Source organism: Polypterus senegalus, chromosome 8 (genome assembly GCF_016835505.1).
Source record: "Polypterus senegalus isolate Bchr_013 chromosome 8, ASM1683550v1, whole genome shotgun sequence".
Taxonomy (NCBI): Eukaryota; Metazoa; Chordata; class Cladistia; order Polypteriformes; family Polypteridae; genus Polypterus; species Polypterus senegalus.
Window position 1 is genome coordinate 129575932 of NC_053161.1, and position 288358 is coordinate 129864289.

The 288358-nt window shown below is 36.9% G+C and overlaps 3 protein-coding genes and 1 long non-coding RNA gene across 4 annotated transcripts; 2 read left to right on the forward strand and 2 right to left on the reverse strand.

The window, feature by feature from the left end:
- Positions 1-1221: 1221 nt before the first annotated feature.
- On the reverse strand, positions 1222-24599 carry LOC120533632 (tetraspanin-19-like). The gene is made up of 7 exons (XM_039760545.1): positions 24574-24599; positions 21419-21552; positions 19404-19478; positions 18714-18827; positions 16336-16500; positions 4952-5035; positions 1222-1304 (listed from the first exon to the last, which is right to left on the reverse strand). The coding sequence occupies exons 2-7, from the start codon at positions 21455-21457 to the stop codon at positions 1242-1244; spliced, it is 540 nt and encodes a 179-aa protein (XP_039616479.1). The 5' UTR covers positions 21458-21552; positions 24574-24599; the 3' UTR covers positions 1222-1241.
- A 7-nt stretch (positions 24600-24606) lies between these two features.
- LOC120533634 lies at positions 24607-29642 on the reverse strand. The gene is made up of 4 exons (XR_005634582.1): positions 29606-29642; positions 25766-25840; positions 24756-24867; positions 24607-24649 (listed from the first exon to the last, which is right to left on the reverse strand). It is a non-coding gene; the product is annotated as an uncharacterized LOC120533634 (long non-coding RNA).
- A 10776-nt stretch (positions 29643-40418) lies between these two features.
- Positions 40419-180818, forward strand: lrriq1 (leucine-rich repeats and IQ motif containing 1). Its single transcript, XM_039761770.1, has 27 exons — positions 40419-40510; positions 44271-44440; positions 56034-56142; positions 58625-58695; positions 60473-60557; positions 61270-61499; positions 67377-67451; positions 70636-72198; positions 75081-75233; positions 75379-75529; positions 76840-77033; positions 77171-77298; positions 81353-81426; positions 81796-81889; positions 90752-90928; positions 102160-102606; positions 103112-103334; positions 107144-107263; positions 109904-109993; positions 114425-114567; positions 120117-120200; positions 123006-123094; positions 126449-126550; positions 168306-168435; positions 177152-177212; positions 177773-177902; positions 180538-180818. The coding sequence occupies exons 2-27, from the start codon at positions 44312-44314 to the stop codon at positions 180669-180671; spliced, it is 4986 nt and encodes a 1661-aa protein (XP_039617704.1). The 5' UTR covers positions 40419-40510; positions 44271-44311; the 3' UTR covers positions 180672-180818.
- A 10153-nt stretch (positions 180819-190971) lies between these two features.
- On the forward strand, positions 190972-203714 carry alx1 (ALX homeobox 1). Its single transcript, XM_039760546.1, has 4 exons — positions 190972-191452; positions 193692-194005; positions 196096-196224; positions 202816-203714. The coding sequence occupies exons 1-4, from the start codon at positions 191236-191238 to the stop codon at positions 203134-203136; spliced, it is 981 nt and encodes a 326-aa protein (XP_039616480.1). The 5' UTR covers positions 190972-191235; the 3' UTR covers positions 203137-203714.
- The last annotated feature ends 84644 nt before the right edge of the window (positions 203715-288358 follow it).

Below are 288358 nucleotides of genomic sequence, written 5' to 3' on the forward strand. Positions count from 1 at the left end.
ACTTTATTGTTGTTTTGCAGATCTTCATCATTTTGAATTTGTGGACTAGTGCTGTGTAAAGTTTGGCCCCTGTCTTACAGACATTTTTAGAAGATGGATTTAGCTTGGTTGATTTATAATATAATGTTGCAACAATAGCTTATTTCCATGTATTTATTTCTCTGTTGGAGCTGTGTACTGCATACTAGCAAAATATTCAATGTAAATTCAGTTATTCCATATTACATCTTGAAGACACACCCATTTATCAGCATAAATAGTCAAGATGAAGTAGCACAAAAATGATATGGATGCACTTAAAGAAAGATTAACATAACATCACACCTGTTTTCTGTAAAACACATTGAATGGAACAGCCTTCTTGTTTTGCCTCCCAAGGTGCCACTGAAATAAGATCTAGATGCAGTCTAGATACTGAAGTATACAAATGATACAACCTTATGTTGTACAATATAAGGTTATATCTGTCTGTAAAGCTTGTTTAGCAACATTTATTTTTAAATATCTAAAGCTAATGTTTTCCAGTTTGTAGCACACACACTACAAGTGGATTATCTTCTATATAAAATTTTTCCAAACACAGTCACTCTACTGAAACATCCACTTTTTCTTCCAGCCCAATTTCTTGCGAATTTTTTATATAATCAAGACTGAAAAATCATTGAAAAGGGAGATAATCTGCAAACAAGAAGAAGAATAGGAGAGGTGTACCAAATTACCTGAATTTTTTTCATACTTTTATTTCCCTTTTATTAAGGGAAACATGGAATTGTGATGTCTGATTTGGCTAATGTGTAAACTGCCAGGAAAATATAGTATGATGGCAATCATAAAACATAAATGCTAAATGTATAACATATTTAATTACACTACTATTTCCTTAGGGTAAACCTTGGAAGCTTTTGTATTTGGGAGTAGACTGAAACTCCCCTACTTTACACAAGAGAACCTCATTTTAAATTTCTCCAGTGGACTGGCTATTCCCAAGTATTTACTCAAGTAGTTAACATCTGTTTATGTGTATTCATGCACAATTGCATAATATTAAATTTTTATGTTTTAAATAGTTACAGGACACATGTAGACAACTGTAAGAGCAAATATACATATTATATTGTTTACTAACAGCAAAAATTATATTGGATTAGCTGAATATAAAAATATAAAAGATGACAATCCATCATTTGTTTATGTCCAACTCTTCAGATTAGTGTATGATTGCTTGACTTCTGAGTTTTCTGCTAAAGCGTTCCAGTTCTAATAACTTGTTTAAATAAAACCAAAGCAAACGTGAACTGGAATATCTGAGGAAAAAATACACATTAAAATACGTATATTAATTTTTATCCTTCCAAAAGTAATCTTCATACACGCAGTTATACTGTCAATTGCATCAACCATTTTTGTACTTTTTAATGTTTGCAAGCCACCAGTAGCACACACTTGATTTGCAATGTTAAACATTTCACTTTGTAAGATGTTATGTTATACAGTACTGTTAATTAATCAAGAAGACTTTTATATACATAGATTCACCCAATGTAATTCAAATTGGATGGATTCAAATGGATTCAAAATCCATGGATTCAAATCCATTCAATTGGATGGATTCAAATGAATTCAAAATGTTCTACCATGGTGTGGAGGGGTGGAGAAATGGGGTAGGTGTTATTCTGAAGGAACAATATGTCAAGCGTGTCAGTGTGATGATTATAAAACTGGAAATTTAAGGTGTGATGATGAATGTTGTTAGTGCATATGCCCTGCAAGTTGGGTGTGCGATGGATGAGAAAGATTTCCGGAATGAGTTGAATGAAGTGATGGGCGGTGTAACCAAGGGACAGCGAGTCATGATTGGAGCAGATTTCAATGGACATGTTGGTGAAGGGAACAGAGGAGATGAGGCAGTGATGGGTAGGTATGGTGTTAAGGGGAGGAATAAAGAAGGTCAGATGACAGTGGATTTTGCTGTGGTGAATATGTATTTTAAGGAGAGGGAGGAACATAGGGTGATGTACCAGAGTGGAGGAAGATACACAAAGGTAGATTATATCCTATGCAGGAGGGTCAATCTGAAGGAGACTGAAGACTGCAAAATGGTGGTAGGGGAAATTGTAGATAGGCAGCATTGGATGGTGGTCTGTAGGATGACAGTAGAGATCAAGAAGAAGAAGAGGAGAGTGAGGGCACAGCCAAGGATCAAATGGTTGAAGCTTAAAAAGGAAGCCTGCAAGGTTGAGTTCTTGGATGAGGTAAGACAAGCACTGGGTGGCAATGAAGAGTTACCAGACAGCTGGGCATCTACAGCAGAAGTAGTAAGGGTGACAGAAACAAGGGTGCTTGATGTGACATCTGGACAGAGGAAGGAGGAAAAGGAAATGGTAGAATGGGTAAGTACAGGAGAGTATACAGAGGAAGAGGTTGGTGAAGAAGAAGTGGGATAGTCAGAGAGATGCAGAAAGTAGACAAGAGTACAAGGAGATGAGGCATAAGGTGAAGAGAGAGGTGGTGAAGGCTAAAGAAAAGGTGTTTGATGAGTTGTATGAGAGGCTGGACACTAAGGAAGGAGAGAAGGTCCTTTACCGATTGGCTAGACAGAAGGACCAAGCTGGGAAAGATGTGCAGCAGGTTAGGGTGATAAAGGATAAAGATGGAAATGTACTCACAAACATGGAAAAGAGGCTGATGAATGAAGAGAATGAGTGGAAGAGAAAGTTGGATGATGTGGAGATAGTGAATCAGGAAGTGCAACAGTTAGCAAGGAGGAAATAAGGACAGCTATGAAGAGGATGAAGAATAGAAAGGCTATTGGTCCAGATGACATACTTGTGGAAGCATGGAGGTGTCTAGGAGAGAAGGCAGTGGAGTTTTTAACCAGATTGTTTAATGAAATCATGGAAAGTGAGAGGATGCCTGAGGAGTGGAGAAGAAGTGTACGGATGTTTAAGAATAAGGGAGATGTGCAGAGCTGTAGAAACTACAGGGGGATTAAACTGATGAACCACAGCATGGTTATGGGAAAGAGTAGTGGAAGCTAGGCTAAGAAGTGAGGTGAGGATTAGTGAGTAGCAGTATGATTTCATGCCAGGAATGAGCACTACAGATGTGATGTTTGTTCTGAGGGTGTTGATGGTGTGGCAGGTGGCCGGAACTCTTGTCTGGACCAGACGCACAGAGTGTGGAAGGACCATGAGAGAGAGTATTTTTGGGACAGAGGACAGCCCCCGGTTTCTGGCAGGATCACAGGTCATAAGCATGGGATCTCAACCTTGTTGGAACCCATGGCCACCACCAGGGGGTGCATGGACCTTTCCAGGACCTAGAAGTGTGGCCGGAAGAAACTCATTAGGCCCCTAAAGTCCTTCAGGGTGCCATATAAAAAGAGGCCAATCACACTTTCAGGGGCCAGAGTCGGGAGAAAGAGGACAAAGCCTGAGAAGGAGTGGAGGCAGAAGGACTGGTGTCTGTTGGGTGTTTGGTAATTGGTGCACTGTGCTGTGGGGAGCAAGCTGAAATGCTCCCCAATTGTAAATAAATGGGTGCTGTGTGGCAGAATCTGTCTCCTGCCTGTCTGGTGAGGGTGGCTGTACATGCCCTAGTGGCTTGACAATACAGAAGTCTAGAGAAGGCCAGAAAGAGCTGCATTGCATCTTTGTGGACCTAAAGAAAGCATATGACAGGTGCCTCAAGAGGAGTTGTGGTATTGTATGAGGAAGTCGGGAGTTCCACAAAAGTATGTAAGAGTTGTACAGGACAACTATGAGGGTAGTGCGACAGTGGTGAGGTCTTCAGTAGGAGTGACAGATGCATTCAAGGTGGAGATGTGATTACATCAGGGATTGGTTTAGAGCCCTTTCTTATTTGCAATGGTGATGGACAAATGAGATTAGACAGGAGTCCTATGGACTATGATGTTTGCTGATGGCATTGTGATCTGTAGCAAGAGTAGGGAGCAGGTTGAGGAGACCCTGGAGAGGTGGAGATATGCTATACAGAGGAGAGGAATGAAGGTCAATGAGAACAAGACTCAATACATGTGTATAAATGAGAAGAAGGTTAGTGGAATGGTGAGGATGCAGGGAGTAGAGTTGGCAAAGGTGGATAAGTTAAAATACTTGGATTCAACAGTACAGAGTTAAGTGGATTGTGGAAGAGAGGTGAACAAGAGTTTGCAGGCAGAGTGGAATGAGTGGAGAAGAATGTCAGGAGTAATTTGTGACTGACGGGTATGAGCCAGAGTGAAAGGGAAGGTCTACAGGACAGTAGTATGACCAGCTATGATATATGGGTTGGAGATGGTGGCACTGACAAAAAAAAAACAGGAGACAGAGCTGGTGGTGGCAGAGTTAAAGATGCTAAGATTTACATTGGGTTTGATGAGGATGGATAGGATTAAGAACAAGTACATTAGAGAGTCAGCTCAGGTTGGATGGTTTATAGACAAAGTCAGAGAGCCTAGATAGTGTTGGTTTGGACATGTGCAGAGGAGATATATATTGGGAGAAGAATGCTAAGGATAGAGCTGCCAGGGAAGAGGACAAGAGGAAGACCTAAGAGAAGGTTTATGGATGTGGTGAGAGAGGACATGCAGGTGATGGGTGTATCAGAACAAGATGAAGAGGACAGGAAGTTATGGAACAAGATGATCCTCTGTGGCAACCCCTAACGGGAGCAGCCAAAAGAAGAAGAAGATTTATCAAATATAATTTTGAAGACTAAATATGTTCTGATTTACAATCTCAAAAAAATGCAAAATGCTATTTTATAACTTCTTTATTATTTCTATCCAGCAGAGGGCAGCACATTCATGGAAGTAATACTATCGTTCTATGTTTTCATAAGTATTTAAGAGCTTTTTGAATAGATGCATAGCAGAAAAACATAATATATTTATTTTAATAATTTGCTAACATCTGAAACTACTCTAGCATTCTAGGTTCAAAATTTTTACCTCGACTACTGCCAATCCAATGTCAATTCCTAAGATGGAAAGGATATTCTGTGAAAACCATTCTTCTATTTGTGCTCCACAACCCTTTCAGAAAAGTGAAAGAAATAAAATACATAAATTAAACAAAATATATATTCCCCACTTACAAGCATTGTATATATTCAGCAGAATATTTTTTCCAACTGGTAAACATAATCCATTATGAGAATTCTAATGAACCAGAGCTTATTTTAGAAGAATGGCAAGGCATGCACCAATGCTGGATGCAGTGTTAGACTATGTATTGTACGGTACACACAGCCACCCAATATAAATGCTTCTGGAACATAAAAAAAAAAAACCCAAAAAACAAACTCGACACAAACATTGACTGAGTTAGGATTTGAGCAGATCAAGGGAAAGATCTGAGACCACAGTGCCTAAACCCTGCTCCACCCATTTTATCAAAAAAGTATATTTAAAATAATCTATACTAATAAAAGGCAAAGCCCTCACTGACTCACTCACTCACTGACTCATCACTAATTCTCCAACTTCCCGTGTAGGTAGAAGGCTGAAATTTGGCAGGCTCATTCCTTACAGCTTACTTACAAAAGTTGGGCAGGTTTCATTTCGAAACTATATGCGTAATGGTCATAACTGGAACCTATTTTTTCGTCCATATACTATAATAGACTTCTGCTCGATGCCCGTGGGAGGCGGAGTTACGCCTCCCACGTAATTTAGTGCCTGCCTATATAAGGCCGTCTGTCAGCGGCAATCCAATAGAAACACTGCCACTAAATATTCATGGGTGAAGGACTGTACTTATGCAGAGGAAGATGAGATGGTCAGGGTGGTGTTTGGCACAAACTCAGCGAAATTGCGAGAGAAACTTTTAAGTGCCGGGTCTTAGCTAACATTAAATAAAGCCATGGACATCACACGAGATGGCATCAGCACAGCTGTGAACCTTCGATGCATGTACACCGAGCGGCTCACATGAAATGACGCAATGCACAGACAAAAAACAACAGTTCCAAAGAGTGCTGAACAAAATCCGAATTACACAATTGAGAAGGCAGCAAAAAAATATGAAGCGTGTGATACATACAAGCATATTCATAAATGCTGCTACTGTGGAAACAAAGCACACGGTGGAAAAAGTCAATGTCCCGCTAAAGGAAGACAGTGTAAAAAAAAAACCTGTGCATGCAGTGTGTCATGTCTCAGATAAAGTAGAAGACAAGCTGTTTATTGATGCAGTAAGAAACGAATCGATGAATGAAACCTGTTATCTTTACAACGATTGACAAACACGGAATGTAACTTGAACACAACACATCCTACAAATACGAACCTGATTGAAAGAAATAACGATAATCAAATCCTTGATGACAGCAGCACTCATAACACTCACAAAATAATTACTGTATATTAACAATCATGTTACGCTATTTTTAAAATGTAACTTCTTTAACACACTACTTCTCTGCTGCGAAGCGCGGGTATATATATATATATATATATATACCCTGATCTACTGTACATACTCTCAAATAGACAAACCACACGCTGTGGCGCAATGGTAGAGACTTCACCTCTGGCGCCGACGTCCAAGGTTCGATTCCCGACAGGGGGTGCACTGAGTATGTATGCGCGCTTCCCGATTCACTTTACCCTGCATCCCCTTGGTTTGAGACGTATGAAAAAATATGCGGTTAACGCAGAAAGACAGATCACCAATTGAAGCTTTATGAATAATGGATACAAAGCGTGTTCCTAAGACTGATCAGAGGCAAATTTCATTTCAAAAGACTACCCAAAGGAAGCCTTGATAAAAGCGTGGTTTTGTGCAAACTGTCCAAATACGAACCTGATTGCAAGAAATTATAATGAAATCCTTGATGACAGCAACACTCGTAACGGTTACAAAACTATTACATTCACAATCATGTTACGTTATTTTTAAAATGTTTCCTTTTCTTAGCATAAGCACAGCTGAGAAGCTTTGATGCATGTACTCCATAACGCGTTAAAAAAAATAACGCATTTAATCACACTTTCAATTCCAAGCAAAGGGGAACTTTTGTCAATGCATGATTTCCTGGTACATCGATTACACTGATGCACACATCAGAGCTACAAAAATGTTAGAGTCGGAATAAAGCGCGTTCCTACGTTTGATCAGAGGAAAATTTCATTTCAAAAGACTACCCAACGGAAGCCTTGATAAAAGCGTGGTTTTGTGCACAATGAAAAGCAAGCAAAATTAGATGCATTACAGAAAGCGGACTTTGTGGCTCTTACTGGGGATCATTGGACTTCCGGGACCGTTAGTAATTCTAATTACATCTGATTACAAAATGTTCAATGATCACACTGTTTTAGCCTAATGTACAAAATAATTTTGGCTAAGGTTACTCAGAGTTTAAAGGTAAAGCTGGTCAAATTACCTTTTATGTTTCTGTCTTATTTTTTTAAGAAGAAAAACTGCACTTTATGTTGAAATTTTTATTATTATTTAAAGACAATACCATTCTGAAAATGTACTTAAAGTACTTAAAATACCACTTTATTTTTAAGTCTGCCCAATTTTAGCCAGGGATATTTTTGTTTCTGATTTGAATTGAAATGCAGTTTAAAAGCTTTTTTTTTTCAGAAATTAAAAGAGCTTGAGTTTACAATATTCATGTCCATGTCTATTATTTGATTCTGTCGCCAACTAAAACCCTTTTAAATTAAAAAAAAAATTTGCGATTTGGGGCAAATTTTCATGTGTGATTACATACGATTAATCAAGATTAATTATTACACAAAATTAGATTAATATTTTTAATCGAGTCCCACCCCTAATATATATATATGTAGATATATATATGTATATATGTATATATGTATATATTTGTATATGTGTGTATATATGTGTATATGTATGTATATGTATATACATATGTGTATATATATGTTTATATGTGTGTGTGTGTGTATATATATATATATATATATATACCCTGATCTACTGTACATACTCTCAAATAGACAAACCACACGCTGTGGCGCAATGGTAGAGACTTCACCTCTAGCGCAGCAACACTCATGACAATGACAACACAATTACATTGTCAGTCATGTTACGTTATTATTAAAATGTTTCCTATTCTTTTTCATTACTTCTTCTCCGCTGCGAAGCGCGGGTATTTTGCTAGTGTACAATAAAACACAAAAGCACTGTGCCTTTGTAAACATGTTTTTATGTTTTCATTGTTACCATAGCTGTCAAAATATGAACAGTACAAGTAAATGTTAAAATATGACTGCATTAAAACTAAGCAAGTTGGCAAGTAAAGGAGAAAGAAAAACAATTATCTTATTTACAGTGGCACAAGATAAAACAAACCGATATGCTCCATACCAAGGAAATAAAACCAGGTCAAAATCCACCTGCCCTCTGCCAACTTTTTCCTTGTGCATTCAACAATGTAGTATGGTAAATTCTGATAATGAGAATTTTAGAGGAATTTGACAAAGCTTATATGATATAATACAACCTACTTAATCAAATTCGAGTTCATCCTCTGCTACAGTTATTTTTGGTGTAATATTTATTGAATTATATCTTTTAATCTATTGCCTTCTGCGGTTGGCTGGCGCCCTGCCAGGGTTTTGTTTCCTGCCTTGCGCACTGTGTTGGCTGGGATTGGCTCCAGCGGTCCCCTGTGACCCTGTATATAGCGGGTTGGATAATGGATGGATGGACGGATCTATTGTCTTATATTGTACTTTAGTTGGTATCTTTATATTTGATGATCTTAATGGATTGATCAAGTATATCTAATCTAATCTAATCGTTCAGTAAGTAGTGGTGCCAAATCAGATTTGGGTTGTAAGTGGGTGGGAAATTATTGTAAGGCTGGTTAAGAAATAAGTAAAGATTTTATTCCTATAAGACCTAGTCAAAGACCCAAAGAAACAGTAGGGGATTGACATACCCTGAATGTAAACAGCATTTTTCCATTTTTCTTCTTAATGTTTGTTTTTAAAGCATAAACTAACATAATATTTAAAAATTAACTCTGAATTTCAGTTGTTTGAAATAAAAATTTAAAATAAAAAATGTAAATGTAGAATTTAATGCTAAGTTAAATTAGAGAATTAATCAAGGAACCAAATATTTTTGCAAAGTACTGAATACATGTATATAGCAATACTGCCTCCAAAAGGTCCTATTATATAGAAGAATGTGCAAATGAACAATAAAAGTGATTCTTTAAAATAGAGCTTAATCAGAATTTAGCAAACAAAGCACTGGCAACTCACAGAAAATCAGCTTTAAACAAGATTCAAAAATATATTATAAATGAATAACAAACAAACTTAAGAAACAGCAAATGTGAGGGGGCCAAATAGTATAAAAGTAACTAATAAAGAGAGAGAATAGCTAACAATACAAGTATAAAGAATAATTAGATAAGCAAACAAAGCAGCAAAAAAGAACTGTAAGTAAAGCAAACAATAATTGAAGCAAAGCTGTGGCATGAACTTTAAATTCAGTATTTTTTTAAAAAAAGAAAGAGGCTAAAAAAATAATAAACAAGCCATGAAGTCTTCCTTCCAATATCAAACCTCAAAGAGCTCAAAACAATGTCACTATAAGGTACAGTCGTTCTTAGAATGGTGTATGTAATCCTCAGGTGACTGTAGTCTTGCCAAGCCCAGTCCCTTCAGGCTCTGAACCAAGTTGAACATAATTAACAAATAATTGGGACAAGGGTTGAGGAAAAAAAGACAAAAAAAAATGGAGACAAGAGAAAGCTCAGGCAGTTTCCTGACAGTCTCAATTTCCTTCTGTTATGCCTTACACAAGAAGAGGGAGATTGAGAAATGGAGACAGACCAGAAGAGGAAACATTAACTGAAGCCAAAATCAAAATTACAGATCTTTCCTACTGATCCTCACAAGCAAAATGCTAAACAACCAACTAGTTGTAAAGAAACAAAAGCAAAGAGTCAGGAACCAGGAATGTCAAAGCAGTTAGAATACACACACATGTAAGAAAGGTGTTTTTTTCAGAAATATCTGCAAACTCGGATAATGTTGCCTGATGTTGCTCTTTTTATATTGTCATGTCGATAAGTTAATTATGTCATTTCTGAAGATGCACTCTATAGCAGCCAACACTATCAGTGACTCAAAATGGTATTACCTATTAAAAACACAATAGTGCCAAAAATAGCACAATTATTTCTATTAATAACTGAAAATAATAAAAAACAAGTGAAAAAAATGGATGCAGTACTTTAGTAAAACAAAACAGAACAGATGAGATAAAAAAAAACTCAAACTAGCACACAATAATATTTTTAAAGTAGTCAAAATCATAACAGCTTCATTATTTGAATTCTAGGTAATCTAGGAAATAACTAACAGTAAATGGAACATAAGAATCTAGTAGAGCAACACTATGCTATCAGATTTTTCTAATATTTTTTGAAATATCACAAAAGTACAAGGAGACATGCAAAATCTTAAAACGAGCCTATGAAGATAAGGTTTTATCCTGGGCTCGCTTTTCATTGACACAAGACCTTCTTCAACATGACATTGACAAATGCTAGATCCTCAGCCATAGCAATATGACAAACTTTGTGTCCTCTAAGCACATTCTGTTATAACCAGATCTATTACCATGACCGTGTGACATTTTGTCTCTTCTCTTGAAATATACATTTTGGAAATAAATGAAAACATCTAAAGGTGAAACAAATAATGCATTGAATGACCTTAAAAATTTCCAAGGAATGGAACACCAATGGAGGATCCTTAATTTGCTTCAGAAAGTGCCACTGTAACCATTCCTGAGCATCTCTAACATCACTAGGAAGCTACAGCAGTCCACAGAGCTGACAAATGGTACTGCTTTTAAAATATCAACAAGTTTCAAGGAGTAAAAGGCGCTTGATAAAACTATAAAGTCACTAAAACAAACACAGAGATAGATATTCTTATCGTCTTTCAGAGAAGGCTCAATCCACAGCAATGTGTCAAGCTAGTCATATACTAGTGGAGTAGAGTTTGAGGAAGAGGTTCCATTTAAGACTTCCAAAGACTGCTAAAATGGAATATAAACCTCACACTTTTCATTAATAGATATATAAAGTGTTTAATGATAATTTATTTTATTAGTTTTTCCTGCAGTACAATAAACATTTCTAATTGCTTAGTAGTACTAGGGTGTTGTACCATGTTAGCCATTCTTGCCTGAAGAAGGGGCCTGAGTTGCCTTGAAAGCTTGTATATTGTAATCCTTTTAGTTAGCCAATAAAAGGTGTCATTTTGCTTGGCTTTTCTCTAATGGCTCAGTTAAAAGTGTTTTCAACACCAGGACTCCCCCATCAGTTAATGTACTATAGATCAAGTTCTTAATACATAGAACAGTTTCTGTGGTTTGTTGACTTTTTACTGTAATGTTGCCAACCCAGGTGGCAAAGATAAATGGTGACTTAGTTATTTTACTAAGATGAGAGTGCTGACAAAATGTTGAAAATTTTGCACAGATACTTCACCAAATTCATCAATTTTAAGCTCAAATGAAAATGTCTTTTGTAGTTATATTGGCATTAAACATTGACACATTTTGTCTTTGCAGTTCCCTCCAGCTTTCTATACCTTGTTCTTTAGTCATAATCCAAACAATATGTGGTTGCATAATTTAAATGATGTCATGCCACAAATGACTGTACTAAACCTATGAAGGCTCTGCAAGATCTTTCTACAGTTTGAGCATCTCCAATGCACATCCTACTTATCACAATCATTTTTACTTGCCCGTACCCAATATACAGGTATATGACTTGGTAGATTTGGAGCTGTTTACTGTATAACATAACACAACGTCACTTACAAATAACATAAATAGCATAAGTTAATTAAAAAGAAAAAAACTTCACACAAAGTTGCATAATAGTACAATTATAAAGGAGATTTGCAAATGGTGATGTGCAAGTGAAAGTGTGCAGTGTGTATGCTCATGCGCACACATACATATACATATACTGTACATACACACATCTTCATACAGTATATGGCAGAACACATGAATATGCAAAGAAGACAGACTAAATTACTGGTGTGAGATGGCTATGGCTTTGGGAAAGAAACAATTTTCATGTCTGTTAGTTTTAGATTTAATTGACCTGAAGTGTTTACCACAGGGGGGTTTTTGGAACAAATGATGAGCTGGGTGAGATGACTCCGCGGTGATCCTTTTGACATGGTTAGTGACACGAGATGTATATAGGTCTACAACAGATGGAAGAGCACAGTCAATTGTTTTCTCAGCAGACCTCACAACACACTATAATTTATTTTTGAAGCGTGCCATTAATAAACCAAACCGCGCAACAATGCAGAATGTGAATACACATTCAATTATGGCTTTGTAAAATTGAACTAGGATTGGCAGGGAAATATTTAATTTCTTTAGTTGGTGTAAGAAGTTCAACTGCTACTGAGCCTTCTTAGTGATGGATGTGGTGTTAAAGTCCCAGTTGTTGGTGATAGTTGTGCCCACAAATTTGAAGGATTCCACCATATTGACTGCAGAATCATTAATTACTTGTGGGAGAGGTTGTAACTGCTGTTTGCAAAAGTTAATGACCATTTCCGTTGACGAGACTTCTCCTTTCTGTAAGCTGGCCCATTAGTACTTAGTCCAATAATGGTGGTCTCGCCAGCGAACTTAATGACTTTTACTGAAGGATCAGTGGACCGACAATCATTAGTGTACAGGTAATAAAGTATTTGGGAAAGTACACAGCCCTGAAGGGCACCTGTGCTAATATGGAGTACAGTCAGAGGTGGGAGCCCGCACAAATATATTGTTTCTGGTTTGTCAGATGGAAGGATTCAGTTCAGTCTGTCAAAGTTTAGTTAAAAACATTTCAAGGACAATAGTGTGAAAAGCTGAACTGAAGTCTACAAACAGTTTTCTGGCATAGGTTCCTTTACAGTCCTGATGCTGAAGCACAAAATGAAGGCCCATGTTGATGGCATCATCCACAGATCTATTTGCTTGATATACAAACTGAAGATGGTCAAGATCAGTAGCAGTAACAGACCTCAGATGGGTTAGAACAAGTTGTTTAAATATTTTAATTAGAAATGATGTAAGAGCAATAGGCCTGCAGTCATGGAGGCAGCTTATTTGATAACTTTTGGGAACAGAAGCAGTAATAGAAGATTTAAAGCAATCTGGTACTGTACACTGTGCAACAGACTGGTTCAAAATGTCTGTCTGTGACACAGAATCAGGAGCTTTTCACTGAAGCTGATATATGAAATAACACTGTCAGTCGGTTCATGAATGTATTCAAAAGCATTTTTAAAAACGTTCCAATCAGTCCAGTCCAAACAATCTAGTAATGATTCAACTGACTCATTACTTCATGAACGTATTGATTTTCTTGCTGGTTTAGCCAATTTTAGCCTTTGTTTATAAGTGGGTTGCCACTGTAGCATAATGTATTAAGAAAGGTAATGCCTGGTATTCATCCTTTATTGCAGCAGCAGTCATCCAAAATCTTCCCATTACTGGTGGGGCATTTAACTACCTGTTTGTATCTGGGAAACTTGATGGTTAGGTTTATGTTATTAAAGTCACCCATCACTATGATCGATGAATTCACATGCTCCAAACTAGTGATCTAATTTGCCAACTGCTGCTGCGCTTAATTTACATTCACCTCAAGCGGGATGTAAACTCCAACAAGAATTATTGACGAAAATTCTCTAGGTGAATAGAATCACTTACAGTTAATAACGAATATTATCACATTGCTGGAGCAGTGCTTCAATAATATGGAAATTTCATTGCACCAACTTTTATTAATATAGGAGCACACTCTGCTGCCTTTTGACATGTTACAACAATCAACATCTCCGTCTGCTCTGTAAAGCAGAAACCCTGGTAGTTCTAATGCAGAGTCTGGAGCTGATGCCTTAAGCCATGTCTCCACAAAGCAATACACTGAAAAGAGAAAATAATTCTTACTCATTTTGAGAAGAAGATTAAGTTTGTCTGCAGTGGCTGGCACCCTGCCTGGGGTTTGTTTCCTGCCTTGCGCCCTGTGTTGGCTGGGATTGGCTCCAGCAGACCCCCCTGACCCTGTAGTTAGGATATAGCGGGTTGGATAATGGATGGATGGATGGATTAAGTTTGTCTGTTTTGTTCCTCATTGATCTGACATTAGATTAAAACTAGACCTGCAAGAGGAGCTCAAAAAGCATGGCTCCTGAACCGCAAAAGAGAGCCTTCTTTGCTTCAGGTGCCAGTTACCTGACAGGGAGTCGAAGTTTGCAATCAGAGGGTTCATAAGTAGTAAATCTGTATGTAAGCATACTTGATCGGTTGAGAATGAATGAAGTCTAATCCCAATTGATAGGAGCTGACCATGTGTGTAAGTAATCTTCATTTTTTTCAAAAGGCAATATTAACAGACAAAAACAACAGACACATAAGCAGCCACCAAATAACTGTGTCTGCCCTGATTGGCGCCATCTTGTTCCCTTCAGTTATTCTACTTATGTATTATATATCAATGCAAAAATGTATACATGTATCTAGTCTGCTTAATCCATTTCAGAGTTGAGGGGGTACACTGCAAAAAATGAAATCTAAGCCAGTGAAAAGTATTTATATCATGATTTTAAATCTTGTTTTCCTTATTGTAACAATTATAGACTTATCAAAAAATATGTATTTACAATTATTTAGCTTACTTTAAGAAATCTTTTCAAAGAAAGAAATATACCTCATTTCTACCTCTCTTGGCATTTCTCAAGATGTATTCAACTGAAAGCATATGTAGGCCTCCTATGTAAATGGCATGTCACATTAAAATCAAAAATTTAAAAACTTGCAAGGATGTAAACCTGTGGTTATTCTGACCCTCCATGACCAAGTATGAGTATGTGTGATGAATATACCTAGAATTATATTCAGGCAGTATGAGAAGCAGAAAAGCACACTTTCAAGTGTTCCCGACTACTATGCCTGTATTTTGAAACTCCGGTGTGAAGATTAGCTCTGTTAAGGGTTAAGGTGAATGAACTCAACTGTTTAGTCTAAAATACCAGTTTCTGTTACAGCTTGCTCCACTGTAATAATCTGACTTAAACTGATTATTCTAAGACACATTGAGTCAATTATTATAAACTGAAAATTGATCACAAAAGATGACCTCCTACAAGCCAAGTGCTTGCTTGTTTATCCATCTTCTGTTCCGTTGATGATGGTCAGCTTTGTTTTTTTCTCATTATTACTCTTTACAAGTAAAGTTGAAATAAAAAATAAGTTCTTTTTTCATCCAATTCATTTGGAATTCATTTTTCAATTTATTGTAAAACTGGCCTACCTAATGTGCATTTATTTTAGTGTATTCAGACTCAGAATATGTGAAGAAAAGGCTGGACTTTTTTTAAATAAGACTTGTTTTGTTTCCAATATATATTTTTTTTTTTGTTAAATATTTGGTTAGATTTTACATCTAGAGAAATCGAAATAGCCTCCAGTACACATACTTTTTTTGACACATACTACATTGCAAAATGGATAAACAAAATAAATGTGTCTAAAATTCTACATGCATAATATTCCTTTTGCTTCTCAAAATATTTAAACTGCTATGAGATTTCCATATATCTTACAAAGGGCAGGACTCCTAAATGAACATTTGGAAAAAAAAAAAAAACTTTTAAAAGAGACCACCCTCCATCAAAAACACATTCTTAGAAAGTACCAAACCTCCCCAAAGGCTGGACACTAAAAAAATTCTTCAGAACACAAATTCTCTTTAGCACCTTTGACCTTCTTGACTTTAAGGGCATTGCAAGCTAAGTGCATCAAAAAGCTTAATTCACAAAAGTATTAAAAAGCTTTCTAACTAGGTAGTATATCATTTACAGTTAGAATAGAAATGACAAAGGCAATGCCAGAAAATGTCTGTATTTAAAAGGTGATGCAAGCAACAGAAATGTTCAAACTATTCACTATAACAGAATATCATAATATAAAACTGCAAACGTTTGAACACTAATAAAAAATTCAGAAAATTACATTCTCAATAAACATAACTTGCATGTTCAGAAAGAGGTGAGAGAAACTCCACATAGACAACAACTGAGCGTGGGATTTGAATCTAGGACACTTCATTTGTGCTAACCACAACAACATAGTGTCATCCTAATAAAAAATTATATGTTGAATGTGCTTTAGGATAATATCTATATCCATAATTCCTTCTATTTATCTGTTTTATTAGAAATTCCCGGCTACTAGGCATGATCCAAACCTGTTAATTTAATGAAATCACATGTTTTTAAATACAACATGAAGATTGACTTACCTTCTTGTAATAGTTATCAGAATGTGGTGAAATTTTACAGAAGAGCATGTCATCTGACTTGGATGAATTGATGCATGAACAAGGCAAAACAGCTGTGTCATTCAAAGACTCAATGTACTTGTTCCTTTTCCAGTCTGTAAAGTTGTTATTTCCACAGCATTTTGACTAGAAAAAAATTAAATAAAATATAAGTTAGAAATAGAGATGACGCTAACAAAGTCTTATAATAAAGGGATAAGTGATGTTAAATGTGAAATATAGACAGGTTGTATTTGACACAAGAAAGTTAGGGGTACAAAAAAAAATTCTCTTATACACTCTTAATACAAGTTTTAGGACAGCTAAAACAAAAAAGGCTTCATCTTGGCTGGGACGCTAGAATACTTTCGACTGTAACTGCTTTCATATTCTGTAACTCTCTCTGCATATGTATCTCTTTTCTCCGCACTGCTCTTTCTTCTTTGCTGAGAGCACAGGCTCTGTGTGTGCCACGTGACTTTACATGACTGAATGTTTTGTTGGGCTGTCTGAGCTCTTAATTGATAAGAAGGGCGTGTCTTGCAGGACTCTTATGTTCCACGTCCCCGCGAGACAGCCCTGGGACAATCTCTTGGCTCCAAGTCTCATGTTTACGGTCCCCGCGAGATGCTCCATGGCCCGTCTTTGTTGTCTCACGGGTCTTTAAAATGTCTTTTGAGAACTTCCAAAAAGATCACGTCTCATCGCCTGGCTTTTACATTCCAGGATTTTTTTTTTACATATAGAGAGATATGGAAACTGTGTCCAGTGCAGTGAGGCCAAGTTCATGATGAACACACATGCTTGCTGGAAAGTAAATGAAAAGAGCAAAATGTACATGAATATACTTTGGTGTGTATTTTATATAGAAGCACTATTCAAATGTGGATACCATATTAATTAGATTTTGCACCCTATCAACAAAATATTGAGCAAGCTGCACAGTCTTTACCTGCTAGAAAATCATATGGATAAATGTACTCATACACAAGTTCAAAACAATACACTTCTTTATCTTTCTTAATTCTAGCAGAGAGCATATATTAATTCTCTCCGAAACACAAGTTGGTTTGGCTAAAGATCTTTAAATACAGCTCAAATTGTTTATCTCCTTTACATCTGGATCTCAAACCCATTGAAAACTTGCTTGAAATATCTGATTTCTCTGTCTTATTCACTGTGTAATAATGACTGGTTTTGATTGACCTTTATATATCTGCTTCTTCTACTTTCTCAATATGCTTTGAAATATATATTCTTTGAATATCTGGTGTTTATAAATGACAGCTGTCACACACATGCACATGAGAGACGGTTTACGGGCTGTAATAGTCTTATTTCTTAGCCAGACCTGGGGTTGGTGCTGCCTTCTTATACTCTCTCATTTTGTCCCTCTGCAGACCGAGTGAAGACGGTACCTCCCAGTAGCACCATCTCAGACCCACCCAATGATGACATCACTTCCGGCACCCTCTAATGATGTCTTCTCCATTCCAGAACCCATCTCTACAAGCATCACTTCCTTTGCTGGCTTCCCTGACTCCACCTTTTCCTGCTTGTGCAACATATAAACAAGAATTTTGAACTCCGATTGTAAAGATGTGATTTTTGTTTTGTTGCCTGATTTTCAGTATACAGGGTGGCTATCCAAGCCATTTTCTGTCTCCGTCTATTTTTCTATTACATAGTATAAAAATAATGCTATTATGAGTGGATTTATAATAAAAAAAACAGTATTTTAAAGAATATTTGGTTCATATTCAAAATATTAAAATTTTTACTCAAGTTTTATTGCATATTATAGGCAGTTTGCTTTTCTCAGTTATTTGAATAACCATGAAAAGCTTTTACTTTGAGCCAACACTCTGCTGGCAAACCTATGTATTGCAACTATAAATACTCTCAGATGTTTTCTTTCCACTGCTCTTCACTCACTCCAAACCACCACTAAATGTCTCTTTAAGTAAATTCTTGCCTGTTTACGGTTGGTTTAACTGACTTACCTGGAATTATTTTCTAATCTTTCTCTAATCTCTACTCCCACTTCTCCTGTACTGTGCTACACCAACCACCCCCTTCACCTATAAACACAGCTAATTGCTGTGTAGGTGGATAAAATGTGAAAAAGCTATTTCTAAAGCAGTTAAAATTGCTGTATGGCCTTTTAGTGGCAACAAAAATTAAGCCTAAAAGGAAATGACTCAATGTAATTAAATTTGAACCAGAAATCACAAAGAAACAATACAGCACCCTAACCCTAACCTTAGTTCAAAACGAATGACATAAGCAGTCTTGTCAGCATAATCAGCCAATTTGTACAGTAACATTTAAGCATATTTTATTTTTTTATGCAAACTTACAGATTTTTGCACTAGGTCAAACAGTTTCCATCCAACTTCATCAGAATCTGTGGCACTTATATTTCCAGAATTGATTATGATTTTATTTATTTCCGTATCCAATAAGTTAGCAATCTGGAAAAAAATACTCTTTTATAGGAATGCTATTTAAAACAGAAATGAGTGACATTCTAAAGACTCTAAATGAATATGTTATAGAATATGGATGCAACTTTGTCAAGGTTGTGCTCTTCACTATTGCCAAAGATTTAAAAGAGGAGACAAATTTAGGAATAGAAATATGCAACATGTCACAGAAAGAAATATAGTAAATTCTTTTGCTTGGTGACAGGATCTGTGAAGAGGATGAATATTATCCTTTCTAGGCTTGCTTTACCATTTCTCTATAAGTGTCACTGTACCAGAGACTGTTCTTTTTTAGACTTCCAGAATAAACAATGATGTGATGACTCCCAAGGTGAAGAATTAATTTAGAGCTATCATTTCCAGAACTTACCAGTGGTTCCTGGACAGACCATTTCAGATAATCATATCTGTCGGTGCATCCATGTGAGTTCTTCCCCTTTATAACAATCAGACTTTATGAGTGACCTATCACTTTTTTTATTATTTCTTAATCTTTATGCCACAGGATTACAAGACACATATTGTTATATTTTGATAGTTAAATTGTTCAATAAAAGTACTTACTTTACTCTTTGAAAAAAACACTGAAAGCGACAGCAGTAGCTGTACCAAAAATATTAAGACCAAACATGCCATATACTGAAAAATATAAACAAATGTAGAGATGATAATTTGAACATAACATAACATAACATAAAATATGAATACCAAACATAACATATATTGAAAAATATAAAATAAATGTAGAGATGTTAATGTGAACATAACATAACATAAAACTCTAAAGCATGCTAAAACCAATCTGCTCTGTGGGGATTGACATATTCATTAAACAAACATTTCAATCACTCAAAAGCATTACTCTAGGTAACAATATAAATGAGAATCACGATCAAAGTATTGTTAAACTTTGGGCTACAAATATAAAGTAACACTTTGTATTAGGGTGATGGTATTTTTAGTTAAAACGAGGTGACTTTTTATGTCACTTTTCTCTCACACTTTAAATTTGGCTTATTTTAAAAACTACATATATATGTTTGGTATCATTCTTTTCAGAATTTATCAAACTTTAATGTGATGTTGTTAGATTTTCAGATTCTTATTCCGTTTTAAATTATAAACAAAAAAATATCAAGAACTCACATCCTGCGAGACGAGACTTAAGCATGAGTGCCAAGAGATTTAACCACGCCTGGGGCCGGAAATAAAAGACAAAGAGTAGGACAGCTGCTGTACAGGCTTTTAAATGTTTGAAGCGCCGTGCGAGGTGCAGATCATGCAGCAAGCCAGCAGCTGATCAAGCAAATAGGAGGTAAAAAAAATGGTATTTGTTTCCCATTGTACCACCGTTTAAAAGGGGGTTTCAGATTAGCAACTGCGTCTCTTTGGGGTGCATTCAGCCCCCCTCTTCACAACGTGAGCGGCAGAGGTAGAGGCCTGTGAGGTAGAATGAGATAAATTAATAATGAACACCTATCCAGAAGGCAGGGAGAAACTGATGGCAAAGCCCATATACCCCTCCTGAGAAGCAGTACTAAGATCTATAGGACAATTCACAAAACATCCCTCTTAACAAAGAGCTGTTTCAGAATAATGGGGAAATTGACATGAGTCAGAAATTACTGGTGGCTTTAGTTCATTGGAGGAAGCAATAAAGTTCTCCACATTAAGAGTCAGATGACAAGATGTATTAGATGAAGTAATGGTAATTAATAAAAGTGTAAAAGCAGATGAGCTGTTTAATTGATGTTCACTCCATAAACTAAGACATTTCTGCATGTTTTGCATTCTCATCTGGGCTCTGTGACTGCCTTCTTTGCAGATGGAGGAAGATGGTTTGAATATTTGATGTTTTATTAGGACACATGTGCACTACTTGCAGTAGGTAATGATGATTTCTACATTGACAAGTGGCCTCATTCCTGGATTGCTTCTATAGTCAGGAGATGTCTCCTAACCTTAATGTGTCCCCAGGAGACCAAATACCTGAAGTACCTGGATTGCTACTTGGCCTTAAAAATGACCACTTCCCTAGTGCAGCCTATAAGTATCCTTTTAGAGACCTAAAGGAGTTGTATATGGTTTTCTACAATTTATCTAGTCACCCTTACTATGGTATCCCTGAACATTCAGATTCTGTGAGCCACCACTCATGCTGAGGGAGACCTACGATGCTTAACTGTTACCCTTTGACCACAGTGCTTGTGCAGAGGTTTGCCCTCACTGCTTTGTATGAGTTTTTCTTTCTTGTGATTATTGTCTATGTCTTTGGCTTAGGCAATTCTTTGCAAGGTGACCCCGTACAATTTCCATAAACATAAAATAGATGTAAACTAATTCTGGATAGAGTGCTTGATTTTCACAGTGCATGCTCGTACACACACCCATGCTCATTATTATCATTCCAGAACACAGGAGAATGTATTAACACCATAGAGACAGTGATGGGGAAATTCACTAAAGCTTGGTTCTTGGAGTTTTAATCAATGCACTCAAATACTTGAACCAAAGATATCAAAAAGGTTTTCTAAATTGAATTAATTGTTTTGTACAGTTGAGCACTGCACTCAACTTACCATAATCAGAAGACATTTAACTTCTTTGTAAGTACCCATACATCCGAAAAAGCAAACCAGTACAGTAAAAAATCCAATTCCCAGAAAAGTATAACCAATAATTCCTAAAGCACTGAGTGTTCCATTTGTAGAACCTATATCATGACAGAAACAAAAATACCTACATATTAGTTCATTCCATGTCAAAGTTATAATCACCATTAATGGGGACAGGGAACAGGCATTCAGTTTTGCTCAAATATTTGTGCAGTACTTGATTTTCTTTTGATCCCACATCCTTTTCTTCTTCATACAAAGTAGAGCATAGCTGAGCATGCAAATAACGCAATATGTAACAACTGTGGCACAACACAACTTTGGGCCTTCTTAAGGACACAATTACTAGGATTGACTAGGATTACAGTGGAGGAAAGATTTTTCTTTGTTGATGCATGGAATGTGTATGGTGAGCTGACATGATCTTTTTTTGCAGTGAGAGTTCTGTGCTGTTTCTGTGTGCAAGTTTATTAAATTGTTACTCCCAAAACATTTTTTGCTTGTTACTAATGGATTGTATAGCACCTTTTGTGTCTTTTTTTACTTTAGAAGTTTTTTTTTCTGCAAAGGAGAAATATTACAATGTGTGAGAGGTATTGTGTATAGCTTTGTAGCACATGTTAAAGAGTGACCAAGACAGGAGCAGTGTAGGTAAAAGTAGGAGCCAGATAGTCAGTAAATAAATAAAAACCCAGCACAATGGTAAGTAAGCAAGCATTTCCTAATAAAGAGGAATTCAGCTATAGGAAAAGAAGAAGAAAAAATCAGTTACTTAGCACTCAAGCCAATAATTATTCACATTAGGAGAATTTAGGTGCCTTTTGGAACAGTTACATTTGAACCAAGGGTCAGTAATGAATAGAGAAGGTGTATGAGCAAGATAGTCAAGGACAGTTGAAACTAAGGCATAGAGATCAGGGGGTTTAGATCTAGCCAGATTTATAATTTCAATATTAAGGGAAATATATAAGATAGCTCTGATATTATTATCCAACAGGCAATAAACTAAAAAATGGCAAGAATAAAAACAATAAATTGGAGAAAAGAGAAACCTAGCCAAGGCTGAGAGATGGGGATGAATAGAGCATGTAGTAGGAAGACGTATTATTTATGAAAGATAAAAAGTCAAAAGGGGAGGAAGTAGCCATTTTATTCACAAAGAATCTGAATGAGAGTTTCCTTCAAATGGATGATAAGTCACATCCTAGTGAGGATATCTGAATATAATTGTAAAGCAATAGGAACGGAGTCCTGGCATTGGGATTGTTTTTATTGATTCCCCAATGCAGATAAAAGTGTCAATTAAATCTTTTTCAGAATATTAAAATGCAATTTAGGGGGTATGTTGTAAAAAATTGGGGCCATTAGCTACCCTAATGTTATACAGGAAAACCCTATAAATAAAAGTTCACAAGTGCCGGAATTCATATACATGTGCTGTTTTTCATCATAGTGTATAAAAACATTAACAAAGCTGGCACATAATAATCCAGAAAAAATTAAGGATGCAGGGGTGATCGAAACAATAGGTTCTAGCTGTCTTTACATGATACATCGTAAAAAGATAAATTGGGACAAAACCTTAAGTGTGGATACAGTCAATATGAAATGGAGCAGATTTAATATCATTTACATGCAATGAAGGAAAGGTCCTACTGAAATTTAGAAGTAGTAAAAACAGTGAGAGAAAAATGGCAGTATAATGTGTATCCGATAATTGACTCCAGTGATTAAGAGCACATGATAAACACTTATTAAGTATATTAGGAATGCTAAAAAGTCATTGGTGAGAAATATCATGGAAAAAGCAAAAGCTGACCCAAAGAGATTATTTCAGTATTTTAGTAGTAAAAGAACAGTCAATGCACAGTTGAACAGTATGGGTGAGCTAAAACGTACAGTTAATGAAACAGCAAAAGTTATAAGTTCACATGTTTCTGAAATTTTCGTTGGTGAAGAGGTCAGTAACCTCCGAGAAGCTGCAATGGCTATCAAGAAGGTAGTCAGAGATTATGAAAAAAGAAATTCTGTTTAGATTAGAAAGGCTGAAGTCAAACAGATCACCCAAACCATGTCACTGTTATTTTAGAGGGCTTAAGGAAGTTAGTGAGTATATATATAAACTCTTGACAGGTGTTTATCAAAAATCTCTACACACTGGGGCAATTCCTACAGACAGAGGCTAGGAAATGTGTTAGCATTATATGGGAAAGGAGATTGGGTTGATCCAAGTAACCATTGGTCAGTAAACATAACATCATGGGTAAATGAATTAAGAAAAAGATTGCATGGCAAGAACTGGTGTATTATTAAACAGTCAACATTGCTTTAGATGAGGAAGGTTGTGTTTCAGTAACATGCTGAACAAAAGCTTATGATCAGAGAAGTAAATGGGATTATTACTTATTTTGATATTCAGAAAGCTTTTCATAGGTACTACATAAAAAGGGTGGAGATCAACCTAAAACAAGCAGTAGTTCAGAGCACAGTTTGTTGATGGATGGAGATTTGCAAAAAACAAAGTGTTATGATGCAAGGAACTTTTTTTTTAAATATAGTTCTAAAAACTTGCAAAATTGAATTCTCAGAATGCCTTTTTTATTACAATTAGTTAAATAATAGCTTTTAGAATGTGATAAGCTGATTTTTCTCTCCACTTTAAAACTTTATATTTCACATTAACCATTCTTGTAAAATTGAATTATGATCATTCAGGTCAAATGACCTGCACTGAAGTCATACAGTTTCCAAGAAGGAAAAATTGAATTAAACTGAATTTTTCAATTAATTAAGGGTCAGCTGTAATTGCTGTGAACAAAGGCAATGCCCATGTATAGAACAGACAAACAGATGTTTTCAGCCTCAGAATTACCCTTTTCTTTTTGTACAATTAGTTATACTACAGCTGGAATACCTTTCTGGTAATTCCATTTGAGCTACTTAGAAACCCTTGACAAACACAGTTACACACACTGTTAGTAAAAAACCAGCCTATAAAATGTTGGATACAAAGTAAAGCTATGAGTCAATACTGACATATAATTCAACTGATACGATGTTGCTGAATTACAAGTACAATATACAGTATGCTGAAAATCCTATTTGCATAGTGTACTTACTGGTAAGTGCTGTTAGGAAACTGTTAGTGTCAAATAAAATCCATAACCCACATCCAAGAATAACAATTCCTAATATCTGCAATTATAAGAAATAAGTTAAAAAATAATCAAACTATTTGATATATATATATGTGTGTGTGTGTGTGTGTGTGTTACATTTAATTTAGACTAAGGTCTCTTACCAAGAAAATTCCATTGAAAAACATTAAAAAGTACTTCAGTACAGAAATTCGTTGGTGAACATTCATTGTGATGGGTCCAAAGCATTTACCATTTAAAGACCAATATTGCTGTCTGTTGATAAAAGCAAAAAAGTAAAAATAAATGGGTAACACAAAGAATAAATAACTACTTTTCCTACCAGTCAATAATTAGGAACAAATGGCATGCAGATTTTTTTTAAATGTTTTTTGGTAAATTTTATATTTGTTTGCATATCCTGAATGTATACATTTAAAAATTGAGAAGGTAGAATATTCTAAAATATACTTATAAAAAAAATAAAATGTTGCAAATAAGGGCAGCACCATAGAGCAGGAATTAGCATTGCTGCCCTTGGTTGAAATTATTGTATGGACACTGCTTGTGTGAAACTTCCATATTCTCCCCATGTCCACATGCTTTATTCTCTGAGTAAAAGTTTTCCTTGCATGGGGGCTATGAATTGGTTTAGTTTGAATGAGAGTGTGTGCATGGCTTTGTGATGTACTGGTCGGGGTGGTTTCATGTCTTTTACCCAATACTGCTGGCATAGGTCCTGATCTTCATGAACCTAAGCTAGACTAAGTGGGTTTGTAGATGAATGGGTGGTTGTTGTAAATAAAACATATTTAAGAAAGCATTAAATGTGTTCATGAAATTATTTTTTGTCCTCATTGGCTATAAGTCATAATATTCATTAACAAGATATGTCTTACCTTGTAGGAAGTTTGGATGCTTTTGAATGGGTAAAATGGCATATCACTCATGGTACTAGATAAAACGTCCAATGTTCTGTTTGAGGTACAGTGCAGTTTTTTGACTATATCTATATGTTATAGGGTGTGATTTTTCTTCTTTAATCTATTTTATAAATTAGAACAACATAAATAACATAACTTTCTCAAACCAGCTAGAGCAAATTCATGGACACATTGGTCAAGAGCCTATCCTGGCAGCAGTTAGTTAAAATTATATTAGAAAATATAATTACCTGCAAGTACTGTGTCACTTATTTGAGAATCTGGATTGCTGTGTCAACATACTGTAAATCCTGCCAATGACCTTTCTAATTAAAAAAATGAGGTGAAAATGGAGATGATTATATTTTTCATGACTCTGTAATGTATTTAACTTTATATATTCAAAATGTTCTGAGTGAGAGAATGGCAATTTTTAAAAGTAACACCAGTACATTTACCCATAGAATATCATTTTCACCTTTACCATAGTCAGTTACTATACTTTGCTTTATGCTTCTTTCACTTTCCTTGGTCTTACCCAAGGAGACCCAGCTAACTCAGCTCATCAAATGCTATTTTGCTATTCATGTTTTCATCAACTCCCATAGCCTCATGCCACTGTAATTCTATTACATTGTGTATATTGCCCTAGTCATTCCACATGCCAAAATATTTCAACATTTTGTCATCAAAATATTGATTATTGACAGCACATTAATGTTTTCCTCAGTTATACACTTACCATCAGAATTACTCAGCAAATCAATTTAATAATTCCAAGTTCATTCCTTTGCAACTTTTATTCATATATTATGTATCATGTGTCATTCATCACACTTATAGAACAGAGAGATGCTCACAAGGCTTTCATAAAACATTATATTCAGTGAGGGAGAGGTCCTTTTGAAAATTAAGATTGGAACTTCTTCCAAATGTTATTCACTCTTACTACCACAATCTTTCCATATACCACATGACATCTGAGTATAAGAACTTCCCGCATTTCCACAAACTGATTTTTTCCAAACATAAAACAATGTTACTTTAAAAAGAAAGGAAAAAAAGACTTCAGCTTTCAGTGCTTTGAATTAAAATTACTATAGATACATTTAGTAAAATTAGAGAATTAATCAAGAGACTGAACACTTTGTCAAGACACTATTTAATTTCCAATATGTGGAAGGCATACTGTATGCATATATATACAAATCCATGGAAACAGACAGCAGTAATTATGTAAATGTATGGTTTCATTTAACTTCTAAGGTTTAATGTCTCCAAAGAGGATGGGCCATTCCATTATGGTTAGTACTATAGGTTCTTCACACTTTATGTGCAAGTTTTCCACTCATAACCCCAAAAACAAGTGGTTTAGGGGTATCAGCGTCTTTAAAATAAGTCCAGCTTTAGTGAGTGTAGGTGTGATGGACTAGGATGTAATCCACGTTTAAATCTTCTTTCATAAGATATTGGCACAGGCTCCAGAAATCCATAAAGGAGCACATAAATTCAGAAAATATATGGAAGGATGTTTCCAACTGTGATCAGTTAGGAAACAAATTTAGATGACAAAAATTAAGAAAGTTATATACTGTAGCTGCAAAGGAGACTAGGGAGATAAATGGCTACAAGACAAATGTCAAATACACATCACAAGTGATGAAAAGGACAGGGGAAAGGTCAATAAAAAGGTCGATAAACACAAAATAATAAGGCATGACAAAATAAGAAAACAGAGATCTTGACATTTGACAAAATTACTGAGTAAAGTTAGTTGGCATGAGCTTTTTTTAAATAGGGGTTGAGTCAGGCCTTTGGTGCCTAATTTTAATTTTCAGTCAGTCAGTCAGTCATTGTCCAACCTGCTATATCCTAGCACAGGGTCAAGGGGGTCTGCTGGAGCCAATATCAATTAGCACAGGGCGCAAGGAAGGAACAAATCCCAGGCAGGGCGCCATCCCACCACAGGGCACACACACACACACCCTCACACTAGGGACAAATTAGGATCGCCAATGCACTTAACCTGCATGTCTTTGGACTGTGGGAGGAAACCGGAGCACCCGGAGGAAACCCATGCAGACACGGGGAGAGCATGCAAACTCCACGCTGGGAGGATCCGGAAAGCAAACCCACGTCTCCTTACTGCGAGGCAGCAGCGCTACCATTGTGCCACCATGCTGCTTTTTAATTTTCAACTAATAGAAAAGAACAGGATATGATCTTTCTTCAATCGGTTCGTCCTGAGATCCCTAGTGAATATGCATAAGTAGGTGTGTCCACAGAGTTCTTTGGATTTTACCCAATCAGATCAAAGAGATTTAAAGGCTATATGCCATAATCAGCTTTTCCAACACACACAGGAGGAGGAATGGTGACCTTTCTACAAACATGAACTACAATTCTTAAAATATTGTATTGCAATTTTGTTAAAATTCAAACATTTTATGATTAGTTCTTAATCTGAAAACAATATTTTAAATTAAACATGACTAGATTTACTCATTTCAAGGAATGTTGTTAAAAATATTTTGCACATTGAATAGTGATTTTATTAGGTAACCCTAACTAAAATCAGTTGATATACATATTTTTTATCAGAGAAGTTAGAATTCTTTGAGACATGGATTCAACAAGGTTCTGAAATGTGTGGCAAAGAGATATTTATCAGTGTCGACTTCAGGGTATCCAAAGTTGTTTCAAATTATTTGGTGGTGGATGGCTACCCAAATACCTTGTAATCATCCTAGGGGTAATCAGCTGAAGTTTCCTCCTTGATGGCTATTTAAATAACATTTTCTGCTTTTTAACTGACTGAGCAGTAACAAAAGTGATCAAAAAGTGTCTCATGTATTGAAGCTGCACAGGGTCAAGTTACAAACAGATACTTGGAAAGCAAGTTTGTGTAATATAAGTTGTGAAAAAAATAAAACTGTGGAAGCCTACAGCACCCTTAAGTTGATCCATCCATTCATCCATCCATTTTTTACTGTTTATCTGAGTCTAGGTTTCATTGGTAGCAGTCAGAGAAAAGATGTCCAGATGTCCTTTTTCCCCACCACCTCCTCCATTTCCTCCAGGGGGACACCAAGGCACTCCCAGTGTCTCCTCCTGGTTAGACATGCCTGAAACACTTTCTCAGCGAGGTATCCAGGAGGCACCCTAATCAGATGCCCAAACTACCTCAACTGGCTCAATGTGAAGGAGCAGCAGTTCTACTTTAAGGTCCTCCCGAATGTCTGCATTTCTAACCCTTTCTCTAAGAATAAGTCTGGACAATCTATGAAGGAAGCTCATTTCTGCCACTTGTATCTGTAATCTACGTCTTTCAGTCACTACCCAAAGCTCTTCACCATAGGTGAGAGTAGGAACAGAGACTGACTGGTAAATCGAGAGATTAACCTTTTGGCTCACCTCTGAAATTGAAAAGTCACAAAATCAGATGGATCTGCAATATAACCTCTGATGACCTAGGCCTTTGTGATAGCTGGTGAAATGAAAGTGGCACTTGGTTCCCTAGGACACATATTGAAAGACATATTTCTGGACCAGATATGATAGCATCTGTACTGAAATAAAATGTAAATTATAATATGCTACATTAAAACCTGAGACAGTAGTGCCAGGAAATTATAGCATTCATTCTTCTGAATATGACGCTATGACAGTCTGAGGTGTCAAGTACAAGTGTTTGGTGACAACTTAGAGTAACTTTTATAGAGAGTACTGACATATTTTGCCCTACTGGAAAGATATAATTAGATAAAGGAAAACTGAAAAAACAGGAATATTTAACAAGCCACACCAAAATCAGATGATGAACTTATTTTATTATTTCCAAGTAGTATTTGCTCATTAATAAATTGTTGACAAAAAACACATTGTCTATTTCATTACCTATGATCTTAATTTTAAAGACAACAACTTTTTCAATGTGGGGAATATGATTATTTATGAATAATTTGCTAACATCCTCTCTTAAGCTCTTAATCACAGAAGCATTAGTGAAGAACACAAATATGGAATTAATCCTAAAGCTGTCATACAGAATATATTTTTACATTAATATCATATATATATATATTACTTACTTTTAGAATTCCTTTCTTGCCCAGAATCACACTTGCCTCTAGTCCATTTCATTACATATCTAAGTTGTATGTCTGTACCAGGAAACTTCATTCTTCCTGGTTCATTCTATCCAAAGTACAAGACTACCAGTTAGTTACTTTTTAACATTTGATTGCTTTGCCAGGTAATATTTTTACTGATAGTAAGGTGTGCAGTGGCTTTCTTATCTATGTAAATATATTAGTTATCGCCTCAGAAACAAGGAATTCAAAGAACAAAACACATACCTTATATAGTAATGTCCTCAAAACAGTTATAACTATGGTGGTGGATAATATTCATCTTCATACTAGTAGTTCTTGGTTGTGAATAATAATTATAGTATTTTTACCTTCATACTAACAGGCCTTCATTAAAAATGAGTTTGCATGATTGTATCCTTGGCTTCCTGTACTACCTAATATGAAACTCAATTACTGAATGAAAAGGCATCGCTTGTTAAATCAGACAACAATCATTAACAAACAAGCTAAATCAAATCAATTTTTATTTGTCACTTACAGTTACACACAGTATAATATGTAATGAAATTCTTAGTTGACTGTGCATTAGAAGAATATATATAGACAATGTTAAATGCTCAACTCTCATTATGTACAATGACAGAATTATATTAATATTATAAAAATATAAATAATTAATAATATATAAATAACTTATGCGGTAAGCTAGCGCCCTGCCCGGGGTTTGTTTCCTGCCTTGCACCCTGTGCTGGCTGGGGTTGGCTCCAGCAGAGCCCCGTGACCCTGTAGTTAGGATATAGCAGGTTGCATAATAGATGGATGGATGGATGGATATAAATAACTTACTATAGGAGAATTCACAATAAAGCATCATGAAGCTCCAGGCACTGACCTCAATTAGGATGCAGATGGACTGTGGAAAATAATCTCCTCTACAGTCTCTCTGAACTGGCCTTCAGGCAGCAGTAGCATAACCCTGAATTCACACAGAGAAGTGGCTATTGTTGGGATGGCTGGTATTTCTCATCGTTTTTTTGACCTGGTCTGACATTGCTTGGCATAGATGTTCTGAAAGCTTAGGAGGGCACACTCATGCATTCATCTGACTGCGCCACTATGTGCAGAGTCTTCAGGCACTGCTGCATGCTGTTTTCAAACCAGGCAGTAATACTTCCTGCCAGAATACTTTCGAAGGTGTATTTATTGAAATTATTTAGTATCCGGTGGCAAAAATCCATGAGGTGCTGTCTGAAGTAGTAAAGACATCCACATGCCTTCTTCACCAAGGTGTCAATGTGCTTGGTCCAGGTCAGGTCATCTGTGATGTGTACAGCGAGGTTTCTGAAACTGTCCACCCTCTCCACCTTAGTGCAGTTAATTATGAGTGGTATTGCCTCTGCTGTTTTTCCCCAAAGTTCACAATCAGCTCCTTTGTCTTGCTTACATTTAGGAGTAGACTGCTGTTCTAACACCAGTGTGACAGGCTCTCCACTTCATCCATGTAAGCCTTCTCGTTGTTGTGGTATGCCTACCACAGCTGTGTCATCAGCAAACTTGTCAATGATGGGTCATATTCAGCCATGCAGTATATGTAAAGAGGTAGTGAAGCAGTTGACTCAGAACACAGTTATGCAAAGTCCCTGTGTTGAGGGTGAGAGATGATGAAGTAGCTCCTCATTCATACCACCTGGGGTCCTTCTGTTAAGATGTTTAAAGCCCAGCTGCACAGTGAAGTGTTACAATGCAGGACCCTGAAATTGGTGATGAACTTAGAGGGGTTTCCTGTGTCAAATACAGAAGTATAAAAGGCATTCACACATTATTCCCTCTCCCATTCTCTAGGTGGGCCAGTACTGTATGTAGAAACAGGATGTTGGCATTGTCCATGGATCTGTACTGAAGCGATATGCAAACTGTAATTGCTCTTGTTCTTTGAGCAGTAAAGAATAACTATAATTCTCAGCTAGCCTCTTGAAACACTTAGGGTGTACTCACACTAGGCACATTTGTTCCATTTCGTGCCCCAGCCCCACTGCCAGAAAATCTTGACAATTATGGCTGAGCACCTGGGCCCCCTGGCACCGTACCACAATAATTTTGCCTCCTTCAAGCTGATCGAGTTACGTGCCTATGCTACACTCAAGCTTAACGCCAATCACATTGAATTTTCGTTCAACCGCAATTAAATTTATATAATATTGTATCACATGTCGTGTCTCATGATGTTTGGAGGGTCTGGTAGCTCTGAATTAAAATTACTAACAGAGTCAACATATCTTTTTGCAACATTTTTATTCCTGTATATGTATTTAATAATATGATATCAACGATTACAGCGCCCACCTTTGGACCTTAACATTTGCGTCATACACATTCTTGACGCATATCACCTCATCTTTCAAATGATGTGACGTATCCTTTGAATATTTTGGCATCTAAATTTGCACAAGAGGCTGAGATCTCCTTCATGCTCATGCTCCTTAAGTTTGAAATTGGACATAAGAGGCAACATATGTTGTTTAGGCTTTCAAAATGCCTGGACAATTTTGAAATTAAAGAATTCATCATAACGTGAAATGTGCCTCTTCTGAAATTTACTTCTGGATCTTGGGATTCTTGATCATCTGCTTCTGCGTCAGATCCGTCAGACTCAATACAATGTCTTGGTCTTTTGTGACGTTGACCTGATTTGAACACTACAGGGATTTCCATTTCATTTGCCGCAGCTTTAACCTTGTGCAAGAGAGACTCCCACTGCTTGGGGCCCCTGACAGGCGTCATGGTTGCCTCCCTCTGGAGGCAGCTCTGTGTTCCCAAGCACGACTGTCCCCCCTTCCTACTCCTTGCTGGCCTGCACTTACACTGTGAATAACCTTCTGGGCCCGGGCACACTTTTTACTTATTTTGTGGTTGTTCTGGAGTCGCGTAGGGCAGATAGTATTAAATGAAATGGGAAACTGACTTATCACATCATTGATGTCATGTCTGTTTTCTGTGCTTGAGCACGTTTAGAGATCACACTGTTCCTGAATGCTACTGAACCGTGCTCAGGCCCACCTCTTCTAAGTGTTTCCTTACTGTTTTTTTTTAACTGGCAAAGCTCCTGTTGCATATGTGATGTTGTACTACTGATTGGCATTAGCTGCATTCACATCATGGTGGCGGAATTCACTTTATTATCTGTCATTATCCGTAGACCTTCTCACATGTGCCTAGGATCAGACTGGTTAAATTGTGCTTTTGTTTTTCCCCATAATGTTGTTTATCATTTTTCATAGCTCTCTTTAGATTGTACCAGGTGACTTTGTAATTGTCTATGTTCCCAGACACAAGCCCTGAACTGCAGTGGTGCATTAGTTTAGTGCATTACAAATGAATTCATCCGTCCTTAGTTTCTGAGTTGGGAAAGTTCTTATGATTAATTTATCATCCACAAGTTTTCCAATAAATCCTACTGCTGCTTCCAAAAGCACATTGATGTCCCATTATATTAAATTAGATTAGAGATCATAATTGTCACATACACTGCAAAAGCATAGTGAAATTCTCTTGCCATAGTTGCAGTAATGTATAAATAAGCAGAGTAAACAAATCAGAGTAGCAGAAGATAAATACATAAATAAGTAAATAAATGAATAAAGAGTTAAAAAGTAACATACAATACAATTACACAAAACCAGTAAGTCAGTTATGGCCTGGTGCTACTCCTGTAGAGGATGGAGTGATTGGTGCAGGCACCGGTAGCACTTCCCAGGTGGCAGAAATGAAAACAGGGGATGAGCTGAATGGCTGTCATCAGAGATGATAGAATTAATCCAGCTTGAGTAGATGGTATAAAGCTGTGGAAGGTCAGCCACAATAATTTTAAAAGCTATATGGACAGTCGTTTGGAAGAGTTTAAAATTATTATATATCATTATATACAGTTATCATTATCATTATCAGTCAGTCAGTCATTCTCCAACCCGCTATATCATAACACAAGGTCATGGGGGTCTGCTGGAGCCAATTCCAGCCAGCACGGGGCGCAAGGCAGGAACAAACCCCAGGCAGGGTGCCAGCCCACAGCATGGCACACACACAAACACACACCAGGTACAATTTAGGATCACCAACATACTTAACCTGCATGTCTTTGGACTGTGGGAGGAAACCAGAGCACTCGGAAGAAATCCACGCAGACATGGGGAGAACATGCAAACTCCATGCAGGGTGGACCCAGGAAGCGAACCCAGGTCTACCACTGCGCCACCGTGCCACCCTTCATTATCATTATATACTGTATAATTGTAATTAATAATAATAAATCATTGCATACAGTATCGTTAGAGCTGAACTTAAACATATTGCACTCAGTTACATCAACATGTTTGACAGAGAGGCCTTTGACTTGTCTGTCCAACGTCCAGCCTTATGCATGCCTGGAGCTTTCTACTTCAATATCTGTTTGAATCTGGGCATAAGAAATATGGCAGCATGTTCGGTTTTGCTCAATGGGAGAAGTAACTGGGCTTTATAGCTATCTTTACAGGGAGTATAGCCATCAGTCTTCTATTGTCTTCAGGCGGTACATGAAATGTGCTGATAAAAGTTCAGCATTAACCTTCTGAGACTAGCTTCGTTGAAATTCCCGGCCAAGATGAGGGGTGCATCCATGTTACCACCATGGTGAAGACTGAGTGTTTCTTACAGTTCTATCTGAGCAGTGTTAATATAAAAGAAAATAAATTGGTTTGCATTTATTAATTAGGAGTTATTATTAACCATCCAACATACAGTATACCTCTACCTTTTGATTTGTTGAACTCCTCTGTTCTGTCCATTGTAACAAGGTCATGTCACAACATTTGCTTTAGTTAAAATATTAAAGCTGTTTATAGATTTACCTGACTGTTTTAAACAGTTTTATAACTTGCCTCTGAGAAGCTGTGTATATACAGATGTGTGGAGGTCCAAGTGGCCACCGGACTTCACATGTGCACGAGCGTGGAGTAGGTGGCTGTGGCGGAGGCTCCTTGTAGTTGTGGAGAAAAAGCATAGCTGTGAGGAAAAACAGAGTAAGTTGCGGGCAGAAAGAGAGAAACTCAATTTAATCTGAGGGCACAGAGAGAGAGAGAGAGAGAGAGAGAGAGAGAGAGAGAGAGAGAGAGAGAGAGAGAGAGAGAGAGAGAGAGAGAGAGAGAGAGCAGGAACAAATGTTACCTGTGCGCAGTTCAGGAAGGTTTCTGGATGAGAGGATTGCATGAGCAGTCTAAATGAGGTACCTACCCTTGTGAGCATGGTAGCGTGCACTCTTATTGGTGGGGAAATCAATGAAAAATGTCACTGGGGAAATGCCACAGCTGTTTAAACTGGCTCAGCAAGTACTACGTTGTATCTTTCGTTTGTGTTTGCTGTGTCTTCAGCAGTGTCTAACTAAATAACCCTTTAAGATGAACAGTTTTGTCTGAGTGAGCTAACAGGGCTCTTTCATTAATAATTAAGTAGTAACCTAACTTGGTCCTCCACAAGTTCAAAACATTATTCATCAGCTCACACATTCTCAAGAAATTCTATAAATTGATCTTGTGATATATGGCTGGCCAGTCAGGGGCCAATATCCCCAGGCCACCAGGTGGAGCCCTCCCTGCAGCATGGATGTGCCCCGAATGCCAGCAGGGAATTATGGACAATGGAGTTTTTATCCACACCCCTGCTGGATACCACAGGGGCTGCTAGAAGGCACTGCAGGGAGGAACAACGATGGTTTTCCCTACGACCTGGAAGTGCGTCCTAGTCACATGGACAGAATAAATGACGTGCTTCCGGGTTGAAGAAAAGGAGTTTTATTCTGACCCGGAAATGTTACCAGTCACATGGACAGAGAGAGAAACTCTTCCGGGTCACAGACTATATAAAGGACTGTGGGAGATCCCAGAGTTGAGCTGAGCTGGGAGGAAGGGTGCCAACACGTCTGGGAGAGTGGAGGATTATTGTTACTGTGGATTGGTTATTATTTATGAATACAGTGGAGTGGAGAGTGCTTTGTGCACTGTATTGCTTTAATAAAGTCGATTATTGGACTTTTACCTGGTGTCTGGCATCTCATCTGAAGGTTCAAGGGAGTGATAGCACCCCCTATCTGCCACAATCTGTTAAACTTGTGGCTTTAAAACTGTACTATCATGTAATTAACTATGTTAGAAAAAAATGTTAAAGATAATATTTTATTTGTGACTTACCTTGACATTGAAGATTCATAGGTGTTAGTGACATTTCCATACTTTGTGTATTTTTATGATCACAATGTAAACATCCAAAACATTTTCAGCTATCATATAAACAAATGCAAGTCAGTCAATGTAAATACCTATGCTTCTGTTGATTTGCATTCTGAACACTGATATTCCATTGTTGGTATACAGAGCTTATTCCAGGGCTAGGGTTATTCACAACCCTGTATTGGACTAAGTAGGTTAAAAAAATTAATGGATAGATGAATTTATGACATTCCAGCACTCTCCCCTCTGTTCTTCTTGGAGAAACGCTGAATCATATAATATGATTTTATTTGATTGCTACAAAATCTGGTATAATAATAAAACAATAAGGCAGTTAAGTTATTGCCTTCAATAAGAACTGATCAAGGATTATTTCAGCTTCATTGTTTCTGTCCTTAAGGAGCATGATGATTCAATCAAAATAGCACAAATGCATTATCATTGTTGCCTCTGACACAATAATAAGCCTGTAAGAGCTCCTTTTCAAAGGTAGTTGAGATTGCTGTGTCAGAGAAGTAAGTTGAGTATGTCAGGGTCACAAATCTTATTTGAGAACGTCAGCACCAGAAAGGAATCAAGCAAAAACATGGTCCCTCTAGTCAGGCAAGTTGTTAGCTTTAGCAGATATCAGAGGATTAGCCAATGATTACTGAGTATGGGAGTATGACATGGGAGTGGTTTGGGTTGGGGATTTCCTGTAGGTTTTTGTGCAAGTAGTACATGTAAGTCGAAACCAAAGAGTGTTAGGGGAATAAGGGGATTCCACTCAAAACTGTCGAAGCATCATCAGGATCCCACTGCTTAGCCTCTTCTAAAACCCTCTATTATGATCCCCATTGCCTAATCCCAATAGGATCATATGAATAAGCATGCCCTTCAAAATATATGCAAATATATGTAAAAAATAAATGTGGAATAAAATTTTAAAACCAATTTTAATAAATTTTTATCGATTTGTTTAAAAGCCCAATTAACCAATTTCAGAATGCCAGGGTGCTATATTCTGAGTGGACTCATACAACATGAAAGAGACAATCATAGGCTATATGTGCAAAAAATAAAACAATAACTAAAAATGCTAGTTTAGCTTACTACATCCATCCATCTTCTGAACCTGCTTTATCCTAAGTAGGGTCGTGGGGAAACTGGAGCCTATTCCAGCAAACATTGGGTGCAAGGCATAAACAACCTCTAGACAGAGTGCCAGTCTATGGAAGGGTGAGCACACACCATACAGACACTAGGGCCAATTTGGCATAACCAATTCACCAAACCATATATGGACTCTTGGAGGAAATCAGAGCATTCAGAGGAAACCCACGAGGACAAAGGGAGAACACGCAACATGCTGATCAAGCACTTAAACTCCAAAGAGAAGGCTTCGTATCTATACCAGAATGCTCAATCTGTGAGGCACTGTGCAACCACAGTATATTTTAACTAACTCTAATAAAAAATGTGTTACTTTTTCATATTAAAAAGTCTATAATCATGTTTCTAACTATTCTTTTTTTTTAATTAAGACGCTTAATGTAAAATATACTTGTATGTCTATAAGAAAGGATAAAGTCATTCATGCGAAATGAGATAAGTCTGTTTTCTTCATAGAGAGGAAGAAATCTCATATAAGAGATTTAAAAGACCCTCCTTTTCGCTTTTTCCATTGGACCATCTATAAATTTTCTTTTGATTTTTCTATCAACAGTATAATGATGTTGGAGTTAGCTGAGACACGCTTCTTTTTTATAGAACAAGAGACAGAGGGCAGGAAAGAGAAGGAGAAGGAGAGAGAAATATAGAAAATGTGAACAAAACTTTAAAACATGGATATTTCTCTCAAAATAATTGTATATCTGCCAGAAATATTTTTTTTTTGTTATCCTTCTTTTTTTATTGTTTAACAAGTCATTTAACACAGCCAATACATTGTAACACATCTGCATTGCACAACCAAGAGTTTTACATTCAGGACTAATGACAAACTACATAGATATCAACAAAACCAGAAAAAGGCATCCATTGCATACATTTAGATTCTTAGTTTGTAGGGAGTGTAGATATAAGGATTGCATTTTGATGGTGACTGCACATTTGGTTGATTGAAGCATCTTTGTTTACTGAAATTAAGCTGCATGACTTGAGGATATACAGATTGTTAGGTTACAAAGAGATGGGTAGGTTTTTCCTTTCTCCCTTCGTCGGTGTGGGCGCCCATTTTCTAAAAGACAAGCAGGTTAGATTAAATAAAAATTCCAAATTGTCCCAGTGTGACACATTACCAATGAATGCAACTGACGGACATTTCCCATGAGCATTTTAAAATTGATAACTTGCTTCAAAGGGCTTCAGAACTTCATATTTAAGTACAGCATTATTGAGAACTTTCTATAAAAAAGCTTTTTTCAGTTCCTAAAAATTGGCGCTACCGTGTTACATCCTTTTTGGTGGCTATAATTACTTATTAAAGAGAAGAAGAAAAAGTATCATTTGGCAGTGTCACTAAAGAGATGGAAGTGTGAAGCCTCACCAAATAAGAGGAACTTTTGCGTTGTGACCTAGAAAGTGTAGTGTGATTCCCCTGTGATTGATATCCATCTGTATGTTGTCCATGTCCTCATTATGCTGTTTAGGTTTGTATTTTCTTTATCAGAAATATGTGGAATTTCATATTTCATAAAGATATAAGTGGTTGGATTTTCTTGCTGGGGCAACCTTAATTGTTCTTTCATTCAGATTTCACATAGTACATAAACACTTAATCTTGGCGCTGATGTTATGATTAATTTTTAGCACTTTTGATATATCACAATTTTCATTATGTTTAATGTATGATAATATTCAGTAACACATTATTGAAAGCTGATTCATTCTTTGTACTCTTATTGTTGTATGAAAAGACTTCCTTGTAACCAAAATTACAAAAATCAAAGCTACACAAATAGACATCAGTTTACAATTATTATCATTTTTTGCTTTATTTAAATGTTTTATAACTGAATATAAGATTGTTATGCTGAAATAAATTTTGTTTAGATAAACATGACATTTGTGTTAGATTACTACTTATATTTCAGTTTTACTCAGATGTATGAGACATGAAAGATTATTATGATTAACTTGTATTTTATTCCAATAATTTAAAATTAATTCACTGTGATGAATGCTAAATGCTGCTGCTTCACTGGTCTACTGCTTCAGGCTTATATACCATGCCTGTTAATGTTTGTAAGTATTTTGGAGATTTTCATCATGTATTTGTAGATTTCCTCAGCACATGCAGGATTATACCTGTGACTTTTATTCATTCCTTGTCAATTGATTGCAAGCTATGCACATCCTTAGTCTATTCCTCAATAGTTGTCATAGAATGTCCAATGCATGCCTATGCTCAATTATACAATTATAGTAAACACACCAGGCAATATCTCTTGCATAATAATGTAATACCTTTCTGAAATAGCACAATACTTTTGCAAAATATTTAAAATAATAAAATATAATAACTCAATATTTTTGTAGTAATGAGAATGTGTTTATAATATATTATAAAAACATTTGCTAAAATCTGCATGTAAATATGCTCTCAGCTAAATGTTAACTCTAAAACTTTAACCAACATGACTGTTTTCATAAGTTGGAAAACAGATATGGCAGAATCAACCATAATTTCAGAAAATAGTAATTGTGAAAAATATAATAAAACAGATATAGGAAGAAGGTAAATAAATATGAATAGACTGTTTTCAAAGGTGTGTTTGGTGATGATCCAAATGCACTGCTTTTAAGTGCAAAATCAATGTAACTTTGATCATAATGCTGAATGTAAAATTGAATAGGAAATGTGGCAGCTTTTACAGACTTTAAATTCGGTCGTTAAATTACTTTTTGATTCCCATTAACATCAACAAAGGTTTCAACTTTTTGCGACCCCTAATTGGATTACACAGTGCAGAATTTGTGTCGAGTGTCAGTAGTCTTTACCCTTGGTCATAAAAACAGCTGATCATGTCAAAAAAGAGTGCTCGGTCTCTTTTTTATAATAATACTGATTATATAAACTAAATAAATACTAATACATAACGGACAAGACGAACCGATTCCTGAAGCCCTTCGTTTTAATTGCACTGCCTATTTTGTATCCCAGAACGATTTCAGTGAACATACTAGTCTGTTGGAAAAAAGTTTAGAAATGAGGGCAAAAATAGGCACTGTTTTGTTTGGATCACAGTACCTATTCACTGGCTCTGTGGATTTTGAAGGTAATACAAATTCGAAACATTTCTAATTGTATTGCCGTGTTTGGCATATTAATTCAATTATATTCATTTCCTGTCTCAAGTTTATTTCATCCATATCACTCGTTGTCAATTTATTGGTTTACCGGAGCGGATCTTCGTTTAACCTGAGACTTAAAACTACCACTAGCTCAGCGAGTGAAGCACACGAAAAGGGAAAGTCAGTTGTTACACGAGACCGATCGTCTATTTTGACCTACGCAGCCATCCGTAGGTTTCGGACGTAACTATCACTATGGAGACCAGGATAACACAAAGAAAAAATGGCAAGTGCGGTCACCCTTAACGTTGATTTCATGTTACGTGACACCTTAACAGAAGCTTAATGTAACTAGAATAACGAAAAGGTACAGCATGCGAATTTGTTTATTATTTCTTCCGAGTATAAATTTAAAGTAAGACTTTAAAATGACAAAATACAATTCCGGGGGCAAAAGAGAATTACATTTAAACACAACTTTTAAAAGAGAAATATATCAGAAGATAAAAGCACTTCATCCTGCACTTTTGTTATCGTGAGTCACAATTATCATTTTAATTAAAATGATACATTATTTGCATTACTATTGTGTGCCTTATAAGGGCGTACACGTATACGCGTCGAGTTTATGGATAGATGCAGGTTAGTTTAGAATAGTTCAAAATTCTTGTAACCGCAGTGATAGGCAAGTATAGTCCAAATTACATATGTAGTTACTACAATAATAACAATTGCTGTAAACAAATCGTATGTAATAAGGTCAAACTGAACATGCGCCAAAAATAAACCAGATAATTCGAAAAATAGCTAGTCGTATTCTTAGCAAATAAAATAAATTACTTTTAAAGTTGTTTTCCATTTATGATGTTACTCAATTGCTAAGAAAACACCCCTAGTCTAGAGTGTATATATAAATTATGAATAGATGACAGAAATGTAGCAATGTCAAAGGGAATGAGATGAATGTAATAAAAATGTGGGTATAACAGATCTGAATAGCAGAGAGTTGGATGTCATGTCGTGTCATTGTCTAACCTGCTTAATCCATACCAGAGTCGCTGGGGGTATAGGATGTAATGCAGGAACAAACCCTGGACAGGTATCAGTCTATCGCAGGGCAAACACACACACCCACACCAACATGCACTAGGGCCAATATAGTGTCGCTAATTCACTTAACCTGCACATGTTTGGACAATGGGAGGAAACCGGAGCACCCGGAGGAAACCCTTACAGACGCAGGGAGAGTATGCAAATTCTTCAAAGGGAGGACCTGGGACACGAACCCTGGTCTCCTTATTGCGAGGCAGTAGCGCTACCGCTGCAGAGAGGTGAATGTATTCTGAGGAAATTTATTAAGAGTGGCAAGTTACAATTCTGGATAAATAAAGACAGCTAATTGTGGGAGTCTTATATACTGTATACAGTTAAGAGAAAATGTTTCTGAATGCTGTATCTTAGTATTAATGGCTCTAATAATGTGTTGTTATCTTCATTGAAATCATTATAATAGATTAAGGCTACCAGATTAAATTAATAGTGCAAATAACATATAATTGTACATTGTCATATTTTATTTGTAAATATTGTTTATACTGTATGTTCTAATTACAGTCTTTATTGCTGTGATGTTGTGAGGTTAAGTGCTCACTAGTTGCAGGAGAGTGAAGGGCTGCCATAACTGTCGATTTTATTGTAACCAGTCTGCTAATCTGAGGCTAGCTACTGCTTTGAATTGAAATGTTTGCTTAATTTAACAATTTGCTTTCTGTATTTGTAGAGTGTAGATTGAGTTTTATCTCAAAGATTGATGTTTATGAATTTTTACACTTATATTGTCCTGTCTTTTAATAACTTTGTGATGAATTTTGCTTGTTTAGTAATGAACTCTTAGTCTGCTATTAAAAGCACATAAAAATCAAGTAATTACTTTTACCAATGTTCTGTACACAGAAAATAGCCAGATGAGCATGATGGCTTTTATAATGTAATTGATCTATTTTGTTGCTAATCTTGTGTCCATGTTTATTTAATGACCGTCTGTGTGTTTTGTAAGGAATGTTGCAACTCCTGTTCAAAATGTACAACTGGAATTGAAATGGATGGATAATGGAAAGGAAAAAAGGTCCAAATGCAGTTAAATATAGCTACTTTTGAATGAAAGTATTAGCAGTTACATTAAGTGACAGTAATGTGTAAATATTTTGTTCTTCCTTTTCAGCCTGTTAATTTTTTGTTTTCATTTATTAAATTACAATTGCTATTCTTTAATTGAAAATTGTTTTAATTGACCCGTATCTTATATTAATTGGCTTTATCCCAGTTTGAATGACTTTGTGTTTTTGGTATTCTACTTTCTAATAACCTTATCTAATTATCTAATAGCAATATAGTAATTAGCAATAGTAATTAGCAATGCTTTACTTTATTAGTGTGTTAGCAATAGCATTAAGAGTACTCACGTTAGTAAGTGACTGGGTGGTATTTATTATCTCATTTATCTTAATAATTTATTTATGTACTGCATGGTTTCCTTACCTCAATGTTGTAGAAACGGTGTGAATTTTTGAATGAAATGCTGTGTTTCTGGAGTGGTCTACTCAAGTCATATATCAAAATGTTTTGGTGTTGGCCTTGACTGAGGAGGCAAGTTGGAGGAAGGGTGGGTGAGACAGGTAGGCAAAAGACAGAAATCAAGTCTCAGTTATTTTATTTAGTATCCAGTCAACTATTTTGAATCATCACTGATTGCATGACTCAGCATCTTAAATGTTTCATTATGTTAGGCTAATATAACTCGAAAGGTAATGTTTTACTACTTTATAAAGGAATGTGAATTCTAAAATACGAAAGATTGATAGCATGGATAACCACACTAAAAGCTCAATTGATGAATTTAAAGGAAAAATGGGGTTTAGTGTCTTAGCACACTTAAGTCTTAAAAAGCCTTCCTGCTGGGGAATTGCTTGAATATTTGTTTTGCGAGGTATTTCACTCCAAGCTGTGGCAGGAAGACTATTGTATTTGGAATACTGATTGATAAATTATGTTGTTTATAGTTATTGGGCTGGGAGAATGAATTAAACTAAATTAATCTGAAATTAATCTCACTATATTGAGATGACAAACACATTATAGTAAAGGTTTTCTCTTTAATTTCTAAAATGAACATCCATAAGCTCATAATAGTTGGAAATTTTTATTTGTGTCAGATTCAGGCTTGTGGCTACAGCTGGTGATGATAGATTGTCTGAACCATAGAACACGAATGAATCATCACCAGTGCAAATAACCGAGATTGTAATGGCATATTGTCAACATCTTGTCCTGCTTCAAACATTTTGCTACACACTGTATCATAAGGGAAGCTCGATTACAGGGCAGCTGCCCTGTGGGACATCCTGAGACTTTGCATCAAGAGGTTTACTTACCTTGGCACCGACATTAATCTTTCTGGTGAATCTTCCTATGAAGTCAGTAGGTGGATTGGGAGAGCATATGGGAACATGAGGACCAGGCCAAGAAGATGCCTATGTAACACCTGGCTTCCGCAGATAGACAATCATTTCCAGAGGTTGGGACTGGACCGTGTGTCTGCCTGGGTGGTTGCCAACTGGGATCCTGAGCTGTTTTGTCATGTGGCGGGTGTGGCAACATGCTGTACCAGTGCATGCTCTGCAGCATAACAGTATTAAACGGCTGTAGTGAGGTGTAGTTTGAATGGCTATAATGACGATCGGGTATTAGTGTTAGTAGCCTTTCCTTTGGAAACTGTTGCAGATATGGTCTTTATAACCATTAAAATTCACATTTTTATAAAGCTATTATTTGTAACAAGTGGGAAGCCTGTATAATACAATTGAATTACAATGCTTTATAATTTGAAACATAAAATTTGCAATATCACTGTATCATGACGCAAATGGGATAAAATAATATAATATGCCCCTTAGAATTCTCAGTTTTCATATTTACCAATATTATTTTGGAAAAGTAGGATCTTACAAGCTTTTACAGGTATGTGGGACTGAATGCTTTATTTTATTCCTTTAGGAAACCCATAATTGTAAAACAGTTACTAGTAAACATAACATTTATTAATTTTGAAATTTTTATTTTATGTTCAGATGTCTAATTCATCATAAGACTTTTTGGGCTGTATTAGAAAATGATGGATGATTCCCAGTCAATTGAGAAAATTATTGAACAAGAATTGTTGAAAATAAATGTTGGGGATTTGAAACTTCAAGATTTGGAAGACAGCTCAGATGATGAACCTGTCTCCCAGGACAATATTGTAAGAGATTATATAATTTATTCATATTAGCAGATATTGAAATAAATACCATATGTGTCTGATATTGTTTTATCTGGTTAATTGGTGCCATGCATTTTTTAAAATTTACTTAAAAAAGCTTATCTTTTATATATATATACTGCTCAAAAGAATTAAAGGAACACTTTTTAATCAGAGTATAGCATAAAGTCAATGAAACTTACGGGATATTAATCTGGTCAGTTAAGTAGCAGAGGGGGTTGTTAATCAGTTTCAGCTGCTGTGGTGTTAATGAAATTAACAACAGATGCACTAGAGGGGCAACAATGAGATGACCCCCAAAACAGGAATGGTTTAACAGGTGGAGGCCACTGACATTTTTCCCTCCTCATCTTTTCTGACTGTTTCTTCACTAGTTTTGCATTTGGCTACAGTCAGTGTCACTACTGGTAGCATGAGGCGATACTTGGACCCTACAGAGGTTGCACAGGTAGTCCAACTTCTCCAGGATGGCACATCAATATGTGTCATTGCCAGAAGGTTTGCTGTGTCTCCCTGCACAGTCTCAAGGGCATGGAGGAAATTCTAGGAGACAAGCAGTTACTCTAGGAGAGCTGGAGAGGGCCATAGAAGGTCCATAACCCATCAGCAGGACCAGTATCTGCACCTTTCGGCAAAAAGGAACAGGATGAGCACTGCCAGAGCCCTACAAAATGACCTCCAGCAGGCCACTGGTGTGAATGTCTCTGACCAAACAACCAGAAAGACTTCATGAGGGTGACCCAAGGGCCCCATGTCCTCTAATGGGCCCTGAGCTCACTGCCCAGCAGCATGCAGCTCGATTGGCATTCGCCATAGAATACCAGAATTGGCAGATGCACCACTGGTGCCCTGTGCTTTTTACAGATGAGAGCAGGTTCACCCTGAGCATGTGACAGAAGTGAAAGGGACTGGAGAAGCCATGGAGAACATTATGCTGCCTGTAACATCATTCAGCATGAGCACTTTGGTGGTGGGTTAATGATTGTCTGGGGAGGCATATCCATGGAGGATCACACAGACCGCTACAGGCTTGCAAAAGGCACCTTGGCTGCCATTAGGTATCAGGATGAAATCCTTGGACCCATTGTCAGACCCTATGCTGGTACAGTGGCACGACAATTCCTGGCCTCATGTGGTGAGAGTATGCAGGCAGTTCCTGGAGGATGAAGGAATTGATACCATTGACTGGCCACCACACTTTCCTGACCTAAATCCAATAGAACACCTCTGGGACATTATGTTTTGGTCCATCCAATGCCACCAGGTTGCACCTCAGACTGTCCAGGAGCTCAGTGATGCCCTGGTCCAGATCTGGGAGGAGATCCCCCACAACACCATCTGTCATCTCATTAGAAGCATGCACCGATGTTGTCAGGCATTTATACAAGAACACAGGGGCCATACAAAGTGCTGTGTACAATTTTGAGTTGCTGCAATTAAATTTTGGCAAAATGGACTAGCCTGTCACATAATTTTTTCACTCTGATTTTTGGGGTGTCTTTGAATTCAGGGCTCTGTAGGTTGATCATTTTCATTTCCATCAAACGATGTGGCATCCTTTCGTACCTAACACATTACCCAGTCTATATCAGTATAGATATCCAGGAGGATTTCTTTTTCCCATTGAGATCTGATGTGTTTTCAAAGTGTTCCTTTAATTTTTTTGAGCAGTTTATATATATGCACACTAATGTTTCTTGGCTATTATGATATGTCCTTTTAATCCACAAAGTCTTTATCAATTTTGGTAGTCATGGATGGAGATTTATTCCACAATTTTTTTATTTTTATTTTTTACAGTAAAGTGTCTTAGAAGTGTAATTATCAATGTAAAATGTGTACTCTGTTTTGGTAAGCACAAGAGACAAATTAGAGCCTGCAGTGCCTTTTTTTCTGTTGAAACTTGGTGCTACTTATTTATAGTCATTCAATGGTTGAGTCTATTTCTGCAGTTACCTTCTTCATGCATTTCTTTGAGCGAAAACATGTGACTTTCAAGTGTTTTAGAAAAGTAGAAGATATTTTAATCCTAAAGGAAATGGAATAAATATGGTTGAAAAAAAGTGGATCAATGTAAAAGCCATCAACAACTTAATACCCTTCAGAAAATATTATATCAGCACCATTCTGGTAGCATTATACAACATAATGATGCTAGAAGAAATTACCTCAAATAGCCTTTATGCAGCACTGCACTTGGATATGTACACTCCTAAAGTACTCATCTGTTTATCCAGAATGTTTTCAGATGATGAGTGTCACTGCCCATGACTCCAGGTAGTTTCTCAAGTGTCCCTCTCTTGACCACTGCCTCCAGTGAATCCAAACTAGTTCCCAGAAAAAAGCCAGTCTGCCTTATTTGTTCAATGATTTTGGCAGCCTAATCTGTAGTAGTGCCATTTCATTAGCAATTGTAAAGAATGTGGGCTTGGACTACTTGAAGTCTACCACCTTCTCCTTTGTCTTTTCCACTGCTGTCCGTCAGCTGTTTCTGTTTTGCACCATTCCCAGTACCAGTAAGGAAATACCAGTTAGGTATTTCGTTTAAGACCTGTACTCATTCTTGTACCCTTCCTGATTATTATGCTGCTCTAGGTTTTCCAAGCATGGAAGTCCCAAACAGTTTCAAAAATGGCCACTACATGGGAAAGTTAAACAATCTAGTAATATAGTGGGCCACTTAGAATCTTTATAAAATAAAAAATGTATTCTGCACAAAAAGCACAAGATGCTCTGTGGAGCACAAATGACAAACATGAATTGCCTGAAAAGGCAAGGCTTTCAAAGATGAACAAATCCAAATCTCAAATACAAAGCAAAAGTCAAAATTACAGTACAGGTTTAAAAATCCAGGAAATCAGAAAAGCACACAAACTCACCAACTCCCAAGCGCATTTGAGAATTAAGTGCAACAAAAACTGTGGGAAACCCTCACCTTTATATGGCTTAGGGCAGTCTTTGTTGGTGACGAGGAAGTGTTCCTGCCTTTTAGGGGACCATACACAAAACTTATGGTACATAACAAAAAAATTAACAAATAGACAAAATCAAATACAAACAAAAATACAAATAATCATAAATAAAAGGAAGACAAACAAAATAATACAAAATTAACGAAGAAATATAACAATAATTTGAACCCAGAAGTATAACACTGATGCAGTTCATTATTGCTATGTAACCAGAGAATTTCTACATTTCATACAGAAGACAGAGTGACTGAATAGCACTGTACCTAAAGTTTGAGGTGTACATGATAAATAGGAAGGGAAAAATACAGAATCCAGCTGGGTCCCTGTGCTGCATAAACCCATCACATAATGTTCAATATGATAGTCTGTAATAAGGCAGACTGACTGGAGGATGATGCCCAACCTCTTGCTGCATCCAAACAGTACCATCTTTCGCCTTTACGCCTGGTGCAGCTGTGTTTGTTCTTATATGTGAGTGGACATTTCTGGCAGGGAGGGCTTCTGTTCTGTTTCTCTGAGTTAGAACACTCATCCTCATCTGAGGTCACCTCTGTTATAGCATTTCTTTATTTAAAAACAGCAGTGTCAGATCGGGGTCAAACGTGAATGTGACTGAGAGAATACAACTGAATAAAAAAAAAAAATAGATAACCTTTACAAGTACCATACATTTACACAGGCTGTTACAGACTCAAATCAAGTGTATGTTTTTATTGTATAATCTATACTAATAAAAGGCAAAGCCCTCACTCACTCACTCACTCACTCATCACTAATTCTCCAACTTCCCGTGTAGGTGGAAGGCTGAAATTTGGCAGGCTCATTCCTTACAGCTTACTTACAAAAGTTGGGCAGGTTTAATTTTGAAATTCTACGCATAACTGTAACCTATTCACCTATAATCACGTGAACTGACTGTCAACACAGTACGTAGAAAACAAGGAAGAGCTCCAAAAAGCTCTGAAGAAAACATGCATTATACAATTGAGAAGGCAGCGAAACAATAAGAAGCGAGCGAGTGACACATACAAGCATATTCATAAGTGCAGCTACTTCGGAAACAAAGCACGGTATAAACCTAAAGTTTAAATTAAGTTCATAGACAGGCTGCTGCTGGCGTTTGTCATGCCCACGGCTAATGCGGGATAAAAGTTTAATGAGAGGACGCATAATATATACGAGAGTTTTGATCACTTTGTAACAAAGTTAAAATTGCTGGTAAAGGGCTGTGCTTATGCAAATTCCGAGAGACTCTCTTTGTGGGGGGGGATTGACAGTTAAATTGGGTGGGGGAGTCACGTCATCATCTCCCCTTCCATTCACCTCATTTCGCTCTGAGCTGAGCTCCGCAGCTAACGCAGTCTTGCGGAAGCAACTTTGTGACGCTGCCACCAAATACTCACAGAAAAATCCACAAGTTAATACACACGCTGTCTCTAGAGTTTCTCCACACTCTGAATCCTCCAGGCACTACTTACAAAAGGTTACATTGACAGTCGTGTTACGTTATTTTTAAAATGTTTCCTTTTCTTAGCACAAGCACAGATAAAAAGCTTCGATGCATGTGCTCCATAACACGTTAAAAAATAACGCATTTAATCACACTTTGCATTCCAAGCAAAGGGGAACTTCTGTCAATGCATGATTTCCTGGTACACCGATTACATTGATGCACACATCAGAGCTACAAAAATGTAAGAGTCGGAAGAAAGCGCGTTGCTAGGACTGAATGGAGGAAAATTTTGTTTCAAAATACTACCCGACGGAAGCCTTGATAAAAGCGTGCCTTTGTGCAAACTGTGCAAAAAGGAGTTTGCATACCACCCAAGCACTTCTACCTTACGGTACCATCTAAATGCAAAACATGTTACAGTGAACACAGAAACTGTGTATGCTGTTAGCACTAGCAGTAGCAGTTCGAGTACTAACAAAAGGTGTCGGCAGCCCTAACCTGATGAAATGACTGGCTTCAGGACCAAAACTAGTATGTCAACATCGGTCAAACACATACAAGCATATTCATGAGTGCAGCTACTTCGAAAACAAAGCACGGTGTAAACCTAAAGTTTAAATTAAGTTCATAGACAGGCTGCCGCTGCCGTTTGTCATGCCCACGGCTAATGCGGAATACAAGTTTAATGAGAGGACGCAGGGTATAAACGAGAGTTTTGATCACTTTGTAACTAATTTAAAATTGCTGGTGAAAGGCTGTGTTTATGCAAATTCCGAGAGACTGTGTTTGTGGAGGGATTGACAGTTAAGGCGGGTGGGGGAGTGACGTCATCATCTCCCCTCCCATTCACCTCATTTCGCTCTGAGCTGAGCTCCGCAGCTAACACGGTCTTGCGGAAGCAACTTTGTCACACTGCCACCAAATACTCACAGAAAAATCCACAAGTTAATACACACGCTGTCTCTAGAGTTTCTCCACACTCTGAATCCTCCAGGCACTACTTACAAAAGGTTACATTGACAATCATGTTACGTTATTTTTAAAATGTTTCCTTTTCTTAGCACAAGCACAGCTGAGAAGCTTCGATGCATGTGCTCTATAACGCGTTAAAAAATAACGCATTTAATCACACTTTGCATTCCAAGCAAAGGAGAACTTCTATCAATGCATGATTTCCTGGTACACCGATTACATTGATGCACACATCAGAGCTACAAAAATGTAACAGTCGGAAGAAAGCGCGTTGCTAGGACTGATTGGAGAAAATTTTAATTTCAAAAGACTACCCGACAGAAGCCTTGATAAAAGCGTGGTTTTGTGAAAATATATATATATATATGTATATATATGTGGATGTATATGTATATATACTGTATATATGTGTGTATATGTATATATATATGTTTATGTGTGTGTGTATATACTGTACGTATATATGTATATATATATATATATATATATATATATATATACATGACAGCAACACTCATGACAATGACAATGTCAATCATGTTACGTTATTATTAAAATGTTTCCTTTTGTTTTTCATTACTTCTTTAACACACTTCTCCGCTGCAAAGCGCGGGTGTTTTGCTAGAGCAAAAAGAACAATAAGAGCAGCTCACTACTCAAAATGTTTATTTTGGGAATCGGCCAGTATCGAACCCACGACCTGTTGATTATGAGTCAGTAGTTCTTACCTTTGTACTACCAAAGCAGTTGTGATACCAACTTTCACCTTTGTGAGTGTTTATTTGATATTTGGACTTCAGTCTTCACACATTATACACTTCATGTCACAATTTTGTTGTTAGTACTAAAACATGAAAAAAGTTTCTCTTCTCTCGCCTCTACTCCCCTCCTTACAAGCTCCGTCTCCTTCCTCCTGACTCCGGCTCGTCTACTTGAGGGAGGCGGCCTCTTTTATAACAACCTAGATGTGCTCCAGGTTCTCTGTGACGATCTTCTTGTGGCACTTCCTGGTGTGGCGTGTGTCCCTGGAATTTCTTCTGGCAGCACTTCTGAGTGTGGTGGAAGTGCTGCCATCCAAGGCTTCACAATCCTACAGACGTCCCCTTGTGGTGGCCATGGGCCCCAGTAGGGTTGAGCTTCCATGCTCAGATCCCATGGCCCCCATACAGACCAGGGCGGCTGCCCTCTCGTCGCCCAGGGGTGTTATGATACCTCTTCCCGGTCCCTCCAGGCATCCTGGCTGGGCATAACCCCCAGCCATCTGCCACTATATATATATATATATATATACAGTAATCCCTCGCTATATCGCGCTTCGACTTTCGCGGCTTTAATCTATCGCGGATTTTAAATGTAAGCATATCTAAATATATATCACGGATTTTTCACTGGTTCGCGGATTTCTGCGGACAATGGGTCTTTTAATTTATGGTACTTGCTTCCTCAGTTTGTTTGCCCAGTTGATTTTATACAAGGGACGCTATTGGCGGATGGCTTAGAAGCTACCCAATCAGAGCATGTATTACATATTAACTAAAATTCCTCAATGCTATAAGATATGCATCCGGTGCGGTGCTCGATTGTTTGCTTGTGTCTGCCTCTCTGTTTGCCTAGTGGATACGAACGCACCTCTAAGAAATGCCGGCTGCTTTATCGCGGTGCTTCCAAAAACACACTTATTGATTTTTTGCTTGTTTGCTTTAATCTCGCTCTTTCTCTCTCTCTCTCTGACGTTCTCTGCACCTGACGGAGGAGATGTGAGCAGATGGGCTGTTTACACAGACTCTGTTTGCTTAGAAAATGCCGCGGCAAACTTAAAAGCACACGTATTGATTTTTTGCTTTTCTTTGCGAGCGATCTCTCTCTCTCTCTGAAATTCTCTGCTCCTGAAGAGAAGAAGATATATTTGCATTCTTTTAATTGTGAGAAAGAACTGTCATCTCTGTCTTGTCATGGAGCACAGTTTAAACTTTTGACTAAAATGTGTTATTTCATGTCTAGAGGGCTCTAATAATGTTAACAGTGTGGGAGAGTTTCTAAGGGCTTAAAGTATATAAAAATAACCATACAAACATATGGTTTCTACTTCGCAGATTTTCATCTATCGCGGGGTGTTCTGGAACGCAACCTCCGCGATTGAGGAGGGATTACTGTACTATATAAAAAAATCTTGGGTCAAGACGTGATCATCTCGGAGAGACACTTTGACTTAATGTGAGACTAGACATAACCACCTTAGGAAGCAAGTGAGAAGGTGACTTTTGCACGCCACGCCCTACTTACAAATAATTTAAAACAAGTTCATGGACATCTAACTTCGCAGATGTTGGAATGCTTTTGGCAGACACACTTCACATTTAAGCAAATGAAGCGAGGATAGCTGCTGTACAAGCTTTGAAATGATTGACGTGCATCGCGAAAAGCAGAACACGCAGCATGGCAGGAGGAGCAGTAAGCAAGCAGGTAATCCATCCGCATCTCCAAAGCGTGCGTACAGCCACCTCCTTCACAACGCAAGTGGCTGGTGTGTGGCGCGCCCAGGGGTGAGGGGAATATGGTGGGCTTGCGAGCAGGGGGCAAAACCCCCTAGTGTGTGTAATATATATTTTAGTGCTATCAAGCAATCTAAAAGTTTAATTGCGATTAATCGCATGACTTTGTGTAATTAAGTTTGATTAATCTCAGATTTATTTATTTTTTTTAATGTTGAAATTTTACCACAAAGATTTTTAAGTGCAATCAGACCATATTAAGAAGAATGGACACAGTATAATAGCATATAAATATACTTCACGTATTCAGGAAAAAGAGGAAATAAAGACAAAACTTCAACTGTGAAGAGGCTTTATTCTCTCATACTCTAGGGCTGTGCAATGCTGAGCATAGAAAACAAACAATTGGGCTTATATTGTAAAATAGATTACATATTTAAGACATGTAGTCTCATACTGCAGTCTCCATGTATTTCCCAATAATGCTTAATATATCTCACTCAAAAGCCATACAAAAACTCCAGAAACAGGATTTTATAAACAGAATGCAATTAAAAACTGTTAATGTAATTAGTTAATTTCTCAGCAGAAACAGCAGGTTGGCCTTTTGGATTATTATGAATAATACACTATTTCTATTTTATTAAACCAAGCTAGTTGCTTAAACATACAAGTTTGGTCACATTTCCAGAGGGCAAGGCAGCTCGCTTTTTCTGCACTATATGTCCAGAGAGTGAAAACAACCTCTTGTAAGGCACTGATGTGGCAGGTGTTGCCAAGTACTTCTGAGTAAGGCAAGCTAGCTCTTTGTATACCAGAGCATGTGTGAACCACCACTTTAGGGGGCAATCCTCCTTGCTGATGACAAGCTCTGCTTTGTATCGTTCCAGACATTTTTGAATACAGTTCTCCTCCTCCTCCTCCTCATCAGATTCTGACTGTAAAGCCACTAAGAGAGATGCCTTCTTCTTTGGAGGTTGCAGCTTGCACTGGTTACTGTATCTCTTCTTTGAGGATGCCAGCAATCAATGACCACACCTCAGCTCTGTGTAGGCAGACCCCTTAAACTTGGGGACTGTGGAAATCTTTAGCCGTGTATTGTTTTTTTCTCCTTCTGTTTCTCCATGTCCATGGTGAAGGTTTGCTTGAACTTTATTATATAGGCTGGGTTATCCTCTGAACTCTCCATCACCAGATGGCATAAAGTGGGTAGCACCACTGAACAAGAAACAAACTTCTCTCCTCCAAGGAGTTCAGTAAAGTATCTGCCAAAATCAATTCAATATCAATTAAATTGCAAGGGTTTTTATGCATTTGTATTCACTCATACATAAAAAACAATACCAAAACTGCTATAGGATAGACTTGAGGATTACATTGAGGTAGTCATACTTAACTATAACTGGACTTTATTAGGTCTGTACAGTGCAATAGTTTTTTTTTTGTTTGTTTGTTTTAATCAAATTTGCAATTAAAAACACTCTTTGTGGATGTACTTTAATGTAATATCACAACATTAACAGGAGAGAATAGGCAACGAGTAGAGGATGGCAAGCTCCCCTCCCAATCCAACTTATACTTTGCGCTACTACTGTTGCATCATATGAGGAGGTGGCCCCTGCCACTAAATGTCTCATTATCTGATACAAAAAACATACCAGTTTAATGCACAGTGGCTAAAAGATTTGCCAGTCTTTTTTATGATCAATCCAATGTTTTGCAGGTACCGCTAAGCATTGGGAGAAATGTTTTCAAGCTCAATGCTGTACATTACTGGAAACCCGAGTTTAAAAAGGAATAACGTAAAAGCATAGCTTTTCGGAAAACAAAGTAAATAAAAAAACCCATATGGCATGTCGTCATCTGTGACTGCTGCTAATGACACACAAAAAAATAAGTTAATGAGAAGGTTCTTAAAATCAAAGTGACAAACCATGTGCTTAAGGACTGGCCAAATATCCGACAGTATGAAAAAAGAAGTTGCAGCTAAAGTAAGAGATTCCACACTCCCACTAATGATCGATGGAGACACACATTTTTCAATGACAGCGTGTGAGATTGCTAGAAAAAAATAAACAAAAAACGTGTGTATTACCTGCAGGGCTTGATCAATGCATCCAGCTTCTGAAGTTTCTCCAGCTTAGCATTTGTTGGCATGACCACATTAGTTTTATGTAGGGGTAGTGCATCTCTTAGTGGTTGCTGGTTTCTTCGCACAAGTTTCACCATCTCCAGAGTGGAGTTCCATCTAGTCGGTACGTCTTGTACGAGTGTCTCAGTCTTCAGGCCATGCGTGACTTCCTGTTTTTCAAGTTCTGCAGTATTTGATGGACTGTGGTTGAGGTGCCCCACCACTTTTCGGCATTTGGAAAGTGCGTCCAATGCACTATTCTGCAGAGACACTGTGACAGAATGTTGAATGCTGTGCACAGTGCATGGCAAGCGTTTGAAAGGCAGCTGTCTCGCCACTGAAATTAAATTTCATGCACAATATGTACTGAGTGTGCTTACTTTATTCTCAACGTTCCACCGCTTTGCTACATCCATAAAATGTTCGGTTCATTTTCGGCATGATGTATCTCTGATGTTTCATGACCGTCAAAGCATGTGAATGCAGTTTCCACTGTTTGTCGATATAATGGGTTGTAACCCTGAGGTAGTTATGATTTCCAAGTGATGTCCAGTAGTCACCAGTAAGGGCGACCTTCTCCGTGATCTCAAACTCCTTAGCTAGTTTTGCCCTCTCTGAATCATACAGCTTGTGTATCCTAGTTATGACTGTGGCTCTCAAGGGTAATTCATAAGTTGGATTTTTGGACGCGATCCGAATTATGTCGCGCAGACCTTTGTCCTGCACTATATAAATCGGCCTGCATGCTATGGCTATGCATTTAGCAATTGCTACTGTTAATTTGCTGGAGGTTGACACGTCCATTGGTTTTTGCCAAACACTGTAAAGCGTGGCCTGTTACACGGAAATTAAACGTGATGGATGCTGGGAAGTTGTGGTCGCGTATGGGAGTTGGACGTCATCACTGAACCCGGAAGTGCTGTTCTTTGTTTAACCCGGGACAGCTTATGGCGGCGGCATTTCATCTTGTCTATGGGAAAGAGAGAGAGGTCAGTACTCTGCCTTCGTCCCCTGGCAGGGCTTGTCGCAGTGCGTATCGGGTCCTTCAGCTGCTCCCGATGCGCTAGTGCGTGACTATATATATATATATATATATATATATATATATATATATATATATATATAAAACAAAACAGAAACTAGCATTTTACTTTTATTTAAAAGTTTAAAGCTGACATGTCTGTTATATTTTGTAAATTTATTTGAAATTTGGTCCCTGGCAGTGGAAATATCATTGTGACTTAGCATTCAGGTTCTGAATCCACACTGTTTTATATATTTTGGGTTACCCCATAAAGACTCCAACTTCCTGCTATACTACATTATTCTGGTGGATCAGTGGGCAATTGTCAAATATTCCCTTGTGAGATGACAGAAGGACTGTGTTCACTTGTTCCTTGTTATAGAGAAACCTCCCATACAGACATTTCTTTGTCCTGCAGAGATTTAATTGAATAATTGGATTAAACAAATAACTGTTATTGTGTTCCTTATATAGTTCATTGTTGATTTCTATTTTATTGTAATAGCTTTCCCCTTATAATTCTTTTAGGACACAGATGAATTACCAGAATCACTAATTGCTTATTTCCAGTTGTCAAAAGACAGAGTGAATTTTGCTGAAAAAGTTATACTTCAGGATTTGGAAGACCCCGAATTAGGTATTTTACTTTTAATTGTTTTATTTTATACAGTGATGCTTTAATCAAAATATGTAATTTTTTTCATTTTAACAAAATATACTATATACAACAAGCAATGTACTAACGTTCATTTTAATGAATTTGATAATGAAAGTAAGTTTTATTTCAAAATCACAAGTAAATTCTTCTTTTTTATTGCACATCAGCACACATTTCTTATATCTCTACTTTTTTTATTAGTATTATTTAGTAAGAAATTATCAGTTTTTAAAATTGAAAGCATTACTAATGATTAAATTTCAAATCAGCGCTCCTTATGCTTATAACACATTGACCATTTTCTCTTACTGAGTTGACTCTTTATGGGTTTGGTTTTGAATTTTCATTTTACAGTATGTTAAAGAACTTAGCTACTGTACTTAGTGTAACTGATGATTTCAGTAATTGGTACATTTTCCTAGATTATCTAATCTGTAGATATACAGATACATGGAAGATTTATGAATTTATGAAAGCAGCTTTTATTAACTGCAAGTGGAGTTCATTAACTCAGTCTTTATTCTCTGTGTTGGCTTACCTTCTTCACACACTGTGTTTCTATGTATATGTGGATATAAGCTGTTGCTCTGTTTCATTCTGAATTTAGAAAGACTTATAACTCAGCTAGAACCTATCCTTCACAAAGATTATTACATTTCAGTTACAGTTATACCAATAGTACAGTGCATTTGTCCTAATTACTAAGGTACAATTATTAGTTCTTGAAATCAGAGTGGGTGTACTTATAGTTCTGGTGTATTTGCTATGCTTTGTTCCTGTCCTGGTTGGCTATCAGACATGTAAAAGGATCTTTAGTGCACTTTCTTTCTTTTGCTCAACTTGGTCATACCTTTTTTGCATTTTCTTTTTGAGGTTTAAGCACACCATGTCACTCCTCTTGTTGCTAGCAAAATTATACCCACCGAGCAACTGGTGATCAGTCACTTGCTATTTTCAGCAAGATGAGTATGTGGCCTTCCTTATACTGTTATTCCTATCTCTCTCTGCTTGTGCAGTTGGGTCATTCAATTTCAAATAAATCCAAATGGCCCATGTACTTTGGACTAAATAAATTCTGGAAAAATTACCAGGTGTACCCATGTTAATCAGATAATCAGAGAGATGGGAGCATGTACTGATGTTTCTGCAACCACTACAAAAAGAACCACCTGGATTGGGACCCGAGTGCAGCGGGTGACACCTCAGCTCCACACTGGAACAGTATGAGGTATTTTATGGTGGCTGGAGTGCTAATCCTCAGTATTTTCAATCTTCTATCTTCCAAAACCCTCCTCTATTCTTTCAACTTTCTCTCCACTTCTTCGTTTCTGGTGTTACATAACACAATGTAATCAGCAAAAAGCATGCACTAGGGGGACTGGTCTTTTATCCCACGAGTCTGCACATACAGAACAAGATCAAAGAGGTAAGAACTCAAAGAAGATCCCTGGTACAGACATACTCTAACTGGGATCTTGTCTGGTACCCCAATACTGCTTTTAATTTGAGTCCTCACTCCTTTATTCTCTGTCGTATCTTTGACAATAGTCACATACTGTACTTCTTTTGTACTCCTTTCTCTCATGCAGCTCCAGACCTTTTGACTTGGCACTCTATCATAAACCTATTCCAAATCAATAAACACTATATGCAAACTTTTCTGTATTAGTTGTTCTCCCTGACAAAGACCCAAACTATTCCTCCACTACACTGTTCTGTTCCCTAAGCCTTCTCTCTAGAACCCTTTCCTAAATCTTCATTGTGACATCAGCTTTATCTCTGTATATTTTGCACAATCCTGAATGTCTCAATTCTCCATAAAAACAGGTAGGTCATAGATCTTCTGCATTAGATTCCTCAACCCATCTACTCATTCTTCCCCTAAACTCTTTCACGCTTCTACTGGTATTTCACTCAATCCTGTTATTTTTCTATTCTTCAGTCTTTTCAGTTCTTCCTTTACTTCTTCCATTCTTATTCTTGGTACTAGCCCATCATTTCAGACTCCATTTCCAAATACTACCCTTGGATTTTCTTCATTCAACAACTTTTCAAAGCACTTCCATCTATTCTTGATCTTATCATGCTCTTTCTAGATCACCCCTTGCTTTTCCATTCATTCATTTTGACAATTAATGTGTGTAGCAGTATACATTTGTTATGTCTTTATAGCTGGCTATTAGTACTATATCTCAAAGAGGCTGCTGAATAAAATTGTGATCATCTAATACATTACATAGCTTTTTTTCCGCTTCTCAAATGATTGCTCTTCAAAAAAGGACTTCTGCATGGTATCAATCTAATTTAGACTGTAAACGCTTAATTTAAAACATCTTCAAAAAGCTTACAACAATTTTTCTGTATTCAATTCTGAATTTATTTTTTATTTATTAATTATCCATAGTCCTTGACTGGGTACAGTCAATATGTGCTTTTTAATTATTTTTTTGTTTTGTTTTAGGCCTTCATCATGATGATAAAGACTGTATTAAATCAAAGCAATCTTACCCAGATGAAGATGTTACAAAAAGGGCATGTTACTATTTTATTTTCCTTTTTGCTTCTCACATAACATAATATGAATGTTTTGACGTTTAGGGGCCAAAGCTAGCATGTAGTCTGATACAGTTAGTCTTGTCTTTTCATATTCTTGGACTTATGTTAGTAATCACTACATTAGATTTGGTTGACACTTAGTATATTGAAGATATTTTTGTTACCTTTTTAACATTGTGTTTGTTTTTGTTCTCTTTGCCTTGTATATTTAGTCTCTTATAAGTGTACATATAAAAAAGAGACCCAGGTGGTTTAAAATGCATGAAATCTAAGATTGATGGTAATTGATGATAGGAATAGAAGCAAAGGACGAGGGAGATGGGAAAAGAGGAAGCCAGAGAGATGGGAGGAGGGCAAGTATGCAAAGTATATCACCAGACAGGCAGGGATTGAAAGCATGTATATGAAATCCCAGAGGTTGCAGTGTTTTATTACTGTCCTATTTACCTTTTTTCTGTCTTATTTACCTTAGTATATAGTCTGATACAGTTAGTCCTGTCATTTCATATTACATTACCTTGCTTATTGTGCCAGAAAATACAATTTTTAAACCTCTTGTGTTTCTTTGCTTCATTCTGCATAAGGAATGTCTTTACAACAGCACCTCCTAATGTTATGTATCAGTATTTGCTGCAGTACTTTTGATTATATCAAAAAGCTGTGTGGAAAATATTCATTATAGATATATCAGAATATTTTGGCATGTAAAAATACTAAGAAATAAAAAAAAATGTGCATTTTTAAAATTGCTCCCTCATAGTAACATTTCAGTTTCTAGTATTTTGATTTAATTGATCTGATACTAGATAGCAAGCTGGTCACAGAGAAGGAATACAGTAGGTTGTGTTTCAGTAAAAGATGTAGGGTTCTTTTATGGGATTAGAGTATCATTTTAAATATCAAATGTTTTTAAACATCATTGTCAATCAAGTTGTTACCTACAAAGTAGAAGACACCAGGTAATTTGGAAATACTTCAGGAAATACTTGAGCTGATATGAGCGAGCATGTCTGTGCCATACTCTTGAAATGTTGCAGAGATCATGTCTCAATAAACTCAAGTTGTTCTTAGGGCAAATCACAGAAATAGTCCACTATTAGGCAGGTTTAGTGTACTTAGACATCCTTGCATACTATCATAGTTGGATGTATTACTGAATGTAGATACTTTGATGTTATCATTGTGTTTAGATATTATTACACTTAAGACATAACATTTTGAAAGTAGAACATAAGTTGGAAACATAATTCATTGTTTAATTAAATATTTGAAACAGATATTACACTTGATGTATATTATCTGTATTATTGATATGTTGTTTTTAAGACTGATTTCTTGATTTCAAAATAACATAAAATGTCAGACTGACTTACTCCAATTTATGGGGGCAAGATGGCAGAAGGCTATGGACTATCCTGCAATAGTGGACACAAGGCAGGAAAGCAGCCCTAAACACTGCAGCAGTACATAGCAATACCCTTTCACTCACACAGCTGCTCTTACAGAGTTACAATTTGGAATCAAAAGTAAAACTTGTGTAGGGAGGTGGGAGGAAGATCTACACAGATACAAGAAAGACATGCAAACTCCACAATGGCAATGGCTGAGAATAGGATTCAAACTCTGGATTTGGATCCATGAGACAGTAGCAGAAGACCCTGCATCATCATAGTACTATAATTAATTTGGATAGAATAGGATACTACTTCTCCATGTCTCGAAAAATATGTCATGTATGTACTTTATTTCACAGATAATTTTGGAAGCTGAGGAAATACTGAATTTGTCATCTGAATTTCACAATGAACGATTTTCAGATACATCTAATGAAGAGAAAGGTAAGGGAAAAATGCTCTAAATTGTATTAAGAATTAAACAACATATTATTTAAAGTGTACAACATTTCATGTGTAACACACATTCTGACAATAGATAGATAGATAGATAGATAGATAGATAGATAGATAGATAGATAGATAGATTTACAGTGGGATAAAACATCATACCATATTGTTCAAGAGTACATAACACACTGTAATTGGTGTGTCAATTTCCCACACATTTCTTAAAATATTTAATACATATAACACATGAATTTCCCTACATAAAGCTATGATTCTAGCAGTGAAATAGCGCTGGCCAATATTTGATTATGTTGAATGAAATTTAAGAGTGATATTTTTCCAAAAATGTATATTTTGTTCATCTCCTTATGAGATATACAGTAAGTATCTCAGCCTGTGTTTCATTCGGTTTGACATATGCCCATTGAAACTGACATCATTCTAAATGTGCTCAACTGATATTAAGGAATGCCTAAAATGTGTAAATATCTTGAATTGTAACATTTTGACACTCCCCTATACAGTACTTTCCTGTTTTATATACTTATGGTATAAGCAGTAAAAATGTTCAGAAAATTAATGAATGGATGTTACCTGACAATTAAGAAGAATACAAAATAATCTGGGTATTTATCTATCAGTATTCACTTGACACTGTGCTATATATAGTGTATGTACTTATTGTTGTCTAATTAATTTTTTCAAGATTGTTTAGAAAATATAATAAATACGGAATATGAAGAAGTTGAAAAGCGATGTAGATCTGAACTGCAAGTATGGGAGGACAAGCAAAGTGAAATGGAAAACAAGAGAATTCAGGAGCTTGAAATACTTAAAGAGCAACAAGAGAGAGAAAGGGAAAAGGAAGATGAGAGAAAAAGATGGAGACAAAAAGAATTTGATGAGGAGCTTAAAAGAATCCAAGACCTCAATATGGTATTTTACAGTGTTATTTTTTACATTATTGAATCTTTAAAAATAAATATGCATTATTTAAAATTATGCAGTAATTCTAAAAACGAATATTGTGTTTCAACATGATTAATACTTTATTTCAATAACAATTACTATAGTTATGAAGTAAATATCAGAATTAAATATAGAATCTATATTAAACAAATGTTTCTTTTAAATTTGAATTCAAGTATACATATTATAATTTGAAGGTTTACCTGCAACATGGCATGCCCCATTTTACCTTGGAATTACTCCAAATTAAAAGGAAACCCTTTGCCTATGCTTAGAAAATGTAACATTTTTAGGATCTGTCAGTCATTAATGATTATAGATAAATTGTAATATTGCACACATTTATTATAAATTATAACAAAATATTACTCAAAATGCTATTTTCTTAAGACAAAAAAATGCATAGATTAACAATATCTTACCAGATAAAGTTGATTTAAAGGAAGTGAGGCAAAACAAGAAACAACTCTCAAGTTTCACTAAGTTGTTTTGAGAATCTTCTTGCTGTCAGGGTCAGGTATCAGAAGATTAAAATTCAAAAACATATACAAAATGTAAAAATTGAAATAACCTCTCTTCACCTCTTTGGTGTTAACCCCAAGGGTGACTTGGGCTCAGAATCCTATGCAAATACAGCTAAACCTGACTCAGGCTTGGGGTGACATGATACTCTTTATAGTGTTAAGCCCAAGTAACTCTCTGGATAGTATTTACCTATAATCTAGATTATGAAATAACATCATGCTTAAAAAAATCATGAATATTTCTATGTGTTCTACCATTTTATGTTAACTCTGTGGTACCTCATCAATATTCATTACTGGGATGGAGACTCCAACGAAAAATACCACAGCAAATGAAAATCTGCAAAATCAGTTTTAGAACAGATTTAAACTGAGCCATTGTTTGAATCGAATGATGGTGATGATAATGTGAATTGTTCATCAGATATTGACATAGAAATTGAAACTGATAACAACAACAACAAGAACAACAGTTATTTATATAGCAAATTTTCATACAAAAAAAATGTAGCTCAAAGTGCTTTACAAAATGAAGAATAGAAAAATAGAAGACACAATAAAAAATAAAAATAAGTCAACATTAATTAAAATAGAATAAGAAAGGTCCGATGGCCAGGGTAGACAGAAAAAACAACAAAAAAAAAATAAACTCCAGAGGCAGGAGAAAAAAGAATAAAATCTGTAGGGATTCCAGACCAAGAGACCGCCCAGTCCCCTCTGGGCAATCTACCTAACATAAATCAAACAGTCCTCTTTGTATTTAGGGTTTTCATGGAAGGACATGATGATGATGGTCATGTAGACTTCTGGCTTTCAGTCCATCAATGCTGGAGAATCATGGTGCTTTGAGAAGGTGGTGGTGGCGCAGGCCGCCACCACAAAGAAACCGGAAAAAGAAACAGAAGAGAGAGTTGGGGTCAGTACGGATTTTGGAGCCACTATGAATAGTTATTATGATGAATTGAACATACAGAGTATCAGTATTAAGTTAAAGTGAAGTTAGGAGAAAGCCATGTTAAAGTAATGTGTTTTCAGCAGTGTTTTAAAGTGCTCCACTGTATTAGCCTAGCGAATTCCTATTGGCAGGCTATTCCAGATTTTGGGTGCATAACAGCAGAAGGCCGCCTCACCACTTCTTTTAAGTTTAGCTTTTGGAATTCTAAGGAGACACTCATTTGAGGATCTAAGGTTACGATTTGGAATATAGGGTGTCAGACATTCCGATATATAAGATGGAGCAAGATTATTTAAGGCTTTATAAACCATAAGCAGAAATTTAAAGTCAATCCTGAATGACACAGGCAACCAGTGTAGTGACATCAAAACTGGAGAAATGTGTTCAGATTTTCTTTTCCTAGTTAGGATTCTAGCAGCAGCATTCTGCACTCGTTGCAAGTGATTTATGTCTTTTTTGGGTAGTCCTGAGAGGAGTGCGTTACAGTAATCTAGTCTACTGAAAACAAAAGCGTGGTCCACTGTTCCGCGACCAGGACGAAAACCACACTGTTCCTCCTGAATCCGAGGTTCGACTATCCGACGGACCCTCCTCTCCAGAACCCCCGAATAGACTTTTCCAGGGAGGCTGAGGAGTGTGATCCCGCTGTAGTTGGAACACACCCTCCAGTCCCCCTTTTTAAAGAGGGGGATCACCACCCCGGTCTGCCAATCCAGAGGCACTGTCCCCGATGTCCATGCGATGTTGCAGAGACGTGTCAACCAAGACAGTCCTACAACATCCAGAGCCTTAAGGAACTCCGGCGTATCTCATCCACCCCCAGGGCCCTGCCACCAAGGAGTTTTTTGACCACCTCGGTGACTTCAGTCCCAGAGATGGGAGAGCCCACCTCAGAGTCCCCAGGCTCTGCTTCCTCATTGGAAGGCATGTTAGTGGGATTGAGGAGGTCTTCGAAGTACTCCTCCCACTGACACACAACGTCCCGAGTCGAGGTCAGCAGCGCACCATCCCCACCATATACAGTGTTGACACTGCACTGCTTCCCCTTCCTGAGACGCTGGACGGTGGACCAGAATCTCCTCGAAGCCGTCCAAAAGTCGTTCTCCATGGCCTCTCCAAACTCCTCCCATGCCCGAGTTTTTGCCTCAACAACAACCGAAGCCGCATTCCGCTTGGCCTGCCGGTACCTATTAGCTGCCTCCAGAGACCCACAGGACAAAAAGGTCCTATAGGACTCCTTCAGCTTGACGGCATCCCTCACCGGCGGTGTCCACCAACGGGTTTGGGGATTGCCGCCGCGACAGGCACCGACCACCTTACGGCCACAGCTCCAGTCAGCCGCCTCAACAATAGAGGGACGTGGTCGAAGTTCTGCCGAAGGTGGGAGTTGAAGCTACATCTGACAGGGGACTCTGCCAGCCGTTCCCAGCAGACCCTCACAACACGTTTGGGCCTACCAGGTCTGACTGGCATCTTCCCCCACCATCGAAGCCAACTCACCACCATGTTGTTTAAATTTTTCTGGAAAACATTAAGGCAATAAGCAATTAAGCAATAAAGAGGCTTTATTTTAGTAGAGTGATATAAATAATAATAAATCATATTTGAAAAACAAGTTTACTGGGGAATATCATAGCCATGAGGACTTTAATTACTCTTATATTAACTGGACTAAATTGGCAAATAGTGGCGTACAAGAGCAGGAATTTACACATGTAATCAGTTACTGTATTTTAACACAGTATGATACACGGGGCATGGGAAACCTGTCTAGAATTAGTATATTGTAATCACCAGGATAGAATTCAGGGTGTAGATGTGATTGAACTACTAGGGTCAAGTGACTATAATATAATGCAATTTTCGGAGTTTTAGAAGAGTATGGATGCAAAGACTAGACCTTAATTTTAACTTTGGTAGGTCAAACGTTGAACAGATGCGGTGCAGCCTAGAAGGGATAAACTGTGATATGCTTTTAAATATGAGGACAGTCATAGAGCAGTGGAACAGGTTTAAAAGGTTATACACATAATTCAGGACAAGTACATTCCAAAAATTGGAATTAGTAGGAAATAAAAAAACAGTGCAGTGGGAAAGTAAGGTGATAAAAAAGTGCAAAGAAAAAAATAGTTATATAAGGTGTATATAAGACAAATAACTTTAATGCCAAATGTAGGTTGTAGTAGAGCATGAGGGCAACCATTTAAAAGAATAGGGAAGCTGAAAAGAATATGAAGATAAGGTGAAAGGTGTTCCACAGAGATTATTTCAGTATTTTAGTAGAAAAAGAACAGTCAAGGAGGAGGTGAAGTGTATCTTGATTAGTAAATGGGAATTAAAATATGCTCTAAATTAACATTTTACTGAGGTGTTCACATATAAGGAAGTGGTTAACTTCCCTTCGGTAACAGTGGGTACTGAGTGATTTAAAAATTGTAGAGGGAGAAGGGCTGCTCAGTTTAAAAAGACTGAAATCAAAAAATCACCAGGATCAGTTATCATTTACTGTATCTGTGAGTGCTTAAGGAGGTTAGTGAAAACAAATATAAACTCTTGATGCATCTTTTTAGGAAGTCAGGGTGTTTGGACAGATCCAAGTAACTGTAGGCCAGTAAGCTTAATATCCATCACAGGTAAATTAATGTAAGGAATTATTAAGGATATTGTTAATATGTATAAATGATTTGCATAGGAATATACAGAACAAGCTGGGAAAGTTTGCAGATGATAATAAGTTAGGTGGATTGTGATGTGTGGATCCCTGTCTTGCATCCCAAAACACGAGGCTGAGTCTCAGTACTTTAGGAAAGCCAGTTTTATTCAGCTTGAAACAGTAACAGCATGGTTATTTATCGTAGCAGAATCTACCACTCTCCTATACACAGACATAGCAATCCGGCAGGGCCGTGGCCAGGTTAGTGGCCAAGTAATGCTGTTCACTGCATTTATAATGTTCCTTGCATCACCCATCGACGGCAGGCACTTATAATGCGACCACGGTCGGCTCGGTTTTGCTTTCGCAGCGAGCTACTGCAGCGCTGTGAGTCTGTGGTTGCCCTGTCAATGGAGAAGCTGTCTTCCGCATATGTGGCAATTGTGCTTCGGGACGCTCTTCGGCATGTCGTCCTCTTGAATGTAGAGACCCTACAATATATAAATGATTTGCATAGGAATGTACAGAAATAGATGGGCAAATTGGCAGATGATACTAAATTAGGTTGATTGTCAGATAATCTTTTAATCATTACAGAGGGCCATGGGCAGATTTGTGGCAGATGAAATTTAATGTAAGTAAAAGTAATGTATTATACATAGGAAGTAAAAATGTTAGATTTGAATACACAATGGGAGGTCTAAAAAATGAAAGTACACTTTAGAAGTCATCACTATCAACTTCCAGACAGTGTTCAGAAGCTGTTGAGAAGATAAACAAATTGTTAGGTTATATTGTAAAATGTGTTGAGTACAATTCAAAGGAGGTTTACTTTGAAGCTTTATAATGCACTGGTAAGGCCTCATCTGGAATACTGTGTGTAGTTTTAGTCTTCAGCCTAAAAGCCAGAGAAGAGTGACTAGGCCAACTCAGGACAGCAGGAGATGAGTTATGAGGAAAGATTAAAACAGCAGAGCCTCTTCGGTTAAAGCAAAAGAGATTAAGAGGTGACATGATTGAAGTGTTTAAAATTATGAAGGAAATTAGTACAGTGAATCAAGACTGTTACATTAAAATGAGTTCCACAAGAACTCAGGGACACAGAAACTTGAGAACCATAGACACATGGAATAAGTAGCCAAGTAGTGTGATAGACAGTAGGACTTTTAGGGTTCTTCTAAACTAGACTTGATTTTATTTGGGCGGAAGTAAGTGGATTGTACTGGTGAGCTTTGTTGGGCTGAATGGCCTGTTCTTGTCTAAATTTTGTAATGTTCTAATATTTTAAAGTAATGATTAACACTTACAATTGCCGTAAGCCTTTAAACTTATTCTGCCTTCTGCATTTTTCTATGACAAAAGTCAACAGCGTAAATGATTTTTGTGAGTAATTGTTAAATTCATTTTTTTAGATTAAATGTATCGTAATCATCTCAGCCACTGTGACATATTTAAGAAAAAATTCAGGAAATTCAAAATGTGACTTACAAGTTTAATATGAGTTTGAGCTATCGAGATCACCAGTGTGTGCTTCCTAGCGTTATTGCTCTTGTATTGTCTACAATTACATCTGCTTTAATTATACTGATTTATAAATATTACATTTAAAAAAAATATGTAACAGATATTAGCATTAATCACACTTAAAAATATTTAAAAGATATTATTGCTAATCAGTGTTTCATTAATGATTCTTTTTCTTTCTTTTCCAGAAACAAAAATATGAACTACAAGAGAAGTTTAGGCAGGACGAAGAGCTACTACAAAGTGAATTACGCATTCAGGAGGTATTATTGCCAGTAAATCTTTACGTTTTTAACCAGATAATATAATTCTTTTGTCTTTAACATTTTATTACTAATATTTTAGTAATAATCCTATAACGTGCGTGACTATGAGCATGAATGTGTCCTGAAATTGACTGAGATGGCAAGCTGGGCCTACCCTGTCAAGGGAGGCTCAAGTCCATGAGACCCTGAACAGTATTGCTTGGGTTAGAAAACTGATGTATAGTAATTCAATTTTATAATTATCTGGCTGGATACATTGACTAATAGTTAACTGTCTTAAAAATTAAAAGGAATGGTGAATCTGTGGTGTTACTGAATCCAAAGTATTAGGCTGCCTTTGTTTATGAAATTTATCTCTATAAAGTAATAAATTAATTCAAAGGTAAACATACCTTGGTAGTATGTTAATGTAAAAGCTATATTTGTTTTATGATTTAATGCAGTTTTTATTACAAATGCTTAACATTACAATAATCATGACCTTTATAAAAAAAAATTATATACTATTTATATCAATTTCTGTCAGTGCTTGAGTCGACTGGGTGTTGGGCAGGGCTGTGGGGTCCAGCAGCTGTGGGGCATCTGTTGGTGAAGCAAGAGTCACTGATCTTGACTTGCTGATGATGCTGTGATCTTCACAGGGTCAATGGAGGCTCCGATTGGGGTTCTTGAGAGACTGAGTGTCTTGGCTTACGAGTGAGTGTCTTGGAACAAACCCAAGATCCAGGCCTTTAATAACCTCTTGAGCACAGCAATAAGCACTATGTCTTGACTGTGAAAAGAATATCGACCTCGTCGAGAGGCTTACCTCGGTAGCGACATTCATGTCTCTTCCTATGAAGTCAGTAGATGGATTGGGAGGAAATGGGGGGGTCATGAGGTCGCTGGAAAGGGGTGGGTGGTGCTCCCAATATCTTTACGAAAGGACGAAGGTCTAAGTCTTTAGAGTCCTGGTGCTCCCTGTTTTGCTATATGGTTGTGAGACATGGATGCTATCCAGTGACCAGAGATGCAGATTGGACCCCTTGGGCACTGTGTCTCTTTGGGGAATCTTTGGCTACCGTTGGTTTGACTTTGTGTCAATTGAGCTGTTGTTCATGGGTCTTGAATGAGGCATGTTACCTGAATTGTGAGGGAGCATCAGTTACAGCACTACGGTCATGCTTCAGCATAAAACATAGCCAGTTTAGGACAAGATCACATTAATATGCTGAGATTTCTTCTATTAACTGCAAATATTTTACACTCATAGACATTACCAAGAATTGGATAATTTAAAGTTTATTTCAATAAAGAGGAAATATAGTAAATACAGTAAAAAAAAAGTCTGTTGATTTTTAATCAAAGCATTTGTCAACCTGTCTAATAGAATAATCAGATATGAAAATATTTGAAAGTTTCTTATTCATTCATACTTTCTCAAATCTGCACAATTTCTAATTGTGCTCTCTTCAACCCCACTGTCCACCTAGCCACTGTTCAATTTTATTTCCGTTTTGTAACCACACTTATTTCCCCCTTCCTGGGGTAGCCGTTGTTTAGGGAGCTGTGCAGAAATGAGCATGATTAAAAATAAAATAAAAACAAAATGTGCAGTGCTGCCTAACCCTTTAATGTACAGGGGCTGTTTTTTTTTCCTCATATACTTACAACACAACGATGCAAGCAGCGTGATTAAAAAGTGGCATTCATGAAGCACAAGTATGGCATAACAATTACTCATTGCTATGCTAAGAAACATTGCTGGTGTATTTTAAATTGAAATTGAAAGACAACTGCTTAGAAAACTAACACAGAGAGAACAGGCAGCAAATAGCTCATGGTAATTGAACCCCTGATGCTTGAACTGTAAAACTCTGACACTTCAAAGTCATACTAAGGAGTACTTATAAATCAAGCATAGCCTTGATTCCTTCATCAAACATGTCATACTTAATAGTCAAAACTTTCTTTAGAATCTTACTTAAGCTGTGTGTGTAACGATGCGTAACAGTGCATAAGAATGAGCAGTTGCGCAGGCTTTATATTTATTTCTGTTTATGCACAGCTGTTACATGAAGTGCAAGTGACTAAGCATTTTGGGTTTATTGCAACATGCACAAACAACTATGAAATATGACTGTGTCCCACCGGCAGGAGAGTGTGTGTATAAGAGGCTACAAGATATTGTTGTGAATACCAGACCACCGCTGCAATGTTATGCCTGGGCACTGTTGGATGGCGGAAAGTTGGCTGTGTTATGTCTGGGCATGGTAGGATGCTGAAAAGTTTATGATGTTACACTTGGGCATGGACACACACCAGACGGTTTAGTAGGTTACGCCTGGCCATGGATAGATGCTGGATTTTTTGTTGTTTTATATACAGAGAAAAGAGAAAAGAAGATTAGATAGTGGTTACATACAGTGTGTGTCAAATGAAGCAATGGAAATTCAGTTCATATATTTAGTTTATTGTGTAAATTGTTTTATAAACCTTTAGTGCCAGGGAGTGAGTGAACTCTCTGTTAAAATTAGATACGTAAAGCAAATAAGTAAGGTTACTCCAATTCAGAGAAATACAATTGTACACTTCTTATAAGTTACTTTAAACTAAGAATATCTAATATATTTGTTATTACTGTGTTTCTCCAGAGCATGGAAGGATTCCAAACAGTATTTTACACTGGCCATTTGGTAATTTTATATATACTGTATATAGACAACTTTTTGTTTAATGTGCTACCATAGTATTGTAGCTTTTTGGTGCTGCAGACGCAAACTGTTGATGCTGAAGAATGTGGTAATGAAGCACAGCTGTCAAAATGTGACACCAGTTGCTTGTTCTTTTTCTGCTACTGTTGAATTGGCCTTCTTTAGACCTGCATGTACTGCCTCGGATCTCCCATTTAGAGTTCAATTTGAATAGCCAGGTTGAACTTTTCTTTTATTTGATTTTGGTAATTGTTTAGGAGAAAGTATCTGGTCATTACCATAGAAATCTTTCTTCCTAATTTGAATAATGGATCCCTAAAAGAAATAATGTAAAAATAAAAATAATGTTTGGGAAGCGGTTGCATGAAACAGCCATGCCTGACATCCAAGTGAGACCAAATACTGTTTTATTTTTACTTAAAAATCTTCATCCTTTTTTAAAAACAAGCCATTTTTAATGTTGTTTTTTATTCATTTTTTTTTCCCAGGAAGCAATTATAAATCTACAAGAGCATATAAACAGTGAAAAGAAAGCTTTTGAAGAACAACAAGCATTGGAGAAATTCAGACTGGAAGAACAAAATCAAAGGGCAGCTATAAAAATTCAGTCGGTTGTTAGAGGTTTCCTGTCACGTAAGAAATATGCCTTTGTGCTGAACCATATAAAATCTGAGAGACTGAAGAAAAAAGAGTTATTGCTAAGACTGATAAAGGAACAAAAAGAAAAAGAAATAAGGCGTAACAAAAGGCTAGAAGGACAAAAACTCCTGGAAGAAAAAGAAAGAAAAATAAAAGAGGAAGAGGAAAGACTGAAGCTAGAAGAGCAAATAAAGAGACATCATGAATATGAAACTAAAAAGGTGGAAGAACGTCAGCGTTTAGAGAGAGAAAAATTCATGAAGCTTGAAAAAGTTAAAAATCAAAAAGAACATGAGGAAAATACATTCAAAGAAGAATCAATCAAGTTGGAGTTAGAAGAAAAAATTCTTCATAGAAAATCAGTTGGAACTCTTAGGGAAGATCAAGAATGGGAAAACAAAGAAAATCACAAAGGCCAGGTGCTAGGTGACCAAGTAAAGTTAAACTTTGGGTTTGATAAAAAAACAGTGGAACATCATGAGCTTTTGGAACAGGAAAAGCCACCAAAGGTTCCAAAAGTCAAAAAGCAAATGGAAACTAATAAACCGAAACCAAAAGAAGAGTTACATTGTTCAGAGATGGAAACCAGCTCTGTCGAGTATGTTAATTCAGATGAAAAGCTAAAAAAGCATCAACAAAATCTAGTCAATAAAACAGAGAAAGAACATCAGCATTTGGAAAGAGAAAAGATAAAAACTCCCAAAAAGGAAACTGAAAAAGAAAATCAAAAAGACAAGTTACAATGTTTAGAGGAGGGACAGAATTTTGATCAGATGAGAAATATATATGAATCAAGCATTTCTAAAGTATTACAAGAAAATGAACCCCTTGATAAAGTATTGAAAAAAAAAGTGATTCCTTGGGTAGTAGAAAAATATAAAACAACAGAAGAACGCAACACTGAAGTTGACAGTCAAAGGGAACAGAGTGATTTGTATTCTACAACTGTAATTCAATGTTTAGCAAAGGAAGGAGATGCGGATAAAATTATAAATCAAAGTAAAACTGTAGAAAAAAATGAAAGTGTTGATACTGAAAACAATGTCTTTGCAAATGGTAGTGAGCAAAACAGTTTTTGCATTCCTTGCAAAACAGGCAGTGAGGATATAATAATTAATTATTCTTTAGATAGTAATTATAATGTAAACACAGACAAGTGTACCAAAATGAAATCTCCATCTGACAACATTGCCATGACAGAAGAAAATTTAATTTCAAGTCTTTCATGTGCTACTGAGCAGAAACGTGTTACATGGATGAAAACTTGCATTCCCTGGTCCAGAATATATGAGGAGAACAGAAGGAAGAAGGTAGTCAAAAGAAAATTGACACAAAAAGTTTCAAGTGTTCAGCTTCCTCCCCTGAATGAAGCACTAATTCTGCAAACAGGTGTTTGGAACTCACTTGAACAGGTATATAGCTGTATGCAGTTAGTCATATCAAGCACTTTACTTTGTAGTTTGGCTATTATTGTAATGGTCTACAATAATTTCTCTCACATTAGAAGCTGTTCACATAGGTTAGAGATGTAAATACTATTTAATAATTATTTACAAATATATTTTTAAAGTAATATAGTGCCTGAGTTTTGACATTTCAGAATCGGGCTATAAGAACAGATCATTGAGGTCAGATGTGTATAAAGGTCAATATCTTGCTTTTACGCTTAGGCACTGATATCCTGTATACTTTAGCTAAGTGGTTCTGAAATGCCATTTGCGGTTATTGGTTTTTGTTCCAACCATTTTTTAAAATGAGTGACAAAACATTTTGTTAAACAATATTCTTGTTTAATCACATGGCTTGCTCTAGCTTTTTGTCTCGTGTCTCAGAAATTTATGATAATGATTTAAGAACATTTGTTTTTATTTCCTTTAGAGGTGGTAATATTTAGTTTTTCAAAAACAACAGCACCATTTATCATAAAATGTGTGACAAATAATGCAGCACTGAAAACTTTTCATGTAAAACTGCTGAAACCCTGCTCAAAGGTGTTTTAAGTGTTTTGATCTGTCTTGAGGACTGGATCAGAAAGGTTACAAAAATAACTAGAGAGAGCTGGAGACACTTTAGGACAAAGTGGAAGAGTTGTTAGAGTAGGGCAGAGGTCAAAACACTAAAGGTCGAAAGGATCATCTTCCAAATTAATAGAGAAAGATGGGATCAAAGTCAGAAACAAATCAAGGTCAAAACCAAAAGTCAACAAGAAACTTTAAAAAGAGAAATTAACCTACTGCCTTTAGAAAACAATCTCAAGTTATGAGCACACAGCTCGCTCTTAAATGACTGCTATGACATCACAACTAAGCATATAGACACTGGACATTCCCCTAGTTTTGTGTGGCTTTATAGAAACCAAAACTCAGCATGGCAGAGCTGAGGACATCATTATCAGGCAACATTAAAATACTGATTTTAAATAGTTTTTCAATATTTAAAAATAAACTGAAGAAGATGAAAACTTTATGATGTCTGATTAAATTTTGACAAAAGGAAATTAGTTTTATTGACCTTCAAGAATTTTTTAATGAAATACTGTGCATTAGAGAAAGTTATATCATAAAATAGTAAAAAAATTCCTGCTTTGCTTGGGTAGCTTTCAGAACATTTCAGTTGTTCATCAATGTATATTTTCATTCTATGCTTTATTTTAACCGATATCTTGTATGTATTGTTTATTCACCCTATAGATATATTCCACAGAAATGTAGCAATTGTCTCTAAGCTGTTCTTGAAATGTACAAATTCACCCTTGACTGTATGTATTGGACTTCGTACATTAAAGACTATACTGTAATTAGTAAGATAAGTAACAAATCGTCATCTACACTAATGACTTCATCCATCCATTTTCCAACCCGCTGAATCCGAACACAGGGTCACGGGGGTCTGCTGGAGCCAATCCCAGCCAACAAAGAGCACAAGGCAGGAACCAATCCTGGGCAGGGTGCCAACCCATCGCAACGCTAATGACTTTGAACACTAAAATTCTGCCAGATGCTTTACAGCCAAATATAATAAAAGACTCCTCATCATGTTTACTGATGACCCCACAATAATCAGGGTGATCAATGATAATGACAAGACTCTGAATGACAACAAAGCAAACTCAGGAAACATGAGTAAAGACATTTCTTTTTCTTCATTGCTGGGAACTGTTTTATTACTTCATATTCATTTATTTGCAGAACAATGATACTAAGGTCATAATACAGAAAGGAAAAACTGTGCCTGAGAAGATATGGCAAAGAGAAAAGTGCTCTGCACAGAGTTGTGACATTAAACCCCATCCACAGTAAACAGTATTTGCTACCAGAAAATAATCTGGATTACTGTATTCAGGCATACACTACTATAAAATGCTTGAAGTGGAAACAAATAAGCGCCCATACTTGTTGTTTTTGTCAGCTCCTTGATTCTTGCCCTCCTCCTCTTCTATTTCATTAGATATAATACATTACATTGGGGACTCCCTTGTAATTTCAAGCAATGTGACACAAATATGTTCTACAGAAGAGCGTCAGTCCTCTTGGAGTTTTGAGTGCAATGTCATATCTACTGTACATTAGATCTGAATTCGGGTTGAAGGGAGTTCTGCCATAAAGGTCAGGGCGAGAGGTCTTTGTATGCAACCTTTTATTGCCAATACAATACTGTGAAAAATAATAATAATAATACATTTTATTTTTGTACATTTTATTTATATTCCAATGCTCAAGGCACATTAAAATAGAAAAAGATGGTGCACCGTACCAGCCCACTTCAAGTAGTACTTGTCATGAATATGTATATTTCATGGACCTTTTACCAAATGGCCAATACAATGTTAAAGTTAAACTTGTACATAAAATTGGAAAGGCTGGTATAAGGTTCTTTTCCCAGTATTTAATCGTTATGTTGGCTGGGATTGTATTCAGCAGACGCCTGTGACCCTGTAGTTAGGATATAACGGGTTGGATAATGGATGGATGGATATAGTGTAATCTATTCAGTGTTACTTGATGATGACTGAATCATAAAGATATCCTGTATGCGATGTGAACAGTATTATTTTGTATACTCAAATGCAAAAAAACCCAAAACTTACTGGCTCTATATGAGTGAGTAAGTGTGTGGTGTAGGGTTCCCTTCTAGAAAATATGCAATGACAGATCATTCACTACTCACTATACTATCCATCTCTTGTTTTAAACCTCTAAATAAAAATGTAAACATATTGATTTCCTAGTTTTAATTTTTAATGTATGTCCATTGTTTGCAGTTTTTTTTAATATACTTTTTGCATTTATTTTAGGTCACCACAGTTACTCTTGAGGACTTGCCTGGCTGCAGCTTGTCCACTTTTTCTAAGTGCAGAAAATTACAGGCTATAACTCTTAGACGCTGTGGGTTGACAGTGCTTGAGGGAATCAATCAGTGTAAGGAACTGAAATACATTGATGTCCAGGTAAATAGGTCTCTGAATGCACTTTATAATATTTTGTACAATGTTTTGATTGATTAAATTTGTATGCATTCATTGAATTAGTTTTACTTTTTGATTTAGCAAGAATATTCAATTTATTATTATTTTTTACCTTTTCGTCTTTAAGGAAAATGTCATACAGTCCATAAATTGTCAAGATCTGGAAAAGCTTTGTGTCCTTCTTATTAGTAAAAACTGTTTGACATCAATTCATGGCCTGGATGGAGCTTCTAATCTGCAAGTGCTTGAAATGTCATATAACAATATCACACGAATTGGTAATTTGTGTTTCTTATTTTTTTTCTTGAAGCCTCTTTATTGTAGGATTACCGCTTATAAATAGATGAAATCATACATTATCCCATGTTTTAATTCTGCTTGAATGTTATATATGTGCTATCAAGATATACCATTTTACTTTTTTAAGTATATGTGATTATAATTATATTTGATGATGGAAATTAATTTATTTTCAGTTCCTTGCAAAGTATTTAAATTCTTAAGTATTTTTTAAATGTCATTGGATTCAAATTCATGCTTACACATCTTATTCAAATTAGTGTTTTTATTACAAACTTATACACTCCAAATGCATCAATTTTAAAGACAAAATGAGTTATTTGTCAGTTAATATCTTGAGCAAAAATCAATATCTAAGAAATATTATTGTTTCTGAAAATGTTTGTAAGGCACTGTATGTACAGTATTTGTACAGTTATGTGTTAAAAAATAAAGATCTTTAAATTGAATGCAAAGATGCATATTTTTACATGTAACTTGCAGTCATGTTTTGTTTACAGTATTTACCAGTTCAGCATTATTATTTATCCATAAATTTAATTTGGTACAAACCTTAGATTTTGTAAAAAATCTTCAGGACTTTCCAGATTGATACAAAATTGAAGATATGTCAGAATGCTTTTCTGTGGACAATTTCCAAAAGCATTCAAGTGAGCATATTTTCATTTCCAGTTACATTACATTAAATATTACTGTATTAATATATAATGTAGCATTGTATTAACATATAATTATAGCAAATGATAATGTCAAAGTTTGACATAATTCTTAAGATTGAAGATAAGAAACGTTTGGCCGTTATACTGTACCTTGAATACATTATATTGATTGCTTATTTATCTAGAAATGTCCTGTAGGTGGCAGTGTTATCACTTTATTAATGCAAACCGTTCAAAGACAAGTACATGTTGTACTAGCTTGTAGAATTGATACAAAGCAGTTTACTTTGTCACCTTCTTTACTTTTATAATAATTTTTATGAAAGTTTAATGTTTTTATGTAACTTTTTTAAAAATGTAAAACATGTTTTTGATACTGCGGTGGGTTGGCACCCTGCCCAGGATTGGTTCCTGCCTTGTGCCCTGTGTTGGCTGGGATTGGCTCCAGCAGACCCCCGTGACCCTGTGTTCGGAATCAGCGGGTTGAAAAATGGATGGATGGGATGTTTTTGATAACAATGTGAAGTTAGTGCATAATGAGAATAATAGTATTTGTGACTACTAAAAAGAATAAGCTGTAGAAGATTTGCTTAGCTAGATCAGATTTTGTTTCTATTTTAATACTATAGGTGGCTTGGAAAGTTTAAAGAAACTTCAGAGGCTAGTTATTGATCACAATCAGTTAATTAACACCAAAGGACTGAAGGAAACACCTACTCTTCTACATCTTAATTGTGCCTACAATCATCTTTCCAATATTGAAGGCATTGATCACTGTATTCTGCTTCAGACTTTAAACCTCCAGGGCAATAACTTTAATGAGGTAAATATATTTATGAACTTAATTGATACTATTTTGTTTCTTTTTGAAATGCAATATTTTTAGTTAAACATATCATGCATCATATTTTCATTTTCATATGGCCTTATAACTTTTGCTTTGTTTATTTATACTCCTAGCCTCCTAGTTTATTGAACCATGTTTTGCTGAAAGAGCTGTATTTAGATGACAATAACATCTCTTCACTTGAGAATTTGTCATTATCTTGGTTACCAGTCTTGCGTCTGCTTTCAGTCTCACAGAACATGTAAGTACTACAAAATGAATGAGGATTAATTTAACCATGACATCAGACATTATTGTATAAATCAGCCAGTTGCTGACCAAAAAGTTGTGTTCATGTGTAGTTATGTTTGTAAAGATATGGTTCTTTTTTAGCTAGTATTCTAGCTTTATAATGTGGATTTGAGCTCAGAAGTGCTAAAATAGGATAAATCAAGCACAATGTAAGCCTATCTACTGTAATTTTTATGAAACAAAAACAGGCAATTTAGTTATCCAGTTTTCTTTATAAAAGCTGGTAGCTAATTTTTAGATTCGTTTAAAAAAAAAAGTAGCAGAATCTCCACTACTTAAAAGTTCAGGTAGCTTTATTTCTGTCAACCTAAAAAATTTGTGTAAGATAAAACAAAAATTCTTCCTTTTTTCTTTTTAATATAGTCTTTTTCTCAGAGTCCACAGAAGTTTATGAGGCTTTTTCTGGTGTTTTAGAGGGCATTTTCCATAAAATCTTATTGATTTTATTTTTTAGCTTATCAAAGGGAGACATTCCATGTTGTGTAAACCAAAGCTGACAAGATTGTATTGGTCTTTTCAGATTCTAAAATAGATGTGTATGTTCTGAGTGTGGAACAGAAATGAACACAGCACTAGATGATTAAATATACAGTAATTTATATTCTATAATTTACCCTAATATTCTAATAAAGGGGTAGCACGGTGGCGCAGTGGGTAGCGCTGCTGCCTTGCAGTTAGGAGACCTGGGTTCGCTTCCCGGGTCCTCCCTGTGTGGAGTTTGCATGTTCTCCCCATGTCTACATGGGTTTCCTCCAGGTGCTCTGGTTTCCTCCCACAGTCCAAAGACATACAGGTTAGGTGCATTGGCGATTCTAAATTGTCCCTAGAGTGTGCTTGGTGTGTATGTGTGTGTGTGTGCCCTGCCCGGGGCTTGTTTCCTGCCTTGCGCCCTATGTTGGCTGGGATTGGCTCCAGCAGGCCCCTGTGACCCTGTAGTTAGGATATAGCGGGTTGGATAATGGATGGATGGATTCTAATATCTTTAGCAATAGTTGAGTATACATACATGAGTAATATTATATTCTCAGACCTGCTTAATCCACCTCAAAACTTGGTTATAAGTGATATTTTCCATACAATTCAATGTAATCCCTCATTTTACATTCACTTTTGTATTATTTTAAACATGAGCTCTGTTAGAATGAAAAGGTATTGATGTCTGCAGTCTGCACTAAATGAACATGCTGTGACTGAGTGGGTGAAAGTATGTGAATGTGTTTCTTATTTTAAGCTGAATTCTGTCTTAATTAAGAAAACTGATATCTCCCAATTTCAATACTAGGTAGAAATTACAAAATGGTTATTCTACATTTTTACTTAATGAAGCAGGCTTGTATGAGTTTTTGATGGGTAAGACTTAACTGTTTTTGCTTTTTAGCATTTAGTTCTTTTTTAATGTGTTGGCCATATACGCTGTTATATAGTAATAAGCACACAAGTGGGTTATACTGAAATATCTGTCTTTGCACTGCTTGTCATTAATTATTATTAGAAGCAGTAACAGTTTTTTTCATGAGTATAGAGGACGATGAAATTGTTACTTGCATATCTGACCAGCATGCAACATGCTTCTATCTATCTCCAAACTAAGAGAACAAACTCCACAGTAAAACTGAATTAATAACAAATTGATGCAATGGAGCTAAGACTTTAAAGATATGGGCAAAATGTTTATTTTTCTTAATTTCTTATAGAATGTAAATCTCAAATTTCTACACTATTCTGAATAGGGAGTAGGATGGAAAAAAATTCATTTCATTATACAATGCAGTCAATTTAAATTAAAAATGATCCCCTGATTTTGAAATTGGTTGGAACAAAGTCTTCAGCCATAGGGAGCCCTTGGGCAGAACTTGCAAACCACCCATTGATATTTTGTTTCTCAGTGAAAAGCTTCATGTACTTTCCCTGCATACATCCTGTATTTTACTGCTAGCTGTTACATGCCAATGGATTTATTTTTAAACCCTATTCGGATAAGTGACATATTGAACTTATTTTCAGGCCAACTACCTGTTTTCAAAAAGAGGTCACTCTACCATGGGAAGTGGCATCATTTTTTGTTTTGAGACCTTATTATCTTTAATTATTAGCAGTTTCAGTGTTGCATGTGTACCATATGAGATTTCAAGCACTCTTTCCAAAGTATGTTAGCTTAGAGACAAGTACTAGCCTGCAATACAGAGTTGAATATGATACTATACAATAGCTGTGTCTAAAGTGGTACAGTGGTTAAAGATCCTGACTGTCTGAAAAGACCTGGATTTGATTCTTGAACTTACATATTCTGAAGAAGTGCACATTATGTTAATTGTCTGAGCTGAACTGATAATATATCAGTACAAATGGGTGAATGTTTGTCTGTGTTTGTGCATTTGTTTTCATTTTGGATCTTGCCTTGCACCAAATACTTCTGAAATAGCCTGCCTGTCTGTAACCTTGCAATGGAAAAGGTGGATGATTTGGTAAAGCAATATATCAGACTAAATGATCGTATTTTATTTACATATAAACTTTTTTTTAAGTTACCTGACCTTTTGACATCTGTTTCTTCTTCCTTTCAGATTTGCTAACCTCTAATAGATATAAGTTCATTATCCCATCCTTCTCAGATTATTTGAATTTCTTTTAGTTCACTTAAATTAAAACGATTTTTCAGATACCAAATATAGTACCGATTTTCCAAATTGAAAGCACTGTGTTACTTTATTTAGATGGGGCAATCTTCAAAGATAATTTACTCAGTGTTCTCTTCAACATGTTGCTACTGCAACCCTCAGGAAAAGTATATGAAAATTGATGATGAAGATGAAATCCAAATTGCAGGTCTACGTGGTTGAATTCTGTGTAGTGTTTAAGCTCAACTGCACACACAGCTCTTTCCTAAAATTCAGACCTGCTCTTACTAGTTTGCTTCCCTAGTATAAAACTCTGTTGCTTCAAACAGAAGGTGTCATTAAGTGTTTTTAAATTGACAGTTGTTTGATTCATAAAATATGCTAGAAATAGCAATTCATCTGGACAGAACTGTAGTGTAAATGCTATTAATCTAGTTCAAAATGAGTTCCATTAGCACCACTGGATGACAAGTTACTTTTGTATTCTTTAAAGTAGACAAGATCTATGTTCTGATACCAGTGAAGTTTAATCTTGAGAAAACAGCTGCAGCTGTGCTTAATTTCTCTCAACTTTATATGCACAAATGCTAGCAGAAAAACAAGTACAATCGCAAAGTAATATTTTTTTAAGTGTTCTGGTTTGTAGCTCTGCTCAATTGCAAATTACAGGTATAGCAATAAATTGTGAGGAGTGCACATGAGAGACTATAAGGCTTATTCAGATGCAGATTGTGTTATGCTGTAAATATGATTTTTCTAATTCACTATGGTTTAATGTTTTCAACATTTGTCCAGATTTAAAAAGTGTAGAAGTACCTACTGAATACTCCTGATGTTATTTCATAGAGTTTGACCTCAGTAATAAAAAAAGTTAGAGGTAGAGTGAACAAGAGTAACACCATTAGATTAAAGTATTTAAAGTATTAAAGTATTAGTATTTCAGGTTAAAAAAATATATAATAAAAACAAAATGTTACTTTTTATCACTTTCTTTACACAGCAGATACTATAACTTTTTTTTAGAATGTAAATAATAATAACTTTGTTCAGTTTTTGCCTATGAAACTACCAATAAAGTATAAACAGTGCTTTTAAACCATCTAAAGCAAATGAAAATGTCTTAATTAGAAAAATCAGTTTTATATACTGTTATTTTTAAAGCTTTATTTTTTCTTGCAAATTATATTTACATAATCAATTTGAACTGAACACACCATTACAATGCACTTCAAGTATTTTGTTGGACTGCTTTACACATTCTGCCCATCCATGTTAGCCATTTCAGAAAAGATATATATGGAAAAGTTTACATTAATTGAAATGTTTTTAGAAAATACTTTTTGAATTGTTTTTAAATTTTATTTTCTATATTGTCATGTTTTTCAGCATTACTCACCTTTTACCCCTTTCTGACCTGATATCTTTAAGAAAATTCAAAATTAACAATGTCTGCTTATCAGGTAAGTTATTTAGTTTTATTTAGAGCATTGTTTATAGTACTAGGGTGTTGCACCGTGTTAGCCATTATGAATGTAGAGAAAAGCCAAGCAAAATGACACCTTTTATTGGCTAACTAAACAGATTACAATATGCAAGCTTTCGAGGCAACTCGGGAGCATTGTTTAAGTATTTATTCAGCCATTCACTTTCCAACCTTACTTATCTTGATCAGGGTCACAAGGTTGTTTAAATGTTTAAAATATCAAATGTTCGGCAGAAAAATCAGTGCCCTGTTAACATGGAAATATATATTTAAAAATAAAAAAAAGTAATTGAAAAACAAGGATACAATTTTAAACCAGAAAACTAATTCATATGATATATTTCAGACCTGGAGAATATTGTACATTGCCTTAAAGGGTGTCAGAATCTGAGTGATCTGGATATAGCTGGAAATCCTTTTCAGAAGGAAGCACAATGGAGGTAAGATTATTTAGTGTGCATTATATGTTAAAATAAAATATAGACATAAAATGAGAAACATCTAGTACTAAATAGGTAGACTTAGATTGGCATAAACAGCCAGAACCATTTTAAGCTAATGCTGAAGTATTTAATCTGTGTTTTCTGCTAGTTAGCCTATACAGCACAATGTATTTTTGTAACACATAACAAGCATGCACTAGTGATTTTAACCTTGGCGCATTCCATTATTTTTTTTAAATTTACAATTATGGTGTATACACTTGTTAAGATACCTTTATCAATAGCCTGAATTTTGATTTTGATTCTTGTTTTATCTGACTGTTAATTCCAGCTGCTTCACTTCCCTGGTGTTTCCAAAATAGTTGGGACGCTGTGTAAGATTTAAATAACAGAATGAGATGATTTGCAAATCATATAAACCTTGTTTTTAATTGAAAGTAGTACAAAAACAACATATCAAATATTAAAAGTAATTTTATTGTTTTTTGAAAAATCTCATTTTGTGTTTTATTCCAGCAACACATTTCAAAAAAGCTGGGACAGCTCATGTTTACCACTGTATTGCATCACCTTTTCTTTTAATAACACTCTGTAAACATCTGGGACCTGAAAAGACCAGTTGCTGTAGTTTTGAAAATGAAGTTTTGTCCCATTCTTGCCTGATACAGAATTTTAGCCTCTAAACAGTTCATAGTCTCCTTTATCATATTTTTTGTTTTGTAATGCGCAAATAGTTTCGATGGGTGACAGTTTAGTAGCTGGACTGTTTTACTACAAAGCCATGCTGTTGTAATGTATGCAGAATCTGGTTTAACATTGTATTGCAGAAGTAAGCAAGGCCTTCCCTAAAAACAGTGTCATCTGGATGGCAGCATATATTGCTCCAAAACCTGTATATATTGTTCAGCATTTAATGGTGACTGCCCAGATGTGCAAACTTACTATGCCATGTGCACTAATGCACCATCACGGATGATGGAAAGTGCGTTTGTTACAAGCTGGAAGGTTCCTCTCCTCTTGATTTGCAAAGAAAAAATATAATTTTGTTTCTAATTCTAATTTTGATTCATCAGACGACAGGACAGTTAACCACTTCTCCTCAGTCGATCTTTGTTTGGATTGTTTTTGGATCATATTTATATATGGTTTCTTCTTTGCTTGGTAAAATTTTAACTTGCATTTGTGGATGCAGCGACAAACTTTGCTCATAGTCAATGGTTTTTGGAAGCATTCTTAAGCCTGTGAAGTAATTTCCACTACAAAACCATGTCTGTTTTTAATGCAGTGCTGCGTGAGAGCCCAAAGATCAGCGTCATCCAATATTGTTTTTCAACCTTGTCCAATGCATACAGAGATTTTTCCAGATTCCCTAAATCCTTTTAAGGTATTTATGTGCTGTAGATATGAACTCCCCCAAATTCTTTGCAATTTTACATTGAGGAACGCTATTCTTAAATTGTTGCACTATTTGCCCATGCAGTATTAACAGCATTATTTCTATGTTCTGAAGTACTGTATAACTATTAACACATTTAATTCTTACTTTAGTTTTCTTTTCAACTTTATTTTCACATTGCTCCTTTCAGTGTTTTAGGTGGTTTTATGTTTCTTTTTGGCATTTGGCATTGTTTAGAAATATCTGCATTTGCCTGCTGGAACACTTCTGTTGGCTTTACGATGGATTCAGTGTTTGGAGTTGTTGTACATGGTGTCATTTCATTTCTAATTGTAGGCTGAATTTTTAAGTGTAGTTGATTTCTAAATAGAACCTGGCCATTTTCATTCTCAAATTCTTTTAAACAAGGAGAAAACTGCCTATCAACTGCACCTTGTTGCATCTGTGTTCCTGTATTATAATCCCTATGCCTCAATGCATCTCCTGGCTGTAAGTTGGACAGTTGTTCTGCTTGGTTGTTATGCAAATTCTTTACTTTTTTTTCTGTTTTCCTTGCTGTATAACTGAGCTGATAGCAGAATAGCATGAAGGTCTTTGTGGATTGGAAAATGTGTGTGCATTATCTCACACATTAGCATTGTGCAGGAGCAAACCTATTTTCCAGTGTACACTTCTGCAAATTATTAGACTTTGTGAAGTCATAGGCCTCTTGACTGTTTTTACTGAATTCTATGTGATAGAATCCAGAGTAATTGGGACTTGAGGTACCCTGCTGAAAAAATCCACTGCTTGGAAAACATACATGCATCATGGCCAATTTAAAGATAGAACCTGGACAATCCAGAAACCCTTGCAGACACAGGAAGACTATGTAAACTCCATGCAGGGAAACCCAGGATGCAAATTTTTTCTGCCAATTTGCCTAGTGGATGACTTAGACAAACATTTTTATCCCAGTGCCCCATGATGCCTCGCAAGGCCAGTGTGAAATCTCAGAGCTGTAGCTGCCATGTACAAAACTTCCATGCATGCATAATGTAAGATTGTTGCCAGTATTCTTTACACATGTGTGTTTTTATGACCTGATCAATACTCTAGCCTTCCATCCTACATATACTGTATATTAAAAGAAAAAACTTTCTTTTTCATTTGAGGGGAACATTAGCTGACTATAATGAGAATAATATGAGTACTGCCACCAGATATATAACACTGATCCCTGCAGCATCACATAACTAATTTACATACATAATTAGCCAGTACCATAAATACTAGTTAATACAAGTATCAGAAAACACAGAACCTGTGAACTAATAATAAGGAAAGATGTATTACTATTTACAAGGCTTTTTTTGATGGAAGAAAAAAACTGTGATGTTTCTGCACTGATACACTGAAAACAAAAAAGACATTCCAGCTACACCTGGGGCTGCAACAAACAGTGAAACAATCCAGTCCCAAACTGATAGTCCTTGGCATGACCAATATGTGCCCCAAGATTGGAACTCTGTTAGCACAATAATATATGTATTTTTTACCTCTAGTTTGTAGCCATTTTGTTTTTATTTTGTTTGTGATTATCATTCTGTCCATATCTTTTCTTGTTTGAGGCCTGTTGTGCAGTTATTAACACTGCTACCTCACAGCACAGATCATATTTTTGGCCAAAATAATTGGTATAACTTCCTTAAGCCTCAGGGACACTTAAAAGACCATTGCACCATTATAATCCAATCAAATTCATCCTTCTACATTGACATTAAAGCATTTTTTGGGTTTGGCAAAGTTCCTGAACATTTGCGTGATTATGCCAAACTCACGGTGAAGCTAACTGTGCAGGGTTGTTATCACTAGTTAGGACTGTTGTTTTCAAACTAAGTAAGTATGTGATACCAGTCACAGGTTCTAAAAATCCTAAAAATCTTAATCAGTATTAAAGTTCCCTTTCTGTAAATTTCAAATTATTATCATAAATACATACTCTACAACCAAACACTATTACGGAACATCAAAAGACAATGCCTTTTTCAAAACTTAACAATGTATAAATACATGTAAACTCTTTAATCCCCTCTAATGCTTATAATCTGCGTATACATATCTGTGTATGTGAGAACTGGACCTCACACACCGTTTGAATAAAAAGATGATGTAGGATACTCTTTTATGTTTTGCCAAAACATTTTTGTGAGATTCAAACATTTTAAAAGGACATCATCTGTGTATTTCACTTTGTGTCCTGTCTTCCTCTATAGCACCCTTCAGGGCCAGGGCGTAGTTTATTTAATATTGATGCCCAGATGTGAATTGCTGTCCCTGTTCTGTAAAGAATTAGACTATAATCGCTAAAAAAAGAACACATACCTTTACTCACAGTCTTTAAGTACACGAAAGCTTATTCCCACCACTCAAAAAAAATTTATTGTATCATTTCACAAAATGCATATTTTGCCTGCATTGTCTGCCACGATCATGTGCATGCATGATTCAAATATCTAGAATGGTTGAGCATACATATAGCGCCAATCAAGTACCAAAATAAGATATGTACTGTATATAGTTAGTTTTAATCAAGTTTCAGTTTAGTAATTTTACTACAGATGCTTTGGCATGGGCAGAATGTAATGCAGAGATGTCATTCCTGCTGCAAAGTGCCCGGATCTGCATGGAGCTTCCACATTCTCCCCATGTGTTTTTGAACTGATTGGCATCAGTGAGTTTACTCACTCCAAAATGTTATCCTTGGTTCTTTTATTATAATATCCTCAGGAAGAGTCACTCAGCTTGCACTATAAAATTCAACATACTTGTGTATAACACTCTGAGGGAATTAATACTGAGTGCTGATTGAACTTAAGATGGTATCAGTGTGCACTGGCTTGGATCTTTCAAAATTGTAAGGCTTTTATAAAAAAATGTAATGCACTCTAAACAGGTCACTTCATATTTATTGTTATGCATACAAAATACAATGAAACTCTTACTGTATGTTCACCATCCCTTCACCATGAGGTTATATTAAATAACACTACAGAGTAAAACAGGTGAAAATTAAGCCATATTTAGGAAAAAATAATCATATGAGTTGAGTGATCATATATCCATTGTTACAAGCCACGGCAGAACATAACTGCTAGGCAAACAGAATTGCAAAAAAAAATTATTTTTCCCAGTTTACTTTTGTTTTCACAAGTATGCATCAGAAAGAAGCAAATATATACTATGGTTGTGAAGAAATTACTTTTATTTGAAAAATACCAAACTTATCCTTTAAAACGTTTCTCTATTTTATAAAAAGGCTTTCACAGTTTTCTGTCAAAGACACTTGCGAAGAATTGTGGCAGAATTGGACTTGGCAGGACACAACCAACGATAGGATGTTGGTGTATCACATTGCATGCTCATACACATATCCACACTTACTCACAATTTGCAGTTGAATAATTTACAGTCTCCAGGAAAACCTAATGCATGCTTCTTAGGAATAGGGAAGAAAGTAGTAACTGCATAAAATGCAGAAATTTATAGGGAGAATGTGACCTATCCTTTAATTAAACCCTGCTCTATCAATCTTTGAGGTATAACTTAACATTTTAGTTTACGAGTAGTTTCTTAAATAGTCTTTTTTGTTTGTGTTTTTTCTCTCTAAACAAGGTCTCATGCTTTAGCATCTAGCTCTTACAAAATTTCCTTGCAACACAGTCCCTTTTTGGTGTTACACAATTAAATGGAAGTGTTCTCAACAAATGTGAAAGTGTTTTTATTCAGAATGATATAGTTTATACTATCATATATCTGTATGTTTTATTAAGAGTAAATAATGATGCTTTTTGTAATATAAATAATGTACAGTATTTCTTAAACAAATAAAACTTTGTTTACAGTTTAGAATCAAGATATTATTTGGATTCTCTATACAAACTTTAATCCAAGTAATATGTCAGAGCATATTTCTTTTTCCAATAAAGCTGGGCTAAAGCAGAAATTTCTGTTGTCTTTTGTGGTATTTTTTTCCTGGTATTTTCTACTGTACAGTAAATGTCAGACTTAGTATACTGTTCCAAACAATATAAATGGTTTCATATGTTAATATAAATTATGTACTTTTTATTATTGTTATTTTATTGTGAATAAATGCCATTGATGAACATAATGAATCACAGCCTCCAATGTCAATCATCTAATATGAAGCCAAAAGCATCTGGAAGCTCAACAAAGACACTTATAGTTTTTCCACTTTTTAAATTTCTATTGGTAAAATGTCTTTGTTTCATCATTGCGTGTTTATCAATAGAATATCAATCAATATTAATGCTAGAAGTATCAAAAATAAGGTAAGTGAGTTGGAGTTGTATGTAGCAGAGCATAATTATGATATTATAGCAATAACGGGAACCTGGCTAATTAACAAAGATGGGGATGAGTGTAACATAGAGGGATACACATTTTTTAGGAAGGATAGACAGAACAGAAAAGGAGGTGGGGTTGCTGTTTATGCCAAACAGGGTTTAAATGTAAGTCATCTTCAGTTGGATGATGAGCCCCATCTTAGTGAGGACATGTGGCTTCGCCTGGAAAATATTAGGGAAAAAGGTCTTATTTTAGGAGTGTGTTATAGACCACCCAATTCAGACAGTAATTTCAACACACATCTTTTTAGTAATATCAAAAAGGCAAGTTTACAGGGGATATTATAGTCATGGGGGACTTTAATTATCCAAATATTAACTGGGATAACCTTACAGATGGAGGAGCACAAGAGCAGGAGTTTTTAGAAGTAATCAGCGACTGAAAATCTATATATATATATATCTAATATCTATATCTCTATCTATCTATATTATATATATCTATCTATCTATATATCTATATATATATATATATATATCTATATCTATATATCTATCTATATAATCTATATATCTATATCTATCTATCTATATATCTATATCTATATATATATATATATATATATATATATATATATCTCCTTTGGGGTGCGAGTAGCTGTTGCTGGGGGTGCCAGAATCCATCGTGGAAGAAAAACTAAAAACATTATTTGTACAAATCTGTCTATTCCTAAATAATTAAATGGACAGGCTATTACGTATCAGTGCAATACGCTGCTTGTTAAAACGGATGACTCCTGCTCTTACGTGCACTTAGTGCTGCGTGGGTATTATGAACTATTGTATCTGTTCAAGTTCTATTTAACTTTTAATTATAAGTAATTTTTATTTAGTCGACAGAAATATGTTTAGTAGGAATGTAAGTTAAATTTAGTCATCATTGCATAAACTTTTCTTCACCATAGAAATTTAAAGACTAAATTCAACTTCCATTCCTACCAAAAGATATTTCTGGCGACTAAATAGAACCTACTTACATCCAAATTCGAGCTATTGTGCTGTCGCCTGCCTGCCTGAATAAGTCACCCTCGCTTCGCTCATACTTTTTTACCGTTCATTTAATCATGGCTTGTCACGGAAAAATTATAAAATGGAAGGAGGATTACACTGAGTATGACTTTACCAAAACAATTACTGATGGCGAATAAAGTATCCATTATTCATAAAGCTTCAGTTGGTGATCTGTTTTTCTGCGTTAACCTCATAATTTTTCATACTTCTTCTCAAACCAAGGGGGTACGAGGGTAAAATGAATCGGGAAGCTCTGATATATATATATTGAATATATTGAAATAGTTTTACTGTCAAATAATGCAAACAGTACGCGGCACGTGCTTCGCCCTAATTCTGGGCTCATCACGCATACACACTCACTGCACCTCCTCTCGGGAATCGAACCTCGGACGTCAGCGCTAGAGGCGTGGTTTGTTTATTTGACAGTATGTAGATCGGAGTATATATATATATATATATATATATATATATATATATATATATATATATATAAAAAGATAACTCCTGTAGCCACAATAAATGCCTTTATTGAATAGACAAACCAGGGGTGAACAAGTTCGTTTCTACTGCAGTCACAGCCGCGACACACATAAAAAACATCAATAATAACTCATAAAGTTGCAATATTATTTAGGAAAATTGCAACATTTTATTCACCAAAAATTCGGATTATTTGTAAATAAAATCCATCGTCCTCTCTTTCCTCAGAAACAGTTCAATTACTCTGTCGTACGGATTATCCGTGCGCTTTAGTTCCATCAAAACCTAACTTTCTATGGCCATCGAAGCTAATGGTGAAAGGCGAACCCGCCCTGTGCTATTTCTGGCATAAGTTTCAATTCGCTTTAGGGCTGAAAATATCCGCTCGACAGAAGCAGTGTACACAGGAATGCTCACCGCCAAATATACCAATGTGAACAGCTGCCCCATGCTCTCATTCAGATTTTTCTGATGAAGGAAGTCAAGGAGATCAGTGAGAGATTTTCCTGCAAAATCATCCATGGCATACATTACAGTCAGTTCTGTTTTTAGCCAAGACAGATCAAAAAGCGCTCTGTGGCTCTTGTGTTAAAGTGGAGAAGGCTGCATGCGTGAAATTTTTCTTGTGTTCCCGAAACTTCTGGGGCTCGAGGAGTGTGACAAACATCAGGTTTTCGTGGTCTTGAAATCTGGTCTGTGTCTGACAAATAATATTATCCAGAATCCTGCCATGGAGTTCCTCATATCGGCTTATATCCAATCAATGGGTCTGAATACGGTGACGTTGCCGTAAACCTGCTAGAGGGCTCTACTGACACCAACTCAATAGTGTCTACCATCAGAAATACATCCTGAAAAGGTTAATAATAGAATTTTGTGTCTTTCTATAATAGGTGAATTGTCAATGAGTTTGGATAGTAAATAAAGTTAAAAGGCTAGATAAAATATAACGTAGAATAAATACATATAAATAAAGGTAATGCATTATTCCCATTCCCAGAAACATATACAGCATCTTATGGTATTAATATTTACATGGTTAGGCTGAGACTTAGTAGATTTAATCTACAATTTAAAAAAAAAAACCTTTACAATTCTTTTGAGTAAACATATACTGCACGTGATTACAATAATTTACAAAGACCTAGTAGTTAAAGATCATTCATTTAAATCAATTACTTGTGGTTTGTTAAATGAATAAGTAATGTTGTGGTTTATTTTTAGACTGGTTAATATGCTTACTTTGTAGGTACTTCTGATTTTTTGTGTCTTTAAAATTCATGAATGCCAAAATTATTTAATCAGTGAGCAATAAGAATTGCAACAAAAATTAGTGTTATGGTTTTGAAATATCACATACATTTTGGGTAATATCTTTTGAATTGTCAAGTCAACTGTCATAAGAGTGCCTGATAATAGCTTTGTAAATCATAAGTCAAAACATATTACATTTATAAAAAATAAATTTGAAAAATTTCAGACTGTAAATATGTGAAAAAGACCAATAAAAATTATATTCCTTATTTATAATGTAAAGTAAATCTATTTACTCTTCTTTAGGTCACGTTTGTTAGATGTTCTTCCTGGTCTAAAGAAGCTTAATGGTGAACTAGCCCATTCTATAGAGGAATCTGCTGAAATATGCGCAAGACCACCTGCAGGAGGTTTTTTGGCAATCTGTGAATCCCAGCTTGAAGAGTATGATCTGTTAATCCAGAGCCAAAATGATGAATTCAAGTAATTGTTCCTTTTTTTTTCTCTGCTTTATTGTGTTTAATTGTGATTTTATCTTGAATTTAACAATATGAGTATTAAACAGCAATAGAACATTTCTAGAACATTTTAAGTTTGATTTAATTGGCTATACAAAATACTGATTAAGGTCAGACTTTTTATTTGACTTGTATTCATGTTCCACCCAAAATTTTTTTTGCAGGGAATACCTACTGTACTAATGTTATGTAGCTTTGCAGTTTTTTAATATGTATTTAATTTCCTAAGTATTTTAGTTTGCACATTATAGAAGAGTTTTTTTTCTTTTTTTCTTTTATCTTTTATTAAAATATTTTTCTTTAAACTCCATTGAATAATAAGTATTTCAGTATCTAATGAACATAAAATACACAATATCTATCTATCTATCTATCTATCTATCTATCTATCTATCTATCTATCTATCTATCTATCTATCTGTGTGCAAGTACAGAAAAAGCACACATCAATTCAAAGAAGAAATACTGTTAAAATATATACAGGACAACAAAAAATGTAAAGAATATTTACATGTTGCCATCAATGTTATTTCTATTTAATATTCCAGATGTAAAGAAATAGCTACAGCCACAAAGTGAAGCTCTAAATACAAAACATGTGACAATTAGAGTAGATGCCTGGATTGTGTTAACAAAGGAGACCTACATGACATACAGTAGTACCATATGCATCACTGGTATATAGACATGTATGTTAAATTGACAAGTAATTTACAGTATATATTAAGATGTATTCTTTCTCTACATTTGTTTCCTCGGATAGATAAACATATTATCCCGCCCATACATTAGTGGGAAATTTAGTTTTCAGTGTATTAAATGGCAGTCCCAGCCAAAGTCTTTTTTGTGATTAACTATCCATTTCCTTTCAGTTACTAAAATATCAAATTAGACAGAATTTCCACCCCCGAATGAAGAAGAAAAGTAAAGGTTATTTACAGGCTTGAAGTTCCTATCCACAGTTTATAAAATTATTGAACATCTAGGACCTCATGTATAATGCTGTGCATAGACTTCACACTAAAACATGGCGTACAAACAAAAATGGAAATGTGCATATGCACAAAACAATCCAGTTTCATACAACTGCATGCACCAAGTTCCGCACACTTCACATTTATAAACCCCAATGAACATGAAATTTAACACACATGCATACGTCTACAGCTCCACCCCGACTCCTTCCACAATTTAGCATATTTGAATATGCAAATCAATATAAATAGCCCCTCCTGTCAATGTTTGTGCAGAAGACAATGGCAAAAGCAAGTGGAAAAAAGAAGAATTTCAGTGAATACTATTTGTTGGCGTAAGAAGTGGTATAAGCAACAATAGGAAGTTATGGAGTGATATTGCGTAGCGGAGATACTCGAAAGTTCAGAAAGTCGCACAGTGCCCGAAATAAAAAAAAGGTGGTCAGATATCAAAGTCAATATGAAAAGGCGAGTCGCAGCACACCATCTGTTTATTCTATTTCAGACAATATTACAAAAGCTGACCCCCATGTCAAAGATGTAAATGCACACGGTGATGATGCTACTGTGCCCAGCACATCTTTAGACGTTTGCTGCTCACACACCTCTGCTTCAGAAACCACTGGGCGACCATCTGGATGTGTGCTGACAGACGCAGTTGTGGAGTCATCAAATGCCATAGTAGATGCTGTGGCTAATGTACTAAGGAATATAAAGGCTATACTATTTGATATTGACCACAAATTAAATGAACTGGTTAAAAAATAAATGCTGCATCTGATTACCTGTTTTCACATTGTGCTAATTACATTCAAGCGAAGTTGTAAATCTTTAAGTTTTGTCTCATAATTTGGTGGGTCAGGTTCATCATACCACACCTCTTCATACAGGCAAGCCATGATTGTGTGCCACATTATGCAGCACGCTACATGCTTGCACAATGCAACACATTTTCTGTGGACTATAGAGTAGCACATTAACAGAGTGGAAATGCTTTCAGTTTACATAAGCAAATTCATTCTCTGAAGGCATCTTTATAGTGTAGCATCACAATGGATAGATTCTTGGCTCTTACATGGCTCTTTGAGGTGACTAGCTATCATTAAAAGGACTGCTCACCTTTTGCTGCACTAGTTGGAAAAAGCACCGTTGCAGTTTTTATAAGCTTTCCTGCTGTAGATGATGTAATGCCAGCTTGTTCTTTTGGTGATTCATCCCTGGCTGATGTACCTTGTCCAGCATCTTTGTAATAGCAATGAACATGCAGTTGACCACACCGATTACATTTGGAAAACTGTGCGAATTGCACTTTCATGTTTCCAGTTCAACCAGAGTGTAAGGAAATCTTGTATATCTGGATGACAAGCACGTAATACCATCCCATACAGCTGGCATGGCGTGACTCAGTGATGTCTGTGAAATACCCGATTGGTCAGAAAGTTCATGCTGAAAAGCTCCTGTGGCTAAAAACTTGCAGAGAAGCAGGTAGAGCACAATTCCTCAAAGTCTGCCTTTGTAAAGCAGGCACTGGTTCAATGCACAGCTCAAAGAGTATAGCTCTTGGAAAAAGAAATCGACTTAGAAGCCAGTCGTTATCATCTAAATATATGTGTTCCTTTCTAATTTTTCCATTTGCAGTGTCTTCTAATAACGCTAAAGCAGCTTTGGTAGTTGGAATAGTTTAGCTATTCCATGCACCATTATATTGTTACAGAATGACTACAATCAAGTGAATTAAATTTGTAAATGATATGCAATTAATTTTGGTATCTATACTAATAAAAGGCAAAGCCCTCACTGACTGACTGACAGACTGACTCACTCACTTACTCACTCACTGACTCATCACTAATTCTCCAACTTCCCATGTAGGTAGAAAGCTGAAATTTGGCAGGCTTATTCCTTACAGCTTACTTACAAAAGTTAAGCAGGTTTCATTTCGAAATTCTACACGTAACGGTCATAACGGTCGATAACGGTCGACAACGTCTGCCATGTTGAACTTTCTTATTTATGGCCCCATCTTCACGAAATTTAGTAGGCAGCTTCCCTGCGCTAACCAAAACCGATGCACTTACTTATTGCGATGGTATGACGCCACTGTCGGCCGCCATATTGAATTTTCCAAATGTCACTAATTCTCCAACTTCCCGTGTAGGTAGAAGGCTGAAATTTGGCATGCCCATTCCTTACAGCTTACTTACAAAAGTTAAGCAGGTTTCATTTCGAAATTCTTCGCGTACCGGTCATAACGGTCAACAACGTCTGCCATATTGAACTTTCTTATTCATGGCCCCATCTTCACGAAATTTGGTAGGCGGCTTCCCTTAGCTAACCAAAACCAATGTACATACTTATTTCGGTGGTATGACGCCACTGTCAGCCGCCATATTGAACTTTCCAACGTCACTAATTCTCCAACTTCCCGTGTAGGTAGAAGGCTGAAATTTGGCAGGCTCATTCCTTACAGCTTACTTACAAAAGTTAAGCAGGTTTCATTTCGAAATTCTACGCGTAATGGTCATAACGGTCAACAACGTCCGCCATGTTGAACTTTCTTATTTATGGCCCGATCTTCTTGAAATTTGATAGGCGGCTTCCCTGCACTAACCAAAACCAATGTGCATACTTATTTCGGTGGTATGATGCCACTGTTGGCCGCCATATTGAACTTTTCAACAGTCTTTGTTACTTATGGGCCCATCTTCAAGAAATTTGGTGCACGGGTTCCCAACGCTAACTGAATCCTACTTACATACATATATACGTCCATAGCCTGCAGCTCGGTCACCGTGTGATGTGGCGTTGGGTCCCCCATCCCAACGCCTCCCACGTTGTTGGCTGCCTGTTTATATAAGGCCGTCCGTCGCTCTGGTCTCTACATTCCCTTCCTTGCTTCACTACGGGATTCACGTCTCCCTGCTGATAACTACAGCCTTTTTGTTTTATCCACAGATTCTCTGCTGTTTTATTGTTTGTTTATTACAATTATAGTTATTGTATAGGTATTTTAGACTTACTTTACATTGCTCAGGTACCCATTTCCTTTATTATTCCAACCCCCATTACCATGTCTATCGAGGTGATCACCATTGATCAAAGAACTGTCACTTACTGAGTGGTTTCCACGCCCAGAGATGGCACCTGCCTTTTCCATTCTCTTTGTTACATATTGCATGGCCATATCAGGCTCACTCTTGATATCCGCAGGAACATTGTGTCTTATGTATTGAATGACTGGGACAGGTTTAAGGTGTGGACTGATGACGGTACAGGAGATGATTATACTACACAGGAGCACTATAAGAGTGAAATGCTTAAGCCCTTCACCTATGGCTCTGCATGTGAGTTGATGGCTGCCGCTGAATTGTTCGGTTGTCGCTTTCAAGTGTACCGAAATGGCCAAATATTTTACACCTTTCGACAACCGCCAATGCCTCTTTAACATCTTAGATCCACAGGTAACGATTTCAGTAGTGGACACTTTGATGTTTATGAATGTTTAAACTCTCAAAAGCTGGATGTGATTTTATCGATGAAACCGGTTGTGTGCTTACAACGCTTGACAGATGCTGAATGTTACTTCAACACAACAAATCCTGCAAATACTGTCGTAATTGAAACAAACCATGAAACTCAAACCGATTATGACAGCAGCAATCCAAGCTGTGAGATTTGAGACAAGATTACTGTTCACATGGCCAACTGTAAGTTGCATGCTCAAGAGTAAGCTCAGCGCACGGCTTGGTAATGTTACAACCGGAGGGCCGAACTGACAACATGGTATACAAAGAGATCCTTAACAAATAATTATTGGCATATTTTCCCTCAGTTTATAAAGGTTACATTTTATTCTTAATAAAAATTTTAATGCAGTACTTCGCCGCTGCGAAGCGCGGGTATGTTGCTATATTTTATAAATCCCAATCTGAAAAATGGGAGACCACACATAAACAGTAGCGCTGCTTTGATGATGAGTGCCGCCAGTTTGCAAAATCAAGCAGAAACATGTGTATGCACGGGGCGAGGCTGCCGTCAAAATGTGCGTGGCTTTATGCCAAGTTTAGTTTTTATATACCTCAAAGTGTGTGTGGAAATGGGCGTACGCAACATTTTTGTGTGCACGCACCATTTATACATGAGGCCCCTAGTCACAATGATAAATAAATATTGCTAAACTAATTATTGAGTAATATTGACTGGCTCAGCCTTATCAAACATGCTTCCTATTTGACAAATATATTCTTAATAATGATTAATGAAGCATGTTATTTTTTCACACAAGTGATATACAGGTAAAATTATGTTACAACGAATATATTTAGAACAAAATTTTCATTACAACAAAGTATTTTTATGGTCCCGACAGCTTCCCCATATGACACGAGTCTATAAAAATCTTGTTACTATGAAGTACATTCAGCAGATACTTTCATTACAACGAAGTGCACAAAAGACCTTGAAATGCCTGAATGAATCATCCACAGAGCAGTTAGTTCTGTGGCCGCAGCTCAGTTGTGCACAACAATCCCCAAACAGAAACACTGTAATTCTTTTTTCTTTATTTGAACTTTCCTTGTACTGGTTTGTTTTTGGTTTTTTTTTTGCCTTTTTTGTTTCTTGTGGTTTTCAGTGATACCTTTTGCTTTTTGCTCGTCAACATTTGAAAAACATCCATTAGAATTTAACTAATTGTCACCCTCCTATAGAAACGGTAGACACAAAAAAACGATAACAGTTCATATATTAGAAAAAAAACTTACATTTTTTGCAGCTCTCAATTTTGGCAAAAAGATAGAAGATGATGCCAGTGAATTCGGAATTTCGCCATCGACACAGTCATCTTTCTTGCAAGACCGAGCAAAAAAAGAAGAAAAATCTCGGGTTGCAAACACATGTGAACTGCTGCATTTAAAGATGTTGAAAAGCAGTTTTTATGTGGTTCAGTGATGCTCGTTCAAGAAACATTCCTATTAATGCGGCACTCATTCAAGAAAATGTGAGATTTTTAAACTCTCTTGGGACCTCCTCCAACTAGACAGCACGCCGAAGAGCATCTCAGAGTGCGATCTCCATGTCTGTATGGGGCAATAGCAGGCTGACAGCTATGCTGTGTCTCTCCACCAAAGTAAACAGAAAAGATCTCGATGGATGATGCAAAGTTAGGAGCATGTACATTGTAAATGCAGATAACAAGATTACTTGGTTACTGACCTGACCACGACCCTGCCTGACTGCTGTGTCTGTGTACAGCAGAGGGGCAGATCATGCTAAAATAAATAACTGTATCGTTCCTGTTTCAAGCTGAATAAAGCTAGTTTTGCTAAAGTACTTTAAGTTTTGATGCGCAAGACAGGGACTTACAGTGGGATGCAAAAGTTTGGGCAACCTTGTTAATAGTCATTTTTTTCCTGTATAAATCGTTATTTGTTACGATAAAAAATGTCAGTTAAATATATCATATAGGAGAGACACACAGTGATATTTGAGAAGTGAAATAAAGTTTATTTGATATACAGAAAGTGTGCAATAATTGTTCAAACAAAATCAGGCAGGTGCATAAATTTGGGCACCGTTGTCATTTTATTGATTCCAAAACTTTTAGAACTAATTATTGGAACTCAAATTGGCTTGGTAAGCTCAGTGACCCCTGACCTACATACACAGGTGAATCCTATAATGAGAAAGAGTATTTAAGGGGGTCAATTGTAAGTTTCCCTCCTCCTTTAATTTTCTCTGAAGAGTAGCAACATGGGGGTCACAAAACAACTCTCAAATGACCTGAAGACAAAGATTGTTCACCATCATGGTTTAGGGGAAGGATACAGAAAGCTGTCCCAGAGATTTAAGCTGTCTGTTTCCACAGTTAGGAACATATTGAGGAAATGGAAGACCACAGGCTCAGTTCAAGTTAAGGCTCGAAGTGGCAGACCAAGAAAGATTTCGGATAGACAGAAGCAACGAATGGTGAGAACAGTCAGAGTCAACCCACAGACCAGCACCAAAGACCTACAACATCATATTGCAGCAGATGGAGTCACTGTGCATCATTCAACCATTGGGCGCACTTTAAACAAGGAGATGCTGTATGCGAGAGTGATGCGGAGGAAGCCTTTTCTCCGCCCACAGCACAAACAGAACCGCTTGAGGTATGCTCAAGCACATTTGGACAAGCCAGCTTCATTTTGGAATAAGGTGCTGTGGACTGATGAAACTAAAATTGAGTTATTTGGGCATAACAAGGGCGTTATGCATGGAGGAAAAAGAACACAGCATTCCAAGAAAAACACCTGCTACCTACAGTAAAATATGGTGGTGGTTCCATCATGCTGTGGGCTGTGTGGCCAGTGCAGGGACTGGGAATCTTGTCAAAGTTGAGGGACGCATGGATTCCACTCAGTATCAGCAGATTCTGGAGACCAATGTCCAGGAATCAGTGACAAAGCTGAAGCTGCGCCGGGCTGGATCTTTCAACAAGACAACGACCGAAACACTGCTCAAAATCCACTAAGGCATTAATGCAGAGGAACAAGTACAACGTTCTGGAATGGCCATCTCAGTCCCCAGACCTGAATATAATTGAAAATCTGTGGTGTGAGTTAAAGAGAGCTGTCCATGCTCGGAAGCCATCAAACCTGAATGAACTAGAGATGTTTTGTAAAGAGGAATGGTCCAAAATACCTTCAACCACAATCCAGACTCTCATTGGAACCTACAGGAAGCGTTTAGAGGCTGTAATTTCTGCAAAAGGCGGATCTACTAAATATTGATTTCATTTCTTTTTTGTGGTGCCCAAATTTATGCACCTGCCTGATTTTGTTTGAACAATTATTGCACACTTTCTGTAAATCCAATAAACTTCATTTCACTTCTCAAATATCACTGTGTGTGTCTCCTATATGATATATTTAACTGACATTTTTTATCGTAACAACCAACGATTTATACAGGAAAATAATGACTATTAACAAGGTTGCCCAAACTTTTGCATCCCACTGTATAGCATGACCCCGATCTTTTATGATTTGCTTCTGTGGTGCTTCACTGCTCTGCTGTGAACCTGCTATTGCCTTACCCCAGCAACGGACAAACAATCTTCCACAGACACTGCAATCACGCTTTGGGATGCACTTCAGCGTGTCGTTCCGTTGGGTGAGGATTTGGGGGGGTTCCCAAAAGTGTTCAGAAACCTCACAATAAATAAGAGAAAAAGGATGATTCGGCTTCTGATTGATAACTGTGCTGCACACAACATGCTTCCACATTTAGATAATGTTCGCTTTGAATTTGTTTAACCCAAAAACTGGAACCTTTCAAGGGACCCAAAATCATTACCTGGGTTCAGCCCCTGAAATTTAGCTTGTTTAATTTTCATAATGACCCCTAGACCTGGGCCTGACAGGTCTGTTCAGAGATCTGTGCATGTTACTTTTAGAGAAATTTCTTCTGAGTAATATAAGCCTGAAGATACCATTTTACCATGGAAATTGTTGAGCTGCTTAGAAAATTTCAGGTCCTTTTGTGTATTTGAAAGAATTTTGTAAGACTCTGTTTTATTAAAAGTGTGTGCTTCCTGCAAAATTTCTAAAGAGCAGTCCTATGTTAAATTATACTGACAGAGAGAGAATAAACAGCAGAGTGTGGCGTTTTTTTATTATCTTAATTACATTTGTTTTTAAACTTAAAACTACAGTCAACTATAGTAATTTAAACTTTAAACTGTGTAGTTGTCTAACTGTACCTTATTATTTCTTCTTCTGTTAAACAGAAAATAAAAAAAATATATACCTGTAGAAGATCATAAGCTTGATCTTCATCATTCTTACAATGAACGTAAAGAGTAATGAAGCCATAGAAGAATCAGGTTATAAATATGCAATATATGAGGTGCGCTGTATCTCTGAATTTGTTTCTGTTGGGGTTAGCCGGTTAAGTTTTTTTTTATCATTTTATTCAAGTAACAGATGTAAATACAATCTGAGGAATTTGATGATTGTCCTTTTAATGAGTTATAGTTATAATGAGCTCAAATATCAGTTTGATTTCCCTGGCAGTTTTATGTGTGTTTTGCCTTTAAGTAAAAAGTTATGTAATAAAACTACAGAAATTGAAGTCACAAAACCTTGAGTGCATTGATGAGATTATCCTCTCAGCAGGTTAGATCTTCCAATACAGGCCTTTGTTTAGCTTGACCTTTGAGTGGGCATAGCCAATGCTATACAGACTGCAAGCTGTAAATATCTCCGGAAGGAAAATTATAGATTCACATTTGGTTTAGAACAATCAAGTGATAGAAGGCTAGGAAAGGTCACGATAAGCTTATTGTATGGTGTTGCTGATGTTGCTGCTTTGCATTGCTTGTTGCCACAATAGACTCTAGCTCTCCTGTCTTTGTCCTGAAGAAATACAATTTGGAAAATCGGTAGATAATATAATTATATGAAATATTTCATGCAGCAGCACAAATTAAATAAACAAACAAAATCAATATCAACAGATACCTTGTAAGGCTAACATTACTTATTTGGTGGAGTAAAAAGATGAAAAGCATGCACTAGACTTTCAAATATCAAATTAATATGTAGCATGCCTTTCAAATGCAGGAAATCTTTAGTATACAGTATTAGAGCATTGATGACATATCAGAAGATTTGCTTTATGTTTTTTTCAAACTGCAGTTTAAAAATTATATTTATTTATGGTTATTACACTTACAGTAAGATTGGCTGGGAGTCTTGTCAACAAGCTCATGTGTCTCCTAAATATGAACACTTTTAGAGGAAATTGGTGCAGGTCTATTTAAAGAGCTATCTGCCTTTTTACTATTAACACATGTGAAAAAGATGCATTAAGAAGAGTGTCTCTTGCAACTAAGTATTTTGTGCAGTAAGAAGTCAGAACAATAGGCTTCATAAGGTGTTGTGATACCAACTCTAAGCCTGAATATTTTATATAGATTGCAGTGTGGCTAAAAGTCCCATGGGTAAAATATAAGGAAACAAAGTTTAATTTATGTACACTTTTCATATAGATCTTCATTTTGATGCACTTTACATAGAAGTGCATATGTATACATTTAGAGAACAGACAAGTGACTTGCTCTGGGTAAATGAGTGTTGGCAATTACCAAACTTTTAACCTTGTAACTTATTCTAGCTTTTTAGGCACACTGTATTTTCATTTGAAGCAGGAACATCTTTTAGAGTTGTAAGATAATTGTAAAAGAATTACTACATAAAGTTTTTAAAGATTCTCTGATATTTATGTAGGATTGTGGTCATTTGGCTAGGATTCTGGGCATGGATTCTTAGCAGCCAGAAGAAGCTGTGATTACTGTATGACACTGATTGTGATCATGCAAGTCTAGAAAATTATTCCATAATTTAATTACAGGCTGCTAATGGGATGAAATGTTAAGAATTTTTTTCAAGTACACTTAGTAGGCTCAGATAAAGTAATCACACAGACACAACATCATTTAAAAGCTGCTCAGTGACCTAGTGATGAACCTTCAGGTATCTGACTGACCCTTTTTAAAGAAAGTCTTGCTTAAATTTCACATACTGGCTGCATTGTAATACTAAGACAGATGATTGGCATGCATTACCTAGGGCTATGAGCCACAACCTTGCTGACCTGAGCTATGTAAGTCTGCAAAGCAAAGGTCAACAGGATGGGAAAAGGGAACATAGTATCACTAATAAAATAATTAGTCTCTTCAGTTTTTCATATTTTAAATATTTATAAAAAGAGATGTTTCAGCTTTTTACTCAAAAACACATTGCTGATTTATATTTATTTTGCTTCAGACTAATCATTTTGTTTAAAAGCTAAGCAATGGAATTATATTTACATACTAATAATTAAATAGTTACAGTGTATACAGCATTCATATGTCTCAACATTCAAACATATTTTAAAGGACAACACTGCTAGAAAGACTTCGATATGCACATAGGTCAAACAACCACTGTTGTGTTGTATTTGCCATATTATGGGGGTAAATTTATGAGCAACACTACTGCATTTTAAATAAATATAGAGTTGTGTAAATATTCTACAATAAATCTCTGAATCTTGACCTTTCCATTAAATCTTTTTGTGTAACACTATCATAAACAGTAGTAGAAAATTCACTTGTATTAAAAACAAACTAGGATATAGGAAATATATGAAAATGTTAATGCAAGGAGTCTCATGTTAAATAAATGTCTTTTTTTAGCAAATCAATGTCTCCACTGGATAATGCTGAAGTCTACAGTCAACAATGTAATGCATTGATGAAACTGGCTGTAAAGCACAGACTATGTCATGAGTATGGAGATGCAAGCCTCAATGATAAAACTGATCCAGAATCTTTGTGTGGTCGTGCAATGAAAGCTTCATGTGAAAGCTGTCAGGATAATATTCCTTTTATCACACGGTGGATGGAAAATAACCAAGACTTTCCAGCTTCTTTTGAAAGATGTATGCCTTATGATCAAGTTCAGAACATAATCAGTTCTTCTGATGATTGTCAATATCAGAGAAAACAGAAAGATAAGCCATTCAATTTGAAAACTGACTTTCTGACCTGTGCTGATGAAGAAATGACAAATGGAAAACAATGCCATGACAGTTACCAAGAGATAATGGAAGACCACATTGATATTAAAAGTAACACTGCCAGGTATGTTCACCTTAAAACAGACTTCAAGGTAATATTTAATAATGATTTTTCATGACAGTATGTTACATGTATGAAATATGTATTCCTTTTTGTGATCATTAAAAGTTGCCAAAGTACTTTTTAATTGCTTTTCTTTTCCCAGACTGTAACATGTACTAGGGCTGTCTATTATCTTTGAATGGATTAAAATGTGTCTACATTTTTGTTATTTTTATATGATTATTTTTATGTTTGTCTGATATAAAGCGAATATCTTGGGCAGTATAGCATGTTATGTAGGTGTTATAAGTCTTTCATATTGTTTATAAAAATGTATCACTTCTTGCTTAGCTTTAAACAAAAATACAAAGTTTTATGCATTGTTAACATGCACCCATTATTTAATTTTGACAATTATGGATTGGTAAAAATGTTTATTTGCAAGTTTCTTTGTTAAATCTTAACTGCAGACTACAAATCTAATTTTTAAGTAGTTATGTAAGCATTTTTCATTTATGTTTTGCAGCTTTGCAAATACAGTAATTTACAATCACCATGAAGGATTAAGCTGTCCCGTACTAAAAGAAGTTAAAAATTCTTCACAAGCTAACAGTGAAGTTATTCAGGCATTTGAGGATAAGAGTATAAGTGCATCCTTGGAGCAGAAGCATAGTAACATTTGTGTGAATAGTGATGGAATAAAGTGTGAAAGCAGAAATAAGAAGGCAAAGGCTGCAACAGTCATTCAAGTATGTATATGTGTGTGTTTTGTGTTTTTGTTTTTCTTTATTTAAACCGTAAAATTTACCATAACAAACATCTGGTCTAATGATCATATCCACTCTTGTTTGCCATTTTTCTTTTTCATATGCTATGATAGTTTTTTAGCTTATCAACTGTAATAATTACAGTAATTATTTTTCACTGTCTGTTGGGTTGTGATTTTTTTTCTATTACTTGAGTTTTCAAGCTTATTAATAGAATGTCATTGTCTTACTGGTGAATTATGTTTGATGATTTAAGGTAAGTAATAAGTTTCTATGGCACAGTACATTCTTTCTACATTAACAGACATCATTATTTTATATGTGGCCTCCTGCAATGTACAGTGACCATCTCTAGAATACAAGTTGTGTACATTTCTTTTGTACACTTCAGTGAAATATGGGGAGAGGCCCACAGACACTGTAGACATAAGGTCTGGTGTTTTGATTTTTTACTGCATGATCATAGTGGTTTTACATCTGCCATGAAAGTTGATATTATGCTGTTATATAAGAACATACATGTTTAGACATAAATATTTCAGTCATCTCCACATAGCTCACCAGTGCCTATTTGCTTTATTTATACAAAATACCTTCCAAAAAGGCTTTAAATGACCCAAAGTAAAACTATCAAGTACAGTACTTGTTAACTTATTCAGAGTATCTGTGGATTTCTGTGTGAAGAAATACTTCCTAATGTTTGTGTGAAATTTACAATTTGCAAGCCTCCATCTGGCCTGTCCCATGAAAGAGAATTTTTAAAATAAAAACATCAGCCTTACTAATTCCCTGCATAGTTTTGAAGTCCTTCATCAAGCCACCTCTAAACCTGAGTTTCCTTGAAGCTCCATGAATATTTAATTTTAGACAAATCCTACCCAGAACTCCTAGAATTACTAGAGGAACTACTCTTTATTTTTATTTTTTATCTTTTATTTTGTATGCAGTAATGTCCATTTTATCATATGGATACTACAACAGCAGACAATATTCTAGTTTGTATTAACTTCCTTGACCTGTGCTAATGTAACAAGATATTTTTTCCTTCTTAATTAACTCTGGACAAACAAGGTCTCTGTTAGTATTGCATTAGGGTGAGTACTTAACTAACTTTAGCGACATGTGTTTGTTTGCTCAGCTATTAGATATTTTGATTATGTCAGTTTGTTTTCCTCATCATGTAAGAATATGCAGGCTCACAGGCAGAGTGCCTTTTTCCTAGTGCCCTGGAAAGAGAATTGAGTCCTGAGTGGATTATAGAGCTCTGAATTTTCATGTGGTTTCTTAATTCCTAGAGGGGTTTTGAATATGTTGGATAAGAGTAGTTTATCTGAAACCTCTGCTAGACCTACAGGGTATGTTCTTTTTCTGGTGCTCATAGAAAATACCTTTCTGGGGCACCGACAGCACATATGATAAATTTCCCATGTTGTGCTCTGACTTCCAGTATGATATTCTGTTATATGTCCATGGCCATCCTTTAATAATAATAGTGTACATTTTATTTATATAGCACCTTTCCGTGATTTTGTATATTTTTAACTGGCTAATCATGCAAATCATAAAAGGATACTATCACATATTGGAAACAGTTGATATTAAGTCAGATAACTTTAGACACAGAAGTAAAAAAGAAGGTTAATATCATTAGAAAAGGTTAACTTTTTCCTGTTTTCTTAACTTCTTTTACTTACTATATGAACCTTTTTGCTTTATTTATATATTACATCAGTTTCTATGAACAATTTATGTATTTATGAATCATCCAAGTCATTAGCTTTGGATTGTAAAATGTTGTTCCCACGTTGTATATTTTAGTTTCCAGTTTTTAATGTTTTTTTAAATGTTACAAATTATAGCTAACTGGAGGTAGAGAATAAGTTTACATAGTAAAATGTATAAATGCCGTGATGGTTAAATTAGCTTCTGAACTGGTTTGCAAGGTGTACGTTTTTTAACTTGGTCTACTTGTTTTATTTATTTATATATTTGTGCAGCAATGTCCTTTTTTGTCATATGAGTACTACAACAGCAGAGAATAATATAGTTTGTATTAAATTCCTTGACTTGTACTAATGTAACATAATATATTTTTTCCTTCTTAATTAACTCTGGACAAACAAGGTCTCTGTAAGTATTGCATTAGGCTGAGTACTTAACTAACTTTAGCCACATATGATTGTTTAAAATGTATACTATTGTCCCCAATTTATATATTTTTGTTTCTAGTTTTTATTTTTTTTAAATCTTACAAAAGTATAGTTAACTGGAAGTAGAGACTAAGTTTACATAGTAAAACATATAAATGCCCTGATGGTTAAATTTGCTGTTTTGCCGGTGCACTTTTTAAACTTGATCTACTTGTTTTATTTATTTTTTTGTGCAGTAATATCCATTTTGTCACATGGTTACTACAACATCAGACCATAGGCTAGTTTGTATTATGTTCCTTGACTTGTACTAATGTAACACAATATACAGTATATATACAGTATATAACTGGAATTAGAGACTAAGTTTACACAGTAAAATGTTTAAACACCCTGATGGTTAAATTAGCTTCTGAACTGGTTTGCAGGTGTACTTTTTCAGCTTGGTCTACTTGTTTTATTTATTTATTGGTTTGTTTATTTATTTATTTGTGCAACTTCTGAACTAGATGCAGGTGTACTCTTTCAACGTGGTCTGCTTGCTTTATCTTTTTATTTTTTGTTTAACATACATATGTCTAGGGCAGGGTGGCACAGTGGTATTGCTACTGCTTCACAACAGGAAAACTGGAGTTCATGTCTCAGGTGGTGCCTGTGTAGAGTTATGCCTGCTATCTCCATGTTTATGTATTTTTCCTCCAGGTACTCTGGTTTGATCCCAAAGTCCAAAGGCTACGTGAATCGGCCCTTGTGTTTAGGTGGATTTGTGCCTGTTTACCCTGTGACAGACTTGTGCAACATCCAGAGATTGTTCCTGCCTTGTGCCATTTGCTTGCTAACAAAGACTCCAGCTTCCCTATGACCCTGCCTTGGATAAACTGGTTATAAAAATAGGTGGATGGATGGATGAATTTCTAGGGCATATGAAAAACTTAATAAGGGCACATTACATCGAGAAATAAGTTCCTGTGGATATAGGGAAATCATCTTGCTAAAGTGCTTAAAGCAGAGGAAATAAAGACAGAAAACATCCTCAGCCTCTTTGAACTAGAAGGAAGTAGGGCTTTTATAAATTTATTTTTATTAGTAGCAACTAGTGTTTGTTATATACTCCTGCAATTGTATCTCCTATGGTCTTCTGACTTCAAACAAAATTACCATGATTACATTAAATATAAATTGGCCTGACTACACTGACATTTCACATGTGTAGCATCATTTCAAAAACTTCCTATCTTCATTGATACTAACATGAAAATCTTTAAGACAGTTGAACAAGAGAAAGAAAAAGAATGAATACTGGAGTTTAAGACTATATCAATGATATAATTTATCTGTGTATATTATCTGTAGAATGGAAGCAATAAAGTCAGCCTAGCCTGGTTTATGAAATAATGTTCTTCTCAGTATGTTAGAATTGTTTGTAAACACCTTTACATCTATATTTTTGTTAAGGAGGAGGAGATGCAGATCTAAACATTCTTTAATAATACTGCAGATAAGTTCATGTTTTACCCAAAAAATTCTAAATGTATTCATAGAAAACTGTAAGTATTGCTTACTGTGTGTTAGCCTTTAATGAGATAAACCAGTATATGCAGAGTTTAGTGTGATCACACAATTTTTTTTTTTCTTTTTAAGGCTTCTTGGCGAGGCTATATTTTACGAAAAAAACTGGATTCGGCACTTTCTGCTGCAAGAATAAATAATGTAGAAGATGATTTTGAAGAAATTAATTTAGAAGACTTTACTTTTGATGAGGTATATTTCTAACTTTGAAAGTCCCTATATACAATTATTTCCACTTGGTTAATATTATAGCTATTAAACATAATCAGCTTTAACGTTATTTGATACACTTCTGTATGTTTAATGTTCTAAAGATAAGATTGACATTTAGAAATGTAAAGGAGTTCTTGTCTGGTAGGAAGGTGGAAGAGATAAAGACATCATCAAATAACAAATTCTAAGATTCAACCATTAGTTACCTTTCCTGTGGGTAACTGAGTCATAGCTGACCCAATGGGAACTCTGCACAATTTTCTGAATATTGGAGGAAACTATTGTATCCAAAGGAAACCCATAATGTCATAAGGAGAACAAACAAAATCCTCAGACACAGTGTGTCACATAACAGCTTCATTTGTTCTTCTTTTGCTATTGACTGGACATAGGGAAGTTCCAGAGAGATAGAAAGAGAACCGGAAGAGTAAAAATGCAGGGTTTACTCTTTTGTTTGATTCCCTAGAATTGCAGCACACAGAGACACCGGCAAGAGAGGGAGATAGGGGTGTGGAGGCTATAGAAGGATAAGATTTCTTAAAGATGTACTGTACATCACCCAGCAGGTGCCAGATGCTTTACTTATAGCATACTTGAGTCTGAATATTGCACAAGTTTTTAGGGTGAGTTCGCACTGCCACAATGTAGAGACAGTTATGGTGAGCAACTGAATGAACCATCCCACCAGGCAGAACGGAGTTCAAACTATGTTGGTAGCCCAAGCAGGCTGCTAGCTATTTATTTTGTCTAATGAATTTTGTATTTCTTTTATTCCCTCTTTATCACTTTTATGTGTGTGTTTTTCTTATAATGTCCCATTTTTGGGTTTCTTGACATTGTTGCAATTGCAGAAAGAGTCCACAAAGGCTATTATTAGAACACAACATGAAAATTAACCATTGTTGACAAATGTTGACTTATCTTGTATGTGAAGGACTACTAAAGACTGAATTATTTAGAAGGCACTAGTTTGAGAAGGGGGTCATGGAGAAAGAATGAAAAGCAATGGAATGGACATCAGACGGATGCTACCATTTACAAATTTCTTGAGTTAGGAGTCCAAAAGCAGTTCTGGGTATTCGTTTTGTACTCTTTAATGATAGTGGAGACTGGGTACAGTGACACCTGAAGCCACTTGAAAGAAAAACTTGAAAGGAATTTACTGAGGCATTGGACATTTTGGTAATCACCTAAACAAGTGATCAATATGTTCTTATAGCCTGGACTGCTGCAAAATTCTTCTAGGATGCTAAGGGACATGCATGAAGGCTGAAACAAAAGCTGGTGACCTCTTGCTGATGCTAGTACAACATACAAAAGAGAGTATGGATTGCTGGCCCCTATGAGCAAAGGGTAACTCAGAGATTCCCTAAGAGCTACTTTGTATTAGAAGGTCTGCAGTTACTGAATGAGGTTAAACATTTATATTAATATTTACTTATTTGGTGGACGCCTTTATGCAAGCCGACTTACAACATTTATGATACAATTGGTTACATTTCTTTTTGATTTTCCAATTGGAGCACAAGCCGGTCAAATGATGGTCACACTTAGACTGTAGTGGGATTTTAAACCACAACCTCCAGGTTTGAAGTCCATAGCTTTAATGACTACGACTATGCTTGTTGTGATAGATTTGAAACACTAAATTGGGTTTATAAGTTAATAATCAGTTGGGGCAAATGCTTATTGGAGATGTAATTGTTGCTGAAGGAAGTGACAGAGAGAATCAAAGCGTTTAGAAGGAGACTGCTTAGTGGTATATTTAATGTGGGAAAGTGGAGCAATCACCCAGATGAATACCAAGACAACCTCCTTTATAGTCAAGTGAAGGCAATTTTGATACTCTTTTTTTCCTTTATAATGATAACTAGCCACCCCCCGCAGCTTCGCCCATATATTAATGAAACAGGACAGTGAGGAGGGCTCTGCCCAGCTCTCTAATCCTGACGTCACTTTTCCCTCTTCCCTCGGCCCGCAGCCTCTGTCTTGGATTGGCGCCAATATATTGCTCCTGCAAGCGAACTATGATTCTTAGCATAATGAAAGAAGTTGCAAAATCAACCAGACTGTTCAAGCAAATTATAGAAAAAAAACCATCTAAATCCGTTAAGTAGTTCTCTCGTTTGCTAACTAAGCAGAGTTAAGGTTATGCCCCAATGCAGACACGTGAGTGAGGAGGGCCCCGCCCCGCAGCCTGATGAGTCTCTTTCGGATTTGTGCTAATAAATCGGTACCACAAGTGAACTATGATACTTAGTGCGATGAGAAAGTCTCAAAATCAATGGAATGTTCAAGCAAATTATAGAAATAAATCGCTTGGACCACGAAATGTTTAAAACCGTTTCTTAGCGAGCACCTATGGGCCAAGGGTAACCTACATTCCAAATTTCAAGTCCTCATGGTTCGGGAGATTTCGTGATTAGTGTGTCAGTAGTATTTGGCTTTTATATATATAGATTAGGAACTCTCAGGCTACATAAACGTTCTTTAAAAAATTACAGGAAGACAAACCTAATATATAAGTGAAAAATATACTGCTTTGTTTTGTGAAAAATAATAATTTGTTGCATATTAAAAATTTACTGTAAAGATTTTTGTGTGTTCTTTAATCTGTAGGCATCTTTGGAAAAAGACTGGATCACCTTAGATTCTGTAGCCTCCTTTTCAACACCAGAACAATTTTTGAACCATCTGCATTTGCCAAAGGTAACATCCTCCATGGAAATTTTTATTTCTTTATTCCTTCAGAATATATAGCAGTGCTTTGATAAATGTTCTTATTTATTACCTTGAAAAACAAAATTACTTTAAGAAGCCTCTGACTTTATTTGCATCACCAGATGTAACTTTTCAGGCAGTCTTTTCTCCGCTGGTTTGTGCTTTTTTCATTCTTTATTTTGGATTGCTTTCAGCACTTTACATCACAGTAGCAATTCACTGATGTACAACAGCTGTGCATGTAGCTTTCTTTGGTTTTCAAATGAACGTGAGAATGAAATTAGTTCAAAGAGATATGCTGTAGTATTTTTTTATTTCAATTTTATAGTTTTAGTGTAGTGTGCATTTACACACACTGTACAGAATATAATTATATTTTTTCATTTTCAGATATTAGAATAGCTTTTTTATATATAAAAGCAAAAAAATTTAAAGTTTACATTTTTTTAAGTTTAAATGAAAATATGATGCATAATATAAATTAATTTGAACATGTAGTATTTAGATACTTCTTCCTCCTGCACTTAATTTTTAACCTGCAATAATTTGTAATAAAAATGAAAATTGTGTCTCTATCCATAAAATACATACCACAGTACTGAAAAAAAGAGTTATTATGAACAGATTTAAATAAATAAGCAGGAGCACAAAAATATAGGAAATATTGGGAAAATGCACTGGCACAGACTAAAAAAATTCTTTGTAGTTTTCAACAAACTAAGCGGAAAGGTAAATAAAAATTGTAAAAAAAAAAAGATTAAAAAAAACTGATGCAAACAAGGGCAAAATGTGGTCAATAGGCTTATATATCAAATAGATTTTATCAGGTATGGGTTCCTCTGTTTAACATTTTGACAGAAATGATGGAATTATGTGTAAGAAAAGATTAAATTCAATTTAAGAACCAAGGTTATAAATTAGAAAAGGTTAATGTAAACACCTTTAACTTGTGTGTTTCGTGGCCCGGGAATAGTCATATAATATTTTTCAACCGATATGCCAAACATGCTTGTTGTAATAAATAAACAAAAAGTTTATTCATAATGCAGGAATTATATAAGATGGATATTTGCATGTATACAGTATAAAGATGCAAGATATTAAATTAGCAACTCAAAACATAAATCTAAACTGGCTGGGTTTCTTTGTTTGTTTGTTTTTTTATATAAAAGTGGAAGGTTCAAACTTTTGGAATACATTTCCACTTCTTAATTGCCCAATTGATTGGCATAAAATTGAATAGAAGCATTATTAATTTAAGATCAAGCATGAAAGAGATAGAGGCAATTTTGACTTGGTGAAAGCCTTGAATTTTAAGAACCCATGTAGCATTAATGTATTTTACAAAGATCAGGACTACATTTCGCACCACACATTATGGCAAAAGTCATCTGAGCCTGTTTGTTTAACATGATGGAAGGAAAAGAGAAAACAAATGTATGATTGAGTCTGTGCTGTAAATTTTTCCCTGCAGTTTTCTGTTATTTATATGTTTTATGTGTTGTGCAGCACCATTGGGGAGGGTCTCAAAAGAGCTCAAAAATCTCACAGTGTATATATTTGTCTTTGCACCTTTACTATAAACCTACTGTGTATTTTTAGCTAGTATTAACAGCATACAAATTATCTTTGCTAATTGACAAGGTTAAAAACTAACAGTAAAATTAACTTGAACAGTATCTGAGTGAACAAAGTATTTTGAATTTTGAATGGATTAAGTAAATCTTCTCCCCTACCCAACCTAGCTGATATATTCCTGGAAACTATACAGTACAACATATTTTTCACTGAGTGGACGTGAGGTTAGGGATCTGCACTGGCAATCGGATGGTTGCCGGTTCAAATCCCGTAAATGCCAAAAGGGACTCTGCTCTGTTGGGCCCTTGAGCAAGGCCCTTAACCTGCAATTGTTGAGGGCACTGAGTAGTGAGAAAAGTGCTATATAAATGCAAAGAATTATTATTATTATTACAAGTAAAATACAAGAATAGATTATATTAATTACTATATGCAGAATAAGTAAATGTAAATGTACAGATTTTTAAAACACACAGAAAACAAAATAGAAACTAATTAATGTAAATAGGAACCACCATTATCTGTCCATTAATTAATTAGTGACCTGTTGACAACAGCAGAGATCAAAACTGTAAAAGAGAAAATCAAAGACAAAGTTAGATATTGTCACGGTCCTTGTAATGGAGACCACAGCCAAATAGCTGTCCACCCCTCCTGGGCATTCTATAGTCGAGTTTGTAGTGGACCATCCAGTTGGGTGAGAGAATCTCGCCATTTGATGATTCCTTTATCTGGGATTACTTTTCCATATGTAGGAGAGCATCTTAGCAGTGGCAACTGGCATCAACATACTGAAAAGAGAAGCAGAATAGAGGAGGGTTAATAATGGTTTATAAATATTGTTATTACTTATATTTCTGAACAAATCACTAACAAACAGAAAAGCAGTATGCACAGCTAATCAGCAGGTCTAGTCAGGATATAAGCTAAAGTATTGAGTTTTCAGCCCGAATTTAAAAGCTGAGACTGAATTGGCATCTCCTGTATTAGCAGACAGTTCCACAGCCTTGTAACTTAAAGCTTGACCTTCCACTGTTATTTTATTAATACTGTACTTAGAATCTTAAGCAGGCTGGCATCTGAGATCTTGGTTTGTGCCCTGGTTTGTAAATTCAGACAAGTACAGTAAGTAGTGTGTTGGCCATTTATGGCTTTATATGTTAAAAGGAGGAAATGACTTATGCCAAATGCACCTGAAACTTAATTGAAAATTAATAAAATCAAACCAGAGAATTATATTTCCCAACATTCTGTTTTCCTTAGTTTATTTTAAGGGTATTTTTAATGAAAGGCTGTTGCAGAGCCAAAATTGATTCTAATATCTTCATTCTCTGAAATTAAGCATCCTATTATAATAATATACTGGTTTAAACAAGCAATTATGTTACTATTTAACTGACTGTCAAAGAGTTTCTTATAGACAGTCAAGCATGTAACAAAGAAAAAAATGGAAAAATCAGTGAAGTTTTTTTTTTATCTTCCTGTCAATTGGCTGCAAATGCTTTGTCTTTTAGGTTCCAGTGGATTGTATCTTATGGTACAGAGCCCAACTTTATAATGTACTCTACTGGAAACACTTGTCTTTCCTAGTTGTTTAAATGTTCATTGAGTGACAACATTTTATACTGTATGCTGACAAAGTGTCTTATGGTAGACAGGAAATGACCAAAGGATATTGTGTGTAAGGGAAAATGAGCAAATGTAATGATTTAAGTGCAAGTCACCACCAAAACCTGCATCATGAGTATATCATAAATAGCAACCTAGTTTATTCTAAACAGCAGTCCCAAACATGCATAAGGCCAAGTAGGCCAACACATTATCAAACTTTTAGGAGTATTGTAACACAAAAGTAATTGAAGAGAGACATCACAATGGAGAGCAGCCATGGAAAATAACACACTTAATCCTCTCTGGACCTTCCTGCATGGCTGATTGAACCTGTACGTATTAAGCAGGACTGCCTTTTCATTTTTCCTCCTCTGTGTTTTTCCTAAGAAAAACTCCTTTTATTTCTTATCTCTCTTGTCTTCCTCTCAATTTTCTGGTATCTTTTGCCCCTGACAGTTAATTTTTTGCCAAACAGTACTCTCCCAAGTCTGAGCTTCCTATGCCCTAGAAAATGTTCAGTTTTATACCACATTCTGCTGTTCTTTAGAATTATATCCAGGTCAAGTGTGGCTCTATGTATGCAGCAGGTACTTCACCTTAGAACTCCATATATCCACCCCTGATAACTATAAACCCCGAATTTTACATCAGCCTTAATGTCAATCTTAAAATTGCCATACAGAAGGGATCTATGCCCAAATTTGAATGTACCAACTGAAGCAGCATTTCAGAAACTAAACAATAGACTCCACTAAAGAAAGTAGTCATAAATCTGAATTATACTTTTCAAAAATTAGTTGTCTGTTGTTTCAAACATTTATATAGAATAGACTGTAAAAGTACTGCCTTTTGAGGCACTAGATTTTTGGTCTTTTAAGTTAATATTATGATCATGAGAACTGAAACTATCAGTCACTAATTTCACTGTTGTCAGATTAGCTGGGTTTCTGCTAGCTTTGATATTAGATATGTCTAAATATCTTATTAGACACATGATAAACCAGATAAAGTCTATTACTGAAAATAATTCATTGACAAGAAATTTACAGATGCATTGAAGGTCAAGTATGTTAAATATGAAATACAACAATGCAGTGTTCAGTTTTCTGTAAAATATTTTGGGATGTCTATATTATGTAATGGTCATATTTTAGCCAAGATGATTATAATGTAATTTTTACACCAAAATTTAGCAGTTACGTATTAGTACTAAAATGTAATATTTTCTAGCATTCAAGTAATCATAATGAAAGTGAAAAACTATCACCATCTTTTCAATGGCAACCACAAGAAGCATGGGTTAATAATGACAGTCAAACAGAATTGACAAGTAAGCTGCAATCATCACCAAAGGAAACTCAACGAAGTGAAAGGTAGGTACTCCTTATGAAATAAATTATCTGACAAATATTGATTTGACTGCAACTTATCTTAGAGAAATAAACTCTGATACAGTGGATTGGTAAAATTTGGTATTCTTGTCTGTGAAAATCCCAGATTTTGTAAGTGTGCATCATTTCTTTCTTCATTTATGTTACTGCATATTTGGAATTATACTGTATGTTTACATAACCACCCTGCATGCAAAATTTTCCTTTGAGATAATTAACATAACATGGTACAATATTCTCAAAACCTATTCATCTAATTCAGGATTGGTTGCTTCCGGGTGATGGTGAAACTTGTCCTAGTGGCACTGAGCACAAGACAGAAATGCCCATTTTTGGAATTGCGAATCGACCTACAATGTCTTAGGTAAAACAAGTGTAAACAGAAGGAGAATGAGAAAACACCTGTGACAGTGCGGGTTGGCTCCACTCACCCAAAACCATAATGGGAGCCGTTTGAACCCATCGATTGTCATAACCGAGTATTGGGCCATAGCATGTGAAGATACACACACAACAGCTGCAATGGATGGGTGTTAAAGTAAAAGAGTTTTTAATCCATATGTGCTTATAAGAACAATTCAAAGAAAAACAAAACTGTGTATTTCCCCATATTAAATAAATAAATAATTCCTGTGTCCAAGGTGAAGTTAAAAACAATGCAATAAATAGTCAAATAAATAAGTTAAAAAAAACCAAAGGTAAAGCAGAGTTGTTTAACTCCCTGGAAACGAGACACCTCTTCCTCTGCTCTGCTGTAGCAACCATCCTTTTGCCTATTGCCATCTCACCTCTCTCACCCTGCTTTATCTCGATCCACCCCTTTTCCTATCCTTCACTCCAGCATTTTTCTCTCTCTGCCATGACTCCCCCAACCATTTTCTCCCATCTTCCTCTCACAAAAGCACGTGCCTGTCAGATCCCTAGGTAGACCTCCGTTCATCACCTCACTACCCCATTACTATTCCATGGGAACTGATCTGTCCCAAAAACATTGAAAATTGCACTGGCCATCGCAGAGTTGTAGAACATGTAAAGAATGCCACTTTCAACATTTTAGAAATGCAGTTACTTTAAGACTGCTCTGCCCTTTCTTAGATAGTTCCTCTGTTTAGGTAGACCAGTCCAGCACCTCATTAATTTGGGCTACCAAGTACTTGTAGTAGTATAGCACTTCCACATCCATCCATCCATCCATCCATCCTCTTCCGCTTATCCGAGGTCGGGTCGCGGGGGCAGCAGCTTAAGCAGAGAGGCCCAGACTTCCCTCTCCCCGGCCACTTCTTCCAGCTCTTCCGGGAGAATCTCAAGGCGTTCCCAAGCCAGCCGGGAGACATAGTCCCTCCAGCGTGTCCTGGGTCTTCCCCGGGGCCTCCTCCCGGTTGGACGTGCCAGGAACACCTCACCAGGGAGGCGTCCAGGAGGCATCCTGATCAGATGCCCGAGCCACCTCATCTGACTCCTCTCGATGCGGAGGAGCAGCGGCTCTACTCTGAGCCCCTCCCGGATGACTGAGCTTTTCACCCTATCTTTAATGGAAAGCCCAGACACCCTGCGGAGGAAACTCATTTCAGCCGCTTGTATTCACGATCTCGTTCTTTCGGTCACTACCCATAGCTCATGACCATAGGTGAGGGTAGGAGCGTAGATCGACTGGTAAATTGAGAGCTTTGCCTTACGGCTCAGCTCCTTTTTCACCACGACAGACTGATGCAGAGCCCGCATCACTGCGGATGCCGCACCGATCCGCCTGTCGATCTCACGCTCCATTCTTCCCTCACTCGTGAACAAGACCCCGAGATACTTGAACTCCTCCACTTGGGGCGGGATCTCTCCCCCAACCCTGAGAGGGCACTCCACCCTTTTCCGGCTGAGGACCATGGTCTCGGATTTGGAGGTGCTGATTATCATCCCAGCCGCTTCACACTCAGCTGCGAACCGATCCAGAGAGAGCTGAAGATCACGGCCTGATGAAGCAAACAGGACAACATCATCTGCCACCAAGGAGTTTTTTGACCACCTCGGTGACTTCAGTCCCAGAGATGGGAGAGCCCACCTCAGAGTCCCCAGGCTCTGCTTCCTCATTGGAAGGCATGTTAGTGGGATTGAGGAGGTCTTCAAGTACTCCCCCCACCTACCCACAACGTCCCGAAGTCGAGGTCAGCAGCGCACCATCCCCACCATATACGGTGTTGACACTGCACTGCTTCCCCCTCCTGAGACGCCAGACGGTGGACCAGAATCTCCTCGAAGCCGTCCTAAAGTCGTTCTCCCTGGCCTCTCAAACTCCTCCCATGCCCGAGTTTTGCCTCAGCAACAACTGAAGCCGTTCGCTTGGCCTGCGGTACCTATCAGCTGCCTCCAGAGACCCACAGGACAAAAATGTCCTATAGGACTCCTTCTTCAGCTTGACGGCATCCCTCACCGGCGGTGTCCACCAACGGGTTGGGGATTGCCGCCATGACAGGCACCGACCACCTTGCGGCCACAGCTCCGGTCAGCCGCCTCAACAATAGAGGCACGGAACATGGCCCATTCGGACTCAATGTCCCCCACCTCCCTCGGGACGTGGTTGAAGTTCTGCCGGAGGTGGGAGTTGAAGCTACTTCTGACAGGGGACTCTGCCAGCCGTTCCCAGCAGACCCTCACAACACGTTTGGGCCTACCAGGTCTGACCGGCATCTTCCCCCACCATCGAAGCCAACTCACCACCAGGTGGTGATCAGTTGACAGCTCCGCCCCTCTCTTCACCCAAGTGTCCAAGACATATGGCCGCAAGTCCGACGACACGACCACAAAGTCGATCATCGACCTGAGGCCTAGGGTGTCCTGGTGCCAAGTGCACATATGAACACCCTTATGCTTGAACATGGTGTTGTTATGGACAATCCGTGGCGAGCACAGAAGTCCAATAACAAAACACCGCTCTGGTTCAGATCGGGGGGGCCATTCCTCCCAATCACGCCCTTCCAGGTCTCACTGTCATTGCCCACGTGAGCATTGAAGTCTCCCAGCAAAACGAGGGAATCCCAGAAGGTATGCCCTCTAGCACCCCTCCAGAGACTCCAAAAGGGTGGATACTCCAAACTGCTGTTGGCATACGCACAAACAACAGTCAGGACCCTTCCCCACCCGAAGGCGGAGGAGGCCACCCTCTCGTCCACCGGGGTAAACCCCAATGCACAGGCTCCGAGTCGGGGGGCAATAAGTATGCCCACACCTGCTCGGCGCCTCTCACCGGGGCAACTTCAGAGTGGTAGAGAGTCCAGCCCCTCTCAAGGAGATTGGTTCCAGAGTCCAAGCTGTGCGTTGAGGTGAGTCCGACTATATCTAGCCGGAACCTCTCGACCTCGCGCTCTAGCTCAGGCTCCTTCCCCTTCAGAGAGGTGACATTCCAGGTCCCAAGAGCCAGTTTCTGTAGCCAAGGATCAGACCGCCAAGGTCCCTGCCTTCGGCCACCACCCAACTCACACTGCACCCAACCTCCTTGGCCCCTCCCATAGGTGGTGAGCCCATGGGGAGGAGGACCCACGTTACCTCTTCGGGCTGTGCCCGACCGAGCCCCATGGGTGCAGGCCTGGCCACCAGGCGCCCGCCATCGAGCCCCACCTCCAGGCCTGGCTCCAGAGGGGGGCCCGGTGACCCGCGTCCGGCAAGGGAAAACGTCGTCCAAGGTTTTTATTCTTCATCGGAGGTTTGTTGAACCGCTCTTTGTCTCATCCCTCACCTAGGACCAGTTTGCCTTGGGTGGCCCTACCAGGGGCATAAAGCCCCGGACAACATAGCTCCTAGGATCATTGGGACACGCAAACCCCTCCACCACGATAAGGTGACGGTTCAAGGAGGGGACTTCCACATCCACTCCCTAAATAGTTATTGGACACAGATGTGCTTTAGTATGGCGAAAGTCAATAATTAGTTGCTTGGTTTTGCTCGGTTTTGCTGATGATGAGTTGTAGGCAATTCTTTTTGCACCAAGAAACACAATTCTCTGCCTGATTCCTATACTCTGTCCCACCCCCTTTGTCAATATATACAGTTAGTGAAGAATAGAATTTCTGCAAGTAACCTGACCTGATGTTATATTTATACTACGAGGCGAACAGAAAATAAAACGTATTTTCCTTGTGTTACTGTAGTGTTGCACACATTAGAGACACTATCTTTGAGCCTCACAAACTGTGGTTTACTGGAGAGACAGTTCATTATCCAGAACACCATAGCCTTATCCACTTTCATATCTCTGAGTTTACCCCTTAACAGAAATGACTGGATGGTAGTTGTATCTTCCACATTAATCTTTGTCCGTAAGGCAGTGGATCCAAGTGGTCTTTGACAGGAGGACTCAGCTTCTTGAATTTTCTAATGATGTGGGATACAATTGTCACTGGTCTGTAGTCATTAGATGAAGAGGCACCTGCTTTCTTTCGAATTGAAACAATATATAGTGTTTTCCAAGGCAGAGGTACTTTCTGGATCCTTAATGAAGACATGTTACAGAGGATATCACAGAACTGGTCACCACAGGCTCAATAACTAACTCTATTTGGTGCAGTGTTTTTTCCTGTGTTTAGCCTTTTCACTTGTCACCTCATTTGGTTATCAATTGTGGACATCTGTACTGGTGTTCAAAAGTGTGCTAAACACTGGCACCAAAGTGGCAGGAATGAAATATGTACAAGTAGTTGATTCAATTCAGTAGAACCAGTGTGTGGGGGCTGATCAATGGAAGGAGGTGGCAGTGGTAGGCATGGATGAAAAATCCATTAAAAATTGGTTCAGGGTGTTAGATTTGTTCATGATGCCTCCCAGCACCTGAGTTGTGGATTGTTTAAGACTAGTAATTATGCCTAGTCTATTCCACATATTTTTATGTTATTCTGAGTGAGTGTGCTTTCTATTTTCAATTCTCTGACGCTGCTTTTTCTTCAATGCCCTTCAGAGATTTTTTGGAAAGCTGTGCATTGTTTTTGAGAAACCAGTAGGGTTGACACAGAAGCTAATAAAGTCTGTCACTCAATATCATCACCATTTGACTTACACATTATTTCCCTGGATCTCTTTTGGAAACAGTCACTGAGGGCAATTTCTTACACCAAGGTCCACTTCTTCACTATCACTGTGGAAACAAGGTGCTGCCTAATAAAAACATAAGTTGGGAGTAAGATGGATCAGATTGTGGTCAGATCTATCAAATGATGCCACAGGTTTAAATTTAAAGGCATCTTTAACATTTGAAAAGACCAGGTCCAGGTCCAGCTTGTTGTGTCCATAACTTACACATACTGATGGAAACTTGTCATTGTTCCTTCCAAAGACGTAAGGTTGAAGTCACCACATATTATACCTGCAAGATAATGTTCTAGGTTCTGGCCTTTGGTTTCTGCACTTTTGCACTGAAGAGGAGGAAATGCAGGAAGCACGTTGATTAAGCCCAGATGTTGTATAATGCAAGAATAAACATTTCTAGTGTAAAATCTTTACATTTTTTATATAGATCTTATCCTCAATTTTTAATCTTTTATGTCTTTTAGTTCAGTAAGCATAACACCATCATGTCTATCAAAAGATGCAAACAGTGTGAAATCTGAAAAGGAAAAACTAATATTAGAGGAATGGTAAGTAGGCCTTTCTCTTTATGTTTGAAAATTTGTAATTATTTAATCTATAAGTAAATATAAAAAAAAATCAACATATCTTACAAATATCTTTACTATTTTTACAATATATCTTTGTAAAATGTTAAAACAAATTTCTGTTGTTTGAAAAGCCAGAAGAGCTTTGCACATCTTTCAAGTTATGATGCATCAGGATGTCTGTTTGCAAAGTTGTATACAGACTACTCAATACAGTAAGCATCAGCCCAATAACCCTGAGCCTTTGCCTAAACTAAAAAACCCAAGTAAAACTGTTTGTGTTAGAGATGGTCTGTTGCTTGGCCAGAAAAACAATGGGGCAACATGACTCGAAAACCTTACTGATAAGCTTGGCACTTAGTGCTTTTGAGTCACTGAGTACACAAGACTATATGGACTATGAGAAAGTTAAAAAAAAATAACAAATCAGTTTAAGTTATTTTAATGCATTGGACTTGTTTTTATAATCCTAGAATGCCTTACAGTATAACAAATAAAATATAGTTGAATTCCAGCCATCTGTTGTCAAACCAGCTTAAAGTGGTTCAGTTTCAAAAACCAGTCCAGGCATCACCATGTAAAGGCTGAATCCTGCTGGATGGGATGCTAGTTCATTACGGGACACACTCACAGATATGTTCATCTTCACTCATACAGGCTCCACTTAGAGTCACCAGTTACCCAACACCAAAGTATGTCTCTAGGACAGTATGTTTTTAGGATGTTGGGACAAAAAAATCTACTGTTTAGAGATGGCCCAAACAGGGAAAGGGAGAATGTGCAATCAAAGAACAGAATATACTTTTCAAGCAACTATCTTGGAAATAGAAGTTTGTGAAATGATCGAGCTAGCCTTTCATTCACTCATGATAACAGCACTTTAGGACAAGATGGATTTCATTGTGCAATTTTCTAATTTCATTTAAACATACACTGATGTAGGACTATCATGGGAACTACACTAGGTGATCACTGGTTTAGCTATCCTGAAATGTTTGACTTATATCAAGAGTGTGAACTTTAATGCATTTTTAAATTCCTCGGATAACTTGTATGTGTGGAAAAAGGGTACTGAGTCGCATACTTTGCATTAATGCGCTTGATAAAAATTAAGCAAGAAATATTTGTGGTGAAAATTAATTTTGGGTGCAGATACATACAGAAGATGCTTGTTTTATGTAGTAAGCAATGTTCATAACCCGTCCATCACACATAAGCTTTCATATGCCATAAATGTCATGTTTGAATGGCATAGTTCAACTGGCTTGGATATACTTAGCAAAAATGAAATCAGTAAAAAAATGAAAGTAGCAACATTCTATGCATAAAGCCAGAAATAAATAAATAAATCACACCACTTGCCGTTCATGACTGATCCAATAGTATCAGGTTCATTCTCAATACCATTATATAGAAGACTAGTTTTTATGTTGGACTTACAGTATTTTTGCATAGAAAATAGGTTCATGTAGTTTTCAGAATCTTGAACTTTTTGTTCACTATTTGAAATACTAAATTCAAATTGCAAGTCAGGAAGACATGGCTGTGCAAAAAAATCATGCTATCAGTGTTATCTAATCAATGCCTTTTGAATGTTTTATATTTTTCCTCATTCATCTTTATTCTTTGTTTTGTACCAAGTCAAGCTAGCATCTCCTATATACTTTAAGAAGCTGTACAATTTAAATCTTTAGTTCATAACTATAAAGCAGTGCACACAGCCATCTTCTGTTAACCATTGTTTTTAAAACATCACTTTTTAGGGTAAATCAAATGTTTTTAAATCTTTTAACTTCAAAGAAAGACACCATTTTAGTCTATTCTGTAGTTTAAAGTGCATGTTGTTTTTGTTTTATTGATGGCTTACTTCATTTTATTAGCTTTCATGATAACAAAATCAAATGAGATCTTAGCAGAACTAATACATGCATTAAAATAATCCCTGACAAAATTTTAAAGATAGTTGAATATTTATAGTTGAAATTTTCAATTACAACAATTAATCTTGTTTAAAGTTTGCTTAGAGGTGGTCTTTTGAAGAAGTAATTATGTCTATAATCAAAGCATATCTGAAATACACATCAGGAGAATTCACTTCTTGAAAATAATGGGATAGAAGCTTTGATGTCACTCTTCAAGGTCATAGGAGGAGAACTAATCAGTATAAACAAGAGAATAACAGTTTAAGACACCAGACAAAGATTAAAAACAGATTTAATATAAATAGAAAGGTGTTTTTTTTTTAAAAAAAGGTTTCCTAAATGTAAATATGACAAAAAAGGTATAGAAAATATATCTGAAACATTTGGCTCAAAATTGTATTTTATGACATTTTCTTCTCTGTTGCTATTTGAAGTTTGAAATCTTTCTCCTGATTGTTCGCAGTGCTTATGGTAAATGACAATGTATGTTTTTTGCTATGTATGGAAGTTGCTGATAAAATGTATTGTCCATTTGCTAAACCACTGTCATTTAGTACATGGTCATAGAGAAACTACTTCATTTATAGATGGGATGCCAGCCTATCTTGAGTATAATCAATGCACATACCTTTATCCACTTGTACCAGGCCATTTTAGAATAACCAGTTACTCTACCCTTCACATCTTTAAGATGAAAGAATGCAGAATGTGTACTTTATTTATTTATACTATACATGCAGTACATTTTTATACTAATGTATCCTTATTATCTTATATTGTGCATACTGGTTATTTACTCTGTTGTACAAATTTTGTCCTGATGTTTGTAGAATAATGCTTAACTGTAGTGTTTTGTGTTCTAAAGGGGGTTTAAAAGTGGTTATACAGCTCAGCTAATGCTAAAAAGAGCACAAAAAATGAAATCTAAGAAGGAAAGGCAAAAGAAATTGCTTGGTAAGTTATCTAAATTACATTTCTGTGTGCGAATAGTTAAAATGTTTATGTAAATAATTGAGGAATTAGTTACTTTATTTTATCTGTTCAGTTTGTATTTTTATATGCTTCATATAGACTTTAAGTAGAATTATGCTAGCCTCATGTATAAAAAATACTGCCTTTTACTAAATAGCTTTGACCATTTCCCCCACTCAAGAGGTTCCAAAATAAATTCTTAGTTTCTTTTTATTCTTTAATTCCTGCTTCAATGTTTGGACCACCCACCAATATTCTTTTGTAAAGCAGTGTTAAAACAAATAATGTTTTCAGTTGTTTTGCTAACAGGTGTTAATACAATTTGTCAATCATTCTTTCCATCAGTCATCCCATTTTATGAACCTACTTAGTCTACCATAGTGTCATTGGGAATCTTAAGTTTATCACAACAGTGTGAGTGCAATTAAGTAACCAGCCCTAGGATGAACAACAGGCCATCACTTCAACACTAACTTGAATAACATAATACAACTTTTTCAAACCTATTTAATCCAATTAAGTGTCATGGGCTGAAACTTGCATAGACAATTTGTGGAAGAGTTTGTGAATCCTTTAGAGTTATTTAGGTTGTTGCAGTAATGGCACCTAAAATGTGATCTAATCTTCATCTAAACCATAATAATTAAGATTAATAATATGATTAAACAAATAGTTGTAAAGTTGTATACTGATGCGTCTTCATTAAACTTATTTAAATATTCAAGGTCTAATATGGAAAAAGTATAAAGGAATATTTCAGACAAAAGTAAATAAATACGCAAATAAAAGTAAAAATAAATAAAGAAAAATATCACGAAATGTGAGCATTTATAAATAAATGTGTCACTTATTATGTTTTTTGTTGCTTATTTATTTATATAATTTTGTCCGTTATATTCCTAAAAAAGCAACATGAAGTACGGCTTGAACTTTAAACTGACACTTTTACTTGTTAAAGCTGAGAGGGCAGGCTTTAGTAAGTGAATCGTCAGAACAACAGACTTAAACCTTCGGCCATCAAATGTCACATTTACAGCAAACCATTCAGATGGAGTCACCTAATGATGAATTCAGAGTTTATAGAATTAAAGTAGCCACTTTACACAGTAATTCTGGACAACTTTTTCTTGCACTCGTAGTCAACATGCACATTCAAACCTTTGAGCATGCACATGGGCCACTGGATTCCCAAGTCAAGCAAAGCACACCCACTCTTTGGATAGGTCATCAATTAAAAAACAGTTCTCATAAGAGCCTGTCGTCTCAGGTTTGATGAGAGTAAATTACAGTTTTAAATTCAAGCCATATTTTATGTTGTATTTGGAGGAAAATTATGGCCAAATTTAACTAAATAAATAATTAAGGAACAAGAAATACATTCCATTTCATATTTCATGCTCATTTTCTTTATTTACTGTCAGCTTTTGACAATTCTTTTTTTCTTTTTCTTTCTTTCATTCTTTGTTTGTTTGTTTTTTTTTTGTTTGCTTGTTTGTTTTTTTTTTGTCCAAAATAGTTTCTGAAAGACAGGGCAATTATTTGTGAATGTTGACATAGCTTGTGTTTTGTTTTACTTTGTCCCTGCTTTCTCCCTTTATGTGACTCTCTTATATTTGCTCTATTTGACAAAAAAAAAACAGTTTTGGTATCTTTAAATTTTTGGTATTCTTCTAGTCTGGAGAGATGCCAAAACGTATTAATAAAAAATTTCTAACATGTATTATTATACAGTATATCTTAAATACACAGTAACATTTTTATATATATGCCTTTATATCATTATGCTTCTCAAAATGGTGAACAGTCCATCTAATGCAAAACCATCTAATTTACATACGGTGTAAATAAAGACACGTAGAGAACCTCCTCAAAGCTTCGTAATGATGAAGAAGAAGATCAGCAAAATCCAAGGAACCCACAAATCTTGCACAAAGTAAAAGTCACATAAAGCTAACTCCTTGGCAACTGATGTCTAATTATTTTGGAAATATATGTGTGAATAAATACCTTGAAGTGCTACCATAGTGACTCTTCAGCCATTGTTAAATGTTGAAGTCAATGGTGTATCTTATTGGTTCTCCAAAAAAAAAGAATCGGCAAATGATACCTAAATATTTCACACAACTAAATGATATGATGCAAGAGTGAATCTTTTTATGTACAAGTACATAGTGATCTGTTTGAAGAAAATAAAAGACTTCTTATAACACTAAAGCCTCATCACCTCCTAGTAAGTAGCATGGTGGATTGAGCATCTTGGCATGGGGCTGCTATGTCATGAAATTCCAAGGGGGTAATTCTGGAGTGTCTGTTTCTAATCTGAAGTTAAAATATTTTTAGGTCATGCAGCATGACAGTGATTCCAAACACAGGACTAAACTAATGACATAGTGATTTAAACAGAAGAAATGCTGCATTTTAGAATGGGCAAATCAGAGTCCTGACTTCAGACTTCCTAAAATGCTGGGGTATAATCTAAACCAGGACGTCCCAAAAATATAAATCAACTGAAACTGTTTTACTAATAGAAATGCTCCAATGCATTGAAAACACTTCAGATTTGATTGGCAGCTACAAGAAAGTGAAGCATAAAGTTATTGTTGCCCTTCCAGTTATTAAATGTACAATACCTTTTTCATCCCTAACTTGAATATTTAACCAATATGTTCAGTAAAGATATAACATATACCACTTTTGTGTGTGCTTTATGTTTAACCACATTGTTGATATCTATTATGAAAATTAGATCACATTTTAGATTTATCATTTATATCACAGTGGATAAGTGAATACAGCACGACATTAAGAGAATAAGAGTCACAGAGAACACAACGTGATGCTAAGTCTATTTGTGCTTTAGGAAATAGTAAGGTTAATATACACTGACATTGTTCTGTTTTATTTGCTATTTATATTTGTTAAGTGTGTTTTAAACACCCAAATATTTCATCAAACAACATTAGAAATAAAAGTTAGTGTTTACACTGTACTTTATGATTATGGAGTAAGTTAGTATAGTGGATCTCAGCTCTTAACTTAAAGTGAGCTTTTCAACAAAATCACTAATGAAGGCTTGTTAAGGGTAAATTTAGCAGTAATATTTGCAACGTTTTCTTCACTAAGACAACCATGGGCACATGCAATATGTTCCCAAGTACTGTGGTAGATAGTGGTACATTGGCGACCTCCAAAACTTTACTTTTGTGACTAGCATTGGCAAACTATTTGGCTGAAAGGCTTGTCCTTTTCAAAAAATGTTTCAGTATTCTAATATGATTAATGAATTGTAGAATATACTTAAAAGTACATTGCTCTGAAATGTATTTCCTTATATAGATCCAGCTGTACGTTTGGCATTATTCAAAAACAATGAAAATAAGCATCCTCCTCCTAAGGCTTCATATAAACTACGGCCTCCCAGAGCAGACCTTGTTAGAGGTACTTTTTCTTCATTACTTTAAAAATTGTTTACATTTTGTTATTTAGATAAGTGAATTACTAGAAATAAATTATACAACTTTCATTTTTTTTCATTCTTTTTAATGTACTGCTTTGAGTATAGAAAAAAAAAGTTTAGTCATTGTAAGAAAAAAACGTATTTTTTAAAAACACTGCCCATGTAAAATGTGCATGTTCTTGCCATGTTCCTGTGGTTTCCTACCATATACCAAAGACATACATGTCAGGTTACCTGGTAACTCAAAACTAGCTTGACATGAGTGTATGTGTGTTCTGCAGAGGGCTGGTACTCCATTCAGGGTTTGTTCCAGCCTTGTACCCAGTGTTGCCAAGACAGGCTTCCAGCATCTCTGAACTGGACAAGTGGGTTAGAAAACGGATGAGTTTGTTTTTGTATGTATTTATGTCCATGAAAAAATCACTTTGATAGTGCATACTTTCCAGGATGTTGGTTTGATATGACAGATTTTTCCAGTTTTAATCCATAATTTGTTCAGTGTCTTTCACAGCAAAACAGTTCAGAAGCACCTATTTTATTTCTGTTTTCTTGATTTAAAAGTCATGTGTACCAAAGGAGAAAATCTTTCTTTTTCACTTTTCAGGTTTTTGTTGTTATTGTCCTGTTTATATTTCATTTTCCTTTTCAAAGTTCTCATGACTTTTTTTCCTGGAGGCAGTTGTATAGTAATGGTATGCCTGCAGTCTACTGTACATGTGTGTGAATTTTAGAATGCTAAAGTTTGTAACAATCTGTTCCTTATCATTTTTATCTGTATTTACATCTCTGATGTCATAATTTTACGTATCTTTGGTTTCTGTTATATCAAGCAGCAGGAAAGAATCTGAACTTCTTTTATGTTCATTATGTTTCTTTTAATCTATCATTTTAGCTATTTAGGTGGTATCTTTAACATACATAATGTTATTAATACTATTTCAGTAAGTTTTCAAACAAGTATCAGTTTCTTACACAGTTTCTTAAAAGTTTTTCCATATTCAGTTATTGGTAATCATATAGGGCTTTTTACAGGCATGTCAAATAATTCAGTGATTTTAAGTGTATAATCAGTAAACAGAAGAAAGCATATCATTATTTTTCTGTTTCCAGTGAATGTTGGCAATCTGTTATGTTTCTGTTCCTCACCTACTATAAATATTATCAAGCTATCCCTTTAACAGATCATTCATCTATACTTTTATTTTCTAATGCTTATGTTTTTGTTAAATCAAAAGCTGAAAGTAATATTCATTAAGATTCTGCAAGAACTTTTGATAGTATAATTACATATACATTTTAGTTTCTGATGGAGAATATGGCTGTTGTCAAAATGCATACTCTTAATTTTACAGCAGTACATGCATGACAGTTGATCTCTGATATTAAATTAAAGACAGAAGTAAGCAAATTCAGCTCACGCCCTCAGAGAAGAAGATTAGATACAGATTAACTTTGGTTAGTCCAAGGCAAATTTTTTGAGGTTCCACTAACTTGTTTGATCTTGCTCCAATTCTGTCTGCTGCCTTGCAATATTAGTACTCTTGCTGTTATGCCCTGCTAAACCTCTGGTAAAGCTGTCTTACATGTGTATATGTTATTCCTTATTCTTGTGTGAAATGCTGTATGTTAATTGATTGTCATGCAGCTAGTTAAAATATTTCTGAATGAACGGATCAACATATAAAGAAATGTATGCACAGAATGATCCATCTGCACAAATCACCTTACATGCATTTATAGTTGGAGGCAAATAGGCAACTATCTCAAGTTAACCATCCCTTTCTTACATACATCTGAATTCGAAGAACTAAGAAGGATATTAGGGCAGCTAAAAGGCAGTTAGAGTGGAATAAAACAGAGAAGGTGAAAGATAACCCAAAGGGATTATTTCTTTATTTTAGTAGTAAAAGAACAGTCAAGAAGTAGGTGAAGTGCATCCAGAATATTAAAGAGGAATTCAAAAATATAGACAGTGATACAACAGATACTCTAAACATTTTAGAGGTCTTTACATGTGAGAAAGTGGATATCCTCCCAACACTAAAAAGGATTATTAAGTGGATACTGAGTAATTTGGAAACTGTAGAGGGTGAAGTACTGCTTAGATTAAATAGGCTGAAATCAAACAAATCACCAGGACTAGATAATATCTATCCTCAAGTTCTTAATGAAGGTTAGCAAGTACATGTATAAACCCTTGACACATATTTCTAGAAACTCATTGCACACTGGTGAAATTCAGAAGTAATGGAAATTGGCAAATATTATCCTATTATATAAAAAAAATGATGATTGACCAGATCCAAGCAAAAATAGGCCAGTAACATTAACATGCTTCACAGGTAAATGTAATGGAAAGAATTATTAAGGAAAACACTGGGTAACACCTGGTGTCAGATGAGGGAGGTCGTGTTTTACTGATGTGCTGGAATTCTATTAGGAAGCAACAAAAGGATATGATCAAAGTAGAGCTTATGATATTTACCTTGACTTTCATAAAGCATTTGATAAGGTGCCACATGAGTGATTGAGCATCAAACTAAAAGAAGTTGGAGTTCAGTGTGTAGTGTGTAGATGGGTGTAGAGCTGGCTTAGACAAAGGAAGCAGAGGTTTATGGTGTGAGGAATTATATCAGAATTAGCTAATTTTAAGAGTTGTGCTCCCCAGGGGTCATTGCTAGGGCCACTGCCATTTATAATTTATATATATATGATTTGGATAGGAATATATATATAGCAAGTTTGCAGATGATACCAAGCTAGGTGGATTGGCAGATTATCTAGAATCTGTTGAATCATTACAAAGGGACTTGCACGGCATGCAGGCTTGGAACAGATACAATTTTATGTATGTAACTGTAAAGTATTACACATAATACGTAAAAATGATTTGTTTGAGTACACAATTGGTGGTCTGAAAATTGAAAGTATACATTATGAGAAGGATTTAGGAGTCATAGTGGACTTGTCACTGTCAACTGTCAAGACACTCTTCAGAAGACACTAAGAACGCTAACACAATGTTATGTAATATAGTAGGATGTGTAGAATACAAGTCCAGGGAGGTTATGCTCAAGCTTTATAACTCACTAGTTAGACCTCACATTGAGTACTGTGTGCAGTTTTTTTCTAGTGGCTAAAAAAGGACATATTAGTGCAGAAAAAGTCAAGAGAAGAGTGATTAGGCTGATTCCAGTGCTGCAGGGGATGAATAATGAGTAAAGATTAAAAGTTTAAGCAAAAGGAGATTAAAGAGTAGATATGGTTGAAGTGTTTAAAATTATGAAGGTAATTAGTGTGGTGGATATTATTTTAAAATTAGTTCATTAAGCATAGGGACATAGTTGGAAACTTGCTAAGGATAAATTTTGCACAAAAATTAGGAAGTTTTTCTTCACACAGAGAACCATAGACACTTGAAATAAGTTATCAAATAGTGTGTACTTGGACAAAAACAGTTGAACTTTAGGGAATTTTAAAGCAAGACTTGATGTTATTTCGGAGGAACTAAGTGGACAGGACTGGCAAGCTTGTTTGGGATGAATGGCCTGTTCTGGTCTAGATTGTTTTAATGTTTTAATGTAAAAATAAATAAAGATATTAAAGATTGGAGTGTACTGCAAGCAATCTCATTTGCCCCCTTGCAATCTATCAGTCATCTCTGTAAACAAACTCTTCATGTCATATCACTGAAAAGCAACATTTAAAAATGTCAAGGTCTTGGCAGTATCAACTACGGTCAGTCAGTTCTAGGGCAAATTGGTTTCTCAATAATCGAAAATCCAAGGTTCAACTTGTACCATTTCCATCAATTCTAATAATTAAATGTAACTTTAATAAGAAGTATTGTCAAATCCCAGATAAGTGTCAGGGCTGTAACATCATTGAGGCCATCTAGAGAAATTATAACCTACGCACAGCTGCCAAGCAGTGTATGAACTAGACATCTTAATTACTCAGCTGATATACAGTGATATGTGAAGATCAATTAGTAGGAAAAATCAGACAATGTAAAAAATGGTCAACAAATCAGCAGTATGAAATGAAAACCTTGAAAGTAGCACAAGATCTAGAGCTCTGTGCCTACTCACCATGCTAATATAAACATACTGTATAGTGCATATACATACAGTATGCAGTTACACATGGAATTTTTAAATGAAGAGTTCTTAGTATCCTCCATTAGAGTTGATTGTTATAAACACCAGCCTTACTACAACAATGGGATTACAGTAAATTGCGAGTAACTTGGTCTGTGAGTGTTTTGCAAGACGAGCTAAAATTTCTAATGAATTTTAACTTGCTAAACAAGCAAGGTCTTGGAATACGAGTAGTGTATATGCTTTGTCTGCTGAGCAGCATCAAGTGATCACAACTGAGCAGATGGTTCTTCTCTGTCTTTCACTGCGGAATTGTGGGTAATCGTTTCCCATTCTCGGGCTCAGTTGGCGTGCCTCACTCATATAGTCAACATCTGTATGAGCGTATACTGTTTACTATAGCATTGTGACCATGTGTGTGTGTTACCCAGAACAAGCTGGGTAAGTTTGCAGATGATACTAAGTTAGGTGGATTGTGATGTGCGAGTCCCTGTCTTGCACCCCAAAACACGAAGCTGAGTCTCAGTACTTTAGCAACACCAGCTTTATTCAGCTTGAAACAGGAACAGCATGGTTATTTATTATAGCGAGATCTGCCACTCTCCTATACACAGACACAGCAGTCAGGCAGGGTCATGGTCAGGTTAGTGGCCAAGTAATGTTCCTTGTATCACCCAACAATGGCAGGTGCTTAGAGCATGTCCGCGATCTTTTCGGATTCGCTTTTATGGCGAACTGCTACAGCTCTGGGAGTCTGCGGTTGCTTCGGGACACTCTTCCACGTGTCATCCCATTGGGTGGAATCCCAAAGAGTTTAGAAACCTTACAGTGTGTAAACCATTTTTTATTTTGTGTCCAGTGTAGTGACTCTTCAGGCAAAAGCAACTGTCATTGGATAGATTTCTTGTTAAAGTCGCAATAAAAAAGGAGATTCCAGTGAGCCAACAGATAGCAGGGATTCCATTAGTTAGAGGTAAAGTCGTCCTACACAATAACCCTCCTCTCTCTCGTCTCCCTCACACCAGCCATCATTCTTTTCAAAGGTAAAGTGAAGGTTAATTTGTTTTATGTATTTTTACTTTATATTTTGTATTAATCATTTTTATATGAAATGTTTTGGGTTGTGGAATGAATCATCTGAGTTTCCATTATTTCTTGGGGAAATTCACTTTGATATACAAGTGCTTTGGATTATAAGCATGTTTCCAGAACAAATTATGCTCGCAATCCAAGGTTCCACTGTACATTATCATAGGTTCCAATATATTGATAAAATAATGAATAAACTAGCCAAAGTGTCAGCTGGTGACATTTGTAATACAACAGCAATGATTTTGTTAAGATAATATTGACATTCTATGACTTTTTCTCTCTTCTCATAGACTGTACTGTCAGCAGCAAATAAACAATTGAACTACACTTCACTACAGATTATGCAGTTTAGATTAACCTCTCCTTGGCTACTCTCCTACCCGATTTTAAGTCATTTTTCCAGAATAAAGTAGTTAAAAATGAAAAGGCCATTTATGCTGTGAGTGTAGATTATTGAAAGGAGCAGAAAGACCATAAGAAAAGAACAATTGCTTATATATTGCTTATGTTGATCTTCTCCTCTTAGGTGTTTTAGTGTTACATAATAAATCTGATGTGAGGTTCTCCAAGGTGGAAGACATTTCATTACTGGTGATTTAACCTGTCTTATCTTGTGGTAGAAAAGACTGCAGAAAGGAGAAAATATTTTTGTACTGTACATGGTGAGCTAATAATATCACCAGTTTTATGATGATGCAGCTAGAACAACTGAGGCTAACACCAAACAAACTCACTGAGAGAAAAGAAATCATAACAAAGCAGAGTAAAAGTGAAAAGATAAAAATCTCAAAAATTAAAAAAAATTTGACTAGTGTCAACATGATTTTATTTTGAAGGCAATACCTTTTAGCAAAAGAGGCATATTCAAAATATTTTAACTTTTAATCATGAGCAAGATGTTAAGTATGTGTACAAGAGTGCATGTGGACTAGAATATAATCTTAGTTATATTTCAGTCAATTGATTGAATATGATTACTTTTTTAGGCTTAAAATTAATAATTAGGTAGTTGTTAATAATTTCTATAATAGATTTACCATCCTAACTAGGTCATAATGGATGCTTTAGTTTTTCACTTTCGTTTTTTTATTCAGAATCTTTTGTGGCTGTGACCAGACTAACTGTAAAACTTAACCATAAGAAAATAATTTTGAAGTTATGTTGATATTTTAATGCCTTGAATTAAACATATTAAACTTTCAACCTGTAAATAATCTTTTAAATTCCCAATATATATGTGCACCTTTTATCAAGCATTCATGATATATATCTAATTGTTTTATCTATCTTATATTCAAATCTGGATTTTTTTTTAAATAAAATGCTTATTAAAAACATAGTTTAAACAATGTAACATTCAATGAGATGTTGCCAGTTCATATTTAAAAAGTGGAATAAGAGCATAACAGTAAACATATATAGAACAAATTTACTTAGTATTGTTACATACATAAGTGACTGTAATATCAAACTTAAAACAAAAAAGAATGGCAACTGATGAAATGTTTAAGTTTCAAATTAAAAAAAGATTTAATTTTCTGTCTGACTCCAAGGGGGACGTTGACTTCTTATTTGCCAGAGTAGACCTTACTTAACAATAGAGATCAGTAAAAGGAAATATTTTCTCATATTGAGGACTTTCATGGCTCCTTAACAGTCCCTGCACATGTAAACTGATAGCCATTTCAAGTAGGTTACTCATGTCCAGTACATCCACAAAAGAGCCAGGATAAAATAAACACACAGAGTTAGATATCTTGGAAAAAATCTGTCATGGGTTTGGGTTAATCATCTCCAGAAGAGGTTCTACTTGATGCCTGAAATGTAAGACTTGCTGAGGAAAGCAGTGAGGCCTGAGGCAGTGTTGATCTGAAGGAGTGCGTTCCATGGGTCAGAGCTGCTCTGCTGGCAGAGTGCAAAGCCAGTTCACAACATTGTCTCTCAAAGAAAGCTGTAAAAGGCTGCAGGAGCTGTTCCTGTGCACGCATCCAGGCTTCAGTTACAGTTTAAAGGGCCTATCTTTGATTATAAACCAAATCTGAACTAAACCTGAAATCTGTACCTAATTTTACAACCTCCTGTCTATCAGCTGTTGTATTTAGTCTCCTTCACGCTTTATGAAATAAGGTATTTCTATTTGCCTGCCATGAAAATACAAAGTATAATGCTTCAACATATAGAAACACCCACGCAGATACCCTGGAAATTAGGTATGCTCAGTCATACAACTCCTTCAAATGCATGATTTTTAAAGGAAAATTTAGTGTGCACAAACCAAAATAAGTTCACTTGTTTATCTGATATACTATACCTGATACACTATTTCAAATTGAATGATTCTTTATTTTTATTAGTGAAGCCAAATGATGGCAATATTTATTAAGAAGCTTCCTCATGTGACCGCTGAATGACCAGGTAGTTGTTTCCTTTCTTTAAGTAAGGTCTCGACCCTACATATGGAGAGCAGGACAGAGTTAACTTTAACACAGCTCAACTTTTTTTTTAAATATGGTTAATTAGATCTACTTCATATGGTATAGCTAAGCTGATGATAAGGATTCCCTGCACCATAATTATATTGCATTTTAAAAAATGTTGAAGGTTTTAGTTTCTTGAATTTCTTGTAATGGACATGTTGCACATATGTATCTAATGATGCTTTGTTTGTGAGTCTATCCACCTTAAGAAAAATGTGTCTATGTGTCTGTATGTGTGTCCATCTGGTTACTGTGTCTCTGTCATTCCAAAAGAAGGAGCATTGCAAACATGTTTAGGAATAAAATGTGTTGCATTATTCATTCCAGTAGATGGTGCATCACATACATTAACATTGCTTTTATGAATCCTATACCAAACGGCATTTAACAGCGACATATGCATTACATGGTGCACTGAAAATGTTAATGCTGAGATCTGTGTTGATTACTTAGATTTCAACCTCTCTTAGATGGGTAGCAGAACTAGTGTTTATTATAACTCTGTAACTAACAGTTTCCTGTATATGTATAGTTTTAATGGCTGCATGATTTCCTTATTTTGTGTGTAATAAATAAATCAATTCATCCATCTATTTTTGGAACCTACTTATTTTAATTTAGTGATGTGCATACAAAGAAATAATAAGTGTAAAGGATACACTTATTACACTTCTTCACACCTAGAACATTGCCATTGTCTCAACTTTGTGTAAACATAGGTGTATTCAGTGGACAAAACACACAGGAAAGCGTCCCTGAGGTGAGGATATAAAATGTAAAGGAACATTAAAACTGGAAATAACTTAACTGCTGTGTTTTTGGACAATCTAAACCATTCTGTCAGATTGAGATGTCAAGAACCACACAAAATACTTTGTAAAATGACCTTGTATATACCTTCTTCTTTAATCCTAATCTTTTTTTTTACCAACCACCAGGAGTCTTTGTACCAAACTCTCCACTCAACCACTTCACAGCTACCTCTTCTGTGATATGGCTTTAAATTCCCTACAAGAGGATACCCTTTTTGACTTTGGGGATGTCACATAGACTACCTGTCCCCCCTGAAGCTCTTAAAGGACCTGGTTTCTCTACTTTAAAATAGAAAAACAGTCCCAAGCTTTTCATTCAGACAGGTGATGACTATGCCCTACCAGTCTTCCTAAAACCTCATTTTTAAAGGGTAACATGGTGCCATCTTTTTGGATTTAAAATCATATGATGTCCAGTGCAAGCCAAGAGGTGTTCTAGCCTCTTGATAAGCTTGCACCTTTCTTTGGTGGTCCTAGATAAATATTTTGGACACCTACATTTGTTACAGTCCTCTGGGCCTTATGGTGGTGCTTGTCCTCTGGGAATGGCAGTAGATATGCATTGATAGTGCCAGAGAAAATGCTGTCATTTAGGGCCGAGCTGGATCATGCTTCTGTTTTGTGGCAGGCTTTGACCATCGCCAGCTTAGGTAACTCTTAGTGGTGTATCACAAATAGGTAAAAGTATTTCTTTTTATTGACATTGTCACAGATTTAGAATTCACTGTCCGTTGTTGTACCATAAAACTTGCATATGTTACAAAGTATGAAATCAGAAGTATTTTAAAAATTCTGATTTCCAATTCTGTATTCTTAAGTTCTAATTAAAAATGTAAAAAAAAAAAGTTATATTATTGTGCATTTCGATGAAAGAATGTATGTAACTTTTTTTTAGTGAATTTTCAAAGCAAGCAAAACTGATTTAAAACTTTTCAATTACTTTCAATCATATAGCCCTTAAAATAAAATCTATCCATCCATATTCTTAATCAACTTATCCAGGGCAGGGTCATAGGGCATCTGGAGCCTATCCCAGCAATCATTTGGCACAAGGCAGTAAGCACTTTGGCAGGATTATCTCCCTACATACAGAGGAAATTCCTTTTGTGTTTATAAGAATTAGTTATGAACGCTTTGAAATCACTTCAGTTTTTTTTGTGCAGCACAACCTGATGCTCCAGCACAAGAAACCCCCCACATATGATATGCCTTTCAATGCATCTTGATGTCTGGTTATGCAATATATGAAGCTTTTTGGGGTTCCAATGATTTCTGGCCCTCTAGACCCAAAAAACGCAAATTTTAGGCCATTTGGGACCATATTATGTGCAGGAAATTATATCCTAATGATTTAAAATAGACCAGTAATTACCTTCAGCAATAATGGTTAGAAGGAATTGAATTTGTGCATGCCACATTAACCAACCCCAGGGGTTCGCCCACTAATGGAGTCATAGTTACTTCTTTTCAAAAAACATTAAAATGGGGATTGGTAATATAGCATGTCAAGTGTCATTTTATTCTGTTTCAAGGTTGCTGATCATGAATATGATCATATTTTTGATATTTAATTCTCTACCAATGGTTTGTTCTCTACAAAAAAAGGTTACAGATGACAAATTTATTATTATATTGTTGATTACAAATCCAATGTTATTTTTGATTTAAGATCCTTTACTATGGATCTAGTCCTGAAGGAGATTAAAGACTGAAAAGTGGTGGCGGGGAAAGTGTAGTTAGACAGCATAGGATGATTGTCTGTAGGATGACATTGGAGATCAACAAGAGGAGGAGAGTGAGGGCAGAGCCAAGGATCAAATGGTTTAAGTTGATAAAGGATGACTGCAAGGTTGAGTTTAGGGAGGAGGTGAGACAGGCACTGGGTGGCAGTGAAGAGTTACCAGACAGCTGGGCAACTACAGCAGAAGAAGTAAGGATGACAGCTAGAAGGGTACTTGTTGTGACATCTGGACAGAGGAATGAGGAAAATGAATCCTGGTGGTGAAATGGGGAAGTACAGGAGAGTATACAGTGGAAGAGGATGGTGAAGAAGAAGTGGGACAGTCAGAGAGATGCAGAAGGTAGATAAAAGTACAAGGAGATAAGGCGCAAGGTAAAGAGAGAGGTGGTGAAGGCTAAAGAAAACGTGTATGATGAGTTGTATGAGTGACTGGACACTAAGGAGGGAGAAGAGGACTTGTACTGATTGGCTAGACAGAGGGACAGAACTGGGAAAGATGTGCAGCAGGTTAGATGTGAATCAGGAAGTGCAACGGATTAGCAAGGAGGAAGTAAGGACTGCTATGGAGAGGATGATGAATGGAAAGGCCGTTGGTCCAGATGACATATCTGTGGAAGCATGGAGGTGTTTAGAATACATGGCAGTGGAGATTTTAACCAGATTGTTTAATGAATCATGGAAAGTGAGAGAATGCCTGAGGAGTAGAGAAGAAGTGTACTGGTGCCGATTTTTAAAAAATAAGGGGGATGTGCAGAGCTGTAGTAACTACAGGGAATGAAAATTGATGAGCCACGGCATGAAGTTATGGGAAAGAGTAGTGGAAGCTAGGTTAAGAAGGGAAATGATGATTAGTGAGCAGCAGTATGGTTTCATGCCAAGAAAGAGCACCACACATGCAATGTTTGCTCTGAGGGTGTTGATGGAGAAATATAGAGAAGGCCTGAAGAAGCTGCATTGTGTCTTTGTGGACATGGAGAAAGCATATGACATGGTGCCTCAAGAGGAGTTGGGGTATTGTTAAAGGAAGTTGAGAGTGGCAGAGAAATAAGTCAGAGTTATACAGGATATGTACGAGGGAAGTGTGACAGTGGTGAGGTCTGCGGTAGGAGTGACGGATTCATTCAAAGTGGAGGTGGGATTACATCAACCTTTTCTTATTTGCAATGGTAATGGACAGGTTGACAGATGAGATTAGACAGGAGTCCCTTTGGACTTTGATGTTTGCTGATGAGATTGTGATCTTTAGCGAGAGTAGGGAGCAGGTGGATGAGACCCTGGAGAAGTGGAGTTATGCTCTAGAGAGGAGAGGATTGAAGGTCAGTAGGAACAAGACAGAATACATGTGTGTGAATGAGAGGAAGGTCAGTGGAATGGTGAGGATGCAGGGAATAGAGTTGGCGAAAGTGGATAAGTTTAAATACAGACTAACGGGGATTGTGGAAGAGAGGTGAAAAAGAGAGTGCAGTCAGGGTGGAATGGGTGGAGAAGAGTGTCAGGAATAGTTTTTGACAGACGGTTATCAGCAAGAATGAAAGGGAAGGTAGTGAGACCAGCTTTGTTATATGGGTTAGAGATGGTGGCACTGACCAGAAAGCAGGAGACAGAGCTGGAGGTAGCAGAGTTAAAGATGCTAAGATTTGAATTGGGTGTAACAAGGATGGACAGGATTAGACATGAGTTAATTAGAGGGTCAACTCAGGTTGGACGGTTGGGAGACAAAGTCAGAGAGGTGAGATTGCATTGGTTTGGACATGTGCAGAACGGAGATGCTGAATATATTGGGAAAAGGATGCTAAGAATAAAACTGCCAGGCAAGAAGAAAAGAGGAAGGCCTATAAGAATGGATGTGGTGAGAGAAGACATGTAGGTGAGAGGTGTGACAGAGCAAAACTTAGAGGACAGGACGATATGGAACAAGATGATACGCCATGGCAACCCCTAATGGGACCAGCCAAAAGAAGAAGACTATAGATCTAGTCCTCTATGGAATTAAAACATTTACAGTAAATTGAAACAATATACCCTAATAACAAAGAAGGACACCATGCATTTAATGTAACTGAAGCATCAGTGAAGCTCACCAGACATGGGTATGTCTAGTGGTAGACTGGCTCAGAAGTTTCCTCATTGCTTTAAATGAAAAGTAACTCATTTATTTCCTAATCTATCCAAGGCTGGCAAGATGAAGCCACTTTGCTCTATGAAAAAGATAAAACTCTCTTAAAAAATAAATAATTAAATAAATGAGGGAATACAGGGAATCATATCACATATGGCTTGAGGCAAGGTGACCATCTAGATAGTTTTCAGTTCCCAGTTGTTGTGTATATCAGATGATGCATGAATTTTCAAAGCCACATTCTTCTTTGTTTTGTAAACTTTTTATTTGGAATGATTAAAATAAAGGATGCAAATACCTTTCTCTCTAATTAATTGACTCTATTAAGTGCTTCATCTTTATGTTCCATTTTTTTTAATGTAGTTGTTTTTATATTTTATGACACAGTCCAGGAATGTAATCACTCTGTAAATCAAAATAGTGGCAGTGTAGCCTTTAATAACATTATACAACCTGTTTATTGCAGCTGAACTTATTTTCTTTGGTAAACTAATAGGAAGTTTTTACAAAACAAGAATACAATTAAAGTGCTAGACTGTTTTAGTTTAAAAGTGAACCGTGGTGCATATGTAAAAAAAGATCTTTAGTCAGATATATAAAGCAAAATGACTGACGTTTGTCTTTTCTGATGAATTCTAAGAACTTTGTATAGAATAAATAAATGAGTTTTTCACCTCTTTCTTTGTGATGAATATCTGTACATAAATGTACCCCTGTGGGCATTAGCAATCTTTCAAGTTAATCACGTATAAGCAGGCATGCAACATAATTTGTCAATCTAGGTCTCTGAAGTTCTCAGAATTAATGAGCTGGTTAGGAAATGTATGGATGTATATATAGAGTATGTGTGTGTGTGTATATATATATATATATATATATATATATATATATATATATATATATATATAAAAGGCAAAGCCCTCACTGACTGACTCACTCACTCACTCACTCATTCACACACTCATCACTAATTCTCCAACTTCCCGTGTAGGTAGAAGGCTGAAATTTGGCAGGCTCATTCCTTACATCTTACTTACAAAAGTTAAGTACGTTTCATTTTGAAATTCTACGCGTAACGGTCATAACTGTGGACAATGTCCGCCATGTTGAACTTTCTTATTTATGGCCCCATCGTCACGAAATTTGGTAGGCGGCTTCGCTGCGCTAACTGAAACCGATATACGTACTTATTTCGGTGGTATGACGCCACTGTTGGCTGCCATATTGAACTTTCCAACGTCAGACTCACTCATCACTAATTCTCCAACTTCCTGTGTAGGTAGAAAGCTGAAATTTGGCAGACGCATTCCTTACAGCTTACTTACAAAAGTTAAGCAAGTTTCATTTCGAAATTCTATGCGTAACGGTCGACAGCATCCGCCATGTTGAACTTTCTTATTTATGGCCCCATCTTCACGAAATTTGGTAGGCGGCTTCCCTGCGCTAACTGAAACCAATGTAGTACTTATTTTGGTGGTATGACGCCCATCTTCAAGAAATATGGTACGCGGGTTCCCAACGCTAACTGAATCCTACGTATGTACATATATACGTCCTTAGCCTGCAGCTCGGTAACCGTGTGAGGCGACGTTGAGACCCCATCCCAATGCCTCCCACGTTGTTGGCTCCCTGCCTATATAAGGCCGTCCGTCGCTCCAGTCTCTTCATTCCCTTCCTTGCTTTGCCACGGGATTCACATCTCCCTGCTGGTAACTGCAGCCTTTTTATTTAATCCACAGCGTTTCTGCTGTTTTATTGTTCGTTTATTATGATTATAGTTATTATGTAGGTATTTTAGACTTACTTTACATTGTTTAGGTACCCATTTCCTTTATCGTTCCAACCGTACCTCCATTAACATGTCTATCGAGGTGATCACCATCGATCAAAGAACTGTCACTTACCGAGTGGTTTCCATGCCCGGAGATGGCACCTGCCTCTTCCATTCTCTGTGTTACATATTGCACGGCCATATCAGGCTCACTCTTGATATCCAGAGGAACATTGTGTCTTATGTATTGAATGACTGGGACAGGTTCAAGGTGTGGACTGATGACGGTACAGGAGATAATTATACTACGCAGGAGCACTATAAGAATGAAATGCTTAAGCCCTTCACCTATGGTTCTGCATGTGCGTTGATGGCTGTCACTAAATTGTTCGGTTGTTACTTTCAAGTGTACAGAAATGGCCAAATATTTTACACCTTTGGACAACAGCTAATGCCTCTTAAACATCTTAGATTCACAGGTGACGATTTTAGTAGTGGACATTTTGATGTTTATGAATGTTTAAACTCTCAAAATCTGGATGCGAAGTTATCAATGAAACCGGTTGTATGCTTACAATGCTTGACAGATGCCGAATGTCACTTCAACACAACAAGTCCTGCAAATACTAACATAATTGAAACAAACCATGAAACTCAAACCGATTATGACAGCAGCAATCCAAGCTGTGAGATTTGAGGCAAGATTTCTTTTCACATGGCCAACTGTACGTTGCATGCTCAAAAGTAAGCTCAGCGCACGGCTTGGTCATATTACAACCAGAGGGCCAAACAGACAACGTGGTATGCAAAGTGATCCTTAACAAATAATTATTAGTACATTTTCCCTCAGTTTAAAAAGGTTTACTTTTCTTCTTAATAAAAATTTTAAGGCAGTACAGTAGTTTATATATATCTTTGGCCACCAGATGGAGCTCTTCCTGCAGCATGGAGGTGCCCCAGATACCAGCAGGGAATCATGGATTATGGAGTTTTCCCCTACAAACCTGCTGGATACCCCAGGGTCCAACAGAGGACGCTGCAGGGAGGCCCAGAGAGTCACATGTGCCCTATAACCCGGAAGTGTGTGTGGTATAGCGGGTTCACAGCGCTCTCAGTAAAGGCCATTTTTTTTTAATAAATAATCGCCGCGAGGAGGCGTTGGGCCATAGCAAGCCATGGGGCGATCTGCGGTGTGGGCGTTTCTCACCGAGTGCACAGGTGAGGGACTGCCCACATCAATCACATCCATGATTGTTCCCGTGGCTAATGTACTGCAGCTGCTATGGCCCCTCGCTGTTTAAAAGAAGCGCGAGTCGGTTGGGAGAAAAAGATCAGAGAAAGAGAAGGAAACGGAGGTTGCAGCGGGAAGCAGTAAAGAGAGAGAGAGAGAAAGAGCGAGCAAGACATTACCGGTGTTGGGTTGAAGGGCTGTATGGAATGTAAGGAATGTAAATTAAATTTAGTCATCACTGCATAAATTTGTCTTCACCATAGAAATTTAAAGACTAAATTCAACTTAATTCCTACCAAAGATATTTCTGTCGACTAAATAGAACCTACTTATATCCAAATAGAACTTGAAAAGATATATTTTTTCGAATCTGATCGCGCATTTTAGATCGACTTGACGTGCACTACATCAAGCCCACGTGCTATTGTGCTCTCACCTGCCTGCCTCAATAAGTCACCATCGCTTCGCTATTACTTTTTTACCGTTCATTTAATCATGGCTAGTCGCGAAAAAATTAGGAAATGGATGGAGGATTACACTGAGTATGGCTTTACCAAAACAATTATTGATGGCGAATAAAGTATCCATTATTCATAAAGCTTCAATTGGTGATCTGTTTTTCTGCGTTAACCTCATATTTTTTCATACTTCTTCTCAAACCAAGGGGGTGTGAAATCGTGATCGTCCATCACAGGGGGTGCGAGTGTAAAATGAATCGGCCAGCGCTGATATATATGTGTGTGTGTGTGTGTGTGTGTGTGTGTGTATTGTGAGATGTGGCCGGCTTGTCATCCCGGCCAATACCCCCAGGCCGCCAGATGGAGCCCTCCCTGCAGTATGGAGGTGCCCCGAAGACCAGCAGGGAGTAATGGGACATGTAGTTTTTATACAAGACTCTGCTGGATACCACAGGGGCCGCAAGAGGGAGCTGCAGGGAGGACCGAAGACCTCTTTGTGCCTTTTAACCCGGAAGTTCGTCAAAGGAAGAGCGACGGGCTTCCGGGGTGAAAAGAAAGGACTTTTACCTGACCCGGAAGGGATTGAGAGTCACATGAACTGGGGATTGGAACACTTCCGGGTCAGGGAATATAAAAGGACTATGGGAGCTCCCAGACGGGGAGCTGAGCTGGGTGGAACGGTGGCAACGTGTCTGGGAGTTGGAGGATTGTTTGAATTATTGTTATTGTATGAGTATAGTGGTGGAGAGGGTGCTTTGTGCACTTTGGCATTTAAATAAAGTCATAGTTTGGACTTTTACCTGGTGTCTGGAGTCGTGGACAGGGGTTCAAGGGAGCGATAGTGCCCCCTATCTGTCACAGTATATATATATATATATATATATATATATATATATATATATATATATATATATATATATATATATATATATATATATATATTTACACACACACAATATATTTTAAAATAGGTTTACTATCAAATAATGCAAAGAGTATGTGACACGTGTTTCGCCCTAATTCTGGGCTCATCAGGCGTACACACTCACTGCACCCACTCTTGGGAATCGGACCTCAGACGTAAGTGCTAGAGACGAAGCCTCTTGCGTTGCACCACGGCGTGTGGTTCGTTTATTTGACAGTATGTAGATCGGGGTATATATATATATATTCGCAGTGGAGAAGTAGTGTGTTAAAGAAGTAATGAAAAAGAAAAGGAAACATTTTGAAAATAATGTGACATGATTGTCAATGTAATTGTTTTGTCACTGTTGTGAGTGATGGGTGTTGCTGTTAAATATATATATATATATATATATATATATATATATATATATATATATATATATATATATATATATACACACACACACATAAACATATATACTCAGCAAAAAAGAAACGTCCCTTTTTCAGGACTGTGTATTTCAACAATAATGTTTTAAAAATCCAAATAACTTTACAGATCTTCATTGTAAAGGGTTTAAACAATGTTTTCCATGCATGTTCAATTAACCATAATCAGTTAATTAACATGCACCTGTGGAATGGTCGTTAAGACCTTAACAGCTTACAGAAAGTAGGCATTTAAGGTCACAGTTCTAAAACGCAGGACACTAAAGAGACTTGTCTACCGACTGTGAAAAACACCCAAAGAAAGATGCCCAGGGTCCCTGCTCATCTGCGTGAACGTGCCTTAGGCATGCTGCAGGGAGGTATGAGGACTGCTGATGTGGCTAGGGCAATAAATTACCATGTCCGCACTGTGAGACGCCTAAGACAGCGCTACAGGGAGACAGGAAGGACAGCTGATCATCCTCGCAGTGGAAGACCACGTGTAACAACACCTGCACAGGATCGGTACATCCGAATATCACACCTGTGTGACAGGTACAGGATGGCCACAACAACTGCCCGAGTCACACAAGGAACACACAATCCCTCCATCAGTGCTCAGACTGTCCGCAATAGGCTGAGAGAGGCTGGACTGAGGGCTTGTAGGCCTGTTGTAAGGCAGGTCCTTACCAGACATTACCAGCAACAACCCCGCCTATGGGCACAAACCCACCTTCGCTGGACCAGACAGAAGTGGCAAAAAGTGCTCTTCACTGATGAGTCACGGTTTTGTCTCACCAGGGGTGATGGACGGATTCGTGTTTATCGTCGAAGGAATGAGTGTTACACCGAGGCCTGTACCCTGGAGCGGGATCGATTTGGATCGATGGCTAGGGCCATTCCCCCCAGAAATGTCCAGAAACTTGCAGGTGCCTTGGTGGAAGAGTGGGGTAACATCTCACAGCAAGAACTGACAAATCTTGTCCAGTCCATGAGGAGGAGATGCACTGCAGTACTTCAAGCAGCTGGTGGCCACACCAGATACTGACTGGTACTTTTGATTTTGAGCCTCCCTTCATTCAGGGACACATTGTGAAACATTTTTAGTTTATGTCTTATGGTGTTGGCTCTTTTAGTGTTCATACAAATATTTACACATTAAGTTTACTGAAAGTAAAAACAGTTGAAAGTCAGAGGACGTTTCTTTTTTTGCTGAGTATATATATACATATCCATACATATATACATATACACATATATATATACACACACACATATATACATACATATATACACATACATCCACATATATATATATAAATATATATATATATATACATACACACACACATATATAAACATATATATACATATACATACATATCTACATATATACATACACACACACACACACACACACATATATATATACACTCTTTGGGGTGCGAGCAGTTGTTGCTGGGGGTGGCAGAATCCATCAAGGAAGAAAAATGAAAAACATTATTTGTACAAAATCTTAATTTATTTATCCATTCCTAAATAATTAAAAGGGCAGGCTATTTCATATCAGTGCAATACGCTGTTTGTTAAAACGGATGACTCCCGCTCTTACGTGCAAGTCTGCGTGGATATTATGAACTATCATATCTGTTCAAGTTCTATTTAAATTTTAAATAGAAGGAATTTTTATTTAGTCGACAGAAATATCTTTGGTAGGAATGGAAGTTAAATGTAGGCATCATTGCATAAATTTTACTTCACCATACAAATGTAAAGAGTAAATTCGCCTTACATTCCAACCAAAGATATTTGTGTCGACTAAATCAGGGTGTCAAACTCAATTGCACAGGGGGCCAAAACACACTTTAGGTCAGGGCGAACAGGATAAACATTTATTGAACACACTAAAACTAAACTTTTAAAACTTTAAAACTTTTAAAACTTAACTTTTTTGAACATAAATATGAATTAAAAACAGACAGGAATATTATTCGAATAAATCAACTCAAACCTTAAATAACTTATAATATTTTGCTCTCCATAAAAATATATCCTGTCTAAATTATACAAGTTAGAAATAAAGTAAACGTTAAAAGAACAAACATTCAAATTTCTTTACTCTTATGTAATTTTATATAAAAATAAACTTAAATTTTAAATATCCCAAAAGATTTTGCTCTCCATAAAAATATATCCTGTCAAAATTATACAAATTCAAATATGAACATGCTGCATAACAAAACCTGGAAATATAAATAAAATTTGTTTTTTCAGCAATAACAAATCAAATCATTCAGTTGTCTTTGCTCTTATGTCATTTTATCAGAGCTGGACGCCTGGCATCTTTTTGGCAACAAGTTCGTTTATGTTTGGTGTGAGGTTCTGTGTTGTGGAGATTCTCAGGATGGACTGCAGGTGCTCATCAGTGAGGCGACTCCTGTGTGCTGTTTTGTTAGTCTTCATCACTGAGAAGAGCTTCTCACACAGATATGTGCTACCAAACATGCACAAGGTTCGAGCCGCATGTAGACGGAGCTGGAGCATTTCTGCGGAATGGAGTGAATAAACTGTGCGGGCCCTGCAGTATCGTACTTTGCCTTCAGTGTGCCATTACACTGCAGCTCAATCACCTCCATCTGAATCTGCACAGGTGCAGTTTCCACATCGACGGCAAATGGGTTGCGAAACAACTCAAAATTCTTTTTTTGTTCTTCAAAGCCACCAAAGCGCCGTGCGAACTCCCAGTGCGCTCAGTTTATCAGCAAAGTGCGTATTTGGGAACACCGTTGTGCCGACTTGGTTCAACATTACTTGGCAACAGGGAAAGTGGGGCAAGTTGCACTGGTGCATTTGTGTCTCCCATAAAAGCAGCTTCACTTGAAATCACTTTGTGATTTTGCACGGTAAAAACGTCTGCTGAAGTGTCAGATTCTTCTTTAACTCTTCTGCTTTCTGTATCTTCTGCATTGCATTCAGGTCTTTCAGGTTATCCTGATGTTTTGTCTCATAGTGCCGTCTTAGATTAAATTCTGTAATTACAGCCACATTAGCTCCACAAATGAGACACACGGGTTTACCAGCAATGTCAGTAAACATATACTCAGCCTCCCATCGGTTTTTAAAGGCTCTATTTTCAGAATCAACTTTTCTCTTTGGCATCGTGTGGGCTAGCTTCGCAATAACTTGCAGCATCATAAGCTAGACTTGATTAACGCGTAAGTGTTCACAAGGCAGCTGAAGCGCTGCATTATGGGATCTGTAGTTTATTGTGTTACCAGCGCTTCATATCCCCGGGCCATTAATAACAATAATATATAAAATGATCTCACAGGCCGGATATAATTACACACCGGGCCGGATGTGGCCCGAGGGCCTTGAGTTTGACACATATGGACTAAATAGAACTTGAAAAGATATATTTTTCAATGTGATCGCAATTCAGATCGAGTTTATGCGCACTACATCGAGCCCGCATGCTATTGTGGTTTTGCCTGCGTGCCTCAATAAGTCACCCTCCCCTCGCTCTTACTTTTTTACCGTTCATCTAATGAATACACTGAGTATGGCTTTACCAAAACAATTATTGATGGCGAATCGATTATTCATAAAGCTTCAATTGGTGATCTGTTTTTCTGTGTTAACCTCATATTTTTTCATACTTCTTCTCAAACCAAGGGTGTGCGAGGGTAAAATGAATCGGAAGCGCTGATCAATGTAATCGGTGTACCATGAAATCATGCATTGACAGAAGTTCCCCTTTGCTTGTATTGCAAAGTGTGATTAAATGCGTGATTTTTTAACGCGTTATGGAGCATATGCATCAAGCTTCTCAGCTGTGCTTGTGCTAAGAAAAGGAAACATTTTAAAAATAACGTAACACGATTGTCAATGTAACCTTTTGTAAGTAGTGCCTGGAGGATTCAGTGTGGAGAAACTGTAGAGACAGCGTGTGTATTAACTTGTGGATTTTTCTGTGAGTATTTGGTGGCAGCGTCACAAAGTCGCTTCCGTAACACTGCGTGCGTTAGCTGCGGAGCTCAGCTCAGAGCGAAATGAGGTGAATGGGAGGGAGATGATGACGTGACTCCCCACCGCCTTAACTGTCAATCCCCACAAACACAGTCTCGGAATTTGCATAAGCACAGCCCTTCACGTGCAATTTTAACTTAGTTACAAAGTGATCAAAACTCTCGTTTATATCCTGCGTCCTCTCATTAAACTTGTATCCCGCATTACCGTGGGCATGACAAACGCCAGCGGCAGCCTGTCTATGAACTTAATTTAAACTTTAGGTTTACACCTTGCTTTGTTTCCGAAGTAGCAGCACTCATGAATATGGTTGTATATGTCACTCGCTCGCTTTTATTGTTTCGCTGCCTTCTCAATTATATAATGCATGTTTTCTTCAGCGCTTTTTGGAGCTCTTCCTGGTTTTCTACGCACTGCGTTGACAGTCAGTTCACGTGATTATGTGGGAGCGTGATGATGTCACACGAAACTCCCCCCACTGCTTTGAGCTCAACTCCATTACAATAAATGGAGAAAAATAGCTTCCAGTTATGACCATTACACGTAGAATTTCGAAATGAAACCTGCCCAACTTTTGTAAGTAAGCTGTAAGGAATGAGCCTGCCAAATTTCAGCCTTCTACCTACACGGGAAGTTGGAGAATTAGTGATGAGTGAGTCAGTGAGGGTTTTGCCTTTTATTAGTGTATATATATATATATATATATATATATATATATATATATAGTGTCTAATTAGGGTTACAGAGGACCAGAATCCCATCAGAAATGGGTGCAAATCACAAACCAACAGTGAATATGACATCAGACCATCACAGGGTCCACACATGCTAACTGGCAGTGCCCCTAAACTTTATACCTTTAGGATGTGACAGGAAATCCCCCCAGGACTGGGGTAACCATGACTGGGATTCATAGGTATCATGCCTGAACCCTGAAATCATTTTTGAATCACCTACAATTACAGACTAATCCAAAAAGTACACATCTAGAAAATGAATTAGAGCTAAATGTTTGTCAGCTGGGAAAAGATAAATGTAGAATCACAGAATCAATATTTTAGATTTGCACCAAATTTATTCAGTATATTCAATGATGAAGAAAATTAAATAACTTTAAATAGGTTTTGGTAAACAAGTATGAAGGTAATTACAATTTATACCTACTGTTCTCATGAAGCAGTATCAATTAAGAATATCTTGAAAAAGTGAGAAATAAACTGTATATAAAATATTGCAGTATTATATATTAAAAAATAACTTTAAAGTAAACATTTAGGATATGACCCTCCTCTAACTGTAGAATATAATAATTACAAAAGAAAAATCTAGAAAACCTGATTTAGGCTAAAATTGTAAATATTTTAACGCCATTAGTATTATGAAGAAAACTTGGGTAACCACACATGAGTATTTTGTTCATAAATGTATAACTCTTTAATCATTTAATTTATTTGGACACAATTTCTTAATTTAGAAATGAATTAAAAATAAGTATCATACAGTTAAATGGTGTTAGAGCACTATTATATTATATTTTGAAACATTCAGTTTAGTTATTAATATGAACAATAAACTTCCATACTAGAAAATATGTTAATTTTAATTTTCATATTTTTATGATATATTTTTACAAAAAACAAGGTTCTTTTGCTTTATAAATGAAATGATTTGTTGTTCCCTTTATTGTAATAAGCAAATAAATAAAAAAATAAACAATTTCCTGTTAAATAGGCTTTTGCAAATTTTTGCTAATAAGCTGCTATTAAGGGATATTTAAGCATTTCATTTTTATATTGTTTTGTATTTTTCTGAAACTTTCTTTATCAAAAAGAAAAAAAATGACATAAATAAAATGTATATCCTGAAACAAATTGTTTTGTAAATTAAATTGGAATACTAGCAGAAATGTTTTATTTTGGATTTATGGTGTGCTGGTTGGCAGTTTTCATTTTTGTTATTCTTGCATGCCATTATCATTAGTTTCAGCAAACTGCTAAAGTCAATTTTCTGCAAGACAGTGCATTGCTGTTTTTTATTTTTTTTCCTTTTGCATGTCCTAAACATCCTCGTGTTCAGTGTAACCCAGAACTGACCCTTGTTTTATTTTTTTCAAATAAGGCATCTTAAAGTGCATACATTCAGTACTTTTAAAGAGTTAATTGCTAAAAACCTTGTCTTTTTTAACTAGCAGTGAATGAAGTGAATTACTGACCTCAGATTGCATGATAACTTTGAAAAGCCTCTTTAATAAGCATGACTGAGACTGGGTCTGAGAAAGAGTTATTGTTACTTGATTGTGGTTATGCATCTGTCTTTGTAAAGCCAATCACTGTTTTTATTGTCAAATTGCTAGATTAACCCAAATGATTTTACTGACTCTTATAATTGAAAACGGAATCATTAAATTTGCTTTCTGTTTTATACTATTATAGATTTATAGGGTCATTATTGTAATTGGGAAATGTGATCATGATTTGTAAAGGTCCTGTAATAAAATATCATGATAAAATATATTTGAACAAAACCAGATATTATGTTTTTATAACAATATGTTGTTAGGCAAAAAATGTTTAATAAAATTTCAATCCACTCTAACTTTAAAATTATATAATTACAGAAAACATTGCTAATCTAAAATGTTTTTAGTTATTTAATATAGTTCTAGGTGATACTTTGCCTTCTTCTAATTGGTTTTAAAGACATTTTAAAATCTTAGGTTTCCTTTGCAGCCTTCATGTAATATTCATCAGATTTAAGAAATGAGAGATAAAATGAAATAGAGAAGCAACTTTTTTGGTGGTGAATATATGACATAACTTGTAATCAAAAAGATTTTAGACCTGGTCTACCATCTTTTGTAATGGGAAATATTCAGTCACTCTCTAATAAGATGGGTGAACTGTCTGTGCTGATAGAACATCATAGAGCATTAAAATATAGTAGATTTTGTGCTTTACGGAGAGCTGGCTTAAACCTCATATATCTGACACTTTATTAATGCTGGACAGATTTTGTCTTATTCATGAAGACAGAGATCCAGTGCGGTGTTATAAGACAGGTCATCTACATGAATGAGGATTGGTGAAGAAGGGAGCTTTTTTTAGTTAGAACTACAGTTTGTAATTTAGACATTGAAATTCTAGCTGTCGAAATTTATCCACATCATTTGCCGAAGATAAGATAAATTACATCATCCTTATTAATGTTTATATTCCTCCCTCCACAAATGGGGACCTAGCAATGGAAATGATTCATTCTGTCACCAATACTTTAATGATGATTCACTCTGACCCTGCAGTTAGAATATGTTGTGACTTCAACCATATGACTTTGGATGACAAATTTCTATCAGTTTGTGCCATGTTCCACTCAAGGTAATAACAAGCTAGATTCGCTGTATTCAAATGTTAAAGATGCTTTGTTCTGTAATGTTCTTGCTCCTTCAGGCAAATCTGACCACAACTTGATTATTTTTTATTCCCAGCTATAAGCCAGTTATTAGACAGCTACCTGGTACCACCAAAATAGTGAGAAAGTGTAGCCTCGATGCTGAAATGGCTTTGAATGACTGCTTCCAAATGACAGACAGGGAAATTATATATTAAGGCAGTATTAAGGAACTCTGTCACAGACTTCTATGACTTCTATGTCGACGCAGTTGTATCCACAAAGACTTTGTGTTGCTTTCCAAACAATACACACTAGATTACAAAGGAACTAAAAGGTTAACTGAATGAAAAAAACAGGGCATTCGAAGAGGCTCTGAAGGATGTACAGCATGTTCTAAAGAAAAAGCTGAGTGAAGGAAAGAAAGCTTACAAAGCTAAAATCGAAAACAAACTCACTCAGAATAACATGAAGGATGTCTTAAATGGACTGGGTATAATTACTGGACATAAGCAATCCAGGGCTCAGGTACTAGAAGGGAATATAGACAAAGCTAACACCCTAAACCAATTTTATAATAGATTTTCCCTCCCACTTCCAATGACCAGTCTCCCCACACCATCCCTACTACATTAGCAGCTTCTACCACGTTAACTGGAATGGCTAGTGACATGTCCATCTCAGACCATCAGTGTGCACTGTCCATAACTGAAAACCAAGTAAGGGGACACCTGAGGAAGCTACACACAGGAAAAACAGGACCAGATAGAGTCAGCCCTCGAGTTCTTAAGGCCTGTGCTGACCAACTTTGTGGTGTCCTCTGTCACCTGTTCAATCTGTCCCTAAGATGTCAGAAAGTGCCACTGCTGTGGAAAACATCTTGTATTCTATCTATCTATCTATCTATCTATCTATCTATCTATCTATCTATCTATCTATCTATCTATCTATCTATCTATGTGTTTTTTAATATGATTTGTCATTCTGTACAGCCTCAGCTCTTCCACTTATCTGCTTTACATTTTATTTGTCAAATATACTGTATACAAGTTTGTGTACTGAAGCTTCCTTACATCACCTTAGGTACTACTCCTTTGATTAATGTAAACAACAGTTTATTAAATAACACATCCCACTTGGTTGCATTCAGCAAGACATTACCACAGACGTTATACTGCTTTACAGTTAAATATGACTTCTACATGAATTTAAAATTGAATTAATTGGCCACTTCACTAATCATTTATCTTCAGTACTTTTTATCCAGATGTTAAAAAAACAAATAATAATATTAACTGCCTCCTAAACTCTCCTAAAAATTCTTCTTTTAATCTAAGCATAATTGATTTTACATTTTTCTTTAGTAGACTTTTTGTCATTATTAAAGTTTTGTTTGATTCAGCTTTTTGTGTAGAATTCTACTGCTTAAATTCACTAACTATACAATATGATTTAGCTCTAATGTTACTGTAATTGCACTAATTTAAGATTCAATATTCTTCTCAACTACAAAGCTCTTCATCTTCCTGTATTAATAAATTTTAACATAGGGTTTTGGGAAGCCAGAGTGCTCAGCAGCCTTATTAGATGTAATTCAAAACCAGCTATGCTTGGGACACAAGACTGTCTCATTCAAACACCCACACTCACATTTACTCATGCATAGCCCATCAAACTTTCAGGCATATTTTGGGAATAAAAGATAATGGAAGAAATGAATGAGACTTCACAATAGACATAAAGAAACAAAGAACGTCTACTAATAATGTTTACACATTTTGACTTTTAAAGATCTGGAGGTGAAGTTAAAGATTGAATAGAAATAGCTGAAAAATAGTTTCATCAGGAGAATAGAATACATTAAAGAAGTGGTAAAGAAATTAAATGTGCTGAACAGCGTTATGTAATTCTAGAATTTAGACATTATTTAGACAGTAAAACAGGCAAGAGGCATATTAAATGTTCACATGGAGGTTGAGTTAATTATGTTTGAGCAACCATATAAAAGGACAAATTTGTTTTGCTCAAAGGGGCTTCTGGAGCTTAAAGTAAACTAAAAGAAAAAATGGCTTTAACGCTTCTTGCAAAGAAATGTTTTGTGAAAAGACTACTTAAAATTGGGTGTAAAGTAATGTACTTATTCTCTGTTATTAAGCAAAGTTTGAAAATTTACAGTGTTTAAATGTTCTGATAATAAGATAGTGATCATTTGATAGTAATCCGAATAACCATTCAGTGGCCACTGGAATGTGAATTCACTTTTTGGTAATTATTGGTCAGGTTTTCACCTGTCTATGTGTTGGTTATAATTTACACACATTTTAAAAGGGTAAGATTTATGCATCAAAATGGGCAGATTTAGTGAAAATATGGTTGTAAAAAGTAGTGAAAAGTGCAATCTTTTTAGAAATGTAGCTCAAATCAAAATACAGGTGAATGGTTACAGTTTCACAGCAGTTTTGCTATGTAGAGGTATAAAAGATGTGTCATTTAAGGTAACATTTGTGTTGCAATATTGAATTTTTCAATAAAAATTATCAATGTAATACAAATTTTAATCTGTATGTAAATGATTTGATTTCTTTAATAAATTATACATTTCATCTACTTTGAAGGAATAAAAAGATGCCGTTCAATAATTTTTTTTTAATTTACTCAATATACATTATAAAACTTGATAGTATTTTAAAAAAAGATGTCCTTGATTGTGCGTAATAGTTGCTATATTTTGGTCTAAAGAAGAATTGTAGAATGTTCAACTCTTGTTATTAATATACTTTCAGTACAATATACTATATGCATGCACATGGAAATGACCAGTAAGTTAGTGCACAAATTTAAGTCTCTCAGACATTAAGATTGAACTGTCTTTTCCTATTATTAATTCATTATATTTTTATCCATTTTTTTTTGTTATTCTGAAGAAATGTATATTAAAACCATTAACAATGTAGGTAGTATATTACTTCGTAAAGAGGAAAATATAGAATTAATACCCAAAATATAAACACAAGTATGAGTATGTAGGCAAGCACAGGGGTGTCCCAAGAATCAGTGCTGGGCCCTCTCCTCTTCTGCCTATATACCTTCTCACTGGGCCCAATCATCCAGCACCATGGTTTCACTTACAAATGATATGTTGATGATACACAGCTGTACTTGTTATTCCCTCTAGAGACAAATATGATATCAGCTAAAATGTCCGCATGTCTCACTATTTGCAACTGGAGGAAAGAACACCATCTCCAACTTGACTTGGCAAACACAGAGCCTCTTGTTATCTCAGCTCTCCTATCGCTGTTCAGCTTGGTTCATTAACACAAACACCCATCAAGTCAGTAAGCAACCTTGGGATGGTGATTGAGGACTAGCTGTTCTTCAGGGACCATGTTGCTATGGTCTCACTGCCTTGAAGTTTCACTTTGGTGTTATCTGGACTACCGCAGCTATGTGCTGGCAGGAGTACCAGTTGTATCACCTAGCTGCTGCAAATGATTCAAAATGCAGCAGCACATCTGGAGTTGTATCAGCCGAGACAGGCACATGTGACTCTTCTATTCAGATCATTAATGCTTACCTACAGAGAAGTCAGTGGATTTGTAGCTATATACACCAATCAGTCACAACATTTTAAACCACCTGCCTAATATTTTGTAGGTCTCCTTTTTGCCACCATGCAAGCTCTAACCTGTCAATGTGCGGACTTTACAAAAGTATCCTGTGTGTAGCAGCAGTCCCATAAGTTGTGAGAGTGAAACTTTCGTGGATTGGGTTTCTTTTTCAGCACATCCCACAGATGCTCAATCAGACTGAGACCTGGGAAATTTGAAGACTTAGTCAGTATCCTAAACCCAATTTAATTATTTAGGAATGGATAGATAAATTAGTTGATTTTGTACAAATAATGTTTTTCATTTTTCTTCCTCGATGGATTCTGGCACCCCCAGCAACAGTTGTTCGCATCCCAAAGGGTGTATATATATATATATATATATATATATATATATATATATATATATATGTGTGTGTGTGTGTGTATATATGTATGTGTATATATATGTAGATGTGTATATATATATATATATATATATATATGTGGGGTTTCCGGCCCTGTATACTGTAAAATTCTCCACAGTAAGTAAACAAAACAAAGGTCAAATACATAAACAAAAGTTGCTCATATGCACAACACCGAAGATGGCATCGGCAGCCATTTTATGTAGGAGGAGCCGGAAGTGGAGGAATGCTGGGAAGGAACCGTGAGGGAAGATGGGATTGATGACATCAGGAACAATGGAGGAGGAAGGGCGGAAGTAACGTGCTGTGGGAAAACGAGGCTTATGGTGGTGAAGCGTCTTTTTTCTGCAAGAAATCAAAGGAGGAAGTTTAGAACCCCGCCACTCCCTGCCGGCGAATGTCTTCCGAAGCATGTTAAGATCCGTCCGTGGCCTCCTACTCACGCGTGCGTGACGCGACCACACCCTCCCCCCCCCTCAGCCCAAGACCGTCAGGTCAGGCGGACCTAACCGAGAGGTCGTGGATACAAGAGAGGGCATCGGCATTGGCCTGAAGGTTGCCACGACGATAAGTGACAGTGAACTTATACGGTTGCAAGTCCAGAAACCACGTGGTGACCCGCGGATTCGACTCCTTGTGTAGGGACTTCCACTGAAGCGCAGCGTGATCAGTCACCAGAGTGAATTCGCGACCCAACAGGTAGTAACGGAGATGAGTTACTGCCCACTTAATGGCCAAGGCTTTCCTCTCCACTGCCGCATACCTGGTCTCTCGGTCCAGCAGTTTCTGGCTTAAGTACGGGTTGTTTGACACCATCGACGCTTTCGCTCAACACGGCACCCAGGCCTGTGTCTGAAGCGTCGATCTGGAGAATAAAAGGGAGCCCAAAATCAGGTGTCCTTAATACAGGTGCCGACGTTAGGGCCTTTTTTAGGTCGCCCATACAACAACTCAAAAGGGGAGAAGCCTGTAGAGGCCTGGGGCACTTCCCGGTAGGCAAAAAGCACGAGCAGTAGGAGCTGGTCCCAGTTCCTGCCATCGACGTTGACTACCTTGCGGAGCATCTGTTTAAGCGTCTGATTAAAACGCTTCTACCGGCCCGTCTGTTTGCGGGTGATAGACAGACGTCTTCAGGTGCTTCAATCGGAGTAATTTGGCGACCACCCTGAACGTATCCGAGGTGAAGGGTGTACCCTGGTCCGTGAGGACTTCTTTGGGTATACCCACTCTAGAAAATAAGTTGACTAATTCCCATGCAATTTTTTTTTGTGTTAGCGGAGCGCAGGGGAACCTCCTCTGGGTATCGGGTAGCGTAGTCCACCATGACCAATATGTACTTATGGCCACGGTTTGAGGGTTCCAAGGGTCCTACTAAGTCCACCCCTATTCTGTCAAAGGGAATATCTCCTAGGAATCTGGCGAATCTGACATTCCGGACAGGATTGGCAGAAACGCCAGACCTCCTCGTTGATCCCGGGCAGTAAAAGCATAGTTTTATCCTTTCTAAAGTTTTTTCGGCCCCGAGGTGGGCGCCTAGGAGGTGAGCGTGAGCTAGTTCACATACCTCCCGCCGGAAGGTACGTGGAACTAGCAGCAGCTTCCGCACCTCGCCCTCGTGGGTCACCACCCGATACAACAGATCATTTTCAAGTACAAAAAAGGGCTTGCGTGGTATGGATCCATCAGCTTGTGAGCTGCCTGGAAGAACGACCGCATTCCGGGCAAACCGCAGGGAATCGTCATTCCACTGCTCCCTCTTAAATGAGGCAGGCGTGGACCGAAATTGATGGTCCAAGTTGCTCGGGGGTCTTGTGAGCTGGTCAGCGGAAGTGTTCCCTGGCTCGTCCCTTCTCTGGCGGATACTTCCGGGTCAGGGTCCGTCGCCGGGGAAGCCTCGCCCCCTCATAGCCAGACCCAGTGAGGCTCCGGGAGCGGTGTGCGTCTTACCGCATTTTTTATGTGACCAGTCTTGTCCCAAAATCACTGGATAGGGGGGTTCGGGCAACACCGCGACCATCAACTTAGACAATTCCCCCTTCCAGGTGATGTAGCACTGTGTGGAACGATACGACGGTCTCCCCATGCACGCAAGTGACTTGCAAATGTTGCTTAAGCCACTGTCGTGGTAATACATAACGTCGAGCGACAATGGTTATGTTGCTGCCGGAGTCAAACAGAGCCACCACCAAATGCCCATTCAATAACGAGTGTTCGGACTCGCCAAGGGATGCGAAGGAGTACAGCACCTCTCTGCGGTGGCCCAGGTGCAGTCCATTGGCTCCGTGGCTGTGTTCAGGGGACAGGTCGGCAGTAGGTGGCCGGTCTCACCGCACTTGTAACAGCGCAGGGAGGCCGGCTTTTCTTTGGGTCTGCGGCGCTTCCGCAGCGTGCCGAGAGGGCTCGGGGTGGCCGCCCGTCCCTGTCAGTTCCCACGAGCTTGCCTTTCTGACCCCCCCGGCTCGGAAAACCGCAAGCTGACGTTCCAGGACTTCCAGGAGTCCTGGCATGTCCTTATAAGGGTGGCGCCGGACCTGCTGGGCGAGGGAGCTAGGCATGGCATTAACCAGGCCCTCACAGGCCACCTGCTCCATGACCTTCCGGGCTTGGGGACCCTCGGGCCATAGCCAACGCCCCATTTTTCCCCAGAAGTCGAAGGCCTGTGCTCGGGCCGGCTTCTCTGAGTCGAATTGCCAGCTCTGTCATTCACTCGCCTGCTGGCCTGGCGTGATGCCGTAGCGCGCCAGGATCTCCTGTTTTAGGAGGTCGTAACTCGCAGCCTCCTCCTTGGGGAAATCGTAGTAAGCCCGCTGTGCGGGTCCCTTCAGGTAGGGCGCTAGAATGGACGCCCACTCGGACTGCTGCCACTCGTTCCAGGTGGCCGTCCTTTCAAATATGCCCAAGTATGACTCAATGTCGTTCGCTTCCGTCATCGGCACTAGAGGCGGAGGCGTTGGTCGAGGTGGGTCGTGCCTTACCCTCTGGGCTTCTGTCAACCTGGCCTTCGTTGCCTCCAACTGCCGGGTGGTAGCGGCTTGTGCTTGCTGCAGGGACAGGATCTGGGCATTCATCCCCTGCAGCACTGTGTTGAGGTCCTGTCCTTCAGTCATATTTCTCGAAGCAGTATCCTGCCGACTACGCCACTGTAAAAGATGCAAAAGGAGACAGCATAAAGGTTTGGGGTTTCCGGCCCCGTATTTTGTAAAATTCTCCACAGTAAGTAAACAAAACAATGGTCAAATACATAGACAAAAGTTGCTCATATGCACGACGCCGAAGATGGCCATTTTATGTAGGAGGAGCCGGAAGTGGAGGAATGCTGGGAAGGAACCGTGAGGGAAGATGGGATTGATGACGTCAGGAACAATGGAGGAGGAAGGGCGGAAGTAACGTGCTGCGGAAAACGAGGCTTATGGTGGCGGAGCCGCCTTTTTCTGCAAGAAAGCAAAGGAGAAAGGTTAGTACCCGCCACTCCCTGCCGGCGAACGTCTTCCGAAGCGTGTTAAGATCCGTCCGCGGTCTCCTACTTGTGCGTGCGTGACAATATATATATATATGTATATATGTGGATGTATGTGTATATATATATATATATGTATGTGTATATATATATATATATATATATATATATATATATATATGTGTGTGTGTGTGTGTGTATATGTATATATGTAGATATGTGTATATGTATATACTAGCAAAATACCCGCGCTTCGCATGCGGAGAAGTAGTGTGTTAAAGAAGCAATGAAAAGAAAAGGAAACATTTTGAAAATAACGTAACCTGATTGTCAATGTAATTGTTTTGTCACTGTTGTGAGTGATGAGTGTTGTTGTCATATATATATATATATTTACACACACACACATAAACATATATATATATATACATATCTATACATATACACATATATACATACATATATATCTACATATATACACACACATATACATACATATCTACATATATACACACACAGCTATTTCGTATCAGTGCAATACGCTGTTTGTTAAAACGGTTGACTCCGCTCTTACGTGCAATAACAAATCAAATCATTCAGTTGTCTTTGCTCATATGTCATTTTAGAGCTGGACGCCTGGCATCTTTTTGGCCACAGGTTCGTTTCTGTTTGCTGTGAGGTTCTGTGTTGTGGAGATTCTCAGGATGGATTGCAGGTGCTCATCAGTGAGGCGAATCCTGTGTGCTGTTTTGTTAGTCTTTATCACTGAGAAGAGCTTCTCACACAGATATGTGCTACCAAACATGCACAAGGTTCGAGCCGCATGTAGACGGACTTTTTTTGTTCATCAAAGTCACCAAAGCGCCGTGCAAACAGTGCGCAGTGCGCTCAGTTTATCAGCAAAGTGCGATTTGGGAACACCGTAGTGACGACTTGGTTTAATAGTACTTGGCAACAGGGAAAGTGGGGCAAGGTGAACTGGTGCATTTGTGTCTCCCATAAAAGCAGCTTCACTTGAAATCACTTTGTGATTGTGCACGGGTTAAAACGTCCGCTGAAGTGTCAGATTCTTATTTAATTATGCTGTTTTCTGTATCTTCTGAATTGCATTCAGGTTACCCTGATGCAAGGCAGCTGAAGCGCTGCATTATGGGATCTGTAGTTTATTGTGTTACCAGCGCTTCATATACCCGGCTTTAATAACAATAATACAGTATATAAAATGATCTCGGGCGGATATAATTACACGCCGGGCGGATGTGGCCCGCCCCTTGAGTTTGACACATATGGACTAAATAGAACTTGAAAAGATATATTTTTCAAATGTGATCGCAATTCAGATAGAGATGACGCGACTACAGCCTGCATGCCTCAATGAGTCATCCTCCCTCGCTCTTACTTTTTACCGCTCATCTAATGAATACACTGAGTATGGCTTTACAAAAACAATCATTGATGGCAAATAAAGTATCCATTATTCGAGTATGTAGAGCGGGATATATATATACATATATATATACCCGCGTATCGCAGCGGAGAAGTAGTGTGTTAAAAAAGGTAGAAAAGAAAAGGGAACATTTTAAAAATAACGTAACATGACTGTCAATATACAGTATTTGTTTTGTGAGTGTTACTGAGTGTTGCTGTCATCAAGGATTTGATTATCATTATTTCTTTCAATCAGGTTCGTATTTGTAGGATGTGTTGTGTTCAAGTTACATTCCGTGTTTGTCAATCGCTGTAAAGATGACAGGTTTCATTCATCGATTCGTTTCTTACTGCATCAATAAACAGCTCGTCTTCTTCTTTATCTGAGACCTGACACACTGCATGCACGGGTTTTTTTTACACTGTCTTCCTTTAGCGGGACATTGACTTTTTCCACCGTGTGCTTTGTTTCCGCAGTAGCTGGATTTATGAATATGCTTATCAGACGCTTCATATTTTTTGCTGCCTTTTCAATTGTGTAATTCGGTTTTGTTCAGCTTTTGGAACTGTTGCCTTTATCTGTGCACTGCGTCAGTTCACGTGAGCCGCTCGGTGTACATGCATCGAAGGTTCCCAGCTGTGCTGGTGCCATCTCGTGCTATGTCCGTGGCTGTATTTAATGTTACCTTAGTCCTGGCACTTAAAACTTTCTCTCGCAGTTTCGCTGAGTTTGTGTCAAACACCACTCTGACCATCTCATCTTCCTCTCCATAAGCACAGTCCTTCACCCGTGAATATTTACACGTGGCAGTTTGCTATTGGATTGCCGCTGACGGACGGCCTTATATGGGCAGGCACTAAATTACAAACGCCAGCGCAGCCTGTCTATGAACTTTATTTAAAGTGTAGGTTTACATCGTGCTTTGTTTCCGAAGTAGCAGAACTCATGAATATGGTTGTATATGTCACTCGCTCGCTTCTTATTGTTTCGCTGCCTTCTCAATTATATAATGCATGTTTTCTTAAGCGCTTTTTTGAGCTCTTCCTGGTTTTCTATGTACTGCGTGATTACGTGGGAGGCGTGATGATGTCACACGAAACCCCGCCCCCACGGCATTGAAGCTCATCTCCATTACAGTAAATGGAGAAAAACTGCTTCCAGTTATGACCATTACGCGTAGAATTTATATATAATATAAAACCTGCCCAACTTTTGTAAGGAAGCTGTAAGGAATGAACCTGCCAAATTTCAGCCTTCCACCCACACGGGAAGTTGGAGAATTAGTGATGAGTCAGTGAGTGAGTCAGTGAGTCAGTGAGTGAGTGAGTGAGTGAGGGCTTTGCCTTTTATTAGTATAGATATGTTTATATATGTGTGTGTGTATATATATATGTATGTGTATGTATATGTATGTGCGTATATGTATGTGTGTATATATGTAGATATGTATATACTGTATATATGTTAATATATGTATATATATGTGGATATATGTGAATGTGTATATATATATATGTATGTGTGTGTATGTATGTAGATATGTATGTATATGTATATATATGTTTATGTGTGTGTGTGTGTGTGTATATATATATATATATATATACATATACAGTATATATATATATATGACAGCAACACTCATAACAGTGACAAAACAATTACATTGACAAACAATCATGTTACGTTATTTTCTAAATGTTTCCTTTTCTTTTTCATTACTTCTTTAACACACTACTTCTCCGCTCCGCTGTATATATATACCGTATATGTATGTAATGCTCACTCACCAACAAAAGCACTATTTACCATTTAGTTAAAAAAGTCGAAACTTTTCAGGTTGTTACATTTAGGGCCGGGGGTATTCCCTAAGAAAAGAAATTTTGATACATCAATATTTAAAGGTAACATCTCCCTTCCATCCCTCCAGTAAATAGGCCAATGTAATTGCCAATTTAATTTAGGTAGCTAAATTATGTTTGTCATACAGGTGCCGGTCATAAAATTAGAATATCATGACAAAGTTGATTTATTTCAGTAATTCCATTCAAAAAGTGAAACTTGTATATTAGATTCATTCATTACACACAGACTGATGTATTTCAAATGTTTATTTCTTTTAATTTTGATGATTATAACTGACAACTAATGAAAGTCCCAAATTCAGTATCTCGGAAAATTAGAATATTGTGAAAAGGTTCAATATTGAAGAAACCTGGTTGCCACAATCTAATCAGCTAATTAGCTCAAAACACCTGCAAAAGCCTTTAAATGGTCTCTCAGTCTAGTTCTGTAGGTTACACAATCATGGGGAAGACTGCTGACTTGACAGTTGTCCAAAAGACGACCATTGACACATTGCACAAGGAGGGCAAGACACAAAAGGTCATTGCTAAAGAGGCTGGCTGTTCACAGAGCTCTGTATCCAAGCACATTAATAGAGAGACGAAGGGAAGGACATGATGTGGTAGAAAAAAGTGTACAAGCAATAGGGATAACTGCACCCTGGAGAGGATTGTGAAATAAAACGGATTCAATACTGTGGGGAAGATTTACAAAAAGTGGACTGCAGCTGGAGTCAGTGCTTCAAGAACCACCACGCACAGACGTATATAAGACATGGGTTTCAGCTGTCGCATTCCTTGTGTCAAGCCACTCTTGAACAAGAGACAGTGTCAGAAGTGTCTCGACTGGACTGCTGCTGAGTGGTCCAAAATTATGTTCTCTGATGAAAGTAAATTTTGCATTTCCTTTGGAAATCAAGGTTCTAGTGTCTGGAGGAAGAGAGGAGAGGCACAGATTTCACGTTGCTTGAGGTCCAGTGTAAAGTTTCCACAGTCAGTGATGGTTTGGGGTGCCATGTCATCTGCTGGTGTTGGTCCATTGTGTTTTCTGAGGTCCAAGGTCAACGCAGCCGTCTACCAGGAAGTTTTAGAGCACTTCATGCTTCCTGCTGCTGACGAACTTTATGGAGATGCAGATTTCATTTTCCAGCAGGACCTGGCACCTGCACAAAGTGCCAAAACTACCAGTACCTAGTTTAAGGACCATGGTATCCCTGTTCTTGATTGGCCAGCAATCTCGCTTGACCTTAGCCCTATAGAAAATCTATGGGGTATTGTGAAGAGGAAGATGCAATACGCCAGACCCAACAATTCAGAAGAGCTGAAGGCCACTATCAGAGCAACATGGGCTCTCATAACACCTGAGCAGTGCCACCGACTGATCGACTCCATGGTAATCCAGGCCAAAGGAGCCCCAACTAAATATTGAGTGCTGTACTTGCTCATACTTTTCATGTTCATACCTTTCAGTTTGCCAACATTTCTAAAAATCCTTTTTTTGCATTGGTCTTAATTGATATTCTAATTTTCTGAGATACTGAATTTGGGACTTTCATTAATTGTCAGTTATTATCATCAAAATTAAAAGAAATAAACATTTGAAATACATCAGTCTGTGTGTAATGAATTAATCTAATATACAAGTTTTACTTTTTGAATGGAATTACTGAAATAAATCAACTTTGTCATGATATTCTAATTTTATGACCGGCACCTTTACTATGTTTGTCAGTATGTGTTCGTAATAAAGCTGTATTGAATAGGGTATTAGGCATTGCATCCTTTTTTTTAACCTTTGCAGTAATTGCACAGAGAAATGGAGCTGGTGGCAAGTGGAGAAAAGCATCTACCCTGCATATGACAAAAAGATGAGGTGGTGAATTGCATGGAAAATAAGATGTGAAGTGGATGAAGAAAAGTTAGACGAAACTCAAGGAGGACATGGTTAACCAGTTAACAACACACAAGTCTTTTATTCGGATGTGGGAAATGTTTCCCAAGTTTCTCACCTGCATTAGAAGGCATGCATAGCATCCTAGCATTCACTTTAGGAAATAGCAGCAGCTGTAATTTTATCAATAGAAACAGTGAAATATGCAAAAATAAATATAACACAAAATATAAAATCATTTCTCAAATGCTAACAGGCTAAAGTTCTCATCAGCTGCACTTCCAGATTTGCAGACTGCAAGCATGAAATGTTTAACATTAACCTATTTTTGTACATTTTTTTAATGTGGCATAGTCATGTGTCCTTCTTTCAGTATGTCACTGTATATTCTTTTCAGAAAAAATCTCCCACAATTAAGTGGAATCTTGTTCTCTCTTTCATCTCCTGTAACACAAAAAATGGAATGTGATTTGTGCCTTACTAGCACTTCTACTGGTGTGGGCAATTTTACACCAGTAAAAAGCAGGAATGTTAAGTTAAAAAGGCTGCTGTGAGACATGATCAGTGGTAAAAGGGAATGCCACTTTAAGATAGTGTTTGTTCTGTAGCTGAACATCATATTACACTTTACTGAACTATGTGCTAACTTTGATTACTCTTACAACCTCTGTCATGGCAGACTGTTTGTTGGGGGACCTTTTGGTGTACTAACGAAAAGTGATTTTGCTTCCAGGCCTTACACCTCAAAAGTTTTTAGTACATAGAGTCATCAAAGTGATGGCCACATGGTCTGCAAACAAACTATTTCACTCGAACGAGAAGAAGAACCAGAAGAAATAAAAGAATGGAGTCAACAAAAATGAAGTGCAAAGATAAGATAGCCTGTGATTGGTGTGGAAGGAGAAGCTTCTTGTAAGAAACACAAGAACCATGGTCAAAATATTTACAGCTATCCGATCCAATGAGCATAAGGACACTTCCAGCCCTAAATCCCCTAGTGCAAACCACCAGTGTCCATCCATCACTTGGAATCTCAATCAGGCTATCTCAGGTCTTCACCGCAAGATGTGCACACAACCAATATTGTGTATGTAAAAAAAATCATGACTGTCTGATTTTTTGCAAACTCAGGAATATTAAAATGCTTTTACTGTCAGAAGAAAATTTTTCAATGGCCATTGTCTGCCAGTGACAGATAATGACTAATAAATGTTTGGCTATGTACATTGCTTAGCAAGTGGGAAGTAATAAATAACAAGAATGAACTGACAAATGAGAAGTTTTGAGTTGATGAATGACAAGCGAGAGAATATCAATGAGAAGTAACAAAATATAGCTTATGCTAATGCTACCTGACACTATAATAAAACAGCAAATCATATTTCTGGGGTCAGTAAACATTACATGGATTAATTAAAAAAAACAAAAGACAAAGAGGGAAATATGTACTCCTATTTGGGTATTGGCTGCAAAAAATAGAATAACAATTCTACTTTATTGGTAAATGTTATAGTGATAAACTTACATACACAACTTACAAAGATATTTTTATTTATCTTTTATTTTTTTAATTACACTTAAAGTCGTGTTAAAGGTGTGAAGTACTTTTGTTCAATTCTTTAGCTTTAAATATGACCACATAATTAACAATCTTCTAGTCCTCATCAAGTGCTAAAAAATAGATAAATCTCACCATACATGACAAATGTCATATAGCACGTTTTATTATGACTTTTTTTAACAAAAGGTAAACCAAAATGCATAATTCATTAGTTTGTTGAAATAACATGAAGGAATTACTTAATGTATCAGTCTCTCACATTATATGAAAGGAATTTTGGCCCAATCATTGTTTTAAGACTGAGTCATTGATATTTGAAGGCATTTCTTTATGTTCAGTTGTTTGTTCTCAATCATGTTTTTATTGCTGTTAAATAATCAGATATATTTTGTAAATGTCAAGGTTTTTTTCACATTTGGACTAAGTCCTGTAAAATATATGCATGTTTAAAATGGGTTTCAAGGGGTAAAAATCCAAATGTAAAAGCACAATTCATGTGATACAAGTTGATTTAAAATTGTACAAATCACATCTACCTTATCATATTATGGACGTGAGTCTATCTTGAGAAGAAAAAGTGAATGCTACTAATTACTTTTATTCACAGTTGTTCTTTTATTACCATATCCTCAATAGAAGTGACTCAGCTTGTGTTATAAAATTCAATAATTGGTTTAAGGCACCTCAGCCTTTTTTATCACGGTTTAACTCTATCACATAATCTGCCTTTTTTTTTATCTCCCCAGTAATTTTTATTGCATGTTCACACAATCTATCACATAAAGAGTATAATACTGATTGTTGATTGGTATTGTGAACTTAGTATCAAAATGCATTTAGCTTTGGCTTTTTCAAGAATTTAAGATTTTGACAAAAAAAATACAATATAATGTAATCAGTTCAGTTCAAATTTATTGTCGTGGACAAAATACAATGGAGCTCTTGCAGTATGTACACAGTTGATCAACATGCACCATTCTACCACACTTCATGTTTCTCACTTCATACGCTATGCAAAATATAACAAACCAGAATGTAATAGCCCTTGCCACAATCATACTACCCCACAGATTCTACAGGTCATGATTTCAGTTAGAAAATACCACATATAAAATCAGTCACCAGTACTTGCCTCACAATGTTTTTCACACACTTAGAGTAACTAGCCACAGCCTTTACCAATTATCATGTGGAGAAAAGAGAAGATGCCCCAGTATGTATGGTGCAAGCCAGGAGTGGAGAGCACAAAGCTGGAAGGTGGCACACTTACATAGGACTCATGTTTACAATCACGTATTTTCACAGTTGTTTGATGGCAAATGCCTACTCTTACCTCAAAGAAAACCATGAATACGTGATCAATTTTCTAACTTCCAATTTCATTTTGTTGCTGCAAACATGCCTCAGAAAAACATAAAGTATATTTTCTTAAATCAAAAACTTTGCTGCTTCAAAATCTGGTAAGCTTTAAGGCTTTTGTTTTCACATTTAAATTAGTGGCTCTTCAGCTCCAGGTTAGATGTTTTTAATATTTATAAAAAGTGTTTCACTTTAGAATACAATTTCATGTAGCAGAATATTAAATTACTGTACCATGACTGTGAAGAAATAGCTTTGATTTGAAAAATATATGAAAAATATTGAACTTATCCTTTAACTTCCTTGCAGCATCACAGTGGTATTGAAGTCTTGACATTGACTTGGTTGTTCCAAAATATATTTCTTTGCTTTTCAGACACTCAGTTGTATATTTGTTGATCTGATTAAGGTTATTTTCCTTTTCCATGGTAGAATTTCAGCAAAGGATTCACTGTTAAACATATGGCTTCACATTTTATTCTATAATATGTTGCTATAAAGAAAGGTCATCGCAGGCTGTTCTATGGCTCCAGTCAACCCCAAATTATCCCCCCTCCATCCCCATCTTTGATGGTTGGCATTAGCTTCTTTAATGATACACTATGCATAACAACCGTACAAATCCAGTTTGGTTTGTTATGTACTGTCAGACAAAATTGTTTCATGTATCTTGTGGTTTGTTCAGATGCTACTTGGAAAACTAAAGCTGTAATGCCATGTCCTTCTTGGAGACCTATTAAGATTATACTTGTTCAGGCATTATCTGACAGTAAAGTCCTTAACTGTAATGTTTACCATGCTGGCAGAGTCTTGTAGATCCCTCAGTATAACTTTGGAGCCCTTAGAGATTACTTAGAGCATCATGCGGTCTGATCTTTGGGCACATTTTCTGGGACTGTCACTCCTGGCCAATCGAGAAATGTGTTGAACACAGAATAAAAAATATGGAAAGTAAGATTTGCTAGGTGTTATTTCACACATGAGATTAATGGCTTAATATATGAAAGAATTAATCTGAAACATGGTATATTTATTTTTTGCAGAAGTGTAGCTTTTACTGGTTCCATAATTGAATAATTTTTTTATGTTAATTTTTTGTCATAATAGGGTGATTAACAATTATCGGTATTAAATTGTAACAGTTTATAGCACTTTTCTTATATCTAAATAGACATGAGGTTTTAAAATGGCCTTACCATGGCCCTTAACAGGATAAGCAAAGTGAAGAGGTTTCACTCTGAATTTTCTCAGAGTAGAAAGACAGCTCCTGTAATTTACTGCATTTTTAAATATTGTTCATAATTTTAATAAGTAAAGATGTAAAACAACCTAACTATGAAAATCAGCTGTAATCATCTTAAAATATTGAACTTTCAGGGGTAAAGAGTTGCTCATGAAGTAACTTCTGTAGGTGAAGAAGACTTAATAAAAAGTATTGCCTTGCTTCATTTACAGTATTCTTCTTCACAATGCTGAGGATTGCATATTTACAATAAATGTTCTGTTCTTGTAATTTGAACAAGTAAATGTTCACATAAAATCATAATGATTTGACAAGTTAGGTTGTTTAAAACTAAATATCTATAATTTAATCTAATACATTTTTTTCTTTCTTTCTAAATGTAGCCCAGGAATTTATAGATCATGGAATTCTCCCATCACAGAAAATAGAAGAAAGAAAAAAAGAATTAACATACCAGTGGCTTCATACTCAAGTTGGTGATTATGAAATAAGCAGTTCAAGGATTATGAAAGGGTGAGCTCATATAGTTATGTTATGTTGTATGTATTTAATTTTTGTGTATTAAGTGAAAGGTGTCTAAGGAACTCTTTTTCATTGCTTTTGACATATTTTTATGGTAATTATAATGTATTATTTTAAAAGCAGAGTCTTTTGTTAAAAGTTTAGTTTATCATTTAATAAACATTATGCTCAGTCGTAAATTATAGCAAGATAAGAAGTCATCAGAAAACCTTAAAGTAACTTCATTAACTTCAAAAGCTTAACTTAATTATCCCTTACAGTGATCACTCAAAAACATTTTCTCAAAATAAAATTTATAATATTATCAAATAATTTGGCCTTAACCATACAAATGAATTGTAAAGTAATATTCCACCATTGAGAGTTTTCAAAGCCATATGTCTTGGGGGGCTTTTAACATAATTTCAGATGTATTTAAACTTCAACCATTCCACAAAAAAATGGATTATCTATGCTACGCAAAGCAGGCTGTCCAGCAAATTGTAGCTCCAAAAAAAATTCAGCCCAAATGCAGGATGTTCAAAGTAGACTACAAGAATTCAGGTTAACATGAAAGCTCCCTAAGGTCATGGTGGACTCAATGTTAAGAGTTGTACGTTAACTGGCTGAAAGAGATTGCACAACCTGATCATAATGGAAAGTCGAGAAAGAAAGAAAATCATCTTCTGTTTAGAGAACGGCTCAGAAGAAGTCACTTCTATACTGATATGTGAATGTAGATTTCTTTTTACCCAAATATCAGATGTCATATTTAGCACAACCCACACATGGTAGTGGGACATAATGTTTTGTAGCTGCTTTGCTGTTTAAGGCTTATACCATGGTATAAACTATGGAGGTGGTCCTGGGCCAGCCACACGCAATTAACCCTTTTGACAATGTGGAAGCCAAAAATCAAAATTCTGGGGGTTCCCAGAAAATACATTATAAGAGCATGTCATTGTGTTCTAAATTGCTTTTGTGGAAACACTGCTTTACACTTGAAATTACATGGTTCTGCCTTCTATGCTCTTAACTAAGTAGTGTTAAAGCACTGGTCTATAGAATGGTGTTCAGTTGGTTCACACTATTAACTTAATCTGATCAATGAAATAGTCATTTTTACATTAGCACACAGTATCTAAATGTATATTTCTGTTTTGCATGATGCTAATCAGAAGGACAAGGTGGCATAATTGTTGTTTGCAGCTTGTATGTTTGTGTATGATGCTAGACATCCACTTAAGATATGCTAAATGATAGACTTCACTATACCTAGAGTGAAATTTCTGAGTTCGACACTAACAGGACTTGGTGGAGGCTGAGATTGAGACTCGGGGATGTGAGAGGGAGCATTGCTGATCCCTGCTATAGGAATTTGCTTGCATAATATAGGTTTTTCAAGAACCTTCTATTTATATTGGTTTACTTCCTGGATTCTATTTTTTCTTATTGACTGTAAACTATCCATTTGTAACTGAGTTTAACTCACCTGATAGTGTTCTTTCTAGAGTTGGTTCTGGCTTCGTCTCTGTCTCGGGCTCACAAAATAGATGAATGGATACAGACAAGGATGGTTTTAATATTGTTAATTTAATTTCACTGTTAAGTGGCAGAATTGAAATAGTTTTAATGCAATGATCACATGGAGCCAGGGCCTATCTTGGTAAACTTGTCTACAATGTAAGAAAAACACTGTTTTTGAATGGTCTCTTTTTCTTTTTCTCTTTTCACTACAAGAACTGTTCTGCGTTGAAACAGACCACTTGCTATATAAACAACATAATTTCTTAAGATTATGATTGTATTTACTGCATAAATTTTATAATATTGTTAGATATGAAAGATATGTGTATCCAATCAGTTTAATTAAAAAAGTGCTAAATTAACTTTCCCACTATCTTCATATTAATTATATAAGCAAGCATGCATTTAATGCTGGGTCCACAGTGACAAGATATGCCCACCGAAGTGGGAGCAGAAATAGTACATACTGCTTGTGCTGACTGCTCTGCAGGCAAAGCCAGGTCACTGAACTACAGTATGATTTGCTACTTTGTAAAACACAGCTGGCTACACAGTTCACAGTGGGTGTTTAGGTCTGGACGAGCTGACAGGAAAGGAAGTATGTCACGACAAAGGTGAACAGCAGTATTTCCACTTGACGTGTGGGAAAACTCAGGCAATGATCGGCTGTGGGATTCACACCCAGGATACTGGATTCTTAAGAAAGCAGAACTAGCCACTATGCTGTTGTGTTCATCACAATTATTGTACCTAGTGATGTCTATGTATTGCAGACTTCAAGAAGTCATTGCATGCAAGGGATTGACAACAAAGTACTAAATATGACTGCTTTAATATACTTGCCATTGCTGAGTCCCATACATTATGGTGCCCTGAAATGGGGCGACCTTTTATAAAAAGCGTTGTAATTTCTACATGGTCTGACCAAAATGTATGCAAATTCTTCTAAATTAAAGTTTGCAATGTGCTCTTTAATCATGTCTGAATTGTTTGATTTGTAATTTTAAACTGCAGAGCAGAAGGGTAAATTAAGGGAAATGATGTCTTTGTCCCAAATATCATGGAGGGCACTGCACATCTGACAACAATCTTTCACAATTTGCTCAAGTTGTAAAGTTACATTATTTAAATGTGTGATATTCTTGTTTAAGCATTTTTAAGAAGAAAATCAATTTGTTTCACTGCATTTATAGTTTGAAGCAAGAGAACATTTCCAAAATGACCAAGGCAAAATAAGCATATAGCTATTATACTTGATCCAGCATCTCTATACAGTTGAGATATCCCAGACCTTTGCTCATGACAATCTAATCCTTGGGAAGGAAAAAAAAATAGATTTTTTACGAGTAAAAGAGTGGTGTAGCATTTTGTATTATGAAAAGACATTAAAGTCTTATGTGGGGAAAAAGCAAATACAATCTTAATGCACCTTACAAAAGAAGAAGACACTTTGTTTGGGTTTGGTATTCTTACTTTGTTCTTAGGATTCCTCCGTTTACAGCTATAATTTTCACTTAATTTAAGTGTGTTGGCTTAAACTGTTTAGCAGGCTTTGAACTGGAAAGGAAAGTCTTCTTTGAGCTAATGCAGTGAATTGGAGATGTAACCTCTGCTTCTCAATAAATGAATTAATGTTCCAGCTGTCAAAAAATACAATTTCTTTTTAACAGAGATTCTACTTGCAGTATTGCCAAATCAAATTCATAAACTTGTGTTGTTGCCGGATTACAGTAAAGTGATATTTTATCTCATCCATAGATTTCCATTTTTGCACACATTTACATATGGAACTGGTTAGCCTTCCATGGTATAAGCTCCTTGACTTCCTAGTCCCCAATTTAAACAGACCATCAGTTAAACAGCACAAATACCTTGCTGATTTATCAGTGTCCTTCCTCTTCAGATGAAGCCATGCCCTGCTGTACTGGTTCAGTTGATCCCGTGATGTATCTAATGACCCATATGCTTGAACCCAGCCTGTGATATGCAAAGGTTTGAACTATGTCAGACAATTTGATCTCCATAATATTACCTGGAGTAATGCATAATCCAGGCAGAATTCTCAAGAATGCATTCTTACCAGGTCTTGTCTAAGCATTCATCTATATTTTTAAATTTATCTTGCAAAAATTGCATCCTATTCTTCCTGTGTCGTTTGTTTTGGCATGGACAGGACACACGCACATATATAAGTAGCATGCAAATATATACACAATTATATGCACTATATATAATACTGTATATATTTGCAGGTATTTGTTTATTTATTATATGTATAGTGTTTTTTAACTTGCAATAATTCTTCAGTATATTTTATTATGGCTGGCTGTTCAATAACCTTATGACCTATGGCTAGAAACTGTCCCAGAATCCTTTGATGTGAGTGCCAGTGACGCTGTATCAGTTTCTACAGACAAGTAGTGAGAATTGCATGTGTGCAGGATGGCTGAAGTCTTTAATTGTGCAGTTTGCTTTTCTAAAGTAGCAAGTGTTGCATATGTCCTTAACAGAAGGCAGCTGGGTATTCATAATGTTCTGTGCCTCCTTCACCACTCAGCAGTGCTTTATGATTTTGAGCCAATCAGGTACCATACCAGGATGTTACGCAGACAGTGCTAATGTATTCCACTGTGCACCTGTAGAAGTTAGTGAAAAAAGGAAGAACAGAAAGTAAATGCAGTTGACACTGAGATGTGTGTGGAATGATTTTAATGAACCTGGTTAGAGGATATACAGATAGAGTGGAGTTGAGTACAACTAGGAATTAGCCAGTACATAAAGGGCACAAAGACACAAAAATAAAAGTGACATGTAACCTATATTCTTGTCATTTCTATAAACCAAAGAGTTAATAGACTACAAAATTGCAATTGAAGAGAACTTTTTTAAACAGCAAACACTTGACTACAATTAGAAGGATTTGACTACTTCTGGCCATTGTCAAGTGATGTAAAGCTTATAGCAATCAAACCAGCCACTACTGAATAAATGTTGTCTGTATTATGCCAAACAAACAAATGCCACATCACCATTTTTCTAAATTGAAGTAATTTAGGCACTGTATTTTGCATATAAATGCTGGAAATATTTCATACTAATTTAAATTATCTGCCATTTTGCACATCCTATTCTTTCATTGTTTTATCTTAGTATGATACTTCTGTATTTCAAAATTAAGAAATCTTCCATTTAATTTAAATTGTTGATGCCTTGTGTAATCTCAGATTAACTGGCCCCCCTAAAAGTAAAAAAAGGTGTGGTCCCCTTATGCTGTATGATAGGTATGCAGAAAAAAGGATCATATTAAGGCAGTCTTTTATAAGCAGTAAGGGTTCATATTATATTATAAGTCTAAATGTATTTCCAACATTAAACATGTGAAAGTATTTGTATATATTGTGTAAAGCCAACAATGTTTTCTAATAATAGGGACCTACAGCCTTGATTATGATAACTATAGTATTGTTGCATTCTTCACTCTTCAGTAATGCTAATAACTATATTTTTCTAAAAATGCTACTGTTTGTAGACATACACGTTTATGGCTCATTAGTTCTTTTCCACTTTGAGTAGCAATCCTGTCTTCCTGTTCACTGCATCAGACTGATTGATAACTGATTTTGAAAGGAAGTACAAAGTTTACTGTCATTCTCACTTGGTTTTGTCAAAGTACTGCATATATATGATTTTAGACGCCATTTTAATGCAAAATATGAATGCCACAAATCAGCGTTACATGCATTAGTTTAAAGAATATTGTGTCTATATTTTGCTGTAGTTTTTTCATTCTAGAAATAAAACAAAAAAAAACCATAATTCTTTTTAAACTCTGACTACCTGCAACTAATACTGAGGAATATTTTGTGTATATTCATGTAAATGTAAGTCCATATTTAATATTTTTTAATGCTGTACAGCATATCTACTCTCAAAGTTTTGATGATTCCATATATCTGTAAATGCATATTTAATATTTTTAATGCTGTACAGTATATTTATTCTAAAAGTATGTATGATTACAAAAAGCATATTATGATTCAATCAATAACTGATCATACATCTTGTATAAGCTGTGCACAATAATTATTTAGTTAAGGAAAATAGAACAATAGTATCAAAATGTAGTATTTTTTAATTTTAAAAGATATATAAACATTTAACACCTAAATGTCACTAACAGAAACTAAAATACACATGTATGAAGTGTCCTTCAGGAGTTAGGCCTTGCTTTCTTCTTTCCACTGCCCCAGCCAGTACTCAGTTGAACTGGGTTTACTCGAAAAGAAATTTTCTCCTTTTTGGCTGGTGAGGACTCTGCCCTTAGAGGTAACGGAACTTCTTTTTCTGCAATAAATAAATAAATAAATAAATACATATTGATACATATATCCATTTTTGTAAAGACAAACCATATATATAATTTAAGTTTTATGCTTTGTTTAGGTACAATAATGAAACTCCTATCAGGCCTCTTTTTCACAGCTCTTTTAACAATGCAGAGCTGGCACTCTCCATGTTATATGTCTGTATGTTTCCTCACTCCTCAATATATTTACACACACACATATATAAATAAAATAAAGAAAAGAATTAGTACATATTACAATATCTATAGCTCTCTTTATTTACTCTGCCAAAATTTCCCTGGGGACAAATAATGTTCTATCTATCTATCTATCTATCTATCTATCTATCTATCTATCTATCTATCTATCTATCTATCTATCTATCTATCTAGCAGTGTCACTGACTCTTATTTTGTTGGCCATGCTCCTTTGGTCACCTGCATCTATACTTGTTGGACAATCACAATTACAACTTTTAATTTTCATTCCTTATTTTATTCATAATTTTGTATTTGTTTTTGATTACTAGGGATGTGTCTGTTCCCTTCAGCATTCTGTGTTTTTAACACAACACCGTAGTTTGCACAGATGAAGCTAGCTAATTGTGGTCAGTGGCAGAAAAATTGATGATATTGAAATGATTCATTCTGTCCTAAACTCACTGCAGATTAAGCAACACTTTGAATACCTTTCAGATAAATGCTTAGCACAGAGAAAAATATCTTAATGTTTTACAATAAGCATAAATGTAGCTTTGCTGTTTTCATTAAGGAAACATTAACATCTACTGGAGTTTGTCAAGTGTGTGTTTTTTGTAAACATACATGTATTTGCACTCATAAATATTGTATTCAGTGGACTGAATAAAACTGAGTTTGTGTCTCTAAAACAAGTGTCTGCTTCTTTTTAAACAAAGATTAAGAAAAGCCCTAAAAGTCCAATTGTGATTTAAAAAAATACAGTTTTTTATCTGGTAAATACCATGTAACCTCTTGTTAGTCTTGTTCAACATGGCAAAAATAACATGTTTCAGCTGTGTCATTTTATTCTTTCTTAAGCCTGAAATGCAGAACTAATTTGGTGATGGACATGAGGCTATTTTTACTTTATGCTTACACTTTGATTTCAAGTAAAAAAACTGTTAATTGCTCCAGCCCGTTTTGATTTTCATAGTTTAAGGTATTCTGTAAAGCAGTGGTTCTCAAATTCTTTCATGGGGGAACCCTGGGGCTACAGGATTTCACCCCAACCAAATTCTGCTTTTATGTAGACCATAATAAAGTAAGTTGGTCTTTCCTAGCTTGAAAAACTGGGCTTACTTAATTTTTACTAGAATGTTGCAAGCATTTATGTCTATTAGGTGGGGATAATTTACTGTTTTTTTATTTAGTGAGTTTTCATCATTATAAATTTTACTCCCTTTTTGCCATGGTTATATAAAGTATTCTTTACTAAAAAAGTATGCTAGTGGTTATGACACTAAAGTAGCTGCAGCCTTTCTGCATTCAGTGTCATTTGTCCTGGTCTGTACTCCACTTCCTAGTAATATTCACTATGAGGATACGATTAGGTAAAAGTCAGAAAATGAAAAAATAAAAGCAAGAACTTAAAGCTATAGTAACAATATAATATTTACAAAATTTTTATATAGGTAAATCTCATGCTGTTATACTTTTCTGAGTACCAACTAAGCAAAGTAAAATAAAAGATGGGATAATTAAAATTGTTGCTATGTATTGCATTGTTCTGTGTTTTATAATTTCTTGTAGTGAAGATTCATTTATTTTTTTTAAATCAAGTTAAATATGCTTAAATTGGTTTTATAAACTGGCTGTAACATTGCATTGCAAGAGTTGGTACATTTTTCCTGTCTTTTGTGGACTAATGTGCTTTCTTGAATGTTTTTTTTTTAATTATTGTAATCATAAAGTGAAAGGTATTTTAAATAAATAGTATTGTAAGGGTTGTGAACGTATTTCAGGTTAATTATTTTGTTGAAAATTATACCTGATATGGTTGGTAATGAAATAACTAATATGGACCATTCCACTTGACTTCCTGTATCTGACAGCACTGAAGATGTGGTGCTTATGTTGCCTTTCCTTGTGTCTTTCAAGATCATTCTCTGCTCCATCCTACTGCATCTGCTCTGGCTGAGCTTGAACAATCGGAGTCAGATATTTTGACAAGAAAACTGATGGGTACAGGCTAAGGGCCTGCTTTCTAATGGATGATAGTTATATGATATAATGCAGCACATTTCATGGCATTGCTTTGGTACTTTAGGTGTCTCTGTTCACTTGCCCATATTTCAGTTACAGGAATAGGGAAGGATACAGACCATAATTGTTAGGTATACCAGTAAATTGCTTTCTGCATTGATACCATGAACATCAGATTCCTGCTTATTAATCAGTCCAAAAATCAATGAATCAGTTTCATCAGCCATGATTTGACCCACAGATGACTCTACTAATTTTTTACACTTGCGTAAGGCACCCTTTTCTCCACCATTACAGTTTTAATTGGAGACAATGAAAAAATACTAATATTTAAATTATTTTAATATTTCTTTTCAGTGAATAAATACTGAAGTTGTTTTAAAGACTTCGCAATAAAAACAACCCTTATTTATTTTAAAAACAGTGTTATTGTCTTATGTTTTATTTTTACCACAAAAACATTTTGTAACATGTTATATATATATATATATATATATATATATATATATATATATATATGTATGTGTGTGTGTGTGTGTTTGCATAAAATATATTATATGCATATAATTATGTTTTAGAATGTTTTATTTAACACAGCCTCTCTATGTAACACTTTATACTTAACTTTCACAGTGACTGCTTCTTACCACACATTCATCCAGAAGTATTAAATGGAGGAAGAGTTCAGCTTGTGGTAAATTCATGTATTTAATTTACCAACATTCAGTTTGTATTTTTCTACTCTTTTGCACCATTTATCAAAATGCTGGTTTTCATCAGATACAGATAATCTCTGAAGTGTAGTGTTTGTACAGAGTCTTATGTATTTATAATACATTATGTTTTGCATTGATCAAGAATTAGGTGTACATTCTAAGTCACTTTACTGTAGTAAACTATTACTTTTACTAGTAGTAAACTTTGCACATGGCTTTATTTTATTTATTGGAATTATTATTACTGCATGCAAAAACATTTATGAAAACTTTGTTTCTCTATAGTAACTGTTTTGTTAGTTATTAATATAGTCTATAAAACAAAAATTTCATGCTCTAAAGTATTTAAACTCTTTACTTTATTAAAGTGTTAAATGTTTATTTTTTTCAAACTTTAACTAGAATTTTTTACACATAGTTTAAACTTCAAGAAAGTTTCTAAAACTAAGTATAATGAGAATATGTTTTATTTTTATTTTCTCAGTATTATCAACAAATGTATGTACTTTTTTCTCTATGGTTCTTCTTACTACTACAGGCAAGTCCCATAAGAACAGAAAGTCTGTGTGATGAGATTACACCCAGTGCGAATGGGAGTGCTTTGTCTCAGGCCAGTAAAGAAAGCAGAGGACTTAAACCAATGCGCAGACACTCAGCAGGAAATTCAAGTGAGTCTGGTGCCGTACAACTCAGAGTTAGAAGTACTTTTGCTATACAGGCATAATGACACAGTGGCTGCTCCCCTTATACCATTCATTTTATATGTGATATGCATTGCTACTTCAAGTGAAGCTAAAACACTTGTGTAACATATTTCTTCTAGCTGTTTCATTTTAATAATTTGTGGTTAATCCTGGAAAACAATTGCTCTTGAAATGCTTCACTTTTAGATCTGAGATTATTTTCTTTTGATGTTTTCATAGTGTTCTGAAGTTTTCTATCCCTAAATTAAAAAGAAGCTATTAGATTTATTAGCCGCACTTCAAAGTTCTGGTGTCTAAGTGTGTGTTGTGTGTGTTAGTGAACATGCTTTATACTTTATTACAGAATTAAGTTATTTTTTGTTATAATTTAAGGTATACTAATATGATATTTTTCTATGAATGACAGCTATATTAGAGAGTATAAACAACTGAATTTGCAGCAAATAATAATTTAAAAAATATATTCTTTTGAAATGACAAGTTTCTTTTAAAGGAACAAGAAATTTTCATTCAAACATGATACCAGAATAAAGAACCAATGATATTAAGAGAAAGTAACTTTTTTTCAAAAAAATAGCTGTGAAAAATATGTATTAAAAATCATTTTGTATACAGATCTCTTTTAAAAGTGATTGTTGCAAGTTTAATTTTAAAAACTGAGCAGAAAGCAACCAAAACAAACAGTTTTTCAAAGCTGTATATTAATTTAAGTAAGGCTTATGTATAACATTTTAAAATAAACCTAAATGATTATACATAATTAACACCGATTCACATTACTCTTAAAACAGACAATGGTACTATGCACTTAAATAAAGTATATTGTTATACTTGTGAAATAATGTGAAATACAGATTTGTTTTAGCAGCATTACTCATTTTCTAGCAAGACAATAATAAAATGTCTATTCTACTGTGTAATATGACACACTATTTCATTTTGAAATAATACATTTTATTTGCTTACTGTTGCTGGAAATAAGGAAAGGGGGTCATTCAGAGGACATGACAAAAATGTCAGGCAGGAAACGGCAAGAGGCTCCATTTTAAAAGGAAGACTGCCCCTCTGTCAAAGGTTTACCTCAGGGTCTTGTGTGACAAAGATTCTACACATGTGGAAAATCATGAAGAACAAGCCATTGAAAAGTTTAACAAAGTTTTCTAGGCCTATCTCAATAAAAGAAAACACTGTCCATTTTAACAAGGACAAATTAGATTTTAATTAAAATGAAAATTAAACCCACGAGAAGGGTGTTTCAATTAGTACTAAACGTCTCTTGAAGTTACTGTGAGAGGCAAAAACGAAATATATGGGAAATGACCATATATCCTTAACTAAAACCAACTTATGCTGCAGACCTTGTGGCTCTGATTTAACAGCAGGTTTTAGTGAAGAACAGACTCTAAATATTACAATAGAAAATAATACTTTTCAAAAGGGCAAATATTGGAAATGTTCAAATAATGATTTATGTTTGTAATTTTATCAATGAAGTTAAATCATATGGTCTCATTTTATTTTTTCTTCTTTCAAAGTGAAATGTAAAAAAAAAAGAATGTTTGTATAGATGATCTTTTGTCTGTAGGTTTGACAGACCTTAATCTAAAATGAGAGCCAATACTCTGTTACTGTGTCCCCTTTCAAGTATATTACAACAAAAACACAATTTTAGTTTGTAAAATCTGTTGGATCAGTGTGTAGCTTTAAATGTTTTGAGAATACATTTATTTGGGCACACAGTAAAAATATGTAAATACTGTAACGTGATTCTGGCTTCTTACTGGGCCATTACCATAGAACTCATTTTGAACCCCATATTTATTTTTATTGCTTCCATTACCAAAATCATTGTGGTTAGCTTAATGCCAGTTGCAGCCTTAAAATAACTCAAAACATTACCTGTGACTTGTCAAAAAGGCGGTGTGGAATAATATCTTTATTTTTTTAACACTCATATGATAAAAAAAAAATTCATACAAAGATGAGAAATTCATTTTTGCATTTAATTTATTTAGGAAAAAAATATGCTGACTTGAAGATACTGTTCATGAAATAAAGGACCAAAGGTTGAAAAGATCACATGAAAGTTAAAGAATATGTGAGCAGCACAAATTAGAAATGCCAAACAGATCAGTGAACACAAAGATATGCACAACAAATTAGAACTCATTTATACTTGTCATACATTTTTCATTTGTACCGAAGCAGTTTACAGAATTAGATAGATAGATAGATAGATAGATAGATAGATAGATAGATAGATAGATAGATAGATAGATAGATAGATAGATAAAACATTATTTGTCCCCAGGGAAATTTTGGCAGAGTAAATAAAGAGAGCTATAGATATTGTAATATGTACTAATTCTTTTCTTTATTTTATTTATATATGTGTGTGTGTAAATATATTGAGGAGTGAGGAAACATACAGACATATAACATGGAGAGTGCCAGCTCTGCATTGTTAAAAGAGCTGTGAAAAAGAGGCCTGATAGGAGTTTCATTATTGTACCTAAACAAAGCATAAAACTTAAATTATATATATGGTTTGTCTTTACAAAAATGGATATATGTATCAATATGTATTTATTTATTGCAGAAAAAGAAGTTCCGTTACCTCTAAGGGCAGAGTCCTCACCAGCCAAAAAGGAGAAAATTTCTTTTCGAGTAAACCCAGTTCAACTGAGTACTGGCTGGGGCAGTGGAAAGAAGAAAGCAAGGCCTAACTCCTGAAGGACACTTCATACATGTGTATTTTAGTTTCTGTTAGTGACATTTAGTTGCTAAATGTTTATATATCTTTTAAAATTAAAAAATACTACATTTTGATACTATTGTTCTATTTTCCTTAACTAAATAATTATTGTGCACAGCTTATACAAGATGTATGATCAGTTATTGATTGAATCATAATATGCTTTTTGTAATCATACATACTTTTAGAATAAATATACTGTACAGCATTAAAAATATTAAATATGCATTTACAGATATATGGAATCATCAAAACTTTGAGAGTAGATATGCTGTACAGCATTAAAAAATATTAAATATGGACTTACATTTACATGAATATACACAAAAAATTCCTCAGTATTAGTTGCAGGCAGTCAGAGTTTAAAAAGAATTATGTATTTTTTTGTTTTATTTCTAGAATGAAAAAACTATAGCAAAATATAGACACAATATTCTTTAAACGAATGCATGTAACGCTGATTTGTGGCTTTCATATTTTGCATTAAAATGCCGTCTAAAATTATATATATGCAGTACTTTGACAAAACCAAGTGAGAATGACAGTAAACTTTGTACTTCCTTTCAAAATCAGTTATCAATCAGTCTGATGCAGTGAACAGGAAGACAGGATTGCTACTCAAAGTGGAAAAGAACTAATGAGCCATAAACGTGTATGTCTACAAACAGTAGCATTTTTAGAAAAATATAGTTATTAGCATTACTGAAGAGTGAAGAATGCAACAATACTATAGTTATCATAATCAAGGCTGTAGGTCCCTATTATTAGAAAACATTGTTGGCTTTACACAATATATACAAATACTTTCACATGTTTAATGTTGGAAATACATTTAGACTTATAATATAATATGAACCCTTACTGCTTATAAAAGACTGCCTTAATATGATCCTTTTTTCCTCCACAACAATTTACAAATGCCGTTTCAATGCTATATATTTTTTTATGAAATCAAAAATAGAAACAGAAAAGCATTACCCATTGCTTCATACTGTACTTACTACAACTGCAACTGATACTTTAAAAATACCAATACTACTGGATTTATCGTGCAATAATACCCAATTGGTTTTTAAAATTACATCCAAAATCAAATATAAAATAGCTGACAGAAGCACTCGGTCAAGAGTCAACCACAGTCTGTTTATTTTTATGTCAGGATTTATCCTTTTCTTTTGTGTTTTGACTGCCCAAGTTTTGTCTACACTAGAGACGTAGGTTACTTCATGATGAAAGTTCTGTTATTTTTTGAAACCTTAGGACTTTGCCTCCCTTTTGCAATGATATTAAAATTTTACCCCCTAAGGTATAGACCATAGGTACTCAGTAAACTAGTAATTTTCATGTTCTGTTTATACTGTATAGAGAACGTGGTATGTTTTGTTATTTGTATAAACCCTTTATTTAAAAATGTATATTATGATAACTGTGACCCTCACTAGGAAAAGCCAAGATGAGTTCTATGTACTGTGATTTGTGGAGCTCTGTGTGGGGTTGTTTCCTGTCCTTCTGTAAAAAGCTTTAATCATTATGTTAGATAGATAGATAGATAGATAGATAGATAGATAGATAGATAGATAGATAGATAGATAAAATATGATTTTAACGCATTAAACAGAATTTTAGAATAGTCTATTCATTTGTAAATCATCCATCTTTGCATGTCAATGTACACTGCCAAAATAATGAAATTGTTAAATGTTTAAAACATGCAAATCGCAGCAAAATGTGATTTGTATGTTTGTGCAAAAAAGTTAACTTATTTTAATCATCATAAAAATTCAGATACATATAGTGAACAGCACATATGATATATCTATATGACATGTCATTATGATTAATAACAGTTACTAAACAGAACATGGCAGACTATGTGTTATATACAGTATTTCCACCTGATCATAAGGCTTTTAACAAAGCACACAAATGCAAAGTGTGTAAGAAAGTGCAGCTTATAGAAATAATTCTTGTAATCATCTCATTCTGACACGTTAAGTCTAATGGGTGTTAGACTGTTCACTGCAGACTCCCACCATTATCTACATAAATAAGGGCTTCTAGATTTCCATATTAAATTTTCTTCCCTATCTAAGTAGTGAACCATACACTAAGTCCAGTGGCAAAGCCTTTTTGCTTAATTAAAGTTTGGCGTGGGAGGCTGCAGTCTATTCTCGCAGTAGTGGACACATTGCAGTGTTTGACAAACAATCATACATACTTTTGTAATTTAGCAACAGTATGATGTTAAGGGGCCAAACAGAATGCATAATTAATTATAATAAAATACATGTTTGGTTTATACTTTGATTATATTTTTTAACCAAGATGGGGAAAGGTTTTTTTGCAGTGGCTTAACTGCAAAATAATTGCTCATTTCTTAAATCATTATGCTAAATTATCTTAGGCACAAAAGCAAATTATATGTGACATTTGGTACATAATGTATTTGCTGTATTTTCAGATATAGGAGAGTTTTTTAAAAACATCTGGTGATGAGATTCTAGATTCTTCTCACACACTCCAAGCTCGTTCACCGCTTTCTCAATAATAGTGCAGATTAGGACTAAAACTCATATCACTTTGACAAAGACATGCCCAAAGAACCCGTTCCTTTAAGAGACATGTCTTTACATGGTAACATGAGATATATGGATTTCATGTCATATAGCTTACAAGACTCGGAAACATAACAAGGGTTTACAAATATTTAAAGACAGTAACAAGCAAAATATACGTCATAATGAAAGTAAATTGTTATCGGGGTAAATAAACAGAAATAAATGTACACCAAGAGACATTTAAGTGTTTTCATTTTCTGGACCCATCGAGGCATTCATCTGTTTTCCAGTCCTGTGTATGTCAGTTTAAGATTGCAGAGGCTGTAGCCTATTTAGCCAAAATGTGTATAACATTTGTCAATGTAAATAAAAAACGTAAAGACGTGATCTTGAGAACACAAACAAGTAAACGAAATAAACCTGACATTTGTATTCAATAAAACAAGGATGTCTGAATATATTATAATGAAAGAATAGATCCAGGGTCACAAGAAGTAAGTGAAGGCTAAAGAAAGCGAAAATATGGCCAGAGCTTGCAATTGTTGCATTGGTGACTGCAGCAGAAACCTCTAAGAACCCACATTCTTCAAAACACAGTATATTGAAATGTACATTTTAATTTGCCATTCATTCAGTCAATCCATAAATCCATATTCTGTGTGAGGTTCTTGTGTGATTGTTTTTGAGCACTGGAAAGACCAAGACCTATCCCAGTAGTGGACACAAAGCTTGGAGGAGAAGCCAGTCCATCTCTTGGCACATTCACTCATGCACCCATATTTATTCAAAGACATTGATTTACTTTTATCTTTCAGTTTCCAGGTGATATTATTTAATACATTCATTTTAAAGAAGTTGTTTTCATTTGGCCCCATTTGTTCTGGGTCCTTGCGACCATGAAGTAGAATCAGCAGATATATATTTAGGCTTAACAATAATGCAGTTTAAAGCCCTGCAGCATTATGACTAAGGCACTGGACTTCTGAAAAGTGTAAGGACCTGTATGATCTTAAGTAAGTCACTTGTCCTGCCTGTGTTTCAGTTGTATAAAATGCATGTAAACATTTGTGATAAAGTGCCTTGGCATTAATAGAAAAACAATATAGGAAAATACAAGCTGTTCATATTGATTCTGGAAATCAAAAACAAATACATTAAAGCTATCTCAACACATAAAAGAGGGAAAGGGTAGCAACACAAAGGTCAGGGTGCTCGGCATTCATCAATACACACACAGATCTTTACTTATTAGTCCTGTAAAAATGCACATTGAAATCCATTTAATAGAACTGAAAGTTATGGTCATATTGTGCACTCAAATACACAACAGAAATGATCTTTAATTTGTCCAGTATTTTTAGTGGCTCTGCCTCCATCATGCATCTGTTTTCTCACCCTGTCTGTTCCAACACTGGATTGCAGGTAACCCAAAGGTGACAGTGAATGGCACAAATCAGCCCAGGACAGGATGTCAGTCTGTCACAGCCAGGGAATCTGCACATTCATCTTTTCATCAATTTATGTATTTTTGTATTGTTTTAATTGTAAACATGCAAATGAATTATGGTAGATTACATACAGAATGATCAGAAAGACAAATTGGCAAGACGATGTAAGATGTGCGTTGCAGTATTTTATGTCAGAGTTCCCTATTTGGGAAGTATGTTTTATTTATGCATGTTTAAATTCTGGACATTGACTATTCTATTCAATCAAACTATTTTATATAGCACCTTCACTGGAAGCATTATTATAAGGCAACTTAAAATCAGACATAGCTGGTACCCTGTTTTCTGCCTTGTGCCCTGTGTTGGCTGGGATTGGCACCAGCAGACCCCCGTGACCCTGTAGTTAGGATATAGCGGGTTAGAAAATGGATGGATGGATGGATGGAAAATCACACATCTCAAGGTAACAAAATGGAATACCAAATAATCCAAATATAAAACACATTCCAGAGAAATTCTGAGGCACTGAGGACATTGAGTGAATGTGTTGGGATTAAGTCCTAACAGACTGACTTTTGCATACCAGCTGATGGACAATACAAATTCTGTTCTGTTATGCCATTATCTCATGAGAAGAAAATGTGTTCATTTTTAAAGCAAATGCTCCTTAAAAACCTAAAGTGGATAAAATAAGCATCAAACTGAACCTATGGATCTGTTGATTTTTATCATTTGTCACCAAGAAGATTTATATGTTTGTTTGCCCTAAAGAGTGCATGCTTCTTTTTGAAGATAATACATAGACATAGTATATGAATTAACTCAATTATTTTGTGATGAAAGCCTGTTTTGAGATCCATCCATTATCCAACCCGCTGAATCCGAACACAGGGTCATGCTGGAGCCAATCCCAGCCAACACAGGAACTAATCCCGGGCAGAGTGCCAACCCACCGCAGGACACACACAAACACACTAGGGCCAATTTAGAATCGCTAATCCATGCAGACATGGGGAGAACATGCAAACTCCACGCTGGGAGGACCCGGGAAGCGAACCCGGGTCTCCTAACTGCGAGGCAGCAGCGCTACCACTGCGCCACCGTGCCGCCCCCTGTTTTGAGATATTGATTTTAAAGCAAATACACCTAGCAACTTTCTTAAGGTAAAAGTAACACACTGCTGGCATAGGCTCTGTCCCCAATCCTGAATTGGATTTAATGTTTTGAGGATGTTATAGATAGATAGATAGATAGATAGATAGATAGATAGATAGATAGATAGATAGATAGATAGATAGATAGATAGATAGATAGATAGATAGATAGATAGATACTGCTTTATTTTTCTTCATTGGGGAAAGTTTAGCTTTTACAGAATTACCATAACAACAATAATTCCATTAGACATGCATAAAGGAATATAAAAAGAAGATCATTTGTAACTTGGCTAAAGATAAGAGAGCAGTCCTAGTGAGACATTTAGCAGGCATACAACCACTGGTATAAAGGAGCCCCAGTTGCCTTTCTTGACACACTTCTGCTGAATAATTTGTTGGCCGAAGGTACTCAGCATTACTATGTCACAGAGAGGATGTGCAGCATTGATTTGTTTTAATTCTCTACTTTGCTACAACCTCCATGGGACCACAGTATGTCCCATAACTGATCCTGTCCCTTTAATCCAGGGGTGTCGAACTCCAGGCCTGCAGGGCCACAGTGGTTGCAGGTTTTCATTCTGACCCTTTTCCTAATCAATGACCAGTTTTCACTGCTAATTAACTTCTTTTCCCTTCATTTTAATAGACCTGATTTTAAGGATTTAGTCCCCTAAATTTATTTCTTTCTTCATTAAATGGCCGCCAAAATGAAATGAAATGTGAAACGAGCTAACAGATGACCAGCTAAACCAATTTCGCTCCAACCAATCTCTTAATAAGAAGCTAATTCTTGCTGATAATTAAACCCATTATTTAATTCAATGGCTTGTTGCTGCTCTCTTTCTGCCACAGCAGACATTTCCAAAACTGTTGATTTTTTTGTTTTTTTCTAAAAACACTGTCAAAATATTATGGTAACTTAAGCAATCAACCTTACCAAGACCATCACCTTTCATTATTTTAAGATAATCTGTGATTGGCACAGGTAAGATGGTCATGTGGCAGCTTGTTTTGTGTCTCATTACTGTTTGGCTGCTAATTAAGGAAAAAGAAACAACTAAGGGGCCTGAGTCCAGTTAATTAGCAGCAAAAACTGGTCACTAATGAAGAAGATGGTTAGAATGAAAACCTGCGACCCTCCAGGACTGGAGTATGACACCTGTCCTTTAATCAGTTTCTTGATTCAATGGGCCTTTCTTGAAGTGATGTTACCGGCCCACCACACTACAGCATAGAAGATTGCACTGCACATCACAGAACTGTAGAAGACGTGAAGGATGTCACTACATTAAAGAAACACTGTCTCCGAAGGAAGAAGAGCCTGCTTTGCCCTTTTCTTATATAGTCACTCGAACATATAGAGACCAGTTCAGCCTGTCATTGATGTGGATCCCCAAATACTTGTAGGAATGGACCTAAATAGTGGCTGGACATAGAGGCTCTTTGGTGTGATGAAAGTCAATAACCAGTTCTTGGTTTTGCTGATGTTAAACTGCAGATTTGCACCAAGGAACAACTGTCCCATCCCCCTAATCAATATATGCCATAAGTGTAAAACCATCAGAGAATTTCTGTTGTATGGAGTGAAGAGAAATTAAGACAGGACTGTTCCCAGTGGTGCTCCAGTGTTGCTCACATCACTATCAGGAACACAGTCCTCTGGTCTCACAAACTGAGGTCTGCCCTACAAATAGTCCATTATACAAGACACCATAGTAACTAATGATAGATAGATAGATAGATAGATAGATAGATAGATAGATAGATAGATAGATAGATAGATAGATAGATGATAATGATTTTGATGCATTAAACAGAATTTTAGAATAGTCTGTATCCTTTTTTAAATCACCCATTTTTGCATGTCAATGTACAGTAGATGAGTGACAAGTGAAGGCTATTTTCATGAAGAAAAAGAAAGTTATCGTTACATTTCACATTTGACTCAAAAGTATATTAAGCTGATGTACAGGATATTTAAAAAGCACAGTGCAGTAATCAGAATTCCCAAACACTGAATTTTTATTTATTTATTTGTATATTTTACACAAAACGATATGGTTAAATTCTTTATTTGCAGCACAGGTCCCATTAGCAGTGTCTAAAAACTGTTTATATGTACAAATATCCCACCTGTACGTTGAAAACAAATCGTTAACATTGGATGAAATGCAAATATATCTCATCATTTATAATGAATGCACCTAACCGTCATAAATCCAAGTCAATGACAATGTAGAATGCATGGAAAAAATGAATAATCATAAATGGGTTTATGTTTCCCGTTGTATTATTATTTTCGTCAAAACAAATATTTAAGAAGTTTCTTAATCTGTCCGGTAGAAGGTCTGCGGAATATTGAAGACTTTAATTTTCTAGTAACAAGTTTATTTTAATCTCAGTTTGACATTTTCAAAGTAACTTATTTCTCAAGCAAATAACCGTTTCTTAAAACGGAATGCTTCTTGTCATAATTCGCTATCGATCAATGTTTTTGAAATGTCTCAAAAACTTCAAATGCGGACTTTAAAAATTCCGCTTTGCACATAACTTCGCTATTTTGGAAATTTCTTACGTTTTATAGGATTTCGAAACAAACTACAAAAATACTGAGGCATTGATATGAGCAGTCTAATAATCGAGATTACAAATTAATCATAAATTGAAACAAATTAGCCCGTAAGAAGCGTTGTCCCGTTTGAAAAGCTTGTAAAACACACATTTTAAAACGCTTCCCAGTGCTGCAGTCCCGAACACATCCCAGTTCCGATTTCCACGATACGTTTTAGCAGCCACCGCAGCGCGTGTCGGTCGCATCTGACTGAGCGGGTGTGGGAGTGCGCAGGTGAGTAGCGCCCAGAAGTGTTTCACGAGTAAAAGACGTGTTCGATAGAAGCGACTGTCATGAACGAAGAGATAAATTGACGGAAAACCCAAGGACATTTTGAACAAATGGGGGCTGGTTAAATTGCTTGAATTGGTGCGTTGCTTCTGATAGATACTTTTTCTGATGTATATCGGATATGGACGCTGTGTAGTTGATGACTTCATTAGCTTATCGGACTTGTACACGAAAGAATACAATCTGCTAATTTTACCGTTCCAGTTTTAAACAATTCATTGTGTATATCTGCAGCCAGAAACATCTCGTTTTAAATACGATCGATAGTTTTGCATGCAAATGCGTTGCCTGAATGTGCAATTCAAACTGAATGAATATCAGTGATGCTAAAAAGTTATTAAAATTTCTAATTGTCACAGTATTTTTTCACGTAATTCCGTGTATATTATGTACTGAATACTGTAAATGCACCACATTTTATGATTGATTAGTGGTGTGCGGTAAACACGATTACAAAAAATATATTTGGGGAAAATAAACATTTTATAACACAATGCACACTTTATTAATTGCAAATCGCAAAAACGACCTATCCAAAGGGTAAATGCACAATATCCGTTCTAGCTCTGTATATATTCGGTTCAGAAAAAAAATTGACATATGCAAAATTTTCGAAAATCTTAATTCTAAATTTCATTAGAACCCAATATATAAAAGTGTCTTCAGAAGATTTAAAGAATTTACAAAATTAATATTAACACATAAAAACATATTCAGACGATTTGTTAACAAGGGTTTCGGACTTAGTGCGCTACGGTGGTGGATTCAAATCCCGCCATATACTGAGTAACCAGGACCGTTACCTGCCTGCGCTCCAACTGTGAGAATGTGACCCATCAAATCTTCACGGATTCCATTTTGTGACTGTATAGCGCCTTAATGAGGGAAACAGTGTTGAATGGAAGTGCGTCGCCCACCCGACACACCTCAATGAAGACACACTAAATGGAATTTCAAATGCGAAAATTGAAAATAACGTTAAACAACAATGCAGAAGATTCCGTATATGTGTATGAAGCAAGTTAGTTGAAGTGTGTCTGGATCCTTTAATTGTTCGTGTTTTTGCAGTCAGCGGACAAAGCGAATATGAAATACCGAGCTTCCAAATGTATTATTATAACAATGAAATATATATGCATATTGTCAAATTCTTCATTTTGTAAAATATAAGAACAGCACTCCACTCATTATTTCAAAATTATAAACAATATTTGCAATGGCACTAACATTTAAAAGAATACGGAACTTTAAAATGCAGCAAGGTCAAATGTAATAATAATAGTGTGGCGTAGTGGTTAAAGCTTTGGACTTCAAGCCCTGAGGTTGTGGGTTCCAATCCTCCTACTTGCACTGTGTGACCCTGAACAAGTCATGTAACCTGCCTTTGTTCCAAAAGAAAAAAGTAACCATTTGTATCTCAAAGGATATAAGCTGCTTTGGATAAAGGCGTCAGAAAAATAAATAAATGTAATTTAAAGTACATTATGAGAGCATTTAAATATCGGACAGTTCGATCTCCCTGCTGCCAGAGAGCGGATTCGGATGAAAGCCCGGATTCTCTCTGTGTCTCGTTTCAGTGCTCCCTCTGTGTATGTGTGTGTGCTTATGGATTTTGGCTTCCAAATCCCCTTGTATAAGTTAGTTTTGTAGGTAACTGAAAAGAGCGATTGAATAGTCTTGAGGAAGCCCGGAATCTCGACCCGAGTCAGTCCAAGCCTTGCGTTCGATCAAAAAAGATGCTGCTGTAATAGAGTAATAATAATAATACATTTTATGTATAGCGCCTTTCTCGTTAGCAAGGCATCTTGGCTTTAGGAAACAAATGTCACTGTCAGTTACTGACATTAACTTAAAAACATCTCTAACATCGCTTGATAATCAGCTTCAAGTGTAAAAATCGCGAGCACTGCAATATTATAAGGATTTACTGTGATCTGACGATGCTATTAACCCAAAGAAGCAGTAAGCGAATTATGCTCTGTTCTATTTATCTTAATTTAGTGGCAAGTGACCAGCAGTCTGTTCTGAATTATTTGGAAGTGTGAACGGACGTGTCTCGGTTCACTTTAGGAAAAAGTAACAACACTGCGTATTGTGTATACAGTCATAAATCAGAGCGCTTTAACTGTTGTTCTGAAGCACGTGCCGCTAATGAAGCGCAATTTAATAGTTCCTGCTTTATCACTTTATTCCCCCCGCCTCTCTGGCGCAGTCAGAGCCCGCGGTACATTTGGGAGGGAGGAGCTCCTGTTACTCCATATTCATTAGAGCTAAGGAGGCAGCCTTCGGTATCCCGCTGCGCTTGTCGATATAAAGAGACGCCTCGGGTTACTCCAAGACAAGACAAATTAAGAGTCACCATAAAAAAGAAAGAAAGCAAGAAAGAAAGAAAGAAAAAAATTCACAGTATCACTGTTGATACCAGACATCTACACCTACAATTGAACTCGAGGGCTTTGGATCAACCTTAGGTCTCCATGATTATGGAATTTCTTAATGAGAAGTTTGCAGTGAAGAACCACGGCGTTAAAAGCGCAGATTTTTACGTGGGATCGGGAAGCACGTTGGAGCAAGTTATGGAAAGTATGGAGAGCGTGCCGTTTTACAGCAAAGCGTCGGCCAAGTGCATCCAAGCATTTAATCTGCAAGGCGGTGAGCAGCAGGGGCGAACATCTCCATGTGATGATCAAAACGGTAAGTGATGCTGGAGAGAACACACCGACTCCGGAATGCGGGGAGTGGCCGAGCAAAGCGCTTCAAGTGGGCTAACACTGAGAGCCTTCGCGGGTCTGGGGAAACCTGAGCAGAACGGGCATCCTTAATGAGGAGGGCCTTTTAAATAAAAGCAAGGGAGTCTTTACTGTTTGAAATCGAAGCATGATGCGTTCTTATTTTTCATGTTATTTTTCTTTGCGGTAACAGGGTATACATTAATACACGAATAAATGCGCTATACACAGGATTTTCCACCCGCTCCTCTGTTAAGAGTCCAGATTTCCGTTAAAAGTGGAGCACTAGAGATATACAGTTAAGATGAGCTTTTATAAACTCTCTAACCCGGTAGAAGGTGATTTACAGTATAAACAACCGATTAGTTAACTGATTGATTACAAATTGTACTTCAGAAATCTGGAGCTATAGAGATGATCCTGCCTACTACATAATGTTTCTTTTACAGAAACACACAATTATGTATTCTAATAAAGGTCGTCATTTAATTGAATAAAAGATTTGTCGTTTAAAACATCATTGCTATTCAAAAATAGTAGAAAAAAGTTCATATAAGAGTCAACTTGTGTTTTTAAATGTTTTCAAAACAATGTGGATAATTAATTAATTGGATAATTATGATTTAATTTCCCACATTCGGGGATTAATAAAGTATATCAAATGAAATCCCCATATGTTTTAAATGACTTTCAGAATGCTGGGCGAATATATATATATATATATATATATATATATATATATTCGCCCAGCATTCTGAAGGTCATTTAAAACATATGGAGAGGGAGAACGTCACCTGACCGAATATAATAATCAACTAAATATTAATGACGGCAGTACGAAATAGCTGAAAATGTACTCCGTGTATTTATTAGTGAACATTTTCGTGTGTTAAAAGAACAAACACTTTAGGGCAACTTCCAGAAAAAAAAACGGTGGGTGTAGACCTTACATATTCAGATAACACATTCTTATTTCAAAAGTTATTTCTATCATCACCCTACGGATGAAAAAGTAAGTAGTTAGGTCACTCGTCAGCATACGTTACTCTGTGCTGTGTTTCTTTCAAATCTTTCAGATTGTTTTTCAGGTGAAAAAAAAATCACTTTGACATATAGTGAAAGGCGAATTCTCTAAAGAATTTAATACAAATCAAATACATTTTTATAAGTCAGCAATAATTATACACACAGTATAATATAAAATGCTTAGTTGTTAAAACTACAAAACTGTGCATTAGAAGAATAATGTAAGAGAAAACAAAAAACTAATATATTAATATCAATAAAAATCAATATGTACAATGTTTATGGAATAAACTTCATAAACAGCACTTCACATTAGCGACTTTAGGTATTATAATAAAGCGTTATCCACCTGGGCATTTTACAAACTATGCTAATTATAAGAATGGAAAAAATTGCAAATAAAAAATAATGCTCTAATTGTAAAATATTTTGAATTATACTGTTTGCTGAAAGTATGCATTAAATTATAATTCTTATTCCCAATACTTTGCTGATGCTATATTATAATTATTATAAGTGGATACCAATACAGTATAGATGTGCATTGCTGCCTAACAGTCTATTTTAAGAGGCGTTTCTTAAGTACAGACGCTGCACGTCACTTTGCCTGAGCATCTCTTCTTCGTACCGTTTCTTTTCTATTACTCGATGATTCTAAACACTGTTAATTTAATATCAATAGATATTGCTTTAGTTCCTCATCCCCCTAAAACCCAACAGCATTATATAGTGACAGTTGAATAAATATATGTAATGTATAATATTGCACTCTATGACAACTACAGAGCTATGGTTGACAATAACTAAGGCGCACACTCCCTTATTTCGCGTATATCCTTGTATTAATTCCATCAGTGTCACTAAAGCACAGCAGCATCACCAATGTCAAATTAACACTGACATGTTTACACGGTTATAAGGATTTATGTGACTCAATCTGACAACATGACACCACTAATGCTGACAATAATATTCGGAGATAGTCTCCGGCATCCCGCAAAAATGAATTTGAAAGTCCAGATTTTAAAAAAATCTGTCGATGGAAGGATGGTACAGAAGTTGTTTCATTTTATTTTTTATTCTTTATTATTTGTTTACTTTTACATATACATGTGTATTTGTCACGTTACTGCATTTTTCCTGTATCGAATAATCGATTGACGATATTTTGTCCACAGTTGTCGCAAATTTCGGCCCTTCGAAATCCGACGGACACGCACAGCGCTCCGACCTTGCCAGATCCATGGAAAACTGCTGCTCCTTAAGCGTGTCGCCTGTTACTTCAGGCAATCAAGACAAAGTAGAAATGGATGACATGGCGGAGAAGTGTGACAGCAACGTTTCCAGCAGCAAGAAGAGGAGGCACAGGACAACCTTCACAAGCGTGCAGCTCGAGGAACTCGAGAAAGTCTTCCAGAAGACGCATTACCCAGATGTGTACGTGAGGGAGCAGCTGGCGATGAGGACGGAGCTCACCGAAGCTCGAGTGCAGGTATCGAGAAAAACACGTGGGTTTTGTAGGGGGTTGGGAATGGGGGTGGGGGGGTTGTTTCGTGTGTTGCGCATAGAGATTACTTTAGGAGGTCAGGCCAAGTGACTGTGCGTTAGACAGGTGTCAGGACAGCAAGAGTCTGCGTGGTGCCTACGTCATGCCCTCGCGCGAGCTCGTCAAAGACTTGCAGTGAGTGAGTGTTCCCTGTGATAGACTGGTATCAATGCTGCAAGGATCGACTCGAAAAAATGAATGAGCAGATAAATCATTTGATGCTTAAAGTCTCCTTAGTGCCATATTGAGTTCGTCATAAAGCTCCACAGCCTTCTTATACTTGTGTGGATATCAGTGTTACAAAACTATAGGGTTTATGATGGATTACTGTGGAAACCATTATAAATTATAATAAAAGCATCATGCAATTTTTATCTGCCTCTGCCTATCAATGTGATTTATGATATTTCATTTTCTTACATTTAATGCTGAATTTCGTGTTTCTAATGTTCTTAAAGCTGACTGTATTTCGCTTCATATAAACACATGAGTTTAATGGGAAATAATGATGAACCACTGCAACCTTTTTCTGTAGAATATGATCGTTTACTGTACACTTTTAAAAATAACGGTTCCTTAATGACACTTTACTGGTATTAGTGGTCAAAAGCTTGACAAAGAAACATTTAAATCTGGTAAGGGTTCTTTGCTTATAAAAATCGGATCTTTGGGCTTTAAAATTGTTTCTGAAAACAGAACTCTTTAATGAATAGTAGACTACTTATAATGACAGATCAAGAAAACCTCAACTTTGCCGGTGAAAGTCCTTTTCGAATCAGGAAGCCGCAGTTTTTTTTTTTACATATGTTTTAATTTGTTAGTGATTATTTATGGAACCTGTATACAGATCGAAATAAATAAAGGTTATTTCTAGAACATTTATGTGGATGGATCGTAAAATGACCCCCTTGTGGCATCGTTCAGAAGAACCACTTTGACATCTTTATTTTTAAGAGTGTAGAGGTGTTACAATTTGGAAATGTATGAAAAATGGGTAAATGTTAATCGACTTGGTGGAAAAACAAGTTACGAATGTTTACCTCTCAGTGTTGCTATTGTAGATACTGGCTGATGTAAAATGACCGGCACAGGTCGACGGTATTAAAATCGCTTTAAGACCATCAAGGAACTACGTAGATGAGTCATATCCATTATTAATATCGGATTTGTCTCTAAAATATTTTGTTCCTGGTGTATTTACATTAAAATAAATGCTTTTTAAATTGTGTTAGCGAACACAAAATCATGGAAATTAACGCTAATATCGCTTATTTATGACAATAAAAAAAAAAAAATAAGTGCGGTTGAAACCAAAAATAAAGTTGATTTTACCGTTATCGTCCAGTAATCCAGTTCGGGATTGGTTGGAGATGCTTCCGATCCTAATCAGCACTGAGCACAACACAGAAGCCCACCCTGGACGAAAGACCACACACACCCATACTCACGATGGGCTAAATTGAAGTTGTCAGTGAGCCCAATGGGCATCGCTTTGGGATGCAGGACAAAAAACGGAGTAAAATGCCGTTATTCGAATCCATGCAAGCCTTTCACAGTGCCAAGGGCACCTCTGGATTACTGAACATGTCATCCTGTGACCTCTGACAGGCAAACTAATGGCTTCAATGAAACATAAAACACGTCACGGGCAGGCTGAATACTAGAATTGCCATTTTGTGATTTGTTAAATTCATAGCCGTGTCAGCCCTGAAAAGTCTCTGATTTGTTACTGTTTGGATCTGTCTCTTAACAAAGTGCAAAATATAAATAGTTTCCCTAATTAGATTGAAAAATATTTGTAAAACATCTTATATCATAAAAGAAATAAATACGATTAAATATATAAAAAACATTTAACATTAGGAAGAGGTAAGAGCACTAAAAGGTTTCAAAAAGTATCTCGTCTGTCGGCGAAATAAAGCAACAGTGGAATCTTTTTAAATGTGTAACATGGTAGTGAGTACATTGTAATCATTTTTACCTTTCATACTTTTCCAAGAAGCATTAATTACAGATGAGTTTCTATTGATTTACAGGTTTGGTTTCAAAACAGAAGGGCGAAATGGAGAAAAAGAGAACGTTACGGTCAGATCCAGCAAGCAAAAAGTCACTTTGCGGCCACATACGACATCTCAGTCCTGCCAAGAGCGGACAGCTACTCGCAGGTGAGCCTTTAAAAAGAAAGAAAGAAAGAAAGAATATTAATAATTATGTAAAGAATCTAATGTGTAATTCACCCAAGGATTTTTTATCCATGTTAAGTGCATGGCTAACATTTTTCATATTGTGAATATAATTCCTTTCTGAAAGAGTGCATGTGCCAGAACAATAAAAAAAGAGATGGCGTTGCATTTAAAATTTACAAAACATGTTATTTTTTTAGGTACATTATTAAATATGACCGTTCTTGAATGGCTCTTTTCTGGGTTGTGTAGTTCCATGTAGAACCATTGCTTGACAAAGTACCAATTTATTCTAGGAAGGTTCTCGGTATATGAATGGGATATTTGAGCTTTGAAAAGGTTTCTAGTATGTTGACTAAACAAAAATATTAAATGTATAGTGGGCTACCTAGGAGGATACAAAGTGATCAGGAAAACTTGAACTTAGCTTGTAACCAGCAAGAGTTCTTTTAAAATCGCGAACCTATTCATATTTCACAAATCTGTTATCTATGATTATTTTTGAAATCTGTTACGGATTTAAAATTATCTTTCTGGAACCTTTAGGTGGATGGTTCTTGTGGGGTTCCAAAAACAGTTCCCCTCTGAAGAACCACTTTGACACTTTTCTCTGTTAAGAGTTGACGTTTGCAACGAGGTCAGTGCTGTTCCTTCACAGCTCCCGAGCCCTGGGTTCAAAATATACACCTGATTATTGTCTATGAAGAGCCTACACATTCTGCTCCTGTATCAGTGGGCTTTTCTCGCTTCTTCTTCCATATTTCAAAGATATACTTATTGTATATTATAAATGGAATCTTTCTGTCTTTCTTTCTTTTATATTAGTGGCTTCAAGGCCAATTGAATTCATACATTTCAGATGGGTAGGACTAACGGTATTACGTTTTATTCAGATCACGTTTCTTCTTCTGCCCATCAAAAAAGCAAACAGTGAGAAAGGTTTAAAGCGAAGTAGTCATTCAGTGTACTGTGATACCAAAAAAAAAAAAAATTAATTAATTTAGTCGGACACCAATAAAATACTGTAAAATATCTTGAAGTTAATGGTCTATAATGGTCCTGTGGTGTACGTCTCATTGTATTGTGGCACATGTGGCTTAGGGTTCTTACAGTAGGTGCTTGTAAGGACACGTGAGACTGACGTCTCAGAGGGCAAACGATTAAGTAAAAAGCCGTTTTTTGTTTTCGATGTTATAAAAGCAATTAGAAAACGACAAACTTTTTGGTGTTGATGTTCCATTTTAAAAAAGCGAATTGAAACGTGTATGTATATACTTAAAAACAGTACACGACAGATTTAATGATATGTAATTTTTTAAAAACACGGTTTATGTGCGACATTTAGCGTCATTGAATAAGAAAGAAGGAAAGAATCAACCAGTATTTTTCACAATTACCTTTTTTCGAATTTAAGTTTTTCCTATTGCTAATATAATACGTTCTTTATTTTGACGCGCAACTTTAATCCATTTCTTTGAGAGTGACATGCTAAAAGCAAGTGTTCTTAAAAATATGATTTGATAAGAACTGGTTATTGTGCTCTTTGTACCTCTCTATTTCCTTTCCACATTTTGTGTACAAAATATTCAAATCTGTCTTCCCCGTATTATTGTCAAAGGACTATAGATAGATAGACAGATAACGGGTGAGGGTTATTTTCTTGCAGAAAATCGGTTATGGTCACATCATTTTACCTGTTGACTCAACAGTATATCGAGCTTATATACATTATATTTGTAAAGCGCAATGCAGTAATATGAATCACTGAATTTTAACTTATTTTATTTATTTTCAGAAAACGATCTGCTTAAATTCTTTATGTACAGCGCATGTCCCATTGGCAGTTTCTTAATGTTGTGTATATACAAATAATATGAATGTTTAAACGCATTTTACTGAACGAAATGCAATCTTATCACTTATAATGAAGACACCTAATAGTGGTAATCTGAGTTAACTGATAGCACTTTTTGATGGGAAACTCAATTTGTTCCTGCAGCTATATCATAAAAATGAAATAAAAGAAGTGGCACCCACTTATTGCGACACTCCAGATCATACACGCCAGACATAAATGATAATCGTGCCCCAGCGCCACTGGCCAATAGCTAAAAGATCCCCACGCTTTAGCTTTAGCAGCGCGTTTTACGTGTCGGTGACTAGCGGTGCTCCAGCCAGACGGTCGTAGAGGTCCTGGAGACATTCTCATTTTAGACTCTGCTTCTCTACCTGGGGTTTCCAAATAAAACAATTTACTAAAAAAAATGCTGTGCTGCGGCTGTCGGGTAAATGTGTTTTTATGCAGTGCTGTGTAAAGCGAGTCTTCTTTTAAACTTTTCCAGTTTTAGTTTTTAACAATGTGCGGCCTTCTAAATTTCACAAGTTGCGGGACTTCGTTCTACGTGTCTTGTTTTTTTGGTTCGTTTCGTGGAGTTATAGTAATGACTGCACACAGGACTCGTTATACTATAGGCCGTGACCTTAATGAGTTAAACTGCAAACAGTATGTACATATCAAAGCATACATTCAGAAAACAAATCATTTATGCCTGAAATAGATTTAATCAGAAAACCACAGACCGTTGCTGCCAATGTAACCGTGCACGTTTTTTCCATTTCCACAACCGCCCAGTAAAACACGACACACACTGTAGCTGGGAGGACCACTTTTTCGAATACATACTTCTGTCTCTATTACAGTTTATTCTGCGCTTTTCGTTGACAACAGTAATGACCATTTCATCAATGACTCTGACTTTTTTACCTTTACGTGTATCCACATACCCAACCGCTTTTTCCAGTTTCGTGCGGCCAATCCCGTCTGCCGGAGTGCAGGAAGGGAAACAGCACTGGACGGCGACGGGGCGTCAGGGCATTATAGGGCACCCTCACGCACTCACCCACCATGAATGAATATACAGATGTCAGTTAACCTAACCTGTCTGTGCGATGTCCGTTTAAAGCTGGAGTCCGCAGAGGAAAGGCCGTGCAGAACATATTAACAGTCTGCGGAGCTAATACTTGAAACCAAGATCGTGGGAATATGAGAGAGCTGTGTCATTAATTGCACTGTATGGTTAATTTATTTATGTCAAAGAAATGCAGTGCAGATTCTTCTAGTGAAGCAGGATGAAGGAAAACAAAACAAGAAAGCATTATAGTGGTACAGTATGTTCGTTTCATAATAGGATTCTTCACTTACTGCAATGTTACTGTGACTAATATTTTGTCACTGATATACCTTGAGGATGAAAACGTTTAGGCATCAATCAATATATTTTTTTTCTACAGCACTTTGAATAGTGATGACTATCACAAAGCAATTCTTAATTCAAAAGTTAAAAAACAAGCTTTTAGATAGGCCATTTAGGCCTAAACTGCTTATCAATTGTTACTCACCTACTGCATCCAAATGTAACCTCAGTATTTATGCACAGTTCTATAACTGGCTCTATGCATCTACAATACTAAGTACAATCAAATTGTTTCAAACATTTGTGCAAAATTCACTTTTGTCCATTTCCATATATATGGCTGGATGTGTTCATTTTTAAGAGTTTATTCATAAGTAACAGATGGCACCAAACTTGCCTAATTCCTTTCCCATTTAAAATTGCTTTTACTATGTACAGTACCCTCTGTCACCGTACACTTTTAAAACTAAAGGTACCAAATTAGTTCCTGATAGCGGGGGACCATTTTGGGTTCCCAAAAAAAACATCCTCACGAAGGTACCAATAAGAACCTTTATTTATTTAGATCCATAATAGGTTCAATAAATAAGTACAATATGGATAGATGATGATAATAGTCTTGTGAAGTATCCTGGTTTTAAATGGACACAAGCTGAATCTTAAAACATAGACTACATTCAGAGTTCCTGATCTGTTAGTTCCCTGCAAAGCAGCCGACTGTGTTTTAAATATGTTTTTTGTCCATGTATGAAGAACCTTATCAATGCCTAAATAACCAATTTTATTTCAAAGAACCCTTCCCAGAATGAAAAGGTTATTTTCCAAGCGATGGCTCTTCGACGAACAACACAACCTAGTAAAGTGTCATTTTAGATTGTTATTTTTAAGAGTGTAGGCTGAAAAGTTTCTCTTCTCTTCTTTTGACCTTCTTTTTAAGAAATGGTTGTGTAAAAAATAAAATACAAAGTCACGTAGCTCACGTAGCTAGTGCAGAGATTATAGAAAATGTTAAAAATCATATGCATAACATACTGAGACAAATTGATGATTAGCTAATCAGATTGGGATAATTTAATTTAATTCAATATATGTTTGTGAAATTACTTTCATCCATGTTACTTCCCTTTACATTCCTACATTCCATATTACATTCCTTCAATATAGAGAGCAAAATGGAAGAAGGAATAACAACATGTTGCCGTCCTCAGTCTGTTAATGTTACTCTTTTCCTATAAAGATGTACCCAATATTGTAGAAGTTACATTTTAAAACTATTCTGTAAAATTATAAATGACTGAAATTCTTTAGATTCAGTAAACATACATCCAGTGTGCTATCTATCCATCATTTTTGAAACCAGAGAAGTTCCAGAGACTACCTTGGCATAACTGGGCGCAAGGTTGGAACAAGTCTTGGACAGGACACTAGTCGATCACTTGGAACATTAAAGAAGCAATCCACATCCACGTATATTGTAATTTACAGTCAACCATTGAAAGAATTAGTACAGTGTTTTCCAGCTGTTACTTTAAAATAGATTCTTCAACAAGAATACTGGCACAGAGATAAAAACTGGTTAATGGTAAATTTTGCACAAAACATTTGATTTTTTTTTATTGTCACACAGAGAACCAGAGAAATTAGGTAAATGAGACTGATGAGCTTTGTTTGACCAAATTTACCAGATCCTACCAAAATTGTCACAATGTTCTAAAAAAAATGTAAATGTGGGTGAAAAAAATGAGTGTGCATCAAATGGCACACAAAGTGAAACCAACATCCTCTTAATCCAAAGCAGAGCAAGCTGGACCAACATAGGGCTGAAATAAATTTGTTCGTTTTTATGTTTCATTATTGTTAAGCAGAACACTATAATGGAATGCAATCAAACATATTATAAGAGAAACATTCATTTTACTTCTAAGTAAATACAAAGAATGAAAAGGTAAAATAGAAATACTAGGGGAAAAAAGCAAAACATGATTCAATCCGCACCCAAGAGAAAGAGAAAAAGTACAGTGACACAGGCCCAAAAATTTAAAATGTAATAAAATAATCAGTAACAAAAGAGTCGAGCATAGGCCCACTGTGCAAATTCTAAAATACTATAAATGAATTCTTGCCATATTTTAAAAAGTCCATTCATTTTTCTTTAAATCTGTTAAAAATACAGGACAACAGATGGCTCTAAACTACATTATCTCAGCAGCATCAGAGCATCAGGACAAAAAGCAGGACGCAGTTCTGGACAGGAGGCTAGTCAATCACAGGGCACACCCACAGTCACAGTCATACCAGGCCAGTTTAGAATTGCCAGTCAGCCAAGTCTGCACATCTTTAAGATATGGGTGGAAACCATGAGTGCAGTGAAATAGGATATCAGAACAAACAATTACTTAAACAAATGGATGAGATCATTTAAATCCAAGATATATGAGGGGGGAATACAGTATTTTACTCTCGTAATCACCAAAGCACGTCATAGCAACTAAATGCAAATAATGAATTGAATTTAGAATTTAACCAACAGTTACTGTAAAACCAACAGAATTGCACAAGTGTAATTTGAAGCATCATCCATATCTATAGGGTGGTTCCAGATCTAATTATGCAATTTTCATTACGCTATAACTTATTAAGTGTATTACTTAGAACATCACCCGAAAAATCCCTGACCATCGAGAAGTGTGTGAACTGACAACATGAAGAATTGTCTTCGTGCCGAACAGGAATCGTCCCCACATAAATTAAAGTCATCCAGATGATCTGGATCGGCATAACTATATCTAGACCACCCTCTATCTATCTATCTATCTATCTATCTATCTATCTATCTATCTATCTATCTATCTATCTATCTATCTATCTATCTAAAATCCAAAAAATCAAAAAGTTGAATCTCAGAAAAAATTTTTTAGTAATGGATGAAGATTTTTAAAATTTACAATAGCAGTGGATGAAAAATAAATGTATATATTATTTTAGTGTTATGTTTTGATCGAAAGAATCTCACATATAAACCCAGACAGATTTCCAGTACATGGTGCCCTGTGGTAGTCAAAATGAGATATGTTTGGGCAACATACATATATTACTTGTGTTTTGTCACTTGTATGTTTTCTTATGAGGCAAAGAGAAAGGGAAGCTGTGTTGGAATTTACAGCTCATCATTTATTTAAACCATTGTGCTATTTCCACCATAACAATTCCATTCAATTTATGTGCACGGTTAAAACAGAGATAGAAAAAAAATGTAGCTGACACAGAACACAGGGCTGTTATTTTGGTAAGGTCGAGTGCCTTTAATTCTAATTCGCTTGACTCTTTACTTACTGTATTTCATTCTTACTTTTCTTTTCTTTTCTATTGTACATCTCAGATTCCGAACAATTTGTGGACTGGCGGACCCACCTCAAACAGCTCTGTGGTTTCCTCCTGTATGATCGCTCGGGACTCCTCCCCCTGTGTGACGTCATACCCCCACTCCCCGCGGAGCGAGAGCTACGTGGGATTCGGCAACCAGCAGAACCAATTTGCTCATGTCTCCCTCAATAACTTCTTCACAGACTCTTTGCTCTCGGCGACTCCAAATGGACACGCCTTTGAAGCAAAGCCCGAATTTGAAAGGAGGTCTTCTAGTATCGCTGTCCTTCGAATGAAAGCCAAGGAGCACGCTGCCAACATCTCGTGGGCCATATGAGCACGTGAACTTGTTCATGATTATCTGAGCTGCATTTTGTTTGCTCAGTTTTTATTGTTAATCGTTAAGAGTGTGGTTGCATTTTTGGAACTATGCAATGAAGATTCACAAGGCAAACTGCATAGCTAAAAGTCGCTTTGATTAAAAGCTGAAATATATCATTTATCGTGTGTTAAACACAAATTACCAACTTGGTTTTCAGAATTTTATGTATTTTTTTATAAAGTGAAAAGTTTCAAATAATTATATGCATACTAGTTGCATTAGGGTTATCATATTTTTACTATCTGTTATTATTTTGTTTACAATTTATGACTGTTTAGTTGAGGGTACTTTGAACTTGTCTGCTTTGTAACAAAGCATCATTTTTCTATATCATTAAATTGTTACTTTTTTTCCACAGCATTTTGATGGGTTTGACTTTTCCTCTTTTTAAAAAAAGAAGCCACAATCCACTTTCACAAGAGCGTTTACTCCTTTTCATTAGTTCCATCCATTTTCTGAACCTAATTCTTCATAGTTAGAATGCTGCCAGAGCTATATTCTGAAAAAGAAAAAAAAAACAGGTAAAAGGCAAATACCAGCCTTAGTAACGGGCACCAGCACATTGCATGTCACCCACACACTGTATTAAAGGTGCAATTATATGAGTGCTTTACTTCAAAATTGTCTTTCTTAAACTTTGTTGACTTTAGTCTTTCATAAAACTGTTACCTTCAAGCACTGCATCATCATGAAGGTTCCAGAAAGATCCTTTATTTATTTAGAACAATGACCTTAAATAGCTATGAACAGATAATAACAGATTTGTTAAATGCCATTGGCTTTATGAATTTATAACGACTCTTGCTCCGCACAATAAAATAGGCTAGGGTTAGGGTTTCTTTGTCTGTCAGTATTCTTCTATGTAGTCAGCTATACATTAAATATTTCTGTTTTATATACATATTAGGAACCCTTTCAAAGTTAAAAGAACCAATGTCATATGTCAAAATATATGTATAAATATATATATATATATATATATATATATATATATATATATATATATATATATATATATATATATATATATATATATATATATATATATATGTCAAAATGAAATGCTTCTTTGTCAAGCATTGAGTCTATGAGGAATCATTCAATCTAGTAAAGTACTATTGAAGATCTGTCAATTTTTAAGAGTGTAGAATGGCTTTGTGTAAGTAAAATTACGTGTGAACTGCATCCTACGAGGGACATTCAGTAAGTTTCTGCACCTTATTTTAATTCTATTTATTAAGAATTTCAAAAACAAATCACATCATTATTCTACATAGTCACCTTCATTTGCGATGCAATTTTCCCAGCGTCATACCAACTTTTTAATGCACAATTACTGCTCCTCCCACCTTCACTGTTTCCAACGAAAATTTAAAAGTGCGGAAACTTTTTAAACATCCCTCATATCTAAGACAGGTTCCTGTCCCATAAGCATTACTGTTGTGGGTTTCTAACCCCTTGGTATGCTCGACAAGAGGAAAAGGGTATAGAAAAAAGGTTAATGACTATTTTTACTACACTCTTAAAAATAAAGGTTTTTAATGGCATTTTATGGTTCTTTGCAGGATCCTCAAACTATTTCTTGACAAATAACCTTACTATACCGGAAAGGGATCACTGCATATGAAATTGGCTCTTTGTGCTTTGAAATACTATCTAATATTTGGGGTCAAAAAGAAATCTGTAATGTATGGTAGGCTGTACCTAGGTGGGCACTGTCAGATTAAGAAAACCTGGACTAAGCCTGTGTCACATCCGGGTTTATTTACTGTATGGAGCCTGTTACAAATCTAAATAAAGAAAAGTTTTTTTCTGGAGTCTTCACATAGGTGGGTCTTTTGGGAACCAAAAATGGTTCCCCTATTGTATTGCTCTGAATAACCACTCGGGCACTTGTATTTGTATTTGTGGTTCTTTATCACCTGAATTAAAATTACAACTGTTCCATTGAAAATCATATGAAGAAAAGATGAAATACCAAATGTAATGCATTAGCTTTTTTTAAATTTTTTTTTTATTAATTTTATTGCAATCCATACAAAGCAATCAAGTTTTTACAAAAAGAAAAATCGAGTTAAGAACAGATCGATCCCCACCCCTGAGAGAGAGAGCAAGCCAAACGGCCTAAAATTTAAGGCTTGTAAACATACCTAAATTAATAAATTCTCTGTGCTTTATAAATTTATTTTAAAATATTGCTGATTAGATCCTGCCATGTTTTGAAAAAAGTCTGTATGGATCCTTTAACTGAGTATTTCATTTTTTCCAATTTCAAATAATATAACACATCGGTTTCCCACTGACTTAAAAGAGGAGAGTTTGTGTTCTTCCAGTTGATCAGAATAAGTCTGCGTACCAAAAGTGTAGTGAATGCAATCACAATTTGTTTGTACTTCTCCACTTTAATGCATTAGCTTTTCACAAACTAAAGATGAAGCCTCTACATACCCAAGGGTTACTATGACTAATCATGTCATAGTCCAAATAGGTAAAACATGTTTTTGCTTGTAAAAAACCTGGAGTTATATTAAAGTCTCTGCCCCCTTACCTGGCCATAAAAAGTGACTAAATGTAAACATTTTTCTTCATTTCCTCCTTGTTGGAAGGATAAAATGATGAGAGCTAAACATGATAATGCCTGTTTAATAAATTCTGTATTTATACCAATACATGTGCTAACACCTGGAAGAAACATTTTGTATTTCAGCACACTGGCAGTTCAAGGGTTTATATCTGTCTTGTGGAGCTGCTGTGGAAAGTTGAAGCCTGGCAGGGTCTATCCTCCATACAAAAGGTTATACATTAAGGAATTCAAGTGAAGGTCCAGATGGTGTGGGGGAGTAGACATATATGAAAAGAGGCAGACACAAGGAAAGCTACAGCTTTTCTGTGAGCCAATAATTGACAAAAGTCAAAGCAACTGAATGGGAACAATTACTTTTTAATAAATGTATAATAAAAATATTAATAAGTAAGTTGAGATTGTCAGTATCAACTGACATCTGATGTGCATTATGGAGTACTGAACACTAAAGCTCAAGTCATCTCAGTAGAATTATCTTTTTTGTGAAAATCACACTTCTGCAGTTTCAAAGTCTGCAATAGTTAAATTGTGTGCCATTTTTTTTCTATAAAATAAAGTTGATGTTTGCATGAAATACATATAAAAATTGAAGTGCAGATGAAATCTCTTGGCAAATAGATCCACTTTGAAATATGGTTTTGGTTAATGATTAGACATTTTTGTGTATTTGGAAAAACAGCCCTGAATATTTAAGAAAACCACACAAGGAACACAATCTGTTTGTTGTAAAAGCCTTTGTCCGGAAATGTGTTATCTATTACGTTTTGCATTGTTACAGGCCATCGGCAGAAATGTTTGAAGAGTGTCAGTTTAGTATTTTTGGAGCACACTGAGAGCTCTGTTTTATGTTTATGTATAGTTTTTAATACATTTAATATTTGTAATTTGTGGCACTACTGTATATACAGTAAGTTCATACTGTATTACACATTTAATTTTTCCTCCAGGATGATCACCAAACAACAAGAATACTGTAAGTTTAAGACAAATGACTGAGGTAGTGTTTCCTCATGTGTACCATGACTTCAGATTTTCAGCTTGAGATCTTATTTATTTTCAAGTCTTCTTTTAGATCAAGTGTCATGCATATTGAATCTATGAATCAACTATGATATTGTGTAGGATGTTCTTTTGTGTTTTTGCCAGCAAGCATTTGTTAGATTCAAATAAGTTTCCCATTAACGGTTTATTCCTATTGTGTGCTTATCACCATCCCCATACTTCAAGCTACAGCTTAATCCATCGGTGAATTTTGAGAACTTAGAAGAATGTCCACCAGTAAATTCTAATCTTGCATGTTATCTTTTGGTTGGACAGGATGAAAAATCTGTAGGAGGCCATTGCTAGCTTAGTAGCTATGAACTGGACAAAGTGACTCACAAATAGTTTCTCATACAAACCAAGAATATTTTCTTTAGAAGGTATGTGGATGTGTTAATTACAGATTCTTTTGGTACAACTTAACTTGACTTGCAAAACTTAAGAAGAGAGACAGTGTGGTGTAGTAATTTAGGCTTTGGACCTCAACCCCTGAGGTTGTTGGTTCAAATCCCACTAGTGACAGTGTGTGACCCTGAGCAAGTCACTTGACCTGCCTGGTGCTCCAGTTGGAAAATCCAAGGGAAATGTTACCAATTGTATCCTAAATGTTGTAAGTCACCTTGGATAAACGTGTCAGCTAAGTAAGTAAATGACTTAATTGTACAGGATGATTCTTATTGTATTCTTGCATTTCATTTTTTATCTGGTACTGCCATTGCAGTTGTTGGCAAATGACTAGCTAACAAAAATGCATTATATGACATAACATAATATAACATAACTTTGAATACTTAATCAGATTCACTGTCCTGGGGGGCTATACTTTACTTTGTTAACACAGGGTGCAAAGTAGGAACTAACCCTAGACTGAGCGTCAGTCCACTTTGGAGCCCATATCACAACAAAATACTGCATATACTTCACATAATAAAGAAATCATCAAACTGCCATGCAACTTATGTTGCATAGACATAGCCACCCACAATTCCGTGAAATTTCTTTAGATTATTTTTTTAAATGCAGCTAAAAAGTTGGGAAGAACACTAATTCCTTTCATTTTATAACTCCCCTCCTTCCATTTGTTACTTCTACTTGAGGGCCCTAAAGAGGTAATACACCTGAAATAATACATTTGCACCTAATAAAGGTTGCCCATTGGTTATACAAGAGAACAAAAACACACAATCATTGTCTCCCAAAAATGTAAAATACAGTATGTACAACTGCAAAACCTGTCTCAAAATGCGTATGAGGCTTTAACCCACTGCTGATGCGCATAATACACGTTGGTAGAAAAACACTTCAAATGACTTGGTTTACTTGTCAGACCTAATTTTTATTAAAATACGATACTAAACATGTGTGCTGTGTGTGTTAGCAGGTGGCTTTCAGAATGCTTTGATAAATTCCCTTGGTGACATATAGACTTGCCAGTGAATTTTAACTGTCTGATTGTAATATTTTTCATTCAGATGAATTTATATTTTAGAATAGAGACATATATACAGTAGCTATACTAATAAGTGGCCTAAATGAATAAAAAACTGAATATTTTGATTGCACTAATATACAGTGCCTATAAAATAGATTCACTCCCTCGGAAGTTTCCACATTTTCTTGTTATAATATGTTGAATCTGTCAAGGATTTTCTCTTTACTAAATAATTCAGTCAAAGCTCAAATGATTCAAAAGTTCTTTTATTTATATCGAAGTGCCAAGGGAGCCCAGCATAGTTACCTTTAGCTGGTTTCAGGATGAACTGAGACAGTATTGAAAATGTTTGAGTATGTATAATTCTTGGACTTCCAATGATACTCAGGTTATTCAGTATATAAGTGTCAGTTAAGGGTGCTTCTTTTGTTACATCAGTCTGTCCCAGGCAAATCATTCTCTGTATGTTGCTGAATTCCAGATCATGAGCTTTGCATTGAAGTGTGTACACTTTAGCTTAAAGCAAAACTTTTGTTAATGTAAAACATTTCACCTTCATATCACAGTGGATTTAATTTGACATTTTAACATTGTTCGACAGGAAAATAAAACGATTCTTTAATGTCAAAGTGAAAACAGATCTCTGCAAATTGGTCTAAATTAGTTACAAATATAAAACGCAAAACAACTGATCACATAAGTATTCACCCTCTTCAAGTCAGCATTTAGTAGATGAACTTTTGGCAGCCATGACAGCCTTGAGTCTGTGTCCACAGGTCTCTATCAACTTTGCATATCTGGAAACTGCCATTTTTCTCCAGTTTTCTTTGAAAAACTGCTTAAGTTCTGTCCGATTGCATGGGGATCGTGAGTGAACAGCATTTTTCAACTCTATCCACAAATATCTGAACTTTGACTTGTACACTCCAGGGCATTAACATTGTTGTTTTTAAGCCATTCCTGTGTAGCTTTGGCTTTATGTTTGAGGTTGTTGTCTTGCTGGAAAACAAATCGTCTCCTACGGTGCAGGTTTCTTGCATACTACATCAGCTTTGCCTCCAGGATTTCCCTATATGTTGCTGCATTCATTTTATTCTCTACCCTTACAAGGTTTCCAGGGCCTGCTGCAGAGAAGCATCCCTACAGCATGATGCTGTTGTCACCATACATTCATGGTGGGGATGTTGTGTTTTTGGTAATGAGCATTGTTTGACTTACACCTAGCATGATGTTTAGTATAATTACCAAAACAAAACTCAGTTTGGGTTTCATCAGACCATAGAACCTTCTTCCAACTTACTTCAGTTCCTCCCATGTGCCTTCTGGCAAACTCTGGTTGAGATGTCATGAGCATTATTTGTCTTTTTGCCACTAAAGCTACGATTGGTGAAGCATCCAAGCAGCAGTTGTTGTCTGCATAGTCTCTCCAGTCTCAGTCACCATAGCTTGTAATTCCTTCAGAGATATAAGTCTCTTGGACAATCACTTAGTTTTTGTGGATGGCCTGCTCTAGGCAGATTTTTGGTACTGGCATACTCTTTCTATTTCTTAAAGACTGATTTAATTCAACTCTCAATTCACAGTGACTTGGATATTTTTGTGTATTCATCCCCTCTGCCTTGTGCTTTTCAATCATCTTTTCCTGGAGTGTTCTTTTGTCTTCATGATATACAGTAGATTAAGCCACAAGACTGACTCACCCCAAGTTGGACCTTCAAGATAAGACGCATTTATGCTACAGCCAAATGAAACCTTAGAGATGTGATCTCCATTAAACTTAGCGTGTGACTTATCAGTTGACTGCACCAGAGATGATTTCGGTGTGTCATATTAAAGGGTTGAATTCTTATTTGATCAATTAGAAACATCAAACAATTTAGACCGCGTTGCAAAGATCTGTTTACACTTTTACATTAAAGAGTCTTTTTCTGTTGAAAAGGCAAATTCAAACCATTGTGATTCAATGTTGCATAATAAAAAATATGAAAACTTCCAAGGGATGAGCACTGTATGTGCCACATGTTTCCTCTTTTGTTTCTTAATTTTTATTTCAAGCTGAATTAAACAAATATACAATAGTTTTACATATAATTCACAAGAAGCAAATGAAAAAATGGGTTTTATCTCAAAGTGTTATGTCTTGCTGTTTACAGAAAACAGTAAAAAATTAAGAACAGATGAACAAGATGGTGTTGGTAATGTAAGCATTTCTTCCTTTTTATGTATGTTATTCTTTTTCACATAATGTAGGGTTGGGTGGCATAGATGTGTAAAAGTTAGCATTGATAAGCTAAAGATACAGAGTCCTGGGTTCAAATCCCACCTCAGGCAGTCGGCTGTACTATATTTGCTGATTGTCCCCGTGTTTATGTGGGTTTTCACAAGGGATTTCATTTTACCTCCAAAACTCCAAAGACGTGATGATTCGAAATTAGCCAAGCCGTAGTGTACCCTGTGGTGGACTGGGACCTTCTCCAGTGTTGGTTCCTACCTTCCACACAATGCTGCCTGCTTGTCTTCTTAAATTGGAAATTAATAGGTGGTCTTAAGAGTAATTTACTTACATAAAAAATGTAAAATAATTCTGACTTAAATATGCATACAAACTAAAAAGAAAAGATGATTTCATTGTTTTCATTAAACTGTATAAGATTAACAGGTTTTGCACTGAAATGCTAGCCCAGAAATTTTTCTGTTGGACTTTTGCATCTCAGTGTTCACAGAAGTTTGGTACTTTGGTTTCATCTCATATCATAAAAACATATTGATTACGGTGATTGACAGATATAAAATGAACCCTTGTGTGAGTAAGTGTGCCTCAAAATGGATTGGGTTGATTCCCACCTTGTACTTGATGCTGTCCCCAAAGCCCTACATTTGAGTATGCAGCTTTAGAAACTGAGAAGGGTCTGTGGTGTAGGATGCGTCTTTGTAGCAGGCATGCCCTCCTGTTTGAATTGTTTACAGGAGGTTCCTGCCCTGAAGATCCATCCATATCCATCCATCTTCTAAACCTGCTTCATCTTGATCAGGGTCACGAGGATATTGGAGCCTATCTTAGCAAGCATATGGCAGGAACAACACCTGAACAAGGTGCCTGTCCATTGTAGGTTATTCTGTAAATATGCAATAGTCAAAGATTCTTTGTCCTAGAAAGGAGTAGAGACACCTTCATTAAATAAAATTGTGCCTGATGAGATATATGCTGCCAGGTTTTATGCATGGAAATCGGAGACATAATAGTTTTTCTAGAGTACATAGCTGATGTTACACTTTAATATAAACAATGACTCAAATATGCCGCAGTCTCATGGTATAGGAGAAGAGAAACAAGAGATGGTAATTCAGCTCTAAAACCTGATTTCATCAAGATGTAACATAACCATGACTTCTTACCTCATTACACCATCCAAAAATCAAAACAATCATCTCAATTATGGTCACATTGTATTTGGAGAGGGCGGCACGGTGGCACAGTGGTAGCGCTGCTGCCTCGCAGTTAGGAGACCCGGGTTCGCTTCCCGGGTCCTCCCTCGTGGAGTTTGCATGTTCTCCCCGTGTCTGCGTGGGTTTCCTCCGGGCGCTCTGGTTTCCTCCCACAATCCAAAGACATGCAGGTTAGGTGGATTGGTGATTCTAAATTGGCCCTAGTGTGTGCTTGGTGTGTTTGTGTGTGTCCTGTGGTGGGTTGGCACCCTGCCCTGGATTGGTTCCTGCCTTGTGCCCTGTGTTGGCTGGGATTGGCTCCAGCAGACCCCCGTGACCCTGTATTCGGATTCAGCGGGTTAGGAAATGGATGGATGGATGTATTTGGAGAATTACACTTCTCCCCTATTACATGCCATTTCATTTTTACCAGAAAAAAAAAATTCAGAGCAAATTCATAACTGCTTTTGTACAACTCCAGCTGCAAACAAGCAGTGATGTCACGTCTCTCTCAATGCTTAACCAGATATGTTCATGACAAGAACATATTGGAATGGAGTGACAGATTACAAAGAAACTCAAACCTTCCATGGAACATGAATGCATCATTAAATGAATAAAAGACTGTAATTGTTTAGTAATGGAATCAGGCATAGTGCCAGTATAGGACCTGGGTAGGCCTGTGCCCACCCACTTTGCTCATTGGCCCACACTGTTTTGTAGTTTAACTTTTTTGATTTTTTAAAATCTTTTTTTCCAAATGTAAATTAGCCTATTCTGCATTAATGCATTTAGATTTACATCTCTATTGATTAAAATATGAATATATTATAAACCTACATAGCAAAATCACCAATAACACCCAGTCAAAATATCTGATGTTAACATGACGCTATTAACTAGTAACTGAAATTACTAATTGAATAGGTAGGTACTGTTGCTGGGAAATTTGATAAGTGTTAACAATGTCTTGACAAACAACCTTTGATGTTTCATTAGTAAAAAGAAATGAACATTTATATAAAATTATAAAATATATATTATTTTTTTTCTCCAGCTGTCTGGAGTTTTTTTGTTTTTTCTGTTCCCCCTGGCCATTGAACCTTACTCTTATTCGGTGTTAATTAATGTTGATTTATTTTGTTTTCTTATTGTGTATTTTTTCTATTCTTTATTATGTAAAGCACTTTGAGCTACTGTTTGTATGAAAATGTGCTATATAAATAAATGTTGTTGTTGTTGTTGTTATTATAAAATTATAAAATGTTCCAGAGTCTGATGTCAGTACTGAAAATTTTGATGAAGCTCCAAAGGCAGGTGAGAACCCTGCTGTTAACTGTGCTAATTTTAGCGATGAGACTTCTGCTAGCATTACTTCTGAGTATGCAAAAACATTTACACTTATTCCTCTGCCAAACATTGAAGGCTAAGCCAAGGTTGTGGATTTGACTGACATTCATGAATGATGAGCTCAATCAGTACTAATGTTTCCAGTATCTATTACAGCTGGTAAGGCATGCAGGTTTGCAGCTCATTTGTACAACAGATTCAGGGTGTGGTTGGAATACAGGATATCGAAAGATGGGATGTTGGTGATAATCTATTTGAGGGGAGATTCACTTGTAGTTCCAGAGACTGGATACGGACTCAACAGGCATGTTCAAAACATAAGACTAGTGAAACAAGGTGCGGTGGTTTGCAAATTCACAAATAAAAGGGAAAGGCAAAAATGGTAATTTGTCTGTTTGCTGTCATGTAATGTTATTGATCAAAATAATAATGCATCCTTATATTACAATCCACTACAAGAAACCTCCGTTTTGCAAATACCTACCACCTTCAATCCCTAGGTGGTCCCTAGGACCAAACTTCGTACAATGGTTGACCGAGCCTTTGCAGTTGCTGCTCCACGGCTCTGGAATGCCCTACCAGAGAGCCTGCGAACACAGAAGATTGTGGGCTGTTTTAAAAAACACTTTTCTCTTTAGGAAAGTATGTTAACAAGAATCCTACTAATTATTGTTGTTTTATCTCTGTTTTTAACTTGTTTTGCCTTTGTTTAAACATTTTATGTAGCACTTTGAGATTTACTACAATTGTAAAGTGACTTATAAATAAAATGCATTATTATTATTATTATTATTATTATTATTATTATTATTATATAATGGCTGTTATTTGGCTGTTGCACCTTGCAATGGGCTAGAATCTCAAAGTTATCATCAAAAGGTAGGCAGTCAGTTAATTTTCACCATTTGTAAGTTTACATTAACCAGAAAATAATAACTTTATCTATATGTACAAAAAAACCCAAAACACTAATAATTTTTGTGGGCATGACTGGACTTCACATTTTTTTTAAATAATTGTATATTTAAAAATTATATAAAAAAGCCCACTCGTGTCAAATTTAGGCCCAGCCTTTTAGGAAATCCTGTCATCGATCAGTGTGGAATAGTGTTTCTGATGCAAATAATCTCCAGTAAAATGAGCCTGTGAAGAGATGCATAATTCCAGTTGAAAGCCTTAATAATGACTTGAAAAAGTTCACATTTACAGTAGCTACTCATGGAAAAATTGTTACTTTCCAGTCACTGTAAAGATAGCGAGACCTGAATTACTCTATTTAAATATATGTGAAATATATATTTTTCATATTTTCTTTTTAGTTTTCAGTTTATCATATGAAATAACAATTAAATGAGTACTTTTATCCTCGCAGTTAGAAGACCTGGGTTCACTTCCCGAGTCCAACCTGCGTGGAGTTTGCATGTTCTCCCCGTGTCTGCGTGGGTTTCCTCCAGGCGCTCCGGTTTCCTCCCATAGTCCAAAGATATGCAGGTTAGGTGGATTGGCGATTCTAAATTGGCCCTAGTGTGTGCTTGGTGTGTGGGTGTGTTTGTGTGTGTCAGTGTTCGGATTCAGCGGGTTGGAAAATGGATGGATGGATGGATGAGTACTTTTATTTCACGTAGGTTTACAGGGTGTAGCAGGGCTAATGAAGAGGGAGGGCAAAGCCAAAATGCTTAGGGTGCCAACTGGGCAAAACCCTGTTTAATTGAAACAGAAAAATAAGAAAATTTAACAATAATATGCACCTCAATGCACCTCCTAGAACATACAGCCTTCCCTCTGGATTGACTTGGTCACAGGCTCTGCCTTGAGTCTGTACAGAAGCAAGGTCAGCATCGGAATGAGACACCGCCTTCCAGGAGCGTTCTGTTTTTATATCGAGAGGCCCAGTAGAGGCGGGGTTTCCTTCGCTTCAGTAGCCTGAAGGGGCGGTTTCTTGATGCTGTGAGGGAAAAAAGGAACAAGACTGTTAGCAACAGTGGCCCCTTTCATCTTAGGTTTGTATACTACTTACTTTAGGGGAACCTGGAAGTGTTTCATTATTAGAGCTTATTAATTAATGATTAATAATTTTCCTATGAGAATCATAATGTAAAAATGTAACATGTAAAAGACAGCATGGTTATTTTTGACCAGCACTGTTATTGTTAATGTGACAAATTATTATAGTATTACAGGCTTACCCTAACCCAGCCCTATCCTTAACCACATACTTAAGAAAACAATTCTTTGTCAAAGCAGTTCTGTAGATTTTATTTGTTTGATGTTTGTAAATTTATTCTGTTTGATATGCATTTCCACTTGCACATTCAATGAATAGTACTTCAGAGTATGTACATCTCAACAACAAAATAGAAGTACAATTCAGATGAAAACTGGTCATTCAGCCCAACATATATCATCAATCCTTATTATCCTAATTTTTCCAAAATGATATCCCATGAAGATCTGAATATTCCTAATAATCATATTACTTACCACACTCCTTAACTTATTTAATGTGTCTATGGCTGTCTGTGAATAAGGCCTTTTTAACATTTCTTTCAAATTTAGCCTAAAGTAGGAGATTTAAGGTAGAAGATGGCTAACTGCCCTAATAATTCTATTCATAACTTTGAACACTTCTGCCATCTGTAGTTCACTTTTAACTTCATTGTTTCATAGGTCATACCCTGTAGTCCTGGAATAAGTCTATTCTTTCTTCTCTGGACTTTGTATATTGTGATTATTGTATATCTTTTTTGTGTCAGACTTGATACACTTGGTTTTAGCCTTCACAGTAACTGTCATCACTTATTAAACTGCTGATCACAAGCCTACTAAATCCATGGGGCTGATACAAACTGCTTTTATTAGCTATGATCAAATAATCTTATGCACTGCCCAGATCACTTACTGTCCCTTTAATTGGTCCCGACATTCTTTCCATATATGACTTTACAGTACAGATGTGATATTCTAGCTATAGAAATATTAACTTTGAAATCTGAAATATAGTTTCTTGTTTAGGTCCTCAGGTATTTACCATCTACTGAGTTTTTAGCCAACAATCCCCCATTAAGGAATACTCAATGGTGCTGCTATCATAACGAAAAAACAATTAGTATCTCTTTAACCACTGGCCTGACAGTTGCTGCATCATTTTTTCACTTTCTTGGAAATGTTACATAATAGTAGAACTATGTGCTTAGCAAACAACGACGTGAAGAAATAATATCAGTCTTGGACAGAGAACTATAATGTTTTGCCAAGAAAAGTAAAATGATACAAAACATTTCTTGTTCAGGCACTGATTGCACAAAGAAACCGCGCTCATGCTTTTTCACAATTATGCTGCTGCTTAAGCAAGTTGTTGAATACATTTTGACGTGCCTCTTATCGGTTAATTTGTTATAGTTGGCCCACCTGATATATGTTATTTAAAACATTTTTTGAAAATAATTTGCTTTATTATGACCATTATCTAGAACTTCTTTTAAGAGTTTATTATAAAACAACCTATGGTTCCAAAATTTTAAAACAAATGTAGGTTCTACTTCTCTTCTAATACAGCTCATTTTTAATCTGATATCATTAATGGTCTTTTAATTTTCTATGCTGCCTTGCACTTCACTTGCACTATTTTGTTGATTTTTTTGGCCATATCTACATGTGAAAAGCATTCAGTTTTATTTCTATGAAATTGATCTTTAAAACACACTGTTAATTCTACAACGTATGAATAATGGTATGCAAAATAAAGATACAGTGATACTAAGGAAATGTTGTTTTTGAGAGGCAATCATTCATTTTTTTTACTGCATGCACAGAAATATACAGTATATCCAACTATTTTCTGAGATCATGTAATCCCTTACAGTGTGGTGAGAAGCTGAAGTCTATCATGGGGCAAAAAGCAACCATCAAGAATGTGTCAGTCAATGCTGGGCATAGTCAGCAGATACACACATGCAATTTAGTCTCACTAAATAACCAAGCAGTGCGCCTTTGAGATCTGGAAGAAAGCTAAAGCACTCAGGGAAATCACCCTTGTACATGAGGAAAACATCCAAACTGTGCAGTTATATGGAGTGATTAACATGTTTTGAGTCTGACTTATTAAGAGACACAACAATAAAACCAAACAAGTTTTATTCTCCAACAAAATCCCCATGAGCACCAATAGATTTGATATTGTCGTATCCCTTCCCAGGCGGGCAAATAAATCTTTCAAGCAAGTGGTGGTAATTGTCCAAAAAAACTAAACAATGGTTTTATTTATTTTCTTCTGATTTCACAAGATGAAAAACAACGTAGTCAGGACAAACAAACAAGCACTGAACTCAAAACCATCCCACACCATGAGTTAAACACACTCTTTTTATACCTGAACCTCCTTTCCAAAAGTCCCTCCTGCCCAGCACCACAGAGGCTGCTTATTAAGAGTGGCAGTTGTGTCTCTGCCCTTTTTAAAAACTTTTTAGAACACACTACCACAGTGGCAATTTCATTTCCAGATTGGTATACTAAACCCCAAAATGTATATAACGAGCTGGTAATCGGATGACTCGTCTGTGCCACTCAGAATTCATCACATCATCTGTAGCAGGTGGCAGGTGTTTCTCTTCCTACTGTCTCCAGCGCCAAATTGGGCTGTTTTTGATTTACAGTACATCCCGGTCAGCTGGCGCCTCGATCCTTTCATAAACACCAAGCCTTCCCCAGTAAGGCACCCAGTACAGCACTTCGCCCACGCACTCCAGCACTTGGCAAGGAGCCACCCACATACTGTCAAGTTTGGGGGAGCGACCTTTCTTCTATACACCGGAGGAGTACGGGTGTTCCCTGGTTCTGATGTCATAATGCTGTTTTTGGGTAAGGCTAGCCTTGTCCAGATGCTCCCATGTGAACACATGAGCCCTGTCTATTCGGTCCTGAAGACAGCGGGCATCCTCTGGTCCAGACTGCTGTTCTCCCCTTTCTGGTGGCAAATCATATTCAAGAGAGACCGGGGTTCTCAATTCCCGGTCCAGCATCAACGTGGCATGGGTGCATTGCATAGACTCCTGCAACGCTGTCCGGCATGCCAGGAGAACCAAAGGCAGTTGCTGATCTCAGTCACGTTGGTCCTTGTTTACCACCGTAGCCAACTGAGCCAATAAGGTACTGTCGCTTTGGGGGTGAAGCGAAGTGGTGTGTGTTTTTTGAATGTGGTGGAGATCGCACACATGATAAAAAACTTTACTTTAAAAATTACGCCCCTGGTCTGAATGGCAAACCTACTAAACATGCCCTCAACCAGGGCATTAGCCACTGTTTCTTTATCTTGGCTGGGAATAGGGTATGCCTCTGGCCACTTGGAGAAATAGTCCACCCCAACAAGGATGTACCTATTTCCCTGACGAGAATGGGGAAAAGGCCCCAATATGTCTATCCCAACCCGCTCCATAGGCAAACCAACTTGATATTGTTGAAGGGGGGCACTGATTGTTCGAAGGGTCCTTTTCACGCGGTGCACACATCACAACAGCGGCAGTGATCTTCAACATCTCGTTGGCACTGCCCCCACTAAAACATCTGTCAGAGCCATTTCAGTGTCTTACTGACACCAAAGTGGCCAGACCCCACACCCCTATGCACCAACTTTAGCACATCATCCTTTTTCCCCTTTGGCACTGTCACATGCCAAGTGACCACTCCAGTGGAAGGGGCTCGCCATCTTCTCATCAGCACCCCATCCCGAGTGGCCAAATTGTCCCACTGAGCCCAGAGACCCTTAACACTCATACCCTCTGGGGCTACCTCCTCCCAACTAGGTTGGTGATTATCTGTCACCCAGGCTCTAACTTTCTTTATCTCTGGATCCTGGTTCTGCCAAAACCCCCAATCACATTTCCCCTTAGACAGCGCTAACATGGAGCAACCTCCCTTGTTCGCTCTCGGTCTTCCTGACAGCGGCAGTAGTCACAGTTTGTCTGAGCACACGGCCTGCGGGATAGCGCATCTGTGTTGTGATTTTGACCCCCCCGGCGATGTTGGAACTGAAATGATTGTAGCCATTCCAGCAGCCTTGCCACTTGCCCCTCTTGCTCCCTAAAAGACATCAGCCCCTTGTAAGGATGCGTGGTCGCTGTGCAGTGTAAATGTAGTCCCTTGTAAGTAGTGTCAAAAATGTCGGATCACTTCCACTACTGCCAGGAGCTCTCCCTGCTTGATGCAGTAGGTTCTTTCTTCTCTGCCTAGGGCTCGGCTAAAATAAGCAACTACTCGTTCTCTCTGGGAGTATGGTTGTGACAGGACGGCCCCTAGACCTATATTACTGGCATCTGTATCTAAAACAAAAGGCAGGGCAGGGTCAGGTGGGGCCAAGATGGGAGCCTGGCATAAGGTATCCTTCAGGGCTTGAAGAACGGACTGTTCTTCTGCTCCCCAGTGGAAATACTGACCTTTCTTTGTTAGTTGGTGAAGGGGTGCAGCCACCGTAGTGAACCCAGGAACAAAACGCCGGTAAGTAGGATTCCACGGATCGTTTGAGTCTTGCTGTCTTCTGTGGCCAACCCCCTTTCACTTACTCGGTGCCCCAAGTAGGTGACTTCTCGGTGCAGCAATTGGCACTAATCAGGATGTAGCTTAAGTACTGCTTCCCGCAATTTTCGCTAGTATGGTTCTAAGGGAGTGCAAAGCAGCTTGAAATGTGGGTCCATGTGCCATCACATTGTCCAAATATACCAGGCATCTGGAACAAGGGATGCCCAAGAGGACACGGTCTATTAGCCATTCAAAAGTTGCCGGTGAATTGCACAATCCGAATGGGAGCACTCAGAATTGCCAAAACCTGCCCCCGGTCGAAAATGCAGTTTTTTCCTTGGCTTCTGGGGCCAACTCCACCTGCCAGTAGCCACTTCTTAAATCTAGTGTGGAGAACCAACGCGACCCAGACACCAGATCAAGGGCCTTATCGATTCTAGGAAGCGGATACAAATCTTTTCGAGTAACTGCATTCAACTGGCGGTAATCAACATAAAAACGCCATTCTCCTGGTTTCTTTTTAACTAAGACAACAGAGGAGCACCAAGGAGAATCTGATTGATCGATAATTCCAGAATTCAACATCTCGAGTACCAATCGATCTGCCTTGATCTGTCATGCCAGGGGAATGCGCAACAGATGTTGATTGATCGGGTGCGCATGTCCCGTGTCGATGTGATGGTGATGTCCTTAGAAGAGGTTGCGAAACAGTCTCCAAATTCCTCCAATACATCCTTAAGTCATTGTCGCTGAGCATCTTTCCCACAGGCCTTCCAGAGTATCGTTGCATCGCCCACCGATATTGCTCACAGGAATGATAGAGGCTCTCAGTTGATTGACAGAGTGGGGAGGCGGTCCTGACTGAAGCTGACAGCCCATCAATTGACAGGGTGCACTGCCAGGTAACAACAGAGTCCCGTGGCCAAAGTCAATCTGACCCTAGGTTTTAGTAAAAAAGTCTACATCCAAGATGCAAGCATCTCTAATTTTTGCTACCCAAACAGGGAATGCCCAAACATGTCCTCCTATTCTTAGAAGAGCGGTGGTCCGGCCATACATCATAGCATGCTTGCCCATGGCAGTAACGAATTGGCCAGGAATGGCTTGTAGGGAGCAGTTTTAGGTAGCAGATCATGTCGCACTACAGTAGACGTAGCCCCAGTATCTATCAAAGCCTTCACATCAGTGTCCCAAATTTGAATAGGCAAATGACAATAATTTCACAGCCTAGCTGACCCAAAGGGATCACCGACTCGTCCCGGCCTGCAATTATTGTCGGTTGCAGTGGGACTACTAAATAGTAGTACCGCTTACTCCGAACCCTTGCTGTTTCCCGGCATTTCTCTGGAGCTCAGAATAGTTGCTGGACGGAAAGGACAAAATCGACGAAGATGCCCGGGTTGGCCACAGCGCCAGCACATAGAGGGTATAGCGGCCGAAGCTGATGTTTTCATAAGGTTTAGCCCCACCGGGGGAGTACTTCCTGAGGGCTCCTCTCCCTGACACAACACATGGTCGCGTGGTGGGTAGTGGCACATCCTCTCTCTCGCGACCCTCTTTATAGGCCGATTCCCCCTCACATACCAATTCGAACTCTACAGCACGCTCGAGCTCCTCTTCTAGAGTTGCTGTTTGGGCAAGTTGAGCATGGTGGCACAGCATTTCAGGTTCAAGTCCACGGAGAAATGTGTCACATGCCAATTCATCCCAGACCCCGTGGGGAAAACGTGCATAGGCTCGCCCCACCAGTCCGTGCACTTCCGCGGCAAACATTCCTAGACGTTCTCCAGACCTCTGAGTTCGTTCATGCAGTGGCCTTTGCAGTCCTAATATGGTTTCTGTCCTCCCGAAACGGCGCTCAACGGCCTTCAAAAGCATTCCTAAGTCGGTTAAATCCTCAAAGGTTATCTAAACCTCCCCTTCCAATGCCGCCACCAACTGCACTGCTCTATCCTTGACCCCCCATCTAATCACCTCTACAACAACTTCGAACCTATTCCAAAAGGCTTCCCAGCTGCCCGTCATGTTTGTCCACGGGTTCTTCTTTGCACTGCAGTAACCACCAGGGTGAAGGGGAAAATTCTTCGTCAGCCATTTTCACATCCTCTGTTTCTTGCAACAGCCGTCTCAATGGGATGCTTTGTCCTGCTTCTGACACCAGTGTAGTATCCCTTCCCAGGTGGGCAAATAAATCTCGCAGGCAAGTGGGTGAAATTGTTCAAAAAAACTAAACAATGATTTTATTTATTTTCTTCTGATTTCACAAGCCGGAAAACAACGTCGTCAGGACAAACAAACAAGCACTGAACTCAAAACCATCCCACACCATGAGTTAAACACACTCTTCTTATATCTGAACCTCCTTTCCAAAAGTCCCTCCTCCCTAGCACCTCAGAGGCTGCTTATTAAGAGTGGCAGTTGTGTCTCTGCCCACCCCTCTCCATAGCACTCAGTGCAGTCCCCCTTTTTGTTAACGTTTTGGAACACACTGCCTCAGTGGCAATTTCTTTCCCAGATTGTTACAATATATACACAAAGCTTTTCTATGCCGCTAATATAAATTTTTTTGTCTTACTTGTGCAACCGCTCGTCTGAAGCTAATCTAAAATTTTCATCATTGGCAAAACCCCTCAGGTGGTTGTCACAAGGGGTCAGGTGAGCAAAGCTGCATGACTGTAGCATCTTTTCACATTCATTACTATATGAGTGGGGAGATTGTCATGAAGCAGAATGGGGATGCTCAATAAGTTTCTGTGACACTTTTCTTTGATTGACTGGTGAAACGACAAAGGAAATCACAATCATATTAAGTGGTAAAGCCCTTTTTAGGATAAATGACTTTTCTAATAATTTTCAATTGTAGCCCTCATTTAAATATTCTTAGTGAGTCACAGTGCACACATCTGTCACCTCCAGTTGTTCAGTGTATCATCCCTAGCATCTCAGTTGTAACAGTCTGCAACTTGCCTTGGTAAAATAAAACAGGTTTAATTTTATCTTAAGTGGTAGGGGTGGACTCCTGTTTGTGAGTGTTGACCACCAATGATCACCCAGCTGGACTTACTCAAAGTCATCTAGTGTGTTGGTGACATATATGGGCATTTTGAGGCCCCAATTTTAATACATATTTTAAAGCATACCAACTCAGAGTCATTACTTCACATGATATAACATTCATGTACAAGTGTAAGGTTGATGAAGTGTAGCTGACACTAGGTCCTTCCTAGCCAGTTTATGGCAGCAAAACAAAACTAGAACAGTCATGCTAGTTTGCAAAAAATCTAATTTTATTACATAGACATGGTAGCAACATATTTAGTGCTACTCCCTCACAGCTCCTAAGTCCTGGGAATCAAATCCAAACATTGTTATTGTCTATTGCCTATTCTGCTCATGTTTAACGTGCATATTTGTCAGAGATTCTAAATTGGACCAATTTGACTGAACATGCCCTACACCAGGGGTCTCCAACACGTCACTCGTGAGCTACCAGTAGCTCACAACCCCTTTCCAAGTAGCTCGTCAAAGGGTTAATGAATCCAACATAAATTTGAAAACTTGATTAGTCAAATTAGGGGTGGGAGATCTTTTCAAAAAATCTTATCATGATCCTTTTAACACAAAATCATCCACAATCTGAATTGCAATCTATCTTTTCAGTTTCACTTAAGAGAATATCCGGACAAACTCATCAAGACCTAAGTAACGCTTTATTGTAAATATCAAACAAAGCTGAATTCAATTGTTCTCTCATTCGCTAGCTAAGCGGAGTCAAGTTACATGCCCCGAAGCTGGCGAGTGAGTGAGGAAGGCCCCTCCCTCTGGCCCATAGCATGGATCTTGGATTCCCACAAATAAATCAGTACCCCAAGCGAACTATGATACATAGCAAAATGAGAGAAGTCGCAAAATCAACAGGAATGTTCAAGCAAATTATAGAAAAAAACCCGATCAAAATCCGTTAAGTAGTTCTCTCACGAAAATCGGACAGACATACAGACAGAGAGACATTGGATTTTATATATTATATATTAGTAAACCTTCAAAATAATGAGCAGTTAAAGTCTCAACAGCATTCTCAGCATTTCTGGAGCTTAGTAGAGCCCAGAGCTCTGAAAATGTCTGCTTTGTTTGGGTCTACATACCTCTGTGAGTCTGCCTTTTGTGACATGAATGTCATGAAATCAAAGTTCAGACCAAGACTGACAGATGAACATTTAAATGACTCCATAAGAGTGAACCTAAATGGCTACACTCCACCATACACCTCTCTTGTTGACTCCATGCAGTGCCAGTCATCTCACTCACTAAAAAACACATCACACATGCAACTGGACATGTGAAGTGAAACAGTGACATTTAACAAAATGACAAATGAATAAGTCATATCTGTGTATTTGTAATTGCATTGTTTTGTTATGACAGCATTCATGATTTAATTTAATAGTGTGAGATACACTGGAAAATGCATAAAGACATACAAAATGCACTTGCAGGTGAACTAAATATTTTTTTGCAATGTTTTAATGTACAGTAAAATGTGAGTTGTGGACACCAACATTTTGTAAATGTTCATGCAAAAAAAGCTTATTCAGTTTGTTTGGGTTGAAATAAGCTATGAGAGTAAACGTTAGGACACATGAGTAGCTCTCGTCCATTTTCATTTTGTAAAGGTAACTAACTCTCAGGGGAAAAAAGGTTGGAGACCCCTGGAGATTGGTTCCCTATACGGGACTGTTTCAGCCTTGTCCTTACCACCTTGAAGTGAAATGAACTGTGTGACACTGCCGGTAATAGAGGCCCATAAAGAATAAAGAATTACCTCCAGAGATCGGTAGAGCTTAAGTTTATAGGGAGGGCACTGTAAGACGTACTGTAACTCTAGTGTTACAAAAATGGGTACAGATCATTGAGGAATGATGGGTAGTGGTTTAGAATTTTCCCAGTCTGACAGGTGGCAATATTACATAATACATGGGGGTTGCATGGTCCTTTACATGTAACATGAGACTGCAGGGAACCCTTTCACCACTAATTGCAGCTCTAGAAGGATGACTCCAGGAGTTCCACAGGGCACAACTAACCCCAAAAGTAATTTCTGGAGGACCCCTAACATTAGTTACTGCCTGGGGAATCAAAGTTCCTCTTAGCTAGACCACCAAACAAGTTATTAGTGGGTAAAGATAAGAGCTCAGTTGGAAGGAGGAAGAGAAGCCATGGTGCCAACACAATTTGTAATGGAAAGTGATTCAAGAGAGAGGAGTCATATTGATGTTGGTTACAAAGAGGCAAGTTTATAGAAGGTCCCACCCATCACATATGAGTGCAGTTCCTATTAGTTAGGCCCAGTGAGACAGCCTGGATTTTTGTTTTTTTCTTTTGTAATTTTTGCTTCATAATAGTGTTGGAGCCTTTCTTGTTCTCTTATTTTCCTAATAAATACACCATTTTGTAAGGTTCTGGCCATTCATTCCAGTTTCAGAGTGCTCCTAATCATCCTGGGCAGATTTGGCAATGAATAGATGAACAACTTTTTATATTTCTTTATTAAATGTAAATGATACTAAGCAGTAACAAGAAAATACTTTAATATTACACGGTTTTCCTCATGCATTGGTTTCTTTATATTTATACATCATTTTTTTTTTATAAAAGTATAGATTGACCACTTGAGTAAAAAAGAAAACAAATTAGAGATCAAGTCTACTAGAAGTAAGTTCTGTTTTCTTTCAGAGATTACCATACACATGTAACTATTCATAAAGCAAATGGAAAATATCTTGTTGACCATCAGTTGCCCTTTGGATACTCCTTCCCTCACAGAAGATGTCTGATTTCTCCCTAGATCCTACAGAGATGAATGAGTCTTTACAACTTCAGCAAGTGAAAGAAAACATTTCTCTGTGGCCGCAGCAGATGAGATCCATCATTACAAGAATGGATTTGACCTTGAAGGGTTGACTAAAGCAATTAATAAATGGACTCCTTTGGGGAGTTAGCTGCTGGATGGTTGCCATGTTAGAGGTACTTTAATGTGAGTGTGTGGATACCTTATAAAAACAGGCTTTTTTCTATTATGCACTCAGCCTGCCTTGTAGAACAGGCAGTATGAGGATGAAATATATGTACATTTTGAACTTTTCTGTGCACGGGCCATTTGAAGTTTTATTCTAGTCCAGGGTGATAATGTTAGACCATTTGTAAATCTGTGTCTGTGAAAAGCAAATAGATCTAAGGGCCACAGCTTTAAATGTATAGCCAGAAATGATCAATATTGCACTTGATTAATATCCAGATAACAGACCACAAGAAAATAGTCTGGTCAATTATTTTCTAAATTTGAGACTGATTGTAGAAAACCTGATGTTGTGCTGCTTTACACTGCTCTAAAGATATTGCCTTCTTAATAGTAGAATGTATTTATTGGATGCTTTATAGATTTACAAACCACTTTAACATTTTTACTAATCTTTCTATGACTAGTCCACTTGTGACACTGTGCATTCAACCAGCCGTCAGTAGCAGGAAAAATATAATGAACTGAAATCAGTGCTGTACAACATCTTGCTAAAAAAGAATTCCAGAATAAAGCATTAACAAAAAGCAGCAGACATACTCACTGGTCTAAAAAAGTAGGAGCTGTTAAACTCTTCAAATTAATAAAATGATTCCATCTATGAAATAAATTAGCCAAATTAGCAGAAAAGCCATGCAGGGGTTAGCACTCAGAAGCAGCTCTGCTTCCCATCTGAGTCATTACTTGTGTGGATTTTCCATATTTTAAATATCTTTGACGGTTAATTGCCAAGTCCAGATTAAAACACTTTGAGTAAGTGTGGGTATGTACTGTATGTGTTTCCTGCAATGGCTTAATATCCTGTCCAGGATAGTTGTTACCCATAATGCTGGGTTAGGAACAAAGGGGCTTTAAAATGTATTGAATGGATAAGTACAGCAATAGTATATTGTTATTACCATGTTTTTCTATTATTATCTATATATAGAAAAGTTAATGTGTGTATGTATGTATGTATGTTCCAGCATCACTTCCAAAAGGCTGGAACAATTTTCATGAAACTTTGTACACATGTTTCTCATTGGTCGACTAAAAATACTGCAGGATGAAATCAACCCTAACCCACCCCCTTCTGGGTAGGGTGGGGGGTGATCTTGCGATCTTGTATGCACATTATCATCTAGTTGACACTCGGAACGACCACCAGAGGGTGAACTGAAGGTGACTGCCAGCATTCTTTATGTTTGAGCGCCACCGCGCCCCTGTTGCTTTTGAAATTAAATAGAGTTGGCCGGTTTCCGACCATCAACTGGATGATAAAATACATACAAGACTGTAAGACAAGCACATTAGTGAGTCTTCATTGTTTGTTAATTTATTTTTATTTTTAAAGTTGTGGGGTTTTTTTAATTATATTTTTCTCAAACAAAAAAAAAAAACACTTTATTTTCCTACACTGGGTATTTCAGCTAGTATTTAGATAATATTACAAATATTTTTTGTTTATCATCAGATGGAATTTACAAAAAATAAAATTAGTTGATCAGCATGCAGGTGCAATAGTCAGCAGTGTTGTTTAGAAGCTTCAGTGAGTTCAGTTTTACTCGGTATCTCCAAAAGCTTTAGGCCGATAATACTGGTCAGCAAAAAGAAAAAAAATATATATATATATATATATATATATAGTATGTGTGTGTATACTGTATAGAGTAAAACAAGTAGTCTCAACACATGAAAAATGTTTGGGGCAGCCACTCATATATTGTCCCTGGCTGCAAAAGGGCAAAGAAAATATGTAAGATGTGTTCTTGATGAACTGATAATGTTAAGAAAAGATGGCGACTTCATAAGCCGAAAAGCGGAAGTGATATAATTTGGCCGGAACTGGAAGTGATGTCATTCTAGGCGCCAGAACCGGAAGTGATGTTAAATCAGGCAGGTTTTCCCGTATTTGGCCTGCAGAGAGATCAGAGGTAGGTTTTAGTGCACACCGCCACCCCCTGGCCTTGTGGGTAATTACCTCCACTTGGTCCACTCAGCTCCTTCCTAGTTGCATGTGTGTGACTATATATATATATGTGTAAAATACAATTTTTTTTAGATGTTCTTTATATATTTGATGGTGCTCAGTCCATAGCTGGCAACACTATTTTAGAGAAAAAAAAGTCACTTTTTAAAAATAATTTGTAATAGAAACAATTATAAATTGTGCATATTATTGTTTTAAATATAACTATTACTTACAAAATGTAGTCACTTGGTAGTTGTTTTCCTCTTATAATCCTCTGAAGGTGTTTCATGGTGAAATGACCAGCAGATATCTGCTAACATAGACTCACATAATTTTGCACTAGAACGTTTCTCCATCTGAGCGCTGTTGCCACAAATCAAACATAATTTATTTAAAAAGAAGTATAAGTTTCAAAATTATATTTTTCACTGAATCCAATATCTTGTGAAAATGGTTTATAGTAGAGAAATTTCAACATCAGAAATGGGTTCAGCACATGTAAATCTATAAGGTACACCAATTGTTTTGTGCGGGAGGATTTTGGTGCTGACCAGCATAATAAACTCAGTTATGAGAGCCTGCAAATGTGTTCTGATGCCCCATCCAGATTTGGGTTCTGCCTTGCTAACAGAATTGGCTTTGACATTCATAACCATTCAATGGATTCTGTGGGTGAGATATCAGAAGGATGGATGAATGGATACAATTATTCAGTGTACTGCATATATATCTTTCAACTTAAAGCTTTTACAAAGAGGTAACTGCTATAATCCAACAAAGACATAACCAGCATTTGGGTATGAGATGCTTAGAGGAACAAGGATGATGGATCAACTGTGGTTTAGTAACGTACACAGCTACCTGTAGAGGTTTTGTTCTATTTATGAATTTTCAGACCTTTACAATTGCTCTGTCTGATTTTAATTTTTGTATTTTAGTTTTGTTTATAATCTGTGTATTATCTATTGTTCGGTGTCCTTGAGTGTTTAGAAAGGTGCCTACAAATAAATAAAATGTATTATTATTATTATTTGTATTATCATTCCATTTAAGTAGTTTAAATTGCATTTATTTTTGTACAGCACAGGATCAGAGCGCTAAAACACAATAGCAGTAGGCTGCTACACAATTCATCAATTTTGTTATGAATAGGAAAGCATTTTCATTTTCCTCTGTGTTGGTTCCACATATTTTTTTTCTTGCCTATGGGACTTTGGAATATGCTAAATTAATTTAATTAATTAGTTTATTGATTATTTCATATGTTGGCATGCTTCCATTTTGGATTCTTATGAGCAGCACCAGTTTCAGTTATTGTATATGTACTATATGGTGTTTATTCCAGTTGCTACCATGTGACCACAGAATGTTATGGTGCTGATGTTATCATTGCAACAGTATAAAAGTCACCATTTTGCAATTCTTTGTTGACGAAGATTCTGGATAAAGCAATAAAAAACTTTCAGGGTGGTATAAGTGTGTGTGATCATTTTATAGAGGAGTAGAAACTGTTGTGTGCTTCCTCATTTAGTGGAAGTAGGCTTAGTAGTTTAGAATATTTTGACTTTGGTTATGAACCTTGCTAGAACTCGCAACTGTGATTTTTGTCTTGTTTCATCTTTACGGGTATATCTTGTCTGCCAATGTTCGAGCTGAGAAGAGCAAATTGCATATATGAACGAATAATTTCTTTTAAAGTTTGACTTTTTTTGTAACTCTAAGCAGCAAGGATCAATAGAGATTCTAGTCATGGAGATTCTATTCATAATTGATACATTTACTTTGTGAAGAGATGCTGTGTGCTCTTGCTGCTTTCATGTCCCTTACCTTTCTTCCATCATTTATGGGGATAGTGCAAGGTTGCTCCTCATTCGTCTGTTCACTCTGGTTCCTTTTTCATTGTAATCTAAAATTCGGAATAAAGCAAGGCTGTCTAAGGTGGGGTGGGGGGATGTGTTCTTGGTATATTCTTGTTATTTTATTATATGTAAAATTTTATTTTGGTTCTTCTAAGATACTGTAGTTTTCAACAAAGATATGATAAAATTAAACATGTAATTTAAGCTAAACATACAGCAACACAGCACTGAAAGTCTTTGATTAATACAAACAAATCATAACGTTCCCATTAAAATAGCAAAGAAGATGTGGTCAGTGGATGATGGGGGAGAACATAGAAAAAAAAACTCTGGAGAAAACAAACTTCTGGAAGGATCTATAGTTGATTATATCAGAAAAAATTATCAGTCAGACAAATGGCAATTCTGATGTCCTGTGTCACCTGGCCACTATTCCCTCTGAGACACTCTAAAATACCTTTAGTGAATGCTGAAGTCCAAAAGCTCAATGGCTTCCACTATTAGGTTATTCTTTTGTTTAACCTTGTAGAAGGTCCTTTAAGGAGCTCAATTCTACAGAGAATGGCTCTAGTTTCCTATGATCCAATAACTGAACACAGGAATTGAGAAAATAAATGTTTAGATAAATAAATGAGAAGTCCAACAATAGGAATTTCAACAGCACAAGCTGCCCAGACAACTGGTGAAGGAATGAATGTTTCAGCCAGTGTACTTTAGAAGAGAATGAAGCGCGGTAACTGAGGTTGTTTTATTTCTTGTCTGTGGAGTCCCATTACTCACAGACTTTCAAATCCGCAGGTCAAACTTTTACTTAAAAAAAATGGAAATGTAGCAGCTTTCATTTGTATTGATTTATAGTGAATCTTTATAAAGGTTTCAAGGGTACTTCTCGCTAAAAAGGAAGTAATTAGAATTTTTAAGTGAATTATTTATGCTTGCTGAAAAATCTTTTGTAGTTTTTTTTTCTTTTCCATTTCATCCCAAGTAAGAATTATTTAAATACTATCTGACACAAAAAGTCTCCTTTTTTAGAAATGTTTTTAAAATGTAATTCTTTAAGGTTTGCTAAATCATAATTCCATGAGCTTCTCGCATTATTAACAAAGTCCCTCCTTCTCACTACATAATTTTGACATGTTAATTGGTTTCCATTTGGTTAAGAAGAAAAAGTGCACAGAAAATACTACAAAGTGAGACTGGGGAATCATGTATATGGGAGTTTGTGCGTTATACCTTGTATGTTTAACCTCAAAAGGCCAACTATGTAAGAAAATGTATATCAAATCAGAACATAATTGGGCAGTGGCCCATGTTTAATTTTGACATTTTCCTAAATCATGTATGAACTTTTAAAATATTGGAGGTAATGGTTTTTAACCATTAGCACACTTGTAAAGCTTTTCTAACAGAAAATAAGCCTTATTGTTATGTATAAGATATGTTTAATTTACATCAATTTAAACAGTTAATGCATTCAATAATGAATCCGTGTACACAGACCAGTGTATGGATTTCTAATTAATCAATTTAATCCTCTTAGTCCAGTTTGGAACAGTCATGCATTCATGCATTCATGCACACACCCACACTCACTCACTCCAGTCCAGGGTAGAGTTGCAAATTGAACTAACACTCAAGTCTTTGAAAGGAGAACCAAACCAGTGTGGCTTGCAATAAACCTACACAATTACTGGTTGCATTTACAGTATAAACGTCAGGTAGACAGTGTGTGAGAAGGGATTTGAATTCTGGAGCTGTGGGGCAGCAACACTAACCAATCCATCACCATAATTATTTAATATTTTGGTGTTATGCTTCAGCAAAAATATACTCTGCTTATTTTAAAAAGAAGTACAGGATAATATTTCAGCTGTATACAGTATATTCAAATACTTCAACACGACTTTAAGGGAACATAAGTGTCCCTTTGCCTTCAAGGTGGCCTCAAGAACAAATGAAATAATAGAAACAATATTCCAGGCAATAGTGTCTGAAGGATCTCAAAATAAAAAAAATAACTTTCATCTCAGTCATAGAACAGACAGCCATTAAAGGCTTGGAAATCGTATAAAATTAAATTGAAATTGAAAGTCCAATTTTCCCATGGGATTAACAAAATTGCCCTGCAGTGGGCTGGCACCCTGCCCGGGGTTTATTTCCTGCCTTGCACCCTGTGTTGGCTGGGATTGACTCCAGCAGACCCCCGTGACCCTGTAGTTAGGATATAGCGGGCTGGATAATGGATGGATGGATTAACAAAATTTATCTAATCTAGTCTAATCTAAAATGCCTACCTCTTAATATATATAAACAGTGCTGACATACCAAGAGTTTTAGATATCTCTCTATTATAAAAAAAAAATCTTGGAAGGCTTGGAAGGAGACGATATGTGATCTTCTCGGAAGATAATTTGACATCTCCCGAGAGACACTTTAACGTCACGTGAGACAAAGCAGTGAGACCAAAGGACAGCTGCTGCACAGGCTTCTAAATGATCGTCGCGCAGCGCGACAAGCAGAACATGCAGCTCGGCAGCAACTGCTGATCAGACCGCATTTCCTCAGCGTGTGTTCAGCCCACCACTACCCCCCTCCCCTCACTCCTTGGCAACGCAAGTGGCAGAGACGCAAAGTGGCTGGAGCTTAGCACGAGGGGGTGAGCGAGCAAAGCGAGCAGGGGGCAAACCCCCGTAGTTTGGAAAAAAAATGTATTTGTCTGTGTGTGTATAAATATATACAATGCAATAGGGATGCCGTAAAGTCACATGCAAGATTACTCAGCTCAGAGGCTCAAAAATTAACAATTTTGTTTCAAATCATTTGCTGATATTAAAGTGTTTAAAATTAAGAATTTTGGTTAGATTAACTGATCTAATCACTCATCTAATCAGTTAATTCAAAATTAGACATCTTTCACTGCTTTCTTTTTGTTGAATTGTGCAATGAATTAAGTACAATGGTAATCCAGAAACTAAAACAAGCATACAGTATATTACATCCTCCTACAGTATGTCACCTTTCCCAGGCAAACTGGAGTGGCTCAAGTCATTTACCAATGCCTCAGCTCTGCAGTCCAGTTATTCAAATAAAGACAACTTTCAAGCATTATGAAACTGGAATTTAAATTGTCTGTAGTCTAAAAGCTAATAATTAATATACAGTAGGTAAAACAGTGATAACAGAAACTCTGCAGTCCTAAAGTTGGGCTGACATGTTCCCAAAAGCATTTCTTCTATTATAGGAATATTTTATGGCAGAGTCAGACTCAAAGCTAATTCAGCCCACAGTTGGTGATGTCCTTTACAACATAAAGCACACATATACACACCTACACTCACTCATGCAGGCAACTTTGGGCATTAGAGGGTAGCCAGAATATCCAGAATATGGAAGCATACTGTATGTGTAAATATTACAGATAATGAACTGCCAGGAATTAAAGTCATGTCATGTGAGATAAAGCAAAAGAGCCAACAAAGTAGCTGAAACGTATGGTCCTAGAAAATGCACTGCAAGATTTTGTGGAATAGAAACTATTTCCCTGTTTTTCAGTTTTATTGCTTGTTTCTCATATAAATGGGCCTCAACTAATTGTGGGTATAATCACAACATTGAAGGGTTCTGAAGGTCCATGAATAGCATGTGTGGCATTTTATCTCCTTGGACAAAGTTCCATCCACCCTCCAACTTGTTTGATCCAATTCAGCGCCATAACAGGCTGGAGCATAACCTATTAGCATCAGGCACATGGCAAGGACACAGCCTCAATAGGGAACCATTAATCACATCTTAATAATTCTCAATGATTATCTTCTTGCATTGTTTCAGGAAACATTTCATATCCTCTGGGTGTTGTGTCTCTATCAGAGCACTTTCAATCGGCCACAGGATGACACTCAAATACTCAAACATTTATGGCAGACCCTAAAAAGATGAGAGAATGAATGGCCCTTCTGCTAATATAAGACCCTGGAAGGTTCCATACCATGGCAAATAGTGTATTACTCAAAATTAGATTAAACGCTCTCTTCCTTTATAAGAATTTGTTGGTCTATGACACTCACTTGAGGGCCGAAATCTAAGTAATCAACATAGACCTCAGCGTTAACGCTTGCAGTTCACTTTGCAATGCTTATGTCTCTGTTATAAGCCATTTGGTATGGATCTTGTAAAAGCAGTGTTAATGCTTGTGATGTGCCTTCTATTGGAATGACAAATGAGATACACTTTATTACTAAGAATTTTCATGATTTTGTGAACCCTCAGCTAGATTGACACCTGTGCCCATATTGATAAAGTTTTTTTCAGAGTAGGAAAACTGTCTTAACTGGTTAAAAAATCTCAAAGTGATACAAATTTGGTCCTACTCATAGAAGTAAGAGTAATAGTATTTTATTAGTTTTCCTAATTTAGTAAACTAATTCAAACTACACCAGGACTTAGATGAGCTTGTTAGCTGTCCTAACCTAGTAGGAACTTCCAGAAGATAGTGTTCTGGCAGATACCAGCATGTACACTCCACGAAAGGCAGAATGTTTTGGAAACACTGGACAACAATGAACTTGTAAAAAATATCAATTTGACTGAGGTAGGAATAAAATAATAGTAGTAACAAATTTTGTACATCATGTGATCGCACCATTTACTCAAAGAAGCCATCCACCATCAGAGAGAAATGCAAGTGTTGGTAACGTTATATTTTTTGGCCAAGGAAAAAAATGAAAATAAAATGTGAACAGCAATAATTTGAATGTGTCACAGCCAACCACTTCTAGAATTCTGCACCAAACTTGTGTCAGGTAATACACCAACTCATACATTTCCTCACCATTCCATGTGTGGTAATGTTAAAGTAAGTTCATGAAAATCAATGGTTTTTGGGGAGTTGTTAGCATGATTGATGACCTATGCATAAAGATCATTGCCCTAAGTGTGCATGTGCCTGCATGTGTGAATCACAAATGATATCACACTATCAACACACAGGTTCTCATGGATGCACACTGTATTGTAGTAGCCAGCCTATTTCCCTGAAGATAGACAGGGAAGGATGGTTGATTGACAGTAAAATGTCATGCAGGTACAATAAGCTTTGCATTCCATTTGACAATGCTAGAAGGATTAAAGAAAGAAGGTACCGACTTCTTGGGCATTGGATAAATACATTTAGAACATTAGAACAATCTAGACGAGAACAGGCCATGCAGCCCAACAAAGCTCGCCAATCCTATCCACTTATTTCTTCCAAAATAAACATCAAGTTGACTTTTGGAAGTCCCTAAAGTCTTACTATCTACCACACTGCTTGGTAGCTTATTCCAAGTGTCGATCGTTCTTTGTGTCAAGAAAAACTTCCTAATCCTTACAAAAGATAAGGGGAGATCATGGAGAGAGAGACGTGACTCCATAAGATGCTCAGGAAAACTGAAAGAGTGAACACAACTTCAGAAACAACAGAAGACTAGCTATTATTTTACCAGTTGTTTCATGTAGCCTAAACAATGGGAATTTTCATTTTTCTGGAAGTACAGCTGTGAATCATTTATTGTTAAATAAACACAGTTTATACATTTATGTGTCTCACTGTATTTCCATCTCGAAGCTCATTACCACAGGCATAGTTTGGATTTGCAGAGATCTTAGCCCCTGACCCTCTGATTTTCAGGTGCAGTGTCAAAATAAAATGAATGGGCTAAATCCAAAATCCCAAAATCCCACCTACAATGACACAACTGCTTGTTATGTATTATTTTTGATGTTGTTGCAAAGTGGCAAAGTTCAACACACACTTTAGAGTACTTCATGAGAGTGACATGAACCTTTTATCTGAAAGTAATCATGTCACTTTAAATATTTCTTGTGTTGAAGCATTAGTATTAGTATCACAAAACTACAAAACATCATCACGATTTCCAAAGAAAGTATAAAACACCTTCATAAGTGCCATTTTGAAGCTCATGGTGCCATAATATCATGACGTCTATCATTCTCAAACATGATCTCCTACTCATTGTTGGGAGTAGGTTTCGGATGCTTCATAAATACTTTTCATGTGCTCCTCTGGAGTAGCTTAAATTCTTATCGGAATCAGACTTAGTGCAATTCTTAAGAGTAATTCTGAGACACAATGGAATCTGAATTGACAACTCCAAGACATTAACATTGTAGCGTTGAAGCCATTAATGTGTAACTTTGTGTTTATTGATTGGTGTCGCTAGAAAACAAATATTTTACAAAGGCATAGGTTTCTTTCAGACTGCATCAGATTTTTCTTCAGGTTTCCCCATATTTTGTTGCAATAATTTTACCCTCACTGTCCTTGCAGGACCTGCTGCAGAGAATCATCCCTACAGAATGATGCTGACACCACCATGCTTCATAGTGGAGAGATTTTATTTTTGATGACATGCAGTGTTCAAGCAAGCATTTAATCTAATGGTCAAAAAGCTCACATTTGGTCTTATCAGGCCATTGAACATTTTTCCAGCTGACATCACAGCCTCCCGATGTGTCTTCTGGGAAACCGTAGCAGAGATGTCATGTGCATTTTTTAACAGTGATTTTCTCTTTGCCACTCTCAACAGGCAATAATTTTTGTCTGCACAGTCTCTCCAATCTTAGCCACTGCAGCTGAGTTCTGACTGTTTTTTTGTGGCCTACTATAGGCATATTTAGAGCTGTGCCATACTCTTAGCAATTTCTTATTTAACTGAATGCCAAGGGATATTCAGTGATTTTTTCTTGTCTCCATCCTGTGACTTGTGCTTTTCAACCACCTTTTCACAGCATTGCTTGTAATGCTCCTTTTGCTTTCATTGTGTAGGTTAGGCCATTATATTAAATCACCATAAGCTGGACCTTCCAGATTCAGGTGCATTTACACTACAATTAATTGAAAGCCCAGACAGGTGCACTTCATTGAACTGATTGTGTGACTTCTAAAACTGATTGGTTGCACCAGTGATGATGTCACATTAAAGGGTGTGAATACTTATTAGATCAGTTATTCTATGTACAACAAAAAATGCGAACACGTTTTGCTGGCACTATCTTAACATTCCTATTAAACTGCTTTGAAAAGATGAATTACATCTTTAAAAAGTACTGGTATTTACAGACAATAACTACACAAATGCTTCAACAGTTCATTTAGTTCAAGCGTGTATTTACTAATTTCTTTAAATGATTAAACTTTTGGATTTGCAGGGAGTTCTTTACATGCAGTAAATGTTTTAGTTTAAGAAAGTCTGTTACAGCAGAAAACCCTTGTAAAATGGCAGGCAAGGTAATTGGAATGAATAAAGTTGCTTAGTTTAAAATGCACTTTAAAAAATGAATTATCTTAACATCTGTCATTTAAAAAACAGAAAAGTAATTGTAAAGGTCCCAGAATGCACGCTGCAAAGAAAACTATCACTTTTCTTTTTTCTCAATTCCAGCAAAATAAGCAGCAATACACAATGTTTCCTTGTTATGCATAACCAAACAAGCACAACTGTTATTTTTGTAATTTGCAAGCCTCTTGATGGTGTCATTAATCAAAATGCCAAAGAACAAATGTAAATCTGTAGCTTGCACTGATATACTGATATGAAAAATGCTTTGTGAGCAGATACAAGATAAGATTTCCCAGAATAATTTATGCAAAAAAAGAACAATATTACAATCTGATGGAGGAGAAAAGACAATACAGATTCATATCACTTCTCTGATTGGTTGATTGTCTCATCTCATTCAGGTTTTTTCCTCTAAAGAATGCATGGTGAACATTATAATAATAAAGGAGCTCTTCATATGCCGACTGCGATCACACTGTCTGCAAAAACAAATGTTCCTGCTTTCTGTCATGTGGCTCAGCTGAGCCTTCTGGCCTTTATTTATGTGGTCCCAGTGGGTTATTTGATTCGCTGACTGCAACTCCGTGTTTTACACATTTCTTGATAATATCCAGTTGACATTAAGTTCTCTCATGGATGTTCCTCAGGCCTGACAAAACTGGCTCTTGTGAGGTTTCCTGCTCAATGCAAGGCATTTCACTCCTTTTCCCTCTCAAAGGATTATTGAGCGCCAAGTTTCACAGCCCTCATATCACTTCCAGTACAAGTGCCTGAGTAATGAAACAAACAAGCAAGCACACACTCCTATTAATTAATTAAATAAATTGCTGAGCATTTGGTCACATCTAGATGTTGTTCTTGTATTCTTGACCCTATGTCTGCATTTCTGGTAAATGTTTGCTGCCCAAGTGTTTGCCCATTGGTATCTAAAATTATTGAGTGTACTATTTCTGCTTGTTTGAAAACTGTAATGATTACCCTACCACCTTAAAAACCTGAACAAGATTCATTGGCCTATAGCAACTCCCTGCTTATCTCAAACTTGCCATTTTTGTTGAAAGTACTTGAACATGTGGTTGCTAGACAAGTACAAGGTCATTTATCTAATAATACTTTGTTGGAAGAATTTCATTCGGGATTCAGGTCACAACATAGTAATGAGACTGTACTTGTAAAAATAACTAATGGTTTATTGGTAGCTACTTATTCTGGATATCTTAACATTCTTATTCTGTTAGATCTCTCTGCTGCATTTGACACCATTAGTCAAAAGATCCTGTTAGATCATTCTAGTTGGTGTAACTAATTCAGGGCGGTCCTGGTTCAAGTCTTAACCTTTGTTGCAGGGAGCAGTTTATTTCTATTGGCAACTTCAGGTTGGCTTCATCTTGTTTATTACATGGTATGCCCAAGGGGTCAGTGTTGGGTCTGCTGTTGTTTATTATTTACATGTAACCTCTTGAGAAGTTCGTTCAAAAGCTTGGTCAGAAATTTCATTTTTATGCTGATGATATTCAAATGTATATGAACTATTCAGTTTATTCTTCCTTGCATATTGAAAGACTGTTTATATGATATTAATGTTTGGATACCTGAACACATTCTACAGCTACCTTGCAATAAATATGAAGCTCTCATTGTTGCATCACATTCAGTACCCATGAAATTTCCAGTTTTCTAATAGTCAACACAGGTGAGTTGAAACAGCTTGGTGCTTTTTTGGGTTCTACTATTTCTTATGATTCGCATATTAAAAATTTCACTATGAAAGCATATTTAATTAAAAAACATACACTACGTAGATTACATCATTTTCTTAATCATGCAGCGGTTGAGATCTTCATGTATGCTTTTGTCCCCTCACGACTGGACAACTGCAATGCACTTCTCCTCTGGGTGTCTATTCTTACATGGAATAGATTGTAGTATGCCCAGACTTCAAGCCACAAGGTTACTACCCATAATAAATCGTGGAATCATATTACTCCCATCCTCAACATCTGCATTGGCTGTCAGAGCAATATCACATACAGTATAAGGTTGTCATGGCTTAGCCAAATGTTCTCTTCTGGCTGGGGTTCAGATTCATGTTTTATGTCATCTTTCTTCATTTTTGGTTCCTTTGTATGTAGTATTTGTGTTTATTTCTTATTGCATATGCTTAAGTTTCAATGCCTTGGCTTTGTTCCATGTGTTTTGAGGTTTGTCCCATAAGAAGGTGGGCCACCTGCCAATCACTGCCAAGAACTGCCCTCTGCCCTATAGATTGAAGGGTCTCCCATAGTTTCTGAGGGTTTATTTCAAATGGGCTTAGGAGTGGTGAGTGTTATAGTAATTTTTCTGTATTTCGTCTATTCTTGGTAGTTCATTTTGGGACTTGTTTACTTGGATTGCTTTGTGTTTCATTCAAATCTTATATATCTTTTATGCTCTAAGATGCATCACTGAATGACGGAACATTTTATAGAAAAAAACATTGATTGAATTAAGCTTTTTTGCATTTGACCTTGTATCTAGGCCAGAGTTTGGCAGTATATGTTCCTCTAGTGGGCATTTTTGAAAGTTTTTTTTTGCGACAAACACACCTTTGGACTCCTAGTCATAATAAAAGTACTTTTACTAGTACATGTTCATGATTTACTGGTTCATAATTTGGCATCCCTGTATATCCAAAACCTTCTCTGTCCTTACATCCTATCTGAAGCACTATGTTCATCTGGAGCACAACTGCTTTGTGTACCTTCATCCAGGTTACACTCCGTTTGTGCCAGGGCTGGTTCTGGACAATGGAATGACCTGCCTCTGTCCCTGTGGACTGGTACTACACTTCCCACAGAGTGCAGTGTGCATCAAACAATTAGAAGAAGATATCTGGAGTAATGTGTAGAATTCTAGAATTAAGGAAACTGTTAAATGTAAGGTTTTTAAGGCAGTGGTAAGACCAGCAGTAATGTATGGAGATGAGACATGGGCATTAATGAGAGTGTAAGAGAAGAAGTTAAATGTGGCAGAAATGAGAATGTTGAGATAGATGTGTAAAGAAGGACAAAATTACAAAACAAAAAATAAAATGATCAGAGGTACAACAAAAGTAGGAAAGATATGTAAGAAAGTAGCCTGAAGTGTTTTGGACATATGAGGAGGACAGACAATGGATAAGTGGGCCAAGAGAAAGACTTCAAATAAAAGGGTCTGACTAGGTAGGAGGTGCAGGAGTAAGCTGTATAGAGAAGGTTGCTCAAACAGATTGACCCCACATATATTATTTTCCATCTGTTATATTTTTCACAATATTTCTGAATTTCTTTGTCATTTATATTTCTTTATTAAAGTTTCTGGTGATTATCCCATTGTTTCCAAGATGGTCACCACATTGTTACATCATGGGGCAGCAAAATAAGTCAACAGATGCTGGGCTAAGGGTCTCAAAGTCAGCTCCAAGGGTGACATCATTGTCATATTAATCAGTGTCATAGTCAGAGGACAATTCAGGTTATTAATAATAAAACCCATTATTTAATTCTGTGACTTCTTAGTGCTCTAATTCAGCCACACCAAATGTTTCCAAAGCTGTTTGCGAACACAATCTACATGTTTTGGTGGATCAAGATATTTTTCAAACATTCACTATTTCATTTTCAGATATTTTACTCAAATAGATATTGTAAGATGGACACACAAGTGATAGGATCAAGTTATTGCATCTTTTTGTTGCTTGGCTGATGTTCAAGTAAAAAAAAAAATGATATAAGAACAGAATCTTAAAAAAACAAAGTAATCAAAATGAAGCCAGCTAAGCATTGTTTCATTAGTAGCAGTAATTTGTTACTAATTAAGAAAGTGGCTGGAAGGAAAACCTTCAGCAATGATCTGAGTCTGACAACTCTGCCTTGAAACAGTCCCAGTGCCGTGTTACTGGAAGTGGGATCTGTTGTTACCATGCCTGTGTTCCTTGCATATTCAGTGACCTTATGAAGCATCCTTTCCTCCAGGATCTGCCTTGTGCTTCTGACTCATTCTTTTCAGGAAACAATAGACTGCTGCGACAATGCATACATTCTGCCAGAACTAGGCGCCAATACATTTCATGACTCACAAACCACACTTACACACATGTGGGCCATTTTAAAGTCACCAGTTAAACTAATCTTCACATCCTTTGTGACATTGTGTGAACATAACTAAATAATGGCAACACCACAACAGCATCACTGTATCACCTACAACAAAAAAAGCTAAAGACATGCAGAATATTACGTATAAAAGTGCATTCCACTAACTTAGGAAAAGAACTAATAAACACAGTATCCATTAAACAATAATATTTTGAATAACTCTTTTATTGAAACAAAATTCAAAATTGCATATCTGACATTCAATTAATATTTTTCAATTAGTACCTTATTGTTCTTTTTCCTCTCCATAAATATTTGACTTGGAATAATGTATTTTTTTTGTTTTTTAATTAAATTGCATTTTGGTTACACATCATTAATCTTGATATAGATCCTAATAACCATATAGACATTTTTTCATTATGGTGATGCTTTTGTCTTAATTTAATGACTGTAAAAGAATTTAATATTGTTTTTGGTGTACAAAGATACACAATGTCCAAATTGCATTAAAGACACATGAAATCCAAATTCATTAGCAGATTTATGTAATATTTATGTTGGACAGAGGTATGTGCTTTTAAGCAATATGACAATTATGTTATTGACTTTGAAAAATGTAAGCTCTATTTTTGATGGAATTTTCTGTATAATGCCTCTCAAAAAGAGTATGCTAAAATTACAGAATGTTTATTTGAAAGGAAGCTGAAGTTGAAGCATGAGGCTTAAAGGACACCATGAGGTCAAACTCAAAGGACTCATGGAAGGAGCAGAAAACTGATTCAGAGGCCATATAGAAATACACTTCTGACCGACATCACATGAGCATCTCCAAGCACACACTGCCTAGCAATCTGGACTGAGAATGACACAGCAAACAGCTAAGAGTTTAAAGTGGATGTGGCCAAAGGTGGTGAAATGGATGTGCTAATATTTTAGGATGATTGGTTGTCCTTCCAAGAACACAACATAGGAAGCTTGATTAAACATGGATGTTCAATGTCACCTTAGGTATAACTAAGTTTTTACTCCCCTTCTATATACTGATCTAACTCTCTTTGCAGAGGAAATTTTCTGAGAAAAAAGAGTTACAAGTTAGCAGCATATCTACTAGGTGTACCATCTGTCTTTAAACTTTTTGCTCAAATCTGTGTTGTTTCTTTAACAGTGTGAGAATTGTTTTTATAAGCATTTTCCTTCTGTACGACTAGTCCAAATACAACAAAAGCAGTCCTAGAGGGCTCAGCTAATATTTTTCACCACAGAGTTCTATCATATTTGTGTATTGTACCTTGTACAAATGGCTGTTTTTGAGCCTTATTTGCTTCAAACCTCTGCCTACTATGGATATCAAAGGTCTACACACCCTGATTGAAATTCATACTTTTGTTGATATATTGGCCAAAACTCAAGATAAATCATTACGGACTTTTTCCTTTATAAACTTGACTCACCGTGTAACCAACAATATTTCAGTGAAAAACCATTTGTATATTTATTTTGGAAAAAAAAAATTAACACCCTGGTTGCATTAATGTGTAAGGGACGTTCAAAAGTTTCTGCACTTTTTGAACTCTATGTATTAAGAATTTCAAAAACAAATTACGAGCAGTTTTCTACATAGTCACCTTCCTTTGAGATGCAATTTTCCCAGTGTCATACCAACTTTTTAATGCCCAATTATCACCGTTTCTGATAAAATATAAAAGTGTGGAAACTTTTTGAACATACATATAGACTGTTTAACTTATACTATGTGGTAGTATCTTATGATTCAAGTCTGTTTATAGATCTATATGAACTTATCACATTTGGAGCTTTGAAATGTTATCATATTCCACTTTCAGACCTAAATTATGAGCATGTTATCATCAGCATTTTATGAACATTGAGAACTATTATTGTTCATATTATACTTCTCGTTAGAATTTTTATGGTTGACTGTTATTTTCTTTTAAGAATTTTGATTTAATATAGTAGAAATCTTTTGTATTTCCAGGTTAAACTATTTAGAATTGTTATAGGTTATCACCCTTATATACAAAGTTAGCATGAGGAATGATGTCTGGGGTTATAGATTGTGTGACGCCTTGGGGTATAGGTTATAAAGGTTAGCCCTTGGTACTTCCGGATTATCTGAGTTTGCGGATAAAGCAAAAAATTATTTTTTTCATGCTCAAGAAAAGTTCTACTTGACTAAAAGACTTGCTTCAAAATTTCAATTTCTAGTTACATTTTTGGTCTTGATGTTTGGTTTAATAGTCTTCCACATATCAACCCTCTGTTATGTCTTGACTCCCAAATAACTCCTGGTCCTGTTTTATTTGCCCTCTTGGTGTGCGTTTTCCTGTTGATCAGTTCACAGATATTTTTGTAGGATTGATGTCTAAGCTCTGATTAGATCATTCCTAGAGAATGATATTTTTTTTATTTATTACTTGATTTCATCTGCTTTTTAGTTTGTATGGCTTGATCTTTAGACTTTTTCTGACTTTTGGACTTTTTCTAGTAGATTACATTTTTTTCTTACTGATTTATTTATTAATTTATTTTTCTTAATTAAATTTTATGGTGATTACCTAATTGTTTTCACAGATCTAGTATGGTCACTATGGTGATCACAAGCAACAAGTCAAAATCGAAAGTAACATGCAACACATTTTGCACAAGGCTTTTTTAAGAATTTTGGTATCCACAGATTGGATAAGGAAATGGCATTATAGCTGTTCTTTTATTAATCTGGATCAATTAAGCACAGGTCACATCCTCAGAAGCCACACCCCAAGAGCAAGGGGAAATGGACCTAATGACGGGATTACAGAATGATAATAACTGAAAATCTAAAATGGTGTCTGAGATGTTACAAAGCAAAATATAACATTGGAAATTACAAAAGTCAAGCAAATAATAAAAGGAACAGAATCATCAACATCGATCGTCCCCAATATAAGTACAAAAGTATACATACCTAATCATGACAACATGATATGACAGATTTGATAATGCGATAAACATATCATTGAAGAATGGTCAAGTAATAGTCATGGTCATAAAGCTTGGTGGACATTTTAGGAATAATACCTAGGCAGACCTAGAAGCATGGTCAGATTGTGAGCTCTTTTAAGCTTTATGTAGAAGTTTCATTTAGATCTTTTGAAACAGGTTTTCACCTATGCAAGGACATTTGGAAAACGTTCTTTTCATTTTTGAGATTTTTTTGGTCAATGTTTATAATCTGTCTGTTTGTACACGCCTTTTGTCTTTACCATTTTTAGTACTGTGATGTTTAAGTCATACATAAAGTAGTCAGATGTTTTCTTTGACTATAATAGAGCTGAAGGAGGTAAAGCTTTTGCTACATGGTTAAGTCTTTTAGATTTATTTTCTCAGTTCAGTGCTATGTTCTGTTAAGGGATTTCTTCAACTTTATGTCTTTGTCACTGCTTGAAGCATACCTAGTATAACTTTTTTTTTACTTATATATTTTTGATGCCAGCAGTCCCTGAAAAGAAACTTGAATTGTCTGATGCTGCCACCACCATGCTTGACAGTAAGTTTTTTTGGACAGTTAGCCTTATTGCCTTTTCTTTGTATGCCATAAGACACTAATCATTAATCTATAATGAATGGAGATTCAAGAAGTGGTGTGAAGATGATTACAGAGTTTGTGTAAAAAGAGAAAGCAAATGGTTATAGTAGGAAAATATTTTCTGACTGAGTTCTGTATGGCTGAATATCTGGTCCTTTTTAATTTATATACATTTTCACACATAAAAATGTTAAAAGTTACTTAAATTTCCAGATGACACCAAAATTATTGATGTAGTGGGTTAATCTAGAATTACAGTTGGTCATGGACAGAATTCAGATTTGAGTAGATGGGTGGCAAATGTAAATAAGTGATATATTTAAACATATCCTTAGACTCTACTTGCGTAATTTGAAATTTGGAGATAAAAGTACACGTTATGAAAAGGATTTTGGAGTTCTGGTAGCTTCATCACTGACCAAACCAGAAAATGCATAATAGATAAATGATAAAGACAACAGAAGGAGTTGAATCATTTTCGACTTAAAATAAGTCAAAGAGACATCAAAGAAGGCTAGTTACTTAGCAATGTAGTTAAAGGTTGCATCTGGGGAATTTTAAATGATACTATGCTAAGACATTGTCTTTGATTTAATAATCCATTTTTGTCTCTTTCCTTTGTTTTAATATTGTTAGTGTAAAATGAATTGACAATGAAATAAAGTATTATTTAATTATTATATTTTAGTTACGTGCTTGATTTTCTCAGCAGATCCATACTCAACACTAGCAACATATAATTAAAAATTAAACGAAAAAGCTTTTTTAAGTATTTTTTACAAGACATTTACTTAACCACCACATCGCTTTTTTACTGACAAGTCTCCATACACTTTAAGATAATATTTCACTGCAAAAAGTTTTGAAAGGGGTTGTGTTAAAAAAATGAGAGAGAAAATAAAATATGCTTTAGGAAACTTATATAAATGGATTAAACACCTCCGCCTGTCTCTTAAGGGGTTGACCTCATAGATCTGAAGCCCACAACTGACCAACCCACATGACAAAGTGCTACACCCAAGACCCCCAGAGACAAAGCTTATTATAAGACAGAAGAATAGGAGGAAGTGAACATAAGATTGTTATTTCTCATAAAAATAATAACTTGCCAATTATCATTATAGCAATAAAGTCATTTTTATTTCAAAACTTCTGTTTTAGATTAGATTTATTCAAAATAAAATTAATAATTTATTTTTACTAGTATGGGTTCCTGGCACTGTGTGGGGTAAGGACAGCAACTGAATTTTGGAGCAAAACAAAAGATATGGTCTTCCCATGTACAGATGAGGAATCTGTGCAATATTTGGTGATGATAAGTTCAAATATGTGGCTATGCAGAGCGGACAACATACAGTACACTCAGCTTTTTTATATTAGATGCATTTGTAAGTGTTTTGGGTTAATAATATAGTCATACAGTATATCTAATGTTAAATTGTTTATTTTTTATCTTACCAAATTAAATATACTCTTTACAAAGGAGTAAAGTTGTTGTAATGTATTATGGTATGTTTCTAGTTTTTCATTTTAAGACAATAAAGTAGTACCACAGAGCACGCTTCTCAGATTCAAGCCACCATTTCTACCTCCTAAGCATACATGTATTACATTTCCAAGCTGAACATTTTTATATTTAAAAATGTAATAATTCATTTAGTAATTGCTGACATACAAGGACTTGCAATCCCCCGTAGCTGGAGTTATTGGATATGCAAAGTAACAGTGGATGCCATTATGTTCCACTTAAGACTTGAACTTTAGGAAGGATTGACTATGAGAAAAATAAATCTAAACTCCTCTGTCTTTGTCTAACCTGATTTTCTTAGGTAAAATTCTAAACAATTAAATGAATATTTGAACAAACATTCTATTTGTGATACGTTTCAGTCAGGTTTTAGGACAAATCATAGTACATAAAGTGCCCTGGTTAAAGTAGTACATCATTTGCAGGTTAATGCTGACAAAGTCCGTATATCTGTTGTTGTTCTGTTAAACCTGAGAGCAGCATTTGACTCCATAGACCGCAGTATTCTTATAAATTGCCTTAGCCAATAGGTGGGTCTTTCTGGTAGTGTCTTAAGCTGGTTTCAGTCATATTGAACAGGTAGAAAATTCTAGATGTGTTGTTTATAGTTTGGAGGTCCATTATTTTGTATGTAGTATACCACAAGGATCTACTGCTAATGTCTTCAACCTGCATGATGTCATTAGGCCAGATTATATGAAAACACAAGGTGAACTACCACAGCTATGCAGATGATATATATCAGGAGCGCCATAGCCACTCTGGTTCAATATCTTGTTTCTGAATGGATGAGTAATAACTTTACCAAGCTAAATAAGAAAAAAAATAGAAATCTTAATGGTTGGCAAAAATGCAAATAAAGAATATATTAGAAATAAATTTGACCGCTTAACATTAAAAGTCAAGGTTTAGGTAAAGATTATAAGTGTAATCACGGAACCTGATCTAAACTTTGAATCGCAGATTAAGCATATTACTAGGACTGCATTTTTTAGCTAAGGAATACTGCAAAAGTTAAACTTCCTATAACTTTAGAAGATGCTAAAAAATTAATTCATGCTTTTATTTTTAGTTGACTAGACTACTGTAATGCACTCCAAACAGGACTACCTAAGAAAGACAAATTGGTTGCAATTAGTGAAGAATGCAGCAGAAGGACTAGAAATTTGAGCACATCCCACTATTTTTAGAGTTGTTACATTGATTACCCGTGTCATTTAGAATCAATTTTAAAATACTACTAACGGTATATAAAGCTTTAAACAATCTTCCTCTTTCCTATATTTTGGAGTGCCTGCCTCCCCACACTCCAAGTCGTATCCTTAGATCTTCTAATTGTGGTCTACTTATTATTCCAAGTTCTGAGCGTAAAAGAAGTGATAAGGTAGCCTTTTGCTTTCATGCACCAAAAATCTGGGATACTTTACCAACAAAGAATCTCCAGGCTAATACTGTGGAATGTTTTAAAAAAGCTGCTAAATCCTACTCTTTTAATTTGTTTTTTTCGTAGTTTCATTTTAGTTGTACTCTTAATAAGACTATATAGGCCTACAATTATATTCTTCAGGGTTTTACATTCTTTACTAATTCTTTCTTTCCTTGTTCTTCTGTGGTCATGTTTTGTGCCTTCACCACCTGTGATACTCGATAGTGAGTGCTACAGTTGTCCACAAGACCCACTACATTGAATCCTCTGGGATGAAGCCTAGAAACAATGAGGAATGACTTAAGAACATTGATATTAGGTAGAATGTTCAGTAAGATTTGGATGGCCTTTTGCTTTGGAACCCCTGCAGATTTTGTTTTGTTCACCAGCTTAACTGGAGTTCTTTTGTGTTTTGTTCTGTCCTCACAGACATTTGACCTTCTCACCATACTCATCTTTGGAGACATACAATATAATATTGTGTATAAGGGTGTTACTCTTCTACTATATATCAATGCTATCTAAGCTAATATTGATTTATTTTTTTGTTAATTATTCATTATTATTCTTAACTAATTTAATTTCCTTTTCTTTTCTTGTAGCTATCTTTTTGACATCTTGTAAAGCACTTTGAGCTAAATTCTTTGCATGAAAATGTGGTTTAGAAATTAATGGTGCTGTTGATGGAGGCACCCCTTTGTACTAACCAGACCAATATGCAAAAAGAGCTAAATGAAAATATTTATCAAAAAATAATACAAGTGAAGAATAGATGACAGGAGCCCACAAAGTATTAACATATTTTGGACAATACACCATTGCCAAATCAAATAGTATTTTTTTAGCTGTTTATGGCTATTGCTTTCTATGCTGCATCCCAGGAAACAAAATTACTAAAACATCCCATTCAAAGTAAGCAATACAGTCGATTTTTTCTTTTCCCGAACAGTCTTGTAATAGTAATATTCTTTCCAAGTGGTCAGGTAGAACTCATTCCATCTGTATCCTCACACTCTCCAGGCTCATGTAACATATATTTTGTGAGGCTGCAATGTCATCCAAGTCCCTTATGAAACCAGCTGTCAGGCTGCATTAGATTTTGAGCAGTGATGAGCAAACTCTGCTGAATTTGCTTCACTTTGAGTTTGGCAAAATCACAGAAATGTTTGTGAACTTTGTCAAACTCAATGAAATGCATTGAATCCAATGGGTGAAGGAGGACCTGAACTAGTTTTCAGTGAATTATAATGGTGCAGGGCTTCTTTAAAGCTTGTTTCAAGGTCTTGCTGAGCAGATAGCTAATTTGCATGCATAATTAGCCATGTAGTGCTGTGTTGCCAAGTGCAAAGTGGCCAGTGTTATAGATCCCTTGGAATTTTTTTTTTTTAACTCATGTGAAATATAAATCTGGATGAGTTTCTCATCCTTTGTGGCTTCAGGACACACTTTACTTTTTTTACATTCACTGAAGACTCACATACAGTAATCAAGAAGCTCACGGAATTGAAACTACCACAAATGGCAGAAACAAGTGTGGTTAGAGACAGGGAAAATATCTTGCAACACTATTTCGTAGATGGGGTGGGACTGGGTGGTTTCAGCATATCTCTGTAGCTAAAACAACTTTTTTTTTTCTTTTCTTGTGTGCTTGAGACAAAGTCGGCAACAATCTTAGAGCAGGCATGTTGTGAAAGTTCTGTGCATGGCTGTTACTGCTCTTTAATGTCACACTGGCCTCAAGAAGCATGAGGGGAGTTTGGGAAAAAAATTTTGCCTAAGCCAGTTAAACAGCAAATTTACAAGAAAAAGATTTCCATGAAATTCATTGGAGAATTTTGCTGATCAGCACTATTCTTGGTGAAAATATTGACATATTATAACCATATTAGTCCTCAGATATGTTAATATTCTGTTTCTCACAGTCTGCCCCCTTCCTCATATTCCCTAATGTAATCAGTGAACAAATGAGTCACAGATTAGAGGGTTCGTCAATCTCTTTCCTATCATGTCTTTTCCATGGATCCTTGTCATGTCTCTTCTTATCCCCACTAAGCAGCTTTTCCCCTCACGTCTTTATAGCTGAGAAGGCAGTTCTTGGCACATCTCCTCACTATAGCACCTTCTCCTTGGTCCACAGGCTACACTTATGAGTTGGGTCATTTTTTCAGAACAAAAATCATTTCTGTACCACGGGAATATTGCATAATTTGTCAATTTCTCCTTGTATTTCTCCTTGTATTTTCTTTCTTTTTTCACAAACCAGCCTAGCACATCAAAGTGGGTTATTCCAAATATACCCCATTTTAGTCAATACCAATACAAGGTTTGAGTAGATACAGATATACTCTCCACTGCTGAAAAAAATAAAACAGTCACAATTAAACCCTGCCAGTAGTGAATGGGAAGCTCATGTTCTTCCTTTTCCTTCAGTAAAGCAGGCATGTTATTCAACTTAGTTCTTGCTACTGCCATTGGGTGTAAATCTTACAAGACTTTTTCTTTCCCATTTCATTTCTCTACTTTATTCTTATCATATCTTCTGAAACTGCTTTTCGTGTTGAGGGTCACAGTGACTTTGTTCGGTCCTGAAATAAAATTATGAATTAACTTTTTTTTGACACAAAAGGTGCCAAAACAAGATATTTTTGAATAATAACTCTTTTTTATCACCAAAATAAATAAAAGGGAGGAATAAATGATGTTTGAATACAGAGTATCAAAACCACCAGACAGCAAAAAGCCTCAGCACTGACAATAATCCTCACTATATTGCTCTTAAGCTTGTCATTGAGGTGCATGGCCTGACATTTAGTGCACTGTCTCTAAGCAGTACAGTAACGCTCAGAATTCTATCTCAATTCAATTCTGAAACTTCACCCCATTTTTCTTCTCCTGACAAAATCTGATCACACTACCTTACTCTCAGACTAAACCTTTGCATAACTCTTCCCCTATCTAGTACACCCCTTTACACCCTGAGAGTGTTTTTCAGCAATCTCCACTTAAGAAAGGGTACCCCAAAATAAACCCTTATTAATCAAAAAATAAAGGTAGGACGAGCCAGTTTTTCATTAAAACGTGACAGATAACTTACCAAATGTGAAATGGTCTGTGGTTTTGTCAAATTTAAACATTCCTTTACTTTGAAATGGCTGCTAAATTAGGAAAAAATAGGCACTCACAGTAATAGTTTTATTTTCTGATACAGTGTACTTTATGTAAAAGTAATTCCATTCACTTTTTTCACCTCTGAGGTGTTCCCAGACATGTCAAATGTACCTATCTAAAGTTTCATGTAGATAACTTAAAGAAATAAATAGTTACAGCATTTGACACCCCTATCCAAAATGGGGATCCAGAATGGAACAATTTTATTGTACACCCCATCCCCTAATATACTCTTACACCCAAGTACCCCTTCTACCCCACCTACACATTTACATGAAACTATGTACATTGTTTGCTCCTGCATCAAATAGTGTATTTTTTCTTTACGCATGTTTTCAGCTGTGTTTCATTATGTTCATATATGGACATTGTCTTAGATGGCTGGAGCCCTTGCCCGACCGGGACCCCTCTTCCTTGGAAGTACCGGGGGAACAAGTGTGGACAGAGCATTACCTCCTCCAAAACGCTAGATGGCAGTCCCACTGGGTGGGACAGTGGTGCCTCAAACTGCCGCAGGGCTTCATGGGGGATACAGCCCTGTTGGGGTCCGGGGGTTCTGCAGCTGTTTCTGAGCTGATGTGGGCGGTTCTTCTGCCACACCCGGAAGTGCTGCCAGAAGTGGAGCAAAGAGCACCTGAAGCACTTCCGGGTGCCGTATATAAGGGGATAGTGGACATTACTTGGTGAGCCAGTCGGGAGGAGGGAGACAAAGCTTTCCAAGGAGGACTGGAGGAGAATAAGAAAGAGAAGAAGGAAAGGAATTGATTTATTGTGTGCTGTGCTTAGGACTGTGTGTTGTACTTGTGGGAATGGGGAAGATGTTGCCCACAAGCGAAGAAACAATATAAGAAAACACTTGTGCTTTTATAAGTGTGCCTCTTGCGTCTCTCTGTGTCAGGTTGGGTGACTGGCTCACCCCTTACAGTTGTCACAACACCTACGTATTGTTTGAGACGTCATAGTTGCTGCCATCCAATGGTATGAGGTTTGTGAGTGACTGACCTAGTGAGTAAGAGCTAATGACCTGGAAATGTTAGGTGGAACTTGCCAAAGGTTGCCTCACGACTCTTCTCATTTGGAGGATATCTCATGATTGATGCATCATACAATAATGTGCTTGTTTTGAGCAGGAGAATAATTGCTGTTGGTTTGTCAAATAATATGTGTGAGCATACGGAAAATCAGAAGAGCAGTGTAATACTGTTTGTCGTTTTCAGCCTGTAGCTTGTGTTTGCTCAGTTAGTGGGAGGGTTCATTGCATTGCCTGAAATCTATTGGTCAGGACCTTTTTATTGATGCAAATCACTTGGGTACTTCTTATGAAGAATGATTACTATGATTTTTTCAAATATGAAACATCACATGTATGATTTCATACCAGATTAAAAGTCAACTGTAAATATTGTAACGATTTGATTACTAGGAGTGTGAAATTGATGGCCATCACTTGCAAATGAGGCGTTGTTTGTGTCTGTGTGAATGATGTAGTGAAAGATTTTGAAGTTATCGCTCAGCCTGGTGCTTAAAGGCCCTCTGACAAGGAGGCTGCTTTAAACTCTAAACAGAAAAATTTATGGGGTATTATTCTGCACAATCCCCGGGATCAAGTATGTCACCAGAAAGTTCGTATTCATCCATCCATTTTCCAACCCGCTGAATCTAAACACAGGGTCACGGGGGTCTGCTGGAGCCAATCCCAGCCAGCACAGGGCACAAGGCAGGAAACAATCCCAGGCAAGGTGCCAACCCACCACAGGTTCTGTATTCAGATTTCTAAAATTTTCTCTAATGACTTTATGTCTTCCTGCATCCCTGAGACCAAAGGTTTAATTAAAACGCTGGGTATGCACATCCCTATCTAACCTGTCCTTTAAAATCTGCAACAGGACTCTCACTCTCTCTGTCTGTTTCCCTTTACTGCTGACAGAGGTTAGGAGGTACACTCTCAACTTGTACTCCTTCCCTCATAACCAATTTGACATGCTAGTGCAACTGGGTTGACTGTCTTTGCTAGATGAGGAATGGCTTTGTTACTGGTTCCCTAGTCCAACTGTAGTGCTCACGGGTCACTTAAAATAACAGACCTGTAACTGCTTGCAAACAAATTCACTGTTGTGCTCTGACTCCATCATATTTCTTCTGAATGTATTGTCTCCATCTGCTGCCTGTTCATATTATTTCTTACAGATAAAAACAAACTCCTAGGATGTTTTTCCAGTCCCTTCACAACTTGCTAGTCTGGCATAATTCTGTGTATTTTATATGATTTATATACAGTGTATGAGTGTTTGTGGCCTAATTAACCACTAAGCAACTTTAGTTTTTCTTTAAGTTCTTGTTTTTCATTGAGCCTTGAAACTAATATATCACTTCTGGTGTTTTGCTTTGATTTTTTATGTGTAATATGTGTTTTGGTAGATTGCCTTGAATGAAAATGTCTGTTAAATAAAGATTATACGTGTAATTGTTCTAAGTCTTCACAGTCAGTTTAAATTTCCATATATATTGAAATGCAAGACAGGAATGTCAGCTCTCTTACTGAATGTAGAATTTCAATAGATGGGCATCCTTGCCGGGATGATATAACGGGAGAACAGAGGAAGACTGTCTTATAGGGCAATTTACTCCTCCAGTACACCAGTGTTGATACTCTGAAAGTGCACACCTATAGGGCTGCATTAGAATTGTAGCCCTGCTGGGTTTCGTGGGTGCTGCCAGGGGGAGCTGCTAGAAGTATTCCCTGTGTTAAGCAGGCTCCACCTGACTCAGACGTGGTTCCTGAGTGAAACATTGTGGCACTCCTGGGTTCAGCCCAAACAAATCCATTCTGCTTCACCCAAGAGAACTAGAGTTGGTACAGGAGGGCAACAATGTTCACTTGGGGAGGAGTAAAGGAGAAGAAATAATTGGAAAAGGATTTTATTATGAAAGAAAAAAAAATTGTTTGAAGGTATCTTCTTGAATAAAGATATGTCTTTTGAACCCTGTCTTTGCAGTTGTGTTTATGATTTTGGGCTTTAAGATGCCCCCAGTTTGGCTTGGGACTTTGAGATGCAGCCCAGAGTTCATAATATATGTTGCACATTGATTAGCACATGAGAATACAAGTGAGAACTTCACTAAACACTAGACATGTTACAATAATGCCCAAACTATAAAAAAGACTTTTCCTTTGGCAGATGATGGCACACACTATGACAAAAATGAGCTCTGGAGTGGTCATCAGGGTATACACATACATGTTCTTACTCATATTTTCAAGAATGTAATGTCGCTTTACTATCATTACCACAAACAAATCTAAGTATACAAACATCACATAGACAGTACTCAGGCCTGGAACAGAACCCAGATCCAGGGAATTATGAGACAGAAGCACTAACCACTGTGCCGTTTCTTGTATCCCTTGAGTTTAACATGATATGTAGCAATGCAGACAATTTCTAGAAGTTAATTTTCCTTGTTTTAAAACGGCATGGGCTATTTGACAACAACAAACAGTAGTTGAATGAGCTGCTCCATTTAACTGTATTATCTGCAAATTGCTGCAATCTGGACTGGACACACTTCCCCAGGTTTTCTATTGTATTTATGTGTTTGGCACAGCAGAGGCCCTAACCGATCCCTTGGGGGAATGCCAGTATAAACATTCCCCTGTGAACCTGATGAGCTCTTAATTATCTCATGCTGTCTTCTTCCCTTGAGCAAACTGCAAATTCTTTTCAGTGCACTAAGAAGGCTTTTTGTTGCACATAATCACTGACACTTCTCAAATAATGAACTGACTGCCAAACAGTGAGAAGACGCTGTGTGTGTATTCCCTATGAGCTTCAGACAGCCCCACACAGCTATCATCTGGCTCATAAATACTAAGGGCGTGGGTTTAAAGAGATTTATAGTCCAAAATAAAAATGCGAATGTTGATCTCTAAATTTTTTTTTTTTTCTTGTTCTCCAAGACCTAAATTGTTCCATCTCAATTTTTGAACCTTGATATGTCTCAAAATAACATATTAACAGCAGACACTCTAGTTATAATTTTAATGGTGTTTTTTTTTTTTTTGTAAGAAATTAGCACGCTCCATTATATTTCTAATCTTTTTACAGTTCACTGTTTTCATCTATCGAATATACTTATTATCGTAATTGCTGTTCTGCCTTGGTTTTTAATTTCATTAAGAGTTTTGGAGATGGTAGGCTCTCAAAGTATCAACAGTTAATCAACATGTAAAAGCACAAAATAAAGCCTACAAACTACTGTACTTTAGTACTGATTTTTATTTCTAATAGCATATTTTTATACTGAATACCAATAAAATATGCATTAAAATGCCAGATTTATTACAATTGTTTATATACTTTTTCTTACAATTAGATAAAAGACAGGTTAAATGACTTGTTCAGGGTCAAACAGTAAGTAAGGGGCAGCGATTGAATCAGCAGCCTTGGGGCTTAAATTCCAAGACATCCAGCATCATTATATTGTGAGTGGTGCAGTGCAGCCAGCATGGGATCACAGAGCAGAACACATGTGAATATATAAGTGTTAAATGATGTCAAATAAAAACATTCTTTTAAAAGAAATAGTATTCTTTGCAGTAATTGGCATTTTCATATAGAAGCTATGTATAAGCCAACATAAAAATCAGGAAGAAACACATCTGGATTAAGTTAATTAATAAAAGAAAACACCATCCACTGTGTATTATGAGCATGTAAATGTGACATATTTCTTTCTCCTACTTCTTTCATTAACATATAAAACAGCATGCTTTAATATTTTATATTTAGAGTGAGTATTATTTGTCGAGTGGTTAATTAGCTTACAAGAAAAATTAATGTAAAAAGAGAGACAGTATTACAAGTGTGGTAAGGTGCTGTGGTACACTGGTTAGAATTGCTAGACCACAACTCCCAAGAGTTGGTTTCAATTCCTAGCCTAAGTTTCAGCATTCTTCCTGTGGCTTTAGTGGTTTTTTTTTTGGGTTTTGTCCAATACAGTGTGCCAAAGATGAGTATATTATCCTAACCAGTAACTGTGCATTAGACTTGAATATCTTAGTGTTGATGCGTGTTAGTGGGATATAAAATAGATGGGCATCCCACACATAGCTTCTTCAAACTTTTAGCTCAATATTGCCAAGATAAATGTATTATTATTATTATTATTATTATTATTATTATTATTATTATTATTATTATTATTATTATAAGATCCTTGACTTAGTGTTTGCAATGATCACAACATTGTTCAGAAAATAGGTGTCTGTCAAAAGTCAAAGATATATCAATTTAAAAAGAGAAGAGTTGTATTGTTCTGAAATGTTAACATGATACAACAAAGTGCCCTGAGGCATTTCTTCAAACCCAAAATAAAAATATCCTGCTCAGAAATCCCATCTGGTCCAAAAATTAATTAAATATCTCTTGATTCCTATTGGTCGCCTGCTTCCAAAATTGAGTAGTTGTGCATTATGATGGATCCTAGAGTTTGCATGCTGGTTACATTAGTCTTTCATTATCCTGAAATATTTTACTTATCACTAGCCTGAGGGTCATATAGTGCCACAGCAGGCAGTTGTGCCCTTCACATCCTTTGAATCCCAGACACAAGTTCCATTTCAATTACTCAGATTAATAATTTTCTTTAAAGAGATAATCATTTGAGTCACAAACAATTATCTAAACCTTCACTCTAGGTGAGGTGGTAAAGTTATAATCTTGTGATATCTGACATATTGTGAAAACAAAATGTTTTCTGAAGGGGAAAAATTTAAAAGATTCTCTCACTGTTTCCTACAGTATATAGTACTGTATGTTGGGAAGCACTTTGAAAAATATTAAACGTGGACTAGGGCGGAAATACTTCACAGGGTATATCCACTAACTGCACTCTGACCAAGAAGCATCCTGAGGCTTTCTGAAACAGAGGCACTGGATTGATGTATTAAACATGTTAAATTAACACACAATATGAACTGGTAAAGATGGGCAAATATGGTAACTCTAATTTGGATCATGTTGAACAGTATATGGCTTTGCCCTTTCAAGAGTTGTCTCCTGTCTTGGCCCTGTTCTTTCCATAACATCTCAAGCTGTGAACACATTTAATTTATTTGCAGTATTGACATTCTTTTATTCTGGTAGGGTTTGTTGTGATAATTATATCCAACCCTTTTGATATTCTTTGATATCACACCTAAGATGGAAGGGTTGCATAATTGCTGCACCTCAGGGAATTGTCCTGTCTCCCTCCCTGTTCATCCTCTACACAACAGATTTCCAGCACAATACCAGCGCTCGTCGTCTACAGACATTTTCATATGACTTGCCCATCATAGGCTGCATTAATAATGGAGACGAGTCAGAGTATACAAAGGTGGTGGAGGACTTTATCTTGTGGTGCAGGAACAAAAACTTCTAAATTAACATCAGCAAGATAAAAGAGTTGGTGGAGGACATGCTAAGGAACCATGGCATGCAAAGGAACCAAGTAAATGATGCAGAGCTACAATGAGGGTCCATATAAGCAGCAAACTGTGTAACTACACAATGGCTCTGTACAAGAAGGTCCATAGCAGACTGTACTTTCAGTTCAGTGCTCAGTTCGTAGTAGTCAGTGTGTTGTTCTTGTATCCTGGAGAAGCAACCTGAGTTCAATAGAAGCCCAATGTCTACACAAACTTATCAGGAAAGCCAGGTCCATCACTGGGAAAACCCTGAACACTCTGGAAGCTGTTGTGGAAAAGAGGATGGTGGCAAAATTAGATCCCATCATGAAAAATTCCCTCCATCCCCTCCAGGAGGCGCACTGTTGGAGTACTTTTAGCCACAGGCTCATTCCACCTCTGTGTGCTAAGAAGTGCCTTTGGGGGTCTTTTGTGCCCACTGCTATCAGGCAATTCAATACTTTCTTCCAGGGCACTTGTTAAGTTCATTTTAAAATACAATTCGGAAATATTTGCACAATATACATTTATTCATATAGTCATCCCTCACCTTTCGCGGGGGTTATATTCCAGAACCCCCTGCAAAAGGTGAAAATCCCTGAAGTAAAAACAATACAGTATGTTTATATGGTTATTTTTATATATTTAAGCCCTTATAAACTCTCCCACACTCTTATAAACATTTCCCCCACAGTTATACAGCATAAATACTTCTTATTCTCTTAGATATTAGGTAAGATTCGTTGAAATTATATATGTAAACACACAGTTTATATACAGTAAAACCTAAATATTAAACCTAAATATTATAGATATAATAATAATATTATAGATATAGATCGAGCGTCTCCGATATGACATATATTACATGTTATGTTACAGCCATTATGATAGACAGGCCACCAGCAATAAATACATACAATGCAAGAAAATGCACAAAAGTTAACTCTTTACACAGCGAAACAAGTTGATGCTGAATGAGTGAGACGAAACTTCCTGATTAACGCAGCGGAATCAAATTCGGCGCTCTGTCGCTAAGCCAATCAGCACACAGGAACTTAACTGCGTGCTCTGATTGGGTAGATTCTCAGCCATCCAACAACAACAACAACAACAACATTTATTTATATAGCACATTTTCATACAAACAGTAGCTCAAAGTGCTTTACATATTAAAGAATAGAAAAATGAAAGACATAATTATAAAAAATAAATCAACATTAACATCGAATAAGAGTAAGGTTCAATGGCCAGGGGGGACAGAAAAAACAAAAAAAACTCCAGACGGCTGGAGAAAAAATAAAATCTGTAGGGATTCCAGACCATGAGACCGCCCAGTCCCCTCTGGGCATTCTACCTAACATAAATGAAACAGTCCTCTTTGGATTTAGGGTTCTCACGGAAGGGCTTGATGATGATGATGGTCATGTAGACTTCTTCCTTTTAATCCGTCCATCATTGTTGGAGCATCATGAAGCTTTGAGTAGGTGGAGGTGGCGCAGGCCACCACCAGAAAGAAACCGGAAAAAGAAACAGAAAAGAGAGTAGGGGTCAGTACCGATTTTAGAGCCACCATGAATAGTTGTTATGATGAATTGAACATACAGAGTATCATAATTAAGTTAAATTACGATTAAAATGAAGTTATAAAAAGGCCATGTTAAAGTAATGTGTTTTCAGCAGTGTTTTAAAGTGCTCTACTGTATCAGCCTGGCGAATTCCTATTGGCAGGCTATTCCAGATTTTAGGTGCATAACAGCAGAAGGCCAACTCACCACTTCTTTTAAGTTTTGTTCTTGGAATTCTAAGGAGACACTCATTTGAGGATCTGAGGTTACGATTTGGAATATAAGGTGTCAGACATTCCGATATATAAGATGGGGCGAGATTATTTAAGGCTTTATAAACCATAAGCAGAATTTTAAAGTCAATTCTGAATGACACAGGTAACCAGTGTAGTGACGCTAAGACTGGTGTGATGTGTTCTGATTTTCTTTTCCTAGTTAGGATTCTAGCAGCTGCATTCTGCACTAGTTGCAAACGATTTATATCTTTTTTGGGTAGTCCTGAGAGGAGTGCGTTACAGTAATCTAGTCGACTGAAAACAAACGCATGAACTAATTTCTCAGCATCTTTCAGTGATAAAAGAGGTCTAACTTTACTTATGTTTCTTAAGTGAAAAAATGCTGTCCTAATGATCCGCCAATAGTGTCCCTTGTATGAAATCAACTGGGCAAACCAACTGAGGAAGCATGTACCAGAAGTAAAAAGACCCATTGTCCAAGCGAAAAATCCACATTATATATTTAGATATGTTTACATATAAAATCTGCGATAGAGTGAAACCATGAAAGTCGAAGCATGATATAGTGAGGGATTACTGCATATTTATTTTATTTACCAGTTGTTACAAACTCAACACAAAGAGCCATAGTAAGGTTTGGGGTAGCCAACCGTATATTATTTTCTGGCTACAATTGTAAATAAATGACAGCACTGATGCATACAAACTGAAGTTCAAAACAGAACTGAGGGAATAGGGAAAAGGTGGAGGCTTTTAAAGGTAGGGTAGGAAGTGTCATCAAAGGGGCCGGGATCGGGAAGGTCTTCAGCCATAGGCTGGAGCCCGGATGTGACATTAAGGGGGCCGGAGCCGACAAGGTCTTCCTCCATAGGTCTGGACCCAGAAGTGATGTCAACAGGGCCAGGTGGAACTTCCCGTGAATGGTCTGCAGGAAAGCAAGTAAAAGAATCAGTGCACTCTGCCCCATCCAGGTCAGATTTACTCAAGCCCTTTAGCTGCCTCCCATGTGCACGTGTGTGACACAGTCAATTGACTGATTTGCAGTATTATTTGTCCTGGAATACATATCATCTTTTTTAATGTTTCTGCTGCTGTATGCATCTGAATTTCCCCATGGAATTAGTAAAGTTTATCCTATCCAGACCAATTAAATCCAATAATATGTTCTATGGGAAATTCTTTAGAAGAGAAGGTAAGTTATTGGAATTGTCTAAGGACAGTACTAAAGCTCTGGTCTTTATATTTTAGCAACATTAAATTAGGCAATAAGCTGTAGCTTTTAGCTGTGATGAGCTGTTAAGACAAAACAAACTATATAGGTACACAAAATCTTTATACCTCTCCTAGGATTGTGATCTTGGTGTGCTGGGGGAGCTTATACATCTCAATGTTCCCTACAATTATGCTGTTAGAAGATCTGTTTTCCTAATAGGTTTATTCATGGTATATTCGTCTAAGAGTCAGGATAAACAAAAGAAGAGTCCTTTAAAGTTCCCCATGCTAGTTTTAAATAAAACAAAGTGACCCTTGCCCAGCGCAGGGAAGCAGAAGCTCACTACTGAATCTAAGCCCGGGAAGTGGAGTTCACAAGAAAGTTTCTGGTAGTCAACGTGCTCACATAGCTTGCCTAGTCTTTGAAGGAAATAACAAGAAGCTGTCATATGGACTCCACAGAATCCACAAAAGTGAATAGTATTAGAGGGTCAAATCCAGGCATACTAAACCTTGTAATAACATCCAGCTTTAGGAATGCTGGAGTTAACTACTCTGGTGGGGAAGGAGACAGGACTTGTACAAGAGGCTGAAAATGTTGGACTTGCCTCCATCTACAGCATAGGGTCTCGTACTAGACTCCTCTGGAGTTGCCACACTTGAGAGGCCTTGGGCAGGTATGGGTGCCACACAATTGGAGTTTTCTCTGGTGGGCAATAGAATTGCTTTAGTGTGACTTCAAATGTTGTTTTCAGTTATGCACCAAACAACTATTCAGAGTAGCTGGCCTTTTTAGACACAGTGAATCCAGTATGTGAAAGGGTGGTTCTACGGAGAAACTTCAGTGCTCATGTGTGGAATGACTTAGATAGGTGGTGCAGCATGATTGTGAGGATTGGCAGGCCTGGGTTTGATTCATTTCTGTGCTAGTCATGGGTTGCCTATAATGAACGCCATCTCAAAGTACAAGGTTGTGGCTAAAAAGTACCTTGCGCAAAAGGTCACTTTACAGGTAGTTTGTGGTATTTGTTCATTTATAAGTAAATAGCATGATAAGTCACTTTGTTTAAAAGCTTTTTTTAGTTAATTTTACAACAAAAACACAAAATATGGATTTTTTAGAAACAGTTTGAAAAGCATTACTGAGACCTAAAAAAATAAATCACTGGAGTGTTTTGTGTGTCTTTTTCAGCAAATAATTTCTCTGCTTTTCTGAAAAATTGCTGAATGAAATTGCAGTTCCTGTACAATTACACAGTTTGGTTTTAATTTAAAGGCTTTGTTTTCCATGTCCTCTCCTGATAAGATTCACTTTGATCCACGCATGTACTGCACTTTAAATTATAACAACTGTTTTATTTTAACTTTCTGAAGATGTACAATGATAGGCACACGTTTAAAAGGGATTTTTTTTCTGTAGACATTTAAGTATGACTCAAAAACAGCTGTAGAAAGACAAAAATCTATTATTGCTGGAAGACTTGTACGGGGAATAACACCCCAGGTAGGAATAGATGAAAAAATGTTAATATACTCTGTGTATTTGTAAGACTTAGTTTACTATTTAAGGATACCATTTAGAAATTCTTCTTTTTGGCATCATATGGCTACCAATATTTCCTTAACCCATAATATCTTCTGAACCTGCTTAATGAAAGTTTATAATCATTGGGACTGGAGCAACAAGTACAAGGCAAGGAGTCAACCTGAAAGGGGTGCCAGTTTGTCTCAGGGTACACTCACAATCACACTCACACTTATTTAAACCAAGACAGATTGCAGAAATAAATTAACCTGACTTGCATGCCTTCAGGATGTGGGAGGAAACTGGAATCCATGGAGAAAAACAGAATGTGTAAAGTCTATACATCTGGTGACTGGAGCAGGATTCAAACCCACTCTCCTGGAGCTGTGAAGTAATAATAATAACCACAAAAAATAAATTACTTTATTGTTGCTTCTTTAGATTTTTTGTATCATAATTTTGAAATATGACTGAGGCAACAGAAAGACAGCAGGGCAGAAAGCACTCTCAACATATATAGTGACAAACTTGAGAGATCATGCAGGATATATAGCAATTAGAAACAGAAATAACACCTCCTGTGCACTATATCACACCAAAAAAAACTTGCTTTCAACTTATCAAACTAATATAAATAAATCAATTTTAAAAAGATAATAATATGAAGAATGTTAAGTTCATTTTAGTCATATAGTGTATAGCACATGGGGTGACCTAAGTACATCTACATTAAAAATAAGTATATGAGGATCATTAATCTCAACATAAACTTCCATTCTTTTTTCCATGATTTACTAGATATTATGTAATTTTTTAATCTACATTTTTCAAGTTTTGTTTTTGCAGTTACAAATCAAACCCAGCCACAGGGGATGCACAAACCAGTGTGTTTCTTTGTGTCGGTCCAAAGCCCAGATAAATGGGGAGAGTTACGTCAGGAAGGGAATCCAATGTAAAATTTTGCCAAATCAATATGCAGACAACAATACAAATTTCCATACCGGATCGGTCGAGAACCAGGTTAACAACGACCGCCACCAGAACTGTTAGTCAACAGGGTGCTGGCGGAAATTGGGCTGCTGTTGGCTGAAGAAGAAGTAACAAATCCAAAACTTAAATTTGACAACATTAATGAATAGACAGTTACAATATAATTTATTATGTATTTTGAATTCAACCAAATTTAGAATCTGCATTTATGTAATCAGCATATTTGCTATCGTCTTATATAATACGCTACTGTGGCTGTTCATTTGTCTGTCCAGGATTTTAAATCACCTGTAGCGTTATCGTGCAGTGTGCCGTTACTGGTGATTCAATAATTTAGGAAAAATTATTTTTAAAACATCATTATTGAGTTTCCATTATGAATAATATTTCATCCAATTTCTAGATTTCTTGTCCTAGTATGGAGTGAGATGGCCACAGATCTCAGATCCTCCTGAAAGGATTCCCAGGCCAGCTCTGACATATAATGCCACATTTGCCCCATGGTCTGCACCAGGTGGGCTGTGCTCAGCATACCTCTGCAGAAGGCACCTATTGTAAATTCACACCAAATAGCCAGACCACTGTTACATTCAGAAACTCTCATGTTTTCTTAAATTGCAGAGGAACTCACCATATCAAAGAAACTAAGCCTGATAGTTCTATACAGAAGCAATCTTGAACTGTAATCTTATATTTCCAGCCAATGTGTGCATTTTATACCATCAGAAGATCTGTACTTCTTCACGATGACAGCCTGGTATAGCACACTGCTGAACAGTCTCATGCCTTTACTAAAAACATTAACTCAGCACATTAGCATTTACCTGATCTTTTGGTTTTGGGTCCCAAAACCTTACATCTGTTCTGTCAGCAATAAGTACAGGGCAAGAATTAGCCCTGACTAGGATTACAGGTCCTAGCTATACATCTACATGCATTCATATGGGAGCAGCTTAGAGATGGCAGTCAACCTGGTGTCTTTGAACTGTGTGAGAAAATAAAATGTCAGGTAGAAACAAAGAAGAACATGAAAACTCTATGGTTGATGTGAACTGCATTGAACTAAACCCAGGTCCAAGTGATGTGATCTTCCACAGAAATCTGATGCACCACAGTGCTTCTGATAAACAACACTTTAAAAATGTTCTAATTTGGAAATTAATTCATTCATATGTTTATATACAGATATATACTGTATGTCACATATGCTGCTCAGATCTTGACCTTACATTTATATCTTGAGACTTTAAAGCCTAACTGTCTCTCATATATAGTTCCTCTCTATCTATCTATCTATCTATCTATCTATCTATCTATCTATCTATCTATCTATCTATCTATCTATCTATCTATCTATCTATCTATCTATCTATTAATTCTAAACAATTTTAATAACCAAACAGGAAAAGCTTTAAACATTTTATAGATAATGAGATTTATACAGCATTCAATTCTAGCAGGCCTCCTGTGCTATCTGGTCAGCTAGTGACAAATTATAATGGTCTCGCAGGTAATCCTTTCCCGATTGAGACACATGTAACCTGCTCTATCTATCTATCTATCTATCTATCTATCTATCTATCTATCTATCTATCTATCTATCTATCTATCTATCTATCTATCTCTGAACCAAATTATTCCAAATCAAATTTAATCATTTGTTTATTCTTCAAACCATTTTCTAATCTACTAATCCAGTTCAAAATCACAGGGAGCTGCTACCTATCATGACAGTAATAAGTATAAAGTGGGCCAAAGGTGCATGTTCATCATTCAAGGACACACTCAAACATACCACCACACCCACTGATATAATGAATTATTTCACAGATTTATTTGGGGCCAATATCTGTTCCTCAGGGAAAGTAAATGTCACTTTTCTCATTGAGTCTTGTCAAAGTATCTGGTTTTCTATCAGGCATACATGAGAATTTAAACAGGCATATCGGATTAGTCCTAAACTCTCCAAGGACACTGAAGATGTATGGAAGAATCCGGAAATCAGATGCCTAGGCTACATTTTCAGAAGACACATGGATGATGTCATGATAAACAGCTGATCTGAATTAAACACAGGGCAGTTTTGAGGTGTTTTTTTGGCAATGCCACTGAAGTAGCTCTTTTTTCAGACCACATACTAGGAGTAAGGCTTATTTCATGAGATCCTTCACTGAAGATACAGTGCCCCGCTTTAATTAAATATATGTTTATACTATAATCCGCCTTTCATGTGGGTCCAGACTGATTCCCTCAAGCCATACCCTGCAGTGAAATCCAAGATGGGTTCCAGACCCCCTTGGTGAGCTGCTGCCTTTGTCTGAAGCCAATTAAATGAGTATGCTATATTACCAATCGTCTGTCTGTGGATATGCTCACAACTAAATGACCAGGCAAGCTATTAGGCCATGCTGGGCCATGACTCCAGTTCTAACAAATGTTTTGATACCTCTGCCTTAATCAGGAGCACTGCTGGGCTCTCAACAGGCATTCTTCTTCCAAGAGGAGAGTGTTAATACTCTTACCCCACTTGCTTTGTTGCTCTTATTAGTATGTGCTTGGCTGGAAACAGAAGTAGAGAATCCAGAACTAGAGATAAGTCTGCATGTAAAAGAAATGTGAGCTGCATGAATTTAAAATATCTAATCTGGTTTATTGCATATCATCAGCATTACATGCACAGTGGTGCTAAGTTGTATTTTTTGATAGAATAGTTATAGTGTGAAGTGCTTTAAAGACAAATCATAGAATGCGTTTTGTAGTGATTTCCCTGCAGTCAATAAAAAAAATAAACAATTTCTCAAACAAATGAAATATGTTTTGCTTACATACATAATTATGTTAAAGCAACATTTCTTTACATATGAGACAAAATATTAATACCACTGCTAACAATAATAATGATAATGATAATAGCATTAATATTAGTCTTCTTTAATTTACATCGAATTAAGAAAGTTTACAAATCTATAATAATAATAATAATAATGGGATTGGCTCCAGCTAGCCCACTACCCTGCCCTGCATAAGTGGGTTAAGAAGATAGATATATGGATGGATAGATGATACTATTCCTCTCTCTTAATCTAAATTGAATTAAGCAAGTCTGACTATGTAATGTTATAATAATAGTTAATAATCTACATAAGGATTAATGATTGCTAAGTCCTGAGTCTCCTTTGTAGTCAAATCATTGTTTTTCTATCTGTCTAACACACTTTACTTTCTATTTCTTATGAAAGAGCAGAATCAGTTGGTTTGCAGTGATAGTGATAGTTACCCACCTGCCTCACAAGATGGGGAGGATGCATTTTGCAAAGTTTCAGGTATTTCAAATCTGGCATTATGCCACCTATCTTTCCATTCATTTTCAGAATTTGTTTATTCCAAATCAGGGAGCAAAGTCTGTCTAACACATTCCAACCTGATATAGTACATATCAAGATAACATTTTTCAATCTAATAAATATTTTTGTAGGCTGTTTCATTGTTAGTACATGAAGCGTGGGAAGAAACAGAAAAGTCTGAAATTACACAAATTGGCATCAATACCACTAACCTACATTAATCAGTAAAACCTGTGAAGAAATAAACCATGTAAGTTCTTTAAGCTTGTGCAGGGTTTTAACAGGAATTATTTTTAATCAACCAATGGAAATGAATTAGAGGAATCTCAAATTTAAGACATAGAGTATCATTTTTTTCTTGGTAGGAATTACACATTAAAGTAAAATTACTTTTCAGTAAGATAAAACTGAGGAATGTGTTAGAGGTTAAGTAACTACACACATTTATAATAAAACTAGCTGTGTAAGCCCATGCTGTAAAAAGCCCAGGGTCCTAGAAACTAATGAAATCATCAGAAAAAAAATTGAAATGTAGAGATGTCAGGTAATTGAAAGGAACTACCCTGGGCATCTCTCTCCAAGGAGGATTCGTTTTGCCAACGTACTCGCATCACTTGTGCATTAGCGTAGGGAGGAAAAGTAATAGCGATACCATTTTGGTGATGTTAGCGGCTCATTCTGTGACCACCTCCTGCTCTCCTACACATTTTTATTGTGTATCAGATTCAGCCATTGCTGTTGTGGTGTATGGCCGGCCATTCATCCCGGCCAATACCCCCCAAGTCGCCAGGTGGAGCCCTCCCTGCAGTATGGACGTCCCCCGAATGCCAGCAGGGAATCCTGGACATTGGAGTTTTTATACACAGCCCTGCTGGATATCATAGGGGCCACTAGGAGATGCTGCAGGGAGGAACAGTGGGTATTTGCCTTACGCCCCGGAAGTACGTCCAAGTCACATGGACAAGGGAATGACGTGCTTCCGGGGTGAAGAAAGGGACTTGTTATCTGACCCGGAAGTGATAGGAGATCACATGGACTGGGGATTGGAACACTTCCGGGTCAGGGAATATAAAAGGACCGTGGCAGCTCCCAGACGGCGAGCTGAGCTGGGTGGAAGGGTGGCAACGCATCTGGGAGTGGAGAATTGTTTATTATTGTTATTTGGATGAGTATAGTGGAGGAGAGGGTGCTTTGTGCACTGTGTTTTAGAAATAAAGTCAGCTTTTGGACTTTTACCTGGTGTCTGGCATATTGGACAGAGGTTCAAGGGAGCGATACTGCCCCCTATCTGTCACACTGTTTATTGGTCTTTTCAACCCTTGCAGTGTAACTTTTTATTAGACTCTATGGTGATCAAAAATCTGAGCAAACAAAAGATTTACATGGCTAATGGTGAAGATAGGAAGAAAGAGGAAAAGGCAACATTGCAGCCAAATACATGTTGTTTTAAAGAGCACAAGAAGAACAATTTGCATTCACTCAAACTGTGTCTGTCTCTTCAGAGAAGTATTTTTCTACACCAAAGCGAATATTGAATATTAATACCTAGGCTCTAATGCTGACTTTAAAAATGGCAATACATTTTACTACAATATGAAACAAAAGAGAGATTTCATCTCCAGTGTATCATATAAAATAAAATGGAACATCATAAAACGCAGGCTTGTCACTGACCATGAGTTGCCTAAGAAATGTTTCTTGGTGTGCACTGAATCTCGCTTTGTGATTTTAAAAGCAAACTTGATATTGTTCACCAGATATCAAACCTCCAACTATCAGATCCTACTTTTATCTGTTGAGTGAAGACAATTGCATTAAGGCAGAGCATTGATAGATAGATATGAGTCAATGTCCAGTACCTATCAGATATGGTACAGTTTATGGTGTAGGTACACTTTCCTAATGGTAAGGATCTTGTTGAGGAAATGCTCATGTTTATTCCAAAGAAGGACGTGTGTTTGACACAAAACGTTTTTTTTTTCAGTTGGCTAGGAAATAAAATTAATCTGAGTAAATTAGTGTCAGCTATCCATGATGGTGCCCTGTTAATGTTGTACACAGCAACTTCTACCATACTTTTCGCCTACTGAACAAATGTGTACAAAATTACAAAGAATTATATTTATTGTTGGTTGGCATGTTGACACATTACTCCTGCTTCACACGATACAACTTAGAAGGGCTTTGCACATTCTGTCTGTGACCCATTACTAATGTGTGCATCGTTGTTATGAATTTGTGCCCCAGACAAGTTTGATTCCTGAATATAACCCAGTGCTGCTGGGAAAGGCCCTTGGTTTCCTTGTGACCTTGCATTGAAATGAACGGTTTTATAAAAAGGAACCCACCTACATTATTAGTTATGTATTCCTCAAGAGCATCTTGCACTTATGTTTGTACCATATATGATAATAAAACATCTTGGGCAAAAGCAAATAAAATCAAAATGACTAAAAATGGTGGTTATAGTTAGTAAAACATTTTTATCTTGTTGAAAGAGGTATGAAGAGACATGTCAGCTGTGGAAAATGCAGAGACACCAGGCTTTTTATGATCAAAAAGTTAAAATATGGTAAGGGTAGGTACATCACAATAACAGATCACCAATGAAGAGGAAAATCCTCACTTTTCTAATCAGTGCACAGGCCTACATTTTAATAAGTCAAGAAAAGGGTCGTTTCATTAGCAAGTGACATTACTGAGGATCTTTTTAATCTCAATTCAAGCAATGCTGTCCAAAGTTTCAAAATCAATTGCTAAATAAGGAAGCATAATAAATCATGGCCAAATTATGAGTCTGAACTGTGGAAATTATATTGTAAACTTGGCAGTAGTCTCTTGACAGTGCTCAGAAAACAGTACAGTACTTGAAGTAAAGAATTATTAGCTCTGACAGCATGCTACACTACACTTAATTAAGCAGGCTCTGAAAATGGACTGATTGATGTTGAGAATACCATCTTTCAGAAGTAGGATACATATACTTTATATACAGTCATATGAAAAAGTTTGGGAACCCCTCTTAATTTGTTGGATTTTTGCTTATCATTGGCTGAGCTTTCAAAGTAGCAACTTCCTTTTAATATATGACATGCCTTATAAAAACATTAGTATTTCAGCAGTGACATTAAGTTTATTGAATTAACAAAAAATATGCATTATGCATCATAATAAAATTAGTCAGGTGCATAAATTTGAGCAACCCAACAGATATTACATCAATACTTAGTTGAGCCTCCTTTTGCAAATATAACAGCCTCTAGACGCCTCCTATAGCCTTTGATGAGTGTCTGGATTCTGGATGGAGGTATTTTTCACTGTTCTTTCATACAAAATCTCTCCAGTTCAGTTAAATTTGATGGCTGCCGAGAATGGACAGCCTGCTTCAAATCATCCCATAGATTTTCGATGATATTCAAGTCAGGGGACTGTGATGGCCATTTCAGAACATTGTAATTCTCCCTCTGCATGAATGCCTTTGTAGATTTCAAACTGTGTTTTGGGTCATTGTCTTGTTGGAATATCCAACCCCTGTGTAACTTCAACTTTGTGACTGATGCTTGAACATTATCCTGAAGAATTTGTTGATATTGTGTTGAATTCATTCGACCCTCAACTTTAACAAAGGCCCCAGTCCCTGAACAGCCACACAGCCCCACAGCATGATGGAACCTCCACCAAATATGACATTAGGTAGCAGGTGTTTTTCTTGGAATGCGATGTTCTTCTTCTGCCATGCAAAGAACTTTTTGTTTTGACCAAATAACTCAATTTTTGTCTCATCAGTCCAAAGCACTTTGTTCCAAAATGAATCTGGCTTGTCTAAATGAGCATTTGCATACAACAAGCGACTCTGTTCGTGGCGTGACTGCAGAAAGGGCTTCATTCTCATCACCCTGCCATACAGATGTTCTTTGTGCAAATTGCACTGAATTGTAAAACAATGTACAGATACATCATCTGCAGCAAGATGTTCTTGCAGATCTTTGAAATTGCATTGTCTGTAATCATTCTCTCAATCCTGTGCATATGATGATCTTGAATTTTTCTTGGCTTGCCAGACCTGGTTTAACAGCAACTGTGCCTGTGGCCTTTCATTTCCTGATTCTATTCCTTACAGTTGAAACTGATAGTTTAAACCTCTGAGATAGCTTTTTGTAGCCTTCCCCTACACCATGATACTGAACAATCTTTGTTTTCAGATCTTTTGAGAGTTGCTCTGAGGATCCTATGCTTTCAATCTTCAGAGGAGAGTCAAAGGGAAGCACAACTTGCAATTGACCACATTAAATGAAGTTCAAGACTTAACGAGCTAATCCAACCAATTTGGTGTTGCAAGTAATCAGTATTAAGCAGTTACATGCACTCAGATCAGCAAAATTACAAGGGGACCCACATTTTTGCACAGCCAGGTTTTCACATTTGATTTAATTTCATACAACTAAATAGTGCATCACTAAAAATATTTGTTTGGAAAACACCCCAGTACTCAGATGTTCCTAGGAAATGAAAGACATACCACTGCTATCTTTTTTGTTGAAAGTGGAGTAAATTATTATTCAGGCTGAGAGGGGTTCCCAAACTTCTTCATATGACTGTAATACTCCATGTGTGAATGTGAAATTTACAGTAGCAAATAATGTAAAAGATTTTAAATAAATACATCTTTAGACGTAGGCAGAGCAAAATATAAAAGTAAAACAGAAAAAAGAAGGAAAGTATGGATCAAAAAGCACAACTCTTAAATTAAACACAGGTAGAGCATAAAGATACTGAATGTTACTGTTGTGAAAGTGCAATAATAAGAGCTTTCAGATCTGCATTTTGTTATAGTAGAACTGCCAAGGAAAACACTCTCTAAATGAAATAAAGCTGGGTTAGGAAAAACCTATCTAAAAATTAAGATGGTGATGTTCTAATAAGTTCGTGCAAGAACAGGAGGAAGTGTTTACAAGCTGAAAACTATGAAAAAGATCAAAGATACTGGTACGCCCCTTCAACTTTGCTATTTATATGATCACTTTCTGTTTACACTACATGTGTTGAAAATGAATCGTGCAATCAACTGATTGCAGAAAGTGGGAATTATTACTTTATTCAAATATTGTGAGCAGACTACACCAGGAGAGCTGATTTTGAAACTTGATAGATCAGTTAGCTTTTAGGACTTACAAATTGACTAAACAGAAGTTGTACACTGTGTCCTCGTACATAAGCGGAAGACTCACTTGCAGTTTTATTATGGAGTTAATAATCTTCAAAACTGAACTGGAGTCATGCATACTACTAAATAGTTATGGATGAACAATTAAAAAACACCTTTGAAAATACCACTATGTGGGGCATCGTAAGCATCTTCATTGTTTTAAGCAATAATGGGGAGCTTGTTGCAAGTTACTCTAATGGTGGCTGCATACCTGAATGATATTCTTGCAGTTGCGAAAACCAGATGACCAGAAACGTGGCTCAGTGTAAAAGCATTCTTGAGGATATGACATCTACCACAATGGAATGAGCATAGTAATGACAACATTTTCCTATGTGCATGAGAGCAGAATGCTTAAATGGCCTGTTCTCAAGCATCCTCAAATCATGTCATACTTTTCTATAGCACTAGAATTGTGTGTGTGTGTGTGCGTGCGTGTGTCCTTTAGGAAGTGGGAATTGATATACTTCTGCATTTTTAAAATATTGGTATAGCTGCATAAAAAATATCACACATCACAGTCAAACTCATAATTATTGTATGTGAAATATAATACAATAAGAGTAATACATTTGTACATAGACAGAAATATATTACACTACAAAACAACACACCATTATATCCCAGGAAATGGCCGAAAACATTATAAAAATATGCAAGATTATTCCATAGATGGATATTCTTTGTGTTCTTGATACACATTCTGAGTGAACCTACACAAAACAAACAATAACAGAAATCATCGGGCAAAGTTTTAATATACATGGAATTTCAAAGAATTTGTCAGTCTAAGAGGTGAATATAGCAAACTTATTGAACAGAATTGAACTCATTATGTCATGCTGGATTTCCTCCTGCAGGTTCATTTAATCTTAATCGATCAAACTTAATTTTATATGCCAGCACAGAAGAAAACAAAATGTTTTAGTTCAGTTGTTGTATTGTAGGGTTAACAAGGTTACGGGTGAATATCAAATTAACAACTACTGTAAATAGTACAATATTATGAATAAACACATACATAGCACTTGCAAGAGCAGCACAAAAGAAAGCTTGAAAGTATACTTGTTAGATTTTACAGAGTAAGTGTCTAAAAGAGCTAAAGAATTTCACAGTTTTACAGAGAAATACTTTTGAAATACAAGATAAACCATTTTTACTATTTTTTCACAACACACTTCAGGCTACAATAAAGATGTCCCTCACTTAAGGGTAAAGTCTAGAAAAGTAAGGCTTACATTTGAATACATGAAGCTAAACTTGAAAATTAAAACCCCAACTGACAATGAGATTGATGCATTATGTAGGCTTTCTGAGACATCTCATGATCTTGCCAGCACTAGCATGAATCTTTTATTTCTTTGTTGTTAGTGAATCATCAAGTTTCCATTGCTTTGATTGTTGTTTGGGCTCTAGATCATATCTCCCAGTCAAAATTCCTTCAGGTTCAGTAATGGAATGGATAATTGGATACAATAATAGAGATGAAATGATGTTTCCAAAACCAACATTCCACACACTCAACATGCACACATCTTCCTCATGTTTAATTACTAATGAGCAATTGATTCAACTGACACATAGCCAGTCCCTACTGTGTCTCCTATCTCATGTAATGACACTCTTCCTTTTTACATTACATTTTGGATTATATTCAAGAGTTGTTCTCCCATTTCAGTATTCTGAACCAAGAAATACTCACTATATTTCACAGACTACCAGAACCATAGACCATAGCCCCATAGAATACCTATTTAAATTTAGGCTCAAAAACGTTTGATCACCCTTCATAAATACGGTTTTGATAGATTCAAGCCATGTAACTTGCTAGCTCTTATTCACCTAAAATTTCCACCATGTTGTCAGGATTTGGGGTGGCACGGTGGCACAGTGGTAGCGCTGCTGCCTTGCAGTAAGGAGACCCGGGTTTGCTTCCTGGGTCCTCCCTACGTGGAGTTTGCATGTTCTCCCCGTGTCTGCGTAGGTTTCCTCCGGGTGCTCCGGTTTCCTCCCACAGTCCAAAGACATGCAGATTAGGTGGATTGGCAGTTCTTAATTGACCCTAGTATGTGTGTGTGTGTTCTGTGGTGGGTTGGCGCCTTGCCTGGGATAGGTTCCTGCCTTGCACCTCTGTGTTGGCTGGGGTTGGCTCCAGTAGACCCCCGTGACCCTGTGTTTGGATTCAGCAGGTTGGAAAATGGATGGATGGATGTCGGCATTTGAAAGTCTTAAAGGTACTTTCACTTTTACTATTTTCTAATTTCCATACATCTATGCTCATTTCCCATGAATGAATATCGCCTTACACTTGTAGAAAAATTAACTTCTACCAGTAAATATCTATTGAACTGAGTTTAAGGTAAGAGCTAACAATCACCGTGCTTCATCTGCAGAAACATAAAAAGCACACTCACCATGTTACCTTTTAAGATCGAAATATTACTTTCTTCACTCTGCCATCCTAGCTTATATTCCACCATGGTGGTATCACTTTATTTAGTTTTATGTTTCAAGTAATATGGAGATCATACAATGCTCAAAATGTGGCCTCATAATGCCTGGTACAGGACAGTAATGAGTCTACTAGGATAACCCAGATGTGTTCAATATATACAAGGGATGTTCAAAAAGTTTCTGCACTTTTTTTAACCCTGTTTATTAAGAATTTCAAAACCAAATTACATCACTTCTCTACATAGTCACCTTCATTTGCCATGCAATTTTCTCAGCGTTGTACCAACTTTTTAACGCCCAATTTTTACTCCTCCCGTCTTCACCGCTTCCAACAAAATTATAAAAGTGCAGAAAGTTTATGAATGTCCCTCGTATATTTTGGTCACTGGAAAGAACTGCAGGTCCACAATCTGAAAATGTTGGGGCACCAACCCTATCAACCTTGTTTAATTATAATAATTATCCAAACAAAATGCATGCTTGATGGTGCTAAACAAACAAAAAACAGGGTCCTAGTGCGAGGTACCTTTCTCAGCTGGTAAAGCCTGTAAGAGTCATGGTGGGAAGTAAGTCGGTCCTGCTGTGTATTCTTGTAACGAGTCAGAGTTCCTTCCAGGAACCGCAGGATATGTAGTGGGGGGCAAAGTCAATTGCCTTCACATGGGGAACACCTTAAGGGCTTTGGTGATTGTAATTCTCCACCAAGACATGAAGGGGCATTGTACAATAATGAGTTCACTTTTTCTTTTCCCACTGCAGAATTGACATATTTCCACCAGTGACATTACTTCCTGGTCCGACCACCTGGAGTCACCTCTTCCTCCCAGGATTGTCCAAAATAGAAAATGCTGCCATCTTGGGCAGTCCAACTGATTCTTCAGTACAACGCAATATTCTGCTGTACAACGTGTTTTCTTTTACACCTTATAACAGATGGGATTTGCCTTTGACGTGTCCCAGACCTCTTTGTTTGTCCTTTTATCTCATTACAGTGGTGAAATCAGGAGGATTATTGCAGGATTGAACCATGACCCAACCCTGGGATGTCGAAGCCATAATGCAGGTGATGGCAACAAAGATCCAAACCCTAAAGGTCTAAGTGGGGCAACAACAGACCTAACTTGTCGAAGTGGAGGTAGGTGGCCATGCCAGGTACTGTTACCACTCCATCCAGATAATGTCATTGAAACTTTCCTGTTAATTTTTGAAAGAACATCACCACATCATAACAGGGGCTACACTGAATGGGTGCACATCCTTGCACCGATCCTAAGTGAACTGGCTCAGTGTGCCTATTACAGTCTAGATGAGCAGGCAATAGATGCCTATGAAAAATTCAAAGCCATGGTGCTGTTTATGTGTGGAATCACTCCGGATCAATAGTCAAGGGCTTGCCACGAATGGACATTTAACCCTCAACAGCCCTTATCTGGGATCAAGTGGGCTGGAGGCTGAAACCTACGAAGTTGGACACCTCTGAATTTCTAGTGCAAGCCCTACCAGAACATCTCACCCGTCTGGGCCAGAGGTAAGAGTACAAAAGTATGGATGCCCTGATAGCATCCCTCAAGTGCCAGCATGTCGCTTCACAGGTCAGAGAGACACGTTGATTGTCATAAGTCCTGGCAGAGATGTATTGCTACTCCAGAGCCCACCTGGCACACATTATTCATAGCTGTCCCTGCTAGGGCACACTATTCCGAACAGTTCCCAGTTAAGTGAGCCCATGGATTGCAGTTGGGCAAAAGGAGAAAGATACTGTTGTTTTCAAAACCCTCTGTCTTTACTGCGGTTTGAGGTGGCAGTGGACAATGGTTAAGGTCACATCACTAATTGATTCCAGTAATAACATTTCTATTGTAGTTCTACGTTATATACTTTTGCAACAGTGGGAATCTGAGATGAGTAGAATAAACTGCATTCACAGGGAAACTTGGTGGTATAAGTCTGCCCAATGTATTATCACTTATAAAGGGATAACACCAAAAATCAGGTGCAGCCCTCCCTACCCCATAATCCTTGGATGGGACTAATCACAGAGAAAAGCAGAAGTATAATTTCCACTGCTAGTAAAACATTAGGTCTGAAAGACAAACAAATTGTGATTGCATTCACTACTCTTTTGGGACGCAGACTTATTCTGATAAACTGGAAGAACCCAAACTCTCCTCTTTTAAGTCAGTGGGAAACCAATGTGTTATACTATTTGAAATTGGAAAAAATCAAATACTCAGAGGATCTGTACAGACTTTTTTCAAAACATGGCAGGATCTAATCAGTAATATTTTAAAATAAGCTCATAAAGCACAGAGAATTTATTAATTTAGGTATGTTTACAAGCCTTAAATTTCATGCCGTTTGGCTTGCTCTCTCTCAGGGGTGGGGATCGATTTGTTCTTAACTCAATTTTTTTTTTTTGTAAAAACTTTATTGCTTTGTATGGATTGCAATAAAATTAATAAAAATAAAAAAAAAACATTAGATCTAGTTATTGATGGTGAAAACCTGTCACAGGCTGTTCCACAACGTTTATATATACGGCAATTGAACAAGGTCACACAGCTGATGAATAGTTTGAAATTGATGTAACACTGTTGCAGTCTGATGATGTAACAGAGGTGGAGGACGCCATCCTTCTTTACTGTAAATGGGAGTAGTGGAATGATGATTCCCTGAAGCTTTCTTTGAATGCGGATGTTCTGATTAACAGACCTCAAGCAAATGCTCCACAAGGTGCACAGTGAGGATGGACGAAACTGGGATCAGTTAATTAACCTTATACTGTTTGCCTACTGGCCTCCATGGCCTTTCCCACATTTGGGCTATTACAGTATATGGACAACAACCCTGTGGTATTTTGGACATACTAAAAGAAGGTTGGAAAGATCCTTCAAGTAATATTCTACAGTATATTGCACAATTACAGAATAGATTTGGTAAAATTAGACCAATCCTAAAAGGGAACATTGAACATACCCAATCAGCTCAGGCTCAATATTACGACTAGGGTTCTTCGAGAGATTTGCCCCGGGGACCATGTTATGGTACTCATTCTCACTTCCCACTTCAAATTATTGGACCATTGGCAGGGCCCATAAGGAGTTAAGGAAAGGAAGGGCTTGGTTAACTACTTGGTTAAACAACCGAATAAATGACTGGCTGGGCAAGTGTGTCATGTAGACTTGTTGAAACCGTGGAAGGAAAGGGATCCAGACCCTTAGACTGCACTTTCTTTGCAGTTTAAATTTTACCTTCTACCAAAGACAAGAGCTCGAGGCAGTTATCTCATCCATCCCTGAAGTGGTTAATGAATGACCCGGAAGAACCTCTGTGATTGAGCCCAACATTAAAGAGTTTTCGTCAGAAGTCAAATGAGCTGAAGTCGAGCTTGAAATCAGACGTATGCTGGATCTTGGTGTTATAAAGGAGAATTTTAGTCAATGGTCCAGCCCCATTATACTGGTTCCAAAGCTTGACAGAAGTTGGCACTTTTGAAATGACTTCCATTGGCTAAATCAAGTGTCTTGATTCAATATCTATCCCATGCCACGAGTAGATGAGCTCCTTGAGCGAAGTCCTCAATATTTGACCATTCTTTGACATTAAAAAAAGGTATTGGCAAATTCCTTTAATGGAATCAGTAAAGGAAAAAACATGTTTGGTAACCCAAGTGGTCATTGGCAGTACAGGGTCCTACTGCTTGGTTTGCACTGGGCTCCCACGACCTTCCAACATCTGATAAACAGAATGCTCCGACCCCATAAAGCCTGTAGTGCAGCCTCTCTGGATGACATTGCGATCTATTCCGGCACATGGAAGCTCACATACAACAGATATGTGCAGTGCTGCTTACACCGAGCGAATCCATTCTAAAAATTAATGCAAGAAAATGTTTTTTGTTAAAAGAGGCAAAATATTTGGGTTACTTAGTGGGCAGAGGCACTATATGTCCACAATGCCCCATACTTGAAGCCATAGTGAACTGGCAACATTCCAAAAATAAGTCCAAGCCTTCTAAGGACTAGCCAAGTACTATTGCTGATTTGTACTTTGTTTCTCTGAGAGAGATGCCCCTTTAACAGATTTAACAATAAAACAGGCTCCCAATTTAGTGACTTGGAATAAAAAAAACAAAATCCTGATTCTGTGACCTAAAACATCAACATGCATTCTATTAACTCCTGATTTTTCCTCGCCTTTTATTTTGCAGACTGAATGTTCATATACAGGTTTGGGCACTTAGTTGAGCCAAAACGTTAATGGCATTGTACAATCAATAATGTACAGTATCTGACTGGGAAACTGCTGGATCAGGAAACAAGGAATGTGGTGGTTGTGACCCAGGCCCTGGTAATCATTTAAACGGGCTATTCACCAACTCAGATATTGAGCGCATATTTGGGGCGCAAGTTCACCCTCATTATGGCTCACGGCCATTTACAGTGGATGGCCTTGCACAAGTGTCATAAAATACGGAAGTCCCGAAAGTACAGGTACAAAATACTTTCAAAAGTTGGCCATGAGTGGGGGAGAAAACACCTTCAAAAACCCAGACTAAAAACCCAAAGGGCCAAGACAAATCTTTATAAAATGAAAGGTTTATTTTCAAAAAGCTCTGTTGAACACAAGATTTGCCTGAATAGACAATACAATAGCCAGAAAATGTGGTCATAAAATGGAGCAGAGGTTCAAAACTATCAACAAATACAATCCCAATACAAAATCTAGAGGTCAGATGAAAACAAAGCAAGGGTTCAAAAATCTGGAAAATCACAAGCATTAGCAAAAGCACAGAAACACAAGAAACCACTCTCAGCGTGTTAAATGAACCATCACCGCCAGGAACGGCCCTTCATTTTATTTAACCTCTTTAGCATTACATTTTTTCTGAAAAAAAAAACATTTAAAAAGTACAGTTTTTGGCTTGAAAAATTACATTTTCATTAAATCTTATTTTCTGTTGTAAGACAACTAAAACACTAAAAGTACAAAGTCAGAAGTATAGAAAGTATAATAATGTACAAATGATAATAATAATAATAATAATAATATGAACAGCACACGTGCGAGTGACATGAGTGTCACTTTTGGACTCCCAGAATCACTTTTGGTTTCACTGTCCATTTCAATTTATGTGCCTGAGGACAGGTTCACTTCATCATCATAGCTGATGACAGGCATTTCTTTTGAGACGCCACTATGAAGCTAGGAGAAGACGCGTCTATACCCTTGCCCAGATAACAATTGGGCCTGATGCTGTTGGCACTTTTACAGCCCAAGTAAACCTCAGGTCTTATGCAAGATGCGTCTATACTGTTGCCCAAGTGACACTCGGGACTAATACTTTAAGCACTGTTTTTACAGCCCAAGTGATGCTTTGGTCAAACACTAAGGAGGTTAAGAGAGGGCCTTCCTTAGTTCCTGATGGTGATGGGCACGTGGCCCCACCCCTTTTGGAACCACCCACAAAGTGGGTTCCAACATGCAACCATAAAAAGTACATAACAAATAAAATAAACATTAATATAAATAACTGATATAAAATTAGATAAAATAGACCAAGACACAACTTTGAACCCCAGCCAGGGGGAAAATGCTGGCTGAAACAATGTCAACGTCCTACATTGCCGAGGTACTCTCCATGCCAATGCCCTCTCTTGAATTGATTACCTCATGGCTCAGGTCTCCCAATCCGACATATATAGTTTAAGGAGGAAGGGGTACTGTCATACGCGTATGCTTGGAGAACAGCTTAGGAGCTTTGGTGATTAAAATTGTCCACCAAGACATGAGGGGGCACTGTACAATAACAATCTCTTTTCTCCTTTCCCATCAGCGAAAAGAAAAAACTGACATTTTCCATCATTGACGTCACTTCTGGGGTCCGACCACCTAGTCCTATCTCCCAGGATCCCCCAAAATAGAAAACGGCGCCATCTTGGGCAGTCCAAGTGACTCCTCAGTACGACTCGAAATTGCGCTGTAAAATGTATTTTCTTGTATGCCTCTTACATGCCTTATAATATACAGCTTTACCTTCCATTTGACCCAGACCTCTTTCATTATCCTTTTGTCTCATTACAACATAAACACATTTTTGTTCTGTATGAAATATTACATTTATCTACATTAAAATTCATGTGCCACATATTTGTCCCAATGTGAATTTTGCTCAGGTCCTGTTTTGCTAATTCAAGACTATTGGATAAATCTCATAATCACTGTCATCTGCAAATTCAGCTGACCTGATGTTAAATAAGCATGCTGATAATTTGTTACCTTAGTTCTATTTTTTTGTACATGAAGTATAGTTACAATAAAGGTTTTAAAGTATTATTAATTTTTATGACATCAATTAAACATGACTGAAAACATACAGTATATAGCAAAAAGAGCCATCAGAGGGTACCGACCCAGGTTGGCCCTCACTGGCTTAATGAAAGTGTCAGTTGTTTATCTGCATTAAATCACTGCTGTCTTTTCAAGTTTGTTTTTATTTCGACTTGAATCCCACATAGTGATAAACACCTCAGTGTAGCTCCTGAAGTTTAACAAAGTGATCTTCTGACCAGCTGAACCTTGACCCCACCTCCCTGTGATTCAGCTAATGTGAGTTTGGGGGACTCTTTTACAAGTTTAATGGTTAACTAACTGGACACAGCTGATCTAATTGTGATAATGCTACTCTGACATTTTTGTACATTACACATCAATAGTCTCATTTGTACTTAAGAGTGGCTGCCAGGTGGAACTATTGGCTCTTCTGTTTTTTTTTTTTTTGTTTTATTGGTATTTATTATACAGTAGAAAGCAGGGTGAAATGACACCTTTTATTGGCTAACTAAACACATTACAACACTCTACTGGTATTTATTATTTATGATTATACCACCTTGATTAGTATTGCAATTGTTAACTGAACCATTTTACTAAATACCAGGGACGCACTGTGCTTTTGATGGGAGGTTGGAAACACACTGCTATAAGAGGATATGGCTTCATTTCGACAGGGTAGCAGTACTGAAACAAACATATTGCCAGTGCTCACTGCATTAAATATGCTACAGTATATGGCATTACTACTTAACTGTCATGACTACACTAACCAACAACTCAGAGATTCTGTACAAGAGTCTAAAACATGCTGCCACCATGCATAAGCCAGGTCCAAGAAGTTTCAAGAATAAATGTACTGCCAGAGAACAGAGGAGTATGAGAATGTGAGACAGAGATGAATTAAAGTCTAACGCCAGAAAAAAGTAGAAAATCGTAAATCCAAAATACCAGATGCCAATGCTTAAACATTAATGAAAATTCATAGTCAAAAGAGTGTGTTTATCCATAATTTGTTCACAATCTCGGATGCTAAAAGATCTGTTGCACTGGTTTATAAAGCATCACATCGATGATGTCAAATGTCCAGAGCTATGCTCACTAACAACCAGGAATTGCATCTTGACCATGCATTCATCAAAATAATAGTGGCCATAAACAAAACAAAATGGCTTTGTGTACGAATATATAATAATAACAAAATATAATGAATTGCAGAAGATAACTACAAACAAAACACACATAAGAAAACAATCCCTAAAACAACAAAGAAGATATCCAGAAAAAATATAATAAATGGATAATACATTTAAAGTTGTCTAACTCGTAACGCTAAGGGGGACTTAATGTGCTTGGCTGGAAGTGACATTCTTGTTTGTAGTAATGTCAGAGAGTGGGAACATATCACACGTTTGTTTGTCGTGTAAGTAAGAATTTCACTGCAAGTCTGCACACATGACTGTAGTATTACTACAACTGCTACAAAGTGGAATGAGAATTTTGTTAAGCAATAGGAAGATGTCATGATTACATCTGGGGTTCTCCAGAGTCATTTCATAATATTTTATGTTATTATTGTTGCTTTGGTGTTTATTTATTTTTATCTGTTTTATTAGTCAATTTTTCTCCTAAAAGTTGCCATTTGGTCACCAGTTTTGTTCCAGTAGAAGCTATGGCATCTTATGTAACTATCTCAGAGTCACATACTGTATGTCAGTGTTAGGGATTGAATTTGCAATATTGTGGTTTAAAGTTGATTATATTACAGGGTTATTATAGAGACACTATTTTTGTGTGCACAGATTGCATTGAAATTCTGATTAGCAGGTACTAATCAACACACCACACACCATCGATTTCCAGTCACATTCTATTCAAATGCTCCATATAATTAGTTACTAGTGCACTCTATTTTGTAAAGCAGTTCTGGTCAGACGCCATCTGGAGGCAATACACTTAAATAATCATGAGGACTTTTGACCATCAACCCTGACCCGGCCTCTGTTTTCTCTTTGGAGAATGAATCTTCAACCTCTTTAACCATCTATCTGAAGTCATTGTTCTGTGTGGGTTGCAAAGGAGGTGAAAAAAAATCCTTTGGTATGGAAAAAACATTTTTTTTCTTTTTCATCTCGATAAGAGATGACTAAAATTGTCTCTTGAGGAGATTGATATTTGTTCTTTTACCTTTTTTCATTTATAATAGGTAGATTTTTACAATATGTATTTGACTAAACTGACCCTGTCTAGAAAAGAACAGGCATTATACACTATTTGTCATTGTTTTCTTTAGCCTATTGTATTTACAGCATTCATTATAGCTCAAGTAATATATGTAATATAATGGCATATAATCTTCAGGTGGACTGTCAGACATTCTAAATTATATAAATTGCTCTGAAATGGAGTAGCTTAGTCAACAAAGAAAACATATTTTAGGGATTCTGTGTAGTACTTATAACAATGAACGTCAACGATTGTGGGTTATGTAATAACAAAGCCCACCTTTCCCTGCTTTGGCTAAAATGTTTAGTGCATGGTCTAAATGGTTTAAAAATATTCACACTAGAAACTATCTAGCAAATCTGGAGTGGTGCCATAAGAGAATGATCCAGATGAAAAATGATAGTGATCTTAGAAAAGGTGGGAGGACAGAGAAAAGTTGCTTTTTGTGATTAGCTGCCCTCACTTTTCTGGCTAACATTTAACCTTTTCCAAGATGACCCAGAGTGACATTTCAAATCGTTCTTTTATCTTAAATATATTTTGACTAATATTCACTTACAGTAAAATATATGCATAGAATGTTAAACGTCTACTCAGCATAGAGGCAGTCACTATTTTTATTACAATGTAATGGGATCAACCAAGAAATGATTTGTCTCCTTTTATGCTCCCTTTGCTGTGTTTGCTAAGATGCATTTCTGATCAACTGAAAAAAAAGATTCAATTATAACTGCAGCTTTTCTATCTTGTAATTCTTGCTCTATGAGTAGCAAATAGTGTTCCCAGATATCTGTCATCAATGGGACATCGATAGTAGGTGACTCAAAGATTATATGCAGCTTGATTCAGAAAGTGGACGAATACTGTGCCTTGGATTTAGTGAGAATAAGAGTGGATATGATTCCTCCTGTGAATGACAGAATGGGTACCCAGAATAGCAGTCTGCTGTTAAAGATGCATAGCCTTTTAAATATTAAACCTTGTGATCAATGTAATGAGCAGTGTCTAAGAATGCTAAAATTTAATATGAAGTACATGTTACAAATATGTTAGTGTTTAGACCAGCCTATAACTAAAAAAATACTCTGAGAATGTAGCATCTGCTTAACACTAGAAGCACTATGACCGACACCAATTATCAATGTGTTTTTAAATATTTAACTAGTTTGTCATTGTGTAAGTTGCTATCCTGTCCTTCCTTGAGTTTTCCTAAATTGCTGCACTTCAAATGCCCATGTTGTTTTAACTCTGAAATTCAATTCCGAAAACATGAATGACAATATTTTTCTTTACTGTTTTTTAAATTACAGCCACAAGAAACAACATTGAACTTTGGTACCCAGGTGTAAATCACTGTCTCTCTCCTCCGGTTCGCACTTTGTGCGTTCTTGACAAATATTCTCCTTTTGCTAATATCGCGATTATTAAACAATGTTTCCCAGATGTAAATTGATGTCTGTCTTTAGCAGACAACTATAAAATAATCAAGAAAAATGTCACACACATTATTATACTAAGTATGATGAAGAAAAAACAAGTCTGTAATCTGTCAGTGCTCTAGTTTTTTCAGTTAGGTAGAAAGCTACTATAAAGTTGAAATGGTATAACAATTTGTTTAACACAGTAATGTGACACAAAGTATGCAGCCAGCATGAATCTGAAAGTATGAGAAGTGGCATATAGTGGAGGGCAGGTGAAGAGCGCAGCAGTAGATGGTGGTTCATGCACAGACTATTCACATACACGACAGACCCTACAATGAATGCAAATTGGAGAGTAAATGGTGGGCTTTCTTTGTGAAAATGGATGTAGTAATACAACATGGTACTTGCCCGTAAAGAAGGCACGTTTTAGGAAAAGAAAATATGATTTGAGTGTATTTATAGTATATTGAATTGCTGCCACATGTATTTACTAACATACTCACACAATCACACAAATTGAATCACATACATGGTTTGATGGCAGATGCGTACACACACAAAGAAAACTGACTGTTTATTCCTGTATTTGCATATATTGTCTTGTCTGCCATGCCAGTGAAAACATTCCAAATGTGCTACACTCACTCAAGGATTGCACTGTCCACAATGTGCCACCTTTTGTGTTTTACTTTCCTCACTGATGCTGACCATTCACTTTGTATGCTGATATGTATATCAGACACTTGGCACACTTTGCAGAGCTTAATTAAGCATCATACGTTGTCACACACGTGTGCATGGGAAGCAGCTGAAGGGCTTAGACAATACTGTTTATACATCTGCCCAGGGGGGGGCGGACGCTCTTTCTGAGTTCTCTGCAGGTCTTACCGGGAAATCCCACCAGGAGCCGCCATTTCCAGGAAGGACACACCACCTCCGGTTCCGGCCCCAAGAATGAGGTCACTTCCGGTTCCGGCCCCAAGGGTGATGTCACTTCCAGTTCCGGCCCAGAGGACGACATCATTTCCGCCCTCTGAGCTATAAAGCTCACTGCCTTTGCTTAGGCAGGCAGTTCTGTCTTGGACTCTGTTGTGTAAACAACTGTTTTGAAAATGCCTCAATTTCTATTGCAGCCGGGAAACCGCATTAAACGGGTGGCTGCCCCAAACCTTTCCACGCCTCTGGTCTCCAGTTATTACAGTGGCGTAGTCGGCAGGATGGTGTCCCCGAAGAACCCGGGACACGGACCTTCAAGGAACCAGGTGGGTGAGTACGGGGCCGAGTTTCGGGGCAGGGAGTGCGCCGGAGGGTCAGGAAGGACGCGGTGCAGGCTCTGCTCCACGAGCATAACCCGGGGCTACCAACCCATCTCGTGGAGAAGGTAGAGGGGACCCACAGGCGTGGGCTGGCTTCTGGGGAAAACACACGAGTGGCTCAGTATGCTCTTCTGGGTAGGAAAGCCGAGCCGCCCATCGGGACCAAGGTCCCTGTTAACGATGGGCTGTCCCCAGGCCGGCAGGTAAAGAATATAATAGACTGGGAGTTTAACCCAACAAAGGGCTGTCAGAGCAGGCTATGGCTCTCTGGCAACAGGTGGGTGAGTGGCTACGCCATTTGATTTGACCCCTTGCAAATAGTGCAGCAAGTGGCCTGTTTTTGCTGCTACAGCAATACCCCAGGAATTTGCCCAGCCGGCCTGGGGAGAATTCCATTCTGGACGAGCTGCTACAGCTCTTGCAACCCAGAGGCCGGCTGTGAAACCGGGAGGGCAGACCAGCCGCTCTGTGGACTACCCGGGAGTTATGTCCTACAAAGCAGTCCCTTCCACGCAATCCAGAGCCTGTTCGAAGTCGCCGGGCCGTCTGGCTTGCGACCTGTCGGGAACAAGGCGGACCGTAGGGGACAATGGCGGGTTGTTTGTGTGCCCTTAGCAATCCCTGGCGGATAAACATACGGGAGAGCTTATTATTAATGGACATATGGTAACAGCGCTGTTTGATTCCGCAGTAACGTGTCTGTCGTTGCTCGCCGTTTTGTTCTACCGCAACAATGGATTAAGAAAAAGACCAGTCTAAAATGTATACACGGAGATATCCGCTCGTACAATACCGCCCGTGTTACGTATGTCTCGGAGGAACCCTTCGCGCTTACGTAGCGGTACACCGGATCCTCCGCTTCCGTAATCCTCGGGCGGACTGGTCTGACAGTAACGCGTAGTTTAGAAAGCATTCCCCGAAAAGCTTTTGGCCTCGTTATAGATGATAAAGACTCATCTCAAGCTGCTTCCACACCGTGTAATCAGCCGACAGGGAGTGGGGCGGTAGGCCAAGAGAGTGACGAAGATACTCCCGGACCGTCGCGGGCTACTACGTCATCCACTAGCGCCCGCAGCGAGGAGGATTCTCCGCCCCTTGAGGTCAGACCGACCCGCTCTCTGAGTTGCACTTTCAGTTTAGAGCGACTCCGGCTTCTTTCAAGAGAGAACAGTGGAATGACGACTCTCTGAAGCACATAAAGAATGCAGTGGTTCTCGTTAACGCCAACGCGCGCATTTGCCCATGCCACAGGGACCTCACTTTGTCATGGATAATGAATTATTGTATCGGGTTGCTGAACATGAGGGGAAGGTCCGGAAGTTGTTGCTAGTCCCGCTGACCTACGGCGGCAGGTTTGCGAAGTTAGCCCACTCTCACCTTCTTGGAGGCCATCTCGGCTCCGATAAAACATTAGAGCGCATTAAGCTCCTTTTTGGCCGGGATTAATGAGGAGGTTCGCGCTTTTGCATTTCCTGCCGGAGTGTCAACTGCGGCAAATTCCTAGGAAGGACCGTGCTCCTCTGATTCCCCTTCCCCTTATTGACGTTCCTTTGACAGGATTGGGGTGGATATAGTAGGACCCTGGAGCCCTCAGCCCGAGGATATAAATATATACTCGTCCTCGTGGATTATGCAACCCGATTCCCTGAAGCCGTTCCATTGCGCCGGCTACCACTAAAAATATTGCACGGAACTAGTAGGAGTCTTTTCACGGGTGGGCATTCCTAGAGAAGTCCTGACGGACCAAGGAACGCCTTTCACCTCGGAAACGCTCAAGGAGACTGCCAAGTTACTGAAAATAAAGCATTTAAAACCTCGTGTATCATCCTCAAACCGATGGGCTAGTGGAGAGATTCAATCAAACTCTCAAGCAAATGCTACGTAAGGTAGTCAGCAAGGATGGGAGGAATTGGGACCAACTCCTCCCCCTTGTCCTCTTTGCCTACGGAAGTCCTCAAGCCTCTACGGGTTCTCTCCCTTTGAATTACTATACGGAAGACAGCCCGGGGCTTATTAGATATTTTAAAAGAGGGCTGGGAAGGGGAGGCACAGCCCTCCACTAACATTTTGGAGTATATCGCCCAATTGCGCGATAGATTTGATGTAATAAGACCTATACTAAAAGTCATATCGAGGAGGCACAATCAGCACAGGCCCGCCTGTATGACCGTGGACGACTCTCCGGGAGTTCCAACCGGGGGATCGCGTCATGGTATTGGTTCCTACTTCACACTCTAAACTGCTCGCACATTGGCTAGGCCCCTACGAAATTAAGGAGAGGAAGGGATTGGTCGACTATTTGGTGAAACAGCCCAATCGCCGACCAGCTGAGCGAATATATCATGTAAACCTGCTGAAACCGTGGAAGGAGAGGGATCCCGATCCCTCCTCCGGACAGCCCTGCTCTCTCTTGCGAAGTAAGTGCCCTTAATTTCGCGAACAGCTATCTCCCAGACAGAGACAGGAGCTCAAGCAGCTATCCGCCGGTCCCAGAGGTGGTAAGTGAACAGCCAGGTCGGACCTCTCTGATTGCGCACGACATATTGACTGACCCGGGGGTGATCGTCCGTGAGCGACCCTACAGACTCCCGGAGGCAAAGAAAGTAGAAGTGGAACTGGAAATCAAGCGAATGCTGGCACTAGGAGTGATCGAGGAAAGTAGTAGTCCCTGGTCCAGCCCCATCGCCTTGATTGCTAAGCCTGACGGCAGTTGGAGGTTTTGCAATGACTTCCGTCGGCTCAACCAAGTTTCCGATTTGATGCTTATCCCATGCCTCGCGGGGCGACCTCCTCGAGACTGGGACCAGCCAAATTCTTGACTACACTTGACATGACAAAGGGGTACTGGCAGGTTCCTTTAACGGAGTCCGAAGGAAAAACGCGTTTAGCACTCCTAGCGGACACTGGCAGTATCGTGTCCTTCCATTCGGGTTACACGGGGCGCCTGCGACTTTTCAGCGGCTGGTGGACAAAGTGCTCCGCCCCATAACTCGTTCTGTGCTGCCTATCTGGATGACGTTGTCATCTATTCCAGCACCTGGAAGGAGCACATACAGCAGGTCACAGCAGTATTACGGACATTGGGAGAGGCGGGCTCGCATCAACCCCAAGAAATGTTACTTGGGTTGAGAGAAGCCAAATATTTGGGCTACCTAGTGGGCGGGTACTGTGAGGCCACAGTGTTCCAAGTTGCAAGCCATAATGGCCTGGCCCGTCCAAAACCAAGCGGCAAGTCCAATCCTTTCTCGGTTTGGCGGGTACTACCGCCGGTTTGTGCCTCGTTTCTCCGAGAGCGCGCCCTTGACCGACTTGACAAAGAAAAGAGCTCCTAATACGGTGGTATGGTCTGATAAAGCGGGGGCTGCATTCAGTGACTTAAAAGGGCTCTGACTTCAGCACCTATCTTAATCTCCCCTAACTTCTCTCTCCCTTTTGTCCTCCAGACGGACGCTTCGGACACAGGCTTGGGAGCCGTGTTGAGCCAAAGCGTCGACGGTGTTGAA

Coding starts and splice junctions, on each gene's coding strand:
- lrriq1 (XM_039761770.1), top strand. CDS start 44,312: ATGATGGATGATTCCCAGTCAATTGAGAAAATTATTGAACAAGAATTG. Junction 77,299..81,352: donor CTTTCAGTCTCACAGAACAT/GTAAGTACTACA, acceptor CATGTTTTTCAG/CATTACTCACCTTTTACCCC. Junction 103,335..107,143: donor AGGCTGCAACAGTCATTCAA/GTATGTATATGT, acceptor TTTCTTTTTAAG/GCTTCTTGGCGAGGCTATAT.
- LOC120533632 (XM_039760545.1), bottom strand. CDS start 21,457: ATGGGTACTTACAAAGAAGTTAAATGTCTTCTGATTATG. Junction 19,479..21,418: donor TTAAATGTCTTCTGATTATG/GTAAGTTGAGTG, acceptor TATATTTTTCAG/TATATGGCATGTTTGGTCTT. Junction 18,828..19,403: donor TGTTTTTTTCAAAGAGTAAA/GTAAGTACTTTT, acceptor ATTTTTTTCCAG/ATTGCTAACTTATTGGATAC.
- alx1 (XM_039760546.1), top strand. CDS start 191,236: ATGATTATGGAATTTCTTAATGAGAAGTTTGCAGTGAAGAACCACGGC. Junction 194,006..196,095: donor TCACCGAAGCTCGAGTGCAG/GTATCGAGAAAA, acceptor ATTGATTTACAG/GTTTGGTTTCAAAACAGAAG. Junction 196,225..202,815: donor GAGCGGACAGCTACTCGCAG/GTGAGCCTTTAA, acceptor TGTACATCTCAG/ATTCCGAACAATTTGTGGAC.